The sequence below is a fragment of the Arctopsyche grandis genome, chromosome 13 (assembly GCF_051622035.1).
Source record: "Arctopsyche grandis isolate Sample6627 chromosome 13, ASM5162203v2, whole genome shotgun sequence".
Taxonomy (NCBI): domain Eukaryota; kingdom Metazoa; phylum Arthropoda; class Insecta; order Trichoptera; family Hydropsychidae; genus Arctopsyche; species Arctopsyche grandis.
The window spans coordinates 1,626,071-1,901,838 of NC_135367.1; the positions used below are offsets into that span (position 1 = coordinate 1,626,071).

The window sequence follows — 275,768 nt, forward strand, 5'->3', positions numbered from 1 at the left end:
ACTCTGAAAAATTCATTTTCATTCAGGGATAGAACCCGGCACCTTCTTGACGGTAAGCAGAAGCTTAACGTCCGAGCTATGCTGCTGGCTTAGTGTTTCAGTTCCGGATCCCGATTCCTTTTTCAGTTCTGGATCCTGAATCCTTTTTCATTTCCGGTCCTGGATTCCATTTTGTTTCGGATACGGACTCCATTTTAATTTCCGGATACCGATCCTTGTTTCAGTGCCGATTCCCGATTTTTCCGATTAATTATTACTTTAGGTATTGTAACATTATTGTAAATCATGTATCAATTTGTTTCCGAAACTACCCGTTGAAACCCGTTCAACGGGCACAACACTAGTAATTAGTAAAATATGTAGCTCAATCGCGACGGCTCCGACCATGCAAAGTACATAGTTATTGAAAAATATTACCGCTTGCGAGGATGTATTATGAAAATTTCACGCTGCGATAGTTTGTGAAAGATTCTACGACGTTTTCGCGATCATCTAACTAGCGCATTCAAGGTTTTAATTACACGCGTAAACATATTCGGAGGTGCGGGGGCGTTTGTTATGAAAGGCGGCAATGGTCGCAACGCGTCGACGTTGAGACCTGCGTCGCGATCGCTCGGCAGTCGGCACTCGGGTTCGTTCGGCAGTCGAGAGTCGGCAGTGTGTCGCGTCTCGCGCGGCGAGCGGTCGCATCGCGTCGCGTTTAGACAAGTTGAGCGGCGGCGGGTGATGCGTGCTCCCGCCGCACCCCCGCACGCCCACCCTTGATCGACAGCATTGCGGCCCCCCAAACGCACGCCCACGCTCTCACACACACTCACACACAACACCAACACACACCCACACACACTCACACCCACTCGCACACACCCTCGCCTCCACCACCACTGCCACTGCCACTGCCACTGCCATCGCAACAGACCCGCTCAGCCCGCAACATGGTCGTCAAACGGTAAGAAAACTCACCCTCACCCCCCGTCCCCATTCCCCCCCACAACGTCAGAGAGAGCGATCGCCGATTCGAATCTCGTTTCGATTGTTTTCGTGCGAGCGCCATTTTGAACCTTGTGTCCACGTGCTTACGGGCTAAGATCGCTCGCCGCCCGCAACCCTTCGCAATGGACGTGTGTTTTTATTATTTCCAGACGAATATGTCGACAAGTCACCGCCGCGGTTCGCTTTCGTGCCAATTTTAGTGAAAACCGCACATCCGTGTGCGGGGATATGCGGACGACGGTCAAATGTCCTGTTTTTAATGTCATTCCGCGGCCGTCGAGCGATTATGACCCCTATTGCGTACGCCGCAAGGGTCATTGTGGCGTGCTGCTCAATTTCACTTGTTTATTTCGGTGAAAATGGACGAATTTTCGCATGGAAACCGCATCCGTCGACCGTTCAAATCATCAATGACCGAATTGTACGCTTCGATTCGTCGATAATTCGAGGAAAATCTGTGCTGCAGGGGTTTTCCTGTTCGAAATGTGTGTGCATGTAATATGTACGCGCATCCAGATAGCCATTGTGTTCGTGCTAACCTAATTTCGTAGACCTTTCACAGATTGTGCGGCCAGCCATCGCCAACCGTTCACTTCTTCAAGTAGTTGGGCGAAATAATAAACAAAAATAAGCGAAATAATAAATAAATAATACAAGTGTGTATGTACGACCTTGGAATGTTTCATATTTCGATGGTACGCTGAAAAATGGCAATTTTATTAAATAATAAATAAATTTCAGAACTTTGACACCACCAACCCTGTACGTGCTGCGAAACCGGTTTTCAGTACGGTTTATTCAGATTTAATATTTTCAATTGTGATGTCTTGTGAAAGGGTTCGAGCTAAAATGTCGACACGACGATTTGCCTTTTAGTGATTTAGAATTTAGCTATTGATGAGGCAATCGTTCTGTTGATCTTTCATTGATGGGTCGTTGCGTGTGCTAAATTTCAATTTATTACATTTACAAAAAAAATATATTTTTACGTGAATGGCTACGTCCACACTACCGATATTTTCGAATTTTCCATATCCAGTTCCCATATTGCAACCTGTGGTTGCTATTTAGGAACTTTATTTATAAATATCGGGTGAAGATATCGGTAGTGTGGACGTAGCCAATGTGAATACCGGAAATTAAGTGGCAAAAAATCTAAAATCGATTCTAAGTTGCCTTCGACAATGTTTAAAAAATTGTTTTTAAATATCAAAAGCAATTTTGTATTGCTCATATAATTGTTGTATTATACAATGCATTATTGTCAATAAAAACCAATGTAAATATCTCAAAATCTTAAAAATGGCACTTAGATCCTTTTTTTATTTACTTTTCGGTATTCATATGATTTTGACAGATGTTATTTCTTCAATATGTTATTCATAAAGTATATTTAATAATATTAAATAACCATATATTGCGCACTATTATGATTTTTTTTTGTTGTTCTAAAAATATCTGTTGAGTTGTATGTATTTAATTATTTATTTATTTAGATATATTTTAGAATGGATGGAACAAAGAACAATGTTGTCGACCCAATAGGTTTGTCAAACAATTTAGTAATAGTGACAAAACTAAAAAAGAGAATAAAAAAATATACATACATAGATGATGACTAGAGGTAGGATAGTCACAGTGCTATCCATTGTTCGGCAAACCTTTAACAATGCATTTACAACCTTTGAACAATACACGGCCCCCTCAGACTCCGGTGACTAATGATAACTACTAATATTATGATGATAACAAGAGGAAGCCAGCAAAAATATATGTATAAAAAAAAAAAAACAAGAATTAAAATAAACATAAAAGAGGAACTGCAACTGCAAGCATTTGCCTAGATTTTGTATTTTTTTTTCAGTTGAATTTATTTGAAGATTAGATGAAATACTGGATTAGAATAGTTAACAAACATCACTTTTTTTATAATAGTTTTCAGTGCTATAACAGAAATTTTTAGCAAATGGGTTTAATTTGTAACTACATGTAGGACGCGTGTCATATCTGCATTTTGTTCTTTAGTTTTTTTTTTACACACCTTATTCAAAATTATCATAAGCAAACAATTGCTCATTTCGACCTGTGTCGCACTTTGAACATTTTAGGAACGACAGGTGGACGCACAAAGTTCGAGTGATTGATGATTCCAATCGAGCTTGATCGTTTTTCGCGCGCTTTTTCGTCTGTTTTGAACTCGGAACAGGGATAGACGAGGTGTGTGAGTTTGTGTTTGTGAGTGGGTGGAAACGAGGGAGGGTGACGTCTCGTATTGATTTGGCCTCAACAGCTGTTCTGTCCGCCTTTGTTTCCCTCGCACGTGAACTCTGCGTTCGCAAAAAAAAATCCGCACGCCGGACGACAGTTGGTGAATTCTGCGGTGCAAATGCTATTCATTATTAAGAGACGGATACTCGTTAGAGCAATGACAAATAGCAATACACGTTCCAACAGTGATGAACGCATGAGGGCAAAAAGTAAAGGTTTTCCACGAAGTTAACCCCATTGAATGCTGACTAACGCCGATCGGCGTTTTGCCAATAAGTCTATGAGCCTGAAGTACGCCGATAGGCGTTGTATTTTGAGTATGTAAAAAATAAACAAGAATACTACCAGCTAAGCCTTTCCAGGTAGCATTGAAAATGGGTCGTGTAATTCGAGAATAAAGACTGGTTCACATCGGAATTTCTGAATTTATAACCATATCAGAATTTCTCGATGGAAATCCTTAACTGCTGAGTATTTTAAATTGTGGCTCGGCATTTAGATGGTGAGCGTTACATTTTAACAACAATGAAGAAGATGGAACTAGTTTTGGAAAAATACATTCATTAATAGACTTCTTTTGTTTATTTTATATTGTAGCAAGATATATTAGAGAGTCTAAACACACCATTACAAAACTCGAAAACCTCGGCGGTAGTTATCTAGGGTTTGTTTGGGTTAGCCTCAATTTTTATCTCTGTTTTTTATTGGATTTTTAAATAATTCTAGTTAAAAATGCTTTCAACAGAAAAAACATCACCGGTAGTCACCGGACCCAGAAGGTGCCGCGTATTGTTCAAAGGTTGTAAATGCATTGTTAAAGGTTTGCCGAACCTTTTTACAAAGGATTTACAACAATGGAACAATGGATAGCACTGTGACTATCCTACCTCTAGACATCAGCACTCGAAGGGTTGACAATAGCCGTAATGCCCCAAAAGCACCATTGTATCATTCAAGTGCAGTCATTTTCTTAGCCGTTGGCGAAACGAAAGGAGCGGCCAATATTATTGTTGAGATAACGGTTTACAGTGTGGTGTTGACTGCTTTAATGGCATCGACGATTGATTTGTTCCAGGCGAGTCCCAGGACTTTGACTCCTGGTGGTGAGGTCGTTATCGCTTCCGTTTAGTCGTTGTGGTCGACGAACCGTTCGATGCACCTCCATGTTTTGTTTTTGATAAACTCCTCTCTCTCTCTCTCTCTCTCTCTCTCTCTCTCTCTCTCTAAAGTTTGTAAGTTGTGGTTGTAAAAATGCGTGCACATTCAAGTTCTGGCGTGGATTGTTGTGTGTCGGTTGGCCAATAGGCGATACACATATATAGGTCGATGGGTTCGTTTCGGGAGTCTTTGTTTGGAGTTTGTGTTTGCTATTCGTGGTATGTGTTGTGGGTATACTGTATGTAGGTTATCTTGCTTTTGTTTTTGGGAATGCGATCACGGAATTGTTGATTCGAATGCGATCTGTACAGGTTTGGAATGGTAGTCGTTGTGACTGTGCTTAGATTGGGAATGTGTGCGGGCTAAATTAATCCAATTTTATCTCAAGAAGTGGGTCCTTCCTTTGCAAATGCAATGAAATTATAATGATGTGCATTTTGGCGAATGAACGCAAAAATAACGCTTGATCTTCGAACAAAGAGATCTTCGATCTATGGGTTTTGCCAGTGATGTTGAGCGTTAAAATGTTACTCAAAAGCTCAATGGAGTATGGAATGCTGCATGCTTGGCATAACGGGGAAAGATAGGAAATGGAATGGGTGAGAAGTATGACAATGGTAGTTGATATAGTGGAGAGAGTGAAGAGATTGAAATGGAAATTGGTGGAATGGTACCCGTGAAAATAGAAGATGGGTGAATGAAATTATAAAAATGTGCGGGGTTATATGGATGAGAGTTGCTGAAAACAGAGACGAATGGAAATGTGTTGGAAATGCCTCTATCCAGCTGTGGATGGTGAATGGCTGTACTAGATGATGATCAAAGATCGACGTTGGGTCAAAAATGCTTTTTGCACAAAAAATTCATTATCGGCAATTATTAACCCTGCTTTTTTGCTCTCTTGCTTTGTACAGTAATGGAGCAGTCTATTGTTATCCCAAAAGCACCAAGCCATGGTCTTAGTCTAATGATGTGCGAAAAAACTTCATTGTCAAGGAACGTACATACATGGGTTGTTGTTGCTTATATTTAATGCACGACAGTGCCTAAAATTTTAGTTTGATATTATTTATTCTATTGCTGTTATATTGATAATTGTGTACTAGTTGTACATATAACTCATGGAAACTGGTTCTATTTCGATGTGAGTAGCTTTTGCCATATTGTTTTCTAGGTTCTCTAAGATCAGTTATTGATTCAATTTTAGTGACATCCACCGTCAACATTAACCCTTTCAATGCTGACCAACACCGATCGGCGTTTTGCCAACAAGTTCATGGGCCTGAAAAACGCCGTTAGGCGTTGTAATTTGAGCATGAACAAAGTAAACAAGAATACTACCCGGTAGCATTGAAAAAAAAATGCTTCGAACATGGGGCTTTAAATCCGTGTCAATGTTTATAAAGACTGGTTCACACCGGAATTTCGTGAAATCGTGCACCCTTTTCGAGGAGTGGAGGTGGGCTTTCACAAACGGAACGAACATTATATATGTACATATGTGTGCTATTTTTATATAGTTGCGAATTTTTTCTACGAATCTTCTACTGATATATACACTGCCTGTTTGGTTTCGTACTTGAAATATGTTCTGAAAGTTTCTTTCGGCCTCCATTGCGTAGAACGTACCCAGTTACCATGACTTGCTGGCGTTCTTTGTCGGTTTGCACAAACGTACATATATGTATGTATGTATACAGCCAATATTGCATATCTGCGAAATTCGCGGGCGTGACGCATTTCCTCGATATCGACATTGTTTGGTCCGGGTTTCGCAGAAGTGTCGGCGCCACCACTGCAGAGCCGTCGTCGACGGAAACGGAAACGGAATCACCTGCGGTCGCTTTTCCTAAAACAATTTATTGCTATGCCTGGAATATTTCGCCGACGCTCACTATTCCGCTCTGGGTGTGTTTATTTATGAAAACATTTTTAGAATTCTTCGCATTGTACTCTCACCTCGTGCTGAATGCCCGACTTCCTCCCCACCCCCCTCCCCCACCGCCATCGTTCTTTTTAGGTTTTGTTTTATGTCCATTCTGGCTTAGTGTTTGTTTTCTATTTTGGGACGATTCGTTCTAATGAATGATACTAATTTGGTTGCGTGTCATGAAAAGTTTTGTGTTGTGGTCAGTGGCGGCTATAGTTGGTCGTTGTAGGAAGAGGGACTAAGGGCGAAAACACACGGCGATGAAAGGCACATCGTGTGCATGGCTCCCAGCTGTAGATGGTCTCCTACGTTTCTTCAAATATGGGATACACCATAATCTTTTGATTTTTGAATGCTTTTTATTGTTACTAAATTGTGTTCACAATACGTCTTATATCTATTTTAATAGCTACTGATCGTTTTCTATTTTACAATTTTAATTTAATTTTGTTAGTAATCATAGTATTATATTATTATTATTATTATAGGAAAAATAGCTCAAAAATCTATTCACAATTCTTAAATACACGTTTATCGATAACTGTCAAGCAAGGATAAATACAATTTTATCGAAAATACTCCAGAAGGTCATTTTGGTTCTGGGCGTTCCCTGTTTTTGTCTCAGTCTCATTTGCGTGATCGCGAGCAGGATACTAGGTGACGTCATACCGAGTCCCCTTGTGTCTTGCTCGCACACGCGTAACGGCCGGGCCGCACCGCTCAACTCGCGAACAACTTGGTTGAGGGCGACCAGACCAATGCATGCAGGTAGATGGGACATGCCACACTCGTCAACTTGTTTGTCACACACATTTCCATACATTTTTTCGTGTCGCGCAACAAGTCGGCCGATAAAGTTGCACGGTGCGGCCCGGCCCTAAGTAAGGCTGTGCGACAAAAACAGGGAGAATTTCACAGCACGCTACTAGTTCTTACATATTTAAATCTTTTTACCATTCAATCATTGCTGAAAATGGCATCGTCATTATTACATATGTATTTGATAGCAAAACCCTTTCCAGTAAAGTCGAAGACCCCATTTAACCAGCAACATATGTAGATCGGTGGTTAGCGTGTATTGCTTTCGATTGTGTGGTCACGGGTTCTATCCTTGGCTTTGTTGTTGGCCAGATCTTGGACATGTGACTACAAGGTCGATCGTTTCTTTTCAGAGTTTGCCAATTTATCTGTTTTTATTGGAAACGGTTCCAACATATTGGCAATCCTGCCTTTTTCTCGCAAAATATGAGTTTCATAGTTTGTTCATAATTAAAAATGCTGCAATAATTTGTTCGTAGATGTCTCGATGATCGTAATGTTTGTAATTGGTCTGAATAATAATCATGTACAATGTTGACCATACATGTTGTGTAAATAAAACTGGTTATATACCTGTATAAATAAATATATTTGGCTTTGGTATCAAAACCGATTCGCATCTATGATGAGAGCTATAGTTACTAAAATTTCTCACTGAAGTTCATTCGCGGTGCATTTTATCGTCCTTGAAATCACTGACCATGAAGCTTTTCTTAGCAAGCGATGCTACTACCAACCTGTAAGATACATATCTCTCGACTTGGAAAATATTTTCTATGAAAAATATCAGTTGCTGGTTGTGTTATCAGTTGCTCGCTGCTACAAAAGGTCTCCGACCAACAGATCGCTCAAAAAGTCATGTTACCATTATTATTTGGGCGTGTTGCAGAATTGCTTTGTAATTGTCATTTATTTAAGACCATCAACCTTAAATGTAGTCTTGTCGCGAATTAAGTCCTTTTGATTTTGTGCAATTCATGAAAAGATGACTGCTTCGATTTCGTTCTTAGAACTTAGATGCATCATTATCATCTTGAGATCCGAGATGAGTCATCGCGTGACTCTTGTAACTTCCTTTTCAACATCGATTCAATACGTATTTCCTTTCAATTGAGGACATCATTCCAGATATGAAACAGCTGCTATTCGGAGTGAATGCACTTGAGCGTGTACGGGGTAATTCAGGACGTGCAATTAAACAGTGCAAACATCGTTTGGTGTTTGCCGTTTCTGATAAGAGTTTTCTACATTACCAAGTGTACGCTCGTCGTCTATCTGCTCCAGCGAGCGTGAAGGTTGTTCACCCTCAACCAGCCGCAGCTGGACCAGGAACAACCACTCGCTTTTTGTACCACAACGCACACACATATACTGAATCAAGTACCATTTATCGTACCTCTGGAGTAGAGAGAGCACACATGACCAACATTTCGGCAACGTTCGTACATGTTATAGAAATCGTACTCGATTTCGTAAGTGTAATTTGTTTTTCTTCTCCATAACCAATATGGCACGCGACTCGGATCGATATTGCAATATCATAAGACCCAGTTTTTTTCTTGCTCGGTTCAGTTTTGACAGCGCTGTCGTGATCGGTCGTTGTGTCGTTTTGTATCTGAGCCTTGTGCACCCGGTTGGTTAACTACAGTACCGTTATCCATGGCGTGTGTGTGCGTTTACAAGCCATTCGGGATGTGTTTTTACTTAAATTTTTTTTGTAACTATTATTTGCGCGAACAGGTTTACAAACGCTGATACGCTATCGTTACTCGGTTTACATATTATCATTTACTTAAATATTTGTACGCGTTAATTGTCTCGAGTGAGACGTCCGGCGCTTGAGAAGTTTTGCCTTTTGGGTGCAGTGCTATCTGATATCTTGGGTCTCATGTAGATGATTAGTTGCGATGAAGCATGGGCGTTTGCGTCAAAGTGGTTGTGTGCCGCCACCGCTGAGGTATAAGATCATACAAGGGGGACAGTTTTACTTCAAAAGGTTTGTAGTTTTGTTTTTGAAGTGTCAACTTTTGTAGTTGAGGTAGAGCAAATTCCTTGCAGGAAGTTTGTCACGCCACATATTTTTTTCTTGCCAATATTTTAGTGGAGGTTAGTTTAGGAGGGAGTTAGTTTAGACTAGCATACATATTATTGTAGCATTGTGCTGGGGTATACACAGGCATGGTACTCTATGCGAAGAAAATCCACCAGGGATGCTACGTATTATCGTGCAGCTTGTATCTATAGATTTTCTTTTGGGGCTTGGTCGCAAAGCGTAGCATGTTCATCCGTATGTTTTTACACTTTTTTATCTCTTAAAACTGCCATTTTTATGATCTTTGACCGTTTTAGAAAATATTGGGTAGTATTACATATATTGTCAAATGTAGCTTAAAGAGTGGTAGCTCAATTGTAGTCTAGAACACCTTTCAATAGTGGAAGGGATAATTTAAAAAAATGTGCGAACTTTGTACTCATTTGTTTCGTTTGGTTGTTGATTCAACCACGTTTTGTAAATCTGGATTTTGATAATTTTTTGAACTTGTCGGTAATTATTGTGTTAGTTTTGATTAGGATCTTGTATCTGTCGAAATTTTTTATTGTTTCCATGTGTTCAAGATTTCTTGGGAAAGGTTTTTCTATAACAGCCACAGCGCAGTGCACTGGTAGAGCTATTGAATATCAGTAGATAAGTCGTGGGTTCAAGTCCCGCCGAAATACGCTGCTGGCGAGATCTTATGGTTATTAAAAACACTGATCGACCGTATCCTGCTAGAATTTTCCAATTTTTCTAGCTTCCTGGGTTTATGGTAAACTGCCAGGTTAATGATAAACTGCCAGGTTAATGATCTTTGACTGTTTTATTTTTTAATTTATGCCAAGAAAGCCCAACAGGTACACCCAATGAGCCTTCCTGACCACATTGTATATTTGATACACTATTATTAGTATTATACCAAGTAAATGCATATCAATTAACACCCACAGAGACATCTATGGTCAAATTCAAATTTAAAGCGAAATTCAAGATTGCTGGAAACCCGAGATTTGCGAGAAAATGGGTGCCAATTTGTTGGAACCGTTTCAATGAGAATCAGATAAATTGGCAAACTCTGATTGGAAACGATCGACCTGGAGTCACAAATCCAAGGTCTGGCCAGCAGAAACCAGTGGGATTTGGACCCGTTACCACGTTGTCCTAAGCATAATAGTCTATTCTGCCGGGGTAAACAAGCATGTTTACTCTCTTCTATTGCCATGCAGCTCTTAGAAAATGTTTGGTAGTACTTTATGTTAGTACTACATGCATATTATCAAATGTAGCTTATAGGCTAAAAAAACTTATATTTTAATTCACGTGTAGTGAAGTGTCTTGAAAAGAACAACTATCAATAGTGGAAGGATGATTTAAAAACGAACAAAAATGTGCAGACTTTGTACTCATTTTTTGTCCGTACCGGTATCGGTAATTTCGTTTTTGCAATCCCTAGTCCTGTTATGTTTGAAAAACGCTGTTAGTACTTATTGACAAAAATTGGTCTAACCATATGTGCCGCCTTGGGGGTAATTCCTGTCATGTCACATGATGCATGTATGTGTGTAATAAAAAATAATGGTTTTCGTTGTATTTTGGAAATGACAACAAAAAGGATGATGAAAGTGATAATTTTTTTGGACTGTTTCAATAATATTCAGTCCATGGTTTGCTCATTTGAGCCGTTTTGACGACTTTAAGAATGAACTTTATTACTAACCTCTTATTATTTTTTTGCCAACCTTACCTTGACTAGCTAGCTATAGAAACATATGGTACTAAAACTAGCAGACAGGTAACTTATGTTTTATATAGATAAATTACTGATGTGGATACGGAGAAGAGGCATTTAATCTCGTGTGTATAAGAACACGTAATAGATGTTCCCAACGTTCAATTTCCGCATCAATACCTCAATAAAAACAGTGATAAACTTGGAGGCGATCACCCAGTTCTCGGAATTGACACGTACGACTTGTTTTATACCGGTTTATCCCCTATGTGCTGCAGCAGGTAGTAAATTAGTCACATGCGGATACCTGCGATTTCATCTGCACTCTTCTGAAGGGTGTCAATTCTTTGGGGGATTCGAAGATGATAGGAGTGTGTGTTGATGGTGTGTGGTCTGCGAAATGCGCAGTAGACGAGATATACGATGTGTTTACCGATTTTCTATTCCACTCTATATGGCGGAGTATACACATCAACTTTTTGTATTGTTCAGCTGGTTGTTGTTGGCGTTTAGGTGGTGGAACCTGCGCGGCCGGTCCTCGCTTCGGGCCATCACGGCCTGGCCTGCTGAGGTTTTCAACCTTTGGACACCTGATGAGGCTCGTCGTCGCGTCCCCAGTCCAGTGTATCTGGTTACTCCGGGTCTCCACGTCGAATCTCCTTGGGCTTAGTTTTTACATAATTCAAGCTTAAAGGTCTTGCTAAAAGTCTGATTTTGAGTAGGGTGATGTCGCTCGAGCTAATTTTTTAGACCACCCGTACTCTATAGTTGTCCTAGCTGGGTCAGTTTCATCACACGTTTTTTTACATCAATCTGACGGTGGCAAACATGTTTATGATGTGATATTTTGTCATTGTTGGAGATAAAAAAATAAAAGTCTACTTTTACACACTAATACATTTGAAAGTGGCTCAGCTTGTAGTACTGTACCAGGCTTTGAGTTGGGTTAAATATTCCTTGCCGTAAATTTTTGGGTTGCCAGTAACGCGTAAATGAATGATTGCTTGTGATGTTTCTTAAATGGTTTATTTTTATACCGTTTATCTTTGGACTTAATGTATAATAAATTCTTCGTGCCTTCATTAACATGTTTAGTTGCGCGCATTACACGCTCGCCGATCCAACCAGTTTACCCGTTCGAAATGATGAATAAATATATGTGTGTATTCGTGTATGTGTATGCTGACGTCACCCGTTCCAAGTCAGGTGCTCAATATCAGGAGCACATGTCAGACGCTCCACACTTCTCCGCTACACCCCGTGTCTCCTCGACACGATCGGTCTTCACGCCACATCCCTAAAGCGGATGCTTAAAAATGCAACCATTGGTCAGAATGTAGCGTCGTTGCTCTAATTGTTCAAACGTTTTAGTCCACGTGGACTACTTTACGCTGATTGCCGACTCGTATCTTTAGAATGTTCTGGATTGCGCTTTTTGGAACATTTCACAAGAATGGTTTACTAAAACAAACATGGATGTAATTGATTGATTACATCGCTAATTATAAAAAGGAGGAAAATTGATAATGGTACTAAAAAGAAATGTTTTCGGAAGGAAACCATGTCATTGATATCGGAGACAGATGTTAAAAGTCTGACCGCACTATGCGTCTGCGACACGAACGGCAGCGTGCGGCCAAATATTGTTTGTATGAGATATATCGCACTACGCGTTAGGCGACAGGTTGCCTTTTGTATCAACTTTGCCCTGTTGTGTCGTGCTGCAGCAGTCGACGGCCGTATAGTGCGGTCAGACCTTTAGTTGATCGATGTATGTAAACTGCGGTTAATTTTGACTATATTGCAACATTTTTCTATTATTCTGAGCAAAAGTGCGGATCATGGCGTGATACATTGTGTGGAAAAATTACAATGTATCTAAAAAATTTGTACAGCAGCAACATGGCTGTTTTGATCCCACGTTGATCAATGAGCTCGCAGTCGGCCGTTTCAGGTGTGAGGGTTGATGAACTCCGCCAATTTACAAACAACGCCAGTCCATAAAGATTCCAATCGTCATGACAGCTAGACAGTATCGTGTGTGAGTGGTGTTGTCGATTCCGTTTCCTTAGAACGGAGGCTTCCGACAGATCCGTCGATGGGTCGGTTCGGTCTCTGGAGGGAAAGGGCAGTCTCTCGTCTATTTTTGTTGTTGGACTAGTTACGCCCATGGCGTGCTCATCATCAAAGGGCTATTAATTCTCAGCGGCCAGAAATAAAACCCGAACACGCAGCACAATTATGTACCCCACTAGTTGGTGCAACGTGCGTTCTTTCTTATTTCCGAGACGGCATCTCTCGAGTGGGTGGATTTGTCGAGCGACGACGGGAGCAATTTTTCTAAATGTTCTCTATTAGGCTCATGAGCCAAATGCGGCCAGAGACAACATCCTCCGCGTTTCTATTTGTCGGATAGATTGAGCTCCGTAGACGAGTGTCACTGTACGAATTTTAAGTTTTGGGCTGATCCAAAACCAGTGAAGTCCATATAGAAGCAACCTTGAAAGCTCATAAGATTATTACGCTTCCACCAAATACCACACCCTCACTTACTTAACCCTTGATCTTCGATAAATGTGTTTTGTCAGTGATGAAAACTTGGCCATTGAATGTCAAAATGTTACTGAAAAGTTCAATGCACTCAATGGAGTATGGAATTCTGTATGCTCGGCACAACGATGAGATATAGGAAACGGAATACGTGGGTGAGAAGTATGACGATTGTAGTTGAAATAGTGGAGAGAGTGAAGGGATTGAAATGGCAATCGACCTTGGGTCAAAGATGCTTTTTGCACAAAAAATGGTTCATTATCGGCAATTACTATTATCAACCATGCCATTTTGCTGTCTTGCTTTGTACAGTAATGGAGCGGTCTATTGTTATCTTAAAAGCACCAAGACGATGGGTCTTAGTCTACCGATGCGCGAAAAAACTGCATTATTATGGAACGTACATTACATTACGAACGTACGTACGCTAGAATTTCTGAATTTATAACCATAGCAGAATTTCCCTATGGAAATCACTAACTGCCGAGTATTTTAGATTGAGGCTTGGCATTTAGATTGTGAGCATTACATTTTAACAACAATGAAGAAGATGAAACTAGTTTTGGAAAAATATATTCATTAATAGACTTATTTTGTTTATTTTATATTGTTGCAAGATATATTAGAGTCTAAGACTCGAAATCCTTGGCGGTAGTTATCTAGGGTTTGTTTGGATTAGCTACAATTCTTATACCCGCTTTCTATTGTATTTCTAAATAATTCTAGTTCGAAATGTTGGTGAAATTTTCAGCGTGGCTGGCGGGCTTTAAACAGAAAAGATGTCAGCACTCTAAAGTATTAATCGCCAGAAAAACAATTCTAACGAAGAAAGACTAAATTTAATGGTCCTAGGAGTAGAGCTAATTTGATCAAATAATTGTCGAGATTTGCTGTAATGAAGTTAAAAGACCTAATCTTTTCTTGATACTACATATTTTGAGTCTGAAAGTTCTGCTTACCTACTATTTTGAGTCAAAGTCCTGCTTACCTACTATTTTGAGTCAAAGTCCTGCTTACCTACTATTTTGTTGTTTTTTGAGTCTGCGAAATATTTGCAAAAATAAATCGTTCGGGCCCCATTATTGTAAGACAAGGATTATTATGTTCCGTTTTCAATATAATAGTTTCGTGACAAGCCGTTGGTCCAAATACTGGAGCAGAGAGTTATGTAGTTGATGCAGCAATTAATTTCAAAGGCGACGTCCATAATAAGTGTCGTCATCAAAAAATGGATCAAGACAGGAGGCAATTCATCTTCCATTCTCTTTTGATTAAATAAATGGACTATAATCATCGATACATTACAGGAAAACTATCGTAAACTACTACAACGTATAGTAATGCGACATATTTTGGAATACCAAGTTGCGTGTCACGTAAGTGGCGAGGAGTGGATTCGAGCTAAAAATTATTCGTAATAAAGTTTCATGAACTCGTAAAACTTAGATTTGAAAGTAAATATTCCGATATTTGGTTCAAAAGTGTTCCCAAGTCTCGGAATAGATGATTTACATACGTGTGCCATCCAGTGGAGTGCTTTTCAGCACTGCCATTAAAACTAGTGGTCTGGTGTACGCATTTGTACACTTACCATACATACCAGCAAACAGGGGAGGGATATGTAAAGCAAAATTTTGACCTATCATAGCAGATTTGGGCAGTGCGGTCAGCTGAAGCCAATATGAAGGTGCAGACACACATAGTGGTATATGTCACGTGTTTTTTTTAGATAGTTTTGGACATGCTATAAAAACGCTGACATGCCTAGTCTGTGCCATCGCGATCCTCCCAAAACTCACCCCATGGAGTGTTTTCGGTGTTGTTTTATCCATGTATTACAGTGATCTATAACGGTGATTCCCATATTCGAAGACATGTACGAGAAACTTATCGAAATAGATTATTAGATCACACGAATTAACAATGATATGAAGACACGCCTATCACAGCTAGAGTATACCTAGGCGTGCCGGTCTAAAAGTCAGTGACAAATTTTAGCAATATTATAGAACGGCCATAGTTTTTGCATTTTGAAGTTGACCGATCACATTGCATTGTCCACGGTTCTCAGATCAGAAGTGAACTTTTTGTTTTCTGTGAAGAAGCGTTTAGTGCATTTTCGTAATATATTTTTGAATAATGGTTCTACGCATACGCTCCATTGTTTCGAACGCACAGTTTCGACACTTTGCGTGTATATATATTTTAAAGACGCTCGAAATGTCGACGGCCCGTTTGCCATTTAAAAAATAAAGCGTCTTTGATCCTTTGTGAGTGTGTAAAATATGCGTATAAATATGTCAGTGTGCATCGTTCACGAGAAGCGCATTATGCATCCATTATGAGTGAGTTTGCCCTGCGGTTTAAACTAAAACACGAAATATGTATTATACGTGTTTTAAAAAAAATAAACAGCCACGTTTAAAAGCACCTGCCTTTGTAATTTAATGTGACATTAACACGTTTCGGTTTTTTCTTTGTGCATTTTGCTAGTGAAGAGTAAGCATTTTGAGCAATTAAAAATTAACAGGCAAGTGTTTCCAGTGTGAAAATATGTAAATGCAGCTGGTGCGGAATGGAGCGTTTTGAGTAGTTCTGTTTAAATGATCCAACCCACATGGACAATCAATTTTGATGAAAGTTCGTTGTGTTGCGCTTGCATCAAACGAAAGAGTGATTTACGACTTGCTTTTGTTTCTTATTGTTGTCGAGAACAGAAACCGTTCGTATTAGGTGTCTATTCGCTCGGTGTGAACACGCCATTATAGTAAACAACAGAAACCGTTCGCATTAAGTGTTTGTCCGCTTGGTGTAAATGCGCCATTATGGTAAACAACGGAATATTTGTGCTTAACTTGAGTGTCAGTTTATTAAGATTATTATGTGGGGTAAACACGTAGACGAACATGCTATGCCGTACGATGAAAACCCAACAGGAGATGTTCTTATCGATTGTTCTATGCACATATGTGTGCACAGAGGCACTTGTTGAATATAGTCCTTGTTGGCTTTCCGTCGCATTGCGTAGCATGCTCGTTTGTATGTTATGTTATTGAGAGTTTTTTAACTTTAAATTTTGTAAGTTGTGAGATATTATCAATTATAATGATAACTAGTGGTCTGGTTCACGCATTAGTGCACTTGATAAACATCATGTAAAAAACGGGAGGTAGGACGACAGGGGGCTTTCTCAACGCCTTGAATTATGGCTTGTGATGCTATTTTAACGTAGATATTAGGTAATTGGTGCTCGTGGACCGCTGGTTTACTATCACTAATCACCTGATCTCGCGTTCGCCCCAAAAAGCCATCAGTGTATGCACGAGCCGTATATTACAACCAATGAGGTCTCGCGACTCATCGACCAATGATCTCTATGTACGGATAGTACTCGATGGGTATAAATACTAAGAAATTTTTGTCCTTACATTCATTCGGAGCTGGCAGGTCGACGAATTAAGAAAAATTAACTACCTCTACTACGTATTTCACTCCGATCTCGGAAACCCCTCTATAAATCCACGCTGGACTATTGTTGAATTTAGTTTTCTAGCCTAGAATAATGCATGTATTTTAGGGTAAACGGGTTACATCCCAAATGTCAATCGCTAACAGGATAACCACCGCTACGAAAGTCGCTCGCGCGGATCTCTTGTCGCACAGGAAAACTGCCAAAATATTGGTCAGCAATTGCTTTTTTGGGCAATTTTGAGCAAAATTCGGACAATTGTCTGTGCGACGAATTTTCGTGCGACAGGAGACCGCGCTATCGATTTTCGTAGCGGCGTTTATCCTGGTAGCGATTCACATTTGAGATGTAATCACCGAACCGTATCTTAGAATGCCTAGCCTAGAAGAATGCAAGGATTAGGTTAGCGTGCTTGAGCTAAAAATGGTTGTCATCTTGCACATGTGACGTTAATCGAACAGAATTCGGGTGTAGTTGCACGTGCAGAATGCATATGTTTGGGAGGTCGCACGTGTATGCATATCCTTATACAAACAAGTTTCTCCTACATTTCTTCAAATATGGAATTCACCGTTATCGATCACTGTCAAGCAAGGATAAAATATCACCGAAAACATTCCTGGGGGGGGGGGTGGTAATTTTTGGGACTGTGTACCACGTATATGGGCTAGGGGTGCTACGTTTTTTCGCATGTTTCACATTTCATGTTTTCCGTCTAATAAACAATTATTTAAACCGCCCAATAAGTCATTTTACGGCTCTGTCTCCTGACAGTCAGTTCCTACACTACTTTCATAGAAATTCTACGAATCAGTTTAAATTTAAGCTGATTGGTTAGTAAAAGTAGCTGGCAAAAAGGCATTAGCCACATTTCATTGCATAGGCGAGCGTTCTAAAATTTGTCAGTAGACTACCTTGTTTGTTTGGTGCTGCATGTCATGTACTTTTTCTAGTGGGAGTGGTAATGATAGTTTTGCACCCGCGTAAACATACACTTTTACCTTGACATGTGTAATTCTTTCATAAATAGCATATATCGGTGGACAAATATAATTTTGTATTGTTTGCACACCGGTTAATATCTGTGTAAGTGCAGTGCGAATGAGTAGGTAGGGGGCAATGATACTCGTACGCTACAAGTTGCATTTCAATTGCATGTCTCGACGTGTGCAATTGGCAATTACATCAACCGTTACGCTCACATCGCTCTGTTCATGGTTACGCTATTTTTCTTGTGGAGTATGATTCTATTTGTGATGATGCAACGACAAACTTAAAAATTTAAAAAGTAATCCTAGTTGTGTTTGCCACAGTATTTTTTTATAAATGGTTTAAAACCAATTCTTAGAAGCGAGGTTATATATTTGTTATATCATTTTGCACATGTAAAAAATGCTAGCATGCCCAATATATGCTATCGCAATCCTGGTCAAAGCTCACCCCCTGGAATGTTTTGGTGATATTTTATCTTTGTATTGACATTGTGACAGTGGTCGATAACGGTGAATCCCATATTCGAAGAACTGTAGGAGGAACTTGACGTGTAAATTAACAATGACATACGACACACCCATTCACAGCTGGAGTCTATCTTGTCATGCCGTGCCGTATGTATTTATTTATACCAGGAAGGTCTAACAGGTAACATTTGATAGATGACCTGGCCAGAAACAATGTACATTTGATAGATGTATTATACAGAGTGAATACATAAAAATTAACATTCACAGATACGTTAATGGTCATATTTGTAAATTTTCAGCATTTTATACAATTCAGAGAAGTTCGAGATTGTTGAAAACTCTAGATTTGCGATAAAATGGGTAAGGTTGCCAATTTGTTGGAACGTTTCAATGAAAATTAGATAAATTGGCAAACTCTGATAGGAAAAGATCGACCTGGAGTCGCAAATCCATGGACTGGCCAGCAGAAACCAGTGGGATTTGAACCCGTGATCATATGCTAACCACTAGTCTATTCTACTAGTTACATATGCACTCGCTACTGTGACGTCACGTCGTGCATGAATATTTCCAATGGTTTTGCTTGATACGTTATAGTGGTACTGCCGTATAATATGAATAGATTTTATCGACCACTGCTGTTACGTACACATTACGGAACACATGAATATGTCCATATAGAATGTACCAAAGAACACTTTTCATATTGCTGTTCATCTGCGCTGTGCCAATATGAATAGACCTTGAATCAAAAGCTTTCTTCAGACAAAGGGATATTTTTCATTCGCCCAAGTGCAGTACGTTTAAAGCATTATGCTAACCACTAACTAATTCTGTTTTACGCCTTTAGCCGAATTTGGCCATATTTGTACCCAATCTTAAATAGAAGCCATATTCGTACGTACTACTCTAAATTACAGTGATTTACCGGTCTAAATGTGTCAAGATGTCCAAACGTCGTGTCTGGGAATGTCGCATTTATACGACAGTTTCGCACGATTTGTGCATATTTTCTTCTTGCTCTTTTTCTTTTACCTAATATCGGCCACTCTTTGTAGACGTCACGTCACGGCTTTTTCTTTCGGCTTAACGCTCATCAGATCATCGTCATCGACTCCATTGTCGTTCTGTTGGAGTGTGACCGGACGGATCGATCTCACGACTCCTCTGGCACATCTTCGTTCGATTCTGTCACAACGATCGGGTCAGAGGTTCACAACCCCACTTTGGTTTATTGTTATGGCCGTCGAAGGACTCGTTACGACCGTCCTGTTTGTTTGTGCACTTTTTGTCCGGTCGTTGCACCGTCTCTCGGCTAGACGTCAATTAATTAATAAACCTATCGAGACTGGTGCACCGTTCTGATTTATTTATTTATTTTAAACAGACCATTGTGGCATAACAGGAATTCCTAAAGCGCCACAATGGTCAAAAAATATAACACAAAAAAGAAAAAAAACAAAATAACAATTAAACATAAACATAAATACATCCATACATACATAAAAAATAGCATTTATAATAACAGATAAAGTAAAAATATCAAATAAAATATAGCATAAGGAATGCCTTGCACCTACAGCCAGTTTCAATAAATATGTAAGAAACAACTACAAATACAAAACATCCCTGTAAGGCCCAAATGGAAGAGAGTTAATCAAAATTTCACTCATAAATCACAATCAATCATGAAAACAATGATGAGCGCAGACTACCAGATAAATGGGTTAGAGTAATTTCCGACAATTTACGCTCACTAAGGTGGAAAATATCACATTCAGTCTCGGCAGCAACGATTTCATTAAGAAGTCGGATAGCTCTTGGAATAGGAGCCATTCGAAAAAGGACTGTGCGGGCAGGAGGTACAGCCAGCAAATGATGATGTCTACCACGCACATAGTGAATAGGGACATAAAGCCCCAACTGCTCCAGCAACAACGGGCATGACGTATTACCACGTAAGAGCAGGAGAACGAAACGAATTAATGAGAAGTTTCTCCGAAGTTCAAGGGAATTATACCCAAGCATGCCCAAAAGGAAAGGAGTGGGGTAGAGATATGGGTAATACCCATATTCTTTCCTATATAGGAAACGAAGAAATGCTTTTTGCACTTTCTCAATCATCAGAGAGTAATTTGCTTCATGCGGATTCCACACAATCGCATTATACTCTAGCTTACTTCTCACAAGCGAATTGAAAATCAAGCGAGAAGACAAAGGATTGGAGAATAATCTTGCATATCTCAAAACAAATCCAAGTCGACGAAAGGAAACGTCAGCGACTTTTTTGATATGGTTGTGAAAGGTGAGCTGAGGATCAAAAGTGATACCCAAATCGACAATAGATTCCACACGCTTCAACAAGACGGATCTAATGGAATATCCGTGACAATAGAGTGAATGTGGACGTCCATAGCTCATAATTGCACATTTGTTTAAATTAAGTTCAAGGCCTAAACTAGAACTGAACTCCAAGACAGCGTTAATATCAGCTTGAAGGAGAGAGGCTTGCCTCTCATCCTTGACAGCAAAAAATAATTTAACGTCGTCAGCAAACAAGAGACATGATGCATTACATAAAACTCTAGGGAGGTTATTAATAAGAATTGTAAATAGTAATGGGCCTAAAGTGGACCCCTGAGTAACACCAGATCGAGTAAAAAATGAAGGAGATTCATAAAGACCATATCTAACAAATTGCTTCCTATCACTAAGATAAGAAGCAAAGAGTTTAAGAAGACGCGTTGAAAAACCCACTTCAGCTAACCTGATCAAAAGAGCGTCATTATTGACTTGATCAAAGGCTTTACGAAAGTCAAAGTAGGCTACATCAACTTGCTGACCAACGTCAACTTTAGACATGATCAAATGTGTGAAGCAGGCGAGATTAGTGGTAGTGGAACGACAGGGTGTAAAACCATGTTGCTCATCACACAATAATCTTTTAAACTGCGCAAGAATCAAACGGTGAAGGATGATGTCAAAAATTTTGGGAATAGCCGAGATAATAGCAATAGGTCTATAATTTTCAACCTCATTTTTAGAGCCACTCTTATGAATAGGAATGACTCTAGATAATTTCCATTTTTCAGGATAATTACCAGAAGCAAGAATAAGGTTAAAAATAAACTGAAGATTATTAAACTGAAATTTATCTCGGATCTGATCCCAATTTTTATAATCGGATACGTGTTGGAGATTTGTAAATGGCGATTAAATGGGCGTGTGTTGTCTCTAAAGATAATTTTAAATGTGTCTATTGTGTTTGGTTTTGTTGGGTGTCGTACGACCGGAAGTGATTGTTTGTTCAATGGTTCGACGTTTCGAAAATGGTCGATTTCTCTCGGTTGCTGCGAATATGGAAAGGAAATGCAATTTTGTTTAAATGTATTGAATGTGTATTCTTATTAATTGTTGATGTAATGAACGTTTACAGTACGTGTGCTGGAATGTCTCCGGTTGGCCTTGTTCAATTATTTATTGTTTTAATTAACAATTTGATTTTTTTTGGTATTTTATTTTGTAAGTGTTTATGGGAAATCCGCTAATAATTTGTGAATTTTAAAAACGATTGTCTTGTTTTGTACGAGTTGTTATGTACTCTTCTGTGATGATAGTGGCGCAGTTCGATTCAGTGTTTTCACACCAACGATATTACTAACGATATTTTCAGTTCCTAAATAGCAACCACAGGTTGCAATATGGGAACTGGATATGGAAAATATTGCAAGTAATATCGTCGGTGTGGACGGCCCCATTGTATCATAGAGAGTAAGTAACCCGACTTTTCCGCTCGGTCAATAAGCGCCCCGACATAACCGCGCCGCGACAAAACCGCGATAGATATAACCGCGCACCGACAAAACCGCCCTAGCAAAAAGCGCTCGGCGACAAAACCGCACCAGACTTCGATCTCGATGGTCTGTTTTCTTAACACGAAACTTTAGCAAACATTAATAATTTAAATATCGATCTTATCTATATATTCTGACGCGGTTTTGTAGCTGAGCGCTTTTTTGTTAGGGCAGTTTTGTCGGTGCGCGGTCGTGTCTGTCGCGGTTTTGGCTCCCGCGGTTTTGTCGCGGCGCGGTTATGTCGGAGCGCTTATTTACCGGGCGGTTTTGACTGGACACCATCACGGATACACGATATTAGCTAAATTACTGTGTGTGCCATGTGTTTCTGTGCGCGTCTTGTGTCCTAGTGTGCGCCTTGTGTTTGTGTTCTAATTTAGACAGGCCACTATACAAAATAAAAATAGATGGTGCTCCCCCCCCCCCCTCTTCCAAAGAGATTCATTAAAATCATTATTCTACGATTAATTTCACGATGTCACTCAACTGTTAAAACATTGCGGCTAAATAGGTTTAGAGAGCTAAGTACGTTTTGGATGGTTGCGACCGTGCGGCACGACGCGGTAAGACGACACAGTTCCTAAACCCTTCGTTTCGGTTTAGTAACTTGATAACTGCCGATCTGAATTATTGGGTAGGTTCGTGAGAATAAAACTCACACGCGGTTAATTCAACAAATTGCAATATTTTATTTCTGGTTTATATGCCATAATGAAAGTTTTATAAATATATACCAGGAAGGCATCACAGGAAAACCTCAATGCGCCTTCGTGGCAAATTGCTAACATCGATATACAATTTTTAGAATAATTTTAACAAAGCATCATATGTAGATAAATTTTGATGAACTTATCTTTTCAGAGCATTTTTTTTATATCTTAATATATTTGAAAACGTCGATAATGTGTAAAGTTGCTAAATTTGTAGGAACCATTTCAACGAAAATCAGATAAATTGTCAAACTTGATAAATATAAGAAACGATCGATCTGGAGTCACAAACCAAGGTCTGCCCAGCAGCATCCAATGGGACTCGAACCTGTGACCACTATGTTCAAAAGCATATATGCTTACCACTAGTCCACGCTGTTGGTAATAAATAAAATAAAATAAAAAAGCGGCCATAAAAATGCTCCCCGAAAGCTAGAAGATTTATGGTGACTTTGGAAATGCATCTTTAGATACAACGAACGATGAGCCAAATCCAAAATACTTTGTGCAGAAACTTCTGCAACCAAATTTGGCGAATTCTCTAGATTATTCTCAAGTTGACGCAATTTGAATCAATTTCGAATAAACCGCTATCCACTGCTTGTTCGACCGAACCAAATATCCGATTCTCCTCGCTCTTTGAATGATCTCTTTCTGTCTCGCGTTACACCAAACATTTGGAACATCACGAAACTTACACACGGACAACAATGATAATCTGTCGTGACCTCTGATCTAGTTGTGACCGCTTCGGGGAGAGTGCGGTAACCCTCCATTGGCGAGTAACGGCCTCTCACTCCTCTCTGTACAAAATACGTATAATATAAGGTTGTGCTGACCCACTATTTCATTCACCGACCGAAATTGCTTCTACTCGAGAGCTTCCTTCTTCCTTCTATGCCGGTTTTTAGAGCTTCGTGTGCTCTCTCTCTTTCTCTCGGGTCACGCGATGGAACGTGTTTCTGAACATCTGATATAATTCAGGTCCAATTTTGACCGTGGCGTGCTCTGAGGCCGTTCCGCAAGGAGTATCGTGATCGATAGACTATGTAAATCGGTTACCATGCTATTTTGTTAGTATAATATGAACGTTTCGATTTGGGATTATCTACGTAATTTGACTTTTTGATGGGAATGATCTGTCGTTTTTTTGTGGTTTGACGACACTGTCTATTACTTTGGCCAATTCAAGGTAAAATTGTCTATTAGGTTGCTATGTTCCAAACTGTATTATATGTAGATCTCACTTGCTAAAATCTGTACTGGGTTAAACGCGGGAGGCATTCAAACACTATTAGGGAAGAATAAAGCTTTATATTATTTAAATATTACCCCTATTTATTTCCCACTGCCTTTTTACAAGGTATGCTAGGCTTTGACTCACTATCTTCGAGAAGAATTATTGCCATTTCCAAATATTTCTTTGGAGTATTAAAGGGAAGACTTGACAACCCTTCGATTTTTTTGGAATTTAAATTTTCGGCGCCTGAATGTGATAGAGCTTTGCGTCATCATTTACTTTTCCAACCTATTCCTGCGAAAACGTCCGAAATTCTTCTAGATACATACGGTTCCTTGTAAAGGATGGACACAATACATTGTGGTACTTGGTGATATGTGTCTAATTTCGAGTGACATATTCTGTCACATTTCATCAAGGCAATCAATATTCATCGCTCTGCAGTCTTGCGTCGAGTTTTAATCATTTTTCGTCAAGTCACCTCTTACTAATTTTTATGACGTAGTCTTGAATTAGCTGCGATCAATATCGTGCACTTTTTGCTCGAATTTCTCCGAGCGATTCGTTCTGATTGGAAGTGGTATGTCTGCGAAACACTTAAATTTATATGCTCGAAATCGATCGATTTTAGGTCGCGTTTCTCATCCGTTTAATTTTAACCGTTAACCGTCGTCTTTGTTTCGAAAGGAGATAAGAATATAAAAAAAAGAAGCAAAACCGAAACTGCTAACCGGTGCGTCTTTTTTTCGTCTCTGGTGTTTTTCGATTTCAATGCTGTGGTGTATAATATTATATTATGCAGTTAATTACGTACTCGTCTTGCTGAGAATTAATTAATTGCGATTCCTTGTAAATACGCGGCAGAAAAATCACACGTAACAGTTTATGGTATTCGCACACGCGTTTATATGTATTCGTGTTTACAACCATTTTTAATTGTCTTCATCTGTATTCATAGTTCATCTCGCTTCGTTCCCATCGGCGGTACATTAGGTCACATCAGGTTGTGGATGTTGCTGCGTATATGAACCATATGAACATAAATCGTATGAGAGAGATAAATCGACCAACCTTTATTCCGAAATTTGTTTTGGACAATCAATTAAGAAATCAACATTCCACTTACTAGTGTATCGCTTCGAGATTACGAGCGATAAATCGTGACGAAAAGTTGTCCAACTAATTGCGACCACAAATAAGTGACAGTAATCGGTGTTGTTTTTTTACCATTACATTTTTGTATCACATTGTAACGGAAAATCCACAAAGTTATGGACATCCATCAGGGGAAATTTCTTTTTAAGCTGTGCTGTGGTTTTAGAAGGCATTATTTTCGCTTGTATAACGTTGAATTTCATTATGCTTTCAGTGTCTATATCTTCTATTTTATAAAGTCAAATAATTGTTTGTCTGGATCTAGATTGTTTTTGTTAAAGATATTGGAGGTCTTTGAAGGGTTATTTTATCAACATTTACCCGTCCGAGCAATACCGACTAGTATTAGCTATATTTTGTTTTATTTTATTCAATCAATAAATCATGCACAATCGTTAAACAGATTGCTCCAAAGCGACTGCTATACATATTAAAAACTATTAATTATATATTTACGTACATACATATGTATAATATATGGTCAAACATTGTGCAGAAGTTCTATACAAGGCAAACACAGACATGGATTAATATCCACAGAGATATCTAGACGAATTTTGCAGCATTTTATACAAATCAGCGAAAATTGAGACGCTGAATAACTCGAAATTTTTTTTCGAAAGAGATAGGACAGGGGTGCCAATTTGTTGGAACCGTTTCAATGAAATCAGATAAATTGGCAAACTCTGGTAGGAAGCGATAGACCTGGAGTCACAAACCAAGGTCTGGCCAGCAGCAACCAGTGTGACTCGAACCCGTGATCACTTTGTTCAAACGCAAATGTGCTTACCAATAGTCCGCGCTGCTGGTAATAAATAAAATAAATTGTCGCGGTTATAGAAATACTCCCGGAAAACTAGAAAATTTATGGTGAATTTGGAAACGTATCTTTAGATACATATCCAAGGTCTGGCCAGAGGCACACACACCCCAGGGATAGAACCCGTGACCACACAATTGAAAGCATAACATGCTAATTTGATGGAGGAACTGCTTCAACAATCAAATCAGATTGATTTAATTGTTGAATCAAATTGACAAGCCCTGATAGGAAACGATCGACTCGAAATAACAAATATCCAAGTCTGAACTGCAGCATTTAAGATTATACTCGGAATAAATTATTTTCAATCGAAGTCAGCTCTCGGGATCGAACCCGGTGACCTCTCGTTGCTTAATTATCAACGCAACCACCGAGCCACGCTGCTGGCTAATGTCTGGTTCATTGTTGCTTTGAAAGATCTGCTGCCAACTTACTACCTACTACTTCATACAGATAAGTTGTCCAACATGCTGTAAGACAAATCTGTTATTAGTGTTATTACACACGCTCTTTGACTATTTAGAATAATTCCAGTCAACCTACCGTATGTATATAGAGACCTCCGTTACTTTTACTCAAACTCTTGGGAACTGAACATCACTCGGATGTCGAGATTATTATTACCCATCCTATTGTATCTCTATCGCCAATTAACGGTTGAAAAATTATTTAAAATAAAAAATCGGTCAACTTTTCAATGGTGTCGTTGAACGTGCACACACACACACACACACATTCGGTGCAATTGCAGATAAGGTTCATGTAACGAACCGTTTCTGGGTTAAGAGTCTATTAGTGCCCTTTGACGCTATCTTTAACACGCTAAGCGCCCGTCTTGTGTCAGCAGTTTCTCGTGTATGTGCTCTTCATTTCCTTCGCGTTGTAAAAAAATATGTTGAAAAAAAATACTTAATTCTAGTTTGAACTCAGCGGGGGACCGATATCATGCACGTATTTACTCGTGTCTTGGCGTGTGGTAAATCAAACACACGTGTTTCAGAAGGATTGATGCATTTCGTATTTGTGTATTTAATTAAAGTGCCTTTTTTTCTGGTATTTGTATGTGTTTTGATTTTTTAATGTACTCTTCTCTTGTCTGCTTCATATACTAACTAGATAGGGTTTGGGAAAACTTGAGCCGCATTGCGGCTTCCAGTCGTGTCAGAAACGTAACCGAAAAGTTGACCCATTTCGACGCGAGCCGCAGTTTGTCTTTTGCGTAGGAGAAGGAGAGCCTCTCAACATTTACATTTGTAATGAGATGAAATTTCGTAGAGCGCTTCGTAATTAACTTATCGCGTCACTCTTGCATCGCACGCTCATGAACAGTTTTGTTTGTGCGTTGCATATTTTCATTAAGTATACCGTCGGATGTTAATCTTGAATGTTGTTTTTTTTGTTTCTTTTTTGCAACGTCAAAGAAAAACTGTCAGTTGAATGGTCGACACGCCTGTCAACTGCACAGTTTATCTGACCTAATGTATACACGTATTATATGTGGCGCTATTTTAATTAAATATTCCGTTGAATGTGAGCTGATTAGTGGCATTCATTATGTGATATTTTTAAAATTATTTTTGGAAGAAGTGAAACTATGGCTGGTGGAATGACATGTTAGGGGAAGGAGGCAGATTTCTGAATGTGGAGCGATACAGGGTGAGAGCGGGGCTCGTGCGTTGATTCAAGCTTGCATGTATGTATTTCGATATTTTAAAACGAATGCGAAAGAGATACTAGACAAAACCAACAATCTGCTATGTGAATATGTTGTATGTATTCAAATACTACATATCATCATCATTCACCATCCTCTGCTGGATGAAGATCTCCTCTCCGAAATGCTTTTGAGCAATTCTTAGGACGCATACACACTCAATCGTACAGCACGCCATGTCTAGGTAGACTCCGGCTTTGATGGGCGTATCTTCACATCAATTCCAACGATCTTATTATTTCGACAAGTTTCCCCTACATTTTTCTGATATGGGAATCACCGTTATCGATGACTGTCAAATACAATGATAAAATATCACCGAAACTCTTCCAGGGGCTGAGTTATGGATTGAATGGCCAAAGTATAAATCAGGCGTGCTAGTATTTTATTACACGTAAAAAACTATCAAAAAAAAAATGCGTCCTGCGTACTATGTGTGTCACATTTCAGAAAGAACAGCGCATTTTGTTACATATCTGTAACCTCATTTCTAAGATCAAAATGGTTTGTGAGTTTTCTACCGAGGGGAAATATTTACATTACATATTTTGCTCTTAGAGGTTTTTATTATGTCTTCGTCATCATCATTTACAGCTATTCACCATTCGCTGCTGGATGAAGGTCTCTCCAACACGCTTCCATTCGCCTCTGTTTTGCGCAAATCTCAATTAAGTAAAATTTCTCCCCACACATTTTTTTCTAATTTCATCTAACCATCTCACTTAAAGCCTTCCTTTTACCCTTTTACATTCTCTCGGGTAACTATTCTAGCACTTCTTTCGTCTATATATCTAACTGCGCGACCCGCCCATTGACATGTCAATCTATCGATTAACGTCCATAAATAGTCATGCGAGTTACTTGTTTCCTGACACATTGAAACAACCCTTAAAACGCTTTCATATGACGTCATTTCCGCGTTGCGGATTGCGACAAGTAGATGACGCACAGACCTTTCGGCTTGACTTCGATATGGTCGATAACCATACTGCAGTTAGGATTACTTAAAAGTGATAAGATGCTAAATAACATATGTACATGTTTGCGTTGTGCGCAATCTTAATGTTACGAAACTTAACTTATACACACACATACATACATAATAAACTGGTATTTTAGAGACTAATTAAGAATTTCACATTCGTTTTATTTTTTTACACGTCGGTTAAAAGAAACGATGTCCGTCATTGTTGACGGCGCATATTATTATTATGTTTTTATTTTCAGTCAAATGATAATGTCTCTGCCGAACAATACCGCTCACTTTTACGTTAACGCGTTCAGTTGGTATGCATCGTAATCTATTATATTACGTTGCCAAGCCCGTTAAATTCATTTATTACGTATTATATTGAAATATATTTCTTTCTCAGTCGTTTGTTAGTATCATCACTCTTTCGTCGTGTTCGTGAATGTATTTGATTACATCGCCCGGTGTAATTTGTTGCGTACGAGATCTAATATGGTCTTGCTTTTGAGGTTTTTTTCTTGTCGCGGGTCTTGTTTTATTGCATCCGCAGGCAAAAGGTTTTTCAACCTCGCCGCCCTTAAAAATTCAATAACAGCCTGCGTAAGGATACCGAACCGTAATTTTGTCTATTTTTATACGAGAGATATCGATTTTAATCCCGCGGCTTAAAAGCCTCGGCTCTTGTGTGTGTGTGTGTGTGTCGTCGTGTTTTTGTTTTGGGTCGATCGTGTTTCCGCTTACTCTTTCAGACGGCTTTTGAGAGCCTTACAACCCCTTCATTCCCCGTTGTGCATGTTGGCAGTTAAAACTTTTTGAAGTGAAAACTTCCTCACGTACGGTAAAGTAATTTGTATTTGTACGGATTGACGTGTTACGAAACGTTGCTCCTTTACTTGTCTGCGCTGAGCTACATATAGTTGGACGCCCTACTACCTTTTGAAAGTTACCTCAAAAACTATATTTGTTTCTAATTTGGTTTTTACCTAGATGTCGCTTACGTAAGTAAGGCCGAAAACACACCGAGTGGTATGGGACGTCACGTCTCTGGCTTTTAAATAGTGGGTGTTCCCCAAACCGAATTCGGGTGTAGTTACACTTGCAGAATGTATATGTTTGGGAGGTTGCACGTGTATGCATATCCATATGCAGGCTATAAGTTTCTCCAATTTCTTCAAATATGGGATTCACCATTATCGATCACTCTCAAGCAAGGATTTTTATTTTTATACAAGGATAAAATATTTTATACAAGGATTTATACTTGTATTTATATACAAGGATAAAATATCACGGAAAACACGGTGATTTTTGGGACTGTAACAATGTATATGTGCTGGGGGTGCTGCATTATTTCGCACGATTAAAAGTATTTTAAAAAAACCATGTACCATTCAGTGTTTTCGCCCAAAGTTTCATTTCTATATTGAAAAATGTACAAAACATATTTTTCTATATTTTTTTTTATTTGAAATATTGTAACGTAGGACTTTCGGGCCAATGTAAAGTGGAGAATTCCGAGTTTGTAGGGAATAAAGTTTGTAAGGAATTTTGAGTTTATGGGGAATGTCAGACCTGTTCAGACTACTGCATGTCCGAACACTCGGCTACCTGCCTTCAAAAGAGGGTAGGTGCACACGCTGCACTGAATACGCTCGAGGGTGCAGAGTTCCGTGTAGAGCTCATGAGTTGTAGAATTAATGAACTTTTTGAACTGACTTTGGCCTTTGATTTGGATCCCTGAACCAAAAAAATACGGCTGAGTCAAATACGATTGTTTTGAGTTGAATAATTGATCTCTTTGTGTGGCTGTCAGATTCCCATACATTGATTAGTATTCAATTTGTTTACTCAAGTTTATGATGTGGTAAATTGGGTCTACTCCAGACAAGAAGTTGAAAACAGAGAGAGGCTTTGTATACTATTGAGATATTAGTTCGATATTTGCACGTGCACTCTGGCCGACTCGGTTAGTGTCCTTCTCTGCACACCCGGTCGACTACCTGCGGATTTTCACACCTGGAGTAGATTTTGACGTGTTTTGAGCAGATTTGGGATGCGTGTATACGTGCACTAGGTCTACTTATGAATGTACAAGAGTATCCGGTACCTTTGTGCGAAATTTCCTCGGAATTTCACTTTACGCGAATCTCCGCGTAATTCGACGATGGCTGCGCGTACGTAATCACCAACGATATAGCGAGTAACCCTTATCGTGCACACCCGTCTAATATTTTCACATTTTGATAGATGGACCATTTTCGAAGCGGTAATGGTCGAAATCATTTCACGGTGCGCCGCACTGCGTATACTTTATTTAAAATAATAATATTTACGACGCGCAGAAGGAGTCGGTACAAAAAGGCGACTGGTTTTGTGTATAACTATCACGTATGTATTATTACTATTACCTATGTAGGTACGTATTGTACGTATTATATTATGTGTACCATTCGGAAAACCGAACTGACCACAATCGGTCGGTCTGTGTGTTCCATTATGTGTATGGAAAAAAATAATATATCATTAATTTCTAGCCGACGTTCTCGTTTGTTGATTCGCCTCTACTCTTGGCCATTAATCATATTTAGAGATTATTAAAAAACGATATGTTTGTGAAATATTATATGTTATATGTCTGCGTAAGTACTTTAAAAGTTTGTTTTTGATTTAGATATAGGCAGACGAATGTGAGTATGAAAAATCGTCTATGGCGGCCGTACACATTCCATTTATTGCTTCCGCAAAGTGATACATTCTTGTATTGATAAGTATGATTGAAAATGCGATTCTCATATTTATAAGTACTGATAAATTTTAGTCAATCTTAATCAAGAATCTTATTAATCAACTTTTTATTTTTATTTTATTTCATATGTAGAACATGAATACTCGCCTTTACAGATAGCTCCAAAGTGACGAGGGCACTTAAACATATACAATACAATAAATATATATAAAGATAGGAAAGGTTATGCCAATTAACAGGAACCGTTTCAATGAAAATCAGAAAAATTGGCAAACTCTGATAAGAAACGATCGACCTGGAGTCATAAACCAAGGTCTGGCCAGCAGCGGGACTCTAGTGGGACTCAAACCCGTGACCACTCTGATCGAAAGCATAATATGCTAACCACTGGCTGGTTATGATGTGGCATAGAAGTGGGTTCAGTATCCAAAGTCGTTTCATAGCATTTATTCAACGATTCAGGAAGTCACTCCAGAATTTCCAGTCCTCCGTATGTCCTTCCTTTTAAAGGCATGTAGCCGAGTGTTCAGATACGCAGTAGTCGAACTCGGAATAGGCCCGGTATTCCCTACAAACTCTGAACTCTCCACTTAACACTGGTCAGGAATTCATACGTTATAATAGTAACGAAAGTACCCAGCTTATTCAGATTTCAAAATTTTGTTAAAATTACTTCAATAGATTAAACACTCGTCGCTTTGGTAATTGTAACTCGCATGAAATGATTAGTATTGATTTTGAAGCCCGCTATATTTTCGTTGAAATTTCGACAGTGATAGTGTGAAGCTAAATGGGCGGTCTTATAGCCTCCCGTAATCACGCAATTTTTTTTAAATATGCTACGTTGTATGTTCGAAACAAATTTCATTCGATTATTCATGTTTTTTTTTAATAAAATAGAGAAATTTGCATTTATTGTAAATTTTAACACTTTCGTTTTTACACATCACCGGTGTGGTTTTCACACATCACCGATGTGTTATCAATACGTTATCTACATATATGTACCTGAAATTTCCGTATCGATAAATTTCATATACTCTTATCAGATCGCAAACACTTATCAGATCGCAAACAAGTATCGGTGGATTTTATCAATGCGATAAAATTCATTCAATGAGAATCGTCCATGTATTTTTTTTTCACTGGGTGTTTCAAAATAATCTGAATCGATTTAATTTATCTAGCATAATAGGGGTTACTATACGACGTTTGCACTCTGCGATAAACTTTTGTGCCACTTGGCCTGGTGCGGTTCGATTATTCAGAAAAGACCTATTTTGTGAGTGTGGTGTGTCCGTGAGCTATGAGCCAGGGAATCTTAATCTTTCTGTTCTTTTGACGATCAGAAAAAATGTTTTAAACGAATAAAATAAATTTACAAATTAAGCTAATCGTATTGAAATAAAGTTATAGTGGACAAGCCAGCGCATACATAGCAAAAATCACATCGTAATGGTGACACTATTGGATCGGTAGGCGAGGCCATTAGTGAGGAACTGTTTCATCTATTAAATTAGGTAAATTGGCAAACTATAAGGAAACGATTGATTTGGATATCACAATTATTCAAATCTAATCAAAGGTTGTGGTTTGAATTCAAAACATCCACTGTCTGTGATGTGGTTTTGACAAGGCAACACGCATGTCATGCTGGACATAAATCGATTTCATTTTTTTTGTTTTTATACCATACAATTCTATTTGCAGCAACATGTGTATTCGAATCGAGATTTTATGTATTAAAATCTATTAGATATCCGACATGACATGCGTGTTGCCTTGTCGAAAATACCACATCACAGATTACTCAAACAGTATACATAGTTCATTGGATATGTACATAAGTACTTATTACCGACTGAAAGGTCCTGGATTCAAAAGTTTGAATTCCATTTGCAACAATAAATTTAAAACTTCTAAAGCTTGCTTTTACAAGGCTATAAATAGGCTTATTTCATGTTGTAGCAGAATTAATTTGTTTTTGTTCTAAGATTTATTTATTAAGTTTAAGTTTGGACCATTGTGGCATTACAGCAGTCGTTAATGCGCCACAATGGTCGAAAAAGGAGAGATGAGAAATATATACATATATACACAGATAAAAAATACAAAAGAATCATAAAAACAATAGCGTTATATAAATACGGACGCGATGTGTGTATGTATGTTTGTGGGTATGTGGCGGACGCGTCAACCAACCACCAACTCCTGATATTGAGTGCCGAACGACGTCAGGTCGAGCGACGGGTGACGTCAGCGTCAGATGCGCCTAAAGGGGGCTACAGACGCTCCGGAATTTCGGAGAGGTCTACCGTGAAGCGACCCATGTTGACGCAGACCGCAACGTGTGTAGGAAGATTCGTCTTGAGGTCGAAGCGCATATAGGTCACCTCACGTCGAACCAATTTCTGTTCGTTCACTTCAAGGCGGATACCCCCTCTCCATTATTCCCTCTCCGTTGTCGCCCTGCCGCTGCTGGGAAAGCACGATCACTACTGAGAATTGACCTAAAGTCGTAACATCGCGTTATATACCTCAAGGTCTACCGCAAAGAATCCCTCTCCGGAATTCCAGAGCGTCTGTAGCCCCTTTAAGCATGCCCGGGAGCGTACACACAAACACGCATCAATGGAGACACACACGTTCTTTTATCATTTGGAACGGGTTGCATCGACAAGCGTGTAATGCGCGCACTCAACTTTTTCTATCAATAAGTTGCGCGCGCGTCTATAAATTACCTTACATTAAACTTTATTTTAATTCGTGTATCAATTCCTTTCCGAAACCACCCGTTGAAATCAACGGGCAAAACACTAGCATTGTAATAATAGCAGATATGTAAAGAAAAATATCAAATAATAAAATACAAAGGAGGGTATGTGTTGCACCTATAGCCAGCACCCATATATGTATAAGAACCAGCCCTTAAATACAAAACATCCCTGCGAGGCCCAAATGGAATTCCACTCATACATCACATTCAGTTATGAAAATAATGATGAGCGCAGGCTACCAGACAAATAGGCTGAAATAATCTCCGACAACCTACGCTCACTGTGGTGGAAAATATCACACTCAGGTTCAGCAGCAACCATTTCATTGAGAAGTCGGATAGCTCTTGGAATAGGAACCATTCGATAAAAAACTGCAAGCAGGAGGTACAACCAATCAATCAAACAATAAGATCAATTAGTTCATTCTTAGTTAGGTTAAGCTATATTTGAAATCTTTCAACGAATCTCTATGGTCTAAGAATCGCTGGTTAAGAACCTCTGTTTTAGATTCTACATATAGAGTTCGTCGTCCTTTTATTAATATACATTGTACTAATATAAGGATTCTTCGACGTGTGGTACCCATATAAGCGTTCTCCTTCATTCATCGGACAAAATCATTTTTAAATGTTCGACACAATGAGCACGTTCCGCAAACGTCTCGCTTTAAATTGACACGTTCGGGTCTTTGACACTTGTCTCTTTCCCCTGCCATCTGTAGGAAACCCACCTGGATCACGTTTCAGGCGTGTTACCGGTAATTTTGCCTCAAAACAGCCGGTCCACGCGAAGCCTAGTTAATGCGCTTCGATACGGACAGGTATACCTGCCAGGTATCTCGTCGATAAATAATTGAACCAAACCCACCTTTAGTTTTGTGTTGAATGGCCGGTGTGCTTCTTATGGTATTTTTATGCGTTATACATTAGATTTTAATGCAGGAAATCTTGGAATGGTCTCGGGTTGAGTGCACAGTGAGGCGAGGCGACACGACACGAAAACACGGCCAACTGTCTTAGAAATAACTCGATGACAGTTCGTCATCTTTACTTTGTGTTCTTTACTTTGCGACCCTTTTTTGTGATTAAATCCTTATTTTATTATCAATCTAATTGATCATAATGATCTTCAATCAATGTACATATTTTATTAAAAAATATTCAGAAAATACAATTAATAGCATAAATATCTGACTATTGATTCTAATACTTATGTACGTACTTTTGGCACAGCATTACTAAATGTTGACTGCAAAAGCCAAAAATCTGTAAAAATAGCGTTTTTTTTTAAACGCTTACATCCCATAAATGATATGAAGCCAACAAAAATCATTCAAATTTGAATTTAATTGGTGAAACTTAAAAGAAAAAAAAGAAAAAAAGAAAAAAAGTGATTTTTGTTGCTCGATGTTATTAGCACTTATCAAAACCATTTTGTCTGTACTTCATGTACATGTCATGTACTTCCATGTACATGTCATGTTGCGCAATCCATCTCTGGACTTTGTGCATTACGTAATGCAATCTCTACGATCGACGAATCGGGGAATTTATCGCACTATATGCGAACCCCTTAAGTGAAATGTATGTATGTATGTATGTGGCAAATCATTATGCATACTACATATATTTTATTATACATACAACGGTATTCGATATGAATTTTATAATTTGAAACAATTAATTTTTTTAATATTACGAAACTTTGATGTTATCGTCTTGCCCTTGAATAATAATGTAATCGAATTTTTCGTTTTCAATGACGTCAGAATCTACCCCTTCACATTTATCATGTTTTACATTTATGTGTACGCTCTTTTCATTAGGTTGTTTGCGTAAACGAAAATTTTGTCGCATTTCAAAGGCCTTTGAAAATGTTTTTTTTTTTAATTTTTTCTTTCTCTAACCTTGGAGTCGAGAGGGTTTTCAAGTGTTGTTCCGATCGATTTTCCTCATACGTTTATACATCGAAATTACGTATGCAATATATACATTGGTTTTTATTTATTTTTTGTGTTATCTTTACTTCGTACACGTCGCTAAACTCGAACTGTGTTATGAATAAGTTAGTATGTACTTACGTGAGGCTATAATTGATTTACTCGAATTTTTCATATTTGTTTGTTTATTTGACTGTCCTTTATGCGTTTCGGTTCTCTTTGATTAATCAATTTAAAATTTTGTTATGTCGTATCTTGTGATATTGCGAGAATCGTTATGTAATTAATGAAGTGAAATATGGTACTTTTATTTAAGACTTAAGGCGTAGACACAATGCATGGCATGTTTAAGAGACTCTTAAAAATAACACGTGCCTCATTCCACTTTGTGACTTGAGTTGTGTGTGCGTACAAAAATGGAAAAATAGGATGGAGTCTTACTTGTGGGGAGGGGGGCTAAAAGCGTAAACACACTGAATCGTACGGCATGCACGTGCTCGTGGTTTACAGATGAAAAGGGCGTGTCTTCAGTTCAATGTTTTAATTAGTACGATCTTATTATTTTGACAAATTTCTCGTACATTTCTTTAAATATGAGAATCACCGATTTCGATCGCTGTCAAAACAAGGTTTTGAGCATGGGAGCCATGCGTGCTTTTTTTTACATGTGCAAACCTATCTAAAAAAAACATTTCGTGCAGGGTGTCACAGGTTCGATTCCCGCCAGTCACGTTGTTAGCCAGACCTTCGATCTTCGTTGTTAGCCAGACCAGACCTTTATCGAGGTCGATGATTTCTTATCAGAATTCGTCACTTTTTTCTGATTTTCATTGAAATAGTTCCTGTAAAAATTGGCATTCCCTCCCCAATTTCTATCGCAAACCTCCGAGTTGTTCAGTGTCTCATGGTTCGCCGAATGTTGCAGAAAATTTTTCAAGTGGATGATTAATGTACAAAAATATTCGTATTGGATAAAAATGCTTATTGAATGTATTATATAATTAAAAAAAAAAGTTTGCAATGTTTGACCATAGATGTCGTCTACAAAAACGTAAAAGTATATTTTATTTTGATTTTTTAATACTTTTTATTATTACGAAATTATGTTCACAATACATTTTATATATATTTTAATAGCTACTGATCTATTGATCATTTTCTATTTTACAATTTTAATTTAGTTTTAGTAATCATAGTATTATATTAATATAATGTTAATGTAAAGCATAATAGGAAAAAGAGCTCAAAAACCTATTTACAATTCTTTTAAAAGTATATAATAGTTATGTGTATGTAATTTGACATGTTTTTTGATCTGTTAAAAGTACACTCGTCGCTTTGGATGCAATCTGTTAGACGAGTGTACATGATTAATTGAATAATTAAAAATAAAATAAAATGTGCAGCGTGCCTCTGTGTGTCTGCACCTTAATGGCATGCGAATGTAAAATAAAATCTGACGCCGTTCATCCATGGATTAACGCTGCATTTCCCCATATTTTAACTTCATATTTTACGACCGTGTTGACAAGATGATGATATTGATCGTTTTGCATGCACGCGTGCACACTGACCGACTCGACCGGGTCGACCCCCTACGCCGATCGTAGTTTGGTCATCGGTTCGAAAACTTTGACCCATCAAATGGAACAAAGCAGGGCGGGCATGCCTCGAATCAAAAACCCAAAAGCCAAGATTGCGAACGCACTTTGGTCGTTTGAATGCTACATACTTATACGGCTATTACGAATCGCGTCAGCTTTGCCTAATCCACTTCTAATTGCGATGAATTATTTATAAGTGTCGTCGTTAACATCCTTCGTCCCCGTCCACATGGCGAAATTTTAACATCTGCCACGTGAATGCACTATCGGTGTCTTAGTTTGTTTGTTTTAGAGTGCTCCTGCATCCGGCAGGCACTTGCGTACACGTGCATGTGTAGCCAGCCAAAAGTAACTTGCTTGCGCATTTAATTCGGTATTCTTGTCACGCACCGTTCCCTTCCAATCCACAGGTGGTACGTATTTTGGGTCTCGTTATCGATTTCTCGAGTTTGCCACCGACTTATTTTATTTTACTCATTGCTCTTATCCAATTTTTCGACATTTCTGTGCATTTAATTTTGCATTGGATTAATAATTAGCCGATTTATCTATGAGTTTATGACCTATTGTAAATTTTCAGTGTTTATAATATGAAAGAAGCGCTCTTGTTATCGAGGTGTATCCAAACACCTTGATTATTATATATTTTTTTTTGATAAAAGTGAATGTTTTAATGTTTAGTGTGTGCGGTTTTGTATTCAATTTGATAATATCGTTAACAATGGCGTCGATTGAAATTCTCAAATAAAAAATTTAGATTTTTATCGGTGTCGTTAAAATTTTATTATTGCATTTTTATGTTCGTTAATGTCGGCTACTGTTTGTCATTTATTTTTATTTTTAGCTCGTAGGGTTATATTATAGCAATTACATATACCAATCGCATTATACATATAGGTAGTTAATGTTTATAGAAAGTGATAGTATTGAGACTTGTTTTATCGTGTAGTACGGAAACATATTTTATATAGGAAAGCCTCGTTAAAAAATCATCATTAATTGATAACTGATACAAGTCCAATCTGATTGGGTCATGTATACATGTATTTTTTTTTATTACAAGTCGGTTCGGTAGTCTTCGATTTATGTATTATTTTTAATCAATCGGTTCACTATGTTGGCGTGCATAATGACGCGACGTGATGTGGCATCATCGCGACTGTCATCGCGAAAACACACAGCGATGAACGGCATGTTGTGTGCTTGGCTCCCCGCTGTGGGGGGTCTCCTAAATTTCTTCAAATATGGGATACCCCGTTATCGATCACTGTCAAGCAAGGATACAATTTTACCGAAAATGGTCCAAAGGGTCGTTTTGGTATAGATCGCTGTCAAGCAAGGATAAATACTACCATACAATTTCGAAAGTGTAGTTTTGATAGGAAGAGTGCCATGCATGCGTGCCATGAACGTCACATTTTTTCTATATGTTAAAAATTATCTAAATAAAACCACGTGCCACATTCACCGCTGTGTGATTTCGCCCTTATGCCACCTACAAATATAACGGCTCAAATAGTGAAAGGAACTAGCTCAGCATAGGTTTCAATAGTAAATAGATTTAGGTCAGGTCTCACATGCCAATCGCCAATTAACTTTGAGGGATTCTTTCTCCAGTACCCAGGTTTTTGATCCAAAACCGATTTTACTTTGACATTGTACAAAGGTTGTGTCCATTAGGCAAAACTACTTTTAATTAAGTCCCAGTACTTGCCAAGTCAACGATTGAAAGGAAACTTGAATCGTCGAACTCGTTCTTTACTTGCTTACTACGACAACATTTCTAAACGTAGCAAGATCGCTTTTACTCCTCACATGGCTTATACGAGGTGAAAAGAAGACTTTTTTTAGATCGATACATAAGTACTTACTTCCAGTCATGTGTGCATCAACCGGTTTTATGATTTTATGCGTTTGGTTGCACACGCGTAATAGCCGGATGTTGGTCAAGGGTGTTGATGCAATTATTTATCTACGGATCGCGTTCATCTGCTCTAAATTGTATTCTGTACAAATGTTCACATCTGTATTTATGCTTTGTTTGTTATTTTTTTGCAGTGCGCCAGATAGCACGGAATCTCCAATTTTGGAAGAGACGGCAGTTGACGGGGGCGACGACCAAAAACCAAAGCCGGTCGTCAAGTACGGAGAGCTGGTCATTTTGGGGTATGTGTTTGTTTGGCAATGGTGTTTTTTTTTTTGCATAAAACCAGGACGAAAATGGTTGAAGTTGAGTGTTGTGTGTTTATTGAGCTCAGTGCTTTGTCCGATTTGGGATAAATGCTTTCGAAACTACGTATGTATTAAATATTCAACAGGTTACGTAGTTCAGTGGTTAGCATGGAATGCTTGCAATGGGTTCATCCAGCAGTATGACTCGTGGTTGCGTTTATGTTAAGCACCGAGAGGTTACCGGGGTCGATCCCGTGCTGATCTTTAATGTTGCTAGTCAGATTTGGATATTTTTGACTTTAAGTGGATCGTTTCCTATCAGAGTTTGCCAATTTATCTGATTTCATTGTTGAAACGGTTCCTACATCAAATGGGATCGAACTCTGATATTGCTCTATAACAGTTTGGTTCGTAGTAATTTGGAGTATGCTTCAGTCATGGTCTCCTTATTACCAAACCCATATAGATCATTTAGAGACAATTCAGAAGCGTTTTCTGCGCCATTTATCCTATCAGACTGGTCTTGTAAGATTGCTGCCAACTTATAATGACAGACTCTCTTTTTCAAGATCGTTAGTTTGTCTCATCGCAGAAGGGTTTCTGATTTGTTTCTTTTATACCAGATTGCTAATGGTATCCTTGACACATCTGTTTTGAACGAAATTAATTTTAATGTTATTGCCCGATTCACCAGATGTAGAAATCTGTTCTATCCACCAATTTGTCATAACAACACTTCATTTAATAGTACAATCGCACGTATATGCCGTCTTTACGATGGTATGGATGGATTGTCCCGACCTTTTGCTGACTCTTTCAGTACTTTTAGGGCTAAATCTGTGGTTGGATTTGCCTCTTCACCTTCATTGTCATTCATTTTTTATTAATTTTAATATGTTTATGTAACTTTTCTTTTTTGTTTGCTTTATATTACCATGTGGTGCTCACTGTACATGGAATATAATATTTTCATTTATATTTGTATATTTTTGGTCTCACTGTACTGCTTCTTTTTTATATTTTATTCTGTATGTGTGCCAATTTAAATAAAATAAAATACCATATCTGAAGTGCAATACGTGCTAACGCGGATTCGATTTACACTGTGATTTTACCAGCCTCTGAGTTTCTCATAAGAGAATACTTCACCAATTTCCCGTCTGAAGTATGTAATTGAAAATTCAATAATAATGCACCACCATCCCATTGGTATGTTGCACTGTTCCAGTTTCCCAAATACACACAGCTGCACTTTGAAACGAAAAGGATAATATTTCGTTTTGTGTAAACAAGCCACAGAGTAACTAGCACACGACAGATGCGATTGCATTCGTAATTCGATACGCTTTTTACCGGTCAATTTCACTCGGTTTTTCGTGAGATAGCAACCACTCAACGGGCACTCGTTAAATCTACATAAAATGGTTATCTTTGTATCCAAAAGTTTCAAATAAATTTCTCCAGTGGTGTATTTAGACCGGTGTCTATCCTTTCGGCGCCTACACTAGTCTTTATTTCTAGTTTTACTGTATAATTAGCATTTTTACTTTTTTTTCATGTGTTTGACCGTTTACCTGTCCCATAAAGATTGTTTGGTCCATCGACGACTTTGAAAATCGTCAACGTTTATGTATCATGGATTTTGCTGTATGTATGTGTGTTTGTTTTCCATTTGTTCCTTTTCATCAACGTGTCAAGGATGATTGAGTGAACGTACATAATAGTGTTTTTTTGTGTTGTTGTCCACTATGTTGTCCATACATATATACATATCTACATACACCTGTGCACGATTGTTATTACAACACTTATCTTTTATTGGCTGAGCACCTGTGGTCGATATTTTGTAGTCGATTGTGGTTTTAATGTCGTATTTTCGTACTAAATTCGAATACGCTTAGCACATCTCATTTATTGTTGAAATATTATTCTTTTTCACTAAACAAACCATTTGTGTCCACCGTAAGCAATATTGTAATGTGTGTATGTGTGAACAGTTAATCGGCTGATGGTTTGAGTCCTATTTTTATGGTTTAAATTGACAGCTTTTTGGGCGACCTTTATTGATTCATTCATTCAATGTCATCAATCGATATTCGATTGATGACATTGCCTCTTGCAAGCGATTATCTATAGTGATCTTTTTAATTCCGTTGATAACCTCCCTTAGAATTTGTCAAAAAATTGGGATGTGACCAACCAGGCCCGAGGGTATATGACGCTCCTCGGCAGATTGGTTTCAGTGCCCCCACCCTCCCTTAAATTTTTAAACAATTAATTTCATGAAAGTTCTTGGAATTTTATTTTGAAGAATATTAAGACAAAAACAAAAAATTGAATTTTAAATTTTTATTCAAAATAGGCACGTTTTATGTATAAAAAATAATAAAATACGGATAACTATGAATAAATTCGGTAATGAAGACATTCATTTTTATTTAACAATGAATTGAAGAATTTTATAGTGACATTTCTTCTTTCAAATATGATTGGTTAAGATATTTAATTTCGCGTAGCAAATCCATCCCTGATGTATATTACATAGTTTACATACAAACATATGTTTCAGCGGTATTTTTATATAAAATACAATTCCAAATTACCATTTGTGCCGACGATAGTTTGCTGTTTTACAAGTCGTTGATATTTACCAGTCAGCTTCCTGCGATCCTCGTAAATTATAATATTTTACAATCAGTATTGTTACTTCGAGTAGAAAAATTGAGTTGAATATATAATGTTTTATAGAAAGCCAAATCATTTTTTTTTTAAATTTAATAATCACAAAAAGAAAAAAAAAAGGGGGCGCCTCGCTGCGCCCCTTTTCTGTGGCGCCCCTAGACACGTGCCTAGTCAGTCTTCTGCACCTTTGAACCAGCCCTGTGACCAACCATGACTTTATTAGGAATATGAGAAGGACTAAAAACAAAACTCGATAAATAAACAAACATATACTTCGAGGCCATTCTCAGGATGAGAGCGGCCTCTCTACGTCTTCGTATATTTTTATCGTCTAATTGTCTTCTTGCAGCTGCATCTTCTCATTTGCATTCTTCACTGTATGTTCGATGGATGGAACTTCTCCACCGAACGCTTTAAATAGTTAAATAATTATTATTTATATATGTTTTTTTTTTTACTATTTTTCAATAATATTGTTTTTATTATCTATACATTATTTATATGGGCGTTGGGGATTGCACTATTCTCCCTATCGTCTGGAGTAAAAAGTTATTATTATTATTGTTCTTGTTCGTTATTATTGTATATCGATACAAATTGAGCGCAAATGTAGGGAAACTTACACAAGACAAAAGTTCTATTTCCGGATTTTGTTCAATTTTTTTTATTACTTAATATCACTATATATATATATTATACGCATTAAATATCAAAAAGATAATATTGTTTAAAAAAAAATGACTACTTCCGGTTTACACGCAGTCTAGTTGCGTTGCTCATACACAGAACATAATCGCACAGTTTTACCACACACACAAACACACATACGCAATCAGCACAAAGTTTCATGTGCTTTCATGTCAGTTTGTACTTAACAAGTGTGATTTATGATTTCAGATACAATGGGTTCTTGCCGGCTGGAGATCGCGGTCGACGTCGGTCTAAGTTCGTTTTACAACGTCGTACGGCCGGAAATGGTGTACGCAGGTCGCGTCATTACGTCGTACGCACCCCACACTCGTCACAGGCGATCCTTGACGCCAATCAGCACAGCATCTCCTATACGCTCTCCAGGAATCATGCCGTCATCGTCGAGTACACAGAGGATGACTCCACGGACATGTTTCAGGTATACCGAGTTTGATTTACCCCCATGCGTGTATTTATCTGGATAGGGATAGTGTAGTTGATGACTTCTCGCTGCGATTGTCTTTACGTACTGTTTTACGAAAGTGTTGAATTCAGATGTATGAAATATTACCCCTATATGTCTGTATATACGTGTACCTGATCGACTTGGTTACCACTCATACTATTCGACCCTTCAGAGACTTCACAGCGTGATTCCTTCACGCGTCCAACTCTATCTGTTCGTACCTTTACTTAAGCTGCTTAAACAGCGGCGTGGATTAATGGCTAGCATGTAATGCTTTCAATTGTGTGGTCACGGTTTCTATGCCAATGGTGTCACCCTTAATGGTTTCCATGGGTTTCCGGAAACCCGTTATTTATTCTAAAAATTCATATAGTTTTTGTCAAAAATTATACAAATCTTGAAAATGTAATGAACTTTCTTGTAAAGGTCTGACCGCACTATACGGCCGTCGATTGCTGCAGCACGACACGACACGGCAATGTTGATACAAAAAGCATCTCTGTTGCGTGACTCGTAGTGCGTTATATCTCATACAATTTCATACAAACAATATTTGGCCGCACGCTGCCGTGTCGTGTCGTAGGCGCATAGTGCGGTCAGACCTTAATAGTGCCTTGGATGAAAAAATATTGTCTATCCCGTGACCACAATTTATTTGACTTCATTGAAACGGTTCCAACAAATTGGCAACCCTGTCCCACCCCTTTCGCGAAAATTCGGTTTATTCAGCATTTTCATTGATTAGGAAATTCTGCAAAAATGTGCTATATATACATATGCCTTTGTGGCTGTTAATCTTTTGACCATAGATGTCGAGTTTAATGTGTGTGTTTATACTTGTTTGAACAATTAATAAATAATTCTTAATCTATATCTAATCTTAATGGATCTTAATGAATAGTATATCTATATCTTAATGGATTCGCATTGGAGAAATTTGTTAGACGAGTGTGCATTATTGATTGAATAAAATGAAAATATAGATTCAGCGACCGGATACAAGAAGACTAGGTGACGTCTAATCGAGTCCCCTCGTATTCTGCTTGCACACACGGAAGTAAGGCTGTAAGAACTTTCAAAGACTCAAAATATGAGCTACATATATAAGTCGCTGATCTCAAAACTGCATGTGACAAGGGCCGCCGAAAGAGGGGGGGGGCAAAGTTCCAGGGCCCCAGGGGCGTCATTTCAGCTTTTCCCAGGGGGGGGCAAAATTTTTGACCAGTAAGGAATGACTTTCTAGGGGGGGGGGGGTTGTAATATATTTAAAAAATGAGTGTATATGAATTTTAACTATTTTTTTTTATTTACATATAGATATTTTTATCAATAAAAATAATTTAAAAAACCTATTAATAGAAAGTACAAAATAATCTCTTGAAAATACATTTAACTTATTTTTTTAACTAAAAAATATATAATTAACATTTTATAAATGTTGAAAACTATAATGTTATTATTATATCATTTTATTTACAATACCATTTTATTATATTTTATTCATAATAATACATTAAACAACGTGGATAGTCCCGTTCAAATCTGGGGGGGGGGGCTGCCCACCCTACCTTCCCCCAAAATGACAGGGCCCGGACTACCCGAAGGGGCTCGTTTCGGGACTTTCACCGGGCCAATATTGATATTTTATATTATTCTACATAAAAATACATATTTATTCAATGCCAAATGTTTATTAATTTTCGATCCACGTATTTTTCGTGTCCATATGAAGTCGTACCTGTTATATCATATTTTCTGTTATACCAATTATTTGAAAAAATAGCAACCAACATTTATGTAGATATTTTTCTTAAAGTTCTGATAGATTTTTCGCACTTTTAAAAATATATTTAGTTTATCATAGGGCCCGGGATTCCAAGTTGAACGATTTGACATCATTATGATACGAATTTCATAGGTGATCTCTACCATACGTACATACTTAAATCGCTTATTTACTCTCATTTTTTTTATACGAAACAAACAGGTTTAAATACGAGAGAATTAGTTTTTAAGTGAAGAAAATCGTGAAACCTTGCATAGTCAATACCACTTGGAATTCAATAAACTTATTATTATTGTTCCAAAGCACGAGCTAGGAAATAATTACCAAGTCTCGTGTATTCTTTTTACTAACCTCTTAGTTCATTTAACATTTCATTACAATAGTCCTTAACGCGATTAAATATTTGAAAGTGTTATTTCGCTGAACACTTTCCTTAAGCTTGAGCTCTTTTCAAGTATTAACACACTTTGAACGGAACTCAAGTCTTAGCACGCGACAAAATAACCCACAAGTAAATACCAAAATACTCAACTGTAACTGTATGGTATGCATGTATATATTGCTGATAATTTACAAAACTTGAGTACGTCGTTAAGTTCGAGGAAGTTGACTCGGGTCTATTTGCGCCAACTCCCCTTTGGAGTTTGTGCATAAATATTTCACGGTGCAATTATCGCTTCTGCTTCCCCTCATACTTGCCATCTCCTAGTTGACGTATCCTAGTATTTATTTCTGCGTCATAGCTGCGCTCTCGTTGCATAATAACAAAACACATCGCGAAAACCGGTCTTCGTTACCAATTCGCATTAAAATGCGACGACCTTGCCAAAATTCGTTTTCGTTTCTTGTACGTACATATGTAGTATATTCCGCATTTGTCGGGTGGGCTTCTCCAACCTTGACGTTGTAGGCAAATTTCAGTGGCGTAACTTACGCCCCCACTATACCCCCTCCAGCATGTACGTACTCGATGATACAGTTTTTTTGTTTGTTTGAAATGAACTTGACATTTGTTGTCGTTGTTCGATCAATCGAACCTGCCACTTTTTTTTAAGTAATACGTTCAATTTCCTTAGTAGTGAATTGTTGGAAGAGCTCGCTTGTGTGTAGATACTGTTGGGTACCATCTGACGGGCTGAAAACCAGACTGGTACAAGTGACATTTAAAAAAAAAAGCTGGTTTAAGTGCTAAAATAATAGGATTTCATATATGCCATTTATCGGCCCGGCAAAATAGCCCTATTTCCAGACAAATTAGGTCATTATATGCGAATATCCATCTCTAAAACATGTCACCCTGCAAATAAAAAGAGTGCCCCTCTCTAAATTAGCTCGCACAGATTCGGTGTTCGCCCGACAAATCAAACGTCAAATGGGTTGTCAGTAACAAATAAAAATTTGACAAATAAATACCGACCCTAATAACTAGAGGTAGGATAGTCACAGTGTTATCCATTGTTCGGCAAACCTTTAACAATGCATTTACAACCTTTGAACAATACACGGCCCCCTCAGGCTCCGGTGACTACTAATAACCATAGGCCGGCGCGACCCCGCGCACCGTTGTTCATTTTTATGGTGAACCTTTTTTTTTTGCTCTCTAGCTTTGTAGTTTGCTCTGTTTCCTGGAAGATGCCCTCTTTCCTGGAAAAAGCACACTCCACCGCCGAAGACTACTAATAACATAATCTTAAATTAACAGGGCCAACCTTAACTTAACCTAACCTAAGCCTTAAATAAATAAGTGTTGGCTGCTAAAATATTAATAGTGAGCGGAACGGAAGCGTGCTGTTCATTGTTAATTGTTGGCCGTGCTTTGTTTAAGGTTCGCCAAACTTTTTTTTTTGCACTCTAGCTTTGTAAAAAGACCCAAAACGCCCGATTTCCGGAAAAAGCATGCTCCCTATCCGCCCTTTAGATATTACGATGTGTGGACCATGAGGAGAGTGGGAATGGACGGGAGCGGGGCGACGCGCTATCATCCTACTGTCAAAAATTATAATTTCACTGATAGGGGCCAGCGAAAATGTAATTGGATTCGATTTCACTCAACTATACCCAGTGAAAATTTGACTGGTTATGATTTCACTGAAACGTAAAATTTTATTTTTGTTACTGGCTACCCGTTTGGCGTTTGATTTGCCGAGCGAACGCTGATTCTGTCGTGCGAGCTATTTTACAGATGTTAATTTGACATTAAATGTCGTTTTGACATTTGTCGTGTAATTTATTTTACAGCCGTGCCAAAAATATTATCCCGATACCAATGGGATGGGACACGTGGTAGGGGTGATGGAATGAAATCTTTGTCGGCTTTCTAACCGTTCCTGTTGCGCCTCATAAAATGTTGTAGTTTGCCCCCCAAACCTGTCAGCTTGTCCGACCCTGTCTTATATCGAATTATATTTTTATACAAACGCTGCAACCATTACGGCGCTTACGACTTACATAAGAAATCGATACTCAATGCCTTATGAACGAAAAGCCGCCCACCCCATTTGCAGTTATCAAATGAACGAACACCCACTTTTCAGTTATCGCGCAATAATCGCTGATCGTACGGATAACCACTTGGACTAATCCATGCATTCTAGTCCAGTGCAGACCTACTGTATTTCCGCGGCCCCTTTCAAACCGTTTTGGATATTTAGGCTAAATTTTATCATTATGAGGCAAAAATAATATAAATTTCCTTCTGTACATTTTAAAAAAAAAATTTTTAATGAGTTCTCCATCTAGAAAACGCCTCAATACTCCTCTTGATTTTAGCTGTAGCTATTTTACCTGTTTCGAACATTTTTACTGCCTTCTGGAAACGGCAAAACAGAAAGTGGTAATGATTTTTATGGAACCGACAATTCAGTCCGTAGTTTCTCGGCTGACCCACTTTCGTAAGTGTGATTGTTTAAGGGCGGACCTTATTTTTAGCAAATTGTCTGTCGTAGCTGTTCTTCAGAAACGATGAACTTGCCTGCCAACCGAATTGATACAATTCGATCAGTCGGGTAATTGGGATGAAATTATTAAAAAAATGTTGTGGCTTTAATATCAAAGTGTGAAACTTCCTTATACACGGTAGATTGAATTGGATGTTGAAAATTTATGAAGGGTGCTAATTAATTAAACTTTAAATAATCATACGAAGTGAATTGAAGTATTTGAAATAAAGTTCAATTATATATTCCCCGTTAGGAAATATGGCTTTCCCCATGTTATTTATGTTGCTCCACCCTTCCCTTCTTCTCCTTGAGAGCTACCTTACAAATCTAATTTATCTCTGTTGTGTTGAATGTCCTGACCAACGCTAATCGGCGTTTTGCCAACAAGTCAATGGGCCTGAAAAACGCCGAAAGGCGTTGTATTTTGAGCATGTACAAAGTAAACAAGAATACTACCCGATAAGCCTTTCCAGATAGCATTGAAAAAAACGCATTGAACTCGTGCGTTTAATCAGTGTCATTAATTTGTCAATGTTTAGTAAGACTGGGTTACACCGGGATTTTATGACCATAGCAGAATTTCCTGATGGAGATCCCTAACTACCGAGTATTTCAGATTGTGAGCATTACATTTTAACAACAATGAAGAAGATGAAACTAGTTTTAGAAAAATACATTCATTAATATACTTCTTTTGTTATGTTGTTGCAAGATATATTATAGAGTCTAAACACACCCTTACAAAACTCGGCGGTAGTTATCTAGGGTAGTGATCCAGGGTTTGTTTGGATTAGCTACAATTTTTATACATGATTTCAATTGGATTTCTAAATAATTCTAGTTGGAAATGTTGGCGAAATTTTCAGCGTGGCGGGCTTCCAACAGAAAAGACAGCACTCAAAGTTGATTCAAATGTGAAAAATTGTGCTGTAGTGAAAATTTTCTATAAATTTAAAAGATGTTATTATTTGCAAATTTTGTAAAAATTCTAAATTCTTTTTTTATTTTCTATTTTACTTTTATTCTATTTTAAATTTTACAAAGGGTCGATGTATATTGGCGCAGACATACAAAATCGTACGGCACGGCATTCCTAGGTGACTAGGGGCGTGTCTTCATATCATTGTTAATTCGCACGATCTTATAATTTCTCCTACATTTCATCAAATATGGGAATATCTAAAAAAAAACGTGTTGTGCACCACTGTGCTACGTCCTTAATCTGTCGTACCTGTATAGTGCATACATAGCAGGCGTTGAACCGAACCAAGTACGATTTCTCCCACAGTTAGCTCGGATTACTAAGCAATCGCATCTGCGTCAGTACCCATCATTGAGCCACGAAATTGGACATTGCGAAAGTTTTCGCAATTGCAAGATGCTCCAGGAGTTCCGCTCCAGTTGTCCAATAGCTATCGTCGTAACAAGTGCACTTATGACGTTGTGTGTGTATATACGTATTGTACGTAAATATGGTGCAACACTCGACTGTCCTCCATTATGCATGCGATCGAAAGCGAAATTGCAATCAAGTACCGCAAATGCCTCCCAACCCCATCCCCACCCGTGTGGTCATTATATTATAATTGCCGGCTGGGCTTATTGTCTGGTCTGTGACGTTGAAGGTTTTCGGTCTATTTTTAACCGGGTCACCCGGTTATCCGCACCCACCCACCCACCATTCCTTAGTCTCACCCCCCTACCGGGAAAGGGCGCACATCCCACCCCCTCCCATCTCTCTTTCCCGAGAGCTTTCGCTGAAGCTTTTCATGCCGTCGAATTCATTCCCCTCTCAAGTGGACTGCGGTTTTCGCTATCGCTGTGTACATATTTCGACACATTCTTGACGGATTTTTTTTGTATATCTTCTTTCAATATAGCCGAAGTTTATCGCGGCTTAAGATTGTCATTGAATGAATGAAACTTATTCTGTTTATTTTTTGCGTGCGATTTTCTGTATGAAATTCAAAGCGGTAAACGTAAAGACCAACATTAGAATAATATAATACTATGTTAACTAACCAAATTAAATTAAATTGTAAAATAGAAAATGATCAGTAGATCAGTAGCTATTAAAATAGATATAAGATGTATTGTGAACATAATTTCGTAATAATAAAAAGCATTTAAAAATCAAAACCAAACGTATAGACGTAGTTCAGCGTCAGAAAGATTAAGTTTGACACCCACCGGTGTATAATTGGTGACATGTTTATTTTTCTAATGTCATTAGATCTTATACACGCTTTGGCTTTGTCTGAGGCATGATTTCAAAAGTAAAGGATTACTGTAATAAATGCACAATAGATGTATTATATATAAGAGGCCTCATTGAAAGTGATATCCCATTCGAGTAGGAGATATTACATTATGTAATATATAAAAGTAAGCACTGTGTGTGTGTATAATTGCAAAATATTTCACAGTGGGTTATATAGAATTTCAAAAAATTGTTATGAATTAAATCTTTCATCTATTTCAAAATTTGAATTTGAATTGTTTAAATGCGTAGGAAATATCTTCTTGGTTATGTTATTGCTATTAACTGTACCTTATCTCGCAATGAAATATAATCTCATAAATTCAATAAACGTCATATGGCAGGTCGTCCCCGAACTAAATGGAACCCCGAATTGAACTTCCAATTAATCTAGTTATATGTCGTTTTGAATTTATTACATACACATTTTAACCCAAACGGAGCTGGATATACAACGCTCCTTTTAGGATTGAGATATTATTTCAAATGAAATAAAGTCAAATGCGTTTGTTGGGAATAAAAGTTTACGGAGAATGCCGGGGCTGTTCGAGCTACTGCTTGTCCGAATACTCAGCTACCTGCCTTTAAAAGGAGGTAGCCGAGTGGACGTAGTGGACTAGCGGTCGTAAAATAAATGTTGTGAATCAACTTTGGCCTATCATTTGGATCCCTGAACCCACCCCTACGCAATATTATTTTTTTTTTATTTAACTGCTGTACATATTTTTTGTATAAAACTGTCATTTAGACAGATTTTAGATGAAATTTTTCCAGCAATCGATTTTATTTGGTTCTATGATGAGGCTAATTTACATTTCAACGCCTACATGATTCACAAAACATTATTTTACTGTCATCAGTTTGTTCACCCCGCTTGAAACATAAAGTATAAAAACAAATTGCATTTAAAAGTATTGCTTTTTTGTAATGACTGTATATATGCATTAATTAGCCTTGATTTACATCTGTTAAATTGCGTTTATTCCGCATCGAGCAATTATATACTTAATCCACTAACGATTATGACTGATTGAAATCTACGTACATACATACATACGTATAGAAATTGCAATTTCGGTATAAGCGGATTTGTGTAGTAATGTAGAAAGTAATGTTTTAATTCATAAACATATTAAATTCATACTTTCACCGCTATTTATAACAATTCATCGTTAAAATGTATGTATGTAAGCATTCGAACAGTTTGTTCAATTCGTAACAAATTTGAATATGTACATTCATTTTTACGCAATTGAAAATCATGTAGGATGCTATGTATGGATAATATATTCAACACGTACAAATCATTTCTAATCATCGGTACACATCATCTTTGATTTTGTGTGGGCAGGCGAATAATCATCTTAATGTTAACGTATAAAATTGTTTGTAATAAAAATAATAGCGATTTTAAAATTATATAATAAATGAATGGAATTACAAAAAATCGTTAAAATTGACATGTAACTGCGGCTCGTGGAAAATATTTTTGGAGGTGCCGCATGTTATATAAAAAAATATATTTTTATTTAATTTATTCACAACAAACCCAAAATTAAATAAAAACTTTTACATAAAATCAACGAAATTAAACCCAATTTAAATGATATAGATACATGTATGTATATATTTACGTATAAATAAACTTAATCCTCCAAATTTTTTCTTATGAAAATAAGTCAATTGACGGGCTGAAAACCATACTGGTACAAGTAACTTTTAAAAAAAAAGCTGGTTTAAGTGCTAAAATAATAGCATTTCATATATGCTATTATTTTAGCACTTAAACCAGATTTTTTTAAAAATGTCAATTGTACCAGCCTGGTTTTCAACCCGTCAATTACGATCTCGTTAAAATTACTGAAAGAACTGTCAGTCTTCTTTATTCATATTAGATCTCAAAAAAAATTACATGATGTAACCCAATTTATCGAATTATTGGTAATAATATTTCATAATATAAATAAAAAGATATAAACAAAAAGTACATGAAAAAAATCAATGTGAATAAAAATAAGAATAAAAAAAGATATCGGTTTTGTCCGCAAAACGTCAAAATACCCGCAATTCAACGATTTTATTAACCTATACATATAATGTACCTAATTTAAAATCATGACTTTCATACAGAAATTATTAAATTTAAATTTATTAGTGGATTACTTGAATTAAATTAGTGACTCTAGTTGACACATCTGTAATTCTATTAACCCTTTACTGTCAGTTAAGTGATAACACTTAAGGGGGTATTCTAGTCTAGAGGGACAAATTTTGGGCGTTTTTTAAAATTCAATAAAAAAAAACTAAAAACATTTTTGCTATAAATTTTTTTATTATATGTCTATTAATATTTCAAGAATACATGAAATTGAAAAAAAAAACATTAAAAATTGAAAAAATTACAGGCTGGTAAAGTGGGGGAGGTAAAAAAAAAGGGTGCCTCCATCTTGACACGATTTCAACCCTTCTAGTCATCCGAAAAAAAAAAAAAAGATTCTTAATTACTAAGAGTGTCGCTATGGTCCGTACCACGGAAAAAAATAAAAAAAATTTTTTCGCGAAATGGCAATTGTTTGTAAAAATGTAATTTTTTGGCCTTTTTTTTTCAAAGTTTTGAATTTTTTAATAATATTAAACAACAAATTTTTTACAAAATTCTGGTACGGACCATAGAGGGATATATAAAAAAGAACCACACCAAATTTTAAGTTAATTGGTCCATTAGAACTTGAGATATCATGTCAAACTCGTTGGAAAAAGTAGTTTCGAGCAAAACGCGTTTAAAGTTTCGGGTAACGTTACGCGCCGGTTGGATGCCACGTCACTAAAACAGCTATATCTCCGAAAATAATTTGATTTTTGAAAAATCCTCTAAATGACATATTCATAAAGGTTTAAACTTTGAAAATATGAAACAAAAAAAAATCGATTTTTTCAAATTTCTAGACTAGAATGGTACCCTTAAAAGAAAATTGTAACAAACCGCGCAAGTTAAAAACAATTTGAAGACTATGAATTTTATCTCAATCTTTTGCGAAAGCAAACTTATAAGAGCCTATTAAAAAAATGGGTCAATTGAGGTTTTATGACTCCGATTCCACAGCCCTGCTTAGAACTTCATGTTTAATTTTGACAACTTTCTGTCATCACTAGTCACCGGAGCCTGAGGGGGCCGTGTATTGTTCAAAGGTTGTAAATGCATTGTTAAAGGTTTGCCGAACAATGGATTGCACTGTGACTATCCTACCTCTAGTCATCACAATCCTCTACAAAATTTTGTTAAAATGTCAACGGGCAAAATACTAGTAGAAAATGAAAGTTAGTGAAACATTTAGACATTTAGATTTAGATGTTTCAGATATAGCGTCGAGTACTATAGTAATCGATATTCAGAGTTTGTCTACTGCAATGTCTGCTGAAACGAACTGTACTAATATTAATTTAATCAAATCAAACGTTAATAACCGCGTGATGAATTTTATTAAAGTTAAAGTAAAGTCAAGTAAAGTAAGTTTTTAGTAAAGTCAAGACACCCCTATTAAAGTAAAGGGGCATTTCAAAAATTGCACTCAAACTCAATAAATTGAGCCGGGCGCGGGTATTTAGTCATTATGGTGTCAGCATCAGCAGCCTCACAATACGATCCTCGACCGCTATGCTCCCCAAGACAAGGACAGTATTTTAGGCCCGAAATTTCATTACGTTAAGTACCCTCATACGAGGCGACCGCTTGGTTCGTCCGAGAGACCCTAGCGCCATCTCTTGACGACTGTATGTAAACCTAGATAAAAATTTTACAATTTGTTTAGAAATCGCCTCCAAATGATAAATATGTAAGTCGTTGCAGTGCAAGATTTATTACCAAATATGATCGGTGCAATTATAATGAGAGCGGTCGTTAGAGCTAGCTCTCAGCCAAAAATTGAGCAACGATCAAACGAAAGTGTGCGAACTGCGAAAACTCTTTTCTCGCGATATATTTCGGATAAGCCGAATTTCCGGAAAATGGACATCGCCATTGTGGACGAATTTGCACACAATGGCCACATCGACCCAGACCCACAAATGAACCGAGAAGGGGAATGGGGGGGGGGGAGGTCGCGAACTGAAGACCCAGACCTTCGTCTGCGATACAGTCGGTTCCGTGAAATGTGGTGTCTGTCTTTATCTCGTCCACTTTCACCGGTGTATTGCCTTTTCACTTCACTTTCGTCGCGTTGTGCAAAATTTTAAATTTTATTTTCAATTGTGTGATCATTTTTGTGATCCTTTTCAACTGTGCTACATTTTCTATCCGATGTCAAGTGATGACCAGACTTAGGCGGCCAGAATGCTTTAACCCTTTGAGTGCTGACGTCTTTTCTATTGAAAGCCCTCCACGCTGAAAATTTCGCCTACATTTCCAATAGAAAGCAGGCATAAAAATTGTAGCTAATCCAAAACCTAGATAACGCCGAGGATTTCGAGTTTTGTAAAGGTGTGCTTAGACTCTCTAATATATCTTGCAACAATATAAAATAAACAATAGAACTCTATTAATGAATGTATTTTTCCAAAACTAGTTCCATCTTCTTCATTGTTGTTAAAATGTAATGCTCACAATCTAAATGCCAAGCCACAATCTAAAATACTCAGCAGTTAGGGATTGCCATCGAGAAATTCTGCTATGGTTATAAATTCAGAAATTTCGGTCTCAAACGGTCTTTATAAACATTGACACGGATTACACGATCCATGTTCTATGCATTTTTTTTCAATGCTACCTAGAAAAGCTTAGCTGGTAGTATTCTTGTTTATTTTTTAAATACTCAAAAAATACGCCGATCGGCGTATTTCAGGCTGACGCCGTTGGCAAAACACCGATCGGTGTTGGTCAGCATTCAAAGGGTTAACCCACAAAAATGGTTCACTATTGTCAATTACTATTGTCAACCTTTTTTCTTGCTCTTGCTTTCTAGTACAATACTGCACCATTTATTTGGGGGTGATGACTGGGGGTCCGGGCTTTACTTATCACTGATGAGTAAAGCCCGGACCCTGAAGGGGCTTTATATTTTTCAAATGTTGTAAAGGTTTGTCGAACCTTTTTTACAAATGATTTACAACAATTGAACAATAAATAGCATGCATGGTCCTACCTCTAGTGATGAGTCATCGCCACTAAGACCGAAGACCCAGATCGCGCCGTTGATTCTTCAATTGTTGTAAATGCTTTGTTAAAGGTTGGCCGAACCTTTTTTTTTGCTCTCTAGCTTTGTAAGTAGAGCCAAACCGTCCCGATTCCTGGAAAAAGCACGCTCTATAGCCGTAGTCACTGATGACTAGTCACCGGACCCAGAAGGTGCCGCGTATTGTTCAAAGGTTGTAAATGCATTGTTAAAGGTTTGCGGAACCTTTTTTACTAAGGATTACAACAATGGAACAATGGATAACACTGTGACTATCCTACCTCTACTGATGACTAGTCTTCGGCTGCTCGTTAGGGCAATCCTAAAATACAATACACGTTCAATAAAAAAGGTTTTCTACGATTCGTGTTAACAATTACCATGATGCCTCAAATGCCTATTGCCCTAATCACCCTATTGTACCGTTTTTCACAATTAGGTCTTGTGGAGTAATCATCTCCAAGCTATAAGGATGTGGTATACACTACATCCATAGTAATGGTGTATTTTTAGTATTCCATTGAAGGTTGTTTTTATCATTTCTTCAGTTGTTGACGTACTATCTCTCCTCCTACTCTAGCTTCATTACTACCTTTCTCTGTCTCTCTTCTTCCTGTTATTTTTCCTCGCACTTGATTTTCCTACGCTTTTCTGCTCTCTTCCTGCTGTTAAGTACGCAAATTTTTCCACTTTATCGCTAGTTGTCGAGCATTATTTTTATTTATATACTGCGATCTCAGAATTCGAACACTTCCGTGTTGTCGAGTTTTCATTTTTACTAACTTCTTCGTAGCTCGTTTTTATGCTGAATTGCACCTTTCATATTTTTTTTACTATGGCTATACCGAGTTAGCTGATTCGACAAAAAATGATTAATAAAAACAACTTATTAGTAAATTTGGTGCAATTTGACAAGAGTAGTAGATTATAAAAAAAGTTTTTTTTTCTAATTTTTTCCCACAAGGCAAATTATTGAATATCTAAGAAATACGAATACAAGTTGCCTCATACACATACATACATACATCGTGCATATGGTGAGCTAATTTAAATTTTGTATTTTATCACAAAGTTCAATACACTCAAAGAAGTATGTAACGCTGTATGCTCGGGAAAACTGAGAAAGATAAGATGTATGCGTGATTGAGAAGTATGACAAAGTAGCGGCTATAGTGGAGAGAGTGAAGATCCATATCAGTTATATAATGGAATCTTTGTAACTAACTAACTGTGTGGGTTGGTTCTATTAGGCAGAATTGAAATTGAAACATCGAATATATACATATGTAGATATATGCGTCTTCCAAATCCAACTGTATAATAAGTGAAGTCGTATGTGTATGGTAATTATTTTTATAATTTATATCTAGTACTAGTGGTGTTACTCGGCTTCGCTCGGTTCCACTTTTGACGATTACTTCCGTTTTAGCACGGATATATAATAATAGTAACTGAAGTAAAGAAATGCAGTCTCGTAGTGAGAATGTGTCGAACCATGAAAAAATCTTCATTACTTTTATTTTATTTTATTTATTTGAATCGAAAAAAAAATTATTTATCGACCGACCAATCACAAACGTCTTCAATTCAGCCAATCAGAAACGAATTCAATTCAGCCAATCAGAACAGACGCCGTTTCGGTTTTATATATAAGATTTAATTGCTATGACAAATTCATGAAAACTGTTTTAAATGAAAATAAAATAAAAAAATATATACATATATAAGCCATTTCTTATATTATACATACTTACGTTATCGATAAAATTCATTAGTTGAAGTGAAGTTTCTACTTATTATTTATTTATATACGCAGATAAAAAATAATCGAAACGATAAGAAAAATAATTAATTATAATTTACAGCCATATAATGTAATTGTTTGGACGAAACAATGGCGAATTTTACCACGAATAATCGCCGGGTAACATTTTATTTAAATTGGTGACCTAAAACTCTCACTTTTTATTTATTCGATATTTACAACGATGACCCTTTTCATGCGGGGAAATGGAAATGATTTTCTACGTGTCATAAATTACTCTCCCGTATACATATACATTTTGATATGAATTTAAAATTCTGTCACATAGAAAGGGGGACGATCGTTTTTCATCTTTGCATCATTTTTTTGGCTTTCATTTTTATTTTTTATTATTGCCTTTGTGACGCAGACTAATTATTTTCCGTGCTTTGTACACACACACAGTCCGAATGAGGATGTACTATTTATTTCGTTTTTAAAATAAACGAAATAAATCTGCTTCAAATAAATTCAGCATTTGCACTCGAAACATTCTATTTTGCCCTCGTCCTAAAAAGCTTGTAGCCCTGTAGTTGACCGCATCAAAGTATGCTTGTTGGACAAGCCCGTTGCACATTGTGCACAGTGCGCACTACGGGTGTGTATTTATTATTATTTTATTACATACATACATTATATGACAGGAATTACCCCAAGGTGACACATATGGTTAGATTATTACTTTATCTATGTACGTAGTAACAAATATATGAAGTTTTGTGATCATGCGAAAATTCCAACTCGAGATTTTGACTGATTCGATGTCAGAATCGATCACTGGTCACTTTTTCATGATCTAGAAAAAAATGTGTAAGTGTGTCGAAGTACTTTTACTCTAGCTTTGGTGTGTGAGTACTAAAATTTTTCGTTCAAAGAATACAATAAAGACATCTATGGACAATCAAATATTTTTGATACACAGCAAATTTGCTGGAAATACATTTTGTAGGTAGCATTTTTATAAGATTCGTCAAATTCGGGATTCCAATTAATCGAATTTGTGGGCAACTAAGGGGGAAGATATATTATGTAGATAGTGTTGTGTAGGGGTGGGTGGAGGATCCAAGTAAAAGGCCAACAGTCGTTTCACAGCATTTATTGATGATTAAGGAGATACACGCACTGTCACTGCTCAGTCCAGAATGACCTGATATCGCCTACGTACCGCCTTATAAAGGGTAGATCTCTCAGGACGCCTTATCTGTTTACCTGTTGTATAGTCACGTATTCGGATATGTATTTCCACGACATTGGGTCTCCCCGTACCGATTCTGAGAAATAACTAATAACGGTCATTGTTTAGCCCAAATGCACTTAGAGTCCAGATATAATCCTTGGAAGTAAGTGCATGCACTTAGTTAATCCGATAACAGATATCTGTTGGTCTAAGTGCAATTCGCTCAATCCGCGGCGTACGTAACAGTAGTATTTTTATAAGTTTCAATAAATTTGAAATGCCAATAACTTGTGAGACTGAGGGTACCGTTTTATTGGATCTATCACAAAAATGAAGCTAGAAAAATTGGAAAATTCTAACAGGAGGCGGTCGATCTGTGTTTAAACACCCACAATATCTCGCCAGCAGCGTATTTGGCTGGGACTTGAACCCATGACCTCTATATAGTATACTGGTATGCAATAGCTTTTCCAGTCCGATACGCTGTATGCTTGCGTTAATGCTGATCAACGAGAGGTCCTGGGTTCGAACCCTGGTTTGACCTTGATTGAAAGGAATTTAACCCGAGTATTTATACGGGGCTGCTGGTCAGATTTGGATGTTTGTGACTCCAAATAGAGTTTTCCAATTTATCTGATTTCGTCGTTGAAATGTTTCCTCACCGAATTGTTAACCAACTTACCTACTACAATTTATAACCGCTATTTCAAATTTAAATACAGCACAATTTTAAAACCATATGAGTCGCTTTGGGACAACTTGTAATGGCACCATGCTAAAAATATTTTATTTTAATCGAACAAGTACTAATACGATCAATACAATCAATACAAGCATTTATACAATGCGAATTCATACAAACATCATCTACAGAGACATCTACGGATAAAATTTTGCAACATTTTATTATATAAATTGGCGAACCTCAAGACGTTGAATAACTTGAGATTTACAAGACAGATTAGAAAAGAGATGCCAATTTACAGAAATCAGAAAAATTAGCCAACTTCGAAAGGAATCGACCTGCAGTCACAAACCAAGGTCTGACCAACAGCTACCATTGGAAATCGAACCGTGACCACTCCGCTCGAAAGCATAATATGCCAACCACTAGTCCACGTGGCTGGTTATATAAATTTCATAAAAATTAAAATTGACTAAATATTTTTATTTCACTAATCTAAATTATATTTTCATTTAAGAATGTCAGTTATTTGGCATTGTGTGCGTTTTTATAGACCTGCGTCCAAATTAGGACACAATGCGAACATCGTTTGTAGTTCGCATGGTGTCTCCGTGTTCGTTCGTGCACGCCTTATATATCCGTGCGCGTCGCGTGTGTTCGTGCGCGCCTTGTGTCTTAGTTGAACGGAAATCATCGATATTATGATTCGAAATGCACATTTTGAATACGTACTTCATAATTATACGTAAACGGTATTCAATGTCATAATGTCGTGCGATTGCGATTTGCGGTTTTCCCATATCGATATGCCATTCGATGATTTCAGTATACGTGATGCTATTTGTTTCAATTAGTTTCGATGATAACATTCAAGTCGGCGCTTGTATACTACGCACCGTTATTCGGATACAAATCGGGACTTGTTCGTTTGAACTTTGCGATAAGCATACTGTAAAATTATAATAATAAAAATATAAATAAACGCGGCACGCGATTCGTAATGCAAACATGTATGTATGAGGATTAAAAATTTAACGTGATAATTATCGCGGGGAAATATGTATGCTGATGTAATCGAATTCGTGACTGCAACTCAATAAGCTTACTTGACACAACTTTGCCCTAGTTTTTTTTTTGCATTGTTTTTTTTCTACCCCAGTTTTAATATACACTATCGGGATCTATTTATATGTATGTGTAGAATAATTTTCAGTATTATTTTTCGTCGTTTGTTTTCGAATTTAATTCATGTGTTTGTATATATGTACTAGTGAAAGCTCCACATAAGCCAGCAGTTTGGCTTAGTGATAGCGTATATATTTAGCATCACTGAGGTCATAGGTTCGTGTCCTCGCCACTGCTGGTTAGATTTGGGGGTTTTGTGACTCCAAATCGATCGTTTCTCTATCAGAGTTTGCCAATTTTATCTGATCATTGCTGAAACGGTTCCTGAAAATTGGTATTAAAAAATCTAATCCTGTTGTCACAAAAATCTGCCTGTGTATAATTTGTATTAATTAATAATCCATAGATGTCACTATGATTATTATTTCTGATTAATTGTTATATTCTATATATTCTGATTGTATACAGTCCCATGACAGCGAATTACTAACACCATGCGGATTTTGCAAATTCTATGTTTAGAGCTATATATTGAAGAGTAGGTTCGTAAAATTAAAACAAAGATGTGTTTATAATGATTATACATAGTTTATTTACAATATTAATACAACATATATATATATTATTAATATTTTGTATGTCCACCCTTATTTCGGAGACACGATGCTATTCTTTTGGGCATACTCTCGATACAAGACGCAATGGTTGACTTTATCTCAGGATCTCCCTGCCACACAGAAATTATGTTTTGTTTTAGGATATTTTTATTGGTACATTGGAGCTTATTTAATTTCATTTTAAGGGTATGCCAGACATTTTCTATAGGATTTAGATCGGGAGAATTACCGGGCCAGTGAAGGAGCGGTAAATTGTGGTCGGACATGATTTTTTTCACAATTTTGACTTTGTGGCAGGGTGCAATAATATTGCATTAAGTGCAGGCGATCCCTTTTGTCAATTTTGTTTTGTATAGAGTGCAATAGGGTGTATCGCAATACCGTTATATATTGCGAAACATTCATCATCCCTTCTACAAAATACAATGGCCCCCGACCTTCCGCACTAATTGAGCCCCAAATCATGAGTGACAGCGGGTGTTTCACATTTTTTATGACACAGGACTCATTATACCGCTTGCCGACTCGCCTACGTACGTATTGGTGAGTCGGTGTCATCAATTGAATTGACGACTCGTCAGAGAAGTGAACCTTAAAAATGTTAAAAACATCGATTAATTCAATTCATTCAAAAAAAATTAAACAAATAATTTAATTTCAATTAAATTACCCCTTTCCAATCGTCGAGGGTGAAGTGGCGATGCTCATTAGCCAAATTGAGCCTGGCTTTCTTCATTTTTGGCGTCAAAAGCGTTTTTTTAGCTAGCTGCCTGCCTTTCACCCCCGCGTCTGCGAGACGGCGTTGTATTGTCCGAGTCGATATTTCGGTTCCGCTCCCGTAAATTCGTCTGGATTTTTTTATTTGTGGCAAACCGATCCTTCTCAACAGTATTTATAATATATCGATCGACTCGAGGACCGTATTTTCGAGTGCCACAACAATTCTTACGCTTGGTGACCGTAGGATTTTCACCTCTTTTTAGTTGGGTGCTAATTTTATGCACACTGAAAACGCTAACCCCCTGATCTTTAGCAATATATCGTATAGAATACTTCCCAGTATTTAATAATGTGGAAATATTGGCGATTTTCTCCATAGATAAATCTTTATTTCTTCCCATCTAAAAAGGAAAGGGGGTTTTTTCACAAGCAATTTAAACAAATAATTAAGTCACATTTAAAAAATTTAAACACTTTAACTTACTTCAATGATATCGATAATATACAGGAAAGCAAAAATCTCTTCAAAACTAACTTTTCTCCCAGTGAAAGCACACGTCTACACCAAACGAATTTCAAAGCCAAACTGTGTATTTGCACTTGTTCGGTTTTTAAACTATTTGTATAAACACTACTCATCCTATTCTTCTCTAAATACATAGAATAGGATACAATGAATGGTCTACAAAAAAAACCAACCCAAAATGTTACTTAAGACGGCGCAGGTACACAAAATAGGGTAAATACGCGGGTGCTAGTAATTCGTTGTCATACGACTGTATGTATGTATTACTGTATTTCTGATTTCTGATTGTTTATGTATTTCATTAACGTACAACCGTCGCATTGGAGCAAATCTGTAATGGCGAGTGTGTATTGATTTGTGACAATAAAATAAAATATGTGAACATTTGAATGTAATAAATTAATTTAATTAGCGACAAATCTGGTGCGTACAACATAAAGTTTTGACAGCCGATTTTTCGTTTCGATGTTACGTTATTATTTTTTACCACGCGGCAAAGAGTTTTTATGGCTTCTTCTGTGCATATTATAGTTGGTCCGCTGTCGGAAGATACTTAGTGCGAAATCACACAGGGAAGAACGGCACGTCGTGTGCATGGCTCCCCGCTGTGGGTGGTCTTCTACATTTCTTCAAATGTGGGATACCCCGTTATCGCTTACTGTCAAGTACAGGTACAATTTTACCGAAAACACTACACAGGGTCATTTTGGGGCCGGGCGTGCTAGGTTTTCGATGAATATGTGCAAGGCACAGCCCATTTTTTTAGCATGTTTAAAAGTATCCGAATAAAACCACGTTCCACGTGAATCGCTGTGTTTTCGCTCTTAAGAAAAATGTACATGCTATCTATCGATCAATAGAATTTCGTATTGACAATATTTTACGAACGAAATGCTATTGGTCGAGATGGGGTGAAAGGGACAGCATGTACGTTTTACCTATGTAAGTGTCTTCCTACAGCGGATGTATATAATGTAACATCATTGAGTAGATTTTTCGCCTAGTTGGGAGTCACTGATATGGACAGTCGTGCGATTCAAAGTAGAATTTGTCGATGTATATTGTTTGTTGAACGAGTTATCGAATCTATTTTTGGTTTTGTTTACATTTTTTCGCCGAAAGGTGATAAGTGGTCTTTTTTTTTAGTTTCCGATAAATGGTGATTTGTCGTGGAAAACTGGGTCACACTCCGGAAAATCAGGTAACACTGAACCGTGCACCGGATTGTCGTTTTATATTTTTCATTGAAATTTTTCCTAATGTTGCAATAGCAATAGACTAATAAATAGCATTGCGTGTCCAAATTAAAACATAAAAGTCGTCATAAATTTGTATTAGCATTTATAATAGAGAGGGAGGAGGGGTCAGAAATGATCGTTCGACCGAATCTACACGGTCGATTAGATTGAACCCCAAATTATAATAATTCACGGTTCGATACATTGAATTTGTAACGGACTACTGAAATATTCGTTTCGACTGCAAGTATTTCCTTGCAAAATTTTGGTCTTGTCCTATTGATGCCATGTGGCGATTTTCGTAAAACCAATCTACTATGTGAATATTCAAGTTACATGATTTACAGCCATTCACCATCCACTGCTGGATGAAGGTCACCTCTCCGACACCCTTTCGTTCGTATTTTGTAGCAACTTTAAGGACGCAGATACACTAAATCGTACGGCACGGTTTGTCTAGGTAGACTCCAACTATGATGGGCGTATCCTCATGTCTTATTATGGGAATCATCTTTAATGAATCATCACCGTCAAACCTATGTCAACACAAGGATGGAATATCACCGAAAATACTCGAGGGAGTGAGTTTTGGCCCGAATTACCACAGCACATATCAGGCGTGCTAGTTTTGATCAGATCAGATGTTCAAAAGTAGTTTAAAAAAAAACACGTGCCGCGTACCGCTCTGTGTGTCAGCACCCTTGATGCAAACACACTGAATCGTTTGGCACGGGCGCGTTCATGGTTTCCTGCGGTGAAAAACATGTCTCACTGCAAGGTGGTTTTTTTGTCGATTTAAGTTACTCTTACATTTCTTCAAATATGATAATCACCTATGTACAAAAATGTTTGGCCTGGGTACCATGCCATAGATAAGGCGTGCTAGTACATGTGCAAAACTATGTATCTAAAAAAAAATACGTACCTCTGTCTATTTGCGCCCTTATCGATCTCATTCCACACATTTTTCTAATTTTATCCACCCATCTATCTACCTTGCGGCCTGCCTTTTGCATTATTTTACATTCTCTTAGGTACCATTCGAGCACTTCTTTCATCCATTAATCTAACACTTCTTCCACCCTATCCACTTTATCAACTAGTCTTATCATACTTTCATCCGAGTATTCCGTTTCTTATCTCTCCTCGTTATGTCGCGCATACGGCGCTCCATACATGGATTTTATGCAGCATTCTTACGTTCAATGCCTTTTAAATCGACGTATATTTTCTTTACGTATTCAAAAGATACATCTCTACATTTTATTTTTATTTCAATCGAACATGTATAATCGCCTTTGAAGATCGCTCTAAAGCGACGAGTGTACTAATACGGATACAATACAATCAATACAAGTATTTTATACAATTCGAATTCATACAAAGAGTGACATCTATGGAGAAATTTTTGCAGCATTTTATTATAGAAATTGGCGAACCGCAATACGCTGAATAGTTTGAGATTTTGTAGGACAGATTGGAAAGATGTCAATTTACAGGAACCGTTTCAATGAAAATCAGAAATATTGGCAAACTTTGATAGGAAACGATCGAATTGAGTCACAAAATAAGATCTGGCCAGCAGTAACTGGTGGAAATCGAACCCTGACTACTGCACACGAAAGCATTATGTGCTAACCACTAGTCCACTGTTGTGACAAACTACCCGAATCCTTCGGCGAACGTACGCTTTGACGCTGGGCTCGTTCGTCGAACGTGTAGATGCCTATTCGCACAGATGGCGAGTGTTCCCATCCACACATTCACTATTGCACTACCCAAGAAACTATACACTTGTTCTTTTTATATGTTAACAAAATGTTTTTCCTTATATTAACTTCATATTTATAAAGATTTTTTTCCTATTTTAGACCTTTGCCGGACAGTAATTTAGCTTTACCGAAATGGCGATATGGCCATGTCCGTTTCTGGGTATCATTACTCCACGTTTCCCACGAGACGTCGATGACACATGACGACGTTCCATCCATGACCGTATCGGATTAACGGTTCTTTTATTGACGACGACAACACACGCTCATTGTCTCCATACATTTGTTCGTTGTATGTGCTTATTATGTACATGTATGTATTATATTTATTGTCTCAAGTCGTAATGTACCGTATGATGTGCGCCTACTGTGTTGTTTCCGTGCCGTTTTGCAATTTGTCTTCTTGAGATGTGTGTGTATGCATTTCCACGTTTTTCGCTTTCCCCACAGTACGGCGCTTAATCGGAAAATGCGGAAATTTTCCGCGCAAACTTGGAAAATGGTAGCGTGTGCCCGCTTTATAGTGCTCCAGTAGGTTCATACATATTGTGTGTGTGTGTTATGATCTTGCATATACAGTGAGCGACAAAAAAAAGCTGATTTTGAGATTTCTATGAAATTTGATTTTATTCTTATATTTAGCGATATTGTCAGTAGAAAAGTTTATTAAACGATGTTAAGGATCATAAGGATATTAAAACAGGACAAACTGTGAATTTTTACTACGTTTTTATTGAAATATTTAAATTATTTGCGAAATGTATAAAAAATGGGGAAAAACGTGCTGGGATTCCATGCCTAGAAGAATTCGGGCAGTTATAAAAAATAAATGTGAAGTAACAAATTATTAACGTAAATAATTATATATTTCTTTGTGCTTATTAATAGAATATCTTATTTACATCATATAAAAAAATTCACAGGTTGAAAATCGCTTCAAAACAAGTGAAACACGACCAAAATGCAGCCAACACGTTTTCGCAAATAATTTAAATATTTCAATAAACACGTAGTAAAAATTCATAGTTTGTCCTGTTTTAATATCCTTATGATCCTTATCATCGTTTAATAAACTTTTGTACTGAGAATATCGCTACATATAAGAGTAAAATCAAATTTCATAGAAATCTCACAATCAGCTTTTTTTTTGTCGCTCACTGTATGTAATTCACCGGTTCCGGTCTTTTCGATTCGATTGTGCTGCGTTTCTTACTATATTTATGAATTTTGTGCTTGAAGTAAAATAAAATAAATAAATGTCGTTGCATTGTACTGGAAATTAAAACCTACGCATTGGATGCTTATTAGGAAAACAATAGATTGTCGTCACCCATTTGTTAGTATTTGTGTTGTTGTTTTTACTAAGAATTGTCATGAAAATGTGTTCGAATTAAATTTATTCAAATAAATCACTATTTCTTAATGATATCTCCTTATTATATTCAAAAAGCGGCGGAAAATTTAACACATGCGGAATTTTCAAAGAAAAATTAAAAAAAAATTTTCTTCGATTGATCAAATGATTCTTAATTAGTCAATATATAATTTCGAAAGAGACTTTGTATGTAAGTTTGTAAGTAGTTTTGGTTGGGAATCGAAAACAAGTCAAAGTTTCTATGATGACGATTCGATTGGTTGAATATAATATTTTTTTTCGATTCAAAATATGTACACTCGCCTTTACAGATCGCTCCAAAGCGAGTGTGCTAATACAGATACAATACGATCAATACAAGCATTGATATAATGTGAATTCATACAAACATCATCCACAGTGACATATATGGAGAAATTTTTGCAGCATTTTATCATACAAACTGTCGAACCTCCAGACGCTGAATAACTTGACAGATTGAAAAGGAGATGCCAATTTACAGGGAACCGTTTCAATGAAAATCAAAAAAATTGACAAACCCTGATAAGAAACGATCAACCTGGAGCAAAAACCAAAGTCTAGCCAGCAGCTACTAGTGGGAATCGAACCGTGACCACTCTGCTCGAAAGCATAATATGCCAACCACTAGTCCACGCTGCTGGTTAATACCAACTCAAACATTCACTCGACCTAACCATGCCAATTTAATGATTTGTATATGCACTCTTCTGGGTTTGAAAACTCAATTCTACATTTACATATGTATGTATGTATGGAAGTGCAGACACAGGGATTCTTGGCACTTGTTTTTTTATAGATCATGCTATCATGTCTAATCCATGTCATCGTGATCCTTAGCAATAACTACAGTGTTTTTTCGGTGATATTGACAAAGGTTTGACAATGATCGATAACGGTTATATGAATAAATTAATTGAAGATACGCCCATCACAGCTGGAAACCACCAGCACGTCCCGTACCGTACTTTTTAGTGTACCATTAAAGAATTTAGATTTTTGCAAATAATAAAAACATTTGTATTTATAGAAAATCAACACTACAGTACAATTTTTCACATTTGAATCAACTTTAATTAATATTTTTAAAAAAAATCGTTTGTAGATAATGCTTTTCTAGATTTGCGATACGTGATCTGGATAGTGGCTTGCAACGTAAAAGTGATCAGCAACAGTTGCCCATTGAATTGATTAAAATCGTTAGCACTGTCCAAGGATGCGTTAATCGGTAGGCAAACTACGTGGCGTTTCTCAGACATTGACCAGGCAATATAATAAATAATACACGTGTAAGTGGCCAGCTTTGATATTGAAAAGGCAAATCGTCGAGAACGTAATAGTTCGTAATCTTATTGCGCAACAATAACCGTACAAAGTGTTGGCGTAATAGAAACTCGCAATAGAAGTCGTACAAATATGTACATACGAACGACTCGACGACATTCGAGAAGGGCTTAACCCTTAAACGAGGGGGTAATCCAAGGAATTTATGTGTGGTGTGTGTATAAAAGGCAGTTGCACTGTGCGTGACGAGTGCAATTTTGAAACGAATAAAAATGCCATGTGTGCTCTCGAGCCAACGAAACGAGTGCAGTTTGTATTAAGTTCAAGGTTTTTATGACCGCAAAGTAATTTTTAGTATTATTTTTTAGCTTACTGATAAATTTAAATGTTAAATTATTTTAATTACATTTGCTTTTTGAAACGTATGTAATATATGATGTACTTTAGTATTGATGATTAATTTTTTTCGCATCTTGATAAATGTCATTTCCCATGATCAATTTTTACATATTATGAGCCAGCAGCGTGGCTCGGTGGTTGTGTTGATACTAAGCACCGAGAGGTGCCCTCGATTGAATAGAATTTATTTATAAATCATAAATGCAGCTGGTCAGACTTGGATGTGACTTCAAGTCGATCTTTTCCTATCAGATTTTGCTAATTTATCTGCGATTCTTATGTTCCTTCATCACATTAGCAAAAACATATATGTCACGCTAATTCTTATACGTATATAGTATTTGAATTATGTTTATATGTCTGGTAACTGGCAAAAACTTGTAAATAAACAAATAGATATTATGTATCCAACTGACGGTTCTTTATACTGGGTAGACACGATGCGAGTAGCTTGGATTAAGTAACTTGTACGTTACTCGAAGCGTGTCAACGGGCAATCCAACATTTGTTTGCACGCTGACATTCAATGTCCAACTTGGGTAACATCCAAGCTAACACCTGCTTCCACGCTGTTCCAGCATCCAAGTTACTCTTTCAAGCTACTCGCATCGTGTCAACGCAGTATTATTTACCAAGTGCACGAATGCGTGCTCCAGGCATTAGTAACAAATAAATACAACACAATAAATATTTTTTTTAAATAGTGAAATACGCAGCAGTAGTGGTAGAGGTAGAGGTAGTTTATTTTTCTTGATCCGTCGGCCTGCCGGCTCCGAATGAAACACGGACCAAAACCGTCTAATATTTATACCCATCGGGTACTCTCCGCACAGAGAGATCTTTGGTCGATGGAACGCTACACCTTATTGGCTGTTGTACACAGCTTTTTCATACGTCGAGGCCTTTTTGGCGCGAACGCGATCAGGTCATCAGCTCTAGTAAACCAATGGTCGACGAACGTCAATCACCTAATCTCACCGTTACATTATCATATTTTATTTATATAATTAACCCTTTGAATGCTGACCAACGCCGATCTGCGTTTTGCCAAACAAGTCCATAAGCTTGAAATACGCCGATATGCGTTGTATTTTGAGCATGTACAAAGTTATCAAGAATAATACCCGCTAAGCCTTTCCGGGTAGCATTGAACATGGGTCGTGTAATCTGTGTCGATGTTTATAAAGACTGGCTTACACCGGAATTTCTGAATTTATAACCATATCAGAATTACCCGATGGAAATCCCTAACTGCTGATTATTTTAGATTGTGGCTTGGCATTTAGAGTGTGAGCATTACATTTTAACAACAATGAAGAAAATGGAACTGGTTTTGGAAAAATGCATTCATTAATAGAGTTATATTGTTTATTTTATATTGTTGCAAGATATATTAGAGAGACCTTTACAAAACTCGAAATCCTCGGCGGTAGTTATCTAGGGTTTGTTTGGATTAACTACAATTTTTATACCGGCTTTCTATTGGATTTCTAAATAATTCTAGTTGGAAATGTTGGCGAAATTTTCAGCGTGGCGGGCTTTCGACAGAAATGCGGTCAGCACTTAAAGGGCTAAGATTCTTTTAAATTACATATATAAATTATCATTCTAAATGATGTTATACATATTTTCAATGGTAAAAATCTTATCGTCGGTATTGGGGTCGTGCATCCTTATATATCTTATATCGGATTGGTTTATATATATAATATTTGCACGTGCGTCATCTGAGTGCATGCGGGTGATTAATTGCATCAGCCCTCGTCAGTTTTATGCACACTCCCTTTCGCGTCGATGATTCACCAGTGGATGGCATTTTACGACTGTTGGGTTGGATTGTATTGGATCGTAGCCCATGATGTTGTGGTCTACGGTTGCCATGTTGCACAAGAGGTCATCCCTGGCGACCTCTGGCCCACATCCACTGTTGCATCGGGCGACCATCAATTATATAGCCCTCGATCAAAGGTACACACACGTCAACTTCTAAACCTTGTTCCGAACTGTGGCTTTCGGTTTTCTGGTGTGGATGGTATTTTCTCTGCGTAGCTTTCGATCTGCATTGTTTTGCAATGCTTTGTGTTGGCCTGTGCCAGTTGCATTATGTCGTTATGGGCAAAGCGTGACCTCGTTGTGGTCCCACATTTATGTCCGAAGGAAATTAAGTCGTTACTGCTGTAGGAGTACGGTGACCATGGATAATGAAAGAACGAAAGCGAAACAATGCACAGTTAGAGCCGGGCCACACTGTGCGACTTGCGAGCGATTTGGTTGAGGGCGACCGGGCCAATGTATGTAGTTAAGGCGAAATCACACAGCGGTGAATGTGGCACGTGGTTTTTTTTTTTAGATAGTTTTAAACATAGAAAAAATGTAACGTTCATGGCACACGGTGGAACACGTCCTTTCAAAACGACACTTTCGACCAATTGAATGAAATTTTATGGGAGTGTTTATCCTTGCTTGACAGTGACCGATAAAGGTCTGACCGCACTATGCGTCAAACGAACGATCCGACACTTCACAACAGTGTGCGACAATATTAGGTAAACCGCACTTGAACGACAGCGATGCGACACTACGCAGTAAACTATGTCAATCATTCGTTCGGTACCTCGGAGCAAGATGGACGAAACGGACTCTATTATAGTATCTTTGATATGCGAGGAAGAAGAACAATCGAGAAAAACCAAAAGATTATGGCTACATGCTATTTCAATGTCACGATATGAAGAAGGAGAATAATTGATGGAAGGCAACCCCCCACTCAACGACACTTGCGTCACGTCGCGAACGACACCTTGCGTCAAAGTTGGTCGAAAAGTCAACTTTGACGCAAGGTGTCGTTCTACGTCATGCGACTGTCGCGTAGTGCGTTATGTCTCATACAATTTCATGCAAACAATATTTGGTCGCGTACTGTTGTGAAGTGTCGGATCGTTCGGTTGTTGCATAGTGCGGTCAGACCTTAACGGTGTATCCCACATTCGTTATCGATCACTGTCAAGCAAGGATACAATTTTACCGAAAATGGTCCAAAGGGTCGTTTTGGTATAGATCACTGTCAAGCAAGGATAAATAAATTTTCAATAGATCTATTTACCAAGAGGGAACATTGGTATCGAACAGTATATATAGAAGTTGTTTTCTTTTGTTATTATGTTCGTATTACAATTTGAAGAAATTCATCTCTATAATTTCTCACAAGGGGCAGTCACCTGTCTAGACTGATTCGTCCAAGTGTAATATTATATAATAGGTAGACAGCTGACGTTCAATAAACTATTCTATCTTTTGAATTAAACCGTAACCTCTCTCTTTATAATATGAAATTTAATCGCCTCTTAACTTTTTTCAGATCGGCAGGTCTTCAGAATCGCCCATCGACTTTGTGGTGATGGACACAGTTGCCGGAGACAAAACGGGTGATACAAAAGTCTTACAAAGTACGATCTCTCGATTCGCTTGTCGTATTCTCGCCGACCGGGACGATCAAGGAACATGTAGGATATACGCTGCAGGTTTCGACTCTTCAAGAAATATATTTTTAGGAGTGAGTATATTCAATTTCAAATAGTCACTTGAAGTAGTAATTGTTGATTTTATTGATTGTTTTTCGATGTCGTTTCAGGAAAAAGCAACAAAATGGTCTGAAAATCACGAAATAGATGGCTTAACTACGAACGGAGTCTTAATAATGCATCCGTGTGGAACCTTCTGCGGAGGAGATGCGTCTTGTGGTTTATGGCGTGAAGCTAGTGTCGGTGGTGCCGTCTTCATGTTGAGAGAATCTCGTTCGGCGCAGTTGAAAGGAGCTCCGGTTCTGAACGAATCTAATGAGCTGAAGGATGGTACCATGATTGATTTGTGCGGAGCGACGCTACTGTGGCGTAGTGCACAAGGCTTACAGCATTCACCTGTAAGTCTAGAGAAATGTCTTCTGTGTTGAATTTAGGTGACGCCGTGTATATCCTATACTAGTGTGGGATTTAGTTTTCTAACTTAACGAACGATCAGACCGTTGTGGTGCTCCACTTATAAACAATTGCCGTTCTGTCCTAAAAAAAATCCGCTAGTCTGTAAAATCTGCGACGTTAATTATTGTAATTAACTTTAAAAATCATTTTATCGTGTATTAAACTTCGGATAATAAAAAATAAGTACAAGAAATGAGAAAAACTAGCGACTGGAGCGGAGCCGTCATTTCAAGGCGGATATCATTCTCACACTGACCATTGAGCGCCGCGTTCTGAATTTCCCTCTCTCTAGCATCTGTGAGGCAAGTCTACGAGGGCCTTCCCGCGAAAATACTTTCGTTATGACATAATTCGAATCATAGAGGTTTTGATGGAGGAGTCCATAAAATATGAAGAAAAATGGATACGATTTAGCTGTACATTTAGAAAAAAATACTTTGAATCTTAAAAAAAATGTTTTGTGCATTAAAAATTTGCATTATTTTCGGTGCATTAAACAATCTCGTATTGTGCATCGAATAAAATATTTTGACAATTAAAAAATATGAAACGATCATTCGAAAAAATAGATTTTAGTATTAGAATAGATATAAAAAGTGGCAACATTGCAGTCTTCCGCTATTGACAACTGTCAACTGTCAAAAGTGTTTACTTTTGTTTATGTATTACGAGTCGAAGCCAAGGTTGTAGGTTTCGAAGGTCGCAAGCCGAAGAGTAAAAAAGAAGAAATCCTGTAGAGAGAAGCGTAGGTCGTTGTTGATGTAGTTTGTAAACTACATCCCGACGTTGTCGATACAGTTAGATCATCTATCATTATAATAATACACATTTCATCCGTTTTTTAAGTAGCAAATATATTTTTCAATAATCTAAGCAAAGTTTCTAATGCAATGTATAGAAACTTTTTTTAATTTACAAATTTATTTTATAAAATAGGCGTTTAAATTGGTCCCTAATAAATGGTCAATCGCTATCCATCACAGTGCGGCAAGTGCTAAACTATGTTTTGAACCGCTCAACGAGTCCCATTTTACTCTATTGCCCATGTCTCCTGACAACCATATCCTACATTATTAAACAAGCCCATCATTTATATCGAAAATTAGACATGCATGCCTCCTATTTCTGGCCTAAAAATTCCATAGAAACTTATCTTGACTTTGGGAAAACCCACTTAGAGGAGCAAATTTTCCGAATTCAACCTCCATATATAGAGAACCATTACAAGTGACTATCAAATATAAATTAAATAAATGGTATTCTATATAAATACATGTTTGATTAAGTTATAATAACTATGCACAATAGTCCAATATCTAGCGATGAACAAGTGGACTTTTAATTTATGTTTGTATTGTTTCGTTTTCAGACAAAAAGAGATTTGGAAAAATTAGTAGACGAAATCAACGCTGGAAGACCCCAATGTCCCGTCGGACTGAACACATTAGTAATTCCTAGGAAACCTTCGACTGCACACGCTTCGGATCAAATGAACCAACCCTACGTTTACCTCAATTGCGGTCACGTCCAAGGTGATACATCAATTATTTTCCAGATTGCAACGGCACGATAATCTTATCGATTTTCATTTTAAAGATTTACAATGTAAAGTTGTTTCTATCAATTGGCATTTCCATCAAAGACACGCTCTACTCAATTGTTTGTAAGACTGTATCGATTTTCAATTGAAGACCTATTACTTACAATTAATTCATTGCCATTCATGCCACCTACATACATGCATATAATGTTTTCACTTTATGTGTTGTAATATTTTAATCGAGTGTTTTAATTCAAAATTTAGGTCATCATGATTGGGGTCAAGACAAAGAATCGGGAGCACGACGCTGTCCAATGTGTTTGTGTGTTGGACCTGTCGTTCGTGTTTGCATGGGCTTAGAACCTGCGTTTTATGTAGACAACGGTCCACCTACTTTTGCATTTAATCCGTGCGGACATATGGCTACCGAAAAAACTGTTAAGTAAGTATATAAATCGATTTCATCCTCTTTTTTTTGGCTGTAAAATATAAATTCATGAATTAATTGATTATTCTTCATCGTTTTTAGATATTGGGCGAGTGTTGATGTTCCACATGGTACGAATGGATTCCGAGCCATATGTCCCTTTTGTGCGACACCACTCGAAGGCAATCCGGGTTACTTACGTCTCATATTTCAAGATAATCTCGACTGAATTTAACTGTTTAAATGTGAGTATTTCATTATAAGCTAGCAGAAGTATTCAATAATCTTAGATATTTAGGACAATTCATTTAAAAGTGTCTGGAATTGAAGCGACGAATGAAATTAGAATGTTCTGCACACTTGGGCGAATGAAAAATATCGCTTTGTCTGAAGAAAGCTTTTGATTCTCAAGGTCTATTCACATTGGCACAGCGCAGATAAACAACAGTATGAAAAGTGTTCTTTGGTACATTCTACATATTGTTACGTATACTAAAAAGAGCTGTCGGATTAGGCCGAGTAGCATCTCCGAGACTATGACCGTTATCTTTGGTTTCGTTGATTATCTGCCCCCGAGTGCACTTAGCGGGGGTAGCCGTCTCATTCCGGTAGAGTTCTCAGAACCCGTACCGTGGGACCGAATGTCGTGGGAATACATATCCTAATACGTGACTATACAATAGACAAACAGATTAGACGTTCTGAGAGATCTACCCCTTATAAGGCGGTACTTAGGCGATATCAGGTCATTCTGAAATGAGCACTGCCAGTGCGTGTATCTCCTTAATCATCAATAAATGCTGTGAAACGACTTTGGCCTTTTACTTGGATCCTCCACCCGCCCCTACGCAACAATATGTTCCGTAATGTGTATGTAACAGCAGTGGTTTACCGAAAAAGGTCCAGAGGGTTATTTTGGGACGTCGCGTGCTGCCTGTCCAATGCCTCATTTTTTTCGCATGTTTAAAAGTATCTAAAAAAAACCGCGTGCCACATTCACCCATAGCCCACTTTTATTATTTTCTAGAAATATCTCGAAAACATTAAATATAATGTTTTGCGTTTACAAATAAATAAATAAATTTATCCTGTTCTTCCGAGATTCTGGACATCTAATTAAAATAAGTGATAACAATTTATGAATTAAGTCAAAAAGAAATAGAATGAATAAATGGTAGAGTAAATGAGTCACATTGGGCTGTTTTAAACGGTAATTGGATTATTAGTCACATTGCGATCGTCCAAAAGACAATTTTTGCCATGAAAATCGCGAATACAGAATATTTGGCACTCGAGTTCTCGTTAGTATTGTTTCGTAGGGGTGGGCGGAGGATCCAAGTGAAAGGCCAAAATCGCTTCACAGCATTTATTGGGTGATTCAGGAGATCCATGCACTGCCCGTACTCCGCCCAGAATCTCCTCATATGGCCTAAGTACCTGCCTATAAAGGGCACGTCGCTCACTGCATCTTCGACGTCCGGCTACTTCCCCATTGTTTAGGCACGTACTCGGATACGCAGTCCCACGGTATCGCGCTGTCAGTTCTAAGAACTATACCGGGAAGCCGTGCCGTGCCGCCCACTTAGTTCATTCGGGAGTTTTCATTGTTAGCCGAATGCACTTAAGCCTGGAGATAATCCTCGAAACCAATTATCTCAAACGGTCGCACAGTCTCAGGGATGCGCCGTCTCACGCTCGTCCGGATTCTGGGAAATAGCCGGGATGCTAGTCGGCCTAATCCGATGGCACTTAACCGGCGGCGTATGTTACAGTATGATAGTTATCGTTAGTATGATGGACTTTTCGGCTGCCAGATGTTCCGTTATAGAGATTTTAGTGACTTTTGGGCGGGCGCTTTGTGACCAATAATCACCGAACCGTTTAAAATAACTTTTATTCGGCAGAGCGCCACATCAAACTGTCCGTCATGATACATGTTACCAACTTCATCATTTATTCTACTCATGCGTGCCAAAATAATCATAGAAGCGTTCGTTCTTCTAACTTATACAACTTTATCTTAAAATAGTAATATAAAAAATGAAAGTAATGTATATATTCATGAATTACAAAATTACATATGTAATGTTTTCAATTTTTATTATTTTTCAGATTTCCGATTCAGTGATGACTACATATTATGCGAAGATTATTGGACTACGACGTGCTGTCGAAGGTTCGCCTTCGTTTACGTTATCATAAATACCCCTGCAAACTTCTCGTAAAATGCCATTAGTTGAAGAACAATATCGATTGCTCAGTTTATTTTATAATGTGCTGTTTTTGTTTCGTCGTTATATCACGTCCCCTACACGAGTGCCTGTTGGGATTTGCAGGGGGGAAATATTATAAATATTTCATATATATACATATATAGATAAATGGAGAATGCGTATGTGTGTTTGTGTGTGTGTGTGCGCGTGTAACTTTACTGTTCATCGGTGATGACCGTCATCAGGAGTATCTCCGCGTTGACTACTCGTGTTCAGTGTAATTTGCAGTGTAGAAGTTAAATAATGGGTTCAATGTAACTTAATTTGTATGAATTTTGTCGGAAGTGTGTACGTAGTCTTCTTTAAGTCAATGTGAGTGTGAGAATCGAAGACAAGGGATGATCATTGGTCAAGAGCCATATTTGATTATGTATTTAAAAAACATATAGTTAATTAGTATGCTCTGTACATAATAATGTTAATTTTATTTTATTAGTACGTTAGTCGCTAATCGCCTGAATCTGTTTTTCTTAATATTGTTCTTGTCAAATGTTTTTTTTATTATTATTATACTTTTTTTATTGGAATGTATACTGAAGGATTACACTTACGTTTTTAACATGTTCCTATGTTTTTTTCTTCTTTTTGTACTGTGTTATATTATTCTATATTCTGTATTTTAATCTTAGTCTTAATAACAATTCAACCCCTTCTTGATAAGATTTGTGTTTTCATAAAATTGCACTCGGAACGACAGCATGTCCGATCATTCAGTGTACAGACCGATTTAAAGTCATCAAACGAATGTATTAAGGAAGACCGTTTTAGGTTTGAGGTTTTCGTCTTATATTATTCCACCTGAGAACTTGTAAATCACTCTAAATAATTAATAAAAAAAAAATGGTAATTATTTATTTTCTTGGCTTCAGTTTTGAACTACAGAGAAATGAATATTTTTTGAAAGGTTTTTTATACACTTTGACATTTTGAGTGAAAGCTTACATTTAGCTTACAAAGTTGTTAGACACTGTGTAACATACGTATATTCGATTGTTACTTACCTCAACAAAATAATCGGTGACGGTTTACGGCTGCGTAAACTGTCTGTCATTGTTTAGAGGTTTTTGTTGCAATAGAGCCTTGCAGTATTAATTATACAATGTGGTCTTTAATACACAATAAAAACAATATGATCAAAATATGTACTATGATTTTTATTTACGTATCGTTGAATTGAAACCTTATCGACAAAATTTTATATACTAATTCACAATTGTAGTACTTTCCGTTCATTTTTATAATACGATCAATTTTTGAGTAAGAATCGCTTTGGAATGCAACATTGTCTGAGCCATCAGGTTTATCATCATTGCATCATCAGGTCCATATGACTATAATATAAGGACCGAACTATCAAATTGTCACCGTCTAGTTCAACTGTTGATAGTATTCTTCAACATGGCAATCGTCGAGGTCATTTCCGAATCATTTTCATTCCAAAAGTGATGATTTTAAATTGTTATAACGATTCTTACTTAAGGAATGATGCTCGCACAATTTTACGACGATCTTGTGTAATCCAGCGGTCGATTGACGTTAATTAGCGATTCGTTTACGTAAGGCTTTCGTCCATTCTATTCTGATCGAATTATTGATATACATATATATTTAGATAGCTATTTGGGTCGTTTTAAAATATCCAATTTTTCAGGTAAGCGGGGCTTGAGATTTGTTCTGTGTTGTGTGAGAGAGAGAGAGAGAAAATAAACATTCAGTGTGACGGATCGAGTTTTCGTGATTGCATTCGATTGACATATTGAGCGGCCTTTAAAATGCGAAAAGTTTTAAATAGTAGGTAGTCATCGCCAATTTTTATACTTGTGTAATTGTGACGTTCACGTTTATCGGATGTAGAAACGGGAAAATGTGGTGAGAGGGTAAGAAGCGAAGTAAAATTATTAGTCACTTAAACGTCGTGTAAGGAAGCTTTTTTACTATCATGTTTTAAAATGCAACTTTGACGGTAAGCGATAAGACGAATTAATCTTTCAAACAGACCCCGTCAGTGTGTTTGAAATAGACGACATATTCTAAATTTTAACGTAACCCGAGCAGCGCAAATGCATTATTAGGATTGCCGGCAACGACGATTATCGATGGATATTTGAAATATATAAGGGTGTAGAAAAATCACAGCACATTAATCTTAAATATTGAATTCATTTCACTTACCTACATATTTCAGCTTAACGAATTTCTATAAAATAATTGTGTATAAAAAAAATAAATAAAAGATGTGTGAAATTCATAGTACAAATTTGTACAATTAATATCTTTTTGATCGATAAATTGTCAAATTTTATTTTTTTAAAATATACGAATGTTACCATTCTATGCAATTGTAACCATAGTAGATTCTGTTTGACTGCACGAGCTGTATCTGATTGTTTGGAGGCCTTATTTGATCAAAAGTTAAAAATCCAACTCAATATCGGCGATTTTGTTGTTCACCATAGCTTTTAAATTGTACATTGACGACTATAGAAATATTTTTTCAAAACAATCTCTCAATCTATTGTGCAAATGTTAATTAAATTGAAGAAGAAATAAAATATAAAAAAGGATATAATCAAAAAAAATATATGAATCCTTTAAACGCTCTTGCTCTGCATGATTATATTACAATATATATATAGTATTTTTATTATTATCATTGTACATGGTTAGATTGTATACACACATCCTATTTTGACTAGTTCAGTTAAAATGTCTATGTCCATTTGTAAACCTGTAAATATTCACTTGAAATACAAATGTAAAATATATAATGACTGTTTTTCATTGAATGCAATCAGTTTTATTCATTTTTTTTTCTTTTAAATACATACAAATCAGTTTGGATTAAGAGTAAAGTTTGAGCTTCGTAGTGATGACGATTCTCAAATGTTGATCGAACGACGTGCACACGGCGAGGCCCAGCTTGTCCGGACACCAGTCTAATGAATTGACGGGCTGAGTAGATATGGCCATTTTCTGAAGACGAACCAAAGATCCTGCAACTCCGCACATTTCACCGTCTCCGTCTTTTTTGTGACGTTTGTCTGGATATGAACTGTAATAAAAGCAATGCACTTTTAATTGGTTTATTATTGTTTCCATAAGAACAATGATTCCAACCGGGTTAGGCTAAAAGCAGGGGCGGCTCGTTCGAAAGAGCGCTGGTATGATGAACCCCCAGTCAAAATGAAAAAAATTATTTCAATATATTATTAGTAAAATAAACGAAAATCACGTTTTGTATAATTTATTCTACATACACTGATGAAACATATTTAACTAGCAGCGTTGACTAGTGGTTAGCATTTTATGCTTTCGAACACAGTGGCCACTGGTTACTGCTAGCCAGGCCTTGGTTTGTGACTCCAGGTCGATCGTTTACTATCAGAGTTTGATAGTAAACGATCTTAATTTTTAAGTTTCCAGCTTCTCGAACATGTAAAATAGATAGAATAATAGTCCATACAATTGTTCGTGCCGAGCCTGGTGTGTCAACGATCTATTTCGAGTGTGCGTTTTACTTTGCACTCCTATTGAAAAATTACAATACAAAATTTCATACAAAAACCAATGAAAGAGTAAGAGAACACGAGTGTTATCGACACGTGAAACAGATATAGATAAGCGCTCCAGAGTTGCGATTGATTCCGAAGATTTCCAATCCCTCAGTCGTCTCTTATTGCATTGTCCTTCAGGTAGTAAGTTTATGAGGGGCGTATGGAGTGAACCGACGAAATCGTTGAAGACATGACTATTCAATATGACGGTTAAGAAGGAAGTAAAGCAGCAGCGAACCAACATGTAGTTTATACACGACTGTTTATTATGACGGTCGGGAAGGAAGTTAAGTGGGATGCTCCAACATGATCGAATCAATGCCAATTACCAGGATAGCGACCATGTAGTGTCCCCACAAAGTATTGATTGTTTTCATATTTTCGGTTAAACGTCTTGGGATAATTTCCTCGAATACTTCCTACATATGACGATTTTTTCTTTATCTGAAGCTCATTGTATTTTTTTATTAAGCTACTATTTCATATATTTTTTTTTATTTAGTCAGCACTAGTTCGGTGGTTGCGTTAACCTTTCCACCGCGTACGACTACTATACATGTCCTAGCGAACATGCCCTCAGCGCGCGAGACACGCATAGATGTCTTGGAAGTTCCAACCTGTATAAGAGCCGTCTATTGTGTTAAAATTTTATAACTTGGTTGAAAATATTACTAAATGTATACTTAACCAAATTCAATAGATGGCAGTAGTCAAAAAAAATAAATATAGGTTGTAAAATTCAAAAAAATATTACAACCTATATTTATAGTCGAAAACGAGATAACAAAATCCGCAAAAAAGCAGCCGCGTACAGGGCATGTTTGCTAAATTTGGTGACACGGGCAAAGGGTTAATGCTAACCACCGAGAGGTTCCTGGGTTGACCTCGATTGAAAAGAATTTATTCGGAATTATTTCTGTAGTACTGCTGGTCAGACTTGGGTATTTGTGACTCCAAGATGATCGTTTCCTATCAGAGCTCGCCAATTTATCTGATTTCATTGTTGAAACGATTCCTCATCAAATTGGCAAAACCATCCAACTCACTATTTGAATATGAATTAAAATTTATATACGTACAAGTTTAATACCATATTTGTCGTTCAGGGACAACTCGTAATGACACCATGGGAAACGTATAGATAAAAAAGTAAACCAATTTTGAACCATAAAAACATTAAATTATGTCAATTAAAAGTCCAAACTAAAGAAAAACCATAAAATTAATCAATAATACATACAACCAGTAAAAAATTACATTGCTTACGTTTGTTGTATTTTCAAATAAATAAAATAATGCCAAACCATCCCCATTTTGTTTTGGTTTGCACTTCAGCAAGTACTACAAGAAATAAAACAACAATTTCTTACTATTGCCAAAGTAATAAATGTCCAGTTCCAGCACAAGTCATGAATAATTCTCTATTTTGGGGCAGGTGGCGGCATAGCCAAACCGTTCCATTATTCTGCTCACTTTCCACTACCTGAAAAACAATTACAAGGATATCACAAATCAAAGATTAACGCACTTTCTTACCGGCGGCATTTTGACAAAAATTCAAACCAACCTGTGCAAAGCCTTTTTGATGATGTTGCGTCCTCAAGTCGAACACGTGAAATTTACCTTCTAAAGTTGTAGCGACAAGTTTGTTCATCGGAATATCTCTCCTATCAAATTCAACACTGCAAACCTATAAAAGAAATGGATGAGCACATGCATATGCATTGAAAGTAACATCAAATAACAATCGAAAGCGCATACTCCATTCTTGAGATTGCACTCCCATCTCAGCGACATGGTGCGCAGATCGAACATCTTCAAATCGCCATTATCATAACCGGCGCAAACTATCCTCTCAGTATTATTATAAGAATTGCCAAAGGCCACCGTCCAACAGTCTCTTTTAGTTTCACCGGGATACGGCTCCATGTTTGCAACGGGTTTCTCTTTCTGCCGTTGATCCCACACCTTAACAGTACCTAATATATAAAAGAATCATTGTTCAAATCAAATCATCTCCAACACTTCCATTCTTCTTTGCTTTGAGTAGTCCTTATCTGTCCAACTTTTAAGTATTTTATATATATATATGTATACAACGTATTTCATATAGTAAAAATCAATCATACCATCTCTACTACCGGTGACTATTTCAGGTGCTCCACAGTTATTCGCATTGCCTCCGATGCCATCTATACAATTGATCATATCTTTATGGTCCTTCGCAGAGTAAACAGTGCTCAAGTCTTCGAGGTCCCTATATAAATAAAAAGTGTATGTTGATGTGAACACTCTAAGGTAATAATTTACATCGGGTTCAATGCTGACCAAATATCTAGATTGCCTTGGAAGTCTCCGGTGGCCAGTTGTCTGCTGGTATGGCTCGAGGCTCCGAATGTGCAACATTTGAGGGCGTTGGGGTGTTCACGTTGTCTCGAAGGCTGTAAGGTGCCTTCCTTAACCTCAAACAGGCGTAGAGAGCCGCAGCCTCGGGGCTGAGCCCCCACGACCACCAATTTCGTGGAAAGGGGAACCCATCGACAGTCGAACAACGAATGGTTGAGGTTCAGCTCGCTGTGGATAAGCACTTGAGGCATTCGCATACCTTCCATGGTTGACACCTGACACTTGTTTGATTGGTTTCCATAACAACACTTTCGTACGATTTCAGTTTGTAGGTCGTAAAAGTCGACCATGGTTTAACATGTACATTTTTTTTAAAAGGAGTAATAAATGATTTCACATGGTTTTGGTTACTTTTTGACTCTTATTAACCTTTGAAGGAAGGAGCGTCGAGATCGATTGAGTGTCCTGAACTAGGGTGGAGTAAGACCCTAGTATTTTTTAATCAAAATACAGCTTTTCTCAATACAAATGGGTTCAATATAAATCTTATTAATCATTTTATACATCAACATAAAAAGTTTTAGTCCTGTTTTTGACTATTTTTGTATTAAAAAAATAACGACAAGCATCAACACGCAAGCGCGCATCGGTAAGACCAACAGGCAACTGCACGACTCAATAGCCACGCGCCGAAAGCGACGAAAACAATAGCTTACGAAAATATAGCAGTCTCTTTCTCTCGAATTGATTCATCGATCAACAAGAATATGCAAGCGAACAGTCAAAAACGTGACTTATCGCTACCGCCTTTAAATCATATGTACTTTGGAACGTAGAAATGTATAAATGTATTTTTTACGGTGTACCCCTTTTCTAAATCATACAAAATCTATTAAAATAAATTTCTTGTAGTTCATTCTAGGAATACAAGAAATATAGGGTGTAGAGCTTTGAAAACCACATAGTTATTACGAAAAACGTAATAATTGGGGCACTTGCATACCCCACTTCGGGGAAGGAATGGTTAAACCGGATCTTTAAATTCCGCTGCAAAGTCTTTTTATTGTGTCTAAATTACGTAAAATTTTTTGACATTCCCTTATACAAAAAAATCGACCTGTAATATTTTCCTGTCAACATGAATTTATAGGCGGTCGATCAACTCATTAAAATTGGATTAAAAGTAGAACAACGAGTTAAATAAAATGGGTTTTGCCGGATCATTACTTAATTGAATTTAGTTTTATTTGAAAAATCATAGTTTATCTGTTAATTCTGAATTTTAAAATATTTTTGTTCTTACAAGTAGTGTTCCCAAAGATCTCATTTTGGACCATAATTATTTTTTCTATTCATTAACTATGTTGATTTGTTTGTCTTGATATTGGTATTTTATTGTATGCAGATGATATGAAAATTTCGGTTCGGTAATTATTCCAAATTATATACAAAGAGCGATCTCGCGCACGTCACTAAAATCTCGATCAAGTAACATCTGGCATCCAAAAACTCCATCAATCGAAAGCTAACCGCTTGAAATATTATACTAACGAGAATTCGAGTGTCAGATATTCCGTATCCGCGATTTTTGTGGCAACGATTGCCAATCGTGCCACAAAATTTGAGCAATAATCCATTTACCGAAAATTTATTTGCTTCTATGTTTGTTTGACCTTTCAGCTTCCGTAATGATCATATGAAGATATCTGGAGGAGCAGGTACAAAGGGAACATGAACTTATGTTATGAAAGATGCAGTCAAAAAGTCTTGTTTTAATAAGCAGCAAATCTTATTAAAACGATTTCATCTTCTATACTCAGGAAAATAAATTTCCATACGCTCAAAATATCATTGAAATTGGGTTAATAATAATAAAAAATTAACTCTTCAACTTTTCCAACTTTAATATGACATTCGGCCAGAAATATACAAACACATACATTTATGCACTTATGTACATACATATATAGTTTTTATTATTAGATTTTTTTTTCTTCAAAATATCACTCCCCCCCTCTTGAGAAAACCATTTTCATTTCCATTCAACCAAAGAGGTGGCATAATATTAAACGTGTAAGATTTAAAGTCTATTCATATTAGCTCAGCACGTACCGGCAACTGCACATGACCAGTAAGTATACAAATTGTTCATTGGTACATTATACATATGTATATGGATGCATATGAATGCGTGAATACGCATACGCCATTGAAATATATGAATGTGTCCATATATAATGTACCGAAGAATACTTTCTGTACTTGCTGGTTACATGCAGTTGCCGGTACGTGCTGTGCTAATATGAATAGACCTTTAATAGGATAGGATACGTAGTAGGGATTGTAAATAAATAATATAGTATGTTTTGTTGTAGGAGAAATGAAACTCAATTGTATTACATGAATTAAATGTTAATATATTAAATTAAATAAATAATATTGCACATGATAACATTTAACACGAAATCGTGATTTTTATTTTGTTTTACATGACTAATATGGATAGATAAATAAAATGTTCAAAGATGGGCAAAAAATGAAAAAATACAGCAAGGACAGCAATGAAAATCCACAGACCATTTATACAAATACAACTATATAGTACATACATACATACGAGTACATACATAAATTGAATTCAACATCAAACATAAATATTTATTGTCATGGGTCTCTTTCGAATGTTATTTTTCTTTTTGTTTTGTGATTGTTTATATAGCCATTATATGGGAAACGCTACAGTTGTAAGCCAGAACCTATTTATTGGCCGCTTGAACCAACTTCAATCGGCAATAAAATAGTGAAGAGGAGTATAATTGAGAGCATTTAAGGTTGTCAAGTAATAGGAGTATTTAAGTAAAAGGGTTGAAATTTTTTGTACTTCAAAATCCAAGTGGCTTATAACTGTAAATACACTGGCTAATAACTATAGCGTTTCGTCCATAGATATTTTAGTAAACGGTGCATATTGTCATGTTGGTATCGTCGTTCACGAAATGTTACTACAATGATATTACATTGAACACCTACTAAAAACATTGTAGTATTTAATGGAAGACTTGTTTTCATGTTTTTCGATTGTTTGCCTTTAAGCGCACCAAGAAAGTTCTGGGTCTAGAAAGTGCCTGGAGGACACGGCGGGGCCTCGGGGGTCCCTAGGGGGCAGAGCCCCATGCAGCAGCTCGCACATGAAACCAATGTAAGTGATGGCGAGTCTCAAAGTATCGATGTGGGAGAGACGCTTCTCATAGGCAAATGTTGGAACCTACGCAAATCAAAAACAATTTAGGAGAATATTCACATTCATCTTGTTTGCGTGAGTTAAGGGCTGAAGACAACCCTCTACCATTGTACTCATGTACTTGCAAATTCGTCACTTCTATGACGCCATCATATGACTCCTTCGTTGTCGTATGATTAATATTAAGAACAAACGACTAACCAGTAGAGATAAGACGCACCTAATATTACAAGTACACCATTGATACACGTAGTTAATGAATAAGACTATTATATCCACCACACCCATGCACCGACTAACCAAGATTGTACAACACGTGTCTTCAACACATTCATTGTTTGCTAAAGAGTATATAAACTCAACATTGTTAGAATTTAAGTTAGTCTGTAATCAGCTCTTGTACCGAATATTAAAATAAATTATTATTTTTTATTCAAATTGTTCGTCTGCAATTCTTTATTGGCGCAGTCGGTAGGATATCTTCAAAGTGTGGATCTTCTCAACGGCTAATTGGGAAATCCTCTCCGAGCAGATATTCTGAAATGTGTGTTCAGAAACCAACTTCAGGATAGTTATACAACGGTTTATTGTGTAACTGTTCACTTCGGCGGATCATCGAAGAAACGAAGGACGTTACCCAAACATCAGCGGTGACTTGAAATCAACTGATTTCGAGGCGGGTTTCCATCCCTTACGTCCAAGAACCTACAGACAACGGAAAGGAGGACGTCATCATCCACTTCCGACGGATTATCGGAGAGACGCTGTCTTGGATTGTAATGCTGAGCATGTAAGTGTTCATTATTGTCGGTATTTCTCATTCATGAAGATTTTCCGTAGATCCTCTTCTCACCCCCACAAGAGTAACAACGGTTTATTGTTAGATTCGGACTCATTAGAAAATAAGAATAAAAATAAAAATAAAAATAAATATTAAAAGAAATTATTAAAAGAAATTATTAAAAGAAATTATTAAATGAAATTATTATAAGAAATTATTAAAAGAAATTATTAAAAGAAATTTTGAAAGAAACTTTGAGTAAGATGGCTAGTCCATTAGAAGAACTTACATATTAATTTACGCGTATTCGATGTTATTAAAGAATAAAAATAATAAGATTAAAATGAGATAGAAAATAAAAATAATTGATCGTAATTTTAAAGAAAGATTTAGTAATTTGTCAGAAAATATATTCCTGAATAAATTGTTTATTAAAATTAATAATATTATTAACGCGAAGATAGATATGAAAATTAAAGTAATTGAACGTAGCAATAAAGTTTATTTATTTATTTTTTTAAATATACCAGGAAGGCTTAACAGGTAAACCCCAAATGCGCCTTCCTGGTCCACATAATTATTACATTATATTATTGTTGGTCAGTATATGTACATATATTACAAACATCGTATTAATACGATAAATAACGATGAATAACTTTCATGTAACAATACGAATTTTATATTCGATAAACAACCACAGAGACATCTATGGTGAGCAAGAAACCTAAGATATAACAATAACTAAAGGTTCGCAACAGAAAATTGGGAAGGAAACGCCAATTTTACAGGAATCGTTTCAATGTAAATCAGAAACATTGGCAAATTCTAATAAGAAACGATCGACCTAGACAAATCAAGGTCTGGCCAGCAACGAGACTTAGCGGGGAATCGAACTCGTAACATCAAGTTCGAAATAATTCTACATTCACCACTAGACCACGCTGCTAAATTCGCAATCAAATTTAGATTGCTAAACAAAGTATTATGCAAACCTAAAGTAAAAATAAAAATCACTCTTAAGAGATATAAAGGTAATGTTGACTAAACGCGATCATAAAATTTTAAATAATGAAGAAACATAAACTTCAATGTACTTATAAAAATAAATTAAACATTCATTCAAATCATAAAAAAAAACCACTAGCGTATCTAACAAGATATAACAACACGTATAGTTTAAATAAAGTAAAGATATAATACGTTCAATGAATTATATCAGAATCATCGATGCTAAGAAATAAAATAAAAATAACATACGCGAATATATTATAAAAAAAAAAAACCAAACAATAATAATAAATTCCACTTATTACATTTAATTAACAATGTAATTAAATATTAAATATTTTATAAGAAATTATTATTACCATAATGAACCCAACAACAAGTTCATAGATAATCTTCCTGAACCTAATATTCATACTAATTTAGACCAATTCGTGGACAATGAAATCGAAGATGAGGATTTTCAAATAAAAGCCTCAAAAGACCAATCGGGTACTTACATAGAATATATAATATTATATAATAATCATGACGGTCGAAAACTTCCATACATATCGCAAACATGAATGATTCTCAATTAAAATTCCTAATCGGTTCTGAAAGTAGTGTATCATTCATCGATCCAAAATATGTAAATACATAACACCGATCACAATCACCACTGTATTCAGCAAACACACGCTTAATAAACAGATAACTTACGATTACATTCAAGAGCTTAATAATGATTACCCAATAACATTCATTGTATTTAAATTCCACAATTACTTTGACGGACTCATCGGATTAGATTTATTAAGAGAATTAAACGCGAATATTAATTTAAACACAAACAACTTGGAAACGCCCAACGTTATCGTTCATTTTTCATACAAACCTAACTATATGTCATCTTTATACCAAATAGAACCTGGTTGTACAAGAACGTGTAGGCTACCAGTAGACGTTCAAAACGGAGACATTTTAGTACCAGATATAAAAATCGGAAATCTTAATATATCAGGCTGAGTATACCAAGCTTACGAATACTAGTCAAATAGTCGTTAGCAAAACTAATTTCATGCAATCCTTTGTAGTAGAACAATTCTTAAGCACGTTCGAAGTGAACTCTGTCATTTTTTTCTTGGGTAGTCCACGATTTGCAAAGAAATTAGTCAATGCTTCGAGTACATTTATACTAGTTCTTGACTCTAAGATTTTAGCAAATGCGTATCTGCTGAATTTATCTAAGACTGTTAAGAGGGCTGTATACCCGAAACCTTAATTTTGTTGCCGTTACTTTCTTCGATATATATATTGAGTGAATGTACAGTAACGTGCAGAGAAATCGCATCACTTTCAATTGTTCGATGTTTTCGATTTTTTTTAATTACATGAAGCTATACACAAGTTTTTTTGGTTTTATTATTTGATTTCAACTATTTAACATGTTTTACGATTAAAAAAGATTATTTATATTTTTAAATTAAGGCAAGATACGAATTTTAAATAACATGCAAAATAGGGCATTTTTCTTATATGTATTTCAAATGTCTCTAGCTAAAATAATATTACAGTATATATTTTTCTATGAATTAAAATACATAGGCAATGGACATATGACGACAATAAATAGTAATATAATAATTACTAGACTACCGTCTTGCTTCTATGATGGGATGGATACCTGCCGGCAGGGACAATACGACTTTTTTTAGTATGTCGTCCGAAATTTCTTCAAACCATACATTTTCAACAGTTTTTTAAAAATAATTTGCCCCAGGGTGTTTTTTTTATTCCCTTTGCTTTATAATAGCCCATAAATATTTGATAGGTTGTAAGTCGGGACTATTGTCTCGTGTAAACCAAAAAAACTCGTGTATAGCTTCATGTAATTAAAAAAAATCGAAAACATCGAACAATTGAAAGTGATGCGATTTCTCTGCATGTTACTGTATATATTAAGTGAATGCGACAATATATATTGTTGCGTAAGGGTGGGTGGAGGATCCAAGTAAAAGGCCAACAGTCGTTTCACAGCATTTATTGATGATTCAGGAGATACACGTATTGCCACTGTTCAGTCCAGAATGAATTATATCGCCTACGTACCGCCTTATAAAGGGTAGATCTCTCAGGACGCCTAATCTGTTTACCTGTTGTATAGTCACGTATTCGGATATGTATTTCCAAGACATTGGGTCTTCCCGTATCGATTCTGAGAACTAACTAATAACGGTCATTGTTTAGCCTAAATGCACTTAGAGTCCAGATATAATCTTTGGAAGTAAGTGCATGCATTTAGTTTACCGATAACAGATATCCGTTGGTCTAAGTACAACTCGCTCAATCCACGGCGTACGTAACAATATCAATATATATATATTGAGTGAATGCGACAGTTTCGCTTCGACCAGATAATATGTATTTTAAATCAACAAAATCAAAGTTTCGTATTCTCCTATTTTCTCCTCCAAAACTGGACCAATTTTTAAAAAAATTTCATCATCGGTATGAGAAAGATATTTTCTGTGCAACTATGTGCGTATTTTTTTTTTAAAGCACGCTGGACTCTTTTCGTGGGTGTAAAAAAGAGGTGATTTTATAGATGTTTGGCGACTCCTAGCTCCTATAAAAAATAACTAATCAAAAAAATAAAACGATAGATGCATCCCAATAGTGGATATCCATAGCATATTAAAAAATAGTTTCTCTAGTGACATAATTGAGGGAGGGAGAAGTGTAATACGTTTGTATGGACAAGGCGCTGGTGTCCAGCCCTCTTAAGATGTTTAAGTTATCTATGTGATAAATAGAGGTAGGATAGCCAAGGTGCCGCTCATTGTTCCATTGTTGTAAATCCTTTGTAAAAAAGGTTCGGCAAACCTTTAATAATGCATTTACAACATTTGAACAATACGCGGCACTCTTTGGGTCCGGGCTTAAGTGATAAATGTCTACGTTTAAAATCTCTAAAGGTTGTTTTGGTGATTCAGTTAATGCAAGTTTTTGATTTGTAGGGTGTCGTTCGTATTTTTTGTTTGACAAACTTCACAATTATTTATCGTTCTAGTAATTTTCGATTTAAAATTGTCAAAGTAAAAATAACGTTTCAATTGAGCTGTTGTTTCATTGATTCCTCTATGGTTGTGTTTTGTATGATATTCTTTAATCGTTTTATCTTGTTCGTCAGTTTGTTCTATATCTTTTAAAATTATTGAACTCTTTACTACTTTGTAGTTATTAAAGAAATGTTCATGTGTTTCCCTAATAATTTTGAAAGTTTGGTTACAGTTGCATATAATACAAGTGATCTTACGCGGGTTAATTAATTTTTTAAAATAATCTATCACATCTCTTTTCGTAAATGAATTCTGAGTAATGATTCTACGTCTTTTTGATTTGAAAATTTTTTTAAGTGTATTTCTGTTATTTGATTATCGCTTACGAAGATGATTTGTTCATTGAACTAATTTATGGGTTGTTCGGTGAATTTAATTCCGTTTGCTATGTTTTCTTGTCCTGAGTGTACATACATACATATGGTATCGAGATCATCTGTATCGTCTACATTTACTATTAGTGATATGTTTGATCGCGTTAAAATGCTATTTGTTTTAATTGGTGATTCATTAGCATGAAGTTCTATTCTACTAAGCGCGTCTGCGTTTGTGTTGGCTTTTCCCTTTTTGTATTCGATTTTATAATCAAACTCTTCTAATTTGAGTCGCCATCTCACTAATTTAGAACTTGGTTCTTTCAGTGACATAAGCCATTCTAGAGGTTTGTCATCTGTGATTAATTTAAATTTTCTTCCGAATAAGTAAGGTCTAAAATATCTCGTTGCCCAAACGATAGCTAATAATTATTTTTCTATTGTGGATTAGTTTTGTTCAGTTTGTGTCAATATTCTATGTACTAGCATAACATATTGATTTATCGCTTCCAATAGTGCTTTGAGATAATACTGCTCCTAAAGCGTCAGTTGTTAAAACAAATGGTTTAGAAAAATCTGGGTATTGAAAAATGGGGTCATTACACAATAGTTCTTTACATTTTTCGAAACATTTAATGTATCGCTCGTTTAATATTACTTTCGCGTCTTTCTTTAAGGATTCTGTCATTGGTTTCGTGATTTTAGCGAAATCTTTTATAAATTTCCGATAGTAACCAATTAGTCCTAAGAATGATTTGATTTGTTTTTGAGTCTTAGGTATGGGAAATTTGTTAATTGCATAAGTTTTATCTGAGTTTGGTTTTACTCCTTCTGGTATTACTAAGTGTCCTAAAAATGCTACTTCGCGTTTAAAGAATTCTGATTTGTCTAATTGAATTTTTAAATTAGCGTTTCTTAATCTGGAAAATACTTTATCTATGCTTTCCATGTGTTCTTGAAGTGAAGTGGAAAATATTATGATATCGTCCATATAAATTAAACAAACTTTGTTAAGGATATCTCGTAAGACATTGTCCATAACACGTTGAAATGTACTGTGTGCATTTTTTAATCCAAATGGCATTCGTATGTATTCGAAATGTCCATTGTCTATTGTGAACGCTGTCTTTTGAATATCTCTAGGATCGAACTATATTTGGCGAAAACCTGAAGCTAAATCTAGGGTAGTGAAATACATGCATTTTCCTAACTTATCTAATATCTCCGTGATGTTGGATAATGGGTATTTATCGTCAATGTTTTTCTCATTTAATTTTCGATAATCTACGACTAATCTCCATTTGACTTTTCCCGATACATCTTTCTTTTTCGATACTATCCAAATTGGACTTGACCAGTGGCGTAGCGTAAATTCCAGGTGCTTCCCCGCAAAATATTTTAAGGCGCCCCCCCCTCCCCCTATATATTCATATTATTTCCTTACAGCAAAATAACTTTCCAAATTAATAATTCATACCTTTTTTATGTATATACCTATGTGTATATCGAAGTGCATTAATAGTATTATCTGGACGATCAACAAGCAGTGCACAATCTGTTTAAACATAAAATAACTTATGGTGAATCTTTCTTAAAACCTTCCCACCTGTAAATTTTGAGAGAATTCTCAGCAAATAGGTTGAAAAATGGCACTGACGTTCAAAATATGGAAAAAGAAGGCAGTCTTCCAGCCCTATTGGCATAGATCAATTGTATTTTCAGGCCACAGTGTCATATTGGAGTGACCTGTGAAGACACTGTGGTATACTTGTGTATTAAACAAATAAACAAATATTAAACACAATGAGGATGAATTAAAAATATAATAATGTATGTACATTATTATATTTTGTCATACATTAAGTACATACAATAAAACGAGATGCAAATTGATAAGAGAGGTTTTAAAAAAATATATTACAAAGAAATATCAGAACAAATAAAAAAAATCTGTGAAAAAGGCGCGCCGCTTTGTGGCGCCCCTCAAGTCTCGGCGCCCCCCCCCCGCATTGCGGGGTCTGCGGGCGCGGTAGCTACGCCACTGGAATTGACCATGGAGAAATGCTAGGTCTTATTATTTTTTGTTGTAAAAATGATGATATTGTTTTCTAACTTCCTCTTTATGCATTTCTGGATATCTATAGCTTTTTGTATAAATAGGTAAATCATCTTTTGTGGTGATCGAATGTTTTACTTGATTAGTGAAGTTGAGTTTCTGTCCTTCTTTAAAGAAAATATCTTCATACTGTTTGCAAATTCTTAAAATATTTTCTCTCCCTTCTTTATTTAAGTATTCGATTCTAATAAGATATTGAATGTTGATTTCCGTTTTTGTTTTTACTTCCGAAATGTTGTAATTATGAAATTCGTTATAATATTGAAATGATTCTACTTTTAAAGAATTTTGGCATCGAACACCATGTTGTCCCACAGAGAAACTCAACAGGAAACTCACCAGTTGAAAGATTACACTCGACTTTGACAGAAATATACAGAATCATAACACAAACTAGTGGAGAAATAAAAACAAAAGAATTAAAATTATCAGAATCGTTAATAACTTATAATAACTCAATTCATTCAGTAACCAAATTAACTCCATACGAAATAATGAACGGACATTTAGAAAAAACGGGATTACTAGATACAATTGATAAAATAACCATACCAATGTATGAATACGTTAAAAAGAATTAATTTTAAAACGTAATAACGAATACAAGGAAAAAACGATAAACAAATTAAATGAAAATTTATCAAATCCAAAAGAATATGTAGAAAATGAAACCATATATCATCGCGATAAACGTAGAAAAAAGGAAGTATTTACCTTTATATAATAAACAAATTGTTAAAGAAAATTTAAGCAAATTAATTAAAACAGATAAAATTAAAGTACATAAAAATAAAATTAAACCGAAACGCGAATTTCAGAATAATCTCAAAACAGATATTGCAACCGGGCGATCTTAGTCATATACAAGTAAAATTATCGTATGAACACACATACGAATTAGTCGAACTTCAAGGTCGTTATAATGAATGATGAATCTAAGATAATCTTCAATATAAAAATTCCTAACTACTATGTGGAATCCAGTAAACTATTCCATACAAAATCCATCTCTGTCAACGGAACCAAAACCATCCTTACTCCCAAAGGGCCGGGCCGCACCGTGCAACTTTGTCGGCCGACTAGTCGCGCCACACGAAAAAATGTATGGAAATGTGTGCGACAAACAAGTTGACGGGTGCGGCATGTCCCTTCTACCTGCATGCGTTGGTCTGGTCGCCCTCAACCAAGTTTTTCGCGAATTGAGCGGTGCGGCCCGGCCCAAACCTTTTATTGTAATGAATGAGTTTTACTTTCAATACTTGGACACACGCTGCCGAAACATCGAAGGGATATACTTTTGCAATATGGATTCTCCAAGAAAAACGTCGAGCGAGATGTGCATCACAAAGCTAATCACCAACCAACATGCACATTATGAATTAACGGAAACACACGATAGTGAATATGTTGAAATTATAGAAGCCAATTATCTATCAGTTTCTACTAAAACGCAAATATAATTCAGCAGCACCTGTTGAACTATAAACAAGAACATTATGGGAACAATATTAATACAATTTAAAAATTGTACGATACGTATCAATAAAGTATCATATCCAAGCAGAATAACTTCAACTCTCGATAGTGTGAAATTAATAACGAACATCTTCACACCACTTAGCATCACCAACGTAGCATAATTACTCAGTTTAAAACAACTACAAGTGTATAATATAAAAAATAGAAATTAAATACAATTAGTGCGACACCAAACAAGTGACAAGCTAAATTACTCAAAAGGCATTTTGTGCGGAATCATATTCCTAGTTCTTTTGTGTTTTACGTGTATTATCATAAGACGAAAAATCAAGAAAAGGACAGAAGCAACGGAAGCGGCTATACCAATAGCTCCTATCGTTTATTATCAACCACCAGCGTTGACCCCAATCCAACTTCAATGGGAGTTGAGTCAATCTAAGAAGGGAGGAGTTAAGGGCTGAAGACAACCCTCGACCATTGTACTCATTCATCTTAAATTCATCACTTCTATGACACACTCATTATGACTCTTTCGTTGTCACATGATGTGTAATAAATATAAAGAACAAACGACTAACCAGTAGAGATAAGACACACCTAATTTTATAAGTACACCATTGATTTATGACGCACCTATGTAATTAATAGCACTATTCATATGTACTGCACCCATGCACTGACTAACCAAGATTGTACAACACGTGTCTTCAACACATTCATTGTTTGCTGAAGAGTATATAAACTCAACATTGTTAGAATTTAAGTTAGTCTGTAATCAGCTCTTGTACTGAATATTAAAATAAATAATTATTTTTCATTCAAATCGTTTGTCTGCAATTCTTTATTCGCGCGAATGGCGTGCGTCCCTCATCTGCGTTCCCCTCTCCCCTCTCCCCCCCCCCCTTGGCTCACCATAAGATACGAGAGTGAATAGACCTTTAATAGGATAGGATACGTAGTAGGGATTGTAAATAAATAATATAGTATGTTTGGTTGTAGGAGAAATGAAACTCAATTGTATTACATGAATTAAATGTTAATATATTAAATTAAATAAATAATATTGCACATGATAACATTTAACACGAAATCGTGATTTGTATTTTGTTTTACATGACTAATATTTATAGATAAATAAAATTTTCAAAGATGTGCAAATAATGAAAAAATACAGCAAGGACAACAATGAAAATCCACAGACCATTTATACAAATACAACTACATACATACATACATACGAGTACATACATAAATTGAATTCAACATCAAACAAATATTTATTGTCATGGGTCTCTATCGAATGTTATTTTTCTTTTTGTTTTGTGATTTTAATTATATAGCCATTATATGGGAAACGCTACAGTTGTAAGCCAGGACATATTTATTGGCCGCTTGAACCAACTTCAATCGGCAATAAAATAGTGAAGAGGAGTATAACTGAGAGCATTTAAGGTTGTCAAGTAATAGTATTTAAGTAAAAGGGTTGAAATTTTTTGTACTTCAAAATCCAAGTGGCTTATATCTGTAAATACACTGGCTAATAACTATAGCGTTTCGTCTATAGATATTTTAGTAAACGGTGCATATTGTCATGTTGGTATCGTCGATTATGAAATGTTACTACAATGATATTACATTGAACACCTACTAAAAACATTGTAGTATTTAATGGAAGACTTGTTTTTATGTTTTTCGATTGTTTGCCTTTAAGCGCACCAAGAAAGTTCTGGGTCTAGAAAGTGCCTGGAGGACATGGCGGGGCCTCGGGGGTCCCTGGGGGGCGGAGCCCCATGCAGCAGCTCGCACATGAAACCGATGTAAGTGATGGCAAGTCTCAACGTCTCGATGCGGGAGAGACGCTTCTCATAGGCAAATGTTGGAACCTACGCAAATCAAAAACAATTTAGGATAATATTCACTTTCGTCTTGTTTGCGTGCCAACCTGTCTTATTTCTCTCTAGTTCTGTTTCGGCCGTTAATTGGATTATAAATGAGAGATAAACTCACCTTCCTACGCAGCTTGTCGAATGCTTCGTTCAGGTTAAACATTCTTCTCCTTTCTCTGATGTTGGCTGCACGGCGCTGCGCCACCGAAGCTACTCTTCTTCTTGGCTTTTTGCCCCCGGAGGCGCCCCCTGCGCCCCCACGACACCGACCACCACCCAGAGCGCCGCCGCCCCAAACTGCACACAATCAATATCATTAATTTCTATTTACATATATCAGCCTAATGGGGATGGTGAATTTCGCGATATGAAGCGAGGATAACATATATAACGATTTTACGAATTTGGTTAGGAAAAGGTTGGTAACGAAAACAATATTCTTAAGCATATATTATCTATTCAATACGGTGCTTGAGGGCGTTTTCAGGAACCTGCAATGAGACACAGTGGGAGTAAGGGCCGGGCCGCACCGCTCAACTCGTGAACAACTTGGCTGAGGGCGACCAGACCAATGCATGCAGGTAGATGGGATATGCCACACTCGTCAACTTGTTTGTCGCACACATTTCCATACAATTTTTTCGTGTCGCGCAACAAGTCGGCCGACAAAGTTGCACGGTGCGGCCCGGCCCTAAGCATTAACGGTCGCTTCTCGAGTCATCAGCTGGACAGGTGAAGTAGGAAAGTAGGATTAAAAACTAACGTAGATGAGACCAAACTAATGTTCAATAGTTATTGCATGCCTGATAGTATTTCATTAGATGATAAAACAGTAGAAGTAGTAAATAATTATTTATATTTAGGTCAAGTAATAGACATGTCGAGTAGTAAAGAAGAATACACAAAGAGACGTATGAAATAAGGATGGAGTGTATTTGGACGAATGAATGTTGTTTTAAAATAAAAAATGCCACTCTGCCTGAAGAAAAAGATCTTTGATCAATGCGTTTTGCCAGTGATGACTAAAGCCCGGACCCAGAGGGTGCCCTGTATTGTTCAAATGTTGTAAATGCATTTTTAAAGGTTTGCCGAACCTTTTTTACAAAGGATTTACAACAATGGAACAATGAGCGGCACCTTGGCTATCCTACCTCTAGTGATGACTAAGGATAGGCGCTTGGGTTCTATTTCCCAGGAAAGAGGGGCTGCCTATCGTCAATTTCTATTGTCCTAGAAAGCTAGAAAAGGTTGACAATAGAAATTCATAGAAATAGAAATAGAACCCGAGCGCCTATCCTTAGTGATGAAGTATGGATGTGAAACTTGGGCATTGAACGCTAAGATGCTACACAAAGTTCAATGCACTCAAATAAGTATGGAATGCTGTATGCTCGGCATAACGAGGAAAGACATGGAGCGGAATACATGGGTGAGAAATATGACAAGGGTAGTGGACATAAATTGGATGAAATAAAGAAATTGAAATGGCAATGGGCCACATGGGTGGAAGAATAGACGAAAGGCGGACAAAAGAAGTGCTAGAATGGTACCCGAGAGAATAAATAAGAAGGAAGATGGGTAGACGAAGTTAGGAAAATGTGTGGGGTGAGATGGATGAGAGTTGCGCAAAACAAAGACGAGTGGAAGTGGGCTGGAGAGGCCTTCATCCAGCAGTGGATGATGAGTGACTGTAGATGATGATGATGATGATTATCTACAGAGTACAGATGGATTTACACCTAAGACCTATGGGTGCTTATATACATATAACTACGTATGTTATATTAAACATACGTCAGTGCTGTCTCACCAATTTCGGAACGAAGGGTTTCCAAAAATATATTATTTTTGTGCAAATATTTATTTGCGCAAATATATTGTACGTATATTTACGGAGGACCAAACTATAATGAAATATATATTAATATACAATTTTAAAAAAGCGCCACTGGAGAATGTTTTCATCAAGACATGTATTTAAACTATGTATTTTACTTAGTATTACGTATCCGGAATAGCTTTTATATGGAATAAAATTATACAAATTTCATACATTTGTTTGTGGGTGTAATACTACATATATACTCGTACATATATACATATACTGTGTAATTTTTTATTTGATTTTAATTCGTTGTTAAATGCTACCAGCAAGGAAAGTGATCTGAAAAATACTGTCATACAGATTTATGTGGTTAATATACGTAAATATGTAAGTTTCATTGGTTAATTAGCTATTATTTTATATGTAAATAAATATACATATGTACATAATTTACAATCAAATTCAAAACTATTAACTTCAACATTTTCAACTACATGAATCTTTTTTATGCAATATAACAGCAAATTCATACAAATTTTACAATAGAAAATAATAGTAGAACTCTTAACCCAAGATTTAATCTTGAAAATGACGGGGTTGAACTAATAAAAATATTTTTATTGTAGGTTTAGTAAGTATATTTAATGGTTAAAAAAATAAATACTATTAACTATTACACTGTTCGACACGAAAAATGGTTCAGATACAAGATATGACATTTCTTATAGATCTATGCCCAGTAAACACGAATCTGGTAATAAAAAATGTTGATTGGCTCGAGATTCAGAGATACATATGTATGTGTTCTTTAAATCGCGTGATTTTTCTATATCTTGGTGTTGTTCGTTCGATGTCTCAAAATCTGTCAATTTCCTGTTCAAAATGAATATTGGAATCTATAGTCAGGTATTTTATCTTTCATTTTTAGTACTTTTCAGCTTTCAAATCTCTCTAAGTAGTCTTCCAGTTGAAATCCAAAGTCAAAAGTACGTATTTTCACTTGGGATTTTTTCCCACTTTTAATACTATTTTATATAGAGTATTTTCTATTGAACCATGTTTATTGGGATAGTGTTCAGGCCACACTATTTTTTGTTTTCGTTTAAAGGGGTTAATTGGAAGTGTGCTGAATTTTAAATCGATAAAAGTGCGAGCTAAAACCTCGTACTAGTATTTATTCGTATTTACCCGAATCTGAATTGAATTAATAGGGATAATATATTAAATTGTCTTTATATGAGAATAAAATTCCATTTAGAAAAATCATATATCGGATTTTATTTAATTTGTAATATAATTTCTTCTTTTGATTTTGGCTATATTTTTGGCGCTATTTATATTGCCTATATATTATTAAATTTTCGTAGTTAGCTTTTATGTTTTCAATAAAAATTAAAGATGTATTACGTAAAAATTAAATTTAAATACAAATAAATCAGAACTTATGAGTACATTTACTGAATAGAAAAATACAAATAAAAATGATAAAAATCTTACCAAGATCCGGATGAGGAAATCCAGCCAACAAATCGGGATAAGCCGGCGGCTGATGATCAGCCCACAAAGATCCGTAGCCAGTCAAATCTCCACCCTAAATGAATATTTAAACATTTTATTAAACACTGAGACCTACAAATTAAATTGCACAGTATTTGGCCATAAATAAATATTAATAATGATAAAAAATAGTAAAAAAAAAAAACACACCGTAGAGTTATTCCAAACGTGCACTGCGTCACTTGGTATGGACATTTGTGTTAAAAATATATGTGATTAAACGGGATTAATCGCGATTCAATAATTATAATATAATAGAGGGGACGAGTATGTTCTTGTTTCGACGTCGAAATATAAACTGAGTCCATTTCCTGGTTTTTCAGCTCTTCTCGAACGGGGGTGAGATAAAATATTGACATTGCACACACGACAGCCTCAAGTTGCGCGAAAATGTTCTCTATTTCTAGTATAGTACAGTGGATATTCGCATGAACTTGAAAATTTATAGCTCGAACGTTGCTCTACCCAGTAACAGGTTGCGCTTTGGCGATTGGTTGGATATGTAGGGGTGAAACCACCCCTAGTTCGGATTGGTGTAGTTGAGACAAAAGGCGTGGTTTTCAGTATTTTTGAGTATGTGCATATTTTCAGCATTGATTTTTGATTATATTGTGCGGATATATTATATATTAAATATTATCACTGGTGTATTTATGAAACTTTGTATGGGTCTTGTGCAAGGATTTGATTTTGAGGTGTTAATATTTTCGGAAATGGGTATAAAATAACAATATTAATAGATTCTAATTCAAAATAATAATAAAATAACAATTTTTTGCGAAAGAAAGCTAATAAGAGACTTGTAAAAAAGTATTATTTTCAGAAACTTTATATGAGGGATCCTGTGATTCGATTCCTTTCAATAATGTTTATGTTGGGTTTGTATATTTGTATGTACATAGTATACAAGATTTCCAAAATTTAAACAGAAGTTTTGGCTTGTGGCGAAATAAACAAACATCTTTATATGTACATAGTATGTAGATTTATGATTTATTTATGACAGTTACATATATGTACATATATGTATGCCCGAAGAAAAAGATCTTCGATCAATGCGTTTTGCCAGTGATGACTAGAGACCGGAATCTGAAGGGGCTGTTTATTGTTCAAAGATTGTAAATGCATTGTTAAAGGTTTGCCGAACCTTTTTTTACAAAGGATTTACAACAATGGAACAATAGGCGGCGCGTTTCCGGCCCCTTTAGATTCCGACCTCTAGTGATGACGTATGGATGCGAAACTTGGACACTGTACGCCAAGATGCTACACAAAATCCAATGCACTCAAAGAAGTATGGAACGCTGTATGCTTGGTATAACGAGGAAAGACAGGAAGCGGAACACGTGGGTGAGAAGCATGACAAGGGTAGTGGACATAGTGGATAGAGAGATTGAAATGCCAATGGGCGGGCCACGTGCTAGAAGAATGGACGAAAGGTGGACAAAAGAAGTGCTTGAATGGTACCCGAGAGAATGCAAAAGGGTGAAAGGAAGACCGCAGGGAAGATGGTTGAACGAAATTAGGAAAATGTGCGGGGTGAGATGGATGAGAGTTGCGCAAAACAGAGACGAGTGGAAGCGTGTTGGAGAGGCCTTCATTCGATAGTGAATGGCTGTAAATGATGATATATGTATGTCCTATACGCATTAGATTTTTTCCGCAGTTAAGTAAGAATGGAAATGAACATGAATGAAATTGAAAGAAGATCTAATATATAATTTCGAAAGAGACTTTGTATGTATCTTTGGTTGGGAACTTCGTAAACAAGTCAAAATTTCTATGAAGACAATTCTATTTTTTTTCGATTGAAATAAATTTAATAAAAAAACAAATTAATATTTACTATTAGATTCGCCATGTTTACGCTGTTTATATTAAAAATACTGAGCGAAGCCGGGTAAAACAACTAGTCTTATATATAAACCGGAAACGGCGTCTGCGATTCGTTTTTGATTGGCTGTCGTCAAGGTCGTTTCTGATTGGCTGGATTGGTCAAAGACTTTTGTGATTGGTCGGTCGACAAATAATATATTTTTTTTCGATTTAAATAAATTTAATTAAGAAGCTTTTTTTCGTGGTTCGACGGTATTCTCACTACTAGAAGAAACATTTAAAACTCTAAGTTTTAAATTTTACATGTAATATCTTCCATACATATGTAGGATTTAGTTTTCAAGCCCAGTATAGTGCATGTATAAATGATTAAGTTGGCGTGCTTGGTATACATATGTATATTTAAATTGTTAAGTTGGTAAAAGACATGTTCATTTCAACGCATCGAGAAATAAACACTGTTTAAACGCTAAACGAATCCATTGACCATCTGAACCACGTGTCCCTTCACGAATTCAATCAAACATACAAATTAAAATGTACAGAAACGGCAGATTATTTAACAACTTTATTTTTGACTTCACTTTAACTTGTATTTTTTTGCGCTTTTAATTTTGTTGGTTACAAATTGGATCATATTTGAGTTGGTCAAAAATGTCACAAAAGCGGAAAAAAAGAATTAATCGCATAATTCCGAGAGGGGTGAACTATTGGACATATTGCGTTGGCGGATAATATCCGTAACACGCATGACAAATGCACCCTAATCCTATTACAATGGCATTCTGTTTAGACACTGATTTGTAAACGGGGAAACGCCGAATTAGAATTTAGTCACACGTTTGCCAAAAGTCAGTCGAGCATAATAGTAGAAAACATACCAAGAAACATATACTCAGTTATCTTTAAATATTTTGAAAAATTGGGAATGTCTTGCATTAACAGTCAGCACCAATATGTATGCATGTACAAGAACCAGCCGTGAATACAAAACATCTCTGTGAGGTCCAATAGAAGAGATAAGATCAAAAATTCACAATTATGAAAATAATCATGAGTGCAGGCTACCAGACAAATAGGTTAGAATAATCTCTAATGTGGAAATTATCACATTCAGGCACGGCAGAAACGATTTCATTAAGAGTTGGATAGCTCTTGGAAAATGAGCCATCCGAAAAAGAACAGTGAAGCAGGGTCACCCCTAAGAGTTCGGCCGCCTGTGTGCAAACTTAAATCGGCCGTTCTTTAGTTTTATCAGCATTTGTATAAATCATATTAATAAATAAATTAAGTTCATGCGAGTAGTACAAAAATCTTACCTTGTGATAAATATTGTGTGAGAAATATAGTTTTTAAAATTTTAATCACACTAAAAATTAACCAAAAAAAGTTTTCAAGTTCTTTTATGAAAATATGGTGTTTTTATCTCCAATCCCACATCTAGGATGATAGAAAGATGATAGAACATAAAATAACTAGCTCTATGCGGACCGAAGCTATACCTGCTATCCTGTTATTTCACTGACTTATAGTTCGAAAAGTTGTAACGTGCAACAGCAATCAACAAGACAACCTAATTGCATTTTCAAAAGTACGATGTCTTGTTTCGTATTTTTTAAGGAATATATTTTTTTCGACTCTCGTTTCTTTCGGCCGCCTATATATTTCAGCCGCCTGTGTGCGTTGCACACATTTGTATATAAGATCAAATAGAAGAGATAAGATCAAAATTCACCCATACATCACTATTCAATTATGAAAATAATGATGAGCGCAGGCTACCAGACAAATAGGTTAGAATAATCTCTGATAACCTACACTCACTGATGTGAAAACTATCACATTCAGGGACGGCAGCAACGATTTCATTTAGAGTCGGATAACTCTTGGAAAATCAGCCATTCGAAAAAGAACTGTGGGCCGGAAGTAGAACCATCAAATGATCATGTCTACCACACACATAATTAATAAGGACATAAAGTACCAACTGCTCCAGCAACGACGGGCACGGCGTAGAAGTTGGAGAACAAAACGAATTAAGGTCTGTTTATACTTAACAGCACTGCACGGCTTCAGTACTGCACGACTCCGTTTCAAATATGTCATTTTATTATATTTCTATTCATATCTACCTACACGTCACGGTCACGTCACGCTTACAGCAATTTGGCCGAGTGCAAGGCAAAATCGGCTTACTTATACATTACAGGCCATGACGATACGGCGCAATATTGCTTACGTCGTATTGTCGAGTACTTACAATATGAATACATACACGTGCATTCGTAGCTACGCGTCAGAATACAAGTCAGCAAAAATGTTTCGGCGTTTATCGAACGAAAAATTATGTATAATCGCGTTTTTGTTGGATGAAGAAGCTCAAGAAGGCAATAAAAAAGCACGGAGGCGTTTTGATGTGCATCCCATGTTAAAAAATAGAAAAACCGAAGGAATGTTTTGGACACTGTATAAGGAGCTTGTGGATGATGGACAAATTTTTTTTAAATATTTCCGTAAAAAATTTAAAATTTTTTTAAATATTTTTTAAATTTTTGCGCCAAAACCATGTCGAAAGATTGAACAGCTGTCAACTGTCACTATCGATAATTGGTCCAAAACAGCAAAGCGGCAGACTCATGGCACGTAATTCGCGTGTATATTTCCACGATGGTCAAAAAAACGGTTACGATACGTTGACGGATGTTGCTATAAGGTATGAACAGGAAATGTCGGGTACTGCTGTAAGCCTGCCGTGGCGTAAACGTGACGGTTGGTATGAATATGCCCATACAAAATGTACCAAAGAATACTTTTCGTACGGCCGGATACCTGCTGAAGTCGGTACGTGCTGACTAGGTATGAACAGACCTTAAATGATAAGTTTCTCTGAAATTCAAGGGAATTATATATACCTAAACATGCCCAAAAGGAAAGGAGTAGGGTAGAGATATGGGTATATAAAAACACATTGTACGTCATACGACTTCAACCACAAGACAAGTATTTATTTTAAAAACAAAAGGAGTAATATTTTTGAAAACATCAACCGAGTTATAACCTTATTAAATATAACTTTACTAAATATAACCTTACCGTTAGATTTGATACATATATGTTAATTCATATCGTATTTTTCCTGAATATTACAATAATTGCGCAATATGACACGTGGTCTACTTATATCTTTATATATGTGTGTGCACAATAAAGGCCAATTTCACACGGTCTAGATTTAATTAAATTCAAATTATGAAAATATTGTTCAATATGTGCGTACCCCTCGAAACGCCTTTTAGCCAGCCCCTTCGAATTGCACCACGTGCACTTGCTCGTTGCACAGCTTCTAAAACTGCCGGCAATAAAGATACAAACCCGGAAGATATCTGATTTATTTATGTTATTTTATTACACACATACATACATAAATAAGTGTCATGACATTATTTTTATTAATTATTAAAAATTAAATTATTATAGCTAGATTATTTTTTTTTGTACGTAAGTACTAACAAATTTTCAAATATAACAGTACATAGAATACAATAGAGACATCTATGGCCAGTTAAAAAAACTTTTGATACATCATAAATTTGCGAGAAATACATTTATAGAATTCAACAAACTCAATATACTTTTAATATAACCACTAAATCTCGTCAACAGTGTATTTGGACGGGATTTGAGCCCACGACCTCTCTACTAGTGCACTACGATGTTTTGAATACTTAATTTTGATAATTTGTCATAATAGTTGATTCAAAAATAGTTTTATAACAGCGATTACTTGCACAAATGCACAGTTTGATTTTTAAATGCTTTTTATTATTACGAAATTATGTTCACAATACATCTTATATCTATTTTAATAGCTACTGATCTACTGATCATTTTCTATTTTACAATTTAATTTAATTTGGTGAGTAATCATAGTATTATATTATTCTAATGTTAATCTAAAGCATAATAGGAAAAAGAGCTCAAAAACCTATTTACAATCCTTCAGTGCACAGTTTGAATAATCCATTATGTATGTAGATGTTTTTGTCGAGTTACTTATGTTTTTGTCGAGTTAATATTTTAGCATACTTGTATCAAAACGACTAAATTTGAATAAAACTAATTAATTGTTAGCTTTAATTTTGATCCCAATATTCGTTTTTATCATCAGTGTTGGTAATTAAAAGAAAACATTACTATCAGTTAGTAGTAAACGAGAGTGGCATTGAGGCCCCAAGCGGTTTTTATTATCCAATTACATGTAGGGATTGCAGTACCGAGAGTATCGATACCGGTATTATCAGTATTTGAAAGAAAATACGTATTTGGTAATACCGGTATTTAAAAAAGGAATACTGATACTATCGATTTTTTTCAAATTCGTATATTTTATTTGTTGAAAACAACCGATTTTGCATCCGCGATATTGAGCGAGCTATTATTTTATAAATTGTTTTCGATCTGTCTTTATTTTATCACGCCATACGTCTGTAAAATTGTTTCAATTTTTTTATAAATATATGTACATACAATGTGTCTCAAGTTCGCGAACCTCTTCAATTTTAATTTAAATAAGAAAATGTTTTCTATAAAGTGCTGATTTTAGTAAATTGCGTACATACATTGAACATGTGATAAAATATATTATTTGGTTCTTCTCTTCTCTTCGTTTTGCATCCCCAGTGAGTGATGGTTGGGTATCTCATAAGCTTAAGTCGTACGAAACATTATAATCCTTTATAACTGGGACGTACCTACTTCACAGTTTTGTACCCGAATATCCTGTATTTGAATGTTTGGGAATATTTTACCGATAATACATGTATCGGAAATTCCGGTATTTTTGCAATCCCTAATCGCATGATCGGTGATTACTGATTAGTCTTTTTTAATATATACTAATATGTTTTTGGTCCACACACGAACCACAGTTGGAGAAGCGATCGTCGCCAAAACATAGGGGAGGTGTCTGGGTAATCAAGCGTAAAAGTGAGTTCACAGTAGCTCTAATATGACAGTTTGTATGCCTCTTTATATGGGTACATCTGCCAATATGATATCGATACAATACAATTGTGTATAAAAACAATATAATGTAACGAAAAATTTAAGAATATTTATTAATAAAAAAAAATCGAAATACAAAATATATGTACATATCGTTCATACAAGTTAAACATTTTCATTAAAAATCATTATTGTTTGACGCTTTGAATGTTGGATGTTATCATTTCCATGACTTCGTGATTGTACGTCGAGTGCAGCATCAGGCCGAGGACGCCAGCTCTAAAATTTACCAAAAATTAATATTATAATGCCATAATCAAACAACCCGTAGCAAAAAGTGACAATAGAATACCTGGACGCCATTGCACATCGAATGTTCCTTTCTTGTTCCATCAGCTCGTCTATTTTCAACCATTGCCTGACCCTTTCCATGTCGACTTCGGCCCTACGCAACTTCTCCCAAGCGTGATGCTTCAGACAAGACTTGCGAGGAGCTCGACAGAATTCCCCTATACAATAAAAAAAACATTTTCTCGTTTCATTGGATATTTTAGGCCAGAATTAGTTGATATGAAATGTTTAGACAAATTCATTAGTGTAGTTTTTGAAAAATATTTAATAATTACACTGTTCGACAAATGACGACTTTTTTTTTGGTTCTGAGACGAGATATAAATTTTCTTATAGATCTATGCCCAGTGAATCTGGTAATAAAAAATGTTGATTGGCTCGAGATTCGGAGATACATATATGTTTTTTAAATCGGTTTATTTTATCGAGGTTAGCCGGTTATCAATAGACTTTTTGTTATCAATCCACAAGAATAGTCGAAATATGATTTTTCTATAAAGACAATTTAATATATTATCCCTATAAATTCAACTCAGATTCGTGTAAATACGAGTAAATACTAGTACGAGTTTTTAGCTCACAATTTTACCGATTTAAAATTCGGCACACTTCCAATTAACCCTTTTAAACGAAAACAAAAAATAGTGTGGCCAGAACACTATCCCAATAAACATGTTTCAATAGAAAATACTCAATATAAAATAGTATTAACAGTGGGAAAAAATCCCAAGTGAAAATACGTACTTTTGACTTTTGATTTGAACTGGACGACTACTTAGAGAGATTTGAAAGCTGAAAAGTACTACAAATGAAAGATAAAATACCCGACTATAGATTCCAATATTTATTTTGAACAGGAAATTGACAGATTTTGAGGCATCGACCGAACAACACCAAGATATAGAAAAATCGCGCGATTTAAACAACACATATATCTCCGAATTTCGAGCCAATCAACATTTTTATTACCAGATTCGTGTTTACTGGGCATAGATCTATAAGAAAAGTCATATCTCGTCTCTGAACCATTTTTCGTGTCGAACAGTGTTATACAAGATTAGCTCATTCAATAAGCACCTGAAGGAATGAACAAATCCTTAACTAGCGGGCAACCGCAAACGTCAGTATCGTTGATTTTTGGCTCTTTACAATGTTCCGGACAAAGAACCTAAAAATAGCACTGAATGTTATTATAATAATACAGATTAAAATAAGTAGTTTATATATATAAAAAAAAAAATCACCCGAAGACGTTTACAATAAGTCTGGTTGGATGGATTATAAAAATCGCAAAACATATTATTGCCTTCGATACGTGTCTTGAACACACTGCCGAAAGAAGATTGCGCTTCGTACTTAATGAAGCACTTCTCCATATGCTTAACTGCCGTGCGGGAATGTATCTCATGCCCACATGTAATGCAATATATAGACATCTCAGTTTCCTCTTCAGAATCCTGAAAAAATATATAGAAATTAATTGCAATTCTATTATTATATTATTCTCGATAAGATAATAATAGAACTTCATTATTATCTTAGATTAAACGATAACGACCTCATCTTTAGGCGAAGCCGGTTGAGCCAGTTTCGCTCGTTCTATCAATTCGTCCAAGTTGAGTCGTTTGCGCTCGAGCTGCTGAAGTGCAGCATGGACGCAAGCTATCTGCGAACGGACACGTGCCAGGGCTTTGCGGTCTGCTCCTTCAGCTCCACAACTGCGCAGAGACCACTCCTGAATGCGTTGCGGTAGTACCTACGCATTATTATTATTATATTAGTACAATGTAGGCAAAGATTAGTTCAAAAGTGTTGAATATCAGTACTTGATATATTCTGGAAGTTGCCAGCCTCATGCCGCAGCTGTCCGAGCAATATTTTGAACCGATCAATGCCGCTTTTGTACATTTGGGACCGTAGCATTGACGCGTTGTAGACAGCAGATGAGGTAAGAATACTGTAGTGTTGTCCGGTCCATTATTGGTAGCTACGGTGGCTACTTCAGTCGGTGGATGCTTACTTCTGTTGCTGTAATGTAGTACATAAACATTGATTTTATATGCTATCAGTAATGATAGATCTTGGATTCAAATATGCCGGTAAGAGTTTGCAATGTATATGTTACAGTTGAAGTGTATCTTCCAGTTGTAATATCTTCCATCTAACCTGATACCGACTACCGTTATATGTAGTTCCAAGTACATTTTCAGTTGTAATATATTATGATTAGTTGGAATATATTCCGTCTAACCCAGCGGTTTCCAAACTTTATGCTACTACGCCTCCCTAAAAAAAAATTTTTTTTCCGCGCCTCCCTACCTTTTATTTTTTAATAGATATAATAATATGAACACGTTTGAAATAATAAAACTTTATTTAAAATAATACTGAACACTAAAAGACTGAATAATAAAAAGGTTTTGCTATATTATAAATTTATACGAACACGTATATTTATTTTTATATTAAATTACTAATTAAACTACTACTAACACATCAAAATTTAATGCAAAGGATATTGTTGTTTATTGGCACAAAGTTTATCAAATCTTGGGGGCAATATGGAGAGTGCCACTCGTAACTCCTTTTCGACTATATTAACCTGGCTCGATATTTGGTTTTCATTGCAGCTAGTACCAAAAAGCCCGTTTCGCATAAATAAGACGTTACAAACGGTAGAAGCACTTACATTGCTTTGCAATACAAAGATTCATACTCTCCACTAAGATTCATCCAAAATTGAATTATGGTTTAATTTTGAAACTTTTGTTTTAGTGAGCTATCGCATGATAATTCTATCAATTTTTCTTTTTCGATGGTTGTCAGCTCGATTTCGTCTTCTTCGTTGTAGTTAAATGGTTTCTGTATCCATAAAAACTTTGAGAAATCAAGGTATTTGAAATAATTGGAAAAATGCAGCACTAAACTAAACCATCCAAGTGGTCAATAAAAAAATTTTTACTTGCTTCAATATTGGCTGTGGCCCAGAAATCTTTGGAAAGTGAAAACATATCCAACTCATTCTTTTGTAAATTTGATTTCCATAACTTCAACTTTTTAATGAAAGCTTTTACTTTGTCTTTTTGAACAAGTGGATGTATTTTTGATCCCTGCATTGATTTATTTAAACCGCTCAATTTTCCAAAAATTTCAACCAAATAGGCAAGTTTAACAATAAAATTATCGTTCGTCCACAAATATGCCTCTTCATGTTGATTTTCTTCGAAAAAGGTTGTAATTAAATGTGTATATAAATATGAAAGAAAAATAAAAATAAACATTCATGCATTGAATTTTTACTGTCAAGCTACGATATGAAGTTTTATTTATTTGTAGATATTATGGTATGAAAATTATTTGTTTACTAAAAAGTTTTGGCGCCTCCCCTGGCAATAGTCCGCGCCTCCCAGTTTGGAAACCGCTGGTCTAACCCATGTAAGTTGATTCATATGGCCAATTGCATTCCAACTGGTTAAAATATATTACAACTGAAAATACAGCTCAACTATAAGTCGGTGCCAGGTTTGATGGAGAGGTAAGGTTTTCGTGAAAACGTCATTCGACTAGTAAATTGAGTTGGAAAGACAATTTTTTGTTTTGAACAAATTCTTAGAATTATCGTAATACAGTAATGATTGTCTTTATTCGTAATACCTAGCAAATATTAACGTATTATTGAATTCTAAAGCATTCGTAAATACATCAGAGCTCAACTTTTATTTTACAACTGGCGCACATTGTTGAAAGTGTATTTGCGCTTGTAGAGATATAATTAACTAGTTGAATTGTATTCAAATATGGATGACTTAAAACGCTAGTTGGTATATATTACAAGTGAAAATTCACTTCCGACTGTAACATATACAAGTTGACATCTCAGCAGCTTATGTGATTTTAACACTGTAAAGGAATACAACAATGATATAAAATTACCTGGGTGAACTCGAAGATTTCTTGTGTGACAAAATGGCTTTGTTGACGCACGTGCGTTGTTTGCATTTCAGTTTTAGTTTTGTGGTTATACCGTTTTTGATATTATCTTGACATGCGTCGCAACTGAAAAAGTAATTAATGCAGGTATTAACATATGTAGTATTTGAATAGTGGAATCAAACTGTATGAGTATTTTTATTGACGAGTTTGAAAACAAAATCATGAAGTTGAATTGCAAAAGATCCCGTTAGGCATGAAAGCTCATTTTTAAATGAATGGTATTGTAAAGTACGCCGCCGGTTAAGTGCAATCGGGATTATCCGGCGGCTTAAGTGCATTCGAGGGCAACAATAGAGACCCTCGGATTAGGCCGAGTAGCATCTCCGCTATTTCCCAGAATCCGGACGATCGTGATACGAAACTGTACGTGACGAAACAATAGGTGAACAACCGTGTCGAAGAAGATGCATTGAGCGACCTGCTCTTTATAAGCTGGTACTTAGGCCATATTAGATCCAGGGTTGTAGAATAGCCGGTACGGCGCCCTGCTACCTTTTATCGGTACTGGTACGCGACCCGGCATAAAAATTTCAAAAATCAAAATAATATAAAACTTAAATTTTTTCGAAAAGTTTTACCACTTTAGCAATATTTTTCACCCAAGATCGATGACAAGGAGCGCCGTGATGCATAAAAATGCTGTCAGGATCAAGGATACCACCAGGATTTATGTGAGGCACCAGACGTGTCTTTAGAACATTTAAATATTGGTCTCCATTCATGGACTCATTAACGAAATAAATGGACCCTGGACTTATTTATCGCTTATGACGGCTCAAACCATTGTCTAGGGTGGATGTTTAATTGTGCTATCGATACATGAGGGTAGGTAGCGTTCTTGGGGGCTTCGACGAACGGCTAAACGGCTTTGTGTCATGAACTGAAGGATACATTCATCGCTCGGAGATTGCTTTGAGGATACACTCGATGCATTTTTTGCATAATGCAAAGAAAGTGCAAAATCGAGTGTACCGGCATCTCAAAGTTTAGCAGTACACCACTGATTAGATCATTCTGGAAGGAGCACTGGCGGTATTTGAATCTCCTTAATCACCCAATAAATGCTGTGAAGCGACTTTGGCCTTTTATTTGGATCCTCCACCCACCCCTACGCAACAGTATTATACATACCGTGCACAATCGTAAACACGTGTGCAACCAGAACAAGTGCCACAGGTGCTGGCACTAGCAGATACCCTCTCTTCAGGACTTGAATCAGATATTTGTTGAATCCTATTCTCCGAGTGTTCTTTACGTTTCTTTTTGCGCTCATCTCGATCTGAAAATGAATATTGATTTTGTTAAACATAAGTAAGTATTCTTTATAATTATTAGGAATATGAATTTATCAACACTAGGATATCGACTTGGACTCATTGGGAAATTCTAATCCAATCTAACATGACTCGTAAATAAGCCACTCAAACAGATGTGCAAAAGATTTACTTGGACCTCTATCGTCTCGCTCTCTCTTGCGTGGCTTAAACCGAGTGGTGAGCGATGGATCCTCTTGCCGACACCGCTCACAGTAGTATTGCCTGATGTAGCGGGCTTCGCGCTCAGTTATGTTTATACAGTCTCCGTGATACCACTCCTCGCACGCATCGCAACCTCTGAAACATTTCGATGAGACATACAATGTATAGTAATCAAGTGTAATGGAATGTAGTATGAATTATTGTAGGTGCATACATCATGAAACGCGAACTGTCGGAAGTTCGGCATATGCAGTAAGCCTGACCAGCTTGGTTTAACAGGGTTGTGATCTTCGACTGCCTTTCGGGTAGCACGAATTGTTTGGCAATGTCTGCTTTCTGAAATTGTTTGATGGTGATTGTTAGTGATGTAAATTGTTGTAGGTGTGAAAGTATTGTCGTTTAATGTACTTACAGAAGGCTTGTGGCTTTTCTTCTCGCTCATTTTGGTGGTCTTTTTGTATTAAACGTCACAGCGAAGGACAGACGTTCGGAAGCTGGACAACTGACAGTTGTTAAGATGCACGCAATAGGTCTTAGTATGTGTTTTGTAGACCATTGTCAATGTCTGTAGAAAAATGAAAAAATAAAATGTAAAGCGTTTTTCAGTTTGATTTGGACCCAAAAATTAAATTTTAGTTATACATACGCAATAAATATGGAACATTGTATGCTCGGTATAAATTGGAAAGATAGGAAGTGGAACACGGGGGTGAGAAGTATTTGACATATCTGGTAGTAAAGATGAAGAGATAAAGAGATGAAATTAGGATGGAGTGCATTTGGACGGATGAATGCTGTTTTTAAATCAAAAATGCCACTCTGCTTAAAGAAAAAGATCTTCGATCAATGCGTTTTGCCAGTGATGACGTATCGATGTGAAAATAGGACACTGAACGCCAAGATGCTACACAAAACTCAATGCACTCAAAGAAGTATGGAACGCTGTGTAAGACAGGGAAGGTATGTTGACCGTATCCCGGTCTAACGAAACACATGTTGTGTAGCTTGAAAGAGGATCGTTTATTTTCGTTCAATTGGTACAATGGTTATTGTATGTACGAAGAGGTTTCTTCGGAGATGTGATCTAGCTGAACTCTAGAGGCTCACTCAGCTAGTGGAGGTTGCTGCGTTGGTTTATAAACGTTTTGGGTTGGAGCGTGTCGTGTGCATATCCTTTGTTCTTGGTACTCTTGATGCAAGGGATGACCTGTTTCGAGCACGTGTACATGTGACACGTGTTGAGTGCATTTTCTTTTGTTCCTGGTACTCGCGCTGACCTAGTTATGCTGCGAGCGCGGTTTTTATGGGTTCAGTGCCAGGACGTGATCCGTGGGGTGATGGGGTCGTGCGCCGTATGTATGGTGCACCGACCTCTTTATGAGGCGAGCGTTTGCCATGCGTTAATGGGGGAAGCGTGTTCTTCCTTTGTGTTCTGACAGGATCGATGATGAGCTCGTTTGAGTTGTACTATATGCCTACAGCTGTATGATTGGCATAACGAGGCAAGACAGGAAGCGGAACACGGGGGTGAGAAGTATTGTGGCGGCTCGCTTATACGACATGGTCGAGTTTGGTTGCCTTCCTGCGAGTGGGGACCAACCCGGCTGGGTTCGGAGAGCCACTACCCACTCTGTCTTCAGCTGTCATATAATAAACACGTGCATTAACATGCCAGTCGTCTCATTCGTTCATCCTCCATAGTATTTATTTATTTATTTATATATATTTTAGCTATCAAGCTAATTTAAAAAAAAATACATCTTAATTATTATACTTAACTCTAAAATTTATAATTAACTTATATGTACTGTCCCTCACAGAGGTGTCTCTTCGCACCTCGCAGGAATGCATCCATGTTTTTAGCAGACCTGACGCACTCAGGGAGGGCATTATACATGAGCACACCCCTGTGAAAAACACCCCCAGCCGTCTTATTCTTTCTTACTCTACTTACAACTAGTTTGTCCTTATTTCTAGTATAAAAACTATGTTTATCTCTATTCCTTATTATATAATCATCAAAATACTTAGGTAATAACTTATGATCTAACTTATAAACAAAAGACAATGTACTAATATTTAGACTAATTCTAATACTCATCCATCCTAATTCATCTAACATACTTCCTATACTTTTAAATCTACTCACATTCAAAATAGCTCTCATAGCTTTATTCTGTATTTTTTGCATTTTTTCTAAATCTTGGCCACTAAACAAATTAAGCACAGTGGCACAATAAACCACATGTGGCAAGACAATTGAATTAAACACTAAAATTTTACTTTTTTTACTTAAAATATTTCTTAATCTACATAATACACCAACTTTTCTAGCCATTTTTTTTATTATATAGTCAGCGTGCATTTTAAAATTTAGTCCTGAATCTATGTATACACCTAAGTATTTTATATTTTCAACTTTTTCAATTAACTTATCATCAATTCTAATTTCATTCAATATATTTTTATTTTTACCATTCAACCACATCATTTTTGTTTTATTCACATTCAACTTTAATTTATTTTCACACAACCAGTCATTCACATAATTTAATTCTATATTTAAAATCTCAGACATTACATCAACATTCTTTCCAATTATATATATCAATGTATCATCTGCAAACAAATGTATTTTACACATCTTAATTACCTTAACAATATCGTTTATATATAATATAAATAATAAGGGTCCCAATTTGGACCCTTGCGGCACTCCATGAGGTGTTACAAATTCAGAGGATAACACCTTATCAATTTTTACTCTTTGCCTTCTATTATTTAAGTATGATTGAAGCCACTTTAATACTATACCATTTATTCCTAACTTATATAATTTTTGTAATAAAATATTCCTATCTACTGTCTCGAACGCTCGCTTAAAATCTAGAAAAACTGCTCCAACAACCATGCTAGATTCATCCATCGTCTCCATCCAATCAGAAACCACCAATTGGATAGCGGTTTCCGTTGAATGTTTCACTCTAAATCCAGACTGTTCCACAACCAAACAATCATTTATACTAATGAACTCTTTCAATTGAATCATAACGATTTCCTCCAGCATCTTCTCAACAATTGGTAACATATTGATGGGCCTCATTTCACTGGCTTTATGTGTGCCCGTAACCTTTGGTACCGGTACAATAGTAGACACCTTCCATGCATCCGGGACGGATCCCACTTCTAACGATTCATTTATTAATTTCAGTAACTGAGGTCCAACCATGTCCCAAGTGTTGATTAAAATATCTAGAGTCAATCCATCCATACTAGAAACTGATTTCATGCCCTTCAATACACCATTTAATCCCTCCATTTCCACTAATTTAAACCTTTCAAACTTATTTAAACCCAAATTAATATCATCATTCACACTATTATGCCTTGTTTGTATTGAATTAACTATATCATTCACACTATTGATGTAAAACTCATTCAATCTTTCAACCATATCCTCTTTATCATTATATACTACTCCCTCGACTTCTAATTCATTCAAAGAAACATTTTTTCCCCCGGAAATCAAAGTTTTAATTATTCGCCACATTTTTGTGGGATCTTTTTTTGCACCATCAATATTTCTTTCATGCCAATCCCTCTTCGCATTACGTAAAACATTCACACATTTATTCCTCTTTCTTTTATACTCTAACCAAGCCTTTTCTAATTGGATTCCATCCATAGCCTTAATAATTTTATATCTTTTATAACTAACATTCTTATCAACTAAGCTTTCCTTTACTTCCTTGGTAAACCAAGGTTTCAGCTTATGCTTATGCATGATTCTTGTGGTTTTTACGCATTTACTTTTAGAATATGTTATATTACGATACATTATCTCCCACATTTCATTCACACTATCACCATCCTTTCCCCATACACACTCCTTTAATATGTAGTATGATAAGGGTAATGGACATAGTGGATAGAGTAAAGAGATTGAAATGGAAATGAGCGGGCCACGTGGTTAGAAGAATGGACAAAATAAGTGCTAGAATGGTACCCGAGATAATTCAAAAGGGTAAAAGTAAGACCGCGAGGAAGATGGGTAGATGAAACTCGAAAAATGTGTGGGGTGAGATGTATGAGAGTTGCGCAAAACGAATATAAGCGTGTTGGAAAGGGCTTTATTCAACAGTGGATGGTGAGTGGCTGTAGATGATGATGATGATGATGATATTTGATATACTCAATGTTAATGATTGAAAACTTATAATTTCTAAAGATTATTCTAATTAAAGCAACACATTACTGAAAAAACGACCTAAGTAAAATATTAATTCAATTGAGCAACGAGCATTGCATAAATGATGATTTGATTCAAATTTTGTGTTTTAAAAATCAATATTTTTGGTTTCACTCGGCGAAAAATATAGTCTTTTGGCCAAAATATAACTCAAATGACAATGCCAGTTGTTGACGTTTGCGGTCTTCAACTCTTCAGTTAGCTGTCAATGTCTGCTAAAAAAAGACTGCAAAATAATGTTGCTATAATATTGTATTATAGAGCCTTCTAATATGGATTCCTCATTCAGGTTAATTGGTTGATTTTTTTACACATACTTTATAATTAAGTTATTTTCATTATTTTAGTAACTTGTCAATGAGTAGTATAAAATTGTATGTCTTGTGAAGGTCGAAGTATGTAAGTTGAATTTTTATAATTTTAAGGTAATATATACTAGGTTTGCACTGTTGTATTGAAGAATATTGAAAGCAACATGTATTCAAATATTCGATTTTTTTGTGACTTATACTGAAAATTTAAAAAATGTGTGAATTCATATTCATAAATAAGTATCGGTATAATTAATGTTTGAGATTTTTTTTATTAAAATATGTTAATTTTTTTTCAGAACAATCCGTATAACAGCTTTAAACGAAGAGTCTGATGATGAAAGTGAGTCGGAGAAAGAAGAAGTAACTCGCGAAGCTTTAGAAGAAATAGCACTCCAACAGTATGCGAAAACATTAGAATTACAAAGAAAGGGAAATACAAAAGATGCCTTAAAGTTATTAAAGGATTTGTTGGACACGGAATTGTTAGACGAAGTTGAAAAACCCCTAGAAAAAGATAATATTTCAAGACCACTCCTCAATTTGAAATATCTCTGCTATCGTAATGTCGCTTCTATATCGTCACAGTTGGGCGATAACGAATCGGCTATCGAAGCCTACTTGGAAGCTTCCGAACTGGACGACACCGACGTAACGCTATGGCACAGACTCGGCAAAATAAGCCTGCAATCTGGCAAATTCGAATTGGCATCGTTTGCTTTTCAGCGAGGCGTCGACTGCAATCCGAAACATTGGCCGTGTATAGACAATTTAATAACGGTCCTATTGGGCTTGGGAAATTACAATGACTGCATCGCAAATATATACAATGCGTTAGATTTAGACAAAGATTATTATAGAGGTAGAGTCTACCGTAAGCACATATTCTCAGATTATCCCTACGTTTTGGAATATCTCACGCTGTTGAATCCCATGTATAAATGGCGACCCGAGAACGACGTAGACGTTTGTGGAGAAAAGTATGATGCTCTTTTGAAAGAGGCTGAAATTATCAACAACCGCTATATAGATCAGATCAACGATAATAGGGTTGTTGAACGTCTTCCAGTGCAGACTTTGCACAAACCCATTGAGAAGTTGACTTGGGCTAGTTTAGGGGAATCTTTAACTGAAATGCACGCTTACATGACGGATAATGCTATAAGTCATGCGAGTATACTTCAGATAGCATTACCTGAAAAGAATGTCGATGTTCCTTTAGGAATTGAACCGATGGATGTTGATTGTGTTGAGAAGGTCGCGGTTGAACCATCTGTCGATCAGATCAGCGTTGAGGATATTAAGAGTGAAAATGAGAAGGTTGAAGAGGTGAAAACGGGTTCTGAGAATGAAAAGGAACCAAATGAACAAGATTTGTCTTTAGTTCAAGAAGGAAACAAATCAGGAAATGATGCTAAAGATTCTAAAAAGAACACTACTAGAAGACGGGGGAGTTCTCTTAGTTTTTTAGAGCAATGGGAGTGGTGTACGAAAAGACGGTCTTCGCGTAAAAAGACTGTTAATAAACAAGATAGAAATGACGAAACTATTTACGATACGCTCAAACGATTGCTACCTCAGAATTTGCTATCCGACGATATGAAACAAGACAGTAAACCGAAAGAGTTCAAAGCTGACGACTCATTAGACACCATGGACATTTATAAATTGTTTGAAGAAAAGGAAAATAAGATTCAAGATATACCGCTCATCGAAGAGAACGGCTTGGAAAGTCTCAAATACTTCGGATCTGATAAGGAAGAGGGTGACGTAGAGAAATTCATTAAAAAGTATATGGAAAATGAATGCGATATCATCACAATGGTCGACGAGTTCGTATTGACTTTGTCTCAGCTGTGGAAATTGACGTGGCCGGAGCCTTTAGGCGACGTGTTCGTCAAAGCAAATCAGTGCTCAAAGCAACATTTCGATCCTCCGATGGGATTTGACAACAGTGACAACAGCATCAACAGATTTGTCGACATCAACATGACCCATTTAGAGGTAACGGTCGGAAAGTTGATCAAAAACACAGACGACTCGTCGAAAGAGCCTATCGAGATTGAAACACTCGACCTGTTGAAGTTCATATGCCCGAGATACGAAGGCACTTATAAGGAGATGCTCGATATAATCATGAGATACCTTTGGGTGAGATGTCACGCGCACTTTTACGAGGGCAAAACTGAATTCGCTTTGGATTGTTTGTATCAAATGAACTACGAATTCAGCCGTATGTCCGACGACGGCCATAGCTATGTATTGCAAGTGCCAAATTTCAGGAATAAGTCAATCATTAGCAAGTGTAATGTCGTTGATTTGCTGAAGTCTTTGGAACGGAATAAACAACTGGCGACCGTGTTGAGTTTGTACGATGCGGAGAAGTACGAAGAAGCGCTACCGATTCTGCAAGATTCGTTTAAGAATTGTCAGATTCAAGCGAGCAAGCAGGAGTGGGCTGATATGGGCTTGGATTGGGCCGTACATTTGGTCGTCTTGTTGGAGACGCTGTGGGCTTTGGAAAACATCGAGCAATGCTTCACTTGGGCCGTTCTCTGTTTGCACGAAGCGCTCAAGCAATTCTTGCTACACACTCCCGGCAACGATGAGTACGAAAAGTGGTCGATGACCGTCGTCAAGATCGTAATGACCATAGAACACATTTTAAAAAAGGAAGGCAGCTCTTATTTAGACATCTTATCTGAAAAACCATTGGCCAAGCTGGTGCAAGATATCGTTCAGATTATCGTGCACCAGTTGGACGATGCTAATAATTCGGAAGAGCTATCGTTGGACACGACAGTGCCTTGGATTTTACTGCATTACATTTTACAACGCGAGGAAGACTGCGGAAGGGGGCAAAAGAAGAGTGTCGACGATGATGTCAGCGATAAAGAAGACGTGCCGGCTTCGCTGATGATTCTATTCACGGCGCACAACTACTTAGGAAAGAAGAACTGGTGCACTAATAATGATAATTATTTGTTGTATTTTACATTGAATGCTGTTATACCTCGTCTGAGGTCTCCCGCTTTAGCTTCGGCCGTCGAAACGATCAGTCAGTGCTTGGAACAAGTCGTGTTTTGCCTCTTCGGTCATCCTTCAAAGAAGACTAAGATACGATACTTGTACGATCACAATGCGACACCTTCGAAGTTGGATTGGAATTTGGCTCAGAATATATTTGAATTGTATAGGCCGTACGAAATGCCCGGATTCAACTCGTACAAGCTAGGTTCTATTACGTCGGAGACTGAGCAGTTGTTGCAAAGGATGCTATCGTTGATGCCGACCAATTGTGATCCTCAACCGTACGTTTCTGATGTGATAGCGTATATAGAAAGTAAGAAAGAGAATCTTCCCGATGCTAATATACCTTTTCCGTACAAGATACGCGATATATACTATTTGTTGGCCGATTATTATTTAAAAAACAGCGAAACAATTAAGGCTTTGAAGTATTATACGTATGATATTGCCATTAGTAAGCATCGTTTCGATTCTTGGGCCGGTATTGCTTTGGCTAGAGCTAGCGTGCTCGAGACCAAGTTGAATTCTTGCGAGACGTTCAAATCAGAAATGGAATATCTCAATCGGGCAGCGGCCGTAGAGCGTTGTTTCAAAAAGGCGTTGGAAATCGATTCGTCGCATTCTATGTTGTGGATCGAATATGGCGAATTTGTATACGGCGTACATTCTTTTTGTTCTAGAATGCTAAAGCAAGCAAGCGAATCGCTCAGTATGGAGAATTTCGAAACGTTAGAAAAGCGTAAGAATGATATGTTGGACACTGCTCATAAATGTTTTATGGCCGCTCACGAAGAGTGGAAGATAGAGTTTGAGAGTGATGATAAAAGTTTGCAGGATGAGCGTTGGTTGCATTATTACATGTTGGGGAAGATTGCCGAGAAGAAAAGCGAAGCTCCTATCGTATATTTGGAGCACTATTTGAAAGCTGGAAAATATCTGTTGGAGAACAACGCTACATACCCGTCCAAAATAAATTATAATAATCCTCAAAATTTGTCTGTAGAAGCGCTCGAAATCCATTATAGAATACATGCGTCCATTTTGAAGTATATTGAGCAGCACGAGAATAAGGCGATAATGGCCTCGGTTGGCAAATCGTTTAAGGATTGCCTCAATCAATGCATTTCAGGACCGTTTTCGAAGAAAAAACAGACGAAGGATACCCAAAATGAAAAGGAATCTGCTGTAGAAGCCGTCGAGAAGGATAATTCAGAATTAGTCGTTGAGAAGGCAACGGAACAGCCGGAAAAGCGGCCTTTAGACGGGGTCGAAAATGAAGAGTCGTCGTCTAAAAAGATCAAACTGGCCGAAGCTGAAAAGTCTGCAGACGAGCCGGAAAAACAGCAGTCTGAAAATTCATCAAACGAGAATACGTTTAAAGGCTACGACAAGAAGGATATATTCACCGGTGATTTGTTAGATACGGCTTGCGAGGTAGTGATCGGTTCCGAGAAAGACTCCAGCGAAGGAAACGAGATTTTATTAGACAAAGGAATAACCGATACGTCCACTTCCCTGCAAGCTTCGGATCAGTATCAAAACAACAACGAAGCCGAAGTCATCAGTCCTACAGAGAATAAAGTCGCCGAGAGCACCATCGAAGTACCCAACAGGGATACGGTGATACACGAACCGAATGTTGATGTGAAAGATTCGGCTGACGTTGAAAAAGTTGAAAAAGCTCCGGTGATAATAAAAGAACCGAGAAGAACCTCTCAAGAAAGCACGACGACGACTACGGCCACGTCAAAAGACGGCTCGAGCAGTGAAAGCAGCTCCGATTCGAGCTCCGACGATTCAAGTTCAGACTCCTCCTCCGATTCCAGCAACAGTAATAGCAACAGCGATAAGACCGATGCTGAAAAGACTGAAATGTGTAGTGAAGAAATCGATTATATCATTTCTACATGCTTGGATAATTTGGAAGACTGCGTGAGCAGGTTTCCACAACACTACAAAGCTCTATATAGACTGGCTCATTATCATTTCTATTATAAAAAGGATAAGAATGTAGAACGGTGTAAAGATTTGATGCTGGGTGCGTTTTTAGGACGCAACAATTCTAGGATGCAAGGATTGTTCAGCGAAAGGAAGAACAGTAATTTCTTCAATGCTATATGGCGCATTCCGGCAAGCGAAGTGGACCGGCCTGGAAGTTTCGCCTCGCACATGAGTCGCTGCGTTTTAATCACAATGGAAGTGCTGAAGGAAACCGACGATCATAAAATGCTATTGGACTTGAGCTTGCAACTGCAGAAAACTCCCGAAGCTGAAAAGAAGTACTTACGAGACGCGGAGCGGACGGAATTGTCGCAACAAGCACTCTCGTTGTGTATACGTTCAATGAAAGGCATATTAACATCGAATACAAAGTCGAACACTTCACTCACGTTCGAAGAAAGGAAGAACATTTCAAATTTCATGGCCGACGTTTATAAGTCGTACCAGAAAGTTCAAAAGCACATACCGAGCAAAGTCCAATCGTTCTCATCGATCTTGACCGATTGTTATAAGGTGTTGACCGGTGGGGTTTTCAACGAGAGTGCTAATTTGATCGAACTCAGTGTGAAACACTGTCACAGTCTGCTGTCGGCCATGAAGCAGCAAGCCAACTCGTCCAACTCTTCGGTCAGCAGCACGCAAAATAGCAATTCCGTAACGTCTACGGTCCAGTCTAAAAAACCACCGAAGATGATCGAACCGATCAAACCAGCACCGCCGACGACTACGGCTAGTAGCTTTTTGCCGACGTTAGATCTGAAGCAATCTTTTGCTAAAAATGCTTACGCTCAAAATATAAACAATTCATTCATGCCTTACTTGCCTGTAATGGATCCTCTACTATCGGCCTTGAGCAACTTTGATAGAGCCGCTCTGCAGTATGTTTCGAATATGGGAAACTTTGCTAACTTGACCAACACTGCTTCCGGAAGCGCATTCAGAGCTGACTTCCTACAACAGTTCATGTCTACGAGCTTAGCAAGCACTTTGGCGCAGATGAAGCCCGTTTATCAAGCGCCCGTAGTCAAAACTAAGTCTGTCGATAGTACAAAGACTTCTAAACCACCTCAAGTGCCTAGCTTGAAACGGCAACTGTCTACCGGTAGCCAACAGCCTCCTTCCAAAGTAAAGTCTAACTTTCAAAGAAGCAACAGCTACGTGAACAGTTTCAACGTGCAGAATCCGCCGACAAAGAAAACCGTAGTCAGCGAAACGAAAAGCAGCACAGTCGTCACAACCACGACGGCTAACACCATACTAAATCCACAAGTCGTGTTCAATGTACCACCTAGCAGTAGTGTACAGGTTAAACCAGCTCACATGTCGACAACGCTATCCTCGCCGGGAGCCAGCGGCAGTGTTAAGCCGGCTCACATGACGACGACTTGCACGGTGAACACGGCTCTTCACGCGAAACCACCGATGCCCCATCAGCAGGTCAGCCCTGGAAAAACGTTGCAGGAGAAGCTGGCGGAACGGCAGAAACAAAATCCAAACATTACGAAGAGCAGTCCTACGAGTAGCAAGCCGACGTCTCCGAGATCGATCGCTTGCGCTGCATTTTCTGGCAAAATACCAGCGTCGTTGACTATAACGAAGTCTTCGGTTGCTGGTAAAAACGTGCTGCCGAATGAGGTCAAACTTTCGCCCGAGGAAGGCCCTTCGAAGAAGCCGGCGGTTAAAAAGATGGCGAGGTTCGAACCGCCGGAGAAGATGGTCAAGGCGAAGAACATCGTAGACACGTCGGAGATAATAGTGCTCGACGATGATGATGATTGATTTGTTTATGTTGTTGAAATCGTCTCAATGGTGTTCATTATGTAGTTCATAGCGGAATAGATAGGTTTTTTTAGCAAGATTTAATGAAATTGTTACTATATTATAATGCGATTGATATATTAAGCTCAATTCAGTCTAAAATACTTGCGAAATGATCTCTTTTTAACGTAATAAAAAATATAGAAAATATTATAAGAGTGTTCCTTGTATTTATACATATCTTGTTCTGATTGTGAAGATCTTGAATTATTTATATTGGAGTAGAATATTATGATTTCAGTCTGTTTTATGACGGAATCTATTAATTTGTGTAACGATCATAGTTTGGTTTTAATTTGGCATAAGTGACGTGCGGTCAATACAAGCGGTAGATGCGGCGCATGCTCTATGATTCTAAAATGTTTAAGATTTTTTTAAGATAATGAAATGTGACAGACGTCAGCTGATAATTTTGCAGAAGTAAATGCTTATGCAGTTTAAAATATTGAATATCAATAGTATAAATATTTCTGCGTTGATATTGATTGAATAATAGCGACGAGTTATTGATGAATTTATTGTAATTTGCATAAAAGACGAACAACACAACGTCCACGACAAGATGATAACGCGATTAAATGGTTACACGACATAATGTTCACGGACAAAATGTTCATACTTTTGATTAGACTGGTATGTCCGATATTTATTTATTATTAATCTGTCAAAGGACGTGTATAGATCTTCGTCACCACACGTTTTGTTGAATTTTTGTACGTTTTATACATTAAAAAAATCATTTTTGAACGTATGAATGTTTTGTGTATGAACATTATGTCGCGTCATCATTTTGTCCATGAGCATTATGTCGCACAATAATTTTATCTGTGGACATTATGTCGCTTTATGTTTATTTTGCTGTGAACGTTGTGTCGTTAAACATTTTGTCTGTAGACGTTTCGTTGTGGAACCAATTTGTATGGCAAAAAAAAAAACGAACATTCAACTCTTTGTAATAAGACTTTTGCGTTTTTCTTTCGATCGCACGTAACTGCTATACATATTATATGATTATAATCACATGTAATTACAAAGTCTGGACTAGTAAATAAATTGTAATACGAAAATGTTATTTCGTTGTATAAAAAAAACAAAAGAATTACACAATGTCGAATAAATAATGTTTAATGTGAAAAAAGTATATATTTTATTGTGTGACACGAAGGTATTTAAATAAAGTTAATATATAAACGATAACACCGATATAAAAATTATAAATGAGAGTTTTAGCAATTGAAACATAATAATATATTGCAATGTTTATTACTTATATCGTATAGTTCTACAATTAGTACACACTCTTAAGATATCACTCTATAAAGGTAGAAATTCGTCAAGGAAAGACTAATATTCCAACCGCACGCCAACGTGACGAAATATGTAAGTATCAGTATCGGCAACGGTATCAGCAGCAACCGAGTATTTTGCAGGATCGGAAGACCTACAAATGAAATGTAATAAGATCATATCGTTATTATTCATACGTTTTAATATTCGGTGCCATCACTCACAGCTGTATCCGAGAAATGTGATGTAAATGTAATACGCAAACGACATCAACCAGAAAAAGTTTCCGACGATGCACGATAAATATCCTCCACTACTCAAAAAATCTGCAATAGTTAAAAAACAATGCAATAAACCTTTTTTTATTGTGTATAGTTGAATAGCGCAGGCTTACTGTGAAATAAGACGAGTTGGAAAAAGTGCAATATCGTCAACGGTGGAAAGAAAGCATTCATGTGAACGTCGAAAGCATAACCCCATTCTACGTCCTGTCCGAGAGGATCTCTTCTAAGATATTTATTACATACATACCTGATACAAAAGAGGATAATATAACATCAGCGGATTTGATAATGTAATATATGTAATACGTTGAAAGTACAAACCAGAAACAGGTAGCGACGAGAAGGCCAGCTCCGATAAAATCGACGAATATAACGTACAATAAAAATACTATGAATTGGAAAAATTTCAAATCTAATATAAACGCGAATCCAAGTGACGATACTGAAATAATATAAGCGATTAATTCACCGATCAAATTTCAATATTTGTGCAATTTTAACATACCGCATAGCCAAATACTGAGTAGAACTAGAAAAGCAGGATCGTCTCTTGCGAACTGTGACTTAGTTTCTGAAACGTCGTATGATAAAGTTTTAACTAAAATGAAATATTCTATTTGAAATCAATGTAATGGATTTGTCTTACGTTTTCTGTATTGAAAATTTCTATATACTTTCTGTGGTGCAATGAATAGGTATACCATTTGCCAAAGGCCGTATTCAAAGTCCATCTGACTGAATTTGAATATTCTACGTAGGTATTTGTATCGTTTGGAGGCTGCGCTTTGTGTGTCTGATTGGAAATTCGCCGGAGCGGGAAGGGGAGAACTGCTTCTCGGAAAGTTGTTCCATTTTTCGCTGGGAACCGGTGATGTGGGGTATTTCATTCTGATGCAATGGCTGTTTTATTTTATAATGTGCTTGTAAATGATTTGTACATCAAATCGTTTGATAAACGCCAGTAAAATCACTATTCCATCGGTACAAAGTGGTAAGATTTCAATTTTTTGTTTCCAACGGTAGATCTGTCAAACCTACACGTTTTGACGTTTAATGAAATTGGTCCTAGCAACAATATTCTTGTGCAATTATTAAATGACATTTCAGTTTGGAAAACAAATATTGTTGTATTTAATTTTGTCTACTGTATATTTTTCAAATCTGTATTTTAGATGGTTCCGCGACAAATCACTCACGGACTTTACACTCAACGGCGTTACGCGCACGAAATTCACCGACAAATCACTCACGCGACAACTGGCTCACGGCCATTACTCACGCGCAGACAAATCACTCACGCAACAAATCACTCGTGGACATTACTATCACTCCGGGAAAAATCACTCACGCGATATTTTGCTCAAGGAATTATTAAAATAGCGTACAAAAACGGTATTTTTTTTACACAATAATTATTCCAAAACTCAATTAACCGTATCGTGACTAATTATCACACTATCCTATCACAGATAAATAAATAAGTCTTTGAAATTTAACTCATTAATATGTAATATGTATTAATATATTATATCCTAATTAAATGTGATTTAATATTTTGATTGTTAAATCTGATAAATGGCAGCAAAATTTTAAACATTTTGCAGTAGACTTAACAATTTTTATTTCGTCTTTATTTTTCGATTGCACCTACTTTTTACAAGGCTTTTTCAAATTCAAGTTATGCTTCTTAATGCTAATTGATGACAAAATAATAATAAAATTATTATATTTAAGCGCGGAATATTTCATTCTTAACAATGGTAATTTAAGTCTCTAAACATTATCTCAATCTCTAATCATCATTGAATGAATATTTATTTATTTATTATTAAATAGAAAATTTCTAATGAATTATTTCACAATTAACAGTTTTAAACTAAAACTAACAATTATAATATAACATAGTTAACAAAATTTACAAAACTATAATTAGTAACCCTAAAATAATATATAATAATTCCAAACATAGCATTTTATTAAACTTTCATATATAATTACGTCATCTTCCACAGAGGTATCCATTAACACCCCTCAAGAAAGCACCAATGCTACCTTTAAAGCACTTCTAATGCTCTCAGGAAGGGCATTGTATATTTGAACACCTGGAAAACAGAAAACAGGGCAGAATTTACTCACGGTGTGAAGAGGCGATTAGCAGAGAGTAGTTTGGGTTCAGACAAGGCTTGGGAACCCGAGAGGCCCTTTTCTGCATGAAAACACTACTCCAAAGATGCAGAGAAGTCCGTAAACCTGTGTCCATCTGTTTTATAGACTTTGAAAAGGCCTTTAACCGTGTCCAACACGCTCGCCTGATGGAAACTTTAAAAAATATTGGCCTGGATGACAGAGATGTCAGATTGCTATGAAATATTTATTGGAATCAGACTGCAGTAGTACGTGTCGACGACCAATTCACTGATGAGATTTCTATAGAACGGGGCGTCAGGCAAGGATGCATCCTATCACCTACTCTTTTTAACACCTACACCGAATCCATCTTCCACGATGCTCTCCAAGAAGCGGAGGTCATCAAGGTGGGCGACGAGACGATCACCAATATAAGATATGCTGATGAAACGGCACTAGTCGCTGAAAATTTAGCAGACCTGCAAAGATCTCTAGACCGTATACATCAAGAAAACAATCGAAGAAGTCTGTGCATAAAGAAGACAAAATTTATGATAGTAGATAGAATGCAAACAGACACCGGGGATCTAACGTTGGATAGAGAGGTGATAGAAAGAGTAAAAAGATTCAAATACATGGGTACCTGGCTGAATGAAGAGATGGACCCAGATGAAGATCTAAGAATCCGCATCGAGATGGCTAGAACAGCATTTATAAAAATTAAGGCGGCGCTTACAAACAAGCATCTCAATCTTCATACGCGGTTGAGATTCGCGAAGAGCTACGTCTGGACGGTATTACTACACGGATGTGAGACGTGGACATTGAAGACCAAGATGATCAGCCGCATCGAAGCTTTTGAGATGTGGGTCTACAGGCGTATGCTGAAGATTCCGTGGACCAAAAATATATCAAACGAAGCTGTCCTCGGCATGATGGGGAGAGGCAGGGAACTTGTTTCTGTCATCAAGCGAGATGGAGTACCTCGGACACATGATACGGGGTCCAAAATACGAATTTCTCCGTTTGATAACCATGGGGAAAATAGAAGGAAAATGATGGATTGGCAGGAAAAAGTTATCTTGGTTTCGAAACATGCGCATGTGGACCGATATTAGCGCCGAAGAGCTGTTCCGAGCCGCTGAAGACCGATGCGGATATCTTCAAATAATCGACGAGGTGGTCGCCAACGTCCGGATGCGGCAAGGCATTAACAAGAAGTGGAAAACACCTCCTGCAGTTTTTGCTTTCTTAACTCTACCTATAATTAATTTATTCCTATTTCTAGTTTTATAATTATGTATATTTCTATTCCTAACTATATGATTATTAAAATACGTAAAGCTAGAAACAAACAGTTTAAGTTTCTCATGATTTTATATACGTAGTTTGAAGAACCACTTCTGAAGTTAATGTAATCAATTAAATTATTCCTATGTACGTGAAATCAGGTTATATGTAAACTAAACTATTGGTTTGAAATTTCAGAATCCATCAAAATATCATTGGTATAAACACTTCAGATCAATCCGTTTCAAAACTGCAGAAACTTTGGGAAATACATCGGTTTTTTTTTTTTAAGCACGATTATATAATAAAGGATCTATATGTATGTACATATTGGGTAACGGATAGTATACCTCTGGATAAGGCTTTCACCTTTCGGATTAATTATGATGAAAATATGAACATATTCAACAACCTTTGTTGACGGTTCTCATACATATGTAGTTGATGAATAGTTTTTGTAGAATTCTGCTGATACGTTTAAGATAGGATAATTTGAAACTTTCCCAGTGAATAATCTGTACAAGTTTAGATAGGTATCGCCAAGATAAACGTTGAGCAATGCAGGCGAAACTTTTCATTTCTCTTTGCGGTGGCAATGGAGAGATGTGTCAGTATCGGAGTTCCGCATCGCAAGTAATAGTAATAGGGAATGCCAGACGGTTGAGAAGCGGAGTTACGAGCGCACTGACAAAGAAAAAATGGTCAAGGTGAGCGGCGCCGGGCGCGTTGATGTAACACTAAATAAAGCGGAAAAAGTGGGAGACATTACGAGGAGCTTTCGGACATCGCTACGGTCGCATTCGAAGATCAACTTCGCGCGCTTGCGCACGCGCAGTCGAAACAATCACTCTCTAAAATTCAAACACGATAATCAACAATTAAACGATCACAACACGTCTTTAAAATTATAAAAGTAATTTACAAATACACATCTTCAAGGAAGTCGCCCGTATTGTCCGTATTCGAATGATGAGACGACGGCAGTTTGAAGAGCGCGCTCATTGACAGTTTAAACGTAACAATCGTAAACACGACCATACGTGCGAGTGCAAAATGAATGCCATGCAATAAATTTCGTTTATACATTGATAAGTGCGACGTTAGTGTTATTAGTGTAGTTTGATTGTGTATAAATTAAATTAAAGTTTTTCGATTATGGCGTTTACTTTTGGACGACTCGTCGCTACTGTTATCACCATTGCAGGTATATATAATTTTTATTTCATCTTAAATATTGACTAAAAATAATACGAGGAGGAGATTAAAGGAAAAATAATGTTTTTTTTTTTATATTCATCGAACATAGTTTTGTAAGAAAAATACTGCTTTAGAAGTATTTGAAGTATTTATATAAAAGAGTAATTGTGATGATTTTTCTTCGTATTTGAATTAAATCAAATCCTCACGTACTATTTGCCGTTAAGAGATTGCATGAATTTGTTTTTATATTGTTCAAAAAAGTCACGAAGTTGGAGCTGTCAAAAAATTACTCATTAGATCATTATGAAAATGTGGTCATTGAATTGAGTTATACAATGAAAACCATTTCGTAATATATTATATTATAAATATAATTAATTTAATATTCAAAGCGCTTAGTTAATTTCACTTTTTAATCAAAGAGACAATGATCTTTTGTTGGGTACGTGCTACTCGTATGTACACGCATTGTTATACGAACGCGTTTCGAGTCTATCACTTTCTTTTCTACGATTCTCAAACGCGCAACGAGTCTAATAAAAAAAAAGATAATAACAAAAATTCCGAATCGGCTATTCACGACAAAAAATGAGACGCTAAATCGTTTCATTGCGAGTGAACCTCACAATAAATAATACGTTATAATTGTTATATAAAATTACTTATGCACATCGGATACAATGTACCGTGAAATTGTATGCGACTTTCTCCAGATGCGACGATCAATTTTCGAGAAGATTATATACTGCTTATTATATTGTATGTATATAAGTTGATTATATACTGTTAATGTTGCATATTTTACTTTTGTTTGCACTGAATATAATATAAAATTATGTAAAAATATTCGTATTCAGAGCGGGAACTAGAAGTTTTTTTGATGATTGATTAAATCTTTCAAATTTTTTTTGCAAAATTGCTCTTCCACACTAATTTGAACTAACCGAACATTCATATTACATCGGAGTATATTCTTTTAAATTTTAAATTTGTAAAAGACACTCTTGCTCAATAGTTAAAGAGACATTTAGACTAAGTGAGATAAGACCTTCCAGACTTTTCTAAAATCTTGGTGGTTTACAGTTTTTTTTACTTATCTGACATGGTAGAGCGAGTGAGAAGATTGAAATGAAAATATAACCGGGTATTACATGAAAAATAGACCCAAATGGTATCTAAAAGTTTTTAAAGAAATTAAGGAATGTTAAAATTTAAATGGTTATGCAAAATATAGAAAATGTGCGAGGTTTGATGAATGAATGTTGCAAAGACCAAAGAAGATTGGAAATATGTACGTTGGAGAGGTTTTCATCCAGCAGTGGGTGGTGAGCACCTACAAATGATGATATACATTTATGCTCTTATATTTATGTATATGTATAAAAAGAGAAGTAGACTGATATTGTGAGAACTCCTACTTTGGCTAGGTTTAAAACATAAACCTATACTATACTGAAAATACTCGAAATATTTCATCTCATGTGGCCTCAACTATACCAATAAACTAATTAATAATTGTAGCATGTCCTCTATTCGGGTTTGGTGCAAACGATCGACAAGCGCCAGACAGACTGAACCACAGATTAACTGGATGGCTGCTTTAAACGCAATTCTCAACTTCACGAATGATAGATTGCACATCAGATGACGAGTAACCTTTCGATGTGCACAGATGCAATTATTAAAATTGAGTTGGATCTTTCTGGCGAGTTTAATAAGGCAAAATTCGGAACTTAAGTATCAGAAGCACAGAACGTATACAGGGTAGGTGTGTCGGGACTTCGGGTAGATTTCGCTTAGTGTAAGTGCGAGCAGTGCGCACGCATAAGGTACACGTGTCGTTAATCTGTGGTTCAGTCTGTCTGGCGCTTGTCGATCGTTTGCACCGCATCGCCTCTATTCTATTTTAATCAAAGTCTATGTTAAGAAAGTAGTCATTCCCATTGTCCTATTATAAATGTAAGTAATGCATTTTATATGTTTGAAAATGTATATATGTACATATAATATATCTCGAAGAAAATGCTTGATTTAAATCAAATCAACGCGACTGATTGTGAAGCGTGACACAGTTTGAAAGGCACTGATGTGTGTGCGTAGATTTTAAATTAACATAAATGATGGGCACCGTGCGTTTGAACCCCAAAATTGTATCACCTCTGCTATATAATTCTAAACTTTCCTAATTAGCATTTCATCTGGAGCAACTGGTTTCCTAACAGTTGCGACACTGGTTCGTACCAATTTGATGTAACGCATAGTATATCGGATGATCGAGACTGGATGCAATGTTGACGTCATTAGTATGCGATAAACCGATCGAAAGTGACGACAAGATTTCTCCCGGTGTGACCTGGTGAGCAGACGATGAGCTCACAAGATGATGATATAATCAGCACGACACCTAGGTGCACACATAGATTGTGAATCGATTGGTCCTCGTCTTTGGCATTTGAAGTTTAAGTTTTGGGTGTATAAGGACCCTCATTTGGAAGGACGTGGACGAGGCTGATCCGTCGATTTTGGTTGTCGGAACCAACTTTCTAAAGTGTCCGATCGAATGAGTAAAAGATGCTATTTATGCTACGGGGCCGGATCTCTGGTTCGCCAATTCGACGCCTCCGTCTTCACAATGGTTTACCATTGTGTCGTTATTTTCTTTTTTTTATATTGTCTTCTCCTTCTTCTTCGTCCACTTTGGTCGATGCTAATTTTCAATTAAACAGACAGCAAGTTCCCTGATCGGTCATGTCGATTTCTATGTGAAAGTGATGGAATTACCCAGTTCTGTAGGCTTATTGTAAACAGCGTATGTAAGTTTACTTTGCAAAATACATTTGGAAATGGGTGAAAACGTCAAAAAAAAAATGCATCGAACTAAAAGAGTATGTTAGAGATCATGTTGAGTTAGCTCAGATCTACATACATTCATAGATAGTTCCAAATACTTACAATATTTGAAATTTGGGCAGAGTAATTAATCCAAACTTGATCCCAAGGTTATCTAATTGTAGAAGTTAATAATCTTCCATTTTCCATCTCCTGACAGAAGTAAATAAAATTGAGACAATCTATATATGTATATGTTACACCGAATCCGTGAAATTGTCTTTTACACGCATTCGGCAAGAGAATTGCCGAATGCGTGAAAAATGCAAACATGTTGCCCAGTTCACGGATTCCGTAAATTCTTTGGCGAATGCGTGTATTCGCCAAGAATTTGTCTGCTCAAAGCATGGAGTCGGCAAATAGACAGCAGCTCTCCGGTGTTGTTTTTTAGAACTGGACAGCGTGGACAAATGTCAAAGTGACAGCTGAATGAGGATGTTTAATTAAGTTTAATTTACATATTATTATGTATAATATGACTACATACATATGTTTCGATCATCTCATATGACTTATACATAAATTAATGTCATTTTTATACATTTTGATCAATATTTTAACAGTGAAATATATGTATGTAGTCATATTATACATAATAATATGTAAATTAAACTAAATTAAACATCCTTATTCAGCTGTCACTTTGACACTTGGTTATAATATAACACGCTGTCCAGTTCACGCATTCGGCAAAGAATTTACGGAATCCGTGAACTGGGCAACGTGCTTGCATATTTCATGCATTCGGCAATTCTCTTGCCGAATGCTTGTAATAGACAATTTCATGGATTCGGTGTAACATATATATAAAATTTAATGTCTGTCTGTCTCGTATCGGCTCCTAAACAACTCGATCGATTATGATGAAACTTTTAGGACTTGTTGTATGCATGTCCGGGAAGATTACTGTGAAAAAAAACTGGAAAAAACCTCTTAATAATAATATTCGTAATTACGATCTCACCGACGCCAAAGTATGAAGTGCCATTGTGTAGTCAAGGAAATGTGTTTTTTGGTAACCACGTTAACAGGTTGGTTTATGACGACACGGCGTTGAAGATACGTTACTCCACGGCATTGAGCTCCAACCATCACTTGAAACGGGAACGGGAATTGCATGCTTTATTCTGGCATTGCAACGCATGCCGGATTCAGCTAGTTTTATATAAGAATTCACAACACCTTTTCATAACTAAACTACCAAATGAATGGTCGTCTCCAGAATCACTTGAATCAGTTAATTTCAAGAGAATTCTATTTTTATCATGATGAATGAGCAATCTGGAGATTGGATTATTTATAATACTGTTGCGTAGGGGTGGGTGGAGGATCCAAATAAAAGGCCAAAGTCGCTTCACAGCATTTATTGAATGATTCAGGAGGTCCACGTGCAGCCAGCGCTCGTTCCAGAATACTCCCTGTACAAAGTGTACCTCCTTTTGAAGGGCAAGTTGCTCACTACAGCTTCCCCGATCCGTTTATTTATCCATTCTTTAGGCACGTACAGTTTTACAGTCTCAAGCTCTCGTCCAGATTCTGAGAACTCTAGCGGGAAGTGACACTCCATTGTCCATCCTCAAATGCACTTTGCCGGCAGATCCTTTTCTCCTGTTTTCCCACGTTACAATACAATACGCTAGCGAAAGTACACAGCTCTGTTGGGGCTCAGATTAGTATATATTGAATACCTGATTTTACTGTTTGTCTGACTACGGTTTTGTACATATTATGTATGTATATGTATATACATATATACATTAAAAATTCTTTATGTACTGTGGATTGTATAAAAATATCCAAGCTGTTATTTAAATTTAAATACTACACGTAGTTGAGAATCATTTATTTGAATTAATTAAATGATTTATTGAATAATGGCAGATTTTTTTTATTGATAAAAAGGGGGCTTTAAGTTTTATAGCTGAATTTTTTTTTAAATTTAAAATAAAATCTTCTGCTTTTTGTGCAATCACTACATATGATGCGTGTATGAAAAGTGATGCAACATTAAAATTGCGCCAATTGTCCACTTTTAACGTCATCAAATCTTGGTAAAAACCCACTGTGCTCTTGCAAAACATGAAACATTATTACGACAGAATGGCTGAAATCAATGACGCCATTGATTCATCTAATGTAAATAAACTTAAAAGTTATTTAAAGAGAACTTAAACACGGTTTGTCGTTTGTCTGTTTAAGACATGCCTCAACAATATGTCAATTTTGCCTGTTGACATCGAATGTCAACGGGCATAATACTTGCACATATTTCACAGTATATGTTCGTTTGAAAGATCCAATCGATGTAATTGATTTATTTAGGTAATTGATTTATTTCCATAATGAGTCTTTTATTTGATGTACAAAAGTAATGAGGGAAATTGACTGGGAATTCGGCGCGTCATTACCATCGCAATTTTGTTTGAACTTCGCGAGTCATCTTCCAGTGAATCTGCACAAACTGTATCATCATCATCATCTTGAAGCAACGCGTGCCCAAGGTTCGGTGTCGTTGTGTACACCTATTTACTTTTTCATACAATGGTGTTAATTTCAATGTTCCGTTGGATTGATGTGACAACGGTAGAAAGTCTCCAAAATATCACCTGTCGTTTTCAGAAATCCGACAGTCCGAGTAAAAGCTACCACTCTATATACACAAACGACTCGTGTTTTCTTTTTTCTCCTAAATTTACAACACTATTATTAACATCAGTTTACAGAAAAAAAATGATTCAATTAATATATAATACTTCCCTTTTACGTTTTTATATGTTCATTAGTATTGTACCTGATGAAATATCATCGCATGGGTGTTGGCATATTGAGTTATTAAATAAAAAATAAAATAAAAGAAATGTGTCGGTCGTGTTCGATCCGCACGCCGTCGAATTTTTTTCAAATACCCTTTAACCGCTTAGACGCCCAGCCGACGCGCTGAGCGTATAATAGATACGCCTTAAGGCGCTTTGGGCAGCTAAGCGGTTAAATATATTTAATTGTTTAATAGGAAAAAAATGGTAAAAACTAACTACCTACCTATATAGCCAGTAGCATAGCTCGGTCGTTAAGCTTCTGCTTAGCGTCGAGAGGCGCCGGGTTCAATCCCATGAGCTGACCTCGATTGAAAAGAATTTTTCTGAGTACATCTGTATTGCTGCTGGTCAGACTTGGATATTTGTGACTCCAGGTCGATCGTTTCCTATCAGAGTTTGCCAATTTAATCTCTGATTTTATTGTTGAAACGGTTTCCGGTAAAATTGGCTAAATATCCTTCCTACCTACTATGTCACCACTATTTGAGATTGATTAATGTACAATAAAATGTATGTACAATTCATAGATGTTTCGTTAATTTGCGAGTTTTTCAGTGTCTCGTAATTCAGCGACTTGTATAATAAAACAAATGCTCCAATGTTTGTCATTGGCCAGGAAGGCGCATTGGGGTTACCTGTAAGGCCTTCCTGGTATATATGTAAAAAATAAATAAATATATAGACTAATTATTAAAATTTCAATAGATGGCGCTAAATTCTCAGATACTAATTTGCCCAGAGGGAATATTGGTGGCAAACAGTATACATATGTACATAAATAGAAGTTTTTTCTTTTATTATTATATTCGTACGTTTTGTTGGGATTGTTTGAGCTATGACGTACATATGTTTATCGAATCGAAACGACTATTATGGTACGGCGAGCGTTATCTCAGATAAACATACAGACACACAGAATAGAGATATTTTATATATGATAATCAAAAAAAAGTTCAGAGTTTAAATGTTACTTATACATTATATTTAATACTGTCTACTGTGGTGAATTTCCTTTTTTATTTAGAGCACCTTGTGTGCCTATAACAGTGCTCCTGTTTACTTATAATTGATAAAAATTATGAACTCTATTTTCAGTTATGAATTTGTTCTAAATTGACATTTAGTTCAATTAATTTGGATTCCTTCTTCTATCTATTCTCAAAAAGGGTTATCCCAAGTGTTTTACTTATTATTTAGGTAATCATTAGATATTTGTGAATAAAACTGAGACACAAAGTACAGTATATAGCTAACAATATCAATTTTTCCCCTTTGTATCAATGTAATACCCATTTTTCCCCTATCCATGAGTAAAACATCCCTTCGGGAGCTCCTGTTCTCTTTTTTTTTTATCTATCCCAGCTATCCAGATCAAGCACTGTGGACCTCATTATGGAAACACTCGTGTCTTCCAACCCCTTTTGGATTACCTAATTGGTCTTTTATCTATATTTTTAGCAGTAGAGATATTTCTTTATCTCTAGCGGTGACCAAGAACCAAGTGTAGTTTCCTTGATATGTTCCATTTCTGGTGTTTGGATATTGTATATATGTATATAACTCAACGTGTTGCGATTCAAAATCCTATACATTACCTTCTTTTTACATTCCTCCATAATCATATTCTTTGTAATTTAAATTACATATTTATTCAATTGAAAATACTTGTACTGTATGTGCTGGGACACACACACACACACACACACACACACACACACACACACATTCTTTGGATCTATAATAAACTATCAATCATAATTTCTCCCATCTCGGAAAGGATGCTGCGTAATGATGACTTAGTTAACGCACAAATCGAAATCTATTTGTTCGGAGGACAGCCGCGTATACGCCAGGTAGAAAGTTGTTGGTCGATTACTATTACTATGGCGCGTTATTTCAAATAATGAGTGAAAAGTTTCGTGACGATCGAATTCTTAAATGCGAATAATAATCATACGACAAACGGTGAGGCGAGAAGTAAAGGCAATCTTCCAATTTGTGGGTCGAACGAAGGCTCAAACAAGCGGCACGGCTATGGTCGACAGCACGGCTCACTTTCGGCCAAAACGTTTTGACAGGGCAACTGTCAAATTTGAACTGTTTGATTGATAGATTTTAACTATTATAGAAATACATCTAAATAAATAACAACTGTTTACATTCGTAGTACACAAATATTACGAGCCAGCAGTATTGATCAGTGGTTGCGTTTATGTATAGCACCGAGAGGTTACCGGGTTCGATCCCGTGCTAATCTTTACTTGGATTTTTTAACTCTAAGTCGATCGTTTCTTACCACAGTTTGCCAATTTATATGATTTCGTTGTTGAAACGGTTCCTCAAATTGGCAAAAATCATCATACCCGCTATGCAACAAATATCTGAATTTGATTTATGTAAAATATGTAAAAAAATATTTACATACATGTCTAAATCCATAGATGTTTCTATGGATTAATTAATTGTTAGTTTCGTGTTCTTCAGCCTCTTAAAATGCAGCGATTTATGTACTAAAAATGCATTGGGATCTACCTGTTAGAACTTCCTGGTATATACATATCTATGAAAATAAAATAAATTTTGCTACTTAAATTTAAAAATTAAAACTGATTTTATGCTTTTGATGGTGCTCCTGTATATATTACTAGTGTTGTGCCCGTTGATTACAACGGGTGGTTTCCCAAAGGAATTGATATTAAATATTAAACGCATTACACGCTCACCGAACCAACCCGTTCACTCGTTCAAAATGATGAATGAATGTGTGTGTATCTTCGTGGATGTGTGTACGCTCCTGTCGTTGACGTCACCCATCGCTCGGCCTGACGTCGCACATGTCAGACGCTCCACACCCCCCCCCCCCACTTCCCTGCTACCCCACTTCCCCGCGTTTCTTTGACTACTTGACTCTGATTGGCTGTGTCTCCACGCATTCGACACAAACATTAATAATTATCGAATTAAAATAAAGCTATATGTTATAATATAAATATTTAGTAAGGTAATTTATAGGCACGCGGGAGCACGTAATATTAATCGTAATAAAAAGTGTGTGTGTGTGTATGTGTCATCCGTAACTTGGCCGAACATTGCACATGCTTGTCGTCAAATGACGCTCCACCCCCCCCCTCCCCCACTTCCTCGATACCACGCTTCCCCGCGTCTCGAATACTTTGCTCTAATTGGGTGTGCGCCCACGCGTCTGCCACATACATAGTCACATATCCACATCGGTCAAGTCTCTTTTAATATATATTATTTACATGGGTTGTGTAGTAAATATAGTGTCAATTTAAATGTCATTGTAGTTCAATGGTCTGTAAACACGGATTCAAGTGAGCTGAACAGTCACTAAAATATATTTTTCAAACGATAGATATCAGTTATGAAACTTTCGATTTTGATTGTAATATGAAAATACAAAAAAAATATATATAAATTGGATCGTTTTTTTATATTATTATAAAAATAATGTAGGTAGAATTTTCTGCGAATCGAATAAAAACTGTTTTACATTTCAAACATTTGGTCGTAACTTTTTTACAATTACGGCCGTAAGCTACAAAGAAGCAAATTAAACGTTTACATGGTTTAGAAATTTAATTATTTTTTGCGTAAAAGTGCGTTCGAACACAACTGGCATTTACAATGGGATGATTAGTACGCCCACAATCAGCGTTTCTCAAATGGTGATGGCAAGTTTTTTTTCGTTATTTAGGTCACTAGCCCAAGGATGACACTCTTCTCGGTACATATAAATAGTCATACACTACGAGTGCAAATAGAATAATTTAACATTTTTTTTCCTCAATACAAATGTTGCAAAGCGTTTCTCTCCATATTGAAATTTCGTTTACTTTTCGGCTTTCTTTTATTTTATTTTATTTTTTCGGTTTAAAATTGTATTTTTCAAGATTACATTGTTTCAGTTGTGATTTCAACCGTAAAACTTTCATTGACAACCAATTGCCCTTAACGATTAGTTATAAACTTTTACATTAGTGTAATTCGCAAAATAATTGCAAGCATAAATTACTAGAAAGTCAGTAGCACGTTTTTACAGCAACGTGCATTTAAACTACTTACATATATGTATGTATGCACATTAATGAAAATTTCTCAGACTGAAAATCAAATCAAGGAGAAAAAGGCCATATGTACCTACATAAATGAGGTTGGCAGCTATGCAGACTTGCGACCCCGTGAATTGGCAGCATTGTAGGCGAAAACACACTGAGTGGTACGTGTTTTTTGTAGATACTTTAAAACATGCGAAGAAAACACAGCACCCCTAGCCCATACACATCGTACACAATCCCAAAAATCACCCCCTGGAGTGTTTTCGGTGATATTTTATCATTGTATTTATCATTGCTCGACAGTGATCGATAACGGTGAATCCTTCATTTAAAGAAATATAAGAGAAACTTGTCGGTTGCATATGGATGTGCATAAAAGTGTGACCTCCCAAACATATGCATTCTGCACGTGTAACTACACCCGAATTCGGTTTGGGGAACACCCACCTTTTACGGTCACAGCGGGAAGTCAAAGACACGTGATGTCTCATACCACTCAGTGTGTTTTCGGCCTTATGGGAGCTCCATTTTTTATTTCTACTTATTTTAATGTAGCATGTGTTTTGTTAGAATGAAATAAATAATACATATTGATGTTCTTAATTTTAGATATTAAAGGAATAATTATATTTGTCACTATTGGTCAATGTTTTGTGACATTTTTTTCATGAACATTTTCAGTTCATTGCCTAATAATGAGCATTTATAAATTAAACGACATATGTTTGATAATCTGAACCTTGGAAAATCAGGGTAGACTCAAATACTTACAAGATAAAATAGTTGCATCGCTTATTAAAACACTCATATTTCGTCACACTGTCGATTGTCGATAGAGGTCTATTCATGCTATCCAGCACTGCAAGACAACAGCACGGCTAACAGTGCATGGAAAAGACTACTTCTATTCATACTATACAGTAGCGTACGTTCAGACAAGCTTTGGCCGAGTGCAAGACAAAATCGGCTTACATAGATGTTCATTACAGAGCGTGACAATATTTTCACAGTATATTATCTGGTCAATATTGTCACAATATGACGTTTCCGAAAATATTCATATGCGCAGGCGCATTTTCGTTAGTACGCAAGCACTGGCTACTATGATGTCATGTCGTGCGTTAATATTTCCTTTAAATAACCATGTACTACTGTATAACGTGAATAGGTTTTGTCGGCTATTGCTATTATATCTACGCCACGTACACATTGCCGAACATATGAATGTGTCCATATATGTAGAATGTACTAAAGAATAATTTTCGTACTGCTGTTTACATGCAGTTGCCGGTCTGTATGGTGCCAGTATGAATAGACCTGCATAGTTTTTAGCTGTGTTTAGTTTTATCTACTAGTTTTATGTTATCCAGTGAGCTTCCAGAAGCTTTTAGCTTAAAATTTAAATCTCAAACTAACACTTACTTTTTTTAATGTGTTTTGAATTATATAGTGGAAGTTGAAGATTTTGAGAAGTGAAATAGTATTGTGTTCTTGAATTTCAATGGGAGATCTTAAACATCCAATTTTCTGCTTATAGTCGAAACGATCAAGCACAAGAGTTGTACTTTCGTTAGTAGAAAAATTACGTATATATTTACTATATTGGAACCGATCTAGAATGAGACTTATGTAAAATGTACAAGCTATCGCATTCACCCCCCCCCCCCCTATTGGCCATTGCCCGTGATGGCCAAATACATTTCGTTTCAGTTTCGCATTGCACTTTGGTCAAGAAATACATTTTTCATGCGTATAGCGGTCAGTAGAACTTGACTTTTATTTTTTGTTAGTTTTGAGTTCGTGTTTCGTATTTTTAAATATTTACACTAATAAAATTTTAATATAATATACGTGAGTTGTTGATATTATTAATTTATTCATGGAATACGTATATCTAATATATAATCTCGAAAGAGACTTTGCATATGTATATGTAACCTTAATTGGTTGGTTCATAGACAACACATTCGATTTTTTTTTTCGATTCATAGGCGCCGATTCCATTTTTTTCGATTCAAAAGATTCGAAGTCCCGGGGGGCGCAGGCGCCGGATTCTGGTATACATATAATTTCGAAAGAGAGTATATATGTTTGTTTTTTCGTGACAGTCAATTTAATAAAAAAAACAAATGAGTATTCAAATAAATTTATACAAAATAAAACTATTCAAATGAATTTAATAAAATGTTTACTATTAGATTAGTCATGTTTAAGCGTTTTATATTACAAATACCGAGCGAAGCCGGGTTAAACCACTGGTATTTTATATTAATGGAAATTTATATTTTTTAGACCTTAAAAGTAATTGTCAACGTCATGTTATGGACAGCAAAGCTAGCAGTAATATTATTAAAGACCTTGCATTGAATTATATTGTAATAATATTATACATTTAAATAAGAAATAATTAAAAAATAAATAAATAAATAATTTTACGTCCTTTCAACGTTAAAACACATTGCTCGAATGCGACAGCATGCTCGGTTCTCGTAATGGTGCGTACGCATCAAGGGCACTAAGTCAACGAAAGGCATCACAGGCCAACTTTGTTGAAACCAGTAGCGTACAAAATATCGAAATAAAAATTAAATTAAAAAAATATAATTAAATATCAAAATTAAAACTATTATTATTATATAATATTAAAATTAAATTCAAATATCAAAATAAAATTATAATTATTATATTAAAATTTAAATTAAATATTGAAAGTCAAAACAGAGCATACACAATTTAAATAAATTTTCGAGATTGAGCTAAAATGAGATCATCATTGATGTTTTGAATTATGACGATACACATTTACGACCAGAGAAATATTATAATTTGGACCCAATAGAAAATCTATCGAGCATCGAGTTTAGTTCCCAGGGATATTTATGTAGATATAATTGTATTTTATGTAAGGCTTTCTTTTATTGGAAACCCATTGTTACGGATATTGGATGACATCACTGAACGTATATGAACGATCTATTTTTAGTAGTACCGGTTAACTGGTTTCGTGATTTACTCAGGTGTACTAGTATGTACCACTGAGTCAGGGATTGTTCCGACTCTTCTCGGCAGAGCCGGACACCGAGAGTTTCTTTTCCTAGTGAAAAGTGAAAGCTCGAAACCGGTGACGATCGGAGTCCGAAGCCGTTCAGTGAAAACACGCTCATAGCTCATAAAAAACAAATACACAAATGCATATGTATGCCTATGCATATTATACGTACACAAGAGCGTATTATTACTCAACACGTTTAACCGCATGTAATCCGCACAGTGGGACACGTAACGTATTGCCATTCATGAATGTTAGGCTTACTGCATGATTAAATGGTTCTGTGTTACACTTACGTACACACTTCGTCTACTTTGTATAAATTACTGAAGGCTTGTGTGTATAATAAGTATGTATAGTAATACCTCAATTTAGCAAGTTGCGTTTAAACCGGCTTAAACGAAAAGTCTACAAACGGTCCTATCCATAGAACATATGTATATTTAAAAAAACCGACTGTCGCTAAATATGTATGTATGTTTGTATGTTTCGGACGATCAACCAGTATGGGAAACCAATCACAGCCGAGTAATCGAGACGCCGGGAAGGGTGGTAGTGGGGGAGGGGGGTGGGGGCGTCGAGCGTCGTCACATTAGCCAGCAGTTTGGCTTAGTGGTAGCGTATATATTTAGCACCACTGAGGTCAAAGGTTTGAGTCCTCGCCACTGCTGGTTAGATTTGGGGGTTTTGTGACTCCAAATCGATCGTTTCTTTATCAGAGTTTGCCAATTTTATCTGATCATTGCTGAAACGGTTCCTGAAAATTGGTATTAGATCTAATCCTGTTGTCACAAAATCTGCCTGTGTATAATTTGTAATAATTATACACAGTAATCTGAAATCTATAGATATCTCTATAGACATCTCTATAATTTCGAATTTATTATATGTATAAAAATTGTATACAAAAAAAAATCTAAAAATAATCCATAGATGTCTCTATGATTATTATTTCTGATTAATTGTTATATGCTATATATTCTGATTGTATATGTATGTATTACTGTATTTCTAATTTCTGATTGTTTATGTATTCTGTATTTCGTTAACGTACATCCGTCGCATTGGAGCAAATCTGTAATGGCGAGTGTATATTGATTTGTAACAATAAAATAAAAAAATATAAAAAATATGCCGGGTGTCCTCCGGCCGCGGTGGACGTGCCGGAGCACGGGAGGCGAAGATCCCGGAGCGCGGCTCTGGTTGTTGGGGGCCCTAGGGACGAAGCCCCAGAGTGCCAGAGGCGTCGAGAGGCGTCGAGAGGCGTGGGGGGCGAAGCCCCCAGGCTGCTTGAGGCATCGGGGGCGCGGGGGGCGAAGCCTTCAGGGCACACACACACACACACACACACATTCATTCATCATTTCGAACGGGTTGGATTGCTAAGTGTATAATGTGCCACTTTTATTGCGATTAAAATTACGTGCGCGTGCGCCTATACATTACCTTATATTACGCATTATACTACATATAACTTTATTTTTATTCGTGTTTCAATTCCTTTTCAAAACCACCCGTTGAAATCAACGGGCACAACACTAGTGTTATCATAATAGAAGTGGCTTTAGGCGTTATATTGTTGTCAAGTGACGATTGTTCACAGACATTCCTAAATAATTTAAGCATCAGTCGTATTTGTTGGTTGGTGCTCGACGTACATATGTCCGATAAAAACTTCTCTGTATGTTTATATTACTCGCAAGATGGGCAAGTGCATTGTTAAAAATTGCACAATGCATTCAAAAACACACAATAAACAACATGGGATACATTTTTATTTCAGTTAATTGATCTGATTGTATTCCGTGCGTTGTAGCGTAGTTATGGAGACGTGCCGCGTAATATTGACACAATTTATTTATTCGTAAGGGCCCTTCTATTATTATAACATTTCTCTGGTCCTATCCTAGTAATATACCAAATTCAGTATTGTGCGCTAAATTCTTATATATATATATATATATATATATATATATATATATATATATATATATATATATATATATATATATATAAATATATATATATATATATATATATATATATATACATGTATATATATATATATATATATATATATATATATATATATATATATATATATATATATATATATATATATATATATATATATATATATATATATATATATATATATATATATATATATATATATATATATATATATATATATATATATATATATATATATATATATATATATATATATATATATATATATATATATATATATATATATATATATATAGGTACATAACCGAAACGGCGTCTATATTCGTTTCTGATTGGCTGCCGTCAAAGTCGTTTCTGATTGGCTGGGTTGGTCAAAGACGTTTGTGATTGATCGGTGATGTCATCGTTGAAACGGTTTCTCATCAAATTGGCTACAACCATCCTATTCACTATGTCACCACTATTTGGATATGATTTCAAAACTTATAATCTATAAATTTATATATGTATGTACAACAATAATATCATAGATGTCACACAGGGGCAGCCCGAAAAATGGCATCATGGGAAAATATATACATAATTGGTTGCATCGGCTATGCCACCTTTCTCAAGTATCTACATACATGTACAATAAATAAAAATTGAATTTTATTTATTAATAATAACCACTTTCCCTAATAAAAATAAAGTAAAAAATAGTAATCGTCACTTTCATTCGTTACACAATTTGCACGAGTAGACCACGCGTGGGTTCGCCAGTTTGACTCGAATGATGGTGATGTTTCAGATTAACTTCAAAATGAGAGAATTTACATTTAATGTACACTTAAAGAGTTTAGCCTTCTTCTTTACGGGTTTTATGAATAATGCTCTTTAAAAATAGGTGCTACAACTAGATATCAGATAAGGATCGGGGTAAATATGCTTTGCCACTCTCTGCTAACTGCGTTGAAAAATTTTTTTTTGCTTTCATCTCTGTCAGAACTTGTATTGTTATTTGCCATTGCCCTAACCACCCTTCGTAGTCTAGCTATTTGTTTTTATTTTTAGACGTTTATTTATAACAGAAAGGCCTAATAGGTAAACCCCAATGCGCCTTCTTGGCCAATTACAACGTCGATAAATATTTTTTACAGAGCATCATTGTGACATCTATGTATATACAAACTTGACAAATATTTTGAGAGCATTTTATATATCAGCAAATTCGAGACGCCATAAACTCGATTTTTTTCTAGAGATAGGACAGGTTGCCAATTTGTTGGAACCGTTTCAATGCAATCAGATAAATTGTCAAACGATCGACCTGAAGCCACATATCCAAGGTCTGGCCAGCAACACCGGGCCAGGGAATGAACCGGTGACCACTCAATTGAAAGCCTTACAGCTACCCACTGAGCTATGCTGCTGATTAGCTATGACAATACTATTAAAGGATAAGCTTCAAAAATGGTAATAGAAATATTTGAAGATAAAAAATAAAATAGACTTATAGAATAGAAAGTAATACTTAATTGACAAGCACCAATTTATTGTTTGATGACTATCTAAGCTTCTCACCAAAGTCACATATAACAGTGGTTAGCAGAATAGACTAGTGGTTAGCATACAATGCTTTTAACAAAGTGGTCACGGGTTCAAACCCCACTAGTTTCTGTTGACCTTGGAGCTATCACTCCAGGTCGATCGTTTCCTATCAAATCGTTTGCCAATTTATCTGATTTTTATTGAAACGGTTCCAAAAAATTGGCAACCTTCCCATCTTCTCGCCCAAAATTTGGAGTTTTCAGCAATCTGGAATTTCACTGAATTGTATAAAATGCTGCAAATTTATAAATTTGATTATAAATGTCTTTGTGGATATTAATTGATATGTATTTATGTACTTTGTATAATACTAATAATATTTGTCTCAAATTTACATATACAATGTTTCTGGCCAGGAAAGCGCATTTGGCTGACCTGTTATACATTAAAGATAAAAAAAATAAATAAAATATATGTAGTTACATCAAATGCAATAGAAATTATCAGGAATGGACTGGGTCACCAGAAAGTCGGACATTTCCAGACGGATCTTCTTCAGAAGAGCCTTAAACGATCTGTTTCCTATTGGCCTTGTTTCTAGACATGTCTTAACAGGCCTATAGATGGCTAATTGTCACGCTCAGTAAAAAAATTATGCAATATTTCGATGGGTTTTTCCGTTTTGATAGACGTGTCGTGTTTAACGGATTTTCTCGTCGTTAAAAAGGTAGAATTATAGCGTTGCGCAATTCGTAATGACTAAATAGCGGTAGATTGTTGATTTCGCACTTTCTGTAGCACGATTCTCAGATGAATCATCGAAAGGAAAGATGTTTACTTTCGTTGTGTTAAGTAACTCAATGACACTCTTTTTATTTCGCTGTTTTTATTCAAAAATGCATTTTCAAAAGGATTTTCCCGCTGTGCGTCACTTCCGGCTCACCGGTTCGACATAGATCTCAATTGAACTGTGTACTTTACGGATTGTTGGTGATTTTTGTTGGTTTTTTTTTCGGTAGAAACGAACGCTTAAGAACCAGAGGTTTGACACAGTCATCGACCGAGACAAGGAAGACGAAGAAGTGAACGATTCGAAGATCCGGTTCCACTCACGTGCTGCAAAATCGAAAGTGTACACATAAACGTTCGCTGAGACTTTATGTGTCCTTTCTTTATTATTACAATAATTTCGAGAAAGAGACTGGGGTGACTGTCACATGACTTTCTTTATGCCCATTGCGTGCACTGTATAAAACTTGGGTCTTTGCTACACTTGTAGCTATAACTATTGGATATTGTAAATACAATTTAGATAAATTGTAACTGTAATACTTGCAATATCACGTGAACCTTAGGATTAGTATATACCAGGGTGTTCCAAACTATGTTCCGCGGAACACCAGTGTTCCGCTGAACCTGAATAGATGTTCCGCGACAATTTGGAAAGGTTTTATCAGTGAAATGTTATAATAATAGAAGCGCCTAATTGTTTCAATATTACGCGGTACGTCTCCATAACTACGCTAAAACGCACGGAATACAATCAGGGTCATCACATATTCACTACAGAAATAAAAGTTTCATTCATATAGATTTATTTACAATTTGAGCATATGGCAGTGTTGAGCGTTGGTAGCCAATCCGTTCTTTTCTCAATTGGCGGATTGTATTTATCCACTTTTTTTGTATTCGTCTATCCTTGGGAACTCTTAAATTAACGCATAATGTATAGTTTCAACAAAAATATGTATAATATAAAATGAACGATGTTTATATTAATTAAACTTAAATAATTGGTCATTAATATAATTGAGTATTCAGCGCCACTAAGAGAAATATATTAACATTTATTTAAAAATAATTTTTACATTTCTCTGGTGCCACCCCTGAAATGTTATGTAGTATGCGGCCGATCGTCATGACACTTTTAAAAACTGTCAAACTACGATTTTAATTGAATAATATGTTACTTAAATGATCAATTTATTCATAAAAATATATCCCATGTTGTTTATTGTGTGTTTTTAAATGCATTGTGCAATTTTTAACGATGCACTTGCCCATTGCCCTTGCCCAGAGAAGTTTTTATCGGACATATCTAAAAAGTTAACGGTCTTACATATTATGTGTCCATTTTACAAAATAGGAAAAATATGTATATTTATTTTATTATATCCTATTAAAAACATTCATGACATATTTTAACAATCATAGAGCTTTTGATTATTTTGAGAACAACCCTACGAAGAATAATTTGTCTATAAATGTAAACTAGAGTTATTAGGTATGTTTGCTTCCAAATAAAGTATATGCTATTTTTATAACAATTTACTTGGGAGATTATAATATTTACTTTTAAATTTTTTTTTGTTTTAAAGATTTCTAACGAAATGGTTTATATATGTAGATATTTAATTTTCAGTAAATTTGTATATATGTATGTATGTATGACCTTTAACCTCTCATTAAAGTACACATAAATACATACATGCCCTTTTAAGGGCGAAAAAACACAAAGTGGTATGGGACTTCACGTCCTTGGCACCCCTCAACAGTGGGGGAATACCACTTAACAGTGGGTGTTCCCCAAACCGAATTCGAGCGTAGTTGCACGTACAGAATGCACATGTTTGGGAGGTCGCATGTGTATGCATATCCATAAGCAACCGACAAGTTTCTCCTACATTTCTTCAAATATGGGATTCACCGTTATCGATGATGATAAAATATCACCGAAGACACTCCATGGGGTGATTTTTGGAACTGTGTTCCGTGTATATGGGCTTGGGGTGCTGCATAAAAAACACGTACCACGTACCACTCAGTGTGTTTTCGCCCTAATAGTTCTTAAATGGTATTTTTTTCTTTTTGATGAATTTAAGTAGACAGAAGTTCGTTTAGAATTGTCTCAGTGATTAAATCAAACAATGAGAGTAGCGAGTTTGTATGTACATACATATGTATGTCAAGTTTATTGTATTATATTTTGTTTTATACTCAAAATATTATATTTCATATTAAAAGATGTGTTATGATCTCTGAAAGGCATTAGGGCGAAACCACACAGGAAGTGTGATTTTAAACATGCGAAAAAAATATGGCATGCCTTGCACATATTCATTGCACGCCCAACACACCGAGCCAAAACTTTATCCTTGTATTTATCCTTGCTTGACAGTGATCGATAACAGTATATCCCACATTTGAAGAAATGTAGGAGAACCCCCACAGCGAGGAGCCAAGTACACGACGTGTCGTTCTTCCCTGTGTGACTTTGTCCTTTTGATTTTTAAATGCTTTATTATTATTTATTATTATATTATTATTATTACTAAATTATGTTCACAATACATCTTATATCTCATTTAATAGCTACTGATCTACTGACCATTTTCTATTTTACAATTTTAATTTAATTTGGTTGGTAATCATAGTATTATATTATTCTAATGTTAATGTACAGCATAATAGAAAACAAAGCTCAAAAATCTATTTACAATTCTTATAAATGCTCATAATACATCTAATACATAATATTAATTAAAGACTCTCTAAAGTCGATGACCTAAAGCAGATTGTATTTAGGTAATCTGTGTTTATACTTGATGGGTATAGACATTATACATGTATAGATTATATGGGTCTACGTGACGAGCCAGAATGTTAAATTACAGAAAACACAAATATCGGAAGGCAAAGATCGAAAATCGAAAGCTTTTCCTCCCGTATTCTGCGCGCGCACATTAATACGATAGGAAAAGCCTGTTCCTCTTGTTCCTGTTGTATCCTGCTCGCGCAAATTAAGTGAGTATGTACCGTTTACCATGCACCCTTTTTTTTTGATCTTTCGACTTAAGATCTTTCGATCTTTGCCTTCCGATCTTTGCGTTTTCTGTAATTTAACATTCTGGCTCGTCACGGAGACCTATATTATATATGCAGAAACACAAATAAATTATTATAAATCCATAATGTACAATTTGTATTGTATTAAGATTATTATTTGACCTTATCAAATAACATACATTCATACATATGGGATCCATGAATGTGTGCGGGAGGATATTCAAAGTCAAAGTCTTTACGTAACTCGTTTAATGTCTCGCTTCGGGCTCGACCATTGCTCGAGTGACGCGCAAGGCACCTCAGGCCTGCCAACTTAAAATATTCTCAGTCATACCAATCCCACATACATATGTACATATGTATAGTTAATTAGCAAATGTTATTACAATTCATATGCTAGTCATATACATATATGTATGTATGTATGTATCATGTTATCTAATCCTTATATATATATATATATATATATATATATATATATATATATATATATATATATATATATATATATATATATATATATAAAATTGAGCATACATTTGTAAATATCAAATCAATGCTTGATACTCAGAACTGATCCACATATGTATATAATAATAAGTTCAATGCTCTATCCATTGAACCATAATCGTGGATTACATTAATCACGTGTTATAAATATTCTATCGCATTGTATAACGATACAATATAATCCACAATGGAAGACTTAGCACATCATACAAGTTGCGCTGTTGCTATTATGTATGTACTTCTTCAGTTTCAGCATAAATTGGTCATGGGAATCTATTCAATAATCATTATACACTTTTTATTGCTTATTATTCAATTTCAAATTAATGATCGAAAGGCGTTATTGTATTGCAAATGAGAACTTGGAATATTTTTCTCAACGTTTCACTTTTCACCATGGGAATTGTCATACTTGGTATTATACATTCAATGGCACGAAATTGAGACACAATTCAGTGAAAACGATCTCACGTCACTTACTTCGAGTTTTCTTCTTTTAATAGTCACTTCTTTAATTATTTTGCAATTAATTTAATTAAAATTTAAGCAAGTGAGATTTTTCTTGTCTTGTTTTATTGTCTCGTTGCATTTGTAGATGCATGGGTGCAAAACATACATATAAAAGGATTGTATATGTATATGATATATTATGCGGGTACTATTAGGTTGTGCCAGTTCTACTTCTGCCAATTATTTATTGTAACAATCATCATCGTGTGTGATTGTGAGAAAAATATAATTTCGACCTGATTTTTCTATGTATTATTAAATTAGATAAAATTATTTCGAATCGTTTTCTATGCGGCTTGTTGGCTCGGGTTAAAAGTTAATTCGAAAGTTTTGCTCTAATGTCGGAAAATGGTTTGATGTGATCATTTGAAAATAAAGAAAGTATTATATTATTCTTATACGTATGTATGTTCGTGTGGGTAATTTTCACCGGAAAAAAGAATTTATGCATAATACGACCGCGAAAGAGAAATTGCGATGAAGCAAGAAGTCCAAGTCGGTTTTTACGTGTTGCACAACGTTCACATTTTTACGTTTCACAACTACTGAATGTTTATATTTTTTACATATGTACATATGTAGGTAATAGTGTTTACTATTGTCTTTAATGTAAACGTTGATATTAAATGTTCACTGAAATTTATTGAATAACTAGTGTTGCGCCCGTTGATTCATGCATCTAAGTCCAACTGGACTAAGTCACTATGAGACTTAACTGTCTTAAAAAGTTTGAGGTCATCAGCTAATAAAAGATAGTACGAATACTTTATTACTTTGGAAATGTCATTAATGTAAATTAAAAAGAACAATGTCCCATATTGGACTTCTGAGGTACCCCAGAATGCGAAATAAATTCTCTTGAGGAACTGGGGTGATAATAGACCAATTGCCTCCGATTTTCAAAGTAATTTTCGAGAAGTTGCATCAAGCCCATTGATGTATAATATACTAGATCCGCCCTCACGTGTTATACTTGTCTCCCTTTTGGCGCATGCAAAATACATGGCGCATGCACAGTTTCTCTTAGTAGGTAGGTAGGTACCGCTGCGTCGTAGGGAAAAAAACCCAACTTCCCCGGTAGTTAAACCCCCCGCACCCCTCAGTTAGTGAAGACAAGATCTCCGACCAAAATAACACGTCTGGGCCCATCTAGTGTATTATACATCAATGATCAAGCCATTTGGTAAACCAAAACGTCTTAATTTCCTGGGTATAGGGAGGCTTGCAGGAGAGAGACAATTAAAGGCGATCTTAGTTCAACCTTGTACGTTTATGGTTCAATATAAGAATACACTTAATCTCGTATTGAGCATGATACACTGACTCGGCCCGCTGACACCTCGACCAATCAGCGTTCACCCACATTGGCCCGGCAGTTGCGGTACCAACTCTTAACACTATAGCACTCACGTGTAACAACTGTTTCAATCTATTATTACATTCATTATATTAAATAATAATTATACATCCTACACTATTATGGTCCACCATATCAAAGGCCTTCGTGAAATCGGTACATCAACTTGGTTTCTGGTATCAACCGATTTGATATATATGTCACGACAAATCACTCACGGACTTTACACTCAATATAAAGCATTGTTAAAAAAAACGAATATGGGTAATACACTTTGTTGTCGTCACTAGGGATTACAATACCGAAAGTACCGATACCGGTGGTATCGGTATTTGACCGAAAACAAGTTTTTGGTACTGCCGGTACTATAAACTAAATAAAAGCTTTTGAAAATCGGCAGATTTATCAAAATAATTGATCTGACTTTTATAAACGATTGCAGTGATCATAATTTACACGTTAATTTGAACTCTATATGATTTGATACATGTGTCATTGCATCGATCAAAAACTATAAACCGTTGAGTGTAAAGTCCGTGAGTGATTTGTCGCGGAACCATATTTTACTAACAATTGACACATCAATATTTGGGCCGGATTGAAAATAATTATTTATCTTCTCAAATATAATACTTAAGTCTTAATTTTCTATAACAGTATAAGTTCAGACGTGAAAATTTGGCGTTCATGTGGATTTAAAAGGTGTTTTTTTTAATCTGTTAGTGCATAGGGTAATGTAAACGTTTTCACGTGGAACCTGGTCTGTTTTTTTATTGCATAAGCTGGGAGAGTTAATTATTATTACAAAAAAAAGTTAAATAACAAATGTCCTAATCTGAAATACTTCAATAAAGTAAGAAGAAATTTATATATATATTTTTTTTATTTATTTTCAGGAATTCAACTCATACTGTTAGGAAGGCTATCTGCTGGTGATCATCCACCGAGAATTAAACGCCAGGGTAGGTATGCAAATCTTTCTACATACAAAATGTATGATTTCATATAATCAATTCCAGGACATTAAAAAAATATCTTGTTACATTATATTTCAGTTGCTACTTACAATGTGCGTCCATGGTCTCCATATTTTGAAGATGTGCAATCATCATATGGAAGATGGTCTCCTTCTGGGCCAGCTTTTCGACCGAAGATATCGCGAAAGTCCAACCAGTTGGACTTCAGCTTATACGAAAGCCCTCCGGAGCAAGACAGATTTGTCCTTAATACGGACAGTTTATTAGGATCGTTTTCTAGTGAACAGAATTCCGCAAAAACTAAAGTTTATAGAAGGGATAGTAAAAATGATAACGCTGAAACAAATAAAGCTTTGGGACTAGCAGCAGAAGAGATTAAAGGAAGCGATGATGATTCAGGAAGGTTGTTGTCTGATTCTGCGTTCTCAACCATATCGGAGACTTTGGGTGCCATAAATACAGTCGGTCACTATTTAGTTGACATGGTTGATAATAGACAAGAGAAGAAAGAGGATGAAAATTTACCGAATGCTTTGTACACAATTAGTAAGAATGTTTTGGGTAGGAATGTTACTGATACGATAGCGCCGTTTGTCAGACAAGCTTTGCCTAAAGTCATACCATCTAAAGCTACAGACAGGGAGGATGTTAATGGTAGGACTTGTACGACTCCTGAAGGCAAACAAGGCACATGTGAAGACTTGAGTAACTGTCCTCAGTTGCTACTCAACTTGGGTAACTTAAGACAGTCGCTATGCTTTAAAAGCTTGTTTGTGCCTGGAGTTTGTTGTCCTGTGCTTGGTACTGGTTTCAATGAACTTCCGTCTCAAAAGCCTACTGTTTTAACTACAAGTAGACCCACTTACTTCCATCCAGTGACTACTAGGAAGCCATTGTATCAATCATTCACTACAACTCCTACCACAACCACTTACAGACCCATAGTCACTAGTTCAAACACTTTATTGACTTCTGAAACGAATTTCACAAATTCACTTAACTATACAAACTATGTAGATCCTGATGGTAAGTAAGCAAAATATTTTAATGATTTTGTATTTACATTAAAGCAGTTTACGCAAATGTAATTTGTGATCGATAGATTGTGGAGAGCCTGAATGGAGTGCTGGGAGAGTAGTAGGAGGAACGGAAGCTGCTAGTGGAGCTTGGCCCTGGTTATCAGCTATTTTCTTAAGTGGACCAGCACGGACTGAATTCTGGTGTGGAGGAGCCCTTATTGGAGTCAGACATGTTCTAACAGCTGCTCATTGTACCAGAGATTCAAAGCAGAGACCGTAAGATTGAACAAACTACATGAATGAGTTATAAATATGTCAAACAGTATATGTATGGAATGTCTGTTTAAAGATTTTCAGCTCGACAGTTTACTGTAAGACTGGGAGATATCGATTTGCAGAGTGACCATGAACCTTCCAGACCCGTCACATTTAAAGTTCTGGAAGTGCGAGCTCATCCCAACTTTTCTAGAGTTGGTTTTTATAATGACATTGCTGTTCTAGTCTTAGATGGTAAGTTTTATGTTGCTCGGTATTGATTGTATTTAAAATGATTGTAATATGCAATTTTAATTCAGGTGCTGTGCAAAAGACGAAGTATGTTATCCCTATTTGTCTTCCACTGAGGGAGAGCAGTGAGCAATGGTCTGGAAGAAAAGCAACGGTAGTCGGATGGGGAACGACAAGATATGGTGGAAGAGAATCAACCACTCAAAGACAAGCTGTTCTACCCATTTGGAGAAACTCAGATTGCAACCGTGCCTACTTTCAACCTATTTCAGCTGGTTTTATATGTGCTGGTTATTCAGAGGGTGGAGTAGATGCGTGTCAGGTGTGTATTTTAATGATTTTATTCAAAAAAAAATCGGATGTGACCAACCTATGACTTTATCTATATATTTGAGGAATATAAGAAGGTCACAAAACAAAATTCGATAGTTAAACATACATAAACGTTCACACATACCGGTTTTGAGAGAATTTTCGATACAAATTGAGCGCAAATGTAGGGAAACTTACACAAGACAAAAGTTCTAGTTTCGTTCGAAATTTTTTTATTACTTAAAATCACTACAATTATTGTATACATTAAATATCAAAAAATGAAAATAATTTAAAAGGTCAAAATAAACTAATGAAATATTTATTTAGAAAAAAATACTACGTCTGGTTTACGAATTCTGACCAAAACCCTATTAGCTCTGAGTTAGTCCATAAAGAATACAAATATAAATTTTCAGTTTGATACGTTCAGGGGTGTGGAAAGAATCGTGGTCACAACATTTTTGGCTTTTCTAAGAGGAAAAAATCCCACTTCCGGTTTATTAAATTTAGTGTTTTTTTTTTATTTTCATCACATTGATACAATAATTATATTTGAATTTTTTCGTGAAGAGCACACATGTTTAAGGGGTCGAAAAAAATAGTGGAAGAAAAATCGAACAAGAGTAAACTGCCACTTCCGGTTGACGGATGCTTACAAAATTTTATACATAACTTGGTTTTAAGCCTAAACTTCTATATATGAAATTTGAGTTCAATAAACTAAAAATTTTCAGCTTGATACGATTCAATTAGCGATTTGGGAATAGTATTAGAATTTTAGTTTTCATGGAACCAAGAATATAGTGCATTCATTATATTTTATTTTGTGTCGGTTGCAGGGTGATTCTGGTGGTCCACTGATGCTGCAAAGCTCTGGCGGAAGGTGGTTGCAGATCGGTGTAGTTTCGTTTGGAAATAAGTGTGGAGAACCAGGTTACCCAGGAGTTTATACCCGTGTCTCTGAATACTTGGAGTGGATCAGACAAAACTCGTCGTAAATCGAGCTCTATAGTTTTCAGTGTGTGTAAATATGAAAGTTTTGGAATGCTACAGTTAATAGCATGATATTGTAACGACTGTGTCACCGAAGTATACGTAGTCAGGTACTAAATATGTATAATTATTTAAATTAAGTATAGTCAAACATTGAATTAAAATTAAACATTGTATTTATGACAATAAATTATTATTTTTGTACATAAATTGATGGTTTCATTGAAGGTGTATGATAAATTGCCATTTATTAGTGTGAATATATTGTATTATAGTTTGTACAATGGAGTGTTAAATATTATATGTATAATATGTTCATTTTGATTGAATGAATTACAAATATTTTAATTAAAATATTGCTGAAATTTATTTTTTCAAAAACGATTTAACAACCAATTTCATACAAAATATTACATAATATAAATAAAATAAAATTATAAATAATAATGTAGAGTTTTCATACATATGTAAATATATGTGAAATCAAATTCAAATTCGTAACGGTTTGAATTGAATATAATTTCCATGATTTGTCGGAATGTCAAAACTGTAAAATGAATAAAATAACCCATTAAAACAATAATAATTTCCATTTTTTATTTTTACACATACATGATATTGTAAATAATTATAATTAAATTCATTTCTTAGTCACTTATTCATTTCAAGATTTTTATTTGCTTATTTAAAGAAACAATCAAAACAAACATTTTCAATAACAATAATTTCAAATCAACAATTTTTTTTATTAGATTGGGGCTGCTTTTCAGTAACAATACCATTTAATATATATATTATAATAATCAAATATAAAAAAGAAAAATTATACAATTGAGCAAGAAAGTATTATATATTCTTAACTTATAAATAGACATACGGAATATGATTATATTAAAGGATCACGTGTGGTATAGCTATGAAGATTATGTATGATTAAATCTACATATTTTAATATTTCATTGAAAGTATTCTAAAACACAAACATGATCGCCACATCAGAATGACGGTAAATGCATTAAAGTTACTTCATACAGCTAATTTACCAAGAAAAGAACACAGATTTATCATATTGTTGTGTATGGTTGTGTGAAAGAGTTTGTGCGTGTATATTTAATAATTAAATTCGTTATATTTGGTACTTCAGTGATGATTGTGTGTACGTACATACATATAGTAACAATAATAATATAGTTAAAACTGTAAAATTAACATCTAAATTAAACATACTTTGGCACACGTACACATTGTATGTATGTATAAGAAATTTTACTATAAATAAGTGTGTTGGTCTTAAAGTTATAATTCATATTTATAAAATGATTGAAGTTAACTGATTTGTACGGTTTAATGTCAGTGACAAATTAGAATAAAAATAAATGTTCAATGAAAAGGTATTATTAATATTAAATTGAGTACTAGATTCTTATGAAAACAGTTACAGTTACAGTTGTTTGGCTAAATTATTGTAGAGTACAATACTAAGATAATTTAATTGAATTTCAATACTCATCTGTTGATTCAAAGTTTTTTAATTTAAATGGATTTGTATTATTTTCAATTTATGTTTATATTTATAATACACATCTTGGCCTGCATATTACATAATATAAACATTTACAGTTTGCAGCATACTTTAAAAGAAATAGAATCATACACGTCTAAATGTATTCGTTTTTACTTCATTTTCTGGTGAAATATTGCAAAAATGATCAAACAAAAAAAGAGGTAATAAAATGGGAGATTTATTTCAATAAGTTTTCAATGTAATAATATTCATATTCATATTTTTAATTTTTTTTTCTAATATTACTATTTTCTACACATAAATTTTAAATATAGAATATATCTTTATTTTTTTTCTAGGTACAAACTCATCACAATATATAGTTTGTGTTTCATTCACGCCCTTCTCATACATCTGCGGGACTGATTTTTTTTTGTTGTTTTTGTTTTTTTTTTGTGAAATATTATTTGCTATAATTTCACCCACAATAAAATTGAAAGCCTCGTAATGAATTTACTGAAATGCAGTTTTATATTTAGAACGAAACATTTACGGGTAGGTATTTATGGACTATAAAATATGCATAAAGTTCAAATATTTGTAGTGTTCTATGTATTTTATTGGTATTTCAACTGATGAGACTATCCTCAGATGCTAAGACTCAAAATTACTGACATTTTTAATATAATTTCAATACAAATTCGGAATTGGAAAGCAAGTGGAAAAGTTCAATTTCAATCAAAGCAGTGCATTATTTGGTGTCACTTACGATTCTTTTAAGCTTATAAAGCATCAGTCTTCATTTTAATTTCGATTGAATTGAAAATTTCCCCAATTAGATAAATTAAATTGCGTCGGTTTAATATTTGAATGCAATCAAGCATGTATAGGTTTTTATTTAGAGAAATGCAATTATTATTAATGAATTCAAGTTGAAATGTAACAATTTTATATAATAAAACAACGTTTGAATTTAAAAACTATTACAAATAGCATTGAGCAACAATATTATAACAAGTCATTCGTCGACGTATGTATGAGGAAAGGTGATAATTCAAAGTGTATTATTATTTTTTGATTACTATTCAAGCATTATTTCAACAATCATTCTCCGACCCAACCGAATGTTACTAAATGTTAAACGTGTAATAATAAACCGCAAGCAATTATGAAAACTTTTATATATCCTAAAATATCATAGAAATATTGAAATGAGCTAGAACTTTAATTTTTAAAGCTGTCGTAATTTTTAAACTCGCCGTTCGTCGAAATATTATATTATATATAATCAAAACTCTAAACTTAGATTACTTACGTAAGGTTAAATGGGATTAGATTAGGCTATGTTTACAAATGATAAAGTATCATATTTACTCTGATGAATTTATAATAATTGACATGCATCAAAATTTGGCATTTTATTCTTCAATACACTTAATGTTGTTTTATTTTGTATTGATTTTCATAATTTATTATGTAAGAAATACACTTTGAATTATCACCACTCGTAACAAACAGTATATAATGAATATGAAGTATTAACATTTGAATAATTACACAGAGTGGGGGTGGAAGTATTTAGACAGTTAGTATTTTGCAAATGAATACTATAATTTTGAAATAAATATTCACTCGCCAAATAAACAGTATGATGAGATCACTCACAATCAGTTTCCGTCACTTTCCGTGGCATACTTTCTGAAATTCGTTGAATTTCCATTCAGGCAATTCTCCTGAAGCTATACATGCGCTACCCTGGATAGTTTCAGGTTAATAAATATACACTTTTTCCTCGAAATGGATGTACAGAAAAAAATCACACGCTGATAAATCAGGTGAGAGTGGTAGAAACATTTTCGAGATAACATGTGGGAAAATTTCTCCGACGATTTGCACTGATTTTGCATTTGTGCCTCGTTCTGTTGAAACAAAATCATTCCAGAATGTACATCCAAAAAATATCAGCATCATATATTCAAAATTAGCAAGTGAATCTGTTATTTTTAATTGAAGTATTCATTTTCAAGCCGCTGACCATCCAATTGTTTCTGGCCCACTCTGCATAGGGTTTTTTATACATTTTATTTGATTACAAAAATCAATATTTGCTCGTATATTATATGTAGGTATAATAAAACTTACAATGTAACAAACTAAAAGTAACAAAGTCTTTAAGAGTTTCTTTATTTGTTAAATTGCAGCTAATTCCGAATTATATTATACAAATCCATCGTGTGATTGTGTGGACGTTTACAAAATATAATATTACAATATAAAACATTTTGATAAGTTCAGTTTGTCTGGGATACCATATCATTTTTTTTTTTGAAAGTCGGTATTGTTCAAACAAAATCATTGTGTGTTTAAAAGATGAGAAAAGTGTCCGGTAAAAATTTTTTGAGCCTTACAGCTCTCCCTGTTTTAAATCCACGCAGAGTATGAGCACGTACACTGCCATAAAACCGAGGCATACTGCGGTCATGAGAAGAGTCCATCAGTTTTCCTCTGCTTCCTCGCGGAACAGATAAGTCATCCAGTAGACGAGGTTGAAGAGTGCGAATACCAACGGGAAGGTGATGCGTGAGATGACATCAATACGCTTGGATCGTGTGGGGAACTTAGACAGCCAGATCTTGCAGCAGTTGGGACGAGGTGGTTGCATGTGAACTTCACATTGTCGTACCTTCTCCATAGCCAACAGATCCCCAGGATGCCGCACCAGCGGCTTCTGGAGAGTATAAAATACTATCAGGTGTGTGACGAACATTGGGAAAGAATTTTATTATTAACATCAAACAGAAGAACATATATACATTTGATCCTGAACATAATATGATCATTTATCTATCAAGTATATGCATACATATATCAGTGGTTCTTAACCTGGGTTCGATCGAACCCAGTGGCGTAGCGTGAATTCCTAGTGCCCCCCCCGCAAAATATTTTAAGGCGTCCCCCCCCCCTATTATTCATATTACTTACAGCAAAATAACTTTTCAAATTAATAATTTATACCTTTTTTACGTATCGGTATATGTACCTATATATCGAAGTGCATTAATAGTTTAATCTGGACGACCAACAAGCAGTGCACAGTTTAAAGTACATATCTGATGATGAATTTTCCTTAAAAACTTCCCACTTGTTAATGGTGACAGCAAAAATTTATAAATTTATAAATTTTATTGGTTTTAATCATATAATTTTGTTTTATTGTTTACACATTGAAAAAATATATAGAAGAATAAGAGAGAATTCTCAGTAACTAGGTTGAAAAGCGGCACTGACGTTCAAAAGATGGAAAAAGACGGCAGTCTTCTAGCCCTATTGGCATAGATCAATTACACAATGAGGATGAATTCAAAATATGTATAATAATGTATGTACATACATATATTACATATAGGTTGAAAAATAAGAAAAGTTTTTAAAAAAGTTATTTCAAAAAAATTACGGAACAAATTAAAAAATCAGTGAAAAAGGTGCGCTTCGTGGCGCCCCCCAGGTATCGGCGCCCCCCCGCATTGCGGGGTCTGCGGGCGCGGTAGCTACTGCACTGATCCACTGATCGAACCCCAGGGGTTCGGTGAATCAATCTCAGGGGTTCGGCGGAAATTCAGCAGAGCCAGGTTCATCAGCAACTCTTCAGAACAACAACGCTCTCAAAGTTTTGGTGTCAACAAATGGTAACGTACCCTGTTATTGCTAAGAAAGCTCTGGAGATTTTCATACCATTTGTTACAACATATCTTTGCGAACAATCCTTTTCGAGGATGCTGGACATAAAAACGAAGAGAAGGAACAGACATGAGAGTGGCACTAGCCAAGGTGAAGCCGGGTATTTCTGAACTGATCTCTGAAAGGCAACAGGAGAAGTCACACTGATTTGCAGTAAATATTCATTATTATGTTTTTGTTTTTGTGTGAAAATCATGTTTTAATGGTTTTGTTCTTTGAACACAGTGATATTCATTTTGTGCACCTGTAAAATATATACCTATGTTTTGAATTTGAAAATAATCATATTTTATTTTTCCAATTAAGAAGGGGTCGGTGAATGCGCATATGAAACAGGTGGGGTTCAGTACCTCCAACAAGGTTAAGAACCACTGATATATATGTATGCTAAAAGCTTTTCTCCAGTTATGTACATTACAATATTACATTTTGCAAACACACTCGCCCGGTGAATGCGTTTGTCTGCTATAAACAGTTTGCAGTTTTCAATTTAGAGCCACCAAATTTTGCAACCTATTTCATGGTACTCTTAACTTAGACTGCAGGCTTTTAGAAGAGATTAGGACTATTGTAAGATACTTTTATCCGACTTAAATTAGCCTAAACAACTCTGGATAGTTCTGTTCATATAAGGAATAATAAAGAATAATAGTTTTGATTTTTGATTAAGATTTGACGATTAGTTTTATTGCTTTTATTACTAATGTTTGATGAAACTTCTGAATATTTTCAGATCAAAATCAATTATTAATGAAAATCTATAAAATTTGTTCTTATTTATTCGTTGCAAAAAATTATAAAACTATTTTTTTCAATCGTATTTAAATTTGAAATCTTTTACATAGTCATATTCATGTGTAGTAGTTAGAAATATATAACGATCATTGATCAGTTTTTATTGGGGAGAAATATTTTCATCATAAAATTTAGGTCACATTATGTATTATCAAACTTGGAACCCATTCTTCCATCAGATACTAACATATAAAACTCAATAAAAATATTTTAATTATTATTTCAATTTTTATTCACTATATTTGACTTAAATTTTATTTTTAACTATTAAATATAGCAAAAAATGAAGATATGTTTGTAAATAAAAGGAAAAATGTTAAAATTATAAGTAATGAGCTGTAGCTAGCAAGCTCGGTTTGACCCAACCCGGTTCTGTCTCGGTTTTCATATTTTTGCCTTGTCAATAATTAAAATGTATTAAAAATTGAATATGTACAATGAGAGATCATTTCTACGTGGGAATGAATTGAAAAAACAAATTATAAATCCACTATCTACATAACTGATGCAAACGATTTCCATTTGGGCATAACCGTTACAGTCTAAGCAGTCAAAATAAAATAGCTATGATATACATGTACCAGATGAACATCTACTGCGTAAAGATGGTTTGAAGCGCTGGAAACTGTGTTAGGAAATATATACTATACCGTGTCGGGGCTCACCATTGCAAAAGTAGTGTTACTGTCAGTGTCCATGAGATCGGAGGCCGCGTCCATACTCTGCGCACTTTCCAGCTCCCGTCGCTTCTTCTTCATGTTCTCACGGTGCATGTCCGAACGTGACGCATAATTCACCAGAGCAAACTCTAGCAGAGCTCCGAACACGAACGTCAAACACACTCCAGTCCACACATCGATGGCTTTCGTGTAAGAGACGGGCGGCAGCGATGCGTTTATACCCGAAGTTTGGGTAGCCATGGTGAGGAGTGTAGTCACACCTAAAGCATTTACAAACATTCAGTCTTCATTGGAATATATATAGCACAAACTAGATTAGTGGTGAGCAAGCAAACTACAGAGTGGCAACAAAGTCGGCTAAAAGTCAAATGTATGTATGAAGAGTATATATGTATTACTTTATTTAGTTTAGGATTAGTATTTTTGAATGAAGTTTGAGAGACAATGCATCAAACTACCTACAAAAAACTGATCTTAAACCAAAATTTGAATTTTCTATATAGTATACCTTTATGACATGTTCCATTCCATTCTTCAAAAAAAATTTTCATGTTGACAATTTGAAGTCATAAAATATATTCCTAATGAGTATTTATTATGGTAGCCAAATTATAAAAATGAGAATCTATGTATGTATGTGGTAACTTTTAGACTGGTGTTTGAATCCTAATGGAGAGTGTTAAATCCAGGATTCAGTCAGCTGAATTGAAATATTTCAGATGAGTGGTAGAAGTTACTAGAAATTGTCAATAATTTCAATTGAGCTGACTGGGACACGTTCTTTGAATGGATAAGGGATTGAATTCATAAATGAGATCAGTCTGTGAAAGGTTGGGATTTTAAAGTAGCAAAAAATATACATAATAATAACGTAAGGGGGGGAAAAAAGCAAAAGCGTTGTAGGAAAAGAAATTGGAACTCTGTCTTAAATTGTATATATAAATCCTAAAAATAATTGTTGGTGGCATCTTTGATAATCTATGAAGAAAATGTATGTATAAATCATAACCTCCAAGAAAATAGCGGGGAGTATAATATATATATATCTCAAAATACTCCAAGAAATTTCATAGCCGTAGTAAAGAGTATTTTTTTGTTGTTGTAATAATGTTGATTTTGTATTGTATTATTAAATGAAAAATAACGTTTAGACTTTGTAGCCCTCTGTATAATTAAGTTTGAAGTGAATTTAGTGATTATTGAACGTTCAAAAGTGCGATTTCTTTCTCACCGAGCGATACTCTCGCAGGAACAGCTCCTTGATCCAACCAGAAAGACACCCACGACACGATGACTAACATACAGCAAGGAATGTATATCTGTATCAAATAGTAACTGAACTCCCGCTTGAATAGTAGATCTACTTTCAGACAACTGTATTCACCTGAAATTGCATTACACCCATAATATTCAATTTATATTTTAAACATTCAACACGAGCACGAACAACATCGAATTGATTTTGATAGAGTATCACCTGTGTTAGTTTTGCTGTTGCAATAATCTGTTAAGAACTTTTCTAGCGTGAAGCGTGGTAGGTGTAAATTCTTCACGACTTGCACGGGATCACCTTCCTTCCACAAAAATACCAAGTCGTCCGTCGTCCACCCATCTAAAATATATATACAATTACATCTGCTTGCGCACACACACCACACATATATATGCCACGGTAAATGTGCACGTCCGACAATTGTGCACATATTTGGCCAACCCAGCCGGAGACCGAGGTTGACCAATTATTTCGTCACCATCAGACTGAGCAGGTGAGTGTGCGAAGGGGGGAGATAACTTGCTCCTAGTAGGATTCGAACCCGCATCGTCTGCTATCAGACGGCACGACTCCAACCACTGGGCTACAAGCACTACATTCGTCGAACCGTGCACGTTTACGGGTAACATACAACGTGTTGACTTAAAGTGTAAATGAATTATGAATGGTATGTCACTCACAGCTGGCCATACGAAGCGAGCACACTTGTCTATCCAAAGGATACAGTTTCAGATTCATGGGACAGGACAGTGTAAGCGATATTCTTATACTGTACAGTACGGAACCGTAGGGGAAAATTCGAATGTATACATTGGGCATGATGATGTTGTGGAAATGTCCCTCTTTCTCGTTAGAGAAGAACAAGTCGGGCATCCAAACCCTGCTAGCTTCGGTCAGAGTCAAATATTTAAGACGGCCTGAAAAGTTCAGTCACAATTTCGTAAATTAACTTGATTTAAAGTGCATCTTTTCCATTTTGTGTCAACGTCTTCAAGACATTCCCGTGATTCTCTCTTCACTTTTAATGCATTTTAATAATCATAAAACAAAAAGTTATTTTACCAGTCACAAAAAAGTTGAGCACAAAATATGTTCCTATGCAATTTTAAGAGTCATAAAATTTACCCTTCCTAAATTATTTATACTAACCTCCAAAATCGTTAAACTTAAGTCTTTCATCGAGCCATTGCTCTCTAAATGTCAGCTGTACACTGTATTCCTGTAAATATAATTAATGTAAAAGCAGAATTCTATATTAAATTTAAAAAAAATTAAATGTATTCATCTACTATGTATGTATGTTTTTAAGGCAATGGGGAATTTATATTTGATATGATGTTTTTGTATTGAATTACCAATTAATGCCTGATAAAATATGAACAATAAAATTTAATCAGATGTATTTAATCAAAAAAAATTAATGGGCATTGACTGGTAAATAAAAATAATTGTTGTGTTTTTCCAATGAACTTTTGATTCCGAAAAAGTTAATCTTAAAATCAGATGAGTGTAAATCTGAAAATATGTCAATTTTATTATCATTTTTTTATGGTTCATTTGAAAAACAGTCGTAACTATTTGTATGGCCAAAAATGCTTAACTTTGTGCGTAAAATTTTACGTGTAAGAATGTATGTGTATATTTTCTTTTTAATTATATTTTGGCCATTTTATTATATGAAATGGATGATTCATCATCGCTAATAAGTCAGGGGTTGGCAATATTTCCTTTTTTGTTGTTCACCTGGTAATTTATTTAAGCTCACACCTTAATAGTTAACCATTAATTAATAATCATGAAACAAATAACTTAATTTATTAAAATTAAAAAGGAATTTAATAAAGGAAAAATGTTTTTTGAAATGAAACAGTCAAAACAGGTAGAAATAGTGAACCCCTGACGTATGCTCGAAAGATTTAAATGAACTCTACACAAATGGGTTATATATTTTGGAACTCTAGAGTTTAATGCTTGAATATTGTGACATCAGTCCATTTCATATGTATTATAATATGATATATGTATTTGAATAATCATATATTTAGATATTGGATATACGGCTTAAAAAGATGATATATTATTTTCAAATTTAAAAAGTGTGATAAATTTTATTGAAATACTGATTGTTTTATACATCATCTTTTTTTGATTTCTACAAAACTTTTTGATTATATTATAAATATACAATGGCACATAGCAATACTAGCCACAAAAGAAAATAATGACTTTAAGTGAACAATTTAGATAAAATTGTAATGTCTATTGTCATTATAGGAACATTTATTTACAGTACAGATACAGTTTTTCATTGTATCTTTTCATTCTATGTACAACAATAAAAAGCTTTAATGTAAGCCAAATATTTTCATCAATGATATAAATATAAAATATTAAAAAGTCAACGATTGCTTTTGTAGCTAGTGTTGATTTTGATGAATGAATTTAAAGATTTATTTTAAATTTTAACTTTTGTGTATTTAAGGAATTTTTAATATTAAATTTTAATTCAAAATAATATATAGGTATAATATATGTTAATAAATATATAAATAAAATCAGTAATAAATGAATGTTTTTGACAAATTCAAAAAAAAAAAAATACAATACACATATATATATATATACATACATAGATTCGAACAAATATGTATATATATTATATGTATATATAAATAATAAAAAAATGATATTTGTATAAAAGTTAAATATATATATATATATATATATATATATATATATATATATATATATAATATTTATATTTATATTAAAAAAACCATTCCTTTAAATAAAAAAGCAATACAAGACAAAATGATCAATACGTGCAGTACGATAATTGGCAAGCATTGACGTTGTAAGTTTTACCGAACGTTCTTTTCAAAATGCAGCAACACCAATAACAGCCACACTCGTGTCGAGCTAACAAATTTAATGCTGACGAAATTGCCACAAACATAAAATAACCAAACATTTACATATATGTATAAAGAGGCATCGATCAGTACAACTTTCCATTTAAAAAGAATATTTTTAAAGTTGTGGCTATTTGCAGGCACTACATATATCTACGAATTATTGGCTATTTGTAGGTACTATATCTGCGACAGGCGCAAAGCCTTCTGCGCATGCGCGTGAACTTATAATCCGATTATAATTTCTTACATTTAATGTATGCTAGACTTGTTTAATCAATCGTTCATTATACATGAGGCAAATAAATTTCGCACGTTATTATAATAGATTTATATCATTTAGCTAGTTCGCGGCTTGTACTTGTATGTAGGTATTATACGTTGTATATGATAATAATTTTCTAACAATTAATAATATTAACTAATTTGGATTATATTTTTCACTCTACGTCACTTAACGAGTTCGAACTAAATTTTGAGAGGCTTGAAACAAAATTTTAACAGTAAACACGCTGACAGTGACAGTTTACACGCATGCGCAGAAGGCTTTGCGTCTGTCGCAGATACAGTACCTGCAAAATTGCCAATAATTCGCAGACATAGTACCTGCAAATAGTCAATGATTTGCAGATATAGTACCTACAAATAGCCACAACCTATTTTTAACGCGTCACAAATATCCAGCCACTTTATAATATATGTAAATGCATCAGAGATACTAAAACGACCTTTATAATGAGATACGATATATATACATATGTAATTAAACGGATTATTAATGTGTTGCATTGAATACAGTTCGTTATAGAGATCATTGAAGCATATGAGAGACATATCAGTTGCAATTCATTAAAAATATGTACATACTTGGTAAAAGAAGTAGTTAGCAGGAGGATAGACAAATAGAAATGTAGAGAAGTAAAGAAAAGAATCATTTCCTTCGTTTCTGAATCATTTCATGAGATATGTGTATGTATTTCACATTATTGTAAAGTTAGCTTTTAATTATGTATATTGAATTGACGTTTGTCTAGGTGTCGACCAAAGTGACTGAGAAACTAGGAAACGACTAAAAGAATAAATGAAAAGAAAGTGAGATGTTTTACCCATCATGCTTGTTCAATCTCGATGAGGGAGATTTTGCCACAAATATCTTCAATCTGATACGATACCAAATGCTCAGATATTCCTATGTAAAATAAAACATTTACCTCGTGAAAAAGGTGGGGGTTAGGTTAGGCCCCCCTCATTAATCAATCTGCGGGTGACAATCAATCCAATGTAAAATTAAACATACGATTATAATACAGAAAGCTTTATATAAGGCAGGCACTTCATCAACATAACTTTGTACCCAATACAATAACATTCCTCCAACACTTGCCTCTCGCCCGTCACGATTCTATATCGAAAAGTCTAATTTCGGAATCAAAATCGTTTCATTATAATTAAATGTTGTCAATTGTTCAATGGCAAAATACGCTTTCAATCAGATCTAGAATCGTGACTATCGAGATCTAACATTTATGAAGCTCTTTATTGTTTATTCTCGTCTTTAGACATCATCTTACAGTTCAGTATCAAGATGATCGATTGCAATGTTTTGAATGTAAATTACAGAAATAAACAAACGAAATAAATGAAAATAATGCTGTATGTTATCAATGAAGATGAATAATGAACGATTAAACATCAAATTCAATGAAGGAAATTATTCAATCCCATGTGCAATAAAAATACACATTTGAAATAATATGTATGTATATGTTAAACCGAATCCATGAAATTGCCTATTACAAGCATTCGGCAGGAGAATTGCCGAATGCGTGAAAAATGCAAGCACGTTGCCCAGTTCACGGATTCCGTAAGTTCTTTGCCGAATGCGTGAACTGGACAGCGTGTTATATTATAACCAAGTGTCAAAGTGACAGCTGAATAAGGATGTTTAATTTAGTTTAATTTACATATTATTATGTATAATATGACTACATACATATGTTTCACTGTTAAAATATTGATCAAAATGTATAAAAATGGCATTAATTTATGTATTAGTTATAAGAGATGATCGAAACATATGTATGTAGTCATATTATACATAATAATATGTAAATTAAACATCTTCATTCAGCTGCCACTTTGACACTTGTCCACGCTGTCCAGTTGTTATATTATAACCAAGTGTCAAAGTGACAGCTGAATAAGGATGTTTAATTATTATGTATAATATGACTACATACATATGTTTCACTGTTAAAATATTGATCAAAATTTATAAAAATGGCATTAATTTATGTATAAGTCATATGAGATGATCGAAACATATGTATGTAGTCATATTATACATAATAATATGTAAATTAAAGATCTTCATTCAACTGTCACTTCGACACTTGTCCACGCTGTCCAGTTCTAAAATACAACACCGGAGCGCTGCTGTCTATTTGCCGACTCCATGCTTTGAGCAGACAAATTCTTGCCGAATACACGCATTCGCCAAAGAATTTACGGAATCCGTGAACTGGGCAACATGCTTGCATTTTTCACGCATTCGGCAATTCTCTTGCCGAATGCGTGTAATAGACAATTTCACGGATTCGGTGTAACATATACATACATATGAAACATAGATAGACATATTTTTAATTTTTAAATTTATTGTATTAGAGCACATGATGATTGAATAATTTTGTGTTTTATTTAGTGTTATAAAAGATTTTTTTTTAATATTAATATGTATCAAATGTATATATTTTGGAATTTTCATTTGAACCTTTCAATTGAAAGTGAACAAAAATATAAGAAATAGCCTTCTGTGATGGAAAAAAATGTGTCTGATATTAATAGCACGGGTTTGGTGCAAACGATCGACAAGCGCCAGACAGACTGAACCACAGATTAACTGGATGGCTGCTTTAAACGCAATTCTCGACTTCACGAATGATAGATTGCACATCAGATGACGAGTAACCTTTCGACGTGCACATATGCAATTATTAAAATTGAAAATACATGGCGCATGCACAGTTTCTACCTGCACAGTAGGTACCATGTACAGTAGGTACCGATGCGTCGTAGGGAAAAAACCATTTTTTCCCCAAATTCCCCGCTAGTTAAACCCCCCGTACCACTCAGTTAGTTAAGACAAGATCTCCGACCAAAATCACACGTCAGGGCCCATCTATATGTATTATACATCAATGTTCTGGCGAGTTTAATAAGGCAAAATTCGGAGCTAAAGTATCAGGAGCACAGAACGTATACAGGGTAGGCGTATGTCGGGACTTCGGGTAGATTTCGCTTAGTGTAAGTGCGCGCAGTGCGCACGCATAAGGTACACGTGTCGTTAATCTGTGGTTCAGTCTGTCCGACGCTTGTCGATCGTTTGCACCGCATCGTAATAGCACATACAAAATATGCACAAATAACTAAAAACACAAATTATATATGTATGTACTTCGAATTTAATAGTTGAAATGTTAATACATATTATATGATATATTGAGTGTTTTTAGTGAAAAATAAATTGAGCTTGTATTCTTAAGCATTCAGTTAATTTTCGTCCTCTTGGCAAAAAGATGCACATTGAAAGCTATTTCGTTTTCCATTAGTTACATATGTACCCCCAATTGTGTTTATATTAACAAGGTGCATTTGATTAAAGCTTAAAGAATATATATAGATTATAATAATGGTGTTATTATTGATTTGTATTTCAAGGAATTGAAGTATCGAATTTCCTTGATTTAAAGTGCTTTCTTTTTGTATTAAATATATATAGGTAATATATTATTGCCAAGCGGAATAAATTTAACACTGAATATCCTCGACTTGATGGGGATTTTAGCTCAGCATTTTTGTTGTATAACAGTGTGTTTGGTATTTTAAAAATAAATTGGTGTAAACAAAAGTGGAAATTACTCATACATTTTCATTTATGATATTTGTATATAAATGAAACATGAAAAGTGGATATTTTAATAACGGGTTTTATTTACTTAGCGATGTTTAGCTTTAGAAGTCATTCACAGAATGAAGTATATTAGCTACAAAGGATGGCACAGACGCTCTTTGAAGTGTAATATAAATAAGTGAATTGTGTTTGTGATATATGTATGTACGTATACATATTAGATGTTAGTTCATACATATATACAGGGGCGGCTCGTGACTTTAAAAACAGATGGGGCATGAAAAGCCTAACCCCTCCCCTTCCTTCTACATATTTTTCTCCAAATAAATGAAATTTATATATTTTTAATGACATTTATCAACAAATTATCGACTTTGTTCACTGTGTGCTTTGAAAAAGCAAAAATGTAATTAATAAAAAATATTTAATGATAAAATTCTCATATTGTGATTCTAAAATATAGTTGAAATGTCGAACAACTTTGACGGTTTCGTGTATTTTTCGAATCATATAGAGCAGGGTATCGCAACTCGAGTGACGCGGCATTTTTGGTGCCGCGACTATCACTTCGATCTAACGCGAGCGAGTGAGATCGCGTGTGAGGGAGAAAACCGATGTCAGTTAACGTTTTGTATGTACGGACTAGCTAACGACTGCCAATGAAGTACATATGTATGTACGTAGCTGACAAACGTTACGAGTCGTAAACAATGTGTACCGCGAATATCAAGAGGTTACGTGGTTCTGGTTTAGAGAATATAGACGAATGCGGTTGACGTATTTTGCCCTACTAAAAGCGACCTTCTGTATACGGTCATAAGGATCTTTTATATCTGCTTCGACTGAATGTTTACACTCTACACCAGAGCATCGTAACTTATGCACCGCGGTAATATGTGTTCTCCGAACAGCACTTCGGCCTAATGCGTGCGAGTGAGATCGCGCGTGAGGGAGAAAACCGATGTTATAGTTGGCGTTTTGTCCCTATGCATATACGGAATAACTGACTGAATATGTAAGTAGCTGACAAACTCTACGAGTCGTAAACAATGTGAGGTTACGATGCTCTGCTCTACACAGTGCCACTCGTAGCAGGTAAACTGAAGCTGGCGACCACGGGACCACGGCAGATAAGCGACTGCCCCGAAACTGAATTACGAACCGATTCTGCTCACAGTGTGGAGAGCAGGATAAATAAACACTCTTGATGAGAAATTAACAATTAATAAACCTTAAAGTGACCTTAAAAGACGAGCCACCACCACTTAAAACAATATTTTCATTTCCACTTCATAACATATAAAATAATAAAGATTGTTTTGTTAAATTTTGAATGTATATATGTCTGTATGTCTGTATGTATGTATGTAGGTTTGTGTGAATGTTATAATTTTATATTATTCATATAAAAAATAAGCAACCGTGCTTTGGCAAGTTACTGTGTAAGTAATCAATGTGTTGAAAATTTAAAAATAAATAATCCGATCAAGTTATACCAAACAAAACATTGAATTGTCGCTTATATTCAATTTCAAAAAACAAAAACAGAACCAAAAAAAACAACACAAAACAAAAACACGCATAGAAGCCTTGCTCCTCTGCCGACAAATCCCAAACATTGATAGCAATCATTGAAAATCGAAATTTCGACAAAATCAAATTATACTGCGTCACATTGAAAGTCACAGGTGAGAAGGACTAAATATAAACATGCAAGGAATCGTCTCAATAAGGGGGTGGAAAAGTTTAAATAAAGCAGTTTAATCCGATTTGAATGGAAAATTTCGTTTTTCTTTTTGTCGTTGAACTTTTCATTGGGTGCGTTGTGGCGACGAGGACAGGACAACAAAAAACTGTACATTAAAGTTCACATCAACACGAAAGTAAAGACTTTTACTCTGTTAGTTTGATATACTGTTGTTAATATATATATATATAAAAAAAAGCTTTGAAAGGACATTGTGACGTGCGGCATCAGTGGCGGCACTCACCATTTTGTAATCGTCAATTTTGCTGATGGAACGCAGAAAGAAGTTGACACGAACGACCGTCGGACCATCCACGCCTTTTAACAAAAACATTTTCACCAATCAATCAATGAGTAAATTATAAATATCAAGTAAACGATAAACAAAAAGTGTCAGTATATAACGTCGGTACATCCAAACGTTGTTGTAAACAAATAAATAAATAAATATATACAGTCTTGACGATGTGATTTGTTGCTCTTCTACTGGGATACCTGCTTCTATACTCTACGTTGAAAATTTTAAATAAAACCAAAAACAAACCATTTGATATGTCTCTGTATATTAAGAGGGCTGGACAGCAGCGCCTTGTCCATACAAACGTACTATACTTCTCCCTTCCTCAATTATGGCACTAGAGAAATTATTTTTTAATATGCTATGGATATCCACCATTGGGGTGCATCTATCGTTTTATTTTTTTGATTGATTATTTTTTATATGAGCTAGGAGCCGCCAAACATCTATAAAATCGCCTCTTTTTTACACCCACGAAACGAGTCCAGCGTGCTTATTTAACGGTCGATTTAAAAAAAAAATACGCCGATACATGCACAGAAAGTATCTTTCTCATAACGATGATGAAATTTTTTTTAAAAATTGGTCCAGTTTTGGAGGAGAAAATAGTAGAATACGAAACCTCGATTTTGTCAATTTAAAATACGTTTTATCTGGTCGAAGCGCAACTGTCGCATTCACTCAATATATATATTGATATATATATTGTCGCATTCACTCAATATATACATACACTCAATATATATATCGAAGAAAGGAACGGTAACAAAATTAAGGTTTCAGGTGTACAGCCCTCTTAAGAAAAAAATGGTTACAATGTGAGATAAAAATTTGCAAAATTTGCAAAAAATGGTGATTTTAATACTGCATGCTAAAAGTTGTGTATCATTTATTTATGTATATATTTCTCAGCATACATAGCATTTAGTTAAAAATTACATTAAATGATTAGTATAATAATTGAACAATTTAAATTTGCAATGTGTAGTGTTGAGCTTAATTTTAGTATATAATTTTCATACGGGTTTGGTGCATCCGCTCTAAAATCGCCAGATTAACAGAACGGCAGCTTTAAACGTAATTCTCGTTTTCTCGAATGATAGATTGCACATCAGATGACGAGTAACCTTTCCATGTGCACAGATGCAATTATTAAAATTGATTTGGATCTTTAAGGCAAGATTCGGAACTTATCGAATCTTGCCTTGTTAAACTCGCCTGAAAGATCTAATTCAATTTTAATAATTGCATCTGTGCACATCGAAAGGTTACCCGTCATCTGATGTGCAATCTATCATTCGAAGAGACGAGAATTGCATTTAAAGCAGCCGTCCGTTAAACTGTCGTTCAATTTGTCTGGCGATTTTAGAGCGGATGCACCGCATCCTTTTCATACAAATAAACGATTTGTTCAAACTTTCATTCACATCCAAACGAAAATAAAGCTTCAGCTCACATTAAAAACGATTCATACATTTTGTATATTTGAAGTTTGTGGCTATTTGCAGGTACTATTTCTGTGAATTATTGGCTATTTGCAGGTACTATATCCGCGAATTATTTGCTATTTGCAGGTACTATATAATTTCTTACATTTAATGTATGCTAGACTTGTTTAATCAATCGTTCATTATACATGAGGCACATGAATTTCGCACATTATTATAATATATTTATATCATTTAGCTAGTTCGCGGCTTGTACTTGTATGTATGTAGGTATTATACGTTGTATATTAAAATAATTTTCTAATAATAAATAATATTAACTAATTTGGATTATATTTTTGACTCTACGTCACTTTAAGAGTTCGAACTAAATTTGAAGAGGTTTAAAACAAAATTTTAACATTAAACACGCTGACAGTGACAGTTCACGCGCATGCGCAGAAGGTTTTGCTCCTGTCGCAGATATAGTACCTTCAAATAGCCAATAATTCGCAGATATAGTACCTGAAAATAGCCAATAATGTGCAGATATATATATGTAGTACCTGCAAATAGCCACAACCATATTTAAATTGAAACAATCAATTCAACGTTTGTTTCGGTCATATCATTAGATATACCAAAAACTCAATTTGTAATTGTAGTCACCGTATACTCTACTTTGTATATAACTATTTACATTTATTTATGCGACGTTTTTTTATGCTATAAATATAGTGTAAATGTAAATGTGTAAAGCGTTGATTCCGTGGTTTGTACTTAAAATCGTTTTTCTTCAAAGTATATCTACGAAGCTTGTAATGGAGACGATCAATGGTATGGTGATGATGGCAGTGATTGATAAAGTCAAACTGAATGAAGACATACGCCAAGTTTTTTGGCTCGTATGCAAAACATTGTGAAATCGACAATTTGAAATCAACTTAATAACAAATAATAATAAATATTCAAATACTATATATGTGTGTATATATATATATTTACTTGTAGATCTACGACATTGATTTATTAATTAGAGAATCAATTTAAAACGAAAAAAAAAGTAATAATAAACCAATGAAACGAAACAAAACCACAACATTTTATTATATATGTTACACCGAATCCATGAAATTGTCTATTACAAGCATTCGGCAAGAGAATTGCCGAATGCGTGAAAAGCACGTTGCCCAGTTCACTTTGCCGAATGCGTGAACTGGACAGCGTGTTATATTATAACTAAGTGTCAAAGTGACAGCTGAATAAGGATGTTTAATTTAGTTTAATTTACATATTATTATGTATAATATGACTACATACATATGTTTCACTGTTAAAATATTGATCAAAATGTATAAAAATGGCATTAATTTATGTATAAGTCATATGAGATGATCGAAACATATGTATGTAGTCATATTATACATAATAATATGTAAATTAAATATCCTCATTCAGCTGCCACTTTGACACTTGTCCACGCTGTCCAGTTCTAAAAAACAACACCGGAGCGCTGCTGTCTATTTGCCGACTCCATGCTTTGAGCAGACAAATTCTTGCCGAATACACGCATTCGCCAAAAAATTTGCCAAATCCGTGAACTGGGCAACATGCTTGCATTTTTCACGCATTCGGCAATTCTCTTGCCGAATGCGTGTAATAGACAATTTCACGGATTCGGTGTAACATATATAAATAAACAGCCAATGAAATTTAAGCGACTTCAGCCAATATCGACGCAAGACAAGTCACACACCTCTCGTCGCCGATATTCCAATAATCATATACATATACATATATATATATAATATAGTATATGTATATATAATTATATATGTTTATATATATAGATATATTACAAGATGAAAAATATGTTTCAAATCGAATATAGAACTAGATTAAACACAATATTCAATAGGTAAACTACAAAATGGCCAGAATCTTCAACACAATAGAACAAGAAAAGCACACCCATCAGCACGTTGGTAGTGTCAGGTGAATATTGAAATGAAACGAAAAAAATCCAATGAAAAATGTATATAATAATGTATATTCAACTAAACAACAAATGCAAATTCATGTCCTTTCACGCAGAATCAGTTTAGACATGGCGGGGGAGGGGGCAAGACCGATCATTAATTCGCTTGCTGTTAATGTTTCTTTGACCGAGATATGCCTAGTGAATTTAACACTGACTGCACTGTTTATAAACTTGAAGCGTATCGAAGAAGACAAATGCTTCGAACGTAACAAACATGAAGTTTCAATGTATATCTAAATAACACTAATTAAATACATCATATTATGGTTTGTTTTACAGTGAAATATAGTAGGTTGTGGCTATTTGAAGGTACTATATTTGCGACAGGCGCAAAGCCTTCTGCGCATGCGCGTGAACTTATAATCCGATTATAATTTCTTACATTTAATGTATGCTAGACTTGTTTAATCAATCGTTCATTATACATGAGGCAAATAAACTTCGCACGTTATTATAATAGATTTATATAATTTAGCTAGTTCGCGGCTTGTACTTGTATGTAGGTATTATACGTTGTATATGATAATAATTTTCTAACAATTAATAATATTGTTACAATTAATAATACGTACGCCGCGTATTGAGCGAATTGCACTTAGACCAACGGATATCTGTTATCGGATCAACTAAGTGCATGCACTTACTTCCAAGGATTATATCTGGACTCTAAGTGCATTCAGGCTAAACAATGACCGTTATTAGTTATTTCTCAGAATTGGTACGGGGAGACCCAATGTCGTGAAATACATATCCGAATACGTGACTATACAACAGGTAAACGGATTAGGCGTCCTGAGAGATCGACCCTTTATAAAGCGGTACGTAGGCGATATCATGTCATTCTGGACTGAGCACTGACAGTGCGTGTATCTCCTTAATCATCAATAAATGCTGTGAAACGACTGTTGGCCTTTTACTTGGATCCTCCACCCACCCCTACGCAATAATATGAACTAATTTGGATTATATTTTTCACTCTATGTCACTTTACGAGCTCGAACTAAATTTGAAGAGGTTTAAAACAAAATTTTAACAGTAAACACGCCGACAGTGACAGTTTACGCGCATGCGCAGATGTTTTTGCGCCTGTCGTAGATATAGTACCTGCAAATAGCCAACAATTTGCAGATATAGTACCTGCAAATAGCCACAACCAATATATGTAGTATGCTTTGGGAATTTCATATTATATCATTAGAAGATGTAACACAAATCTTGAAGATTTGTGTTTTGTCGGAGTGTGTAGTTAAATATGATATATTTGTGTGTAGATGAAGTGTTTTAAATGTACATTTGTGGTAACTTCATTGTTCGTTTGGTCCTTATTATGGTTGTAAGTTTAACTCAAAGTGCTGTGAGCACATTTGAAACAGAAAAACAAAGTTTGGAAAACAAAAACGGGCATATCTGGGTACGGCATGCATCGGTGAGATTCGAGCAATGGTTTTTGGAATGAATGATCAGTCCCGAGAAATGTGTGATACATAAACGTAATGGCAATGAGAAAAAAGGTAAATATAACATGAAGAAAAGGTACTTAGTAATTGTAATTAAAATTTATGGTTGGTTATTTAAAAAAAAAAAAAAAGAAAATACTACCAAATATTCGACAATATATATACTAGACATTGTTTATGGAAAATAATCATAATCCACATATAATAAATTAAAAGTAAAATAAATAATAGTATAAAAAGACTAAAATATATAAAAATACTGTTAAAATTCTATTATCATATTAAAAAAGTTATTAGGGGTTTTAAAAGTATGGAATAAGACGTCGATAAACCTCATATTAAGGAATTTATTCAAACAAGTTAGATATGTACGTTTACTGTCAGATTGCATGTGCGTTTAGAATAGTTTTTATACGGATTTACGGTTTGAATTTTTCAACAATAGTCGTTATTTGTATCGAATTTCATTAAAATCTGCTAAAATTGTATGTAGCATTAGAGTGAGTTGTATCAATTGTAGCTCCGTCTCGTTCTGTCCCACTACACCCTATTAGGAAAGAACGAGAAGTAGCATATGTTTCAAGGAGATACATACATCTAATAGACCTGACCGGTTTAAAAACGAAAAAAAATAAAATCTGAGTGAAAACGAGACATGCAGACAGACAGACAGACACGAGGAAGACAATAGGCGTTTTTATCAAGCATTGAAAACGCACCTAAAAATGGAGTCGACCAATAATAATAATCTTATCATGAACTTAAGTGCTATGAACATTCATAGATATTTCAACGGTGGACAGTCGGACACATAGAGGTTTCAAAAAATGGTAAAATATGTGCGATTTTCAAATCAAAACGTAGATAGAATCTAATCAATGAGAAATATTACACATGTGAATGCATTCACTTTGGAACAATCGTCATATTGAACATGTTGAAATGATTAAACTTAAAGTGAATGCATTCAGAATGTTTGATGACTTCGACAGATGTTTGCACTTGACTATCGTATAAAATCACAAATCAATGGGGAGTTTGATAGTTTTTTTTTTTTAATATTATTTGTTTTTGTGCTAGGTGTAGACGCCTCTATACCGAGTGGCTCAGAAGAAACTTACCATGGTGACATCATCGATCTTTGAGATACTTCTCACAAAAATGTTGACGCGAACAATGGCGGGGCCATCTGTATCATGGACATCGGAAAAACAAAGAAAATTTTTTATATCACATTAAATGTTTACTCTCATAACCCATAGAATTTCATTGCCACTTTCCTTTTTGAAAGGTGAACAAATCTGGTGTTATGTTTTTTTTTTTTTTTTTTTAATTAATTTTTTATCTTATGTATAAATGCATTTATTCATAAGATAAAATTAAGATACATCTTCGACTTAAAGATGACTGTTTTATTACAGAATCAATTTCCCTTATATGTCCTTTATATAATAGTTTAAAATACATGCTACAGACAAAGTTTAGATTGAATATTTTATACAATGCCTTATTTATACAATTGAATTCATTTCATATTGTACGTATGAAATTTGGTAGACAAAATTTTGGACACATAGGAATACATATGGCATTGTACAGAATTCTAATTCACTCTGCCTGTATCACAAAATTAAATTTATAAATCAAATAAAACGAACCAAAACGGTGGAAATGTTAGATAATTGTGAAATTGTGAGGTATTCGGCTGTAAAAACGGTTATTTCAAAATGAAGATTATGAAATATATTAACTAATTACATACATGTACACATAGTTTATACGAATTTTCACATCCAACGACTTACCACTTAATAGATAAACGACTTCCAACGAATCTGCCAGTGTTGTTTTCAACATTCGTACAACTGGTACTCTTTCATCGAATAGATAAATAAGTGAAAATTATGCTTACCTATCCACTGGTTGATCACAATCATTGCCCTGAAAAATTACTCGGTCCAGGCAAATATATTCAAAGAAACTTTATTCCTACCTATAGAGATCTCATCGATATCAGAAATTAATAATAATTGAAAAAAAATGTATACAAACAGTTGAAAAACAATAAAACGATAAAGTAAGTTCACACACAGAGAGTTTATTTTAGCAAAAATAAGTTAAATGTCCACATGTCTAGTTATAACAGTATCAATGCTTCTATGGGGCAATCATTGCTAAAACAAAACGGCTAATTCTGTCATGACACGCAATAAACATGGGAATTAAATTATACTCATATATATATATATATATATATATATATGTATGTAAATCAAACAAACAAACCATAACAATAAATATGGAGATCAACCGTCGCATTGATTTCTATTCGTTCATTAAATAAACAAGGAGCACACTGTAATGAACAGTAACTAACGGCGAAATAGAAGGAGAAGTAAAAATCAAATACACACACACACACACCCATATACGAATAGAGATACATGTTTTTGTGAATGAGAATAAAAAATATATATACGTATATATGTATAAATGTATATATTAAAAATTAAAAAGGAAAAGATAAAAACTCAGCAGCGGAAAACAGAAGCATTTTCTTTCAAGTCGACCACAAGAACTAAGTATATGTTCAAAAATAATAATACAATAATATAAAACGGTAACATCGACTCATTTCCAAACGATAATCATCTAGTATTTGTTAACCCTTTCCGGTCGTTTTTCGATATACACATTTCAGTTCATGGTTAATTCGGCTCACATTACGAAGCGATCGCTTCATTCGACTGAAAAGGGTTTTTTAAGTGCATGCAATAGCTTGTTTAATAAAAATAACACCTTTTTTAAATTTGTATCATTATATATGTATTAGCACATTTAGTAACATTGTCTTAAAAAAACCAAATTTTAACTTCAGTAATGTATTTTTTTTTTGCACACATTTTAATACACATCAATACTAAATATAATTCCATACAAAAGTAAAACTTTTCATCTATCAATCATTACATTTGACGATTGACAGCTGATTTAAGGCAAACAAGAAAATCTTCAACGTTTACAAAATGCATTTATTCACTTTAAATATGATGGCATTCGAAAAATTCAACCTTGGCAAATGTATTTCAAGTCATTGATGTAAATATAATATATTATATTGCTTTGTTAAAATTTATCAAACTCCATCACAAAAAAGCGAAAGCTCAAACGTGACAATTTCGATATGCATTAAAATGTGCTATTTTGCATGTATTGCTGTATACACTTTGTATGTACAATGTTTTACACGATATATTTTTACACCATCACGACGTATTTTTTGTTGTTTTTTTTGTATCTAATGAGATTTATTATATATTTAGCAAACGTTAACTATAACTTCACAGTGAGACTCAGACCTAATAATCACAATTCAATATATATATGTATATGTATAATATACACGAGCTAATTCAAAGGCTAAAATCAATATATTTCATATATTAATAAGTATATATAATAATAAAGTTTCAAACCAAAACACACTCTTCAAGTGAAAAAACGAAATGAAATTAACCCAAACTGAAAAGTAAGTCTAAAAAAATAAATACAAAATCAAAGCACGCACGCAAAATTAAATGTAATAAGAACTGAAATAATCCTCTTTTTATTTTTATTTTTTTATTAACAGTCTTTTTTAAATGTTTTTTTTGAATGATGTTTTAGCAATATTTATCATAATGTACACACATTTTTATGAATATATGTATGTTGTTATGATATATTTTTTAATTGATGTATATTTTTTTCATATATTTTTTTAAGATCATTAGTCGCGTGCTAATAATATTTCCACTTCCTCTGTTACATTTGAGGTTTTGTACTATTCTTTGAGGCTTTATTCGACTGTTAAAATGTTATCATCACGCAACTGTCTCTCGTGTGTGCACAAACTAAATGGGAGGGTGTGACTTTTGTAAGCTTAAATCGATGTTTTTTTTGATTAATTTTTAATGGTGATTTGGTTCTTGTTTTTAATCTATGCAACTACATGGACTTACCATCTTGATGTCGCTTATGGTGACAATGCTCCTCACGAACAGGTTAATTCGGACCACGGCGGGACCATCTGAAGGGTTGAGCGACACAACAGTATGGCACACACAAACAACGTACATACGTACATACATTGAAGACATATCCACATTGGACGATGGCAAAATTGCGCCAGACAACATTCCAAAGACTCCCATAAGAAGTCCCATAAGGGTTAGTTGAAAACAAATCAAAGGGGAATGTTGTTCACACGCCACAATACCAAACTGCCTGTCCAATGTAAATACTCCATGCATCAAGGATAAATATGCATATAAATAAATCGATCGTTCGGATTTAATTGATGTGGTGTTGACCTTTCCATGATATGAATATATATGTAATCGAGGATCGTGTGAAGATTTTCAGCAACCTTTCAATAGTAGATTTGGTCGATTGGTTTTAGGATCATTAATGTTATTATTATTCTATCAAATATTATTGTTATTCTATGAAAGATTGGGCAGAATTGATAGATTTACATAAAATAACTAACATAACCTTAAAAGTTCATCGATAAACTTTTTGAAAGTATTTTGGACTAATTTTCACTAAACTTTCATTGAATGATTCGGAATAATCGTATATTTTTAGTGAATACTTAATTTTTAGTACTTAGGGGGTATTCTAGTCTAGAGGCATGAATTTTAGGTATTTTTTCAGGTATAAAAAAAAATATATATATATTTTTAGTAGCCATTATTTTACCAAATATTTATTAATGTTTGAAGAATACATAGAAAAAAAAATCAAAGGAAAAAATTCAAAATTCAAAAAGTTACAGGCTGATGAAGTGTCTCAAAAAAATGGTGCGCCCTGGTTGACACGATTCCAACCCTCCTAGTATTCCAAAATCAAAAAAGCAAATTATTCTTAATCCAAACAAATGCTGCTATGGCATGAACTACGGAAAAGTCAAACACATTTTTTTTCGCAAAATAGCGGCTGTTTGAAATAAAAAGTCTATTTTTTACCAGTTTTTTTGACTTTTCCGAATTTTTTAAAAATAGTAAAGATTGGAATTTTGTCTTAGTTCTAGTTCATGCAATAGAAAAATGTATAGAGAAGGCTCACACCAAATTTCAAGTAAATTGGTCCAGTAGAACTTGAGATATCATGTCAACCGTTTCGAAAAAAGTAGTTTCGAGAAAAACGCGTTTAAAGTTTCGAGTTAACTTACGTGCAGGTCAGATGCCCCGTCACTAAAGCAGCTATATCTCCGAAAATAATTTTAATTTTGAAAAATCCTCTTAAGGACATATTTTCAAAGGTTTAAGCTTTGAAAATATGAAAGAAAAAAAATCGATTTCTTCAAATTTCTAGACTAGAATACCCCCTTAAATTTTGCAGCTTAAGATGTTTAAATCTGCTGAAAAGCCACTAAACTATGATTAACCATTTCATCGCCATAAGCGCTCCTTCGTATTTAAGTCTCGAAATTAATGTTGGTTTCTTCAGTGACATCTAAAAATATCGTAATGAAATTGAAAAAAGGCACTATTAGTAGTAGTGTCAAGAGTAGGCACTAAACATATATGTATAATAAAATAATCAGTTTCTACAAACGCGTGGCGATTAAGTGGTTAAATGATTCAAGATAATCTTAAGCAGGTTTTAAAGTCAATTTTATTCAAATAAAATGACTTTTTTTTAGCCTAAGATGATTTTATATGACATATGTATGTACATTTATACAGTCACAACCATTTTTATTATGCAAAAGGAAGATCATTTTGTTCTTATTATTATATATTGAGAATAATCTGCTGCATTGTCAGCTTTGAGCAATGTTGTTCATATACATATAATAGCTTTTATTGTCTTCTCAGGTAGTCTTCATGTTCTTCTTTTTTGAAAATCTATATATTTTACTATATAGGGTATGTTTCTATAATACATAAATTTAATATAATCGGTTCTCAATTACTCAATAACAATTATTCAAGCATGATTACAATAGTACATGTAACATATACGATGGCGTGCACACTCAAGTTAAATCAATCGTCCTCAAACAAAGGCTAGGCCATGGCTGGGCGAAAGTACATACATATATTATATATTAATATATATAATATATAATGTATACCTTATAGGTTTACGTTGTGTCATTTGTCGAAAGTCGCGGTCGCACAATAAAACCAACGCCATTATAATCCGCCGATCACTGCGTGAGATTGTAACAAACCATTTTTAAGTGTAAATCAAGCCATTTAATGGTAACTTGCGAGCTAATGACACACCCGAGACGTGTAATGGCCGCCGCACGCGCGCCATTTTCATTTCCAATTTCACAGAGAGTACAAAACAAAACGAACAAAAAACCACACACACACACACACACACACACACACACACACAATAATTCCACTCGCAGGATTATTGAGACCTAGCAATTTGAGCTTTGAAAGCATTACTTCATTTTCTGCATGTGTAACACATCTGGGCTAATGTTGAGACGCAGTGCGACACACGTGACGTCACATTCATGCAAGGTGGCCATTCACGTAGAGATTAAGTCTGTCGTAGGGTCTTTGGGTGTGCCTTTTGCATACCCAGATACCTTACTCTACGACAGATACATACATACATATCCAGAAACAAATCTCTCAAATATTTTGTTAAATATAAATTTTATCGTTACGAAAAATATCGATCCAATATTTAATAATATTTTGACTCAGTTTCAGTCTCTGAGAAACTTTCACGATTGAAAAATTGCGATTTGTCTCCAGACAAATCTCTATGCGATTGTTCACCTTGAGCGAGTTTAAATCTGAATAATTTAAATTGTCGTTTTTGTTTAAAGGTGGACCAAATATGTGATAAGTCTGAAGTATTGAATGTACTATGCTGAAAGTCTTTGCTGAATTCCAACTCTCAATAGTTTAAGCCCAAAAAAAAGATTAGCGATTCGTACGACAGAATAACTGCTAGAGACTTGTCTGCCGAATTGTCTGCAGACGAATTTCCACGTGAATGACCACTTTGTTAATATGAACAGGGGTTAAAACCAACTCGAAAGTCAAACACAAAGCCAGAGATCGACGAGCGAGTAGAAGCTGACTCTGACTCTTCATCCGCCTGACTCTTCCTGCCTTTGATTTTTTAAATTCGGTTTCACGACTCGAGCGAAAGCTGCGTCGTAAAGTCGAGTACGTTAAACTAAAAAAGGCAGGGGTTAGGTTAGGTTAGATTCAGCATTGCGCCCCCTCACTCGCCGAGCATTAAACTTTGCGATTGATTCGAAATGTTGGCGTTAAATCGAAACAACGTTCGCACAACCACCCCGTTTCCAATCGAGATGAAATATATCAAATGGAAGTGGCAATCCTTTCACCGACCAGTCGTCGAAGATTTATAAGGATTCCAACATACGCAGTGCGAAATGTGAAAAAGGAAAAGCGGGAAGGAGGGGGCGAAGCCCCCTGGAAACCCGCCAGAAGGTCGACCTGGATTTAATTAGAAGCTTGGAATGGTAACGATTTTATAGAGCCTATATACGCCATTGTACAATTTCATTATTGTAAAAGGAATCGTTGGATTTGATGCGAAGGACGTGCAGCAATGAAATGGGCGACTATAAATTTGCTATTATATTTAAATTTTTTTTCAAATAAAAAAAATTAAAATACGCTATATTAAAGCACGTTAAATGCACTTATATAATAAATAAAATATTATAAATTTCACGGTAAATATTCCATTGCACATTTATATTGAATGTTATGCAATTGGTTGCACGGACATAAGGCGAACTTAGGAATCGTTCGTAGTAGATGCGGCAATGATATGGGCGATCGTAAGATTGCAACACTTTTACGAAAATGTTTCAATTTAAAAATAATATACACACCGAATTAAAGCACATCAAAGACAATTTTATATTTGAAAATAATATTTTGAATATCATCGCTTTGATGTATATTTTTTTATGTTTTGAAAGTACGCACTGCGCGTGATCGGAAAGATTGACGCACAAGTTTGAAGTCCCTTTGCAGAAAGCGTTTCAAGATATTTTCATCTTAATTGTTCGAACAATAAGCTTACACTCATTTTACAAGCAGCTTCTTATAGAGTTTTAATTCAAGTTTATATTTCGGAAAATCAAGTAGCACAAAGGAAAAGCTCAACTTCAACCATACGGTTGTTTTTGACGCCCACTCGAATATATGAATCATCCTATTTAATTTAATATATATGTAGATAGAATGATTTCACAGTAATTTGTATCAAGTTCAACTCTTTTTCTTTATAAGTGACAGTATATATCAAGCATAATCAATTAAAATAATATAAAAATTGATTTATTACTAAATGGTATAGTAATAGACATATAATTAGAGTAATTAAATTGATTTTTGTTTTAGCATTATTTGAAAAAATGAGTTTTTATAATCGCCCACATTAGTGTCGCACTCCATGTAAACTACATGAGGTTCGCATGGAAGTCCTCAGGTTTGATGGGGAGGTCTGGTAATGGTGTGTTGACGCCGAATTATTAATTTCCGGCATTCAGGGGCGATTTGTCGATGGGGCCGCATATGGGATTTAGATCCAATTAAAACTAATCGCTTTTAGGGGGAAAGGGGATGACTGTGCGAAATTGTGAAACCCCTGCCTGGTTCGAAATTTGTTCGATATACTATGCATTGTACGTATGATATATTTTTCCTTATGTACGTAGATTTAAGACATATATTATACATTTGTAAATTCACTTCTCATAAACTTAACATTATACTTATGTGTGTTTAAAATTGAATAATGTATAATACTTAAAGCTAAGAGTAACATGTAAAATCGTAGCTGCCTACCAGTGCCGTTGAGGCCGGACGGTCGGATTCTCGCATCATACCGACCTGGTCCCAAGATTTGGTCCAGCACTTGCTTCTCCTTTTCTCGGAAATTGATTTTGGCATTGTTGCATCTGGAACAAAGGATAAGAAGCTTCTGTGAAACGAATTCCATATATAAAGGACAAAAATTTAATATTTTGTAATCAATTTCACTAAACAGAGAAATGTCATAATAGCACTGTTCGACACTAAACATGGTTCAGAGACAAGATATGACTTTTCTTATAGATCTATGCCCCAGTAAACACGAATCTGGTAATAAAAAATGTTGATTGGCTCTAGATTCGGAGATATATGTGTTTTTTAAATCGCGCGATTTTTCTATATCTTGGTGTTGTTCGGTCGATGTCTCAAAATCTGACAATTTCCTGTTCAAAATGAATATTGGAATCTGTAGTTGGGTATTTCATCTTTCATTTGTAGTACTTTTCAGCTTTCAAATCTCTAAATAGTCGTCCAGTTCAAATCAAAAGTCAAAAGTACGTATTTTCATTTGGGATTTTTCCCACTGTTAATACTATTTTATATTGAGTTTTTTCTATTGAAACATGTTTATTGGGATAGTATTCTGGCCACACTATTTTTTATTATCGTTTAAAAGGGTTAGTTGGAAGTGTGCTAAATTTTAAATCGGTAAAATTGCGAGCTAAAGGTTCGTACTAGTATTTACTCGTATTTACACGAATCTGAATTGAATTAATAGGGATAATATATTAAATTGTCTTTATATGAGAATTAAATAAAATTCCACTTAGAAAAATCATATTTCGACTATTCTTGTGGATTAATAACAAAAATTCGTTTATTTTATCGAGGTAAGCCAGTTATAGCCAAAAAAAAAAAAAAAAAAAAAAATAGCCACTTCTATTACACTGTTCGTCATTTGTCGAACAGTGTAATAGAAGTGCCTTTACCAATAGATTTCTCGTGTCAATTATACGCGTAACGTTTCCATAACTACAGATACACGCACGGAATAGAACCGGGGTCATCACATATTCACTACAGAATTAAAAGTTTTATTTTGATATAAATTTATTTACAATTTGAGCATATGGCGGTGTTGGGCATTGGTGGCCATTCATTCTTTTTTCAATTGGCGGATTATTTTTATCCACTTTTTTTGCAATTGTCTGACTTTGGGAAGTCTTATATTAACGTGTAATGTACATATAGTTTCAACAAAAATATGTATAATATAAAATGAACTATGTTTATATTAATTAAACTTAAATAATTGGTTATTAATATAATTGAGTATTCGGCGCCACCATGAGAAATGTTTTTATATTTATTTAAAAATATTTTTTACATTTCTCTGGTGCCACCCCTGAAATTTTATGTAGAATGCGGCCGGTCGCCATGACACTTTTAAAAACTGTCAAACTACGATGTTAATTGAATAATGATTAATTTACTTATAACAATGTATCCCATGTTGTTTATTGTGTGTTTTTGAATGCATTGTGCAATTTTTAACGATGCACTTGCCCATCTTGCAAGTAAAATTAACAAACAATCGGATATACGTCGAGCACCAAGCATCAAATACGGCTGCCGGGAAAATTATTATTAAATTTCCACAGACCTTTGCCACTTGATAACAATACGAAGCCTTAAGCCATTTCTATTATTATAACATTTCTCTGGTTATAATTGATTGTTTGAATTTGGATTCAAGAACAATCTGTATGCTTTACAATGTACGCGAAGTGCTTTGCCCTATCGAGTACCATATCATGTCTAGACTCGTCAGATTAATGATTATAGGATTTTGAAAGGGCATAAGGTCATAGAACCTTCTACAAAATTTCTCATTATAATTGGAAGTTAAGACATTTCATGTGGAGGCGGTCTGTATCCAATGAAAACTATGTACATACTAGTATTGTGCCCAATGAAGTATCATCGCATGGCATACAAAAGACTTCAATTTGATTAATATTATATAACTGAAGCATGATCTATAAGTGATTTTCCGCTTTTAACGTCAACTTAAGCCACGTATGGTGGTTTTGTCGCCGAACGCTTTTTGTCGGGGTGGTTTTGTCGCTGTCTCTCGCGGTTTTGTCGCCGCGCGGTAATGTTGGGGCCGTTTTGTCGCGGCTCTTATTAACCGAGTGATTTTGACGGTTCACCATTTTTAAGACGTTTTTAATTTGATTTACATGCCTAAATAGTTGCATACCTCATAGCAATGATTTATTACTCGTAGTAGACTTTTAACTTTCATATAATATTTTTTAAAATTGCGTTTGAAAAAAAAACAAAAGAGATGCAAAAAATTCAAATGGACTTTTATTTAAAATTTTCCATTGAAAATAAAATATTGAAATATACAAGCAGATGAATTTTTAAATTTATATGTTTGTTTTACGAAAAAAAAAACTGTCAAAGAAAGTGTGCGTAAATACATAATTTATCGGGTGCAATCTGAATTTTTTATTTAAAACTTTTATTACATTAAAACGAAATCGCAAACAAAGAATTTGTTGCCGTTCAAATAAATCAAAATGTATATTAAAGTGAAATCAAAACTTTTAGCGCTTTAAAGCACAGTAATCTGACAACTTAAGCGCAAGGGCAAAAATACAATATTAGACGCAAACTTTTCTTTGTTTCGATCGAAAGAAATTTCGTTTTATATGTTTCAACAGCTTGACTCGTTCTAAAAAACATTTTCGACTCGAAACACAATACAATGGCGACCGTTCTGTAGCTAAAATACACATCAAAGAACAAAAACAACACTAGAACGCCAGACATAAGACAACTATACGAAAATGAGACTCTCATGTAACGAACTTAATAATATAATCTATGTAGGAAGAAGCACCTGTTTCTAGACATTTTAAATTATTATTATATAAACGCAGATATACGAAATCCAATTTCGTAAATAATAACAGCAGCAACGCAACGGAACGTTCCGTCTTTCGTTGATTGATATTAATGGTTTATTTGCAGTGCGTGCTAACCCGTGGTGATTTAGCGAAATTGGCGCCAAATTAAATCACGCCACGTTCAATCTCTCTAAAATCGCATAATCAAAATTTCAAAGTGTGTGTGTGTGTGTGCTCATAACTCATCCGAAATTTGCAAATTGATCGTTGTAATGATCGCTAAAAACCATCGGAAATAAGCTCGGTGTAATAATGGAGGAAATTTGAACGTGATTTATGATACTTACAGCGTCGTGTGAAACAACGATATGAAAAGTACAAGTAGGGGTAGCAGCCAAGGGCGATAGGGTGCTCGCACCACGCCCATCCTCCTACCTAGGACCAACTAGGCCCCACTGCAACAAAAAAAAACATAATTTTCATTAATTAAAAGGTAAAAAGTATGTACGTAGAGTATTTTGGATTTGTTTGGAAGTATGGGTGTAATGTAAGGTTGTGATATATGTATATGAATAATGTTTTAGAACTGCCAACGGTAATACTGTTTGAACAAATAAGCAATATAAGCAATAAGCCATAAGTTTTTTTTTTACATATATACCAGTAAGGACTAACAGGTAAACCCCAATGCGCCTTCCTGGCCAATTACACACAATGCAGCATTTTTATTACACAAGTCGCTGAATTACGAGACACTGTAAGCTCGAAAACCAACGAGACATCTATGAATTGTGCATAAATTTTATTGTACATTCATCGTTTTCAAATAGTGGTGACATACTAGGCAGGAAGGTTTTTATCCAATTTAATCGGGAACCGTTTCAACAATGAAATCAGAGAAATTGGCAAACTCTAATAGGAAATGATCGACCTGGAGTCATAAATATTCAAATCTGACCAGCAGCACTACAGATATAATCAAAATTTTTTTTCATTCGAGGTCAGCTCATGGGATCGAACCCGGCGCCTCTCGGTGCTAGGTAGAAGGTTAAAGACCGAGCCATGCTGCTGGCTAATGAATCAGACATTGGCCAGCAGCGTGGCTCGGTGGTTGCATTGATAACTAAGCAATGATAGGTCACCCGGTTCGATCACGTCAGCTGACGACGATTGAAAAGAACTTATTAGAATTTTTTCAGCACTACAGATTATACTTGAAATGAATTATTTTCAATGGAGGTCAGCTCATGCGATCGAACCCGGTGCCTCTCGGTTCTAGGCAGAAGCTTACATAACTACCGAGCTATGCTGCTAGCTAAGTTAACTTAAGGGTACTATTTATCGGCCCGGCGAATAAAAAGAATAATCCTCTCTAAAATAGGTCGCACGACAGATTCGCTTTTCACCTGGAAAATCAAATCTCAAATGGGTTGCCAGTTGCAAACATAAAATTTGACAAAAATAAATAGCAACCTAAACATTCTAATCTTAAACAAATAGGGCCAACCCTAACTTAACCTAACCTAACCTTACCCTTAAATAAATAAGTGTTGCCTGCTAAGATATTACGATTACTCAATGAAAATGTAACTGTTATGTTTCGAAGTATTTCTGCAGTGCTGCTATATTTGTGACTCGAACTCAATCAGAGTTTGCCAATTTATCTGGTTTCATTGTTAAAACGGCTCTTCACTAAATTGGCCATCTATCGTCTTTTTTTCGCTGCTATTAAATATAATTTAAAATTAATCTTATATATGTATATGTATATGTACGTATATAAAACCGAAACGGCGTCTATAATTCGCTTCTGATTGGCTGTCGTCAAAGTTGTTTCTAATTGGCTGGATTGGTCAAAGACGTTTGTAATTGGTCGGTCGTTAAATAATATAATTTTCGATTCAAATAAATTTAATAATAAACAGATGAAGATTTTCATTATATCCGTGCTAAAACGAAAGAGATCATCAAAAGTTGGACCGAGCGAAGCCGGGTAGCACCACCAGATAGTTAGTAAAATGTTCAGGTGGCCAATAACTGTACACAGGTGTGTTGGGTACGTACATAGGAAAATGTCATGAAAATAAAATGTACCGGGATGACTTTTCATTTGAAGGAAATTTTGATTGATTGTAAGATATTATGAAAAAGTCTTGGGTAGTTTTAAAAATAGCTCTTAATTTTTGATGTAAGCTTTAAAATAAATTAGGATTTTGACTGCTTCGTTTTGATTTTTAATAGCGAAAATTTCTATTCAGGTTGAAAATAATACACATGATACGTATGTATAAATAGAGTAATAAAAATATTTGTTAACGTGTTAATGTTTGTTTTAGTTATTTTATCTGTCGTTTGATTTATGCGTAAGAGTTGTTAAAATTATCTCAGTTATGATCAAGTAAAATTAGAAAAATATTTAAACGTATAAAATGTCACAGTTTACGGTCAAGCGGTTCGATTCTATGTCGAGATTGCACTAATGGTTTAAAAATTTTCAGTGCGATTTTACGATAATTTAATTCAACATACAAATACCGTTGAATTTGAGCGGGGTTTTGCAATATATTTGATTCAGAGTGTGATTTATTTAGGAAAATAATTAGAACGAAAAATGATTACTTTTGGATTGCACTCAAACCACTCGAAAATAGCAACTGTACTTAAACTAGAAATAAATACACACAGCGCAGAATTCCAGACTGAAAACACTCGAAACGTCGGAATTTTAATCAAAAGCTTCAAGTAAAAATATGATAATAAATTCAAACAGAATTTTTACACCTTGAGATAAATTCAAATTGAAATTTCCCTCGTAAATATGAAGGAAAAATAAACTTACAAAATGAGTTATTTTTATGGCGAATTTTTTCTGTCTGTTGGAACGAACGCGTTTTCGGTGATTGATATACGGATATTTTTTTTTGATTTAAGCACATTCATTATTAATGAGATGTCCTCTTTCATTATGCAGATTTGTTTTTTTTTTGTGACGGACACGTTTACGAAATTTTACGCTTCGATAAAATCCGTGATATTTTATCGCAAGTGACAAATTCTTATATACTATCGAGCGGGAGATAAAAACAAAATATACATGAGTTTTATGCGTACGTCTACAAGAGCATATGTCGGTGATAAACTTGAGAAACAAATTGCCTTGTTCGAGGAATTTTCACGTCGGGAAAACTGTGATTTTCCACGAGAGAAAGGGAGAGCGAGAGAAAGACGCGGTCGCTAGGTAATTCCTTCATCTGCGCAATTTTGCCTCAGGGATGATTCTATAAATAAAAAGACATCGATCCGACTCGGATTCGTTTTACGTAAACACTGGAAACGACCTTTCGTATACAGTTGTTTAATATTATACTCAAATATTAAACGAATTGAACGGCTTCCTTAAGCGTGAAATTATTTAATCTACCATTAAGCTAAGAAAGCATTATACAGTATACTGAATTTGACAGGCCTTAATTGAAAACTAGATTTGTAAAATGGACAAATACACAATCGTTCATGAAATACGTTTCAGAAACCTTCTTAGACACATAGCTATTGAAATAGCCAGCAGTATGGTTCGGTGATTGTGTTTATGTTTAGCACCGAGAGGTTACCGGGTTCGATCCCCTTGCTAATCTTTAATACTGCTGGTCAGACTTGGATATTTGTGACTCCAAGCTGATCGTTTCCTATCAGAGTTTGCCAATTTATCTGATTTCGTTGTTGAAACGGTTCCTCCGAAAATTGGCAAAAATTTTCTAACCACTATGTCACAAATATCTGAATATGATTTATGTATGTACAATATGTAAAAATGTATGTACAAGTCTAAATCCATACAAGTCTCAATGGATTGATTAATTAATTAATTGTTAATTTGGTGTTCTTCACCCTCTCGAAATACAGCAATTTATGTAATGTTTGTAATTAATTGTCTGGGAAGGCGCATTGGGGTCTACCTGTTAGGCTTTCCTGGTATATATTTATGAAAAAAAAAAAATTAGATAATATACAAATACCAAATTTAATAGAAAATGCAATTTAGCTAAAAGCGTGGCTCGATGGTTGCGTTGATACTAGGCACTGAAAGGTCATCGGGTTTACCTCGATTGAAAATAATTTATTCCGAGTATAATCTTAAATGCTACTGGTCAGATTTGGATATTTGTGAGTCCAAGTAGATCGCTGCCTATCAAAGTTTTCCAATTTATTTAATTTAATTTTTTAAGCGGTTCCTCCATTAAATTGGTAAAAAATATCTAACCCACTATGTCACCACTATTTGAATATGATTTAATAAAATTATTATCTATTACATAGATGTTTCGTTAATTTTCTTATATATATGTATATTATTTGTATTGTGCTAATATTTTTGGTCACAGTGACGCGTTAGAGTATTCTGTAATGTCACTGTGGCAAAATATGTAAAAATAAAATAAAAAAATGTATGTATACTATTCCATACCAGTAAAGAGGTCGTGGGTTTAAGTCCCAGCTAAATACACTGTTGGTGATTTATTGGTATTAAAACATACATCGATCGATTATCTGCTGTTAGAATTTTCCGATTTTTCAAGCTTTCTTCTAACTTTTCTAGCTTCTTTTCTAATTGTTGTGACGGATCCAAGAAATTGACATCCTCCTCAATTTATCGCGAATTATTAAAATTTCGAATTTGTTGTACCTTATGAAAACATGCTACCTACATAATGTTATCTCACAAATTTTGTGTATTAAAACTTTTATTGACTGTCCATAGATGTCTCTATTACATTTTATGTACTATTATGTTTGAAAATTTGTTAGTACTTATATACAAAAATTATCTAACCATATTTGTAACCTTGGGCTAATTCCTGTTATTTTATTTTTAATTTATACCAGGATGACCTAACAGGTAACCCCAATGCGCATTCCTAGTCAGAAACATGGTACGTTTGATACAAGTATTATTAGTATTATACAAATGAAATACATATTAATTAACACTCACAGAGACATCTATGGTCAATTCTTTAAAATTCGCAGCATTTAAAATTAAAAAAAAAACCTACTACTGGCTATTGGCAGTGAATGAGCTGTCACCGTCTCCGAAATTTTTTGATTCTTAAACGTATTTATTACGATTATGGCTCATATGATATATGTATGTATGTATATATACATACAAAATATATATCATTCAAACATTCACTTTAATACTAGTATTTGATGCGAATGAACCTTACTGTTTGTGAATCGAACGTTGCTTTATTCAGTAAAATGACGCCATTTTCATTTAACCGTTCGTAAAAGCTTACGAGTGCAACGCTCTTTGTGTGCAAGTGGAAATTCTTGGAAAATTCGTTTTCTTCGATAGAGTTTTATTGTTATAAAAGACTAGACGCTCTCCTACATATCTGCACTATGTATCGAAGTGAAAATGGAAAATTGGAAATTCGAAATGAATTTATTTCAGTGTACGTGTTTGCAACTAATGGAAAGTGCATATCGTATATATTCCATTAGTTTCTATGGTAATGGAAAAAGCAAAAACAAAATTATGGTATATTGATTCTAAATGGGTTTTCCAGCATTATTACACTCAACATTACATCGTTATGTACAAAAAAAAAAGTACAAACAAAACTGTGAATCGTGGATTTTAGACATAATCAAAAATAGCCAAAGCTCTAACGATTCCTCGAATTTGATTGCCAGGAAAAAATTCACTTAGAATTGAAAAATATTTTTTTCAGAATTAAAACAATTACAACGTTATCTAATTAATGATGCTGCCAAGTTGTCTCCTGTCAGTATTATACGAATTTATTTTATACGATTTGTCAAATATTTCCATTGCCAAAAATTGATCGAATCCAATTCGTTATATCTACAATAAACGTCCATTTAAAATAAACTTCAAAAACTCAAAACCGTTCGTCATAGAGTGATAATTTAGGAACGACAAGTGATAGAAGATCTCGAAAGTTTCACTTTGATCGTTTGTGATTTAAATGAAAGTTTGGAACAAGTCATATGATTCGCTTTTCCGCTAAAAATTTCTGATGCATCATACTTATTGTGCTGAAGCAAATTTGAAATGTAATCAATTTCGTAACACATCTGGTACGAAACTCCATAAATCTTTTTGTGCAAAAATATGATTGTATATTTAACGAAACTCTAAATAGAATGGTCGATTTTTACGAGTAGAATTTTCTCATTTGGTACCAGTTGGTCCGTAGTACTTTAAAGATCACTTTACAAACGACTGTATATAAAAAAAATAGTTAAATTTGTTACGATTATACATATGTATGTCTAAAAGTATGTCACTATCTTAGAAAGTAACGGTAATAATTTCATAATTTGGGTTTTCATAATGCAGTTTTTATAACAAATTTTTCCAATCGCTTTGCCTTGTTTGTTTGAATTTCCGCCCCCCACTCGTTTTGTCAGATTTCAATTGTTTAAACGGCTATAGCTTTATCATTTTCTCACTATAGCTTATAAAATTTGCATTAAAAGCTCTTATTATCACTTTGTATATTTTTACTTCACCAATAGTTTCAAATAGTGTTATATTTTTTCAGCCAAAAAATATGCAAAAGTCATCATTTGTTACTTTAATTTTAAATTATGCATCAGTTCCTTTCAAAAAACACTCGTTAAAACGTCAACGGGCAAAAGTATAGCTCGGTGGTTGCGTTAATGCCAACATCGAGAGGTTCCCGCGTTCAAACCCTGGTTTGACCTCGATTTAAAATAATTTGTTCGGGGTATTTCTGTAATGCTGCTGGTTAGATTAAGATATTTGTGACTTTTTGTCGATGGCTTCCTATTCAATTTTTGCCCATTTACCTGATTTCATTATTGAATCGGTTCCTCATCAAATTGACAAAAACCACTCTAACTACTATTTGTCACCACTATTTGAATATTATTTCAAATTTATAATCTATAAATTTATATACATAGGTGTCGCTCAGGGGAAACCCGTAAGCATATTTACAAATCATATTCCATATTGGACAAAGGATTAGCTATCTCACAACATACACAGTAAAAGAGTGAGAATCAATACAAGAACCACCAGAGACATTTTGATAAAAATTAAGTGGTATAGGATTACAAGGTAATTTTTTTAAAAGTTTTAAGTGCTATTTACAGGAAAGACAACAATGAGTGAAATTGAGTGACACATATTCGGAGGACCTTACGGTAAAAAATGGTGTACCTCAAGGATCGGAATTGGGACCATTATTATTCATACTGCAGCGTATGCTAAAAGGAGCCGCTGTTATAATTGGTTTCGAGGATTATCTCCAGGCTAAGTGCAAGTCGGCTAAGAATGAGAGACCCCCGAATGCACTTATTGGCGGTAACGGCACTCGGTCGCATTGCCGTGGAGTTCTTAGAACTGACAACGCGAAAGCGTGGGATTGCATATCCGAGTACGTGACTAAACAATGGGGAAGTAACCGAACATTGAAGATGCCCTGAGCGACATGTCCTTTATAAGGAGGTACTTAGACCATATCAAGACATTTTGGACGGAGCACTGTCAGTGCGTGTATCTCTTGAATCACCAATAAATGCTGTGAAACGACTTTGGCCTTTTACTTGGATCCTCCACCCACCCCTACGCAACAATACTATGTAAATGATATAGTGAAAATATTTGAAAAATGTAAAAAACACATATTTCCCGATGACTAACATACATAAATACAATAATAGATACAGTAAATTTTGAACTGAGTAGGTCGACAAATTGGTTGTGTTATAAAAATCAAAGAATTTTTATATTCAGTTTCCTCGATTAGTTCTTGTGGAGTTGCCATGATTGCACTCTAAGGATGCGATATACATATTTATGTATGTAATAGCTGACCCTCGTTAAAAATAGCATCAAACTGCTGTGCAACTTTGCTCCGAAGTAGACGTCGTTTTCGATAATTAATCTGCCACCCTTGCTAATTGCGTATTAATGGCATCAATCTCGGAAGACGGAAAGGGTAGGGGGGGAGGGCGGTCACTTTTCCAGGGCGGTGCGAGGGTCGTTAACTCTCAGAAACCGGAGAAAGTTCCACTTTTATCGGCCACCCGGACTAATTAATCACGCGACCCGCAGTCAAAATCGGTTTTCGGTACGAGCTAGGCAGTTTGATTAACGCCAATTATTATTCAAACTGAGTAAATATTATTTTAGAATATAAAAAAGCACACAAACAGTTTATACGTACGATAGCGATAAGAGGGGGGGGGAGGGGGTGCGCTAAAAGTTTCGTTACACTATTTCCATAACCAGTTTTTGATGGTTGACCGAAAAACCGAAAAAAAACAGTTTTGATGGTCAACTTTAATAGGAAACGATCGACAAAAAGTCATATTAAAGTTTGACTAGTAGCACTACAGATTATACTTGAAATTAATTATTTTCAATCGAGGTCAACCCAGGGCTTGAACCAGGGCCAGGTGGTTAGCATTAACGCAACCACTGAGCTATATACTATTGACTGTATAGCTATTATATGTAAGTAATCAAATTATAGTGTTACCCGGCTTCACTCGGCAAAAGGAAATTAAATGAAAACCATGAAAAATATCTTCATTTGTTTTTTTATTAAATTTATTTGAATCGGAAAAAAAATTAACTAACGACTGACCAATCACAAACACCTTTGACAAATCCAGCCAATCAGAAAAGACTTTGACGACAGCCAATCAAAAACGAATTACAGACGCCGTTTCGGTTTTATATACAAAATTTTAATATGCGGCTAACGCTTATATGCATTAGTGCGAATAGACTACATACATATGTCAAAAATTCCTGACAAAACGCTTCAACAAAAACATTTTCGAAAAGTGTTAGAGAATGTTGTCACATTTGACATCGTCGAGTGTCACTTGCTATACGATGAGATTGTATGTATGTGTAATTTTGAAGAAAATATCTGTCAACGACAAACACCATTATTCAATTCGTCTCGTTTCAAGTACTTCAAGAACGATGCTAGTTAGTATCAATTGCCATTGTTAAAAGGGAAATTCAAATCTGTTGTATAAGTACATATGTCATTTGAACCACATACATACAATAATTCTTCATTGTTTAGGATGCATTATTGAAAATTTGTCTTGAAATGCATTTATAATGTTTTAATTGGTTTCAAATATGTTCTGCGATTATTTTCAAATGGTTTATACAAAATTTTACATGCTCATTGTTTGAGTTGAAATGACAAGTGCTAAAGCCAAAATATGTCTGTTTATTGAATCAAATCCACACAAATTAATTATGTAATTATACATATGTATATACATATGTGTATATGTTACAGTGAAAGCATATTTCAAGTGAAAATATATTTTCACCAATTCAAGCAGTGAACATGTTTCAAACGATGAATTTACTCTATGGATTTAACCCTAACAACCCAATATTAAATAAAAAGAGCCAACCCTTAATTAACCTAACCTATTTTAAACGCATATTGTAAACATTTGATATGCATTTTATTTATTATTGAGCACTACTTGTTTTACCCGACTTCGCTCAGTATTTGTAATATAAACAGCTTAAACATGATGAATCTAATAGTAAATATTCATTTTTTTTTTATTAAAGTTATTTGAATTAAAAAATATATAATATTCAACCAATTGAATTGTCGACATAGAAACTTTGTTTTGTTTACGAAGTTCCCAACTAAAGATACTTACATACATATATATGTACATACATACATTATTATATACAAAGTCTCTTTCAAAATCATATATTAGATTTAATTGCACGACGGCTCCTGACCTCTATAATAGAAAACGGTTTTCTATTGTTTTTGTTATTATTCTATATCTGCATATATTATTAGAAAACTGTCCAATGATGCTCAGACTTACAAGTAAGTATTCTAATACGATCACTATGACGATAGTGTTAGCAATTCTCGCCGTTTTCGCAAGCAACGTTAAATCGTTGTATAGCATTCAAAGGGTTGATTAATGCTATCCACCAAGAGGTTGCCGGATTCGATCTTGTAGGCTGACTTTGATTTAAAAATATATTCCGAATATTATCTTTAGTGCTGCTGACTAGTCAGACAATTTATTTGTATGCATATGTATGTACATAAACGCAGCTGTGAGTGACACTATTTGAAATAAATTAGTTGTTGTTTATTTTTCCTCTTGAGAATATATTATATTAAACGAATCAGTGTGGAAACCATTACACAATAATTGTTTATTAGCATTAACCATCTGCATTTCTGCAACTTCCGAAAATAAAGTTGGCGAGCATAACAAAAAGTGGATCGGGATCACTTTTTCACACCCTCGTTACTTTTGACCGGTTCGGAAAAACTTTACCAATTTTCAAAGCTTCTTTTAGAACTTTTAACGGCCAATTACCGACGGCAAACCAGTCTTTCAGATGCCACGTAACACACACGCACCGTATCCAAGGGAAAAGAGGAAAAATGAAGCAAGTTTATTAAAATATTAGATTATATTTTGAAGTAAAACTACATATACTTGTAATATTAATACAAACCGAAAATTATGTCTCGTATAGTATAATATAATACCGCTTTGAGTAGATTTTTTTTCATTCTAACAATTACGGTGTTGTTAACTGTTTTGTGTCAAGGGTTTGCGTAAATGTATGAAACAGCTATCAATGATCGCAAAGAAAATTTACAAGGCAATAATGAAACAGCAACATAGTGCAATACTTAACACATAAAGTTGTCAACTGAGGGGTCAAGGGTTCAATCCCTGGCCCAGTGTTGCTGACCAGACCTTGGATATATGTGACTCCAGGTCGATCGAGTTTGTCAATTTATCTGATTTCATTGTTGAAACGGTTCGTAACCAATTTGCAACCTACCTTTATTTATCACCATTATTTGCATATAATTTCAGTATGCAGATTTACAAAAGTATATATACAAAAATAATTATTTTTAGAATTATCATATCGATTTTGACTGCGATTTCAATATTCCAATTTCATTTCTATTCCGATTCCGATTGCGATTCCGATTCCCAATTCCTATTTCAGTTCCGATTCTCGATTCCTATTTCAATTCCGATTCCTGTTTCAATTCTCGATTTTCATTTAATTTCCGATTCTCAATTCCTATTTCAGTTCTGATTCCCGGTTCCGACTTTTATTCCGACTCCGGTTCCGACTTTTATTCCGACTCTGGTTCCGATTCCTGGTTCCGACACCGGTTCCGACTTCAGTGACGATTACGATTACAACGACAATTGTTATTGTTTGTTATTATTATTATACATACATATAATTTTATTTTAATGCAAAAATAATTTTATTTTAATCAATTATTTTTCCAAAATTACTCGTTATATCAATAGTTTATAATAATAATCTTATTAATTCATATTAAGTACATATGTATAAATTTGGCCGTAGGTATCGTCTTGGGGCAAAACTCCTAATAGTAACATGGCAAATATAACTTTTTAAATAATAAAAAAAAAAATGAACCTCTGTAACAAATTATATGATTTAATGTTTGCAAGAAAGCCTCGCAAATATTATATAACACAAGATTTCACTTCAGTCCTGATTTTTTTTATGTAAGCCTTTCCATGGCATTGAAATGGGCAAGTAGAAAAGATAGTAAGGCAAAATTAGATTCAATTTTTCCCAACGAAAAACCGTCGGATAAAGTTAAATGTCCAAATACGAGATGATGAATGGCGTCCGTTTACCGTTATCTTTAGTGCAAACAACATTTTTCCGGATCAAATTTGATTTACAAATCGCCTTATTTTTTTTTCGGTCGATTTAGCACATACGCTAACCAAAACGAATTTTTACATTTTCATTAATGGTACCCAAAAGGTTAACTGCTGAAAGCCCCCTAAGCATTGAATCGAACGTACATATGTATTCCGTTGTGTTTTGAACTAGCGTGCATTTAAAAATGTAAACCGACACGAAAGGTTGCCCTTTTTTTCATTTCATTTCTTTCCCCCACGTTTTCCAACAAAAGGTCGTTCTAAATTCATAGCCATAGATCGACACACACACGTAAAGTTTCATACAATGTTATTATATACAAAACAATCTATTGGGAAATTGAATTTTCATTGTGTGAACGTGTATGGCCGATATAAACTTAATTAATTTTGACGCTTTCAATGGTCTACATAATACGCATTGAATTCAACTATTATTATATCTAATATCTAATATATATAATTTGGAAAGATACTTTGTATATATGTATGTATATATCCTTCGTTCGTTCGTTAGTAGATCCGTGACGTCATCGAACAAATGATTCGATTATTTTTTTTTTTGATTCATAGGCACTGATTCGCTTTGGTTCAGGGGGGCGTAGCCTTAAAGGGGGAATGCGCAGGGGAGCAAAGGGGGCGTAGCCCTAGAGGGCAAAGGTTCAGGGGGGCGTAGGGGGCGTAGCCCTAGACGGCAAATTATCAGTGTGACGCAGGTGGCGTAGCCCTAGATGGCGAAGATTCAGGGGGGCGTAGGGGGCGTAGCCCTAGACGGCAAATTATCAGTGTGACGCAGGTGGCGTAGCCCTAGATGGCGAAGACTCAGGGGGGCGCAGGGGGCGTAGCCCTAGACGGCGAAGGTTCAGGGGGGTACAAGGGGCATAGCCTTAGATGGCGAAGGTTCAGGGGGGGCGCAGGGGGCGTAGACCTAGACGGCAAATTCTAAAGGGGTGCAAGTGGCGTAGCCCTAGGGGGCGCAGACGCTGGGGGCGTACATATAATTTTTTATAAGAGACTTACTATATATGTTTGTTTGTTCGTGGCAGCCAATTTAATAAAAAAAACAAATGAGTAATCAAATAAATTTATATAAAATAAAACTATTCAAATAAATTTAATAATATGTTTACTATTAGATTAGTCATGTTTAAGCGGTTTATATTACAAATACCGAGCGAAGCCGGGTAATACAGCTAGGATACTATATTATGTATATATTCGAATATATTAATAGATAAAGTAACAAAATACTGTACAGCTTAAAAATAAGTGATAAATTTAATATTCCGTTCAACATACATATGTATATGATACATATGTATGTACATATATGAAGATATATGTAGATAGAGATAACTTTTCCGGCATACTTTCTTACTGGCGTATATCCAAATTGTCAACAGAAATTTAATAGAACAAGAAAATTTTGTTAAAGAAATTAGGCTTTCTTCGATAGTGATTTGAATGTTTATAAAAAATTGTCTCACAATTTAAAATTAATCAAATACAATGGGAGTGCTTCGAGTTCAAAATAAAACATCCGTATTAAATACCGTCGCGGTTTCGGAAACCGGAACACTTGTGATTTTACGATTTTTGGGCAATAAAAATATTGTCCCTTTAGGTGTGTGGTTTTTAACGATCGGGTCTTTTAAATATGATTGTTTTCTACGATTTGAGTTCTGTTTAGTGTGAGTTGTCGAGGTTTACGGATTGAAATCGTTGAAAATAAAAATACCATGCAAAAATATACTCAACTATCATTGGAGGAGAATATAAAAATCGCGGCTTTGGCAGACTCTGGATATTTATTGCGATCAATTTCTCAACAAATGGGACGTTCTGTAACTACCGTGTCAAGAATAATGAAAAATAAAAAGGATTCTGGAACTTTTGCTCGTAAGAAGGGGACAGGACCGAAAGGATGCACATCCGAGAGACAAGATCGCCTGATAACTCAATTATCTTTACGGACACGGTTCAAAACTGCTGTAGAGATAAGAAAAGAGATCTCGAATCAATTTTAAATTGAAATTAGAGATGTAAACTTAAGAAGACAACTCAGAGAAGCTAGACTGTACGCTCGTAAACCTGCGAAAAAACCATTACTTACGAAGAAAATTATGAAAAACTGATTAGAGTGGTCGATATATCACGAAAATTGGACGACATCGGATTGGCGACAAGTGATATTTTCTGATGAGTCGAAATTCAACCTCTTCAGCTCCGATGGGTTTCCGTATGTTCGAAGAAAAGTTGGAGAAAGATTCGACCAAAAGTGTACCCTGAAGACAGTGAAGCATCCCCCAAGCCACATGGTTTGGGGATGTTTTTCTTTTTAAGGAATTGGTCAAATACAGTTTCTGCAAGGTTCCATTAACTGAATAGCATATATAAAAATTCTAGAAGAAAGTTTTATCCCATCAATGGAAAACCATCTTTCAAATTCTGATGATGTCATATTCCAAGATGACTCTGCCCCTTGTCATCGAGCTAAATTAGTGAGTATTAATTTTATTTAATGGTATTGAATGTAATTAATAATATTTCGATCAAAAAACTGAAATATTTTTGTTACTATTTTTTAGGTTCGGTTTAATTTGCAGGAATTGGGTGTAAAGACATTAACATGGCCTGGAAATAGTCCCGATTTAAACCCAATTGAAAATTTATGGATGGCTATTAAATATAGGATTAGTAAAACAAATGTGTCTAGCCATCAATCATTAAAAAAAAGTATGGTATGAAGACTTCCCCATCGATATTTTAAGAAACTTAATAGATTCTATGCCTAGCCGTATAAAAGCCGTCATAAATGCAAAAAAACCGCAACAAAATATTAATTATTTTTTTATAATTTGTACATAATACCATGTATCTAATAAAATTAAAAGTTTACACTCAACTATGTTTTTTCATTCAAAATTTCATTCAACTGTGGAGATAGTCATGCGTTTGGTCATAAAAACCGGCTCGGACTAAAATCCTCCCTTCCTTTTTTTTGTTGTTCCTTTTCTTAACGATTGTCGTTAAAATAAAGCACTATGATATAATCTACCATTTTAATGACTGGGTGTTTATTTTATGTAAGATCACTGAAATTTCACGCAAAATCACATTTTTCTATGGTGTTCCGGTTTCCGAAACCGCGACTGTATATAATATGATTTTAATGGGTCTACCTCACGGATGTGAAACGCCCGAAAACGCAAACATGGGAAGGCAAATATCGAAAATCAAAAGATCTTAAGTCGATAGATAAAAAAAAGGGTGCATGGTAAATAGTACATACTCACTTAATTTGCGCGAGCAGGATATAAGAGAAACAAGAAGAACAGGCTTTTCCTCCCGTATTCTGCGCGCGCACATTAAAACGGGAGGAAAAGCCTAATTAATTCACATTAATCTTCCCGGATATGTATACAACAAATTCTGAAAGTTCCATCGTAATCGGTTCAGTGGTTTATCAGCTTATTCGATACACACACAGACATTCAATTTTATATATACAAATTATTTATACTGTATTCAGATTTGGCCTTACAAATACATACGTACATATTTGAAAATGTTAATTTGACAAAATCGTTTTTTAAAAATTAATTTTCATGACCAAAAATACGCACTCACATAAGAGACACATTTTCCACCCCACACCCAAACTAATATGCATACATTTTACATCCCCATTTACATACTTGCCGTGGTCGAAATACGTGCTTTATTGTTATTATATATTTCGTTTCCCGCCCACGTATTTTGTCAACACACCCGTGGGCGCATTTTTTCATGTTTACGAATACTAAATCAGACGATATTGCAATTAACGCGTTTATGTCGCTCTTTCACGAAAATTTCAGCACTTTCAGTGTGTGAATCGATATTTTTTCGATTAACCGAAACTGTGACCCGGTTCACCCGTCAGATTTTATAGATTTAACCGACACGTGTACCGCAAACTGCACGATCGTGACTATTTATTTGCTCAAAGCATACTTTTCAATGATCGAATATCCAAAAGTTTAAATGTTTATATCGAAAACACCTGTAAAGTGACGGCATGTATTTATAAATAGGTTATATGTAGTATAAGAGTGCGTTTCCTGTACATTTTTAGTGCAGATTGTATGGTTCGGAAGCTGTCATAAGAATCGTAAGTAGGTTTTTGAGCTCTTTTTCCTATTATGCTGTACATTAAAATTTGAATAATATAATACTATGATTACTAACAACATTAAATTAAGAGGGCTGGACAGCAGCGCCTTGTCCAAACAAACGTACTATCCTTCTCCCTTCCTCAATTATGGCACTAGAGAAATTATTTTTTAATATGCTATGGATATCCACCATTGGGGTGCATCTATCGTTTTATTTTTTTTGATTAATTATTTTTTATATGAGCTAGGAGCCGCCAAACATTTATAAAATCGCCTCTTTTTTACACCCACGAAAAGAGTCCAGCGTGCTTATTTAACGGTCGATTTTAAAAAAAATACGCCGATAGATGCACAGAAAGTATCTTTCTCATACTGATGATGAATTTTTTTTAAAAATTGGTCCAGTTTTGGAGGAGAAAATAGGAGAATACGAAACCTCGATTTTGTCAATTTGAAATACGTTTTATCTGGTCGAAGCGCAACTGTCGCATTCACTTAATATATATATTGATATATATTGTCGCATTCACTCAATATATACATACACTCAATATATATATCGAAGAAAGGAACGGTAACAAAATTAAGGTTTCGGGTGTACAGCCCTCTTAAAGATATAAATAATAGATGTATTTTCTTTAGTATACTGGGTCCAATTGAGCATATACTATATACCTATATATTCTGCGTACAACTTGGTACTTCTAATTGAATTGAGAAAGTTCTTATTCAAAGTAAATTTTGCTACTTGCAAGTACAATGGTCTTAAATATTGTCATGGATACGAAAAGTTTTGAAATTATTGAATTGGGAGTATTTTTCCATCGCTTTTGAGTGTAGTGTGCAATCTTATGTTATTATATTTCCTGTATATACCCTTCAGGTATAAACACAGGTTACCTAAACACAATCTGATTAAGGTCATCGACTTTAGAGAGTCGCTAATTAATAATTATGTATTAGATGTATTATGAGCATTTATAAGAATTGTAAATAGATTTTTGAGCTCTTTTTCCTATTATGCTGTACATTAACATTAGAATAATATAATACTATGATTACTAACAAAATTAAATCAAAATTGTAAAATAGAAAATGATCAGTAGATCAGTAGCTGTTAAAATATATATAAGATGTATTGTGAACATAATTTAGTAATAATAAAAATCAAAATCAAGAAGTATTTATTAACACTTATATTCATATTGGAAGTGCATATAACTTGGCATTTAATTTAAGTTGATTTTAATACACAGATTATCTCAGCTAATATGTTTTTAAGCAACGCGTTGAATGGAATGGAATTCAAATTTCGTTCAAATACAAGTTAAAATTGTGATTTTTGAATACATAATGTATAATATCATATTATGAATATACTTTTATACAATACGTTTATGGGTATACTTTGTATAGTATTTTTTTCAAATTGTAATATCGGATAAACATACAAGTTTATGCTTTCAATTTTATATTCATGGATAGATTTTGATAAGTTTAGGTAATTGCGTCATATTAGCATGAAAGCAGTACATATTTATTTGGTTTAAAAAATAGTACATTGTTAATTATACTGCTAACTGTTTTAAAACCATTAAAATTTGAATAAAAAAAACTTAAATTGACTAATAAATTGTAGTTTATATTTTGAAAATTGTAAATAGATTTTTTTTGGTATGAAACATTTGTTACTTTTTTTTATTTGAAAATTTATTCTTTTGTTTATTATGAGAAATCGCTAGATTCGATTTAATTTCATTTTTAAAACATTTTTCTAGACATTATCAGTCATTTACAAATCTAATAAAATCAGTCAGATTGATGACGTATCATTCAAACAAAAATCACATAATATATTAACTTGAAATATCGAAAGCTTTTAACGCTAATGTGCCGACGGAGCAAAAGTTAACATTAAAAGTTCTGATATAATCGGATTAAAAATAAACACACACATACATAATGAAAGGAAAAGCGAAAATTCAGCAAGGCTTATCGATCCATGTTTTTCCACATAAAACATGATATAATATTGCCAAATATGGCATCGACAAACAAGTTAAAATTACGACCGACATTATGGAAGTTTCCTCCATATAAAAACCAGGAGAGTGAGAGTGCATTGTGCTACAGTCGTTGGCCACCGGCCAACGAACACGCAAATCTCCATTGTTCGCTTATGGGGTATTTTTAACCCACACAGGCTATTTCTGCAAAGCAAATACACGCAGCTAAGGCTATGGAAAATGAAATGGTGATCTCTAATAATAGAAGATCGGCCTCACAATGGGTCAGATTAAGGGTGCATATTCTTGGGGTAAATCTGATGTTATTTATGCGATGACGTATTCAACCGTTGCGATTTGTGGCGCTTGTAAATGATTATGATGGTCGATATTGGACATTTCGCTGTAGATGACATTATTATGTTGGAATAAAGTGCTTGACATGTGGACACTTAAAAGACAGTATAGAATTCGCGTGATTGCGATGAAAGAATGAATTGCTCTTTATTTTTTAAACGACTTGGCTAGATTTCAACGCGTAAAAAAATACAAATGATTTTTTCTAATGTCGCTGTCGATGATATATGGTAGATATTAAGTAGGGCAGTTTTTTTTTAATAATGAAAGGGTGAAATATTGACGAAGGGTGTAACCAATTCTGATTCGGTTCTAAATTTAGATTATTCGATATATACATTTTATTAATTAAGTTTCACTGTTATCAGATTGATATGATCTTTACTATAATATTTTTGTTTATTTGAATGAAACTAACCCACCCTTTTATATATGTATGTATGTACATAATGTATAGGTACATATAAAGTATCATGAATCTTTTTTCTATAATTTAAAAACAAACCAATAAAATTCAATGATAGTAAACAGCAATATATTCTTGTTGTTGTGTAGCTTTTATGCTCTTATATATTAAAGAAGAGATTCATGAAGTATGAAAGTATGTCAAAAACTTACTCAAATGAATCAGTTCCATTAGGCAATGCTACATATTTCCAAATATTTCTGCTATTAATTAACAATGCTAACAAATTTTCAGAAAACTTATCCGGAAATCTTTGATAATTTATATATATGTATGTGTATATATGTATATTGTCGGCAAACATACAACAAAAATTTATTCACCGTCATATTTTTCGAAATTGAATTATGAATTCCATTTTCATGATCTGTGTTTGAATATGTGTATATGTATAATTATGTAGGTGGAACCCATTTTCTTTTATTCAAATTTTACATGTTGGAATATGTATTTTTTTAAGCGAGAAATTTGTCAATTTATTACAAGAAAACATTACTAAATTATGAAGAAATAAAAATCTGTATTCGCATTTTCAAAATAGTTAAAGTTATTACTCTAAAAAAAATAATTCATAGCATCAATAACCAAAAGAATTTGCCAATTCATTTGATTTTGATGACAAAAAATTGGCAACCTTGCCCATTTTCTCGCAAAATCTCGAGTTTTCAGCAATCTAGAATTTCGCTGAGTATAAAATGCTGCAAATTTACAAATTTGACCATAGATGTCTCCGTGGATATTTATTTATATGTACTAATAATGTTTGTATTAAATCTACAATGATTTTGGCCAGGAAGCATTGGGGTATAAATTGAAGATAAAAAAATAAATAAAATAAAATATATGTATGTAGTTACATCAAATCCAATAGAAATGATTAGGAATGGGTTGGATCACTAGAAAGTCAGACATTTCCAGACGGATCTTCTTCAGAAGCGCCTTAAACTATCTGTTTCCTATTGGCCTAGTTTCTAGACATGTCTTAACAGGCCTATAGATGGCTAATTGTCACGTTCAGTAAAAAATTGTGCAATATATCGATGGGATTTTCCGTTTTGATTTGTTAGGTCTTCCTGGTATAAATTAAAGATAAAATTAAATTTAAAAAATTCATTACCTGCCAATGATATTTGCCAATGAAGTGTTTCGATCTAATACAATTATTTTCTATAACACAAAATACATTTGAAAGTCTTGAAACATGAAAAAGAAAATGGGCAACTCATTGTACGGAAAATTCCAAGTTTTCCTTTAACTTTTCTCATCAAATAAGTGAGCACTGACTACCAATTCTGAATTAGATATATCCAAATAGCAATCCACACTTCACTAACCCCGAATAAAATCTTACTCACAACGAAAAAACGAAGCAAACTTTAATATCTCGTAAAAGTAAACAAATCCGGAATGAATACCATATTTAAAATTAGGGTATGCGACACAACAGAGAATGTTATTTCAACAAAAGTAAGTATATATTTTGGAGCTTTGCCCGCAGAGTAGGGTCACCAGTCTGAAATATTGACGGGACACACTTTACATACATAAATCCAAATCGCACTCAATTCACGTATACCAATGTATCTTTAGGCCGATTTCTAGAAAAGGGTTTTGGCAATAATAATAAACATATGTATTGTAAATTGTACGGCGTATTCAAAATCAATACGCTTACAAAGGGTTAAAGGCCTTTTTGTATTTATTCAGATTATAAAACATGCACACGATTCCGACAATGACACGACATGCGAGCAATGCCTGAAATAGAAAACGACTTATTTTGTACGATATCAAACTGAAAATGTACACAGTTTGTTCTGTTTATGGGTGTAATTTTTTTACTTGGACATGTTCGAAGCTTTACATTGAAACTTTGAGACAATAACTGATCGGTCTCGATGATTGACGTTACCTGTCGTTACAACACGTCAGTGCAGCACGCGAGCTGCAAAAACATAGACTTCTGAGTTATCTATCGTTTCTGAAATGTTATTCTAGCATACTATTGATAAGATTGTATATTCTGACTGTGTTTATATCGAGTGACAGATGTTCTAACTAATTGACGTGTTATAATGTATGATATTCTACATAGTTCAATTAGTAATGAAAGCTAGTTGATGAAACTGTGTCAGACGAAGTTTCATTTAGATACGTTGCGACGATATGTCCTTGGATAGTGAAGCCAAAAGATTGAAGAGATATGTCTTCAGACCAGGATGGTATCAGTCAAATTATTTTTTAATACTAAAACGCGTTTATATACATACATATACTATTTTGTTTCCTATTTATATATCTTCTTTATGTCATTGAATCGGATGAAAGATTTTTTCATACGTCTTTTCTATGATGAAAAAGATTTTTCAAAAGCACTTAAGAGCAATGGAAATATGCAAGTTTTCCGATTTTCCGAGTAGGGTTCACAATACGTTGCAATTATCAAATACTTAACTAAAACAAACTATAGATTGTGATGCAAAATATGTCTTTAATCGACGTTTACAGAAACGATGATAATCTCAATATATTAATTTAACATACATATATACCAGGAAGGCTTTACAGGTAAACCTCAATGCGCCTTCCTGGCCAATTACAAACAATGCAGCATTTTTATTATACAAGTCGCTGAATTACGAAAACAATTTTAATAGCAAATGCAATTTAGCTAGCAGCGTGGCTCGGTGGTTGCGTTAATACTAAGCACCGAAAGGTCACCGGGTTTAATCACGTGAGCCTACCTCGATCGAAGAGAATTTATTCTGAGTATAATCTTAAATGCTGCTGGTCAGATTTGGATATTTGTGACTCCAAGTCGATCGTTTCCTATCAGAGTTTGCCAATTTATCTTATTTAATTTTTGAAGCGGTTCCTCCATCAAATTGCCAAAAATCAACCTACCCACTATGTGAATATGATTTCAAAAATGTATTATCTATAACATAGACAGTCTAGGAAGACACATTGGGGTCTACCTGCTAGGTCTTCCTGATATATGTATATCTATGTAAAAATGAAATTAGATAATATACCAAATTTAATAGCAAATGCAATTTAGCTAGCAGCGTGGCTCGGTGTTGCGTTAATACTAAGCACCGAGAGCTCCCCAAGTTTACTGAATTATTTTTTCATAGATTTTCATACGTTTTTAATTCACTTATTATTTAAACACTCAAATAAAATTGTATTCTACCAATTATGTGAAGTAATGTAAATATACTCGCATTAAATTTAATGTTGAGTGCGTTTAAATTAAGACGAGTGTTCTAAAGCTCTAGTATCAAAGCAAAAGTATATGCCAAGAAGAAGTTTTTGAAAAAGAATATTCGGTAAGTGAAATCCGGCGGATGAGTATCGCGTGGCAAGATGAAAATTCAATGGAAAAACCGAACACTTAAAATTCGCACGAGAGATAATCTCGAGTGAACTAAATCATCAACCTGCTCATCCGACCGTAAGATCAGCACTCGAGCATTTTCCAATGCGAATTTTCCATTAAAACGAATCGCGGAAAAAATCCAATCTAATTTTCGAATATATTGATCGCGTCGGCGAACGGAAAAGTTTTCTCGAAAAATAACATTTTCACGCTGAGGAAAAACGGGTGTTCCGTTAATGCGTTCCTAGATTCGAATGATTGACGCTCTGTTTGTTCTATTCGAAGGGAATCGGTTTCAAAACGACCGAGGAAAAAATATCCAAATTAACCGAGCTGACATTGCCCAAGGTGGGAAAATTATGTCAAACGATAAAAATAAATAAATTTAACGGGGTTGAATTAACGGCAAACATAAACCTGAAAATCTGTTTGAAAACGTCAACCGTGGCATGATTAACGAGCGTTTCTGCTGCTCAACGTTTAAAACGAGATTTAATGAGTCAAATACTGTTTTTTTAGTGCTATAATTATTTAAGCGTCGCATGGCTTAATTATTTTATATACTACTAGTTGTTTTACGCGGCTTCGCTCAGTATTTGTAATATAAACAGCTTAAACATGGCGAATCTAATAGTAAATATTCATTTGTTTTTTTGTTAAATATATTTGAATCGACAAAATAATATATCGAATAGAAATTGGTTTGTTTACGTACATAGTCCCCAATCAAAGATACAAAGTCTCTTTCGAAATTATATATTGGATTTAGTATATATTAAACCAGAATCCGGCGGCCCCCCCCTGCGCCCCCCCCCTGCGCCCCCCCCTGCGCCCCCCCCCTGCGCCCCCCCCCCTGCGCCCCCCCCCCTGCGCCCCCCCCCCTGCGCCCCCCCCCTGCGCCCCCCCCAGGGCCTTCGCCCCCGGTGCCCTCCAGGGGCCGGGAGCGAATTTATTTTTATTTTTATTCAATCAATCAAAGTACACACTCGCAATTACAGATCGCTCCAAAGCGACGAGTGTACTATACACATTAAGAAATTATATATATTTTTCAATACACGATCATTATATAATTCGAAACCATACATAAAATATACGGCCAGACATTTTTATATTACATACATACATATGTATATACGGCCGCAAGGGTGGCACGACAACTCAGCGCAACGACAACTCAGCGGATGACAATTCAGCGCAAAATCATTTTTTTCAATAAGTTTAAAATGCGTTTTCAAAAATAATTACTGTATTGAAATTGTCGGTCATATCTACATACATGATAATTTCATAAATGCGAATAAATTTATTTGATACTCTTTGTGCCCGGTTTAGAAACCCTGCTTAAAAATAAATTTTTGCGGCCTTAGTTGAGAAACCCTGCTTGCATAATATTTCAAGGCACAAAGAGTATCAAATAAATTTATTCTCATCTATGAAATTATCATGTAGGTATGACCAATTCCAATACAGTAATTGTTTTTGAAAACGCATTTGAAACTTGTTGAAAAAATTGATTTTGCGCTGAATAGTCCATGCGCTGAGTTGTCATCCGCTGAGTTGTATTAATTTTAACAATTAATTTAAGTACAGAATTAATCCATTAAGACGTCTATGGATTTTAGATTTTGAGCACAATGATTACAAATAATACACAGAATAAATACAGATGATTATTGAGACATCTATAGATTTAGATTTTGTGCATAATTTTTACAAATTATACACAATAATACATAAGATTTTTGTGCCAATTTTAGGAACCGTTTCAACAATGATCAGATAAAATTGGCAAACTCTGATAGAGAATCGATCGATTTGTAGTCACAAAACCTCCAAATTTAACCAGCAGTTTTTGGCGGATCGAACCAGTGATTGCATGGTGCTAAAAATATACGCTATCATTAAGCCAAACTGCTGGCTAGACGTCGTTTTATTTATTTGAATCGAAAAAAATATATATCGAATCGTCATCGAAACCGATTTGTTTTCAATGTTACGAACCAAAAATATATTTCCATACTAACAAAGTCTCTTTCGAAATTATATATTAGATTAATTAGACATACATATGTATATATGTTATCCGAAAAAAATCCAACCCACATGAACAATGTTTTAAATGTATGAAAAAGCAAACTAATCTATATTAATAATACTATAATATTGCTATTTCTACTACTACTACTACTACTACTATTTATTACCAAAAATGGATAAAATATGGTATTTGTAGTCAAAATCTGCTAAAAACGAATGCAGTATTATAGTCCTGATTCAATTCAAGGTCATGATAATGATTACTTACGTCCTGTTTCTAAAAAAAGGACGAATATAAAGCGATGACTCAATCGTCCAGTTTATTTGTATTACAATTGCAAAATGCATAACAAGGTCTACAGGCGTTGCGATTTGTTCTACAACTTGTAGAGGTGATTTATCGACAGTATACTTTGTCCACACTTGATGTAATGGTCTTGGAGACAGACTAATATGTGTCTTTCATACTTATTTTATGTATGAAAGACACATATTTATATATTGTATTTTGTATTTTGTATTTTGCCTCACGTTCAAGGTTATAAATGTACAATTCATTGTCTCCAGATCATTTTTATTTTATTGCTCCTTAACACAATAGCCAGCAGTATAGCTCGGTTGTTTCAAATGATCTAAAAGTTCCCGAGTCCTGGGTTGACTTTGATTAAAGAAAATTTATTCGGAGTATTTCCGCAGTGCTGCTGCTCAGATTTTAATATTCGTTTTGATAAGCCGATCTTTTCCTATAAGAGTTTTCCAATTCATCTGACTTCATTGTTGAAACAGTTACTCATCAAATTGGAAAAACCAACCAACCTACTATTTGCTACCACTATTTGAATATAGTCCTGATTCTATGCAAGGTCATTATAATGATTACTTACGTCCTGTTTCTAAAAAAATTAGGAATACAAAACGATGACTAAATCGTCCAGTTTGTTTTTTATTACAATTTTAAAATGCATAATAAGGGCTACAGGCGATGCGATTTGTTGTACAACTTGTAGAAGCAATTTATCGCCAGTATAATTTGTCCACACTTGATTCAATGGTCTCGGAGATTGAATAATATGAGTCTTTGTACAATGAAAATATACTTCAGACTGTATTTTGCTTCGTTTTGAAGATATAAACGTGAAATTCATTCCCAATTTATCGCTCTTTAGCATAATAACCAGCAGTATAGATTTCGGTGGTTGCATTAATGCTAATAGACGAGAGGTTTTCGGGTTCGAGTCCTGGGTTGACTTCGATTGAAGAGAATTTATTCGGAGTACTCCTGCCATGCTGCTGTTTAGACTTGGTTATTTGTGACTCCTAGTCGATCTATTCTAATTAGAGTTTGGAAATTCATCTGACCATGTATGTGCATTGTTGAAACAGTTGCAACATCAAATTGGCAAAAATTATACGAAATATTGTTTGTCACCACTATTTGAATATGATTTCAAATTTATATTTATTTAAGTCGATCTTCCAAGAATTCTAAAAATAATATTAAATTAAATTATCTTTAACCTTTGAAGGACGGAGCGTCGAGATCGAACGAGTCCCGAACCGGGGTTGAGTAAGACCCCAGTATTTTTTAATCAAATTACAGCTTTTCTCAATACAAATGCGTTCAATATATATCTTATTAATCATTTTATACATCAACATAAAAAAGTTTTAGTCCTATAGCATGTTTTTGACTATTTTTGTATTAAAAAATAACGACAACCATCGACATGCAAACGCACATAGGTAAGGCCAAAAGGTGACTGCATGACTCAATAACCACGCGCCAAAAGCGACAAAAACAATAGCTTACGAAAATATAGCTGTCTCTTTCTCTCGTATTGATTCATCGACCAATAAGAATATGCAAGCGAACAGTAAAAAACATGACTTATCGCTACCGCCTTTAAATCATACTTTGGAACGTAGAAATGTATAAATGTATTTTTTCACGATGTATCCCTTTTCTAAATCAACAAAAAAATCTATTAAAATAAATTTCTTGTAGTTCATTCTAGGAATACAAGAAATATAGGGTGTATAGCTTTGAAAACCACATAATTATTACGAAAAACGTAAAAATTGTGGCACTTGCATACCCCACTTCGGTCAGGGAGGGTTAATCTATGTATGTATGTACATATGTAGTTTATTTTTATCAATATTGTAAAATTAACTGATATCTGATATAACAATAAAATAAACATGAATATCTTACGTATGTACGCATAATGAAACTTGGATGGTAATCAAAATGATGTGTTCATTAAAATTTCATGCTATGGAAAGACTAAGAATAGTTTGGGAATTTAATTTAAATGTCTTTTTCAATATCACGCTTTCTCGATGTCACTTTCAACAAGCTGCGCTGTAAATTAAATAGGATTAAGACTCTTTTTACACGATCGGATAAATGAAAAAACAGCGTTCGAACGTAAGAATGTTGTATGTAAATACAGATGTGGGTTTTCAATATGTGGAGCCGACTTTTCTCAATTTGCGTACATTTTTCTTACATCCGCAAAGTGATATATTTTCTTTCATATTGCGAATGCTGAAAAGAAGGGATTACGCGGGATTCGGAAGCTCAACCTGAAAAAGTATTTAAAGTTTTGTGCTTTTTCTGCGAGAAAATTTTATGTACAATTTATGTATGTATGCCGTGAGTTGGAAAGAAAAGTGTTGACTTCGGCAAAGTTGAATTATCCTTTCGACTTCCAGTCATAATTTTTCTACATTTAAAAAATATTGCTTCGACTTAATTTATTTTTATTGAATTATTATAGTGCTTGGAAGTACTATTTTCCGATAATTAATTGAATGAATGAATCCTGTTTGAAAATTTAATATATATAATTTCGAAAGAGACTACACAATCATTCATCATTTCAACAAACATTCATTCATCAACGGGTGAACGGCGCATTAATATGTACGCGCGCGCGGCTATAAATTTCCTTACACTATATTTATATATAATTTTATTTAAATTTGTGCATCAATTCCTTTCCGAAGCCACCCGTTGAAATCAACGGGCACGACACTAGTAATCTTAATATATAATTTCGAAAGTGACTTAGTATGCATATATGTATATATATAAGTGTGTATGCAAGTATTTTTGGTTGGGAACTTAAGAGGGCTGGACAGCAGCGCGTTGTCCATTAAAACGTACTATACTTCTCCCTTCCTCAATTATGGCACTAGAGAAATTATTTTTTAATATGCTATGGATATCCACCATTGGGGTGCATCTATCGTTTTATTTTTTTTGATTAATTATTTTTTATATGAGCTAGGAGCCGCCAAACATCTATAAAATCGCCTATTTTTAACACCCACGAAACGAGTCCAGCGTGCTTATTTAACGGTCGATTTAAAAAAAATACGCCGATAGATGCACAGAAAGTATCTTTCTCATAACGATGATGAAATTTTTTTAAAAATTGGTCAAGTTTTGGAGGAGAAAATAGTAGAATACGAAACCTCGATTTTGTCAATTTAAAATACGTTTTATCTGGTTGAAGCGCAACTGTCGCATTCACTCAATATATATGTATATATTGATATATATTGTCGCATTCACTCAATATATACATACACTCAATATATATATCGAAGAAAGGAAAGGTAACAAAATTAAGGTTTCGGGTGTACAGCCCTCTTAAGTCTGAGCATCATTGGATAGTTTTCTTATTCCACTATTTTGTATCTATAATAATATATGTAGATATACATATGTAGAATAATAACAAAAACAATAGAAAGCCGTTTTCTATTATAGAGGTCAGGAGCCGTCGTGCAATTAAATCTAATCTAATATATAATTTTGAAAGAGACTTTGTATGTAATTGTGCAAGTATGTACGTACATATGTATATATGTAAGTATCTTTGGTTGGGAGCTTCTTAAACAAAACAATGTTTCTATGACGACGATTCGATATATATATTTTTTTCGATTCAAATAAATTTAATAAAAAAACAAATGAATATTTACTATTAGATTCGTCATGTTTAAGCTGTTTATATTAAAAATACTGAGCGAAGCCGGGTAAAACAACTAGTTAATAATAAAGTTAGACTATTGAACGGAAATAAACCTCGCAATAGCCGAGTTCGACTATGTACATACATATGTATTCCGAATATATGTATGTATGTATATTCAATAGATAATAGATAATCGTTTTGAAAGTGTATTATATAATATTTATAAAAAATTTTAGCCACATTCTGTATTTTCAATTTTCAACGGAACGTCGCTTTTCACGTCAGCCAACAATTTGATACACTCTGACGTTTAAAGCTGTTTTATTATTCAATTTATGTACTTAAGTAGACAGCCGTCTTGTTTAAACGTCAGAATAGAGGCTTTGTTACCGCCAGAACAAATCCAGATGCCCTTACGTGCCCCGCGAATAAACTGTCGCATTTTCACCCTGTTTCCTCTTTTTTATGCCCGGATTACGAACCTCTTTCTATTATCTGATTATCCTTTTCATTCGCCGTTCCTTTTATAAACCCAGACTCACTGTGAGCTTTTACGACACTCTCTGCTTAGATTGGACCGATTGCTCTCTCTCTCTCTCTCTCTCTCTCTATATATATACATATATATAGAGAGAGAGAGAGTGTGCTATCGTTGTGTCTGGACGTGTTAAATCGTTCGCATTCTACCATGGAGGATATTGTTACTATAAGCCAGAGAATACTCGCGGACCTTTCAAAAAAAGGATCTGGTGCCAATGTCCTTACCAAGGACAGGGTGCGATACATCAGCGACGAAATTAAAAATATAGTATCCATCGCACGCGTCGCTTTTAATAACATGGCCTCGCTAAAAATCGCTGTGGAGTCCCTCCAGACTATCCACACTGATGTCGGTGAAATAAAGAGGATGATGTGTCGTCCCTTTCCAGCAGCTCTGGCTCCAGCTGTTTTTGTTGAACCTACAACTCTGCAATCGGGCGAGGTAACATTACGAGAACTCTCCACACTGTCAACTGAATGTAACAATACTACAGTACATAAACAAACACCTGTCAGATGCCCGTATGACGTTATAGCGGCATCCTCTACCGTTTCACCTCCGCCTTATTCAGCTTCAACTTCACTCGCGTCTGCTTTAGCTTCAGCATCTACTCCTGGGTGTGCTACTGTTTCTGCTTCTACTGTTTCTGTTTCTGCTTCTCCTCCTTCTCCTATAAAACCTGCGAAATCTTACAGTCAGGTCGCAGCGCTATCTTCTACTGCTTCACCTCTGCCATCTTCATCTTCAACTACACTTACATCAGCTTCTGCTTCAACATCTGATTATGTTCCTGTCTCTTGTGCTCCTGCTTCTGCTTCTACTGTAGATCCTTCAAATTCGTTCAGTCAGGTCGCTGGGACTTCTTCCGGGAGACTGCCATACACTCGTGGATCTGGAGCACCTGATAAAACTTTACAGGTGGCCACTATTCCGAAATTGAAGAATGTACACGTTTTTAATTTGGCAAATAACTGCACTTGTGATACTGTGAAACAGTTCATATTAAATAAAATTAAAAATAAAAGAATCAACGTTTCTCAGGTTGCTAAAACTGACATGTGCTCGTCATTTAAAATTAGTGTAGATACTGAAACTTTTAATATAATTATCAATCCTGAATTTTGGCCTATAGGTACTGGCATAAGAGAATGGTTATTTCTCAAAAAAATCTCTTCGAAACCGATTGCCCAAAACCGTGACCCGTAACATTAAACTTTATTATCAAAATGTGCGGGGTTTAAATACAAAACTCAAGGAATTCTACAACAACGCCGCTTCTAGATCTATTGACGTCCTTGCTATTACTGAAACATGGCTAAACTCATCTGTACATGATGCCGAAGTACTTGACAGCAGTTTCAATATATATCGCCATGATAGATCTGCCAGAGGTGGTGGTGTTCTTCTAGCAGTTAAAAATACAAATATTATTTCGGTTGAAAGACTTAGTCATCTTGAGGACATTCATGAATGTGTATGGCTAAAACTAAGATTTGTTAACATTCCTTTTTTTATATACATATGTACTATTTATTTTCCACCAAGATCTCCACCAAATATTTATAAGCGATTTTTTGATTTAATTATATCTAATTATTCACATTTTAGTAATGGTCGCATTTTTATATCTGGAGATTTTAATCTGAATTCTTCTAACTGTTTTCCTGATGACCTTAATTTTTTTATATCTTTATTCAACTTAAAACAAATTAATACTATTCGAAACTATTTTAATAATTCCATGTTGGATTTTCTATTAACAAATTTAGATTGTCAGAATATTATTATTTCAAATTCAGTTGATTCCTTGGTTCCTGAAGACAGCTATCATCCTGCTCTTGATATTCATTTAAAATTAACTATAACTTATTCCTCACTTCGTTTAATAAATAACTGTCTTAATACCTCTGTCCTAAATGGATGGTTATTTACAAATGTTGATTTCAAATATTTAAATGATATTCTTTGTAATTGTCAATGGGAGCGAGTTTATGAGTGCAAAGATGTTAATTTGGCCCTCTCTAATTTCTATGACATTATATATTCTATTTTTAATGATTGTTTTCGGTTGAAAGGATTAGTGACGAGTAAAAGGATTTATCCGCCTTGGTTTACTAAAGAAATTATTAATCTCTTAAAAAGTAAATATCAAACACATAAACTCTGGAAGAAATCGAGCAATCCTCTTATCTTAAATAATTTCCGTATTTTACGTACGGAAATTAAGAAATTAATTAATAATGCATATAATGTTTATGTAGCTGATTGTGAAAGTTCCATAGTTAAAAACCCTAAGAAATTCTGGAACTTCATCAATTCTAAACGTGTAAATCGTGTAAAGTCGACCATTATGTACAATGATTCTGGATTGTTAGAGGGTGATCAAAACATTGCTAATGGATTTGCCGACTTTTTTAAATCAGTTTTCAATAATCCTACTGATTCCATGGAACCTACCAATGACTCGGAATTTACTTTCCCCACTTTAGCGATTAATCATCTTGACTCTTCCGATCTGAAATATGGCTTTCTAAAGTTAAAAAATATTTATTCTTCCGGTCCTGACTCCATCCCTAATTACATCCTAAAAGGATGTGAGGTTAGTCTCTTAGAACCTTTAAAATTCATTTTTAATTTAATTCTAAGGAACTCTTCATTCCCCAATTTATGGAAATGCTCTAAAGTAACTCCTATTCATAAGAAGGACGATAAATCTTGTGTAAGGAACTACAGACCAATAACTATCTTGTCAGCGCCAGCCAAAATGTTTGAGGTAATATTACACAGATACATTTTTAATCACTTTCAAAGTATGCTCATTGATCAGCAGCATGGCTTTCGTCCGGCCAGATCAGCTATTACCAACTTGTTATGTTTCTCTAATGACATAACCAGCACTTTGGATTGTAATAATCAAATGGATGTAATATATACTGATTTTGAGAAGGCGTTTGATAAAGTTGATCATAAAATTTTGGTTAGTAAATTAAGTTTTATTGGATTTACTTATAATCTTGTTGGTCTTTTTATTTCTTATTTACAGGATCGACGTCAATTCGTTAAGTTTGGGAGTTGCTTTTCTTATGAGTATGTTGCCACTTCTGGGATTCCCCAAGGATCAAATCTTGGCCCTTTATTATTCCTAATATTTATCAACGATATTCAATCTTCTATTCACCATTCTAAATTTTTATTATATGCGGATGACTTAAAAATCTATAAGAGAATAATTGATTTACCTGACGCTCTTTATTTGCAAGAGGATTTGAATTCTATTTATGAATGGGCTAATGTTAATAAACTTCCCTTCAATATCCTAAAGTGTCGGGTCATTTCTTACTCTCGTTCTCGTTCTCCTATTAAATATCCGTATAAATTTCATGATTCTCTTCTTCAGAGAGAATTATTTATATCTGATCTGGGAATAGTCTTCGAAAATAGTTGGAGTTTCAACATTCACATTGAGAATATCTGTGATAGGGCAACAAAAATCCTTGGATTCGTAATCCGTAATTCGTCTGAACTAGGGCTCACTGCCATTCGTCTCTTATATTGTACATTAGTTCGCAGTGTGCTCGAGTTTGGCTCCATTATATGGTCTCCCTATCAACTTCGTTACTCTCTAATGTTGGAACGAGTCCAAAGGAAATTCCTTAGATTTTTATATCTGAAAACATTTGGATTTTATCCATATCTGTTCCCTAGTGCCTTTGTCTTGGGATCTTTGGGTTTCAACTCCCTGGCAAAGAGAAGAGATTTATTTCTTGGGAAACATTTCGTAAAATTACTTAGAGGAGAGATTCACAATCCCACTATCCTGGAGAAACTAAAATTCTGGGCCCCGGAAAATCGTAGAGTTTTAAGAAAACATGATATATTTTTACCAATTAGGGCTAAATCAAACGTGCTCATGAACTCCCCCCTCTCGAGAGCTGTTCGACTCCTTAACTTACTGGCACAATACTTGGACCTATTCGATGCCAGTTATGTTGAGTTGGTGGAACACATCCTAAATAGCACGATATAAATTTTTCAATCTTATTTCTTTGTTTTTATTTTGTGTACATATTTTTTACTTGATTTTTATTATTTTTTTATGATGTTTTTGTTTATTTATGATTTTTATTATTTTCTTATGTTTTTTTTTTTTTTATTTATGATTTTTATTATTTTTTTTTATGATGTTTTTTTTGTAATTTTTATGATTTTTATTATTTGTATTAAAATCACATTGACGCTTTGGGGCAACCTGTCAAGTCTCTGTGGTATTGATTTTTTAAAATAAAATAAAATAAAATAAAATATCTTTAGAGTAGATTCTAGAATCTATTCAAAAATGTAAGTGAAAAAATCGGATGTGCGTGAGATAAAGCACGCCAAAAGTGCAACTTACAAAAATATGTGATTTGTATTTGAAATAATTCAATATTGCTTTGCAATATATATATAATTTCGAAAGAGACTTTGTATGTAAGAAAATATTGTTGCATGGGATTTGGTTGGTAACTTCGAAAACAAGTTAAAATTTCCATGACATGGGGACGGGGGACGGGGGTGAAGATTCGGGGGGCGCCAGGGGCGAAGGCCTGGGGGGCGCCGGGGGGGAATTTCGTAAGCAAAACAGTTTATATGACGATTTGATATATATTTTTTTTCGATTCAAATAAATTTAATAAAAAAACAAATGAATATTTACTATTAGATTCGCCATGTTTAAGCTGCTTATATTATACTACAAATACTGAGCGAAGCCGGGTAAAACAAATAGTCTAATATATAATTTCGAAAGAGACTTTGTATGTAAGGTTTGTTGGGAGCTTCGAAAACAAATCAAAGTTTAATAAAAAAAAACAAATGAATATTTACTATTAGATTCGCCATGTTTAAGCTGTTTATATTACAAATACCGAGCGAAGCCGGGTAAAGCCGCTAGTACTATATAAATTTGATTCGTCAAATAAATTATATGAGATTTTTTGCAGTTTTTACAACTATGTAACGTGTGAAGTTAAGTGGACTAGTGTTTAGGACGAAGCCAGCAGCGTGGACTAGTGGTTAGCATATATGCTTTCGAGCATATTGGTCACGGGTTCGAATCCCACTGGTTTCTCCTGGTCAGACCTTGGTTTGTGACTCCAGATCGATCAGGGTTTGCCAGTTTATCTGATTTTCATTGAAACGGTTCCTACAAATTGGCAACCATTACGCATTTCTCACAATTTTCGATTTATCAGCATCTTGAATTTCGCTAATTCGTATAAAATGATGCAAACTAATCCACAAATTTAGAGTTTCAACATCTCCAAATTTGACAATTTATATAAAAAAAAATGCTCCAAAATTTGTCAAAATTCATCTATAGATGTCTGTATGATGCTTTGTTAAAATTATTCTAAAAATTGTATAAAGATGTTTGTTTTGGTCAGGAAGGCGTGTTGTATTAGGAAGGCCTGCTAGGCCTTCCTGGTATATTGTATATATGTAAAAATGAGTGGGGGGGGGGGCGAAAAGGCGTATCTGAAAACCAGATGTCATCAAGTCGATCTGACGGACGTTTCTGATAAAATTTTATTGATTTCAATAATGATTAATTTGTTGTTCTTGGGCGATATTCATGAAAAACCGTCTCGTTCTTAGACTGTATTCGTTGGGGGGGGGGTGGCCTCATGTTGAGGGCTTTAAGGGTCAAATTCCTTGAACTTTAAAGCGGGCTTAGAAATGATTAAATTCTTAAACTGTTATGTCGGACACATTTGCTTATTTTAATGAAAACTAACCCCGTTTTAGGAGTAGGAACATTTCCCCATTTAAATATACACTTTTGCTTACAGAAGCGTTTCACTGTTCATCTTTCCTTACTAAGTTTACAGTATCGTGACATAAAAGTTAAACTTAAATAAAAATAGACTCTGTTTTATGCAATGCCTTATTCTATGTATATTTCATAAATATATGATAAATTATGTTGCGATAAAGTTTCATACGGGAAACTTTTTCGAATTTCGCATTCGGCTCGGTTCTTTTAAATTAACGAAAAAACGCCTCGAAAAAAAGAAACTCAATTTAAAATAGATTAACGTAGATTACTGTTTGTGCTAGGAAAACAGATCCGTGGAAATTCGCAAAATTTCCGATTCAAAAATAGCATCTGAGAAAAGCGTACCGACGCTGAATCGTTTTGTCAGTAAGTAATAATTAATCTAACGACACGCAAGCAAACAATACTAAAAAAAAATAATACGCGTTTTATTTGAAAACATAATAAAAAACAATTGAATACACTTAATTAACAGAAAAAATATTCCGTTCATTTTTCGAAATATTTCAAAGCAAGCGTTTAAAAGAATGCTTGAGAAAAAAATCGCGAGACAAAGCGATGTTTTCATAGATGTTAAATAGTTTTGATGTAAATACGAGCAAAAAATATTCAGAATGTAAATCACAGTCAACCCACGTGTTCAAATACGTAGAAATAATGTCTGAATGTCTGAAGAAATTCAAACTATAAAAAAAAACTGACCGAGCTTCGAAATACATCATTAAGAAGTATCTACGCGTACAACTAAAATAAATAAATGAATGGGGATGGTAAGATTTTCAACGCCTCATTTCATTTGACTAACGGTATATAATATTTTAAAAAATAACAAATCAACCTTAAAAGCTTCATATAAAGAAGCATCTTCTTCGCAACGATCTGAAAAAACTCAGCCACACGCTAATGTTGTTTGGATCCACGCGTTTGTTTATACGGCGAACTTCCAATTTACTTGCCCCCTTTTTATGGCGATATAGTGAAAATATTTTGAAGATATAACATCAACAGATCGTTTTTGATTCAGCGAGCTTAAAAAATAAACGCATTTTGGAAAAATCAAACGCATGATTCATGAATAGAATGGATACGAGAATACGCAATCATGAACTAATTAAATACACTGTTCGACACGAAAAATGGTTCAGAGACGAAATTTGACTTTTCTTATAGATCTATGCCCAGTGAACGCGAATATGGTAATAAAAAATGTTGATTGGCTCGAGATTCGGAGATATGTGTTTTTTAAATCGCGCGATTTTTCTATATCTTGGTGTTGTTCGGTCGATGTCTCAAAATCTGTCAATTAACTGTTCAAAATGAATATTGGAATCTATAGTCGGGTATTTTATCTTTCATTTGTAGTACTTTTCAGCTTTCAAATCTCTCTAAGTAGTCGTCCAGTTCAAATCAAAAGTCAAAAGTACGAATTTTCACTTGGGATTTTTTTCCACTGTTAATACTATTTCATATTGAGTTTTTTCTATTGAAACATATTTATTGGGATAGTATTCTGGCCACACTATTTTTTGTTTTCGTTTAAAAGGGTTCATTGGAAGTGTGCTGAATTTTAAATCGGTAAAATTTCGAGCTAAAAGCTCGTACTAGTATTAACTCGTATTTACACGAATCTAAATTGAATTAATAGGGATAATATATTAAATTGTCTTTGTACGAGAATGAAATAAAATTCCACTTAGAAAAATAATATTTTGACTATTCTTCAAAAATTCTATTGATAGTATGTACTTGAATTAATAAGGATAATATATTAAATTATCTTTATTGCGTTATTATAAAATAAAATAAAAACGCAATTTAAACAATATTTCAAAAACAAATCTACGATAGTATAATCTATAAATATTGTAACGTATACTAAACAGAGCCGCCGAGTAATTGCGATCGGATTAGGCCGGGTAGCGTCCTGAGAGACCGTGTGACCGGGGTAAGTGGTTTTAAGGATTAGCGACAAGCTAAGTGCATGAAAGCTAAACAATGATTGCACTTCTCATACCGTGGGAATACATATCCGAATACGTGACTATACAGTAGGTAAACAGATTAGACGTCCTGAGAGATCTACCCCTTATAAGGCGGTACGTAGGCGAAATCATGTCAGTCTGGACGGAGCAGTGACAGTGCATGTATCTACTTAATCATCAATAAATGCTGTGATACGACTATTGGCCTTTTACTTGGATCCTCCACCCAACCATACGCAACAATATATAAAATGTGTGGTATTTAATAATTAGGATTTCAATCAAAAATATTTCAATGATTGGGATTTCAATCAAAATTATGATCCCGGCTTAAACTAATGTAATTAAATATATTACTGAGAGGTTTGGGCCGCGTAAGTACGTATGTAATGATATAAAGGAATTGTAATCGTAAGGCGAAGTAAGAAGAGGTAGGTATGTAATAAAAATTAAGATTAATAATCTGTAATTTATTAAATAAGTGATCAGTTAAATAATATAAATGATCAGTAAAGATTCATTGTTCGATCAGTAATTAATTATACAAGTGATAAATAAATTATAATTTTGATAGTTGGCTGATAGCGCGTCGCCCATCTTAGATCTTAGCAGCCAACACTTGTTTATTTAAGGGTCAGGTTAGGTTAGGTTAAGTTAGGGTTGGCCCTATTCATTTGAGATTAGGTTGTTAGGGTCGGTATTTATTAATTTAACACACGGAAGAACTGAGACAGTGAGACTGAAATTAACCTGGAGCGAGGGACGAGGACTGAGGGGGTTGAAAACGGAGAGGGGGTCAATATTTGTTTATGAACGATGTTTGAGTTGTTACAGCCGATCCGATATGGCAACATTGGCTCTACTTCATCGTTTTATATAATGATCATTTTGGTTTAATTACTGCTCATAGCATTTAAATACTAATCATTCTATTTAATAACTGATCGCATAGCAACTGATCTATACAAACTGATCATTTATTATATTCACTGGTCAATCCATTATTTTTACCTACCAAATGTTTTTTTTTACTGATCAAAATGTGAATATTTTACTGATCGGTTAAATAGAGGCCTTTACTTGTTACGAATACAACTATAGAAAAACATGTGGTATTATCTAATGGAAATTCTCAATTCTAGAAATTACAATCGCTGTCGAATAATAGTATAAACACTGGCTATGATTCATGAATACTATTATTTCAATAGCTCATTCGTAGAGAAATCAGAATTAAAAACTCATTGACATAAACTATATATGAAAATTTTATTTATTCATAGATGAAATTGTGATATTATTTTTAAATAATATGTATTGATCAATTTTGAAAATAATGTTTGTAAAAATACTTAATATAAAAACCAATTTTAGTGACACGTCAATGTAAATTCCGTGTATGGATTACGATTTACCGTCAAATTTCATAAACCGGTAAAAGGTAAATAATTTAATTTTACTACTACCGGTATACTGGATTTTTTTTCGTAGATTAGATGATAGCTGTATGTGATTACTTTTCCTAAAAACGTTAAAATATATTGAATAATAAATAAATAAAAATAAATCTCAGGTGATAATGTCGTATAATTGCATTAATGTAAATTCGTAATAATAAATAAATTTTATTTTTAACCAATCATATTTATTTATTTAAATTTTGGACCATTTGAAAGATTAGATCATAGATTGAAACAACCGTGTGATCACATTTATTACGATTTGGTTGGTCTGTGTTGCCAGTGAATTTATCAATTTAATATAGCCTCATGTAATACTGAAAATAAAAAAAATTCAAACAACTTAATTCACAATATTTGATTTGCATCTATTTTTAATGCAATATTATGTAATTACATATATGTCTGTATATGTACTTAATTTGCGATAAAATAGTTTCGGAAAATTACCAATATTTAGTGATGGCGAACTTTTGACGATTTACCGGTAAACCGGTATACCGGTATTGCAATCCCTAATTCCGTGTATCTCCGATGTTTTTTTTTTTTGTGAGATTTTGATAATTTTCATACACAATTATTTATTTTCATCGATTTTTATATAAAAAAAGAAAAATTAAAAAAAAATAGGTGTTTTTTTTTTTAAATCGATAAAAATATTAAATTATTTCAGAATATTATCATTATTAGTAAATAGTAAAGGGGAGAAACGATGTTTAAAGGAACATCGACAATGGAGTGGAGACGCGTTAATACTGGCGTTTTAAGTACACGCGACAAAGTTTCAGATTTTTTTTCCTTTCTTAGAAATATGAAGAAGCATTCTATATAAGCATTTTTAATGTAAAATTATTTCATTTATTTGATGAGGCGAATTGAAAAAAATAAACTACTAAAACTGAGTCCGAATTTAAAAAAACCCTTCGAAAATCGGTCAAATTCACGATTTTCACAAAATTGAATGGGCTGGCGTTAGTAAAAATATTTTTTTTAGTATTTTTATTTATTTTTCACGGATTTCGCATTGTTACAGAACATCTTTTCTAACTAGAGACGTTACAAAATTTCAAAATTCGCTGTTTTCGATGTACCCTAATGATCAGTGTATAAGAACAAAATAACTGATGATTGACCGGTCTGTCATAGTGCACGCATACATTAAAATATAACACTAATGTCTCACAGGTATCTATAACTGTGATCTTCTTGTCAATACGATCGTAAAATATCACGTTAAGATAGAGAGAAACACAGTGGAAAGCCGTGGAAAGCCATGGAAAGTCGTCGTCGGATTTTTCCTACATTCGCGAACTATATGCATGTATGTACATACATATATATAAAAAAAAACAATGCATAACGTCAACCGCTGTCTGTTTATGCCCTAGGGAACATTTATGATAAGAACATATTCAAAAGTGCGGCACGGCCTGCCTAGGTTGGACGTGTCCAGGCGTGTCTTCATGTCATTGTTTGACAAGTTTATCCTTCATACATATCTTCAAATATAGAATCACTGTCAAATCTATATCGATACAATAAAATATCATCATTCTGTGTATCTGAACCCAAAGTAATCGTCAAGCTTATGAAATTTTCATTGTTTTCAAAAAAAATCAATTGAACATCGCCATTATCGGTAGACTTTATTTGTAAGTTAGAACGTGGTGTAAATAATTGCAAATTATTATGGGTAGTCAGCCATTTTATAAGTAGACAAGTTACATACATAGATAAGTATTGATTTCAAAATAAATTAGAGGTAGAGGTTTATCTCATTACTGATATTAATGGCTATTACGGGTAAATGTAATCAGATCGTTATATTCTATCCTAAATATGTACCTGCATACATTTGCAGGTACATATTTAGATATTTGGCTTATATATCTTTTTAAATTCAATGCGTTTAAATTAACGTCCCTAGTATTTTAAATGTAAAAATATGTTCATTTTTGTTTCAATGGACTTGTAAACATTTCGGGTTTCATTAGAAGAATCCACATACATAAGTGGTATTATAAATATACCCTGGCGATGAAATGACGTGTCCCAGAAGATGTACACATCGTTAGTACGAGCACCCTCGTAAATTCGACCTTCGTCCCAGATTCTTTTTCCTGTAGTATAAATACCGTGAATGGCGAGCATGAGCCGTCGTGCATATAAATACGTAAATAAATACATATATATTTAGGTAAAGAGCCACAGTATAACAGGCGACTATAAAACATAGACGGTTCATTGGAAACTGCACGATGCAGAGAGATGCACCTGCCAACATTTAAGCAATGCCATGCAAAAATAGTTCGACTTCCGTATCAAAGTGCAGGAATTCTTGCCAAAATGCAAGCGACATTCTTAATGAGTTGTTTATGTACATAATGAAGTGAAAATTTAAATAGTTCATTATAGTATGGTTGATTTTCATTTAGATTCATTTTAGTTATGAAGCTTTGAAATATATTGCGAAAGAATTGTCTAAATTAAGGATTTTAATCGGTTATATGGCGGTCGTTGTGTGTATTCGTTTCTGATTGGCTGTCGTGAAATATTCATTTTTTTCGATTCATATAAATTTAATGGAAAAAAAAAACAAATGAATGGTAACTATTAGATTCATTTTAAAAATACCGAGCGAAGCCAGATGGAATCAGTATTATATAATAAAATTTCAATTCCTAAATAAATTACATATATATTATTCGTATATTAGAAAGGTCTTCGTTTTGCTGTAAATTTTTAATTATTTGTTTAAGTATTACAAGAATAAGTAAAAAACAAACATATTGAGATATACATACGTACATGTAATAGTTTTTTTTAATGCTCATTCTATGTATATTCGACCGTAAGATTTTAACTTGATGTAATATTAAACTTTTTTTTTAATATATAAGAGGACCACTATATGCATTTATATATATATATATATATATATATATATATATATATATATATATATATATATATATATATATATATATATATATATATATATACACCACGATCAATATATGAACCATACGTACATACATATATGTATGTAATAATTCATTTTTCTTTATCAGTATAAAATGGTTTTACGCAAAGGACCTAACTCTCGTGATTGTTTTTTTGACAATAGAAATAACAGTACATATACATAAATACATATGTTTGTATATACATTCATACGTATATACATACATATGTATATATGTATATATATATATACATATATATATATATATATATATATATATATATATATATATATATATATATATATATATATATATATATATATATATATATATACCACGATCAATATATGAACCATACGTACATACATATATGTATGTAATAATTCATTTTTCTTTATCAGTATGAAATGGTTTTACGCAAAGGACCTAACTCTCGTGATTCTTTTTTTGACAATAGAAATAACAGTACATATACATAAATACATATGTTTGTATATACATACATACGTATGTTAAATATTTTACTCTAAATTGCATAATAATAAATAAATATTTAAGAAATTGGGCGGAAATTCTAAATGATTTGATTGATACATATGTAGATTTCAAAAATATATCAACTTACTGACCATTTATTTTCATTTATAGAGAAAACTTAAAAAAAAATAACTAACAGATGATTTAAAAAAAATCAGTTTTTGGCCTTTATTTAAGTTTATTTCATGAACTTATCTCCGCCCAAATATATGTACATACATACATACATAAAGAAGATTGCATAAGTTCATGCCCGATTTAAAAGTTACATATAAACGTTTTTCAACGGCCATAAAAAATAAAAGCATCAAATTTTAATTGCATATATAATATATAACTGATAGTATTATGTGTAATGTATAAGTATTTAAATGTATAAGAGGTTTATAAAAAATAAATACATACAATACAAGGAGTATAACACTTATATAATATATGTGTGTAAGTGTTATATTATATTAAAAACATGCAGGACGTTGAGATTGCATGCAAAAATGATTAAGCGTAAATATAAGATGAGATGGGGGGTGGGGAGATTTTAGAATGGGAGACGGGGTGGGGGGGGTAAATAAAATTGGTAAAAGTTAAACCTGTATAGTGTGCAAGTATAATAGGGGTGGAAGGCTCTTCACCAAGTAGACGCGATCAGCTGAAAGTCTTGCGATCGTCGCGGCAGATTAGAGGAGTAGCACGCGGGTGGTGTTGCGTGAATGGCGGTTTGGAGCAGAGTACTGCCCCCGCCACTGTGTGTGCGAGTTGGTGGTGGTGGTGGTATTAGTTGGTAGTATTGTGTGTGGTTGTTAGTTGGTTAGTTGGTAGTAGCGAGTGGTTGTTACCTGCCCGCGGCGCAGCACACGACTGCCAGAGCTGCTGACTCCCCGATTCCCGCTATCGATCATCGGCTCGACGCGAGCACATCTCCAAAGCCTCGTCGTATGCGACCGCGGTATGCTTGTCCGCGCTCATCTCGAGACTATGTATATAGTCCAAGGTCTGAGAAAAAGTTGGGCAGAAGTCGGAATTCTCGACAGGGCGGACCAGAGAAATGTTATATTAATTAGAAGTGGCCTTAGGGCCGGGCCGCACCGTGCAACTTTGTCGGCCGACTAGTTGCGCGACACGGAAAAAGGTATGGAAATGTGTGCGACAAACAAGTTGACGGGTGTGTCATGTCCCATCTACCTGCATGCATTGGGGCCGGGCCGCACCGTGCAACTTTGTCGGCCGACTAGTTGCGCGAAAAAATGTATGTCCCATCTACCTGCATGTAGGCCAATGCATGTCCCATCTACCTGCATGTATTGGTCTGATCGCCCTCAACCAAGTCGTTCGCAAGTCGCACGGTGCGGCCTGGCCCTTGGTCTGGTCGCCCTCAACCAAGTTGTTCGAGAGTTGAGCGGTGCGGCCCGGCCCTTAGGCGTTATATTGTTGTCAAGTGACGATTGTCCACAGATAATCCTAAATAATTTAAGCATCAGTCGTATTTGATGCTTGGTGCTTGACGTATGTCCGATAAAAACTTCTCTGGGCAAGGGCAATGGGCAAGTGCATCGTTAAAATTGCACAATGCATTCAAAAATACTCTATAAACAACATGGGATACATTTTTATTAAGTAAATTGATCATTTAGGTGACATATTATTCAATTAACATTTGACGGAGTTTTTAAAAGTGTTATGACTAGTGGCCGGATCCACAGCGCGCCATTTATTGTTCAATTGTTGTAAATGCTAGTGCTCAATTGTTGTAAAAGGTTCGCCTAACCTTTTTTTTGTACTCTAGCTTTGTAAATAGAGCCAAACCGCCCCGATTCCTGGAAAAAGCACGGTCTCTATCCGCAGTCTAGTCATGACGATCGCCCGAATTCTACGTAACAATTCAGGGATGGCACCAGAGAAATGTAAAAATTATTTTTAAATAAATGTAAAAACATTTCTCTTGGTGGCACCGAATACTCAATTATATTAATAACCAATTATTTAAGTTTAATTAATATAAACATCGTTCATTTTATATATTATACATATTTTTGTTGAAACTATACGTTGATTTAACAGTTCCAAAAGACAGACAAATACAAAAAAGTGGATAAAAATAATCCGCCAACTGAGAAAAGGAACGAATTGGCCACCAACGCCCAACACTAACGTATATTAAATTTGTAAATAAATCTTCTCTGTTTGTTTATATTACTCGCAAGATGGGCAAGCATCGGTAAAAATTGCACGATGCATTAAAAAATACACAATAAACAACATGGGATACATTTTTATAAGTAAATGACTCTGATTTTGTTCTGTGCGTTGTAGCGTATTTATAAACGTGCCGCGTAATATTGACAACAATTATTTATTCGTAAGGGCCCTTCTATTATTATTACATTTCTCTGAAGCGAGGCTCGGTCGACCCGCTCCTTCTTGTGATTGGCTACTCTTTGCGATGCCAATAGTATTGCCGTGCCCTGAATTAACTTGACTTTTGTCTGATGAAATACGGCCTGGTTCACATATAATTTCGGACGGTTGGGCAGCGTACGGAAACAATTATTTGACAATATGGTCACGGGCATTGCCACCATTACGTATAAACCATTTTAAAAACGTAAAATGATAATAATCAAATATTATTATTATTCTTGTGGATTAATAACAAAAATTCGTTTATTTTATCGAGGTAAGCCAAACTATCAATAGAGCTTTTGAAGAATAGTCAAAATATGATTTTTCTAAGTGGAATTTTATTTAATTCTCATACAAAGACAATTTAATATATTATCCTTATTAATTCAATTCAGATTCGTGTCAATAATAGTACGAGATTTTAGCTCGCAATTTTACCGATTTAAAATTCAGCACACTTCCAATTAACCTTTTTAAACGAAAACAAAAAATAGTGTGGCCAGAATACTATCCCAATAAATATGTTTCAATAGAAAATACTCGATATAAAATAGTATAAACAGTGGAAAAAAATCCCAAGTGAAAATACGTAATTTTGACTTTTGATTTGAACTGGACGACTACTTAGATAGATTTGAATGCTGAAAAGTACTACAAATGAAAGATAAAATACCCGACTATAGATTCCAATATTCATTTTGAACAGCAAATTGACAAATTTTGAGACATCGACCGAACAACACCAAGATATAGAAAAATCGCGCGATTTAAAAAATACATATATCTCCGAATTTCGAGCCAATCGACATTTTTTATTACCAGATTCGTGTTTACTCGGCAGAGATCTATAAGAAAAATTATATCTCGCCTCTGAACCAAAAAAAAGTCGTCATTTGTCGAACAGTGTTATTAATAAAATATGAACAAAGAAGAAACCAATTGCATTCCAATTGCAAATGCATAACATCGCACACAAAAGGCTTTATTAGAAATTGTGTTGAAAATTGTGAAAAGAAAATAATATTGACCCGTAGTAGCATACCCCCAGATAGTGTGTCACGGAACGGTCCGGGTCCAGACTGTGGCGCCTGCGTCCCGGAAAATATCCATGGAAACCAGCTCTCAGGTGAGCCTCCGCCCACAGCGCCACCTCCTCCATCCCCTAAACACACCCCCATTTCCTCCCACCACCCCCCAGACATCCAGTTCGCTCCTGTTTTCCTATAAATAATTTGAGGGGGTAATATTATAGATTTGTGGGGGTAATATTACAGATTTGTGGGGGTAATATATAGAGGAGGTTTTTGTTATTACAATACATGAAAACACACTCGTGTTTACAATACCTAATAATTAGAGAACTAATAATGTGGTTAAAAATATTTATGCTTATTAAATTAAAAAATACGCCCTTTTTAGGTTTTCATTTTTTTCACACATCGATGCCTTAAATTTTAATCGATTTTCGTCCTTGACCTTGACGTATATTATATGTACGTACTCTCAAATTGGATTTCGATTTTTTATTTTCTTAAATGAGAATAAGTAAATTGAAAGGAAGTAGGCCAGATTTTTTTTTTGTTTTCTTCGTACCACTTCATTCTGAAAATTCGATTTGAATGAAAAACCATTGTTCGTTTGAATTTTTAAATATTCTATACGAAATAATCGCGATATTTTCCGCGTCGCAGATTTTCCGATTGAGTTTTCCGTCGTGATTTCCATTAGAACGAAAATAAAAAGGTTACCGTCATATGCGTATGTACATACATTAGTAAGGAGCGACGTTTTATTTAAATGTTGAAGGATCCACTTTGAATATTTTAAAATATATTACGTGATCGAAATGCTAATGAGAACCGATAGCGTTGTTGAATAAAATTTTAATTGAAAACAGCAAACATTTTGTTGTTATTTTTATATAATATTACATAAAAACTGATAAAATAGACTGCCACTTGTTCACTAAATTTTATATATGTACATATTCTCGATATGAAATTTCAGTTCAATACATTAAAAGGTTTCTGAGAAAAACAGAAAAAACCTCGACTCTCTAGAGCAGGGGTCCCCAACCTGTTTGAGAAATGGGCCGGTTCAGAATTTTGAAACGTATGGTGGGCCGGATGAAAAAAAATCTTATTGGAATCCAATTCAAACAAATTTGCATATATTTTTATATTTGCACAGATTTGCACATATTTATTTTTTGCATATTTGTATATATGTAATGTAAACACGGATTGTATACCTAAATTATGCCTACATGCTTATGTATGTATGGTTATATGTTCATATTTGCATTTCATTTGGGTATTAACTACCTGGAAGCTATACCCCAATAGAATTGTGAAGGTACATATATGTATGAAATTTAAAATTTTTATTACGTGTGATCCGTTGAGAGGTTTGGGAGATAATTTAATCCAAAAACTTCAAAAAAAAGAGGACACCTATAAGGGGAAGTACCATTTCCGGTCAACTTAAGAATTTAAAAAAAATTAACGTCGCATCGATTAGAATTTCAGTAACCGGTACTATGTTTTAGTTCAAAATCCCCAAAATACACAAACACACATACATACATACATTTTTTCTAGATCATGAAAACGTGATCAGTGATCGATTCTGAGTTAGAATCAGTCAAAATCTCGAATTTGGATTTTCGCATGATCACAAAACTTTATCTATCGTTACTACTTATATGTAAAATAAAAACAGTTACGTTATCTTATGTATAAAACCGAAACGGCATCTGTAATTCGTTTCTGATTAGCTGTCTTCAAAGTCGTTTCTGATTGGCTGGATTGGTCAAAGATGTTTGTGATTGGTCGGTCGTAGTAATTTTTTCGATTCAAATAAATTTAATAAAAATACTGTTACGTACGCCGCGGATTAAGCGAATAGAATACCAGAGACTATGTGACCGTTCAAGGGTTATCTGTCATCGGATTAACTAAGTGCTTGCACTTAGGACCAACGGATATCTGTTAACGGATTAACTAAGTACTTGCACTTACTTCCAGGATTATATCTGGACTCTAAGTGCATTTAGGCTAAACAATGACCGTTATTAATCCTTTCTCATAATCGGTACGGGGAGATCCAATGTCGTGGGAATACATATCCGAATACGTGACTATACAATAGGTAAACAGATTAGACGTCCTGAGAGACCTACCCTTTATAAGGCGGTACGTAGGCGATATCAGGTCATTCTGGACTGAGCACTGCCAGTACGTGTATCTCCTTAATCATCAATAAATGCTGTGAAACGACTGTTGGCCTTTTACTTGGATCCTCCACCCACCCCTACGCAACAATACAAATTAAGATTTTTCATGGTTTTCATTTAATTTCCATTTATCGAGCAAAGCTGGATAGCACCACTAGTTATAATATAAAAATGAAAAGTGACAATTTTTATAACGCACTACTCTAAAGCAAGTTTTCCTATAATGCGTTTAATTTAACTCATTTTCCTATAGCGCGCTTTCTATGTATACATACATATAAGACTTTTAGCTTACCACGCAAAAACTCGACACAATCCTTTCCTTTATTTTAGTGTTATAGGAGAAAGGTTAAATATGTATTATTATTAGTATTCACCGGTTTTTATATACGTCTGCTGGGGCTACTTGAGTATGCGGTCTACCTTCACATATCTACTTTAGTATGCGATCTACCTTCTCGGTTTTACTTTAATATGCGGTCTCACTGTCTCAGTTCTCGCGTGTGACACTGAGACTGAATAATACCGACCCTAACAACCTAATCTTAAATTAATAGGGCCAACCTTAACTTAACCTAACCTGACCCTTAAATAAATAGGTGAAAATATTGATGAAATAAAACTAAAAAAAAAACATATTTTAGCATCCAACACCAATTTATTTAAGGGTCAGGATAGGCTAGGTTAAGTCAAGGTTGGCCCTATTAATTTATCATTTGGTCAAGAGATATGTATCTGCTGACGATATTTTGATAGAAATGCTTCGACAACATTATGGGGCGGCAGAAAAAAACATAAATTGTAATAAACATTTCGTTGCTACGATACAAATAAAAAAAATAGTCGACTGTGATTCAATGCGTGGTAAGGTAGACCGCATACTAAAGTAGCACCCGTCTGCTTATCTGTAATATAAGCGGAGATATTTCAAATATTCGCAAAAGCATATCAGATTTCTGTATATAAACGTAATAATAAGATAGAAATTGAAACCTTAATAGGTTTTGTGTGTGTGGAAATTTCTATAGACCGAAAGAATAACAAATTAATGAATAGCATCAACGTTTCATATTGCCTGATATCTCATTGAATATATAACTTATTGTAATTTATTATTCCTATGTAATGTAAACTTTTGAACAAGACCGTGACCTTTAGAATTGTTATTTTATTTGAAATTCTTTTGTAAAAAAGAAATAAAGATTATTTTGTACTAAAGACAACGTATGAGCGACCGGTAATGAACCGGAAGCGACCGTTCAGTGAAGCGCTATCGCATCAAAGTTAATACGAAAAAGTCTTTTGAATTTTTCCCTCCTTTGAACATATTCTTACAATGCGATAGAATTATTATCCTACAGAGTTTGTATAATAATTGGCATCGTAAAGCGACCCACACAGAAACTCGACGCTTTTCATATACCGGGTGTAGTAATATCTTGAATATTTTTAATGACGACTATATGAAAGAGTCATCTTAACAATACTTCTTAGACATCTCATGATAACTTATTCTTCTTGGAAAACATTATGCTTCTGATTAATTATCAACTATACTATCAAACCTTTGATTCATCTGAGTTTAAAAAAAAAGCTAATTATTGAAGAATAAGACCAAAAGGAATGGACGAAGATTAGAACCCTGTGGGATCCCAGAAGAAGCTACATTGTCATCAAAAAACATATGTATGTATATGCCGTATTTTAGTTGAGAAATTGGCGAGGAGCTTAATTGCTAATAACCAGCTGTATTACTCATAGATTTTTTGATAACCAAAAATCAATAAATTTTCTAATCAAAATTTTATATTTAACTTAATCGAAAGTTTTTATAAAATTATTGTAAATAGCGTCAACTTGAACATAATAACTAGTCACCAGGCCGTGTATTGTACAAATGTTGTAAATGCAGGTTTGCCGAACCTTTTTTACAAAGGATTTACAACAATGGAACAATGAGCGACACCTTGGCTATCCTACCTCTAATAATAACACTGTTCGACAAATTACGACTTTTTTTGGTTCAGAGACGAGATATGACTTTTCTTATAGATATATGCCCAGTGAACACGAATCTGGTAATAAAAAATGTTGATTGGCTCGAGATTCGGAGATATGTGTTTTTATAATCGCGCGATACGTACTATATACTATATACGTACTTTTGACTTTTGATTTGAACTGAACGACTACTTATAGAGAGATTTGAAAGCTGAAAAGAACTACAAATGAAAGATAAAATACCATACTTAGATTCCAATTTCATTTTGAACAGGAAATTGACAGATTTTGAGACATCGACCGAACAATACCAAGATATAGAAAAATCGCGCGATTTAAAAAAAACCATATATCTCCGAATCTTGAGCCAATCAACACTTTTTATTACCAGATTCGTGTTAACTCGGCATAGATCTATAAGAAATGTCATATCTCGTCTCTGAACCATGTTTCGTGTCGAACAGTGTAATCTGGAAATTTTGTAACAGAATGCCAAATATCTACTAGATAAACATACTAATGTATATTATTCTTATCAAAACAAAATTCAATTTCAAAAGACTAGAAATTTCGCACTAAAACATTCCGAAACTTTATCCACTTTTCCACGTAAGCTTACAAAGAGTTTTTCTTCTACTCGGTGATCCGACATATTCATTTATATTATTGTTATATTTGTAACTATTCTTATAGGTTGTGAGTTTGGTAAATTGCGTTTATGGGGAAAGTGTATTATTATTGGGAAAACTCGAATTTATTACACCGAATATGGAAAACGAATGAGATTTTCTATATGGAATATTAATTATAGTTAGAGGGGAGGATCGATGTAGGGCGACCTTCCGGATGACGTCATTGTTGACCTGGGAATCGTTCCTGCAACGTCATAATCAGTGCGCATGTGCATCGGAACCTAAATAAACGGGAAACTTCCGGAAAAGGGGGTCAATTCATGGAAACTCACACCACTCAAATGAGAACGAATCGTTCGTCGAAGATAAAAAAATTGATGCCAGTCAAACCGCAATACGACAGAAAAATCGTCACGACAACAAAGTGAATACAAACACGTAAAAATACCGGCAAAAAATTATATTTTCAAATGAAAATTAAATTAAAAGGCCTTTTCACGTATGGTTTAAAAAAATGAGAGTTAAAAGCCGCACGAGGAAAATTTAAATTGCGTGTATAACTCGATTTATGACACTGTTCCTGTGGTGTGCTGAAACAGGTCCTGAATAAATACAGCCCCAGCATTTTCCGTCATCAGCTTGGATGCTGTAATCCAATTACAGCCCGTTAATGGAAAGGGGGTTTCCGACGACGAAAATAGCAGTTAGTGGCGGAAAATTAAATGCCAACGTCAGTTTTCAACCTACATACAATATACAGGACACAGAACCTTTCAATAATGACAAGATTATATCAATAATGGGATAAATATACATACAATTCATTTTACTGGGTACCTACATGAAATTTGATGACTCTGATTCCAACCCCGAATCCGAACTCCGACTCCAAAATAAACGATATCAGTAAGATCGAATTTCTTCCAATTTAGAAATACATGTGTTTATCATAAAAATAATAGTTATTTTCAAAATATTTAAAATTAAATGAATAGTAAAAATAACTTAAAATTGATATGTAACCCAATTTATTGAATTATTGATAATCAAATAGTTATAAACAAAAAATAAGTGCATTCATAGTACACGTGTATGAATTTCAAAATAAAAACGAATTGTAAATAGGTTTTTGAGCTCTTTTACGCTGTACATATTAACATTATAATAATATAATACTGTTGCGTAGGGGTGGGTGGAGGATCCAAGTAAAAGGCCAAAGTCGTCTCACAGCATTTATTGATGATTAAGGAGATACACACACACTGGCAGTGCTCAGTCCAGAATGTCTTGATATCGCCTAAGTATCACCTTATAAGGGATAAGTCTCTCAGGACATCTTCGATTTCCGATTTGTTTACCTATTGTTATCGTCACGTACTTGGATATGCATTCCCAAAACTTTTGACATCATCCTTCACCGTTTGATTCTTGCGCAGTTTAAAAGATTATTGTGTGATGAGCAACATGGTTTTACACCATGTCGTTCCACTACCACTAATCTCGCCTGCTTCACACATTTGATCATGTCTAAAGTTGACGTTGGTCAGCAAGTTGATGTAGCCTACTTTGACTTTCGTAAAGCCTTTGATCAAGTCAATAATGACGCTCTTTTGATCAGGTTAGCTGAAGTGGGTTTTTCAACGCGTCTTCTTAAACTCTTTGCTTCTTATCTTAGTGATAGGAAGCAATTTGTTAGATATGGTCTTTATGAATCTCCTTCATTTTTTACTCGATCTGGTGTTACTCAGGGGTCCACTTTAGGCCCATTACTATTTACAATTCTTATTAATAACCTCCCTAGAGTTTTATGTAATGCATCATGTCTCTTGTTTGCTGACGACGTTAAATTATTTTTTGCTGTCAAGGATGAGAGGCAAGCCTCTCTCCTTCACTTAACTCGAGTTCAGTTCTAGTTTAGGCCTTGAACTTAATTTAAACAAATGTGCAATTATGAGCTATGGACGTGCACATTCACTCTATTGTCACGGATATTCCATTAGATCCGTCTTGTTGAAGCGTGTGGAATCTATTGTCGATTTGGGTATCACTTTTGATCCTCAGCTCACCTTTCACAACCATATCAAGAAAGTCGCTGACGTTTCCTTTCGTCGACTTGGATTTGTTTTGAGATATGCAAGATTATTCTCCAATCCTTTGTCTTCTCGCTTGCTTTTCAATTCGCTTGTGAGAAGTAAGCTAGAGTATGATGCGATTGTGTGGAATCCGCATGAAGCAAATTACTCTCTGATGATTGAGAAAGTGCAAAAAGCATTTCTTCGTTTCCTATATAGGAAAGAATATGGGTATTACCCATATCTCTACCCCACTCTTTTCCTTTTGGGCATGCTTGGGTATAATTCCCTTGAACTTCGGAGAAACTTCTCTTTAATTCGTTTCGTTCTCCTGCTCTTACGTGGTAATACGTCATGCCCGTTGTTGCTGGAGCAGTTGGGACTTTATGTCCCTAATCACTATGTGCGTGGTAGACATCATCATTTGCTGGCTGTACCTCCTGCCCGCAAAGTCCTTTTTCGAATGGCTCCTATTCCAAGAGATATTCGACTTCTTAATGAAATCGTTGCTGCCGAGACTGAATGTGATATTTTCCACCTTAGTGAGCGTAAATTGTCGGAAATTACTCTAACCCATTTATCTGGTAGTCTGCGCTCATCATTGTTATCATGATTGATTGTGATTTATGAGTGAAATTTTGATTAACTCTCTTCCATTTGGGCCTTACAGGAATGTTTTGTATTTGTAGTTGTTTCTTACATATTTATTGAAACTGGCTGTAGGTGCAAGGCATTCCTTATGCTATATTTTATTTGATATTTTTACTTTATCTGTTATTATTAAATGCTATTTTTTGTGTTTATGTATGGATGTATTTATGTTTATGTTTAATTGTTATTTTGTTTTTTTCTTTTTTTTTTGTGTTATATTTTTTGACCATTGTGGCGCTTTAGGAATTCCTGTTATGCCACAATGGTCTGTTTAGAATCAATAAATAAATTCCCACGACACTCAGACCCACGGTATGGGTCACTTCTGAGAACTCCATGGGAATGCGACAGAGTACCGCTATCGCCGCATTCATCGTTTAGCCGACAGCACTTTGTAGTATGCCGATAATCCCCGAAACCAATTATAACGGTCACACAGTCTCTGGGATGCTACTCGGGCTAATCCGATTGCAACTACTCGGCGGCACTTTTTAGTATACGTAACAATACTATGATTACTAACAAAATTAAATTAAAATTGTAATATAGAAAAAGATCAGTAGATCAGTAGCTATTAAAATAGATATAAGATGTATTGTGAACATAATTTTGGAATAATAAAAAGCATTTAAAAATCAAAAATCAAAACACAAACAAATCAACTTAGCGAAAAAATGAGAATAAAATGTATGAGACGGAGGATGCAATCGATTTCGCCCACAACACATCAAAATACGTGCAAGGATTTTAATTTAAATTCTTTTAATTTTTATTTTTATACATATGAGTAATTTATCTTTATTTATGTTTTTATGTGTATATGCATGTATAATGTTTGTATGTTTATGGATGTATGTAATGTATGTGTATGTGTATGTTTATGTGTATGTGTTTATGTATATGTATGTATATGTGAATATATATATGTGTAGGTGTGTATGTATGTATATGTATATATGTGTATTTTTATATTTATGTATGTATGTATGTGTATTTGTGTATACATGTAAGTATTTGTGTATATATGGATGGTGTACATATATGTTTATATACAGGTAGTCCTCGACTTACGACGGTTCGACTTACGACGGTTAGCACTTACGACCGAAAAAAAATAATATATTTTTTATTAATTAATTATTTTTCAAAAATTGATTGATAAATCTCAAGCGGATGTGAGTTATGAAAACGGGGAATTCTCTTTTGGAAAAAATGAAACATCGCAGTATTTTTAAAAATTAAGTTATGACTCATTCCTTTGGGATTCGTCACCAATCGCAAACTCATACGGTCGTTATCGTTTGTTACATAACTGTTCGTTATTGTTTTAGGATGTTTATTTTCTCAATTTCGTGTTGATTAGTGCTCAAATTTTTATTTATAAGAACATTTATAATGTGTGATAAAGAAACGGGAAAATGACTGATAAAGAAATTCTTGTTAAAAAAAGAGAAAGGTGATAGACTTAGAAATGAAACTTTAAGTGATAAAACAATATGATAGTGGTAAAAAAGTGATGGACTTGGTAAATAATTTGAAATTGTCACATTCAACGGTCTCCACTATTTTAAAAGATAAAGAAAAAAATCGTAATGCCGTTAAAGGGTCCTTGTCAATTAAATCTAAAATAATAAATAAAAAAAGACTCGGACCCATTCAACAAATGGAAAAACTACTAGTGATTTGGATCGATGACAAGATTGAAAAACGATTTCCATTGTGTCTCTTAAAGTTCATTATTTAAAAATTACATTTGCGTAATGCATTGAAGCAATAGAATAAGGAAAAGCTTTTCAAGAATTTTGGAAAAATTATAATATCCTTCATGCTATAAGAACTATAGATAAGGGATGGACCCTTTAACGGCTTAAGAAGTTACTTCAGCATGTATGTACGGAATATGGAAAAAACTCACCAATCGATTTGAACCCGTTTCTCTATCCATATACGAAAAAGAAAAAAATGTCGAGGATATTACTAACCTAATCGTACAATTTAGTGAACGTCTACAATTTGACGTAGATAACGAAGACATCAACCAACTTCTTGAAAATGATTCAGAAGATTTAACCAATGCAGAATTATTAGATCTTGAAACTCAAATGCTTGCAGTAGAGGATATTGATGAAAATGAATCAATCACATCTGCGGAACCGCTGAAAAAAATTGTATTGAAAGAAATGTCTGCTGCTTTTAATTTAATTAATCAAGGAATACAAAAGTTTGAAATGATGGACCCAGAGAGTGAAAGATTTTCAAATGTGAACCGCAGGATTCAAGAAAATCTCGCATGCTACCAAGAAATATATAGAGAAAAAAAACAGGATACTGTTCAAACAAAATTAGACACATTTTTCAAAAAAACTCATACGACTGTATCTCAAACTGAAGATGAAGAAATGGATTGTACTTATGTGATAAGTGATGAGGATGTATAATTTATAATTAATAAGTACGGATGATGTAGATGTTTAATTTTTTTTTAATTTAAATATGAATTCATTTGAATTACTGTATTAATAAAAGTAAGTAAAATCACCGAAAAAAAAATACGAATATATTCCTCGACTTACGACGGATTCGACTTACGACCGAGGTTCAGGAACGTATCTCCGTCGTTAGTCGAGGAATACCTGTAATTGTCTTTGGCCAGGAAGGCGCATTGGGTTTACCTGTTAGGCCTTCTTGGTGTAAATTAAATAAAATATAAAAAAATAAAGTAATTATTAAATTTCAATTTATTAGTGGATTTACTTTAATAAAATTGTAGACCCTAGTTGACTTACCGATTGGAGTCTAGAGACACCTTAATATTATTTATTTATTTATTTTATTTTACATACATATGTATATACCAGGAAAGCCAATTACAAAGAGTGCAGCATTTATATTACATAAGTCGCTGAAATAAGAGACACTGAAAAACTCGAAATTGAATTGAGACATCTATGAATTTAAATTTGTACATAAATATTATTGTACATAAATCATACTCAAATAGTGGTGACACAGGGGGCAGGATTGTTTTTAGCCAATTTAATGGAGGAACTGTTTCAACAATGAAATCAGATAAATTGGCAAACTCTTGATAGAAAACGATCGACTAATATTCAAGTCAAATAATATACTCATAATAAATTATTTTCAATTATACTATTAATTAAAGAAAATAATAAAAAGAACCGAAGTTGATTGATTTTTAACGACTCAGACTCCACAGTCCTGATTTTTATTGCTATATTTCTTCTAAATACAAACTATTTCACAATTTTTCCCACTTTGTTCTAAATGTATTTCTAAAATTGGGCTATTGAATTCTAAAAAAAATTACTCACTATTTCCAAATAATGAGTTCGACTTGAATTAAAAGTATAAGGTGACCATTCATACTGGTTTTACCAGTACAATACTGGTCTTTTGGGTATCTGTCCTGGCAGAAACCTCTTTATACATAAATATTGAATCGATTATTTTATTTTCATAAATATGCATCCACGAATCTATAAAGTTCATTAACGTTTTTAATACTCGAGTATTTAGAAACATTCTTTTGACAAATATGTCCTGGTTTTGTCACATAACCTAAAAACATAAAATTGTAATCTTATGATAGTAGCTTTTAAGATTATACTTTTTTAATTAAGATTATACTTTTTTTATACTAGAATTAAGATTATACTTTTTTTTAATTCTTCGATGAAAACCTCATTTTTTCACGTCTTTGTACTCACTTATTGCCGAAATTCTTTAATTGTGTAAGTTAGTTCCCCGAATTGCGTTCAATTTGTGTTTTATATGTTTACTTGTTTTTAAAGATATTGTTGCATAGAGGTGGGCGGAGGATCCAAGTAAAAGGCCAAAGTCGTTTCACAGCATTTATTGGTGATTAAGCAGATACAAACACTGGCAGTGCTCCGTCCAGAATGTCTTGATATGGTCTAAGTACCTCCTTATAAAGGACAGGTCGCTCAAGGCATATTCGACGTCCGGTTACTTCCATATTGTTTAGGCATGTACCCGGATATGTATTCCCACGACACTCAGTCACACGCTATCGGTCACTTCTGAGAAGGGAGCTTGCTGCCACTTACTACGCCAATTCGGTGGCCATTGTTTAGCCTACTTGCACATAGTCTGGAGATAATCCTTGAAACCAATTATAACGGTCACACAGTCTCTGGGATGCTACTCCGATTGCACTTACTCGGCGGTGTTCGTAACAATATCGTTCACTCTAGATTGTATACTGGTTGTTTTACCCGGCTTCGCTCAGTTTTTGTAATATAAACAGTGTAAAAATGGCGAATCTAATAGTAAATATTCATTTGTTTTTTTATTAAATTTATTTGAATCGAAAATAAAACGAATCGTCTTAGAAATTTTGACTTGTTTACGAATCCCAAACGAAGTTACTTATGAACATACATATATATTTACAAAGTCGCTTTCGAAATTATATATTAGATAGTAAATAAATGAATATGATCCATTAAATTTTATCCGCCTGCTCTTTTACGATAACAGAATATTGGATGTGTATCAAATTATACACATGTACGTATATGAACATCCATTACAGGATAATATGATTATCGTGTACGCTGAATGAAAGCTAATGGGATTTCGAAATCGTAAAATTTTCACTGCGAAATCATAATAAAATGAATTTTCCATCGATGCAGTGAAATTCAATATGTGAAATAAATTCAATTAACTCATAACTTATTACTATTGCTGCGTAGGGGTGGGTTGAGGATCCAAATGAAAGGCCAAAGTCCTTTCACAGCATTTATTGAATGATTCAGGAGGTCCACGCGCAGCCAGCGCTCGTTCCAGAATAATCACTGTACCAATATAATTACATATATATGAATGTTTATAAAATATTGCATATTATTGCAGAGACATGTTATTATGTACATTATACGCGAGTATCTATCTGTCAGTACGATATGTCAAAATCTACGGCCCAAACTGCGAGTTGATGAAGACCCGAAAAACTATATAATATCTACTGATATGTTTAACATCAGCACAGCTCGGTCGTTAACCTTTCCCTTACGGTGCTAAAAAATTACGCGTGCAGCGGTGATGTCGACTCAGTCGTTCTAGAAATTCGTGATTTTAAAGTCTGATAAATATGAATATTTAACCATTTTTCCTTCTATTCATGACTATAGTAATAGTCCGTATCTATATAAATTAATATATATGTATCAATATTGGTAATATACTGCTAAAAACGATCTAAAAAGCATGAAATTGAAGACGCGTGAACGACAATCCCAGAAGGCCGCCCATCTCCAAGTGAGGACGAACACTAGGCCCCCACTCCGCGACTCGCTGATCAGAAATCACGCCACATCCGCCAGAATTACGCGATGATTCAAAACCTATGCGTAAAAATATATTCAATTTTTTCATCAAATAAAATAAAATATGTTTATATGTACTTTTCATGTATTTATTTTCACAATAATAATTTTAATACACAAATACATAAATTGATAAAAAAAAATGAGAAGTAAACGTAAATAAAAAAAATACAATATTGGGCATAGCTAATTCCAAACTAAGTTCTCTAATAAATAATTTTCGTCGACTTCTGTTATTCGCCTTCCATTCTGGATATTTCTGCGCCCATAGCAAATATGCATTTAGCGCAGCTATATCCAGCATCTCCATAAAAACATTTTATCGCCGGTATCTACTGCACCTTTTGTTTTATTATAAAACATTATTATTTCCGGCTTCTTTTCTTCATGACTACTCACTTCACTGTCATGAAATTGAGTAGACAATAGCAAAACTGCTTTATTTTTTTTTGGCACATACGAAACTAATGTCTTGGTTGATGTAAAACCAAACAAGCTACTGTGTAAAAGTCTATGTTTCGATGGTAAAAATTCTTTAGGAATTTCCCGTTTATTTTTACGTAGGGTACCAGTTAGAGTTAGCCCTTTATCTAAAAGGTTATCAGCTAATGCCACCGAAGTAAAAAAGTTGTCCGTTGTTACACCTCTATTGGTGCCATATTGCGGTTGAACTTAATCCATCACTACACGATTCCCTTGATTTATCTCTCGGCAATTATTAACCATACCTGTATAAACCTGTATATTTAATATATATGCTGTTGAAGAGTCAGCCGATACCCACATTTTTATTCCATATCTACCGGGTTTCGACTTCATATACACGCGGAATGGGCAATTGCCTCTATAGGTAGCCAAACGTTCATCCACAGTAATGTTGCAACTTGGAGAATTATTACGTTTACATTCTTCTACAAATTTATTAAAAATTGTCCTGATAGGTTCTAATTTATCAGACGACACGTGTATTCTTTCTTGTCTGGTTTCTTTGTCGTCAAAACGAATTTGACTGAATATTGTGATGAACCTATCCCGAGACATAGATGCCGTAAAAAATGGTTGGCAAAAAGCGCTGTCATTAGTCCACAATTCATTTAAGCTTAATTTTCGGGTCCTATTTCTGCCAGACGCAAGCATTATTCCAATGAATGCAAGCAATTCTTCTGCCAATATCGGCTCGATAATTTTCGTGGATGTACGATGTAACTGACGATTCGTTTGTTCACATATTTCTCTCACCATATTTGAATTTATAAACAAAGAGAACATTTCTCTAATAGTATTTACAGTAGTGCTACCATTTATAAGTTCTGAATTTTCGGTAACAATATTGCACTCTCTACGTCTTGAGGATGATGGTGGTAATGAATTCCATTGAAATCCATGATTCGATGTATACACTTCTTCGTCTTCATTTTCACTGGCCTCTAATTCCGAATCTGTATCTTCCATATCTTCAATAAAATCTTCCGTATCAGTAAAATTATCATTTATTTCAAAATCGAGATCGCTATCATATTCCTCTTCATTCATCAAATTTCTTTCAGCCATTTTTTTCAAAAATTAAAATTGTCTTTGAAAATATAAATATAATATACAATGTAGCATAGCAAATTAAAAAAAAAATAACATTAAATAATTATTACCGTATTTACAATATAATAATCAAGAAACACAAATAAAGTGCTGGTCCACACGGTACAAAAAAGCTCCGAAACGAAAAAAACAACACGCGCGCACCGAGAACGGGACACGACTGAAGGAAAAAACGTAATAACACACACTGCATTTGCGTATTATGCCCGATTCTTCGATAAAATATTTTTTTCTGTTGCGTCAGATAAATACGTGTATATTATAATAATTCTATCTAATACATTAATGTATTGCTGAGGAATACCCAAAATATGAACTCTGTATTTAGTATATTTAAAGAGATATTCATACAATTAGAGTAAATGTCGACTATGTTTCTATCACCGGTAAGGAAAGGTTAAGCTTCTGCTTAGCGTCAAGAGGCGCCGGGTTCGATCCCATGAGCTGACCTCGATTGAAAAGATTTTTTCTGAGTATATCTGTAGTGCTGCTGGTCAGACCTGGATATTTGTGACTCCAGGTCGATCGTTTCCTATCAGAGTTTGCCAATTTTCTCTGATTTCATTGTTGAAACGGTTCCCGGTATAATTGGCTAAATATCCTTCCTACCTACTATAGCACCACTATTTGAGTATGATAAATTTACAATAAAATTGATGTACAATTCATAGATGTCTCGTTAATTTGCAAGTTTTCCAGTGTCTCTCAACATGTAAAATAAGGTCGATCGTTTCCTATCTGACTTCATTGGAAACGGTTCCAAAACATTAGCAATTTCTTGCAAAATTTGGGTTCACAGCATCTCATAATTTGTTGATATTAAAAATGCTGCAAAAATTTGTCCATTCATGTCTCTATGATTGTAATGTTTAATGATCGTTGTTTGTAATTGGCCTTGAAAAATATTTATTTACAATGTTGACAATAGATGTCGTGTTATTAAAATAAAAATTTAGACGATATATTTTAGCGAAAAACTAGTGAGTACTACCTAGCAGGTATTTCAACGACTCAAAATATTATTCAAAAATAAATCAGATGGTTTAGGATCATTATGATAAACTAGTGTTGGACCCGTTGATTTCAACGGGTGGTTTCGAAAAGGAATTGAAACTCGAATAAAAATAAAGTTAAAGATATTGAATCGACTGGTTTCGGAAAGAAATTGATGCACGAATTACGAACTACGTTTTGTGCATCGCCGACCTCCTGACGCCTTTGCCCCCGATGCCTCCGTCGCTCGGGGCCTCCGGGGCCTTCGGCCCCAGCGCCGCCGACGCCTCCGGCGCCCCCAGCCCCCCCGATGCCTTCGGCACCCCGGGGGCTTCGCCCCCAGCGTCCCCGATGCCTTCGGCACCCCGGGGGCTTCGCCCCCAGCGCCGCCGACGCCTCCGGCGCCCCCAGCCCCCCCGATGCCTTCGGCACCCCGGGGACTTCGCCCCCAGCCCCCCCGATGCCTTCGGCACCCCGGGGGCTTCGCCCCCAGCGTCCCCGATGCCTTCGGCACCCCGGGGGCTTCGCCCCCAGCGCCACCGACGCCTCCGGCGCCCCCAGCCCCCCCGATGCCTTCGGCACCCCGGGGGCTTCGCCCCCAGCGTCCCCGATGCCTTCGGCACCCCGGGGGCTTCGCCCCCAGCGCCGCCGACGCCTCCGGCGCCCCCAGCCCCCCCGATGCCTTCGGCACCCCGGGGACTTCGCCCCCAGCGTCCCCGATGCCTTCGGCACCCCGGGGGCTTCGCCCCCAGCGCCGCCGACGCCTCCGGCGCCCCCAGCCCCCCCGATGCCTTCGGCATCCCGGGGGCTTCGCCCCCAGCGTCCCCGATGCCTTCGGCATCTGAAAAAACTGAAAAAATGAAAAAAATGAAAAAACTGAAAAAATGAAAAAAATGAAAAAACTGAAAAAATGAAAAAAATTAAAATTATGAAGAAAATGAAAATTATGAAAAAAATTAAAAAAACTGAAAAAACCTGAAAAAAACTGAAAAATATGAAAAAACTGAAAAATATGAAAAATATGAAAAAAAAAAAAATTTTGTTCCCCATACTGGTTGACGGTTGATCGTCCGTCACATATATACAAATATACAAATATACAAATATACAAATATATTTAGCGACAGTCCGTTTTTATATATATTATTATTGTAAATCTTTTGTTATGTAGTTATCAACTATCTTTTTATTTAATTTTGATCTCAAAGTTGTATTAACCCCCCCCCTCACCGAAGTGGGGTATGCAAGTGTCCCAATTTTTACGTTTTTCGTAATAACTATGTGATTTTCAAAGCTATACACTAGGGATCCCAAATATTCGTCAACTTCAACTATTCGAATATCGAATAGTAAATCAAGAGCTATTCGAATATTCGAATATATTCGAAGATTTAAAAAAAGGTAATTACATATGTACCAAGCATAAATTTGAATGAATCTTATCTTTTTTCATTATGATTTCTTGTAAGAATGTATATTTCGCCGTTAAATATTCGTATTATTTTTCTGATGTTTTCGAAAATTTCGTAGAGATTATTATCGATCGAAAAGTGATTTTCTTCAAACATTTCCGTTTTTAATGAATAAAAATCCGTTTCTTCACATGTAGACATCTTCATCTTCTTCATTATCTTCATTTTTATCACAATTATCCCCATTATATATTTGATTTCGTCATAATCGTCGGCTTCTTCGTATCACTCTTTTCATGTTGATTTTGTTTATTTAGTTTATAAAAAAATATATACACGAATAATATTCGAATAGTTGATGAAATATTCGAATAACAAATGGCTGAAAAATCAGACGAATAATTCGAATACTCGAATATTCGAATATTCGATTGGGATCCCTACTATACACCCTATATTTCTAGTATTCCGAGAATGAACTACAAGAAATGTATTTTAATAGATTTTGTATGATTTAGAAAAGGGTTACATTGTAAAAAAAATACATTTATACATATCTACGTTCCAAAGTATGATTTAAAGCGGTCTCCGTCACGGGCCGGAATGTGAAATTACCGAAAACGCAAATATCGGAAGGCAAAGATCGAAAATCGAAAGATATTAAGTCGAAAGATCAAAAAAAAGGGTGCATGGTAAACGGTACATACTCACTTAATTTGCGCGAGCAGGATACAACAGGAACAAGAGGAACAGGCTTTTCCTCCCGTATTCTGCACGCGCACATTAATACGGGAGGAAAAGCCTGTTCCTCTTGTTCCTGTTGTATCCTGCTCGCGCAAATTAAGTGAGTATGTACCGTTTACCATGCACCCTTTTTTTTATCTTTCGACTTAAGATCTTTCAATTTTCGATCTTTGCCTTCCGATATTTGCGTTTTCGGTAATTTCACATTCCGGCCCGTAAGGTAGACCCGATTTAATGACGGTAGCGATAAGTCATGTTTTTGACTGTTCGCTTACATATTCTTATAGATCTATGAATCAATGCGAGAGAAAGAGACAGCTATATTTTCGTAAGCTATTGTTTTCGTCGCTTTTGGCGCGTGGCTATTGAGTCATGCGGTCACCTGTTGGCCTATGTGCCTTTGCGTGTTGATGCTTTTTTAATACAAAAATAGTCAAAAACATGCTATAGGACTAAAACTTTTTTATGTTAATGTATAAAATGATTAATAAGATATACATTGAACCCATTTGTATTGAGAAAAGATGTATTTTGATTAAAAAATACTGCATTTTGTCCCTGGTTCGGGACACTCGTTCGATCTCGACGCTCCGTCCTTCAAAGGTTAAGCAAAATAAATTTCTCTGAAATGGCTTACCAAATTAAAATGATACAACGATGTCTACCACAGACAAATAAAACATAACAGGTTTAAATCATACAATGTAAAGGTATTGGAATAAAACCAGAAATGTATCGGTGCAAAAATACGATATATTTCTATACTATTCATAATAGCATAGGTGATATTACGCTTAAGTTTACCGTAAAACAATGCTTTCCATTATATAATATAAGTACATACATACCTAAACACTAATAAGGCAACGTTTAAGCTATTTCTATGAAACATTTTCATTTTGCACGTGTACGTAAACACAACCACAAATTTCACAATTAATATACACACATGTATGTATATATGTATATTTTTTATTAAATCTTCAAGGAACTCTATCTACGTTTTGTAAACGTACAAAGTGTAATAGGAAATTGTTTGTATTTATTTACACAGTTACATAATGGGGTTTTCACTCTCGGACAATTCTACTTTATACTAAGTACATTTGTAATTAGCGAGCGCAGTGTCGATATTTGTACTCGGCTGTTGTACTAGAGGCATATAACACTTAATTGCCTAAATAACAATTATATAATATATATATATATTATACATATTAGTATACATATATGAAAATATAACAGCACAAATTTATTCAAACCACTTCAAATTTCTAAATGCCTTACCATTAAACTGTGCAGTTAAATTCAAAATAATAATTGATATACAAATTTAACAACTATATATAGGAAACGAGTCCAACGTCAAGTTATATAGGTATTTCAAAGATCATTTAAATGTAATTCCTCGTTATCCGTAGGGGTGTTTTTTTTTTTGCATTTCTTTTACTTTTGATAAAAGTCTTGATGATTATGTCTCGAGATCATCAATGGTCTGTTTCATGCTATGGTTATGGTTTGATCTAACGTAGTGTTGACATTCGTAGATCATCCGTCAGTTATTAACTGACAAAACATGTGTTTATCTTTGGTATCGATGAAACAATCTGTTATGTCAATTTTTTCAGATATATGTATGTGACTGTCAATCCTGATATATCTTCTGTGCTTTACAATAGACTTCTGAGATCAAATGATGGTACTTTTCGTAATTTGACTTTCTGTGTTCTTAAATTCGCGGATAAAAAACATGCGGATAACGAGAGACTACTGTATTTATAATTCTGAATTTATGTACATTAAAATGAATAAAAACGAATTAAGTATAAAAAGAGTAAAAAAACTTAAAGTAATACTAATACAAGACTATAGAAAATATACTATTATAACATAATATATATGAAAACAATAAAAAAAAATGGAATTTTGCCTTAAAAATTAATGTTTTAACATAAAATGGACGTAGATATACATATTATAGAAATTGACATACAAGCAAAGATCAAATCAATAAAATCTAATACTTTTATTATTTAGTAGCTGCGAACTGATTTATTGTTTCAGCTAAACAAATGCAGATTTCTTGTAAACAATTGATTATTATTAAAAAAATCTATCAAAAATACATGGGCAATTTTAATTTTACGACAAGTTGAAGTAAAATGATTGTATTTAAAAAGTTTCTTATCAAAAGCAAGTAATTGAAACAATTCTACATTGGAATGACGATGATAATAAACTTGGTGCATACAATCCTCCTCTCTGCACTTATCAATTAACCACTGACCAAACTCTACAATCAGCTTCACTATTCAAAACTACTCAAAACATACAAAAAACAACTATTGAGCGGAAACAGCTTTTTTGAGTTCCATTGCCAATTTGTAGCCGAGCTCCGGACGCCTGTCCCGGCCTTCGATCATACCTAAAACCTAAAAAATCAACATCAGATTGATTCTAAACGAACATCCAAAAGTAAATAAAATGGAAAAAGCTTACATCTTCAGAGTTGACAATCACACCGTTGTTGCTGATAACAGTATTCTTAGTTTTCTCTATATCTGCCATATCGACACCTCGGCTGCAATCATCGATCAGAATTGTGCGGTAACCTATCGCCAATGCATCCACTGCTGTTGCTCCTGTAAATTGTTTAAATAAGTAAATTGTTTTCTGTTTATTGATAAGTAACCAATACTTTTATTTTTGAAATGTAAATCAAACTTGCTCAATACGAGCATGGCTGTATTGATCATATTATATTATAAGATCTCAACTAATAAGAGAATACAGATATAATCAAGCATTTTTCTGTACAATTAAATATAATGGCAGTATGGCTCGGTATTTGCGTTTATGTTTAGCACCGAGAGGTTACCGAGTTCGATCCCATGCTAATCTTTAATACTGCTGGTCAGGCTGGTCGTTTTTTATCAGAGTTTGCCAATTTATCTTTCTACCTTTCAATTTGAGGTAGAAGTTGTTTCAATGTATTGCAGTATATAAAACCATGGCAATATTTTTGCGGAACACCTATTCAGGTTCCGTGGAATACCAGTGTTCCGCGGAACATAGTTTGGGAAATCCTGATATATATGATATAGCCAGCAGTATGGCTCGGTGTTTGCGTTTATGTTTAGCACCGAGAGGTTACCGAGTTCGATTCCGTGCTAATCTTTAATACTGCTGGTCAGACTTGGATATTTGTAACTCCAAGTTGATCGTTTTCTATCAGAGTTTGCCAATTTATCTGATTTTCATTGTTGAAACGGTTCCGCCATCAAATTGACAAAAATCATCCTACCCACTGCCACAAATGTCTGAATTTGATTTATGTACAATATGTAAAAAAATATATACAAGTCTAAATCCATAGATGTCTCCATGGATTAATTAATTGTTAATTTTGTGTACTTCAGCCTCTCGAAATACAGCGATTTATGTAATAAAAATGCTGCAATGTTTGTAATTAATTGTCTAGGAAGGCGCTTTGGGGTCTACCTGTTGGTATATCTATGTTAAATAAATAATAAATAATGATGTTTGGACTATACTATTATATTTAAAGTATGTAATACTGAGCTCTACTGTATGTGTTAAGAAAAAAAATAGCATTAATCAAAAATTTCTCATAGATCAAACTAAAATTGTGGAAATAAACAGTAAAATGAACATATTACAGTGAATCTATTTTTTGATATAAAATAAATAACGAATTTCTTGAATAACGAATTGTTCTATGGACACTTTACATGTTTATAACAAGACTTAATCATTATTTAATTCACACACTGCTTGGTTTCAAAATCTAGATCTAGTGGGTTCGATTTAACCAGTTATTGCTAGTATTGCAGTACCATTCGTAGCTGTTTGTAATAAGTATCATATCTAAATACAATTTAAAAAAATATTCACCAACGCAAACATCATAAGCCAATCCACAAATGTAAATATCAGTTGCATTTTTCATACGCAGCTGCGATGATAAGGTCGTATCTGTCATTTTCTTATTATCCCAAAACACTGAATACGAATCCACTTCAGGGTTCGTGCCTTTATACACTTTAATTGCATTGTCAACAATCTGAAAATAAAATGATTTATTAAATTTGCACAATTTGAAGTAAATAATAAATAATTAAACACAAACCTTCAGGTCTTTGTGTAGCTCAGACCCCCAAGAATCTTGAACGCAATGCCTCGGCCAAAGCCTTTGTTTCATAAGCGGAGGTCCGGCAAATGTTACTGTATCGTAAGTTTGAGCCTTGTCTGCAGAAATCTATATAACGAATACATAAATGATAATTACATAGTCAAAGTATTCACTTATTGTATTGTTGAAAGATATTCAACATACGGGACTAGTGTGGTGCAACTCTCTTTGCGGAAGATTATCGATGAAAGAAACATGATCGCTGGGATGCCAATCCAGGGAATAAACCACAGCATCAAATGGGATTGTATCGAGTAATTTGTTTATCGGAGCCACCACCTGTAAAAGTCAGATATTATTTGTATACATATATATTTTATTTTTAATACAAACATACATAATATGTGCCATGTCAGGAATTACCCCGTGGCTACCTAAATGCTTAGATTATTTTTATACATAAGTACTAGCAATTTTTCAAACAAAACAGGATAATAATAAAATAGAGACATCTATGGAAAATCAACAAAAACTCTGACACACAGCAAATATGCAACGAATACATTATGTAGGTAGCATATTATAAGATTCGAGACATATTAAAAAATTTGAGAAGCTAATAGCTCAAATTTTCGAGACGCTAAGGGTCTGACCGCACTATACGACAACCGAACAATCCTTCACTTCACAACAGTACGCGACCAAATATTGTTTGTATGAGACATATCGCACTGCGCGACAGTCGCATGACGTAGAACGACAACTTGCGTTAAAGTTGACTTTTCGACCAACTTTGATGCAAGGTGTCGTTGAGTGGGGGGTTGCCTTGCGACAATTATTCTCCTTCTTCATATTGTGACTTTGAAATAGCATGTAGCCATAATCTATTGGGTTTTCTCGATTGTTCTTCCTCCTCGCATATCAAAGATACTATAATAGCGTCCGTTTCGTCCATTTTGCTCCGAGGTATCGAACGAATGATTGACATAATCTGTCGTTCAAGTGCAGTTTACCTAATATTGTCGCACACTGTTGTGAATTTTCGGATCGCTCGGTTGTCGTATAGTGCGGTCAGACCTTAAGGGGGAGGATACCGATTTATTGGATCCGTCACAACTATTAAGCTATAAAAATCGAAAAACTCTAACAGGAGATGATCTATCTGTGTTAAAAAACCGCAATATCTCACCAGCAGCATATTTGGCCAGGACTTGAACCCACGACCTCTCTACTAGTATGCAATAGCTCTACCAGTCCACTACGCTGTAGGTCACTGGTCGCCACGCGAGCTATATGTATTTGGGCGTAGTTCATTTTTATAGGATTATCCTATTGGCCTTTTTTTCTATAGATGCAGTTTTTATTATAAAATAGAATGTGTATTTAAATAACATAGTAAAATAAATATACAAGTATTAAGTAATGTAATAAAATAAATCAATATGTATATTCGTGTTAAATATTTTAGATAAGATCCATCTTTTCCATAACTATCCGTCTCCTTTGAGAGTATCATTTTTAAATAAAATGAACATCCCTGCTGGCAGAGAAATAATGTCTCACTTAGAGTAAAGAACGGACCAACTTTGTTCGCCGTGCTTTGTTAATTTTTATGATGAACCTTTTTTTATGCTCTCTAGTTTTGTAGTATGCCCTGTTTCCTGGAAAAAGTACGCTTCCGGTATTTAGTTAACGGTAATTTCATACAAAATAGTCTCAATGAATGGGCAGGACAGGTACCAAAATTCTATAAGTATTCATTGCAGTTATTTCCTTTCAAAAGATGCGAGAACAATATCAATTTCTTGACTGACATTCGTCCTTTATCAGTTGAAAAAAAAAAATCATACCCAAAATATAAACTAAGCACAAAAACAGCTCACTTGGCGAACACTGCCGTAGCTATTGGTAATTTTTTTTTTTTTTTTGATTCTTTTGATTTTATAATTTTATAAAAGAGTCTCATAGTCTAATCTTTTTTTTTCATTTAATGATGCATAAAACTATGAAACATTCAATAAGAAATTTGTAAAAGATTATTCTCGGAGAATTTTCTTTTATAATTGTAAAACATATTTTTACATACTACTACAGAGTAGTTTAAAGCATACTAGATTATTGATACCTCGTTAGAACCTTTTAAAATCGCTGAGAGGAACTTAAATCCAGGAATCTAGAGAAGATTCTATACATACATATACGAATTGGTAAAATTATCATTTAAATTACTCTCAACTACATATAAAGTTACCGACTAAATGCATTTAATCCCACTGAACCATTAAATACGGCCTTCATAGAAACCGAAGTTTAAATCTGATGATAAACCATCAGATATTCTGAAAAGAAAATACTCTATTAAGAGGGCTGGACAGCAGCGCCTTGTCCATACAAACGTACTATACTTCTCCCTACCTCAATTATGGCACTAGAGAAATTATTTTTTAATATGCTATGGATATCCACCATTGGGGTGCATCTATCGTTTTATATTTTGATTAATTATTTTTTATAGGAGCTAGGAGCCGCCAAACATTTATAAAATCGCCTCTTTTTTACACCTACGAAAAGAGTCTAGCGTGGTTATTTAACGGTCGATTTAAAAAAAAATACGCCGATAGATGCACAGAAAATATCTTTCTCATACCGATGATGAAATTTTTTTAAAAATTGGTCCAGTTTTGGAGGAGAAAATAGTAGAATACGAAACCTCGATTTTGTCAATTTAAAACACGTTTTATCTGGTCGAAGCGCAACTGTCGCATTCACTCAATATATATATATATATTAATATATATTGTCGCATTCACTCAATATATACATACACTAAATATAAATATCGAAGAAAGGAACGGTAACAAAATTAAGGTTTCGGGTGTACAGCCCTCTTAAGATAACATTCTTTTACAGATTTTACTTTAGCGTTTTACAACACTATGTATGTATGTGTGAATACAGTTTGGTGTTAGAATAAGCTTCGCTAAACGAATTAAGCTCATCTATGTTTTAATCTGACAATATACACAGCAGGTGATTGCATGTTGACCTCAAAATATCAGCCTGTTCCAGGCACAATCACATTCGGCAAACTAAATGAAGTTTACACCACTTCATACATAAACGCTTTTGTTAAAACCGTAACTAAGTAGATTAAATCTTCAATACATGGAGTTGAACAATTTAATGTACTGCTTGCATGACATATGTATACACTATGCATTACATATTGTTATACGAATGATACGATATAGGTATTGAATTTGATGTCAAAGACAAATTGATCTGTTCAACATCTGCAATGTAATGCCTTAATGGCATGCTGGGCAAAAACATGCAACGCGGATTGAAATTTTGCAAGGTCATTAACAAATAGCTCATTCAATGCAAGTTCAAGGTAAATATACCTATTGTTAAACGATTGAATACGTTGGAAATCTCGTTACAATGCATAGGTCGAACACTATTGGTAATTACAATACATTATTTGGAATAAATTGCTCAGAGTTCTTACATTTCCATTACAGACAGAGATATTTATAGTTTCACTTGTGTCAATATCAGGATAAGTAAAAAAAAATCAATATGTATACTTACTTCAAGTCCATTCTGTTGAGCCACGCAGTTGCTTATGTTGAGTGTGCCCGAGATGAAATCATTTTGAACGTCCACAATCAGGAAAACGTTAACGGGACGTACAATCTAAACAAAATATTCATTTATTTATTTATACAGGTATACACCCATTTATTTTATTTTACACTACATCTATGGCCAAACATTATATGTACATTCGTAATTTAGCGTATGCTAAAAGGATCCGCCGTTATAATTGGTTTCGAGGATTATCTCCAGACTTAAGTGCAAGTCGGCTAACAATGAGAGACCCCCGAATGCGGCGGTAACGGCGCTCGGTCGCATTCCCGTGGAGTTATTAGAACTGACAACGCCAAAGCGTGGGACTGCACATCCGAGTACGTGACTTAACAATGGGGAAGTGACCGGACGTCGAAGATGCCCTGAGCGACCTGTCCTTTATAAGGACGTACTTATACCATATAAAGACATTCTGGACGGAGCACTGCCAGTGTGTGTATCTCCTTAATCACCAATAAATGCTGTGAAACGACTTTAGCCTTTTACTTGGATCCTCCACTCACCTCTACGCAACAGTATTATAAGTATTATTCAAGGCCAATTACACGCATCGATTAACAACCATAGAGAATCGATTAACAATCGAATTTTACGAGAAATATTACAGGGTTGCCAATTTGTTGGATTTGTTTCAAGGAAATTAGATATATTGGCAAACTCTGATAGGGAACGATCGACCTTGGAGTCGCATATCGAAGGTCTGGCCAACAACAAAGCCAGGGATAGAACCAGTCAGAACACAATCGAAAGCATTAAACCACTGATCTATGTCTAACTATGTAGTTGTAACGTCAAAACCGTCAAATTTAATTTACCAGAAAACATTATCGACCTTAGAAGCACATATAACCAGGGAATAGTGGTTAGCATATTATCCTCTCGAGCAGAGTGGTCACGGGTTCGAGCCCCACTAGAGTCCCACCGCTGGCCAGACCTTGGTTTGTGACTCCAGGTCGATCGTTTATCAGAGTTTACCAAATTTTCTGATTTTCATTGAAACGGTTCATGTAAAATTGGTATCTCCTTTGCTATCTCTCTTGGTAATCGCAAGCTATTCAGCGTGTTGAGGTTCGCCAGTTTGATTATAAAATGCTGCAAAAATTTCTCCATACATGTCACTGTGGATGTTGTTTGAATTCGTATTGTATAAAATGCTTATGTACATATATTGATTGTATTGTATCTGTTTAAGTGCATTTGTCGCTATGGAGCGATTTGTAAAGGCTGTTCATGTTCTATGAAATAAAATTAAATAACCAAGGTCTGACCAGCGTCACAACCAAGGACTGAATCCGTGACCACACACTTAAAAGCATTACACGGCATCCACTGATCTATGCTGCTGGTTATACATATATATGTAATAATACAATAACATAAATTAAATAATTTTTAATATTTATTTAAATAGTAAAATCCATTTTTCTTTACATATAACAAAGTTCGAGAGTAAATCTTGGAAAATCCGAACATTTTACCCTCTTTATTATTAATGAATATATTTATTAGATCCCTCCAGATGAAACTGTCTTCTGCTGATTTTATTCCTCATTTAATTTAACTTTGTAGTTACGGCAGTAGGAATAAAAAAACCCTACCTTATTATATCCAGAGAATTTCTCCACAACATTTACAATCAAAATGGTTAAGAGAGCATGAAATAAATTACGATTTTCTGAAAAGACCGCATCCACCATACAAATGGCCGTTGTGCGCGTGGCACACTTTGTATGAGAGTTTCTGGCAAAACGGCAACTTTGAATTCTCTTTTGTCGGTCAACACTAATCATAATCGACCCAAATAAACTGTAATTGGTGACTATTGAACTTTTTTTTATAATAAAAAGGAGAAACTATTCTAAAAAAATCCATTTTCTCGTTTTTTCTATAAATCAATTAGTTGGAGAGCACAGGACATTGTTTAAAATCGATAACTTTTTATTTAACGTTTCCTCAATACGATTTAAGGCACAGCACGTACCAGCAACTGCACATAACCAGTGCGAAAAGTATTCTTTGGTACATTTTATATGGACACATTCATGTCTACCGTGGCGTAGACGTCACAGCAAGTAACAACAGCAGCCGACAAAATCTATTAATACTATACAACAGTAAATGTCATCGCAACGAATCAAGCAAAACCTGTTTTATTTGGCCACTGTGGAAACATTCACGCACGACGTGAAGTCATAGTAGCGAGTGCACGCGTACTAACTAAAGTGCATGTGCATATGAATATTTTCAGAAACGTCAGGTTGTGACAATATTGAGGATACGACTCTGTAATATATACATATGTAGGCCGATTTTTCTTTGCACTTGGCCAAAATAAGTCTGAACGTGCTGAAGCGTGCGCTGCTGTTTAGTATGAATAGCAATTGTAACCTTGAGCTGCTGGATAGTATGAATAGACCCTTAGATGTTCCGAACAATATAAATTGCGTATTTAGAGGTTTATAGCAACCATCGTCGTCCAATGGGATTGGTTGAGTGCCAAATTAAATGAAATGGGTCAAAAACGTACTCCTACTGAAGCCTTTCGCAGATTGAGTGTACTTATCTGTCTATGACCTCTTTTGGATCATCCCAACCTTGATTTTTTACCTCTTATATTGTAGAAATAATCTTAATCAGCGACCTTTCTTCAAGCATTCTGATTCGTGTTTCAATCAGCTAATTGATTTTTTTTTTAAATAAGTAAAAACGTAATACATAGTTCAATTTATACGGATTTTTTTATAGTTATGTTACATATTTGACATATCTACATAGTTATCCACTGTGTGAACTATCGCTCTGACTCACTCCATCAGGATATGAAATTGGTCACTGGTCTATAAATGAAATTACATACATGTGTATATGACATTTACTCATTCAATAAATATGTAGGTCTTAATTAAGGTTGGAGCGCACACTCAAAATATCCGAGAAAAGGATTCTGAAGAAGATTATCTTTACTCGAGAAGATTTGTCAGTCTCAGTAGTTGCAAAAAATTCTGAAAAAAGATCTGTGAAAAGCTGGAATTACAGTTGAAACAAGTTCTAATAGAAGCCTGATATATGTATATATGTATGTATGTAGGCTCTCATGGAGGAATCTTAATAAGCGTTGAAACCTTGACCCAATCTTGAATGAGAGGAAGTAACAAGATATCATATGTATGTATATGAGAGCATTTTCGATACAAATTGAGCGCAAATGTAGGGAAACTTACACAAGACAAAAGTTCTACTTCCGGTTGTCAGATTTTGTTGAAATTTTTTTTATTACTTGACATCACTATAAATATTATACACATTAAATATCAAGAAAATAAAATTAATTTAGATGGTCAAAATAAAATAATGAAATATTGTTTAAAAAAAAAACTATTTCCGGTTTACGAATTCTGACCTAAACCTTATCAGCTCTAAGTTAGTACATATAGAATACAAATATAAATTTTCAGCTTAATACATTCGGGGGTGTGAAAAAAATTGTGTGGTCACAGCATTTTTGATTTTTCTAAGAGGAAAAAATCCCACTTCCGGTTTATTAAATTGAATGATTTTTTTTTATTTTTATCACATTGATACGAGGATTATACTTGAATTTTCTCGTGAAGAGCACACATGTTTAAGGGGTCGAAAAAAATAGTGGAAGAAAAATGGAACAAGGGTAAACTGCCACTTCCAGTTGACAGGTGTTCACCAACTTTAATATATAACTTAATATTAAGCTTAAACTTTTAGATATGAAATTTCAGTTCAATAAACCAAAAGGTTTCCGAAAAAAACATAAAAAACCTCGATTCTCTAGAGTAGAAGTACTACTTTTGGCTGAGGTAAAAATATTTCAAAAATATTACGGTATAAGATTTATAATTTTTATTACATGTAAAAAATCTGTCTGGTCCATTGAGCGATTTGGGAGATATTTGTATTCAAAAACTTAAAAAAAGAGGACACCTATAAGGGGAGGTAAAAATTTAAAAAAAATTTACGTCGTATCGATAAGAATTGCAGTAACCGATACTACGGTTCAGTTCGATAGGACGAACGGTATTCAAAAAATCCCCAAAATACACAGACACACATTTTTTTCTAGATCATGATAACGAGATCAGTGATCGATTCTGGGTTCGAATCAGTCAAAATCTCTTTTCGCATGATCACAAAACTTCATCTATTGTTACTACGTACATAGTATATGTACATAGAAGTAAAGATAAAATTGATTTAACTCACCACTTTGATCCAGTGATTCCAGCAAAAGACGAATTCATCGCGGTCAATGTACCCGTCGCCATTTTTGTCAAAAACGGCAAAAATATGGCGTGCCTTATCTTCGTCCAGAGGATAAATGTGGCCTTTATCGTTTCTGAACAAAGCTCTGCATATCAGTCGAAATTCCTCAGGACTCAAACGCTCGTCTCTATACAAAATGTAAACGGATACGAATGAGATTATTTCCATGCGTCATATGTATGTATTACGAAATTGCATAATTGATAAATCGTATCGCAATCGAACAGTTTTCGTATGGAAGAAAAAACTATGGCTATATACATATTCATATATTATATGTGTGAGACTGATAAGTTCACAACTTTATCGAAATAATAATAAAAATATAATGTAGAAACGTGTAGTTAATACTAAACTACCAGACATGTATTGATGGCATGGCGTTATGAACAATATGCCAAGTTTATGTTTCCTCATGCATACTTTATCTCGGTAAATAGATTATTTTGCACATTGCGATCACGCAAACGACAATCTTTGCCACGAAAATCGCGAATACGGATTATCTGGTACTTGAGCTCTCGTTAGTATGATATTGCACGCGGATAAATCTCGATGGATGGAATTTTCGGGTGCCAGATGTTCCATGATCGAGATTTTAGTGACGTGCGCGAGATCGTTTTGTGCGGAATAATCACCGAACCCTTTATCTCACACGGGCTGCAGTTTGTGTAGGTCAGTATTGCGTCAGCAAGCCAGTATTACGTCTGTGGTTAAATAGGGATTTGGCGGTTTTTTATTAATGCATAGTTTTAAGTTGGCATCATTGGGTTACTCACACACAAAGCCATTCAAGAGTACGTGTCCATCACTTTAAAAACCAAGTTGGTTTGGTGTTGGTATTAAATCAAACAAAATCGTGATACCAAATCAAAAAAATCTTAATATAAAAATCAAAAAGATCGTGAAGTTTTATAAAATAAAAACATAGCTATTATGAACGATTGAATCAGGTAGAACATTATATTACAATATTATCAAGTACTTAGATATAATCACAATTTTCAGGAAGCAGATCCAAAAAAACCATAAGCCATATTTTTATTTAATTCAACTACGGCACTGTTATTCCTTGTTATTATCAGGCCCGCCTCGAGGTGTGTCACCGAGACCGCCTGTGTCAAAAATATTTTTTCTGCCTCCCCCCGCTCCTATTTCAATTTTTTTTTAAACAATCAAATAACATTTATTCACTTCGAGGAAAAGGATATTATAAAATTAAATACATTATTGTTATTTATTACAAAATATTTATTAAATTCGAAAAGCGGTTTTTTACGAAAATCTGGACGAAGAATAAAATTCGAAAATTCGAACGACGAGTGATAAAAACTATATTAGTAAAAACTGAGTGGCGTTCAAATATTGTAAGCTTCGAACTAATTCTAAGAATTGTAAACAAAATTTTCGAACACGGTCACTTTTCTCGCATTTTCACTTGAATTTATTGTGAGTACATATTTACATAGGTGCAGAACGTGTTTGTCGATCCGAACCATTGAATGTTTTGTATCGTCTTTTATTATAATATGTAGGCGCAATGATGCATGCGAGAGCAAGTGACCGTGTTCGGTGCAATTTATTTACGACGCACAATTCTTAAAATTAGTTCGAAGCTTCCAACACAATATTTGAACGCCACTCGGATGACGTTTTGTTGGCGAAAACGCACGTGCTGGTCACCCTTGTTGTATGGGTTTACTTCCGAAAATCGTTTCTCAGTACAAAATACAAAAGGCGGACATGATAAGTAGAGGTAGGACCGGAAGCGTGCCATGCATTGTTAATTGTTCGCCGTGCTTTGTTCAATTTTATGAAGAACCTTTTTTTTGCACTCTAGCTTTGTAAGTAAACCCAAAACGCCCTGATCCCCGGAAAAGCACGCTTCCGGTTCTACCTCTAATGATAAGATCCGGCAAAACGTGTAGAAAAGTGTTATTTTTACCATTTTTCGCCTTTTAGATTTTTTTTTCACGTCTAGTAATAATGAAAGGGGACCCAGGATTTTTTTGGTTCGTGGATGGCCGACTCAAGAAATTCGGCTGCCGTGTGATTTGCACAATTCGCACATAGTCGGTGCGGCTCTAGTTGTTATACTTAGCATATCAATGTGTATATTATGCCAAGTATGTAATATTTATAAATAAAATGTGTAAAATAGGAAAAGTAAACGTGGGTTTCCGTACCGTATATTTAAAAAAAAGCATCAAATCAAATCTGTTAACCCTTTGAATGCTGACCAACGCCGATCAGCGTTTTGCCAAAAAGTCCATGGGCCTGAAATACACCAATTGGCGTATTTTTTAGGTTGTATTTTGAGCATGTACAACGTAAACAAGAATACTACCAGATAAGCCTTTCCAGGTAGAATTGAAAAAAAATGCATTCAAAATAAGTCTTAACAATCAGCATGTAACCCTTTGAATGCTGAAAAATTCCGATTGGCGTTTTGCTGACAGGTTCATGGACCTGCAAAACGCCGATAGGCGTTGTATATTGAGCATGTACAAAGTAAACAAATATACTACCTGCCAAACGTTTAAAGGTATCATTTAAAAATGCAAATGAACATGGATCGTGTAATCCATGTCGTTCATTTGTCAACGTTTATAAAGACTGGTTTACACTGAAATTTCTGAATTTATAACCACAGCAGAATTTCCCGATGAAAATCCCTAACTGCCGAGCATTTTAGAGTATGGCTTGGCATGTAGATTGTGAGCATTAAATTTTAACAACAATGAAGAAGATGGAACTAGTTTTGGAAAAATACATTCATTAATATACTTCTTTTGTTTATTTTATATTGTTGCAAGATATATTAGACAGTCTAAGCACACCTTTCCAAATTCGAAATCCTCGGCCGTAGTTATCTAGGGTTTGTTTGGATTAGCTACAATTTTTATACCTGCTTTCTATTGGATTTCTAAATAATTCTAGTTGGAAATGTTAGCGAAATTTTCAGCGTGGCAGGCTTTCAACAGAAAAGACGTCAAAACTTAAAGGGTTAACTGTATTATGGTAATATTTTGAATCTAATCTAATCAATTTTACGGAATCTAATCTGAATCAATTTGTTCAATAAATTGATTCAGCAAATCGAATAGTGATAATTAGTCTTCAGCGCAGGACAGTGCTTTTCCAGGAAAGAAGACAAACTACAAAGCTAGAGATAAAAAAAGGTTGACAATAGAATTGGACAATGGGGCGCAGGGTCGCGCCGGGCTAGTGATAATTAGAGGTAGGATAGTCACAGTGCTATCCATTGTTCGGCAAACCTTAAACAATGCATTTACAACCTTTGAACAATACACGGCCCCCTCAGGCTCCGGTGACTAGTGATAATCAGTTGCGGCTCGTCCATATGGACTGCGGGGCTACAGCCCTCCCAATATAGTACAAATGCATGCTATTTTTGCCTTCCATAAGGGCTGTAGGGCTGCAGACCTCCCAGTATAGTACATACGCATGCTATTTTTGTCTGCATTTGATCACCGGTATGGTCAACGAGCTATTACATCCCGATTAATCTCTGCAGCCCCCCCTCTATGAATTCTCACGAGCCGCCACTGGTGATAATATATAAATCAAATAACTTTTTCCTAAAAAAAATGACACTTAAAATAAGAAGAGGTTAGTAAAAAATAGCGGGAAATGTGCGTACGATTGAAAGTCATACTTGTACAATTTAAATGTCACACTCCCCTTTTATCGCGAAAACACTTCCGATTATTTATCGCTGCAAAAGCAAACAATCCAAGATTAAATGCGCCAAGAGAGTTTATGCACGTGCAAGTTTGATGATAAATCGAAGTTTAGGTTTATCGAAAAGGGTGGTGGCGGTGGTGGTGGTTAATGGCAATAAAAGAGACGTTACGACCGAATTGAAAAATGACAGTTGCGGTGGAAGGGAGGGGGCACCCGGGGTTCCAGTGACGCGTGGGAGAGGGGGTTGGGCGGACGCCTTACCCGTCTTTGTCGAAGGTGTTGAAGCAGGCGTCCATGTCGGACCAGCACGCGTCCGCCTCACCACCCGCCTCGGCCATCACTGAACACCGTCACTGAACGCCGAACGCCGAACACCGAACACCGAACACCGAACACCGAGCACCGAGCCTCAAAGCACACAGCCATGCCTGCCTCCCCTTTCCCACCCCACCCCACCCCACCCCTCCTCATGCTACCTCGCCGCGGGAAAACCCGCACTACCAACTTCACAACGCTTTGTTTATCGTCGATCATATCGATACTAACCAGAGACGTCGCCGCTCAATTTTGCACCTTACAACTCAATGCCACAAGGGTTGTTATCCTTCGAACGCACAATTGCGATTCGAGACTACAATAGCGTTGCGCTATTTCGAATTACGTTCATGCTTATAATTATTTATATTTCGGTCAAATAATAGACATGTTCGGTAGTAATGAAGAAGAAATAAAGAGAGGGTGCAATGCATTTGGACGAATGAATGTTGTTTTTAAATCAAAAATGCCACTCTGTCTGAAGAAAAAGTCTTCGATCAATGCGTTTTTCCAGTGATGGATCATCCAGGCCCAGATCTACATAGGCGGTGGCAAACTGAACATTTGCCCAGTTTGCCCAAAATCAATGTAAACAAATAAAAAATTATAAAACATAAACGTGTCGTGTCGCACATTTTCAACGCTCCGCAGGTACTTAGGATGTTGGGCGACCTTCAATATACATATATTTTTGACGCCCCCTATTTATTATTATTTTATAACACCAAATTTAGTAGGCATTTATATAAAAAATAAAAATTTTATTTAAAATATTAGCATAGGAAGAGGAGTAAGGCAAGGAGACACCATCTCGCCCAAATCATCCAATGCAGTACTTGACTTGGGGGAGTTTTCAGGAACTTGGAATGGTAAACAGTAGGAGTAAAAAATCAACGGTCGCTTCTTGAGTCATCTTCGGTTCGCAGACGATATATGTAGTATTAATAGCTCGCGATCCAGCTGATTTTGGGCGAAAATACACTGAGTGGGACATGTTTTTTTTTTTAGATATTTTTAAACATGCGAAAAAACGCAGCACCCTAGCCCATATATATAAGACACACAGTCCCAATAAGAATAGCCTTATAAGAAATTATTATATTTATAAAAAAAATTGGCTCCCAGGGTGGCAAGAAAGTTGGATCTTGGCCTGGGATTTGATTTGGATTTGAAACTTGGACATTGAACGCCAATATGCTACACAAAGTCCAATTCACTCAAAGAAGTATGAAACGCTGTATGCTCAGCATAACGAGTAAAGAAAGGAAGCGGAACACGTGGGTGAGAATTATGACAATGGTAGTGGACATAGTGGATATAGTAAAGAGATTTAAATGGCAATGGGTGGGTCATGTGGCTAGAATAATGGACGAAAGGTGGACAAAAGAAGTGCTAGAATGGTACCCGAAAGAATGCAAAAAGGTAAATGGAAGACCGCAGGGAAGATGGGTAGATGAAATTAGGAAAATGTGTGTGGTGAGATGGATGAGAATTGCGCAAAATAGAGACGAATGGAGTTAATAAACTACATAAAGTTGTAAAAAAAAAGTAAAGGACTACATAAAGTTGTAAGATTTTCACATAACCTAACGTACATATATATTCATAAGACTGGAATATTAAAAATTGACATGACATTACATTAAAAAGACTAAAATGAAGGGTAACTCCCTACTCAAACTAGAAATATACTTGGATCTTCAAGAGTACAGCCATTATACATCAGTATGTCTAAACCATTTATGAAAACATCATTCGATTCGTGAAGATGCTAATTTGAAATTATAATAATATATATGTATACTAAATTACATAATAAAGCTGTCTCTTTCAACGTCTACTTAAATTTCGATTCTGGATTTAATGCTTTAGGACTTTTCGAACTAAGCATTAATTGAGTCATTTGAATATTGGTTTTCAGCCAAATTAACTGAAAATAAATGTAAATATTGAACTGAATACGCATCGGTTGTACAAAATTTAGAATTTTGACATTCTGTCGTTTTCTCGTATCAAATATTCGTGGACTCGAAATGAATAAACAAATCATGACGCCATAGCTATCCATTTTCGTGGTTGACGTAAAAAATGTGAAAGTACCATCACCAGCGCATGTCAAATGAGGAGTCATTAAGAAAGGAAAGAGATATTAAGATATATGTTTCATTTATCTGTGTTGGCGCTTCAAGGACTTTTTGAGATTGAATTTGAAACAAATGGAATTCTACCTGAAGAAAAAATCAATCGCCCTTTGCCTTTCAGTATTTTAGCATAAATAAGACAATCGAATCACGATAAGCTTTCTCAGACCTATAGAAAGATACTCTGAATAAAACTTGTCTATAATTACCAGACTTAGGCGGCCAGGATGTTTTAGCCCATAAAAAATGGTTCGCTATTGTCAATTACTATTGTCAACCTTTTTTTTGCTCTCTTGCTTTGTAGGATAATAGTAATTGACAATAGTGAACCATTGTTTGTGTGAATTAGAAGTAGAATGCATAGAATTGCTCTAAGCCTCCAAAAATGTTGCTACAAAAACTCTGCGCGGCAGAGTTTGTTCATTGTTTGCTAAACTTCGTCTCTCTCTCTTTTGTCTCTCTTCTGACTTTCCGTCTCTCTTCGATGGCTCGCTTTTAGACGATAATTTTGTTAACAATGACCATTCTATGCATTCTACTTCTATGGTGTTAAAGCATCCTGGCCGCCTAATTCTGATAATTACACCGAGCATCAAAAAAATCACGTTTTTTTACTAATCAGAGCGGATACTAATCAATCTTTACTAAGTTTGACCCACAGAATTCGAATACGACAATATTTTTTGTTGGCTTACTCTCATTTAAATGATGTGGAATTTTAAAAGTATGTTCAATTTTACAGATTTTTGACTTTTGCAGACTTAAATTCAAAATCTAGTATTGCTAAGAGTAAGTATTGAAATCAATAACCAGATGTTTTTTACTACATTAAAATACGTATAATTAATTATCTAGCAATTTTGAAAAGGTTTCTGTTTTTATGAGATTATGTAAAACGTTATCTATTTCAATTATGTAAACTGCAATACAATTTTTAAAAAAAATTTTCACCATATTGATTATTTTACCAAATGATAATCCATATGAGTTCAATATAGGGATTGCAATTTACCGTCAAATTTCATAAACCGGCAAACGGTAAATGATTTTTCCTAATATCGGTATAACGGTATTTACCGGTAATTTGGGAAAAGGCTTTTTCTTGGACTAGATAACCGCTTGTAGTTACTATTCCTAAAAACGTTAGCCTAGATTGAATTGTAAATAATTAAAAATGTATCTCAGGTGAATAATGTCATATAAATGCATAAAAGTAAATTCATAATATTTTTTTAACCTATTGTAGCATAGGCTGCCTAAAGTGCATTTGGAATTGGACAATAGAGACCCCCGGATTAGGCCGAGCGGCATCTCCGCTAGTTCCCAGAATCCGGACGAAAGCGTGAGACTGTGTGTGCCAGAGACCGTGAGACCGTACTTGACTAAACAATAGATATACAAACGGGTCGAGGACGCTACAGTGAGCAACCTGTACTTTAAAAGAAAGTACACTTGGCATGTGTGACTATTCTGGAACGAGCGCTGGCTGCGCGTGGACCTCCTTAATCAGTCAATAAATGCTGTGAAGCGACTTTGGCCTTTCATTTGGATCCTCCGCTCACCCCTACGCAACACTATCATATTTATTTATTTAAAGTTTAGACCATTTGAAATTTTCGATCATAATTATTGAAACAACCGTATGATCACATATGTATATGATGATTTGGTTGTTCTGTGTTGTCAGTGAATTTATCAATTTGAAATAGCCACATTTAAGACTAAAAATATACTGTTACACCAGTATTGCAATCCCTAGTTAGATACATATTATCGGAGCATTAACAAATGACTTGAAAGTGGAGACAAGAAGAATGCTTCATGAATGAAGTATGGTGTCAGATAAACATATGTATTTTTGGAAGCAAATAAAAAAATTGTAATATGATGACTGATGATTCAAGTGCAGCGGAAGGAACGATGATCGCATAGAATAATAATATTTATACGTACATACATACATACATATGCGGTATATATAAAGTTCGTATACATTATTTGCCCCGGTTAAGTAAAAAAATATGCGTACTTTTCTTTGCAGTAGACAAATAAATAAAAAGATGAGCACTGTAGTAGGTTTATATTTTTTTGGCATTGCAGTAAAAAAATGTGGCACGAATTGCGTCATTACAAGGCTTTTCTTATTTTTTTTAGCGAAGACTAGAAAATCAGAAAAAAATTGTACAAAGTTAGGCCAGCGCTGCTCAACAGTCGGTCCGCAAACTTGCCATGTAGCACGCAAGCGTAATTTATATCATAAACTTTAGTAACAAAAAACTAAACGATACCTTACAAAATTAATTTATTGCAGTTTTATTACAATTTCATACACTGTATCAATTTGTCAAACTTTCTAACACTTCTCGTTGACTTTTAGTATTCAATAGTAAATGTTTAAACTTTTTTATGTCTGATGTAGGTACATGATCAAATATTCAAATTACTTGTTTTATAATTGATCATTTTTCTTTGGTATTTCGGGTGCCTTTATTCAATAGTCCTCGCACAAAAAAAAAATCACCACTATTGACAATTATTTATAGGATTTCTAGTATGTTTTTCATGTATGTGTGTGTACGCGTCCGTACCATTCAAATTCGTTTTTGATGACTACACGCCAACAATGACAGCCCTCAAAATCGACAAAAGTTGTCGTATTATTAGCTTCATTCACGTTTGCTATTTCGGAAGCTATTTCATCGCCATTTTGCCAACTTTTCGAGGGGCTGTTTCCTACCACTCATCAATAAAGTTTCACAATCATTAGCCCCGTGAAACGAAAACTTTTGCATTTAACACGTAGCATGTTTCCGCCTCTTCGTGAGCTATTTTTTATACCAATCCTATCGTCTTGTTCTGCAATATGCCGTAGGTCACGTCATTGTGAAACATCTTGAAAATTATTGATAGGAGACAACAGATATGGTATTTATACGAATATGCTTCAAAAGCATCATCGAAGACTAAACAAAATTGTATATAAATAATGTATTTGTTTGAGTTTCATGTGAATATAAAACGAAACTAAAATAAAGAACAGAAATAGCCCGGATTTTAAAATTGTAGGAACTGATTGTTAGGAGACATGGGTGGTGGTGTGAAATGTGACTCATTGGGCGGTTTATAACATTGTTTAATACTCGGAGAACCACAACGAACTAATCGCTCGCGCGTCATATGACAAGATTACAACCCAACCATTATTCAAATCATTCAAGCAGGCATTATTCTAGGACAGTGATGGCGAACCCTTTTGAGAAGTGGGTCAAATTCCGTTAATTATTTTTTTTACAACATTGTATCACTTAGTCAGTGAAATCATTTGAGGGGGTGGAGGGGGGGTATAATTTATAAATTTAATTTAATTTTATCATGTTTTTCTGCTTTTGCTTTTTTCTTTTTATTTTATATTTTACTTGTTTTATCTTTGTATTTTACTTATTTCATCTTTGTTTTTTTTTTTATCAAATGTAGGCCATTGTGGCGCATTAGGTTCTTCCTGTAATGCCACAATGGTCCCAAACTATAAATAAATAAAGAATACTAATAAATTTGGAATTCCTAAGATTTGTTAACAGAAAAGATTAAAGGTTTGATCCTCCAAAAAGGTATGCTTTTTTTTTTTACTACACTTTTACAAGTGAAGAGCAAAAAATGAAGCTCAACGTTTATATTAAGAAAAATTTATATTAAAACCACTTGCATTTATGAAGTCGATGACTTTTAATACAACTGGCATTACATTGGAAAATGTATTTAAATCTTGCTTCGCACATAGAACTTGCTGAGGTATTATACAATGAAATTCAATCAGAGAATATCTAATAGTTTGCTTAAACTGCTGAATAAAACCAATGTTTATCCCACTATTTTGAGAGCAACGTCTGTTGTCACAGAAAATTTTTTCTGTAAGTTGCTATCCATTTCTTTAAATGTATTATTAAATTCTTTAAAAATGTCAAGCCCAGTACACTTCCCTTTCAACGGTATTAGTATTTTTTTAAATTTTCACCTATCAACACGTGGGTCATTCAAAAAGCATTCTTGAATCAGTATCTGACCCACGGGTCATAGGTTCGCCATCACTGTTCTACATAGGATATACCAACTGCCAACCTAATCATTCAAGCATGCCTTATTATTCTAGGATATAAAACTAAATCTCACACATTCTGAAAATGTTTTTACGGATATTGCATGTACCCGCTTGTAAGTAGTTTCTTCATACAAAAATAAGTTTGACTTGGGTACTGCAGTACCTCAATAATGAATAAATTTCATAATTAATAAATATGCAAAACTCACAAATTGTGAAGTATGCATTATTAATACCACCAACCGATTATAATTTGACGCGTAAACGTATTCGGAATCGTTTAATTTTTACAAAATTTTTACACAACCCTAATCAATTGTAAATAAACTCTATTTAATGAAAAAATTGCATTTAAGTTGATTCAGCCGATCTCTAGTCATAAAGCTTCATGGCAACAGGCAGACAGCCAT

General features: G+C 35.0%; 11 protein-coding genes, 1 long non-coding RNA gene and 1 other non-coding gene across 23 annotated transcripts; 6 read left to right on the forward strand and 7 right to left on the reverse strand.

Annotated features, from left to right (window-relative positions):
- Nucleotides 1–618: 618 nt before the first annotated feature.
- On the forward strand, nucleotides 619–79,823 carry Pli (E3 ubiquitin-protein ligase pellino). Its single transcript, XM_077443808.1, has 9 exons — nucleotides 619–949; nucleotides 40,005–40,112; nucleotides 43,698–43,929; nucleotides 72,208–72,402; nucleotides 72,481–72,768; nucleotides 74,196–74,358; nucleotides 74,631–74,808; nucleotides 74,896–75,038; nucleotides 76,906–79,823. Exons 1-8 carry the CDS (start codon nucleotides 936–938, stop codon nucleotides 75,020–75,022), a joined length of 1,305 nt encoding a protein of 434 aa, XP_077299934.1. The 5' UTR covers nucleotides 619–935; the 3' UTR covers nucleotides 75,023–75,038; nucleotides 76,906–79,823.
- Nucleotides 13,824–19,844, forward strand: LOC143920898 (uncharacterized). The gene is made up of 2 exons (XM_077443914.1): nucleotides 13,824–15,322; nucleotides 18,442–19,844. Exon 2 carries the CDS (start codon nucleotides 19,351–19,353, stop codon nucleotides 19,777–19,779), a length of 429 nt encoding a protein of 142 aa, XP_077300040.1. The 5' UTR covers nucleotides 13,824–15,322; nucleotides 18,442–19,350; the 3' UTR covers nucleotides 19,780–19,844.
- LOC143921792 (U4atac minor spliceosomal RNA) lies at nucleotides 54,494–54,619 on the reverse strand. Its single transcript, XR_013261464.1, has one exon. It is a non-coding gene; the product is annotated as a U4atac minor spliceosomal RNA (small nuclear RNA).
- A 12-nt stretch (nucleotides 79,824–79,835) lies between the features above and the next one.
- Wdr92 (dynein axonemal assembly factor 10) lies at nucleotides 79,836–83,348 on the reverse strand. Its single transcript, XM_077443809.1, has 6 exons — nucleotides 82,949–83,348; nucleotides 82,750–82,877; nucleotides 82,382–82,599; nucleotides 82,188–82,310; nucleotides 81,991–82,103; nucleotides 79,836–80,118 (listed from the first exon to the last, which is right to left on the reverse strand). Exons 1-6 carry the CDS (start codon nucleotides 83,314–83,316, stop codon nucleotides 79,908–79,910), a joined length of 1,161 nt encoding a protein of 386 aa, XP_077299935.1. The 5' UTR covers nucleotides 83,317–83,348; the 3' UTR covers nucleotides 79,836–79,907.
- An 11,640-nt stretch (nucleotides 83,349–94,988) lies between these two features.
- On the reverse strand, nucleotides 94,989–100,478 carry LOC143921323 (uncharacterized). Its single transcript, XM_077444571.1, has 7 exons — nucleotides 100,425–100,478; nucleotides 100,215–100,308; nucleotides 97,014–97,189; nucleotides 96,723–96,889; nucleotides 95,370–95,510; nucleotides 95,098–95,185; nucleotides 94,989–95,006 (listed from the first exon to the last, which is right to left on the reverse strand). Exons 1-7 carry the CDS (start codon nucleotides 100,467–100,469, stop codon nucleotides 94,989–94,991), a joined length of 729 nt encoding a protein of 242 aa, XP_077300697.1. The 5' UTR covers nucleotides 100,470–100,478.
- Nucleotides 100,479–105,896: 5,418 nt separating this feature from the next.
- On the reverse strand, nucleotides 105,897–113,977 carry LOC143921710 (CXXC-type zinc finger protein 1-like). Of its 2 annotated transcripts, none has more exons than XM_077445061.1 (11): nucleotides 113,349–113,977; nucleotides 113,151–113,272; nucleotides 112,911–113,071; nucleotides 112,590–112,737; nucleotides 111,399–111,521; nucleotides 109,292–109,493; nucleotides 109,024–109,221; nucleotides 108,710–108,922; nucleotides 108,543–108,633; nucleotides 107,467–107,623; nucleotides 105,897–107,393 (listed from the first exon to the last, which is right to left on the reverse strand). In XM_077445061.1, exons 1-11 carry the CDS (start codon nucleotides 113,376–113,378, stop codon nucleotides 107,303–107,305), a joined length of 1,536 nt encoding a protein of 511 aa, XP_077301187.1. In that variant the 5' UTR covers nucleotides 113,379–113,977; the 3' UTR covers nucleotides 105,897–107,302. The 2 variants fall into 2 exon arrangements, with proteins under 2 accessions (XP_077301187.1, XP_077301186.1); XM_077445060.1 differs by having other exon boundaries at nucleotides 112,905–113,071; nucleotides 113,349–113,476.
- A 3,344-nt stretch (nucleotides 113,978–117,321) lies between these two features.
- Nucleotides 117,322–125,477, forward strand: LOC143921711 (calcineurin-binding protein cabin-1-like). Its single transcript, XM_077445062.1, has 2 exons — nucleotides 117,322–117,474; nucleotides 117,796–125,477. Exons 1-2 carry the CDS (start codon nucleotides 117,458–117,460, stop codon nucleotides 124,304–124,306), a joined length of 6,528 nt encoding a protein of 2,175 aa, XP_077301188.1. The 5' UTR covers nucleotides 117,322–117,457; the 3' UTR covers nucleotides 124,307–125,477.
- On the reverse strand, nucleotides 125,298–127,199 carry Unc50 (Unc50 RNA binding protein). Its single transcript, XM_077445063.1, has 6 exons — nucleotides 126,563–127,199; nucleotides 126,422–126,487; nucleotides 126,238–126,358; nucleotides 126,027–126,163; nucleotides 125,857–125,958; nucleotides 125,298–125,786 (listed from the first exon to the last, which is right to left on the reverse strand). The coding sequence occupies exons 1-6, from the start codon at nucleotides 126,801–126,803 to the stop codon at nucleotides 125,647–125,649; spliced, it is 807 nt and encodes a 268-aa protein (XP_077301189.1). The 5' UTR covers nucleotides 126,804–127,199; the 3' UTR covers nucleotides 125,298–125,646.
- A 26,016-nt stretch (nucleotides 127,200–153,215) lies between these two features.
- On the forward strand, nucleotides 153,216–156,909 carry LOC143921324 (proclotting enzyme). The gene is made up of 7 exons (XM_077444572.1): nucleotides 153,216–153,249; nucleotides 153,990–154,055; nucleotides 154,149–155,096; nucleotides 155,173–155,365; nucleotides 155,439–155,599; nucleotides 155,665–155,918; nucleotides 156,751–156,909. Exons 1-7 carry the CDS (start codon nucleotides 153,216–153,218, stop codon nucleotides 156,907–156,909), a joined length of 1,815 nt encoding a protein of 604 aa, XP_077300698.1.
- A 599-nt stretch (nucleotides 156,910–157,508) lies between these two features.
- Nucleotides 157,509–232,777, reverse strand: GluClalpha (glycine receptor alpha 1). Of its 10 annotated transcripts, none has more exons than XM_077444170.1 (10): nucleotides 232,724–232,777; nucleotides 190,774–190,881; nucleotides 187,542–187,654; nucleotides 173,711–173,784; nucleotides 166,044–166,113; nucleotides 165,575–165,811; nucleotides 165,099–165,233; nucleotides 164,853–165,005; nucleotides 163,607–163,881; nucleotides 157,509–161,094 (listed from the first exon to the last, which is right to left on the reverse strand). In XM_077444170.1, the coding sequence occupies exons 2-10, from the start codon at nucleotides 190,851–190,853 to the stop codon at nucleotides 160,903–160,905; spliced, it is 1,329 nt and encodes a 442-aa protein (XP_077300296.1). In that variant the 5' UTR covers nucleotides 190,854–190,881; nucleotides 232,724–232,777; the 3' UTR covers nucleotides 157,509–160,902. The 10 variants fall into 10 exon arrangements, with proteins under 10 accessions (XP_077300296.1, XP_077300297.1, XP_077300293.1 ...); XM_077444171.1 differs by having other exon boundaries at nucleotides 232,478–232,747; XM_077444167.1 differs by having other exon boundaries at nucleotides 158,764–161,136.
- On the forward strand, nucleotides 217,005–223,158 carry LOC143921325 (uncharacterized). Its single transcript, XM_077444573.1, has 5 exons — nucleotides 217,005–217,025; nucleotides 218,820–218,891; nucleotides 218,933–219,034; nucleotides 219,566–219,741; nucleotides 219,820–223,158. Exons 1-5 carry the CDS (start codon nucleotides 217,005–217,007, stop codon nucleotides 220,328–220,330), a joined length of 882 nt encoding a protein of 293 aa, XP_077300699.1. The 3' UTR covers nucleotides 220,331–223,158.
- A 20,956-nt stretch (nucleotides 232,778–253,733) lies between the features above and the next one.
- On the reverse strand, nucleotides 253,734–269,250 carry Naam (Nicotinamide amidase). Its single transcript, XM_077444198.1, has 8 exons — nucleotides 269,068–269,250; nucleotides 265,039–265,225; nucleotides 260,746–260,850; nucleotides 257,356–257,490; nucleotides 257,149–257,277; nucleotides 256,914–257,082; nucleotides 255,498–255,640; nucleotides 253,734–255,430 (listed from the first exon to the last, which is right to left on the reverse strand). Exons 1-8 carry the CDS (start codon nucleotides 269,142–269,144, stop codon nucleotides 255,341–255,343), a joined length of 1,035 nt encoding a protein of 344 aa, XP_077300324.1. The 5' UTR covers nucleotides 269,145–269,250; the 3' UTR covers nucleotides 253,734–255,340.
- On the forward strand, nucleotides 269,030–272,794 carry LOC143921073 (uncharacterized). Its single transcript, XR_013261390.1, has 3 exons — nucleotides 269,030–269,990; nucleotides 272,005–272,051; nucleotides 272,509–272,794. It is a non-coding gene; the product is annotated as an uncharacterized LOC143921073 (long non-coding RNA).
- The last annotated feature ends 2,974 nt before the right edge of the window (nucleotides 272,795–275,768 follow it).

What these genes read in the sequence shown, in the direction of transcription:
- GluClalpha (XM_077444166.1), bottom strand. Translation starts at nt 190,853, where the DNA reads ATGGGCGTGGTGCGAGCACCCTATCGCCCTTGGCTGCTACCCCTACTT. An exon ending in GTCCGGCCTCAACGGCACTG is followed by an intron (nt 179,879 to 187,541) that starts GTAGGCAGCTAC and finishes TCCATGATACAG; the next exon opens with ATGGCCCCGCCATTGTTCGC. An exon ending in TAAGTTTAACGATTTTGGAG is followed by an intron (nt 165,812 to 166,043) that starts GTTAGTATAAAT and finishes TGAACTTTTCAG; the next exon opens with GCCGTCTTAAATATTTGACT.
- Naam (XM_077444198.1), bottom strand. Translation starts at nt 269,144, where the DNA reads ATGGCCGAGGCGGGTGGTGAGGCGGACGCGTGCTGGTCCGACATGGAC. An exon ending in CTCAACAGAATGGACTTGAA is followed by an intron (nt 257,491 to 260,745) that starts GTAAGTATACAT and finishes TGACTTTTACAG; the next exon opens with GTGGTGGCTCCGATAAACAA. An exon ending in TGATTGTCAACTCTGAAGAT is followed by an intron (nt 255,431 to 255,497) that starts GTAAGCTTTTTC and finishes TTGATTTTTTAG; the next exon opens with GTTTTAGGTATGATCGAAGG.
- LOC143921323 (XM_077444571.1), bottom strand. Translation starts at nt 100,469, where the DNA reads ATGTCCATACCAAGTGACGCAGTGCACGTTTGGAATAACTCTACG. An exon ending in ACGTTTGGAATAACTCTACG is followed by an intron (nt 100,309 to 100,424) that starts GTGTGTTTTTTT and finishes ATATTCATTTAG; the next exon opens with GGTGGAGATTTGACTGGCTA. An exon ending in ATTTCCTCATCCGGATCTTG is followed by an intron (nt 97,190 to 100,214) that starts GTAAGATTTTTA and finishes GATTGTGTGCAG; the next exon opens with TTTGGGGCGGCGGCGCTCTG.
- Wdr92 (XM_077443809.1), bottom strand. Translation starts at nt 83,316, where the DNA reads ATGGTCGACTTTTACGACCTACAAACTGAAATCGTACGAAAGTGTTGT. An exon ending in AGTGCAATCTCAAGAATGGA is followed by an intron (nt 82,311 to 82,381) that starts GTATGCGCTTTC and finishes TTTCTTTTATAG; the next exon opens with GTTTGCAGTGTTGAATTTGA. An exon ending in ATCAAAAAGGCTTTGCACAG is followed by an intron (nt 82,104 to 82,187) that starts GTTGGTTTGAAT and finishes ATTGTTTTTCAG; the next exon opens with GTAGTGGAAAGTGAGCAGAA.
- LOC143921324 (XM_077444572.1), top strand. Translation starts at nt 153,216, where the DNA reads ATGGTCCACCATATCAAAGGCCTTCGTGAAATCG. An exon ending in AGAGATTCAAAGCAGAGACC is followed by an intron (nt 155,366 to 155,438) that starts GTAAGATTGAAC and finishes GTCTGTTTAAAG; the next exon opens with ATTTTCAGCTCGACAGTTTA. An exon ending in TGCTGTTCTAGTCTTAGATG is followed by an intron (nt 155,600 to 155,664) that starts GTAAGTTTTATG and finishes ATTTTAATTCAG; the next exon opens with GTGCTGTGCAAAAGACGAAG.
- LOC143921325 (XM_077444573.1), top strand. Translation starts at nt 217,005, where the DNA reads ATGAAAAAACAGCGTTCGAAC. An exon ending in ACAATTTGATACACTCTGAC is followed by an intron (nt 218,892 to 218,932) that starts GTTTAAAGCTGT and finishes GTACTTAAGTAG; the next exon opens with ACAGCCGTCTTGTTTAAACG. An exon ending in GCTTCAGCATCTACTCCTGG is followed by an intron (nt 219,742 to 219,819) that starts GTGTGCTACTGT and finishes GAAATCTTACAG; the next exon opens with TCAGGTCGCAGCGCTATCTT.
- LOC143920898 (XM_077443914.1), top strand. Translation starts at nt 19,351, where the DNA reads ATGTGTCAAGATGTCCAAACGTCGTGTCTGGGAATGTCGCATTTATAC.
- Unc50 (XM_077445063.1), bottom strand. Translation starts at nt 126,803, where the DNA reads ATGAAATACCCCACATCACCGGTTCCCAGCGAAAAATGGAACAACTTT. An exon ending in CCAACTCGTCTTATTTCACA is followed by an intron (nt 125,959 to 126,026) that starts GTAAGCCTGCGC and finishes TAACTATTGCAG; the next exon opens with ATTTTTTGAGTAGTGGAGGA. An exon ending in CACATTTCTCGGATACAGCT is followed by an intron (nt 125,787 to 125,856) that starts GTGAGTGATGGC and finishes TTTCATTTGTAG; the next exon opens with GTCTTCCGATCCTGCAAAAT.
- LOC143921710 (XM_077445060.1), bottom strand. Translation starts at nt 113,378, where the DNA reads ATGAGCGAGAAGAAAAGCCACAAGCCTTCT. An exon ending in GCGAGACGATAGAGGTCCAA is followed by an intron (nt 112,738 to 112,904) that starts GTAAATCTTTTG and finishes ATTCATTTTCAG; the next exon opens with ATCGAGATGAGCGCAAAAAG. An exon ending in CGGCTTCGCCTAAAGATGAG is followed by an intron (nt 108,923 to 109,023) that starts GTCGTTATCGTT and finishes ATATTTTTTCAG; the next exon opens with GATTCTGAAGAGGAAACTGA.
- Pli (XM_077443808.1), top strand. An exon ending in CAAGAAATATATTTTTAGGA is followed by an intron (nt 72,403 to 72,480) that starts GTGAGTATATTC and finishes ATGTCGTTTCAG; the next exon opens with GAAAAAGCAACAAAATGGTC. An exon ending in CAATTGCGGTCACGTCCAAG is followed by an intron (nt 74,359 to 74,630) that starts GTGATACATCAA and finishes TTCAAAATTTAG; the next exon opens with GTCATCATGATTGGGGTCAA.